This window comes from Schistocerca americana, chromosome 2 (assembly GCF_021461395.2).
Source record: "Schistocerca americana isolate TAMUIC-IGC-003095 chromosome 2, iqSchAmer2.1, whole genome shotgun sequence".
NCBI classification, from domain to species: domain Eukaryota; kingdom Metazoa; phylum Arthropoda; class Insecta; order Orthoptera; family Acrididae; genus Schistocerca; species Schistocerca americana.
Window position 1 is genome coordinate 81850331 of NC_060120.1, and position 288358 is coordinate 82138688.

At 42.1% G+C, this 288358-nt stretch overlaps 1 protein-coding gene across 1 annotated transcript; it reads left to right on the forward strand.

Moving 5' to 3' along the window:
* The first annotated feature begins 23181 nt into the window (after positions 1 to 23181).
* On the forward strand, positions 23182 to 167804 carry LOC124593796 (secretin receptor-like). The gene is made up of 12 exons (XM_047132144.1): positions 23182 to 23192; positions 23382 to 23470; positions 58094 to 58233; positions 87141 to 87272; positions 95422 to 95472; positions 105962 to 106056; positions 117428 to 117596; positions 117858 to 118014; positions 122405 to 122535; positions 149396 to 149487; positions 159644 to 159782; positions 167634 to 167804. Exons 1-12 carry the CDS (start codon positions 23182 to 23184, stop codon positions 167802 to 167804), a joined length of 1377 nt encoding a protein of 458 aa, XP_046988100.1.
* Positions 167805 to 288358: the final 120554 nt, after the last annotated feature.

The window sequence follows — 288358 nt, forward strand, 5'->3', positions numbered from 1 at the left end:
CTCTCTTGATGTGACACTTCTACTGATATTCATGTTGGTTTGAGTGTCTGAATTTCGTTATAATATTCGGCGTTAACATTTATTTTTCCGTTTCTTTTCCTTCTGCCGACCTTCTGTTTCTGTAGATACTTCTAAACTATCATTTCTTATCGACCCCCAAAGTTTTTGTCTCATGTCATTCTCCTATATTTGGGTCTCATCTGTTGTAAATCTACCCAGATGCCGAGCATTTATAGAAAAAAATATTATTACAATCCGTTTGTTTGCTTTTGCCTTCGTGACTTTCTTGAGCTCTAGCTCGCTTTTCATCACTGCGAACAAATGCCTCTTTCGAAACATTGGAGTGGATAGGCTTTAATATCTGTAATCTGATTTTACGAAGTTATTCAATTGTGCACTGTGATGTATGATATCCCCTCCATACTTATCTTCTCGATGCATGATGTTGAAAAAATATTCGCAATCATAAGTTTATTTTTGTGGCGAAAATCTGCAGCCTTCATTACCTTATTCTAATCCACTTTTTCAAACGATCTTCTTTGCCTTTCCCCGTTGTACAACAGCATTCATATCACTATAAGGCTTTCACACCCCTAATTTTTACAGTAACTTCTAGTAAGTAACCATTTCGTTTCCTAAAGGAGCGGTATGTTGGGCTCGTAAGATAATTTCCGGATTTTACGCTAATTATTTGTTTATTTATTTACTTTTTTTTTGGAAGAATTTGGTAGAATTTGCACATGATCTTAGATATGTTTTGTAAGGTGTCATATTGTACAAAATCTTCTTTGCACTTTTCCACCAGTGAATTCAAACTGCCTATCTTTCTGCAAGCTGATCAGACATAATGTTTGATATTTACTCCATTACAGTTACTACATATATCTTTAAAGCAATCGCTTTCGGCGAAAATCTGCGTAATTAGACTGACCGACTGAGCCAATCTGATCGTCCCATCTCATGTATAAAAATATTATCTCGTTCTATTTGTATGACTCGGTTAACTCCAATAGTGAGTCATTAATCGCGTATTTATATGTTACGATATTTTATATCATATGATGTGCACAACTTTATATTTGACTGGGTCTAGTTATCAACCACTGTGTAAGACTCGTATTTAGTTACAATGTAACTGGTAATTGCTATGATTTTTCTCAGATGGCAGCTGTTAAAGGTACATATGACATCTCATACAACCATAAGATCGCTAGATACTACCAGTACGTAACCCGAGATCATTAATCGTATCGTACTTCTGTAGGACTCAGCTGATGACGTATATGTGCCTGTGAACGTCGAGACATCCCCGATATCGTGCTGCATTTTGTTAAGTCGCTAGTCTCATTAGAAATACGCGTCGCCGCCGCCGCACTTCCTGTAGCTGACATCAGGGCGGTATTGATTTGAATGTTTTTGACGAATCAGAAATCATTTAGAGAACTTTGAGGTTTACACTTCCAGTCCTATTAAATTAATAATTTACTAATTCTCTGCTCAAACGAATCCCGATCCATTCTGTTGGGAAATGGGGTCTGTGGAGAAACGTGATAAGTTCCTTGAGATGGCCATGATAAGTTACGGATACGTCAGCGGAAACGAGGCCATTGCAGCAAAGCCTACACGTTAGCACTGATATAATCATGGTACTAGAGGATCGCGATGCAAGCGGCTTAAAGCGTAATACAGACCACAGAAGTAGCCACGAACATATTATCGCGAAGCATCTTTACTGAAACTGGACTGAGTCTAACAACGCTGCTTTAAAGAAGATAAAAGCCAGCTAATAGTGGATAAAAAAGGCGGCAACTTCCGCACCACGACCGATAATATAATGGTATCTTCTAAGATCGAAAGCGAATGGGGATCGTAGAACGTCTCTCGGTGGTTACGTAGACTCGGACGCAGCTCATTACTATGGTCTCCTGCGAATAAATACAATCCTACCGCCAACTTTACCGCGGGGTGGCAGTGAAGATGGTTCGTATGTCTTCCGGCCATGGCGCGGCACGCCATCACAGCGTTCCGAATAGGTAACCTGTCGTGGCATTACGTCAACGAGCAAGGGAGCAACCAGTACCCAACGCAACGGCATGTCTGCAGCCGAAATTCGAACTTAACAGCCCCGAAATTTAATGATTATCGGCATCTTGCGATCTTTTTTATATTTAACTGATCCATGGAAATGAAAAGTAACCCACTCCCAACATTCGATGGTCTTTTACCTTGACATCACGTCGGTAATTTCCGATGACTAGGAAAAACGTATATTAATGAATAAATCGATGAATTAATTTTACCAGCTTGTGAATTAATCAAGCAAGAGGCCTGTGAATATCATCGTTGCAATAGTAATATCGGATACTGTATGAACCTGCGATCGGAAACATTATTATTACCTAAGTAATTTAACTTAATTTTTTTTATGAACTGGAGAGCACATCTTCTCAGGCTTCTCCACATAGACGTCTCAGAAAAGTCACATATAAAATTTTATGTTGTGTAGGGTATAACAGGTGTATATGGTAACCAGGATCAGAGTTTCATGCAGATAGGTTGGCCACTTACTTTAGCTGTCATGTGGCATTTATGAATAATTTAATGTATGACTATTCTAATAACAACCATTCTTAGCTCTACTTCAGTAATGATCTGGGTCATAGGGTGAGAGTTTACAATCCTGGTTGTTCCTGGCTTGTAGTTCCGCAGGGTAACTTTACTTTGCCTCCAGTAGGCTAACATTCAGTAAACATGTATCATGAGGCAAAAGGAACGGTCTTCCTTTTTATTTTTTTTGTTTTTGAGCCTCCTAAAGTACAGAATAGGAAAGAAAAATCTTGAGTAACACAATTATTATTCCGAGCGATGGTTTACATGATGTGACATGATATGATTATAGTTCAAATGGTTCAGATGGCTCTAAGCACTATGGGACTTAACATCTGAGGTCATCAGGCCCCTAGACTTAGAACTACTTAAACCTAACTAACCTAAGGACATCGCACACATCCATACCCGAGGTAGGCTTCGAACCTGCGACCGTAGCAGCAGCGCGGTTCTAGACTGTAGCGCCTAGAACCGCTCGGCTACAGCGGCCGGCTATGATTATAGAATTACTACTCTGCAGGTGATGGCTGAAGTTATCACTGTAGCAAAAATCTACTAATACCGGGATTGCTGGACCCTGTTTCGATCACGATCCTACAAGTCGGTCAGGGGCCTGAAGATGGTCGGTCAGGGGCCTGAAGATGGCGTAATAAAACGCTGAAACTCGTTGTCAAATAACATAAGGTTGGAAATTTGACGGGTGAAAGGTGCTTAATTTGACATCTTCTGTCGAATAGTCGAGTCCCACAACGATCTCCAAAAAAAAATCGAAATACAAAGACTTTGAATAGTTATAGCTGTCAGCGACACAGGAATATGACAGGTTAAGTATTAGAATCATTTTGTTTCTCACCTCTGAGCTGTGGGAATCTGTCTGCCCATTAATGTTGCTCTCTGCACGCGGAATCAGACTATAATAATACTTCTTTGTTTTCTGTCAAAATGTGGAATCGTTAGCGGTTCATTTTCTGTTGATATGTAAACCCGTCAGTTGCCCAACACTATAACACTAATAGTTGCAGAACAATACTGTGGACAATTTCAGTAAGTGTTCAGTACATTGATGCTGTTTTCCACCTGCATCTGTCACCTGTTCCACGATAGTGTGAGCAAGAGAGAGGTGATCGAGAAGGAACAATTTCAAAGTACTTCCATTGCCATCCACCAAAGAAACGGTCATAGTGTGTCAGCTGTGCTCGGTGAGTCAGCACCTTGCGTAAGTATTATTTATAAACGATCAGAATGTTTGTTTTTTATCACCTTGTATTAATACTTTGTTGTTGTTCTTCACCTTATCCAGTATTAGCTGGCTTTTATCTTCTTTAAAGCAGCTTTGTGTAGACTCAGCCCAGTTTCAGTGAAGGTGCTTCGCGATAGCATGTTCGTGGCTACTTTTGTGATCTATATTACGCTATTAAGCCGCTTGCATCGCGAGCCTCCAGTACCATGATAATTATATCAGAGCTAACGTGTAAGCTTTGCTGCAATGGCCTCGTTTCCGCTGTCGTACCCTTTACTTATCATGGCCATCTCAAGGAGCTTATCTCGTTTCTCCACAAACAGCTCTCTAGGGATGGAGATTTATCGTTTGTTTTTCATAGTTTTTCTATGCATTTGTTTTCCTCTGTGTAACAAGACTACCAAGCATTTCTTCTGTTTCACACGAACAATACACTGATTTGATTTTTGCAAAATTACTGTTTGTTACTTGTCTGTAGCTTTCCCCCCTGTACTTCATTCTTTATATAATTAGCTCTGGCAATCGAAACACTTTCAGTAAGAGAACAGCTCTGAAGCCTCTACCGGTGGACGGAAGATTTGCAGATGGCAATTCTTTTATCAAGTTACAGGAGAGACGGTAACAGGCAGGACAGCTAATTAAATCATTCATTTCCTCCTAAAAGCTAGTACAGCATGTACATACTGTAGGAGCACCTACTTAAGACCAAAGATTCTCTACGATTTCATACACAGGTCATTGTGGGTATCATACACAGCAGGTCAGTGTACAAATCATGATACACTCACTGTACTTTCCATGAAGAAACATTCAACATATTATTGTAGGCTGCTGAAGATGGACATCTGGCCACAGGCCGATCTGGCGTACTTGTTAGTGAATAAAATTATGTGCAGCACTTGTCAATTTCCGATCGACAAGCTTGAGAGAAGCATATACGAAAAAAGTGTGAGTTACGCTTCAGCATCATTTTAATGAGAGTTTAGAACGTACTGAAAATTTGGAAGAAATTAAACAAATCGGATTTGATGTCCTATAAACACAGTGCTTATTAGAGGCAGACCACTGGTTCGAATGGATAACGATGGGTGCGGAGGGGAACAAATGGGAAACACCTCAAAAGATACAATGAAATATAAGGGAATCTTAATTTGGATGACTAAACTGTGATTTGATGCTCGCTCTTCCCTAATTCGAGTGTGGTTATTTAACAACCGTGCCATATCGCCTGCTAATGAAAGTGTTCACAAACGCTGATATCTACAAGCATAAGATGAAGGTTTTGCCTTGGCAGAGTGGTATTACGTACATTATTGAGGCCAAAGAATTTGAAACCAATTATATGCTTTGTGGAATAACGAATGAAGGAAAGGGCTTATCTAGGATGCACGTTCTCTGTGAAAATAGTCTGTGTGTGGCTTCATAAGTAGATAATAAAAATGAAACATATGATTAACGTTACTCAAGCATAAGACATCTTGTACATATCCATTCGTGAAAATAAGTATCTTACCTGATTATGCTTTTAATATTTTATACATATGCTTTACAGATCCAATGATGGCAATTCATATTCGCCGAAACCGGTCATCGTAAATAAAATTATCTAGTGATCTCGGCTGTTGAAGTTTTTGCTTCTGTACTTCATGATAACTTGACGTTGAACTCTGAAGTTGTTTTACGGCTGTTAGCGTGGATATCTGGATATTACTGGTGTTACTGTTATTAGTTGAAGTATGTTTACTTTATGACATATTATTCTCGGGATTTTCATCTGTTATATGGTCCAGACATTGGTTTCCCTGATTACAAAAAAATAATATATGGGCTTCGTCTTCTCCATTAAGTTACTTTGTATTACGCCGCTTGCATCGTGAGCAGCCGGTACCATGTTTACATCAATGCTGGCGTGTAAAATTTCCTGCGCTGCCCCCGTTTTCGCTATCGTATCCGTAACTTATCATGGTACTCAAAGAGCTTATCCCCATACGCATAAATATATTATCGTAATTATTGTTACCAAATATTATTATTTGGTTTACTCTACTTTTAATCATTTTATTTAGTTTTCGTTCTACTATTATATGATAATATTAGAGAGTTCGTACTGTGTGATACATAAAAACTTCTTCGGAGATAACCTGTTCATTGCATTGAACGTATTTTTTGATTCGTCCTCATCGGTCATCAGCAAAACAATAAAATTAAGTTATTAAACACTATGAATGGTTTTTGATGATTTGTTCCTCGTTATGACCAACTAATTTAAAATGAACTATTTATATTTTGAAATTACGAATAAAGAAACCAGAAGATGTAGGATTCAAGTTTTCTTTAAAATTAGTATGGCTGTGGACTCATAATTACAAAATAAATCATCTTGACGGTAAAGTTTTTCGTTATCGTACAGTTGTTAGTGTAGGTATCCGGAAATTTTAATAAAACCATAAGAAAATTAATTACGATAACATATCATTCTGCATTTGTGACTCATGCAGGTATTAGTAAAACTTTAAATTGTTGTTGTTGTTGTGGTCTTCAGTCCTGAGACTGGTTTGATGCAGCTCTCCATGCTACTCTATCCTGTGCAAGCTTTTTCATCTCCCAGTACCTACTGCAACCTACATCCTTCTGAATCTGCTTAGTGTATTCATCTCTTGGTCTCCCTCTACGATTTTTTCCCTCCACGCTGCCCTCCAATACTAAATTGGTGATCCCTTGATGCCTCAGAACATGTCCTACCAACCGATCCCTTCTTCTGGTCAAGTTGTGCCACAAACTTCTCTTCTCCCCAATCCTATTCAATACTTCCTCATTAGTTATGTGATCTACCCATCTAATCTTCAGCATTCTTCTGTAGCACCACATTTCGAAAGCTTCTATTCTCTTCTTGTCCAAACTATTTATCGTCCATGTTTCACTTCCATACATGGCTACACTCCATACGAATACTTTCAGAAATGACTTCCTGACACTTAAATCAATACTGGATGTTACGAAATTTCTCTTCTTCAGAAACGCTTTCCTTGCCATTGCCAGCCTACATTTTATATCCTCTCTACTTCGACCATCATCAGTTATTTTGCTCCCCAAATAGCAAAACTCCTTTACTACTTTAAGTGCCTCATTTCCTAATCTAACTCCCTCAGCATCACCAGACTTAATTAGACTACATTCCATTATCCTTGTTTTGCTTTTGTTGATGTTCATCTTATACCCTCCTTTCAAGACACTGTCCATTCCATTCAACTGCTCTTCCAAGTCCTTTGCTGTCTCTGACAGAATTACAATGTCATCGGCGAACCTCAAAGTTTTTATTTCTTCTCCATGAATTTTAATACCTACTCCGAATTTTTCTTTTGTTTCCTTTGCTGCTTGCTCAATATACAGATTGAACAACATCGGGGAGAGGCTACAACCCTGTCTTACTCCCTTCCCAACAACTGCTTCCCTTTCATGTCCCTCGACTCTTATAACTGCCATCTGGTTTCTGTACAAATTGTAAATAGCCTTTCGCTCCCTGTATTTTACCCCTGCCACCTTTAGAATTTGAAAGAGAGTATTCCAGTCCACATTGTCAAAAGCTTTCTCTAAGTCTACAAATGCTAGAAACGTAGGTTTGCCTTTCCTTAATCTTTCTTCTAAGATAAGTCGTAAGGTCAGTATTGCCTCACGTGTTCCAGTGTTTCTACTTTAAATTATCATCTAAAATTAAGGTCTGTTTTTGTTTCTGCGCAGTAGTCCAACTAAAACTCCACTGGAGGTCTAATCTCTCATCTAAAAATATTACACAGTAGAAAAAATCATTTTGGGAAAACTACTGGGAAAGATATTGTTGCTGGCTAAAGCCTCATCCATCGTTTCCTAGCATAGCTAGCTGCTTGGGTAGCGGGATGTTGCTGATCAATTCGGTCACGCGATCGGCGGACATATGATCCCTGCTTGCAGGCAATCACTTACGGGACACTAGCTGCCTAAACATGCCTGGGGAACAACCCTGAGGCGCCGAATGCGGTAGTCGACTTCAGGGCGTCTAAGACACCGGGCCAAGGAATACATGTGAGTAGACGGGGACACCTGGTCCGTCCTGCATTATTATTGTGACTGCGAAAGGCTATTTCTGCGTATTTTAAGTAGAAAAAATAAAAGACAACTCGCATTCACATATGCTCTGTGTTTCTAAGAAGTAAATCTGTTTGAATGTGCGATGTCACTACCAGAATTTACTGTATTGTTATTAGACCGTGCGGCATCGGACTTCCGGAAAGTAGCTCTCGCGTGTAATAGGTTTGAATAGACACCATATGGTGATCCAACTACTACAAGGAATTTTTGGAATAAATAATGATAATGGTGCGTAACAAACTTACCTTTACATCTATTATTAGTAGCACTGATAATCTCTTTGAAGTGACTGAACAGGGAGCACTTAATTCTGTATGTTTGATACTGCCTAGCAGGAGGACATTACTCATTTAAAACAATACCACAGCCTGAAATCGTCTCACAATACATAAACACACATGATAAACACTTGAACTTGTTTTAGGTTAATGTAAACTACACAAATTGTAATTACTGAATTTAATGTTATTGAACTTGCATTGTGCTGAAGGCACAATGTGTACTGTGGTGGCAGCAATTTCCCTGAACGCTTAATTGAAGAACAATATAGATCTGCTTGTCAATATAGTTACTGAAAACACTAATTGAGAATTACGTTGCTCGGACGGAACCGAGTAATTTTTGACTATGGCAATGTACTGGAGAGCCACCATATCGAGCTGGATAGTAATTAAGGTGGCACACACAGTGCCTTGCATCTTCCATCCGTTACATGAAGCTGCGTCTGCTCGCAATTTCGGCGTTAATTACGACTCTTTTCTCTTGCAATATAGCTACGCCGATAATCACGCACCATAACTTTTCACTGATGTTGCAGCACACAGAAATCACTGGATATGGGGTAATAATGAGCTATTTCCTTTAAATAATTGATTACACTCGGGGAATGCAATTTAAAACACAAAATTATTATTGCCTCCAAACTTTGCACACTGTAGAGAACTTGGTTTGACTATTACACAAACTGATTCACAAAATATAAATGTACTGGTAACGGCGTCGGTATAGCAACCAGTGTTCATAATAATACTCTTGTAAGATAACTTCCAGTTCGTTGCTACGGAAGTGAGCTCACCAATGGACCTCATCAGTTATTGAGATCAGAATACGCCGTTGGATGCGGCTACTGTTCCCTTCACACCTCGTAGTTGGCACAAGCAAAATGGTTCAAATGGCTCTGAGCACTATGGGACTCAACTGCTGAGGTCATTAGTCCCCTAGAACTTAGAACTAGTTAAACCTAACTAACCTAAGGACATCACAAACATCCATGCCCGAAGCAGGATTCGAACCTGCGACCGTAGCGGTCTTGCGGTTCCAGACTGCAGCGCCTTTAACCACACGGCCACTTCGGCCGGCAGGCACAAGCATCTCCTCGCAATTAACACAGCATTGCACTATGCAGTGCCATGCACCTCAGAGCGGGAAACCGTACTATTTTGCCGCTCACAGCCCATCTCCGTCGAAATACTGCGTTTTACAAGCATTAGTGTCCATTTATCTTGTAGCCATACGATAAACGAAGCCCATAACTGTTTTCAGCTCACTTCTAAATGGTCTGTTAGCAATGCTACTGTAGCACACACCGGCTGTCACTTTTACGCCACTTAACACTTGTTCTGCCTCAGAGCTACGCCAACTTACTTCTACCGCCAATATTACGCGCCAACCTGTACGCTGTTGTCATTCTCGGGGACTCCCCCCATACCTAAACATTACTTTACATTAAGCCAAGTTATCTATTTACAATTAAACATACCATACCATTACAATATTCAATTACAGTCATTTTCATATATTAAAGCAATATTGCATTTATATTTTTACTACACGTAACAATATTATTTAGTTTAATTCTTTTGTTATTTCGCTGTCAGAGTGCAGCACAAGCCAGACACTGTCTCCCACATATTTAATTTAGCTGCCACCAGGCGGAAGCGATTGCGTTTTACCTTCAATTCTGGCCCACAGAGGGCATAAGCGTCCACTTTCTCTACCATTGCGCCTTGACTATGCCTGGCATTCAGTAGGCGGCACGTTGTCACACTACAAATGCCATAAGGTGGTATGTAAGGAGGGGCGGGGGCCGGTTACTGTATAGGAAAGAATTTAAAAACTAAAGTACATCCATTTTTTCCACACACTGTAAATCAAAATTAATGAAATAGCACAAGCACTAGCCCATCTGCCTTTGTAGGAGAATATCTACGGGCCAAATAATGAAATTGCTGATTTATTTCACATTTTTATTCAGTTTTCAGATGGTCGGTCACAGGTAATACATTCAATAAGATTTACCACCTAATATAGCAGTGAACTAGCTGCATGGGGCAATACAAGGGAAGAATCATCTTTTCGGCACCCACTTTGCGACACACAAGTTTGACACTTTGCTCAAATTTGCTTACAGCCTTCCTCTGTAATGGTGCGAATGCGTGGTGCTCTGCAACTCACGCTTGGGATCGTCGGCACATAGGAAAATAGAGGCCACAGCTCAGAAATTCGAGTGAGCTGTAAGGTGGCTTAATGATGTCACATTGGCACCAGATTTCACAATTCTGCCTAAAATCACCGAGCCCGTGTCAAACGATGGGAAGGTTGTCATACCCTCTCTCACCCACCTTTCACCAACTGTTATGACGCCTCCGCAACATGAAGTAAGAATCGCGACACTCATCGTTGAAGTGATACTATTTCCTTGTTGGTGCCCGAGAACAAAATTTCAGACACATCGCCGCTCACAATCGACACGAAAAGGACTCAAGGTGTGGCGGAACGGGCGTCAATGGAACAACCTCTACCCTTGGGGCGATGATTGCCACACATTTCGCGGTCAAGAACGACATTTCGTAGTGCGGTGACTAACAGGACGACGTTCTTGTCATCGTCCTACACCGCTGCCATCCGCTGAGTATTCAGACGATAAACTAAGGACATCGGGGTGTTGCGGCCCCATTAAACGTAATCAGATACCTTTGGTGTGTAGCGCGACCGAAATTATTGTTCTGGTATGCGGGCTGGAGTCACAAGGCATAGTTCAAAACCATTCGACGAAATATGAACACGACCCAAGGCGGCAAAGGGTGTTTTTCTTTTCAGCACTTCTGTTTCGTGCACTACTATTTCGTGATCATGGGCTGTGCAACATTAGCAAGTGCGGGAATAAAACTATACATAGTCGCTGTGAATACCACACCCCCTTACTTCTGCAATACCCTCCATGCCACTCACCCACCTCTGATGAATATTTTTAAAATGTGCGTGTCGGAAACTTCCGATAGAAATTCAGCCTCGCTGTTGCTCCGACTCCTGAGGGTTGGGAAACCCCTCCAACACCCCGACATGGCATTTGTCTACTTTCAGCAGCCACGACGCTGAATTAGTGTCGAAGTTTCTGTGGCAGTTTCGATCGTTATCGATAACGTCACCCAGTTTCTGGTCGCATTGCGAAGCGTCATTTTCAACCTCGAAATATGTCTGAATCAACGCCCCAAGGGAAAAGATGGTTTCATTTACGCCCTTTCTGCCATCTCCTGAGGCCTTTTTGCGTCGATTTTGTGCGGCGGTGTGTCTGAAACTTTTTCCTCGGCCACCCATAAGAAAACCGTATGATTTCAAGGATGGGTGTCGTGGTTCTGACCACCTCAACACGGGCGTCGAAATAAGCGGCTAAATGTGGGTAAGAGCCGTGACGACCTTCCATCGTGTGATACATCCAGGATCTTGGGCAGAATTGTGGTGAAATTTGGAACCAATATGACATCATTAATCCACCTTACAGCTCACATGAATGTTTTCAGACAGGTTCCAGAAACGTTAAAAGCTGTTACGGATATAATCAGAGTTAGAAGCTACAAGGATTCTTTCGCCAAGGAATAAAAAGTTCAATTGCACATTAATATTTAACGTTTGTCTCTAGGAGCAAGTGAATGTTAAAGGACTCTTTCGTGCCAAAAACTAGTTTACGAGAAACATAGCTTTTGCTACTGTGGAAAGGTATGAATGGAAGGAATTGAAAAAACCAATCCCAGCACTGACCTCAAGATACGTTAATAAACTAGGTCAACCTTAAAACAAGTTTGCAGTGCAGGGCTTTCAGTGCTGATACTCCTGATAGTGAGGTTAATGTCAGCCACTGCTGCACCTCTTTCTGTATGCCCGTATCGTTTTAAAGACACTAACACAAGAAGAAAACTTAAGATTTAAATCCCCATAGACAACAGCGCTTGTTAAAGACGAAGCACAATCTCGTTCTGGACAAAGATAGCTCAGAAAATTGGCTTTTGTTTTGTCCAATGAACGATCCCGATAGTCCTCATACAATGAATATGTAAACATGGGAGACCTAATTAATGTATGTTCAAAAGAAGGTATAAAAAGAGAGCACAGCCGATCCTTGTCAGGCTAAAAAATGACAATAATACATTGAATTCTCAGTGATGACCACTCGATCAAGCAAATGCTAAAGGCGTATACGAACTGTGCGTGGAGAAGAAGAAAATGCTGGGAACAAGTAACATTTGTAAGTCCAGAAGTAAAGGTGAAAAATTAAGGTAATTCCAAAACTAATACGTAATACTGACGAGAGAAACTTGGGCAAGGGATACTTGAGAAAATTAAATAAAAATGACTGTAAGTTGAAATGAAGCTTTCAACTAAATGAGATGGCCGGCGTTAATATTGGAGGTGAAGTCCAAAAATATTGCAGAGTGTGGTGGGAAGAAGGGACAGACGCAAATAAGGCACTGAAAGCAAAGCCAGGTGAGACAGACGAACAGTTCTTGACCAGGTACATAAAAGGAAAAGGAAGAAAGAGAAAATATTCAGCACTTTTGTTCTCGTTAACGTCAACGTCAGTAGAGACAGAGCAGTAGACGGGAGTTTAACTGCAGAGGAACAGGTCATTTCTTGATTGAGGCCTTATAACTGATTCGCAGAAACATGAAAGACCTGAATCTACCTCTACATCTTTATTTTACGCTGCGCGTAACTACAAGTGTAGACAGATCAGACATTTACTATGCGCTGAACTACCGATACATAGATTTGTGAAGTACCGTGGTAATTTACATAATCAATCTGATTGTTAAATTATTCCAAACAGGTTTTTCTGAAATCCAGAGCGTCTTCTTGCACGTGTTGGACAGCCATGAATTTTTTGTGTTTTGTTGTACTCTTCCATTAGTCAGAGAAGTCCGCTGTGTTCCAGCCACCCTTCTTTGTGTATGTTATATTTCCCTTATTAATCGCATCTCGTATGAGTTCTGTCGCGTGAGTAATATGCGATTATGGAACGTAAAAGTGTGCTAAATGCTGTCTATTGTGTAGACAACTCTATCGTTCAGTATAATTTGTGCCACTTAATTTATCAGCAACTGTCCTTTCAGAGTCATGTGTCTACATATAGTTAAAAGTATTTACACGGGGTTTTAGAGGTTTAAATGCCGGTATTTGTAGTGATGAATAGGACATTGTGCTGAAAAACGTTACATCAATATTTACTTCACTTGCAGACTGATAATTATAGCTGTTGCGTGTGGTATCTCGTAATTCTGGTTGGTTAGTAAGCGTGGCAGAAGCAAGATATTAAAGATCATTTTCTCCTTGGCAGGAGGTTAGGTATTCAACTGTGGATGCATGGAGGCAAAAGATAGTCTATCGTGACAGGCGTAGTCCAGTTTGCAGCGCCGTCCAGTTTACGGTACGGAAAACATCAGGCAGTTAATTAAGTGATGTGTTTGCGGGAGGGCTGTCAGACGATCAGAAAAAAACAACTAAAACGCTGAGGTGGGTACACGCTAAGGTACCAATGTCTTCATATCAGTACCTGTACTCCTACCGCCCTGTATTACATATCTGAATCTTTTCATCGTCCTTTAAGGGTTTTCCTCAACTTTACATTTGTCTACGTTAACGGTTATTTGCAAGACTTTGCAAGAGACTGGTATTTATCGAGATGTGATAGAATATTATTACTTTTGTTATTACAATTTGTATAGGATAACTCTTTCTCATAGACAACTTGTTCATCTTTGAAGAAGCTATAACTACAGCCTACATTTTTGTCAAGGTATTAATTGTTTTAGTACAATGTCCTGAGTTACACAGGGTGTCTTCTTTATCCAAAGATGATTGCATTAGTCCGTTATGTTGCGTTATAACAGTCACGAAATTTTTAATAAAGTCGCAAAACTTGCGACCTACCTCTTACGAACGTATTAAGTTTAATAGACGCCTATATGACACTATATAAAAAGTCCTTAGAGAGTTTAGAAACAAGGAATCCAACTTGTTACCACCATCCATGACACTTACATCGCCGCGTATGGTGTAGGGCTTATCATGATGGATGTTTTGGGAAGCTTTGCTGGCTTGCATGGATAAGTCTATACAGCTCTTGGCGGGTCATTATGTTTTAACTCGCCGTACGTTTTACATGCGATACAAATATAAAGTAATTAATAAAGTAATTTTTCAGTTTTATTGGTAGTTACCTCCTGTAGCATGGAACCACTTGTTAATAACGCACTCTCTCTGACGATGGTTGTTGTATAACAGAAACCGGTAACCAACAGTAAAACTGAAATGAATTCGGCTTGGAGTGAATCTTTGTATTAAGTACAATCGCTGACGTTCAAGAAAGATGTCAAAAAATATCTGAAAAAAATATACGTGAGAATTGCAGGGCATCAGATTTGTGGATAACTACCTTTCCCACATTTTTAGATCTTATCTGTGATCTTCTGCCGTCGTTGGGCAGAATACACTGAAAAGAGAGAAACAGTTATTCGATTAGGACGGAAATCGTTAGGCGTACATGCACTGGCAAACAAATGATTTCAATTTCAGAAAAGTCTGATGATTTCTTGAAGAGAAAGAGCTTCACAAACTGAGCTTGTCAATAAAGCGTCTGTCCTTTACTGGTTCTTATGCAAGCAATTATTCGGCTTGGCATTGGTTGGTAGAGTTTTTGGATGTCCTCCTGAGGGATATCGTACCAAACTCTGTCCACCTGGCACGTTAGATCGACAAAATTACAAGCTGAAGGGCTCTGCCCATAACGCTCCAAATGTTCTCAGCTGGAGAGAGATCCGGCGACCATGGTGTCAACAAGACGGGGCCTAGAATATGTTCGACTCGCCTCTGTTCTGTAAGGCTGACACAAATGACAACCAGAAGGGTCGTGCTATGAAAAGACACCACAACAGCGCACGCTAGACCATCATCCCTGACTGCCGGGACGTATGAGGGGCGACAGTCAGGTTGGTTTCCCATTGTTGTCCCTTGGCTGTCGCCCGCGCCCCATTACAGCACAGCGGTACGTCGATAGTCTACACCGAGTTTTGTTGCCCTTCATAGCAAGCCATACTGGGCTTATTTCAGCAAGATAACGCCCGCAAGCACACGGAGAGGGTTTCTACTGCCTGTATTCGTGCTTGCCAAACCCTACCTTGGCCAGCAAAGTTGCCGGATCTCTCCCCATTAGAGAACGTTTGCAGCACTGAAGGCAGGGGCGTCCGATCAGCTCCAGATTTTGACGATCTAAGGCGTCAGTACGACAGAATTCGGCACGATATCACCCAGGAAGACATTCAACATCTCTAGCAATCGACGAGAAGCCGAATAACTGCTTGCATATGGCCTATAAGGGCTTCATTTGTGAAGCTCTTCCTCTGGAATAAATGATTCAGTTTTTCGGAAATTGAACTCATTTGTTGGGCTGTATACCTACATCACATCTACCGATTTACGTTCTATTGGGGCAAGTCCTTCGTGCTGCACGTTTTTTGGTCTTGGACTGTACTCTGTAGAAAGAATATGCGGTAGATTAATGGTCGAATGTGTTCCTAATTCAACCGCAGACTCTGTGTAAACTTGTGAAAGCATTTTAGCGATTAAAGCTACATTTATACACCTTTAGTGCGTATTACTATCACTCATCTTTGAGCGGTAAGGCAAATGAATGATGGCAATATTCCTTGGTATTTGTGATTCCACTTCTGGACATAGTTCACAGTTTCTTTTATTCCTATTGTTATTACCGATGTTAGTTCCTTTTATGCCAACAACCGTTTGGGAACTCCTGTTTGCACCTCGACCACGCTTTACCAATGATGTAAGTTTATTTGAATTTCCACACAAGTCGTACAATAATAGCTACGTAATTGAGCCAAGCGTGTTTCAGTTAACATCAGCATGTATGATGATTTGTCATTTACCCTGTTTAACTATTCGATATGAGGCACTCCTTCTCGAAGCTTAACACCAATATTTTGGAACCTAGTTTTTACAGTTAATTATTCTGTTTCGTACATATTTTTCCAGAGTGAGCTAGTCTTCGGTCAAGTTTGAGGCACAGTTCCTCTAAATGCTCAATCCCACGCCAAAAACTTAAATCATTATAGCTCTTGACTAAGAAAAGAAATAGCTTCTGCATTATCAGTTTGAGCATATAGAGACTCTCCTGCTTATTTTTTGTAATCATTTGCACTGTGGAGATCACTGTTGTCACAACTACACCACAAACTGATACCCCACTCTCCACGTCAGTTAGTTTTTCGTACTAAAGCTGTGACGTTATAGCTATCTGCCGGGAGGTTATTAGAGACTATTCACTGTAACTGTCTATCTAATTTAGATTGAAGTGTTAGAAAGTTTTCTGAAAGGATTTGTATGGAACGTAGCCGTGATGGAAGTGAAACCCAGCTGTTTCCACACTATGCTCTGCAGATTCCGGCATGAAACGCAGTATCCACGTTTCATCGCCAGTAAGAATGCGGTCCAGGAAACCTTCACCCTCCTTGGAGTACCGTTCAAGACGATTCAGTGAAGACATCATTTACTTGCCTTTCATCACGTCATCCAACTGTTTACTTCCGGTACCCAAACGACCCATTGTCTCGTAAGCACTCCCGTACGATATACCAAGCTCCCGGAAATGACCGTGATGTACACACGCCGATCTGCTTTCACCATTTCCTGCACGTTGCTCTAACGCCTTGGACGTATGTAGCACAGCCACCATCTTTAACGGCTGACAGCAGCGCCGTGCGGTGGAACTACCCGCAGATAAGGTCGGCACGCGCCCAATAAGGTCCAACTCCGGGAATGCAGGTGTTGATTTCGCATTTACAGCCGTAATAAGGCTAGAAAAATAGGAGCAAAGCCTTTCTGATTTACCCTCGTGAAACAGTCAATAACGACATATTCGTACAGACGTTCTTAAAAACGAATGTTCACCTATACTGATTAAAGTGTCAGAGTTATTCCTGAGGTGTCAGGTCTCTTCTGCGTTCAGACACTGTAACGCCGGAAATGCATATTCACTTATTTCCGTCTATTGCACTGCAAATTTTTTTCCCTTATTTTGTTACCTGAAGATGTAACATTTCTGTGTCTTTATATATTGTAATTGTTTTACTATTTGTATATATATATATATATATATATATATATATATATATATATATATATATATATTATGCACTTAATTCGATGTATAATTGGTTGTTATTTGTATTTTTACGCTGGGTCTTGCCTAGGGAAAACTATGCTATCGAACGATTACATCGATAGGTCGTGTGGAGAACCAAAGTGTTTACGATCTTTGAGAGTGTGAACTCGCCCGCGTGGAGCGCGGGCAGAGAGGGTCTGGCTGGGGTAGTGCAGTGGAGCAGGTGTGTTGTGTGACGCTCCCGCGAGTTGCCGCGCTTTCGGGGTTTGGCAGCATGTGATTGCATGTAATTGCGATCGACTTGCTATAATAGTTTCGGACATGGTGTCGCGGACGGGAAGCGTTAGCTGGCACACATCAAGAGCCCGATTCGGCTGGAGACCGTGTCGAGAAGAAGACGCGCCAACATCCAGCTTAAGCAACAGCGACGGCCGACAATGAGTGACTGTCGCCACTTCCTCGATCGACGACTTCAAACCTTCAATCAACCAACAAGGAAGACTGGTAGCACGTAAAGTTTTAGAACTGTATGGCAGACCTCAGCTTTTCAAACTGTTAAATTTTTCTCGCTAAATTACAGCAACGTAGCATGAACCTTTGTTGCTCATTGTCCCAATTGCATTACCAAGCAGGGTCCCTTCCTTTTCCCCAATGTACCCGAGTGTCGTTGAAATTCAAACGCCAGCATCATTCGATTTCACTGCTTTAATTTCAAAGTTCAGTTAAGGTATTCATAGCTGGCTACAATATTTACATTACACAAGCGCAAGTTAAGAGTGCGAGTTTTGTTACCGTATTTTAGCTTACCTGTGACTGCAGCTCAGCTTGGTACGTACTAAATTTTACTATTGTTAATTGTTCAGAATCAATTAATTCAAGTGCAAAGTTAAATCTCTTATTTCTAAATTGCGTAGATTCAAGTAGCATTTGAAATGATTGTTCAGGTAGCCCGAAACTAACCGTATTTTACTGAATTTCGATGTGCTTCAGAAACGAAGCTCACTATTAGTTTCAGTCACTAAATTAACTTTCAATTTTCTGGTTTTATTAATTCTTTTGCTAAATTAAGTCAGAGTGTAGCGAAATTTATTACTTCTGACAACCTTTCAGTTTTCACACTACACGTGTCAACCTTCAGTTGCCACGCTTCTAGTGCTAGTTATATGTGTAATAACCTTTCATTTTCAGTTATTATAGTAATTGTCCACAGGACTGGCGACCGTAATTTCCCCCAAATCTCAAATATCTAATTAACGCTAGTTAATTGTTAACGTAACGGCCACACAGTTACTTCCTTTGTTAATTTTACCCTTTTCTCAAAATTAATTTCCACCAATTTCATTTGCATTTTTCCTTTCATTTAGATGTAACCTTTTCCTCCCTCTTTACCGACAGATTAACTTCCGTGACGATTGCTTTTCCCAAATTTCTATTAGGTACACGCTGTTTAATTTTTCACTGTCATTAAGGTCGATAAGTGAGGAGGAGATTACAACACTGTAGTGGATTTTAGCCTGTAACCTGTAAACAGATCGGAGAGATGATACACGAAGTCGCGACTGAGCTCTCCTTCTGTCACAGTCACCACTCTCTCACGTACAATAGCGCTTACAATCATGAAGGTTTTTCGGAGAACGGTAGCCTATTTTTAGCGCTTAATTACAGCCAGGATAGTTTTAGAGTCAGTTGTGATACGGGGCAAAGCATCCGTCCTCAATGGTATGATTTCAAATCTTCCTCAAGACATTTCGTAATAGGTAAATACGTTATCGTAAATGCAGTGCTTTGTAAAACAACATGTATAAAATAGTTCATCTTTATGCTTCAATACGTATGTTCGCTACAGATAATATGGAAGGGTTAACGTGCCATAGATAGACCTAGAATTTTTAGGTGCAAGTAAAGTGAGAAAAATGCGCATAAATTTTGCGACAAGTCAGAGATAAAAGATTCTACAAAGGTGCCTGTTCGAAATTCAAAAATTTATAATGAAATCCACGTGTACATTATTAAATTACAAACGCAATCACCAACTTCAATCACTCATTCAGATAGTTGTTTAAGCAAAAAACATTAAAAATTTCAATATTTCCTAAGTAAAATTTCATCTACAGTTTTTCAATAGATATGGAATGCTTGATACGCACTTATTTTTCATCACATATTTTTCTTTCTACCTTATTTCGTTATTTTCATTTTTATTTTTGGCAAACAATATTGCATTTCACCAAATGTCAAAGCATTTATGGAGCAATAATTACAATACTGTTGTTACATCTATTGGTAAACAGAAGCATAAGAATATTACCGAATACACTCCTTTCTTTGTGCGACTTTAAATGGACTAGGAGGGCTATCTGGAGACAGCAAATGTGCTTTTAGGTCTTTAAACGTCAAACAAGGTATCGTATGAACCAGAAGATCCCCGGTAGGGGTGTATGACCATTTCACGCTAATAAGCAGGCTTAACTCCAAGGGCATTACTGGAGGCATGGAACCAGGAATATTTTAAGAATTTAATCAAGATGAAAGGTACCATACTCAATTTTAAATCAACGCAGGTGATGACTGGGCCTTTTGCAGTGTTATGCTGTACTAAAAAGTGAAAATTAAGTATGAAAATCTGTTAATGAAATATCTCTGACTTTGCAGTTTGTTTGCGATGGCTACAAATATTTATTTTCCATCAGATAAAGCGAATATTCAGAATAACTCTTCCGCATACCTGATCCCTTGAGGTCCAATTGTACATACTTGTCTCTTTTAAAATTTTTATACAGGCAAAACGTTCTAAATACACGTCTTCCATGAGAAAACCTTACAGGGCAAAAACCAAACATTTACTAGAGAATCACAAAGACAGGGTAAAGGAAAAGTGTCTTGAAGGAGTCGCGTTTGTGAAACAAGAAAAATATTCCTGCAAAAGATGATGACACCGAAGAAAGCTACAATAAATTCACAGGTTTGTTTACTGTTTTTGTTGAATGGCAAGTCGTTTACAACCATTCAAATATGAAAATGGTTTGAGGTACCACAGCTGAAATTCCTAGGTGTAGCGAGAAATCTTTACTTCCGTCAGTAACGCCACCTCGCCCCTTTCCCCTTTCCCCCTCCCCCCCCCCCCCCCCCCCCAATACCAGAAAACAGTTCAAATATAAGGACGTTCGACAGATGTCCGCTGTTAAACATCTGATAAACGCAGGACTCAACGCTTTAGGTGTGATAATATCGCCATTTGGATATAACCTGCCCACTTTGGTTAGGACAGGTCAACGGCTTCGTCAGGTCACTGCAGGTCTCAAATGGCCAGACCTTGTGAATCACACGATCCGTATGGTGTTGTGATGATCTGTTTCGAGCAATCCGATGAGATCGCCTTTGAACTTTGGGACTCATTTACACCCAGGCTACCTTACGATGTGTGGCATAGGCTACTTCCTGTAGGACCGTCTGCTCCTCCGTCCCCCTTACCAGTTCATTTAAAGGTTGTTATATCGAAAAAACGAAACTTGAAGACCATCTCTATGAGCTGTAATTTTTCAGATGCCTTGTCGAGTTTCTTTCACGGGATGTAAGTGGGAGAAATGAATATATTGCCCGACTCTAGGGAAAGAGGCGCTCTCGAAATTCCAGCAACAAACCACACAGTAATGTGCAACACCTCTCTTGTAGCGTCTGCCACTGTAGTTTCTTGAGCATCTCTAAAACGCTCCGGCGGCGACTAAAGGATCCCATGTCGAGCGTGTGGCTCTTCGTTGGGTTCTACCTTGTTGTTTTAATACGTCTTGGGTCCCATACTAGAGAAGGGTGCTCAAGAATTGGTCGAAAAAATCTTTTATAAGGCACTTCTTTCGAGAATGATTTACATTTCTTTACAGGTCTCTAGCATGGCTGGGGTGATGTGGCTCCGCTGCTTCATCTTTAGGAAAGAAGTGGTGGAATATCGTCGTATGTTGCTTTATTTATTGATGGTGACTAGTTTCAGACTAGCATAAATTCTCAAACCACCCGTCTTCGTAGGTGACTGAATGCATTCATACATACGTATTACGTTTCGTTATGATTCTCCCAATGAATCTCAGAGTGGCATCTGCTTTTCCTTCTATCTGTTTAGGTTGTCCGAAATTTCTTCACTAAAGAAGACGAACTAAATAGTCCAGAATTCGAATCGAAGACAACTACTTAAAAGTTGGCATCGTCGATGTAGCGAAAGACGTTAAATGACTGTGAAACGTCCCCTTAGCAACTGCGCAACGCTACGCGCTGTTCACATCCAACTGCCCAACACTACAATAGCAAATATTCCGACAATGCCAACCAGCCACAGACTTTACACAGTACAGTGAGTTATTTTAATATAGAGCGTTACCAACATAAAAACCTAAACTGCCTACTTACAACTTAATGGAGACAACGCCTCCCGTCCAATTTATAAACCAGTTAGGTTCCTTTTAGAATATGGTGATACAGTAGATCCATACCTGGCAGACATATACAACCGCTCGCTCGTCGGAAGAACTGTAGCTAAAGACAGGAAAGCTGCACCAACAATGGGGAAAGGAGTATTCCGCTGAATCACAGACCAATATCACTAACTTCCATTTACAGTAGGATTTTCGAACATATACTGCGTCCGAACAGTGTGAATTAACTCGAAGAAAACGATTTATTGTCTGAACACTCAGAAAATGCAACAGACCTACTGAAAAGACAGCTTCACTACGCTTGTCCGCCTTCTTCTGGAGTACAGCTGCGCGGGACATACAAAAAGTTCAAAGATTGGCAGGTCGTTTAGTACACTGCGAAATGGAGGAGAGAGTGCCACGGTTATGATTCGCAAATTCGGGTACCAATCATTCAAACAAAAGGCTTTTTTCGCTGCAGTAGGATCTTATTATGAAATTTAGGTCGCCATCTATGCCCTCAGATTGTAAAAATATTTTGTTGGTGCCCATCTACGTAGGGAGATATGATCATCATAAGCAAATAAGAGACATAAGAGCCCACACAGAAAGATTTAAGTGTACTTTTTTCCCGTACGCTGTTCGAGAGTGGAATGGTAGAGAAAACTTCGAGGTGATTCGATGCACCCTCTGCCAGGGACTTATTTGTGAACTGCAGAGGCGTCATATAGGTGTAATGTAGGTCCCTGCACATGGTTATTTATAGGTACTAATCGAATGGTAGCAGATATCTTCGCCTATTTAGACGTAACATATTTCATCTATTTACATCCAGGCTGAACTGCCAGTTCCAATGTCACTCTTTACTCCTCTGCAGGTCACCGTACATTTCGCTATAGTCTTCTAGCGTTGCAAATTTCCCACTGAAAACAGCATTATCCGAAAATGGCTCCATAGCACCTCCAACTATCCGTTGACCTGCAGTTCGGCTTCTTCATCACTCTAATCATCTTGGGCTGACGAATTAGTTATTCGAATGTTGGCTGTTACACTAATGCTGAGCATAAAGGAAATAAAGTTTAGCGATAGGAACACATGTTTTGACCTAATGCAGACCACTGACTATTTTACTTTTGTCACGGTATCCTCATACACCGCCATAATAATTGTATATAAGCAACTAAATTAAAAACGGATGCAAACTATAATTACAAGAGGGAGAAACATGGTAAATCCAGTATCTTAGCTCTGGAACAAGTAATTATGGAGCACATGTCACCTTAGCGCATGTTCCTTCATATCAGATTCTACCAGATGAACTAATCATCTGTATTCCTCCCAAATGGACCGCAATGTTTACAGGGTAAGTATAATAGGGAAGAGTACAGTGCGCCTACAAGGTCATTAAGCAACTTCACTTGGAACTGCATCTATGTAAAAACCCATTTTCATTCGGTTTAGATGACTCTGGTAGGAGGTTCTCTGGGGCTCCTTGATTTGCTCTGATTGCTACAACCTTCAGTAACGCCAGTGTCCTTTGCCACTGTTGCAGGTCTGCCACGTACCTGAGGGCGCAGCTGGAGGCTTTGGCCCAGCAGGAGAAGGCCTGCCACGCAAGAGCTGCCCAGTATGAGGCGGGAGGTAACCTGTGCTCCTGCTGCTACAACCATTTCTAACCATATCACGAACCTGGGCGTTTGCACCATACACCTCTGATCCATTTCTTCATAGCTGAATATGCTAGTGGAAACTGCAATCATTTCCTCACTTTAAGAAGAGTATTAGTAGCGACAGTTATTATGTGACAAGTGGAAACACAGGGTCTTTGACGAACGCGAGCAGTATTCTACCTATATGCCATAAATGCATTCCTGGACTGACTCACAGGTTCAACTTGTCACTTCCACTTCCTCCTTCCTTCCAAAACTCGCGGAGGCTATTTTACGATATTACAACGCCACCATTCCAAACATAATAAATGTAGCGCGGAGGTTTCCTCATCAATAACCTATTGGCGGTTGCAGAGCATTAATTATTTTGAAATGAAACTATATCGTTCCAGAAACCTTTTCAAGTCTCAAACATCTATGGTATTTATATGCAGACTGAAGTGACGAATGAAAATTTTTAGCAAGGTAGGGATTCGAACCCGGGTCTCCCACTCACGAGGCAGATGAGCTAACCACTATTTTTTTTAATCTCATTGTGTTCGTTATAGTTCGTTGCAATTGTTCGTGGCGGACGTCTCTTGACGCCCATTGAAGTTCGTTATTGATCCATTCACTCAGTTTTTTTTTTTTTTTTTTTTTTTTTTTTAACAGAGGGCAGATAACCCTCTGACCGAACACGCTGAGCTACCGTGCCCGGCACCACTACGTCACAGTGGCTATACACGCATGCACGGACTACCCTAGCATGTCTCCCTCCTCAATCCGAATCAGCCCACTCGGGTTCGAATTCTGGTCTTGATACAATTTTTTTTCAGTCTGCATACATACATAATTAAGTCCTTTTCTGTAAACAGAATATTTTCTGCGAAAATTGCACGTGACAATTTTATTGGATAATTGCTAGCGCATTGCCAATGAAGGCAGAAATCGGGGTTCCAATGACATTCTAGAATACAGATTTCTTTCCACAGATGTAATATTTCAATAAATTTGTTTTAAATCATGATATGATGACCTGTTAAAAGGGATGACCATTACAAAAGAATTGTTTTCACTCGTTAATTTGCCGGCTGCTTAAAAACACTGACGTCGGAAAAGGCAGGAAAGGCCGGCAGAGTTTTAATTATTATCATGAAACATCCTGACTGCAACGAAACAGGATATTAGAAGTTCTTTAAATATTCAGTACTCAATGCGACACATTTTTCCAAGCGTCAGATGACTTAGTGGAAACATTGGTTGTATATGTCTGCATTTTGGCTGTTCAGGACACCTTACATCTCGAACAACCTGTCCCCATTATGGAAATGGCTTCTATGCAATGTTTTGTTCAGGCTACAAAAGTGGAATAAGTCATTAGGTCCTTGTCAGGATATGGAACTGAGGCAACATTTGATACCCTTTGTCATATGGCTCGCCGTACATTTCTTCATAAAAACCGGCAGCCTCTGCAGCGTGTGACCCTGCGGGAGAAGGATATGGGGTGCGCGACACGTGTGGGCGGCACATGTGTGCTTCTCTGTCGGCACGCGCTGCCACCGCTTTTGATGGAATGATCTGGGACTTATTAGTGGACAGCTCCCCACAAAACTTCCACGTGAGAACGTTTCATAACCACGTCAGGAGATTTCAGTACCCTGCTCCTGTGAAGAATTATGCATTACAGACGTAATTACTTAGTACAATTAGCACCAAACCATGGCAGTCCCAAATAACAAAACCGAATATCGCTTTACTCGTTGAAGGTAGGACCTTCGTCTCTTTCGGCGGTGGTGAATCCACACGTATTGATTATTTTATTCCTTGGGCGCCTCGGGTTCATAGCGATACGCCCAGCACTTGTTTATGGCGATTAGGCGACCAAATGGCTTTGAGCACTATGGGACTTTCCATCTAAGGTCATCAGTCCCCTAGAACTTAGAACTACTTAAACCTAACTAATCTAAGGACATCACTCACATCCATGCCCGAGGCAGGATTCGAACCTGCGACCGTAGCGGTCGCGCGGTTCCAGACTGTAGCGCCGGTTTTTCACAGAGATGTAGTCATCCAAACTTGTCTGACTACACGAGAACCAAAATTTATTTCAAACACATGTCAGCAGCATCGAGATCCTTGGAGCATTGTATGATGCACACTGTGTTGTCTTACAATATATTTATTCACTATCAGTTTCGGTCTAGGACCATTTCAACAGTTGAAAAATACCTATTGTGACAACATCACATGGCATACTTGTTGTCATAACAGATATGTTTCCATTGTGAAGATGGTTCATGACCGAAACAGGTAGCTCATAAATGTATTTTAAGACGGCACGGTGTGTGCATTTCACCAAGGACACTGGAAGGGTCTTCATCTGCTACCCACTTTTTAATGTGATGATAGACTGTTGCCGTTTATCAATAGGCTGCGCCATTTTGCTACTGGCGGCAGAGAGGTGACATATACTATCATTGTGTGTCATTTTGATACCTCAAATAGTTACTGAAAATAATGTCATTTCATATTTATGTAGAACATAATAGAACAAACAACTGGGAATGCAGCCTCATCAGAACAGTATTACCGCTACACAGTTTCGTGCAATATGCTGCGTACATCTGTAGAGCACTGGAATGCATGGCCGTAGCACTCACTGGTCAGCGTATACAGATTTCTTCTATTCTATACGCATATAGAACTTGGAAAGAATGATTGCTTAAATGATTCTAACCATGAGGTTGTAAAATAAGGCCAGCCCGAGTGGCCGAGCGGTTCTAGGCGCTTCAGTCTGGAACCACGCGACCGCTACGGTCGCAGGTTCGAATCCTGCCTCGGGCATGGATGTGTGTGATGTCCTTAGGTTAGTCAGGTTTAAGTGGTTGTAAGTTCTAGGGGATAGATGACCTCAGAAGTTAAGTCCCATAGTGCTCAGAGCCATTTGAACCATTTTTATTTTTATTTTTGAATACATTGTGGGAGTGACAGTGATCAATGTGTTACAAATATTTACTGTTAGAAACAGTCTTGATCACAATTTATTTATCATGGTGACCGGTTTCGACCACTACTGTGGTCATCTACAGTCCAATGAGTAAGAACCTCCTTCTGCTGGAGAATCACTAGTGGTGCTCGAAACCGGTCACCATAATAGATAAATTGTGATCAAGAATGTTTTTAATAGTAAACATTTTTTTTTTTTGTAAAATAAATACCAAATCCATAGCTCCACTACTCGGGTTTATTGGTCCCACCTTTACAGTCTATGATCAACTAAATCATTCACAGTTATCAGCTGTTCTACTAGCAGTTCCTTCATATGTACTACCTAAAAAAGGATGATCATAGTTGTAACCACCAGACCACATATTACCAGTATTATCACTTTCAACAATTGGAATCAACCAACAACCATAATTTGGTCAGTTTCTAGGAATAGGCAAAGAAGAGGAATAAGTATCATTATTTGCATCACCCAATGCAATATTTGTTATATCAGTTCTTTTTGCAACATCAGTTATGTGATACAACTTCATGAACTACAGCTAAATTACCACGCAATACCTGCAGATCCAGCCAAAGTAATTGTTGTACTAAATGAAGCTTCAAGTCTGATAGGAATAACATTTAATTCAATGTTTTTCACGTAACAATACGTATGTCAACCTTCCGAGTGACCAGGGGATAAAACTTGTGCTAAATGATTAGAATACCACTGAGCACCACATGCACTTCATCTTGTTGGACCAACAATACTTATATTTGTCATTTTGACATCATCTCAACAATAAAGAGAACCACATATTTGAAATAAATGAATTTTATAAAATGTATACCACAATTTTAATTTGACTGTCAGACTTTCACGTAAAAATTCATCTTGATGACTTAAAGTACCACCAGAACTTCCACTACTAAAACGCTTAGCACCTCTTCGTTCACCAGCTGTTGTTGTATTTTCAGTATCGCTCACTTCCATTTTATTTTCTGTTGTATTAGCCTTTTTATGAGGATAAGGATTATATCCAGAAGTTCCTTCTCTGGGATCTTGATCTTACCTCGAACGTTTATTTAGTTTTGTTTCCAATTCTTGAACCGCTTCAAGTAAACCTTAAACATAATCATCTTCAAAAAAATGTGTTATTACGATAATCATCAAATGTTTTATTTGTGTCTTCTTGCTGTTTACTTTTATTCGCTTCTCTTTTTATTTATTACTTTTACTGCAGGCCAAGAAACAGTTTAATCTTCATTAGCTTGAGCTCTGCAACTGATTACTGTAAATATTAAGGAGAATCATCATACCTGCATTGATACACATTCACATTTCACTATCGGTTTCTTTCAAAAGAACGTCATCAGGCTACACAATCAACAGTCCTGATTATAAATCCTCATCGAGTAATAATATTAGCACAATGAGGATTTATTATGCAGAAATGCTGTTTTGAAAGCGTAAGCTAATCTTCTTTTGGAAGGACCGACAGTGACATAAGGTGAGTCGATAAAGGTGTGGTGGTTAACATTCTGTCTTGTGTTCATGGCGATGCTTAGAGAGTTGTAGTACATTCATAGACTGTTCAGCACTGTTTCTTGAAACATTGTAAGTAGGTTTTCGCGATTTTATTGGCGTCTCCAAGTATCTACCAATTCCGTTTCTTCAGTTTCTCAGAGACACTATATCGGGCATCAAACAAGTCTATGACATTTGTGATGCCCTTCTTTCTCTACGTTCAACACTCACTGTTTGTACAGTTTCGGTGTACTTGAGCACTATTCTAGTATGTGTCACATGAATGTTTCATAAGATATCTCCTTCCTACTCCAGCTATATTTTCTCAGTATTCTGCCAATGAACCGAGATCTACCACCAGTTTTACCTACGACTCATCCTACATGATCATTCTACATCTTATCCCCAGAAACTGATGCACACAGCTGTTAGTATGAGTTGAATTTCAGTTGTGATTTCTTGATATTTTAGTCGCAAGACACAACATTTCTACGTTTGGAGAAATGAAAAACTTTGAATTTCTGAACATTTAAAGCAAATTGTTGATTTTTGGTCCTCTTTGAAATGTTATATACAGCTGAATGAATACCAGCGTATCCATTTTCTAGCAGTACGCCACTATAGTTAACTTGAACAGCTGCTAGAATTCAGACATTACATTAATATTGTCTGCGAGGTCCATTATATACGATATGGACAGCAATGCTCCCAATACACTTCCGCTATGGATGTCTGAAATTACTTCAACATTTTCAAATGCGAAAAATATGTAAAAATCAGCCAACCGGTTGCATAGCTTTTCTATTTATCTTGACCAGGTTTCGTCACCTCTAAGGGTGACTTCATCAGAAGGTAAGGTAATTACATGAAGAACATATCGTCAAAGATGTACAGTGATTTAAGAGCTGAGTTGCTCAAGTCATACATTAAAATACAAAACATAATTTTCTTGAAAAGGTCAAACATTAAAACATAAGTAACACTGGTGGTGTGTGAAGAACATTATGTTTAATATTTTAATGTATGACTTGAGCAACTCAGCTCTTAAATCACTGTACATCTTTGACGATATGTTCTTCATGTAATTACCTTACCTTCTGATGAAGTCACCCTTAGAGGTGACGAAAACTGGTCAAGGTAAATAGAAAACCTGTGCAACCGGTTGGCTGATTTTTACATATTTTTCAAATTTGTGTATACGGTTGCTAGAAAACGTCAGCCATGTTCAAAGTTATTTGCAATTGCACTGACGGAAAAAAATAGCAAAACCAAAAAGGATTTGTGCAACATAATTGAAATTTGGTGGGGATGTTTCTAGGTCTCGAAGATGATGTCTATTGCAATTTCGTGCAGTCGCTTAAAAGTGGCCCTAGTAGCGCCACTATGAGGATGCAAATCAAGTTTGCTTTAAATATATGCTGTAATGCTTTTGAGGGTTAGTTACCTTTGAGACTGGACTTTGTGAGTTGATGTTAGTCCAGAATACCTTTAAGGCGACAAGGACACCATTATCAGTACGTCACTGAGTTTGAACGAGGTAGTGAGTGCAAAGGAACTACGATGCGTTGGACGTACCTTCTGCGATAGTGCACTGTGCCACTGTAGATTATTGCTAGCAGCAGTTGTCACGAGAATGTACGATCGCAAGGACACCGGGCTCCGGACGACCAAGTGCCGCTACCTAGAAGAAAGCTCATCGTTTTCTGAGTATGGTTCTGGAGCATCTAACTGCATCTGGAGCAGCAATTTGAGCAGCAGTTGGCACCACGGTGACACAACGAGTTGTTAGAAATCGATTACATCAAGGACAGCTCCTAGCCAGGCGCCCTGTATCGTGCATTTCACTGATCCTAAACCACCGCCATCTGCGACTTCAATGATGTCAAGTGAGAATTCATTGGAGGGCAGGGTGGAGGTCTTGCGTCTTCTGATGAAAGCTGGCTCCGCCTCTCTGCCGGGGATGCCCCTGTATTGGTTACAAGCAGGCCTGCAGATAACCTGTCTGTGTGCTACACACGTTGGACCTACACGTAGAGTTTGAGATGCGATTTCGTATGACAGCGGGAGCACTCTCTTGATTATGCGAAACACCCTGACTGCTAATCTGTACATCAGTCTGGCGATTCGACCTGTTACGCTGCCGTTCATGAATAACATTCCAGGGGGCATTTTCCAACAGGGTAACGTTCGCCCACATACCTCCTGTTGTAACCCGACATGCTCTACAGAGTGTCGACATATTGCCATAGCCTTCTCCGCCACCAGATCTCTGTTCAATTGAGCGCTTATGGGCATCATTGGACGACATTTCCTGCTTCATGCACAACTAACATTAACTGCCCCTTTAATGATCGACCAAGTGCAACAGGCCTGGAACTCTGCCCAACAGACTGACATCCAGCACCTGTTCAGCACAATGTATTCACATTTGTATTCTTACATTCAACATTTAGGCGGTTACACCGATTATTATTAATGCACCAGCCTTTCACATTTACAATATGTTATTTTGCGCTTACGTTAACCTGTGACCTTGCATTGTTAATACTTATCTATGTGACTTTGAGAGAAGTATACCAGAAATTTCATTACTCTACATTAGTTATTTTTAGGTATTGCGATTTTCTTCCATCGGAGTAACCCTGTGTCCAGGAAGACATACTGAGTCCTCCCTATCAAGAAAAGCTCAAATCTTCGAAATTTCGAAGCTCGTTTCAAAGCAGTAAAGTCAAAATGGTTGTTGCTGTAAATCTGCTACGAACAGAGGTCTTCTCCCTATTGTATCTCTGAGCGTTGTAGCACAGAAGTGTATACTATAGTGTCCTGCTAGAGTGTGTGACATGCTGCACTTTCCCTATTACAGACCTCTGCCTGCGCAGCCTCTGCTCAGTGTGGCTTAGTAACTTAACAGTCAAACTAGCGCAATACTCTTAGCAACCATACCTGGGTTAGATGCTTACACGTTCAAGCCCATTGAAGGAGATGCGCTTGGTAACAGAAGCTGAGAAGCACGCTAGTTACGGACTGAGGGCAGCCGTGAATAAGAAGCTAGCAGCTGTCTGTTTCGTATGCGGCACCGCCAGCCGAGCACCACAGAAAATTTGTCCGGTGAGAGTCATAAAAAGAAAAAAGAAAACACTTTAGCTTTCCAGTCCACCACGACAGAGTGATTTGAATATTCTCATGCATGTTAGTGGCCAAACGAACTTTGGCTAACTTCGCTTAGCTTGCCAAGCCTTATTTACTCCCTGAGAGTCGTGCACGTGCGGTCTGGCTCTGGTTGTGTTCGTGCAAGTGCGGCCTAGCGCTGGATGTGTCTTCAGTTGTAATGATCGTAGCTCCACTGTCAGAGTGTTACTGACATTATCAATCACTCTGAGGGCTTTAAGAAATGTTTTTATACACTGAGAAGCCAAAGAAACTGGTACACCTGCCTAAAATCTTGTAGGATCCCCGCGAGCAATCAGAAGTGATACGAGTGGCATGGATTCGACTAATGTCTGAGATAGTGCTCAAAGGGACTGACACCATGAATCATGAATCCTGCAGGGCTGTCCATAAATCCGTAATAATACGGGTGGGTGTGGGGGGGAGCTCTTCTGAACAGTACGTTGCAAGGCATTCCAGATAAGCTCATGTCTGGGGAGTTTGGTGGCCAGCGGAAGTGTTTAAACTCAGAAAAGTGTTCCTGGAGCCACTCTGCAATAATTCTAGGGGGCCTTTTGTCACCTTGTCCAGCTGGAATTGCCCAAGTCCGTCGGAAGCTGCGCGGGGTAGCCACGTGGTCTTAGGCGCCTTACCACGGTTCGAGCGACTCTCCCCGTAGGAGGTTCGAGCCATCCATTGGGCGTGGGTGAGTGTGTTGTCCTTGGCGTAAGTTAGTTTAAAGTAGATTAAGTACTGTGTAAGCCTAGAAACCGATGACCTCAGCAGTTTGGTCCCGTAGGAACCTAGCACAAACTACCTACCGTCGGAAGGCACAGTGGACATTAATGGATGCAGGTGATCAGACAGGATGCCGACGTACGTATCACCTGTCAGAGTAGTATCTAGATGTATCAGGCGTCCCATATCATTCCAAATGCACACGCCCCACAGCATCACATAGCCTCCAACAGCTTGAACAGTCCTCTGCTGACATGCAGGGTCCATGGATTCATGAGGTTGTCTCCATATCCGTACACGTCCCTCCGCTCGATAAAATTTGAAACGAGACTCGTCCGACCAGGCAACATGTTTCTAGTCATCACCAGTCCAGTGTCGGTGTTGACGGGTCGAGGAGATGAGTTTAGCATTATGTCGTACGGTCATCAAGGGTACACGAGTGGGCCTTCGGCTCAGATAGCCCATATCGATCACGTTTCGTTAAATGATTTGCACATGGACACTTATTGATAGCGCAGCACTGAAATCTGCAGCAATTGGCAGAAGGGTTTTACTTCTGTCACTTTGAACGATTCTCTTCAGTCGTCGTTGGTCCCGTTCTTGCAGTATCTTTTTCCGGTCTCAGCGATGTCGGAGATTTGATGGTTCGCCTGATCCCTGATATTAACGGTGCACTTGTGAAACGATCTTACGGGAAAATCTCCACTTTATCGCTACCTCGGAGAGGCTGTGTCCCATCGCTCGTACGCCGATTATAACACAGCGTTCAAACTCAATTAAACCTTGATAACCTGGCATATTAACCGATCTAACAACTGCTCCATACACTTGTTGTCTTACATAGGCGTTGCCGACCGCAGCGCCGTATTCGACCTGTTTACATATCTCTTTATTTGAATACGCATGCCTGTGCCAGTTTCTTAGGCGCTTCAGTGGATATGTATGTGTATCCGCGTACATACACAGTCGGTTATGTATTATTCCATTTTTATTTAGGTACTGGCATAAACTGCGGCTTGTTCTTTTCACACGTTAATAGTTCTTTTATTTAATATCATCAAATTGTCATAAATATTTACTCAGAATTATGAAAGTTTTTCTTGTTTTTTCTTTTTTTTTACAAGCTTTATGTGTAACATACAATTATCTGTTTTCATACGTTTATTATTATGTTTAAGTCATTTCCATGTTTGATGACAGTTTTTCGAATGGCTTAGGACGTCCACAAACTCTGTTAATTAATGCTTTCATAAGGGCCAGAGGAGTACCAACGCTTCATTCACTTTCATGAACTAGGAACTTCTTTTTCTTGAAGAATCCACACAATTTTTTTGAAATTTTAGTCATTTGTTTGCCTGTACATGTGCGTCATATGTATCGATTTCCGTGTCGTCCTTATAATTCCTTTGTGGTGCGTATTTTTGTCTTGTGGTGTATGTACCAATTGAATGTCTGGTGAAGAAATTTAACTTAGTCTCATGTCAACGTTCGGAAAATTGCTTATTGTTGGCTTTTTATTGACACCATATTATTCAGGTGCTTTCTTGTCTGTTTTTCTGTCCGCTTGAAATTTTGCAGTTGATTTTAAACTGACTCGCTGATGAGATAGAGACTTGAAACATCCGCCGTAGATCAGATGTAGGTGACAATGTAGTGCTGACTCTGTTTCTTGTCTGGTGTGTGGCGGGTGTATTTTGTTTGCCTGTTTCTCCGCTCAGTACAAGTTTTACAATCGATTTTAAACTAACTTCTCGATGAGCTAGAGCGTCTAACCTTTCAGATAACTCGAAACCCGATGACATTGCTATATTAATTCGTTTTATTTTGTCTGGCATTTAGCGGAGGGTCTTTGCATGTTACAGCTATTCCCCTTTTTCCTGTTGCAGTCGCGAATGTTTCGCGATAGGAACAATTGCTGACACGCCACCGATTTAACTCTAACCTCTCTAATTTTACCATCTCGGTCTTTTCGCGAGATACACGTGGGATGAAGCAATGTAGTGGTTGAAGTGGTTGACTCAGATAAAGAGAAACTGAAAGAAAAGTGAAATTTATAATTTGTAATACAACGCTTTGAAACGAACTAAAAAGAAGGAACTAATTTCAACTAACTGCATACAGATAGCAGTGAACATCTGGACTTGTAAATTCTTAACATCAGTGAAACTACTTGTAAGATTTAAAAAGAGTGGTGGTGGGGTGGTGGTGGGGGGGTGGCGGAGGGGGGGGGGGGGCATGGAAAAGATAATAATACTGAATGCAGTGAGTAGCTGTTTTTGAACAAAATCACATAATATTTCTTATCATTTGCAATGCAATAACACTGTTACTGATTAGGTGAACTATTCATTATCAGTTACCTATAGCATGCTCCTCACGTTTTTCGTTTTAAATTTTTCAAGTATTGTCAGAGCTATTGAAGACTCACAAGCACGAATTTTCAGGAGTTCCTGTGTGGCGTTAGGAAGTTGTATGGGGCTGGGAGACACTATTTTATACCTTTTCGTGCCGGCCGGTTTGGCCTAGCGGTTCTAGGCGCTTCAGTTTGGAACCACGCGAACGCTACGGTCGCAGGTTCGAATCCTGCCTCGGGCATGGATGTGGGTGATGTCCTTAGGTTAGTTAGGATAAGTAGTTCTAAGTTCTAGGGGACTGATGATCTCAGATGTTAAGTCCCATAGTGCTCAGAGCCACACCTTTTCGTCCGTTTTAAAAGCTTGTCAAATTAAAAAGCTTTTTTATTTAAATAATTATTACTATTCGTTCTGCTTAACTGACGTAACAGAGTTGCAAATATAGTTCTGTTTTGTTTGCATCTAATACATTGTGCGGCTAAATAAAAGATTAGGACAAATGGTTCAAATGGTTCTGAGCACTATGGGACTTAACAAATGAGGTCATCAGTCCCCTAGAACTTAGAACTACTTAAACCTAACTAATCTAAGGACATCACACACATCCATGCCCGAGGCAGGATTCGAACCTGCGACCGTAGCACTCAGGCGGTTCCGGACTGAAACGCCTAGAACCGCACGGCCTTCACGGCCGGCCAAAAGATAAGGACAGTTCGTCCCAACGACTCCCAGTCCAGATGCCGCTACATCCTTAGAATATGTTCCAAATTCTCACTTTCCCTACAGGTTTTGCTCTATGCAGCTCATATAACGTGTCCTGTTAGCCTGTCCCTTCTTCTACTCTGTGTTTATCCACACATTACATTGCGTCTCTATTATCACTTACCATGGTGACTTAACCATAATGTGAAGTATCTGGTAGAGTGCCTAGATATATTGCTTAGTTATTGTAAGACTTTAATTGGATTATGTCCTTTTCGTATACAATACAAAATTGCCACTGTAATCCGGATAATGTTACTGAGTTGTGGCATTTTTCTTGCCACTGGATACATGTTCGGGACTTGAGAACGCGTAATGCCAACATTTCTGTAAATCACATCGGGAGAATTCAAGCATGGTTAGTTCAGTCAATCCATGGCTGGTATCCTCACACATCCTGGTCTAACCAAGATAGTGCTCCACCGCTGACTGATGTCGATAGGATATAAAACTTTAATACTTCTTTTTCCGAAACGTTAAACCCACGATCATGGTCAGATTGCGTGCTTAACTTCAGTACCGTAATGCACGGGCACTCACGACACCATTTGTTATCAGCAAAACAAACACCAGCCACGCAACTCGAAGTGCCCTACAAGCGCTTTCTCATAATTAAATTTCCCTTGCATTACAGAATCCAGCCGCAATGCTTATCGTTTGTCAGTATAAGCATAAAAGAATTATTCATTTGAACTTGGGACATATTTATTTGTTTATTTCTTCAGCCTGATCTGATTATGTCCATCAAGTCATTTCGTACATCGGACCAGGCTTTCACATATACAGTACCTTTGTTGTATCACTGTTTCCTAACACATAATAATTTTAATATGAGAAACAGTATTAAAATGATTGAGTGTCTGAAGTGGCAATGTGAGTAAATAATACTGAATGCAAACTTCCTGGCAGATTAAAACTGTGTGCCGGACCGAGACTCGAACTCTTGCAGGAGAGCTTCTGTAAAGTTTGGAAGGTAGGAGACGAGGTAGCGGTAGATGTAAAGCTGTGAGTACGGGGCGTGAGTCGTGCTTGGGTAGCTCAGTTGGTAGAGCACATTCCCGCTAAAGGCAAAGGTCCCGAGTTCGAGTCTCGGTCCGGCACACAGTTTTTATCTGTCAGGAAGTTTCATAGGAGCGCACACTCCGCTGCAGAGTGAAAGTCTCATTCTGAATACTTAATGCAGATTAACAAAGTTAATACCGACATATTTGTGCTGCTGCCACTAACATTGATAATAATAATAATAATTACAATAATAATAGCAATAATAACAATAATGATAATGGTAGATTCAGAAGAAATTAGTAGGTGTTTTCTGATACAGCGGGTTCTGGGGAGTTTACACTAGCAAAAAATCCTAGATGAAGAGGATGATTTGTTTGGGAAGGAGGGTGTATAAGGGTAACGGGTACGTGCAGAAACATTGGTAATCCTTATTGTTGCTGTAGTATATATCCCATTAATAATCTTCTGAAGCTGGAGAAGTTATTTAGTTCTATAATATAATGTGAGAGGTTATTAGACCTTGCTATTGAGAAGGACTTCCAGAAAGTAGCTGAACTATGGAATTGGACAGAGGGGATTTTTCTCTGACGGAAACGGGTATATCTGCCATTTTATTAGGATAAAACAGTTAAGGTCGGAGAGAGATATGAGGGACAGTGTTAGTTGACAAGAAAGTAGAGAAAACAACGAGTATGGAAACATCTGCACTTGTCTGAACACGGCCAGGATACCTGTGCAGATGATGGTGAAATATGATCAAAGAATTGTACATCACACATATAACGAACACAATCGTAACTACTTTCAGGTGCGGTAAACTTTTTTTGAGAAAGGCCTTGCAGGATAAAATCGCTGTAATTAATAACTAGCAGTATAAATTTTTGTACAAGTTTCTTTTTCAGGTCAAGCGGAAACAGCTTTTTATATTTCTGTAGGACATGGAGTGATGCTGACGCGTTCCTGCACATCCCATTTAAGTGCTGAGTTAAGTTTATTTTTCATCTGCTATTACACCTAAGCCTGTTGCTGAACCAGAGAAATTAATATTGGCACCATTTAGGGTTAAGTATATTAGGGATTCCCGATATTACGGGCTAATGAGCGTAGAATGACCAACCAGTACCACTTTAGTTTTGGATGGGATGAGCTTTAACCCTGTTTCCTGAGCCCATTTTGATAGTGAACGCAAGTCGGTTCTGAGGGTTTCGACAGTTGTCTCTAGGTTTATTTGTTTTGCAGTTAGGTACAGCTGGAGGGCATCAGCGTACATGTCGTATTTGCAATAGAATAAAACTGCTCACACATTATGAAAAGAGAAAGTACCTAATACCGAATCCTGTGGGACCCTGCTCTCCATTGTGACTTTATGGTGCCTGAAATGACGCATTGCTAGCGAGATGTGAGGTATGAGCAAAATCATTGCACCACACTTGGCGAGATATTTATGCTGCTAAGATTGGCAAATAAAATGTAGAAGTCGGCAGTGTCAAAGGGTTTTCTGAAGTCTAAGAAACTCACCTATCCATGGCAAGTTTCATGTCATCTGCTGCATCTACTAAGGCACAAAAAGTCCTATGATGTTTATGGAAATCTGATTTGTATTCGTATAGCAGATTGTTTGTGGTTAGGCAGTTTGTTAAGTGTTCGTGAACTATATGTATATTCTAAGTCCTTGGACAGTGCAAGAAGAATGCAAATAGGTCGTTGATGAGATAATACTGTGGCAACGTCCATTGTAAGTAGTGGCTTAACAAGTCCCGCCTTCCAGGACCCAGGGAAAACACTTGTGTTTAAGATGTGGTAAAAGATTTATAGTGGGCAGTAGTGGGTCAATGATTAGCTTCATCATTTGGACAGAAACGCAATCATATCTAGTAGATGCTGATCTGATACACATGATGACTTTTGACGGTATTGCAAGTAACGCACTCTAGATAAAATTTTTCGTGGCTAGCGATTTACTCCCATGAAGTAATCAATGAGTCTCTGTTTCGTTTCTACTATGATCAGTTTCACTTTTCGTTGATATTTAAAGTTCTATTTACACCCATTCAACAAAATGATCTCCTTTCAGTTGTCATTAATGGCAGCTACCACTAAGTAAATTAGCAGACTGACACGGGCATAGCAGACCAAGGCTATTAATAAGGAAAATCTAAAGTAATGTCTGTGGTGGTAAGAAAAATCTTAAAAGCTGATTAACAAACCTATTAGTTCCTTATAATTGCGTTAGTCGGAAATGTTCTTGCAACGGTGTTCCTCTAGAGTAGAGAACCTTGATAAAAGAAACAATGTAAAAACTCTTACACAAATACACAAACTGTTGTCTCAATACACGCAATACGTCCACCCAGAATCACGGACGGGAAGATACATATATACTATGTGATCGAAAGTATCCGGACACGCCCCAAAACATACTTTTTTCGTATTAGGTTCATTGTGCTGCCACCTACTGCCAGGTACTCCGCATCAGCGACCTCAGTAGTCCTTAGACTTCGTGAGAGAGCAGAATGTGTTACACTTGTATCATACGTCTATACGGGAGTTTTCCACACTCCTAAACATCCATAGGTCCACCGTTTCCGATGTGATAGTGAAGTAAAGAGGTGAAGGGCCGCGTACAGCACAAAAATATACAGGCCGGCCTCGTCTGTTGTCTGACAGAGACCGCCAACGGTTGAAGAATGTTGTAATGCGTAATATGCAGACATCTACCCAGACCATCACACAGGAATTCCAAGCTGCATCAGCATCCGTTGCAAGTACTGTGTCAGTTATGCGGAAGGTGAGAAAACTTGGATTTCATGGTCGAACGGCCGCTAGTAAGCCACACATCACGCCGGTAAATGCCAAACGACGTCTCGCTTGGTGTAAGGATGGTAAACATTGGACGATTGAACAGTGGGAAAACGTTGTACTTAGTGACGAATCACGGTACACAACGTGGCGAGGCTATGGCAGGGTGTGGGTATGGTGAATACCCGGTCAATAACATCTGCCAGCGTGTGTAGTGGCGACAGTAAAATTCGGAGGCGGTGGTGTTATGGTGGGGGCTTGTTTTGCGTGGCACTATCGCAGCACAGGCCTACATTGATGTTTTAAGCACCTTCTTGCTTCCCACTGTTGAAGAGCAATTCGGAGATGGCGACTGCATCTTTCAACACGATCGTGCACCCATTCAGAACGCACCGCCTCTGGCGGAGTGGTTACACGACAATAACACCCCTGTAATGGACTGGCCTGCACAGAGTCCTGACCTGAATTCTATAGAACGCCTTTGGGATGTTTTGGAACGCCAACTTGGTACCAGGCTCTACCGACCGATATCGATACTTCTCCTCAGTGCAGCACTCCTTGAAGAATGGGCTGCCATTCCACGAGAAACCTTCCAGCAGCTGAACACATATATATATATATATATATATATATATACTGAGATGGTATCTGTTCTTATGGACATGTCCGAAAGAACAGATACTATCGGTAACCACGCAGCTCGTTAGAATGAAATGAACACCCTTAGCTGCTTACAGGCGTTGACATACGTCAACGGGGACAGATGAAAATGTGTGCCCCGACCGGTACTCGAACCCGGGGTCTCCTGCTTACATGGCAGACGCTCTACCCATCTGAGCCAACGAGGACACAGAGGATAGCGTGACTGCAGGGATTTATCTCTGGCACGCCTCCCGCGAAACCCACATTCTCAACGTATTGTCCCGCACTACATTCGTAGTGCCCCCGCCCATTATACTCATTACTCGCTGCGCGTTGCCGATTCCTGTAAGAGTTCGGGCACTGTTTGTGCGTTCGCACAGAAGAAGAAGATAGTCATGTGGCCTGTGAGCCTTAACTATATATATGCTAAGATGGTATCTGTTCTTTCCGACAGCGGGGGGGCAACACCATATTGATTTCCAGCATTACCGGTGAATAGCGCCACGAACTTGTAAGTCATTTTCTGCCAGGTGTCCGAATACTTTCGACCACATAGTGTAGTTGAACCGCGTTTTATTCCCGGCGGGGTCAGGGATTTTCTCTGCCTCGTGATGACTGGGTGTTGTGTGATGTCCTTAGTTCTACGTTCTAGGGGACTGATGACCATAGATGTTAAGTCCCATAGTGCTCAGGGCCAATTTGTGGTTGAACAGTGAAAAATTTAATATCGTCTTAAGAAAACACCAGAATGCAGGTATATGTTCATGTCTCTTTTCGTACATATCTGTTTTTGGCGCGGCCGTTTTTACATTGCATCTTTCGCCCGCACATTCTTCCGATACTTATTAGATGACATGTACTTTATGGATTAAGCAAAATAAGATTTATCAGAACGTCTTCAGCGAATATTCATGCACTCCAATTTCATAAGGGCTTCCAATGCCCTACACTCTCACACTGTGGCGAGATAAATGGCAGGTTGATTCGTAGCTAAAAATAAAATTTTCTGGTTTTTATTGTTATTTATTTATTATTATTATTTTTTTTTTGACTGCGCACAACTTCTGTACGTGTCATTGGTCGACCGGTTTTCAGAGACAAACAGTGTCCTTGAACCTTCGATACCAACGCACAATGCTGCGTTTGCGCGGAGATTCCTTTCCTTTACAGTTCTTAATGCACCATTATAAAGATAAGTATTTCACATATTTAAACACACATGAAAGCTCTCATCTAGCAGTGACGCCATTTTGTTGAGGCACAGCGCTCGTACCGCTAGCTAGTAGGTGCAGTGCAGAGTCGGTGAAGTTACGGTTCTTTTCGTACACTAATCATATTTGTACTAGTAAAGTTTTACAAAATGGAGAACTCCGTTGTACAGCCTTTGTTTCACAACCGTTATTCCTAGCTACTTGTTTTAACACTCTTGTACCAAGTTCATGATTGGATTACTTTGCTAAGGAGTCGAAACTAGCTAAGACATCATTTGAGTGATCCAAAGCTGAAAATTACAATTAAGAAATTTACTTTACTGAACAATGTCTCGAGTGGGTGATTATAAGCCACTCCGTTCTTCAATGACCTACATTTTCTTAGTGGTCTACCAATGAACATCAGTCTAGCGTCTTATCCTACAACTGCTTATTCATGATCTGTCCTGTGTGTTACCCACAGCTGTTTGTCGCAGTTACTGTTCCCAGCGCTTCATCGCCAGTAATGTAACCGAAGAGAAATGGATCTTTTCTTCTGTGTATGTTCAGGTCCTTGCTTTTATATACGTCGGGCATATATTACCTGTCCTTGTACTTGATGTCGATCGTCTGCAGATCTGTCTGCACGTCGGTACAGTTTTATGGCGTTTCGACGAGAGGGAGAGTGTGGTGGCACAGTGTTAACATTCGGGAGGAGCGTAATTCATGACCGACGACGGTACATACTAAAATTCACTTTTTCCATCGTTTTACGGTGTTACTAATCTCCCATATAGTACAGCATTTTCCGTGAACGACATCATGGAATAACTGGTGCTTCAACATCCACAGCCAAAATGAGTTTTATAATCTTTCTCCCGGTGACTTGATGCTGATAACGCACAGAGGCTTCTGTTTTAATTTAAAGGGCAAATTATGATGACACCAAGGCCTTCTTAACAACCATGTCCATTATCTACATGTTTATAGAGTGACGACCCCTTATAGAAAGACCATCATAAGTTTGTAAGGCTTTGAAAATAAATGCTGTGTTAATGTTTTTCATCCAAGAAGTGTATTAAAAAGTGCATTACTTTGGTTTCTCACATCTTAAACTTTGCTTGTAAACTGTTTCTGTCTTGTCAGTTAGAATATAAGAATACCTCTCAGAAACTGGACGAGTTAACTTTTTCAATCCAAGCTAAAACATGTTTTCTGTAATTATTTATTTCAAATTTCTGCTACCAGTCACTTTCTATTTTATGCTTAATCTAACATAATGCAACGCGTTTCGAACATGTTTTGTTCAGCTACAAGCGTTTGTACATACATACATACATCGAGAAATGTTACTTAAAAATAAACAGTCAGAAACTAGTTTAACCTAGAACACTTTGTTTTTTTACTGTAGCTGCTGGTGTGGCATTTGGGGGGAAGAAGGGGGCAGTGTATATCTAGAAATCGAAGTCAGTGATGTCTTCTGCTGGTTTTCTTCTTTGTTGTTGACTATGTATATCACAGCCTGTATCGGATGCAGATAGATTTGTATCAGTTCTGTGTTACGAAAATAGCGTGAAACGCTTTTATATGACAGTTGATCACTTACAGTTACATCATCTTGCTGGTTCACTTGTATCACTGGTGTAATGGCGGAGCTGTTGATTGACATTACACTATTGCACATTATATTTTGTCACTGATTTCCACTGCACAAAACGATTCGATTTTATACACACAACACAAGATGGTGGTCTGTAGCATGTGAGTCTGTATCGATTATCGAGGTTTTGTATCGATATTCTTGGTTCTAGTCAATTATTTACATTGACATTTCTTGAATATATTGAGTTAGAACTGGCTTAAGGCTGTTGAAGAATTTTGAGTTTTTGAATACGGTTATTTCATTAAGAATGTTATCTCCATGCTTTGTGTTATGTATGAAACTTTCCATTTCTGCAATGATATCCATCCTTTTACTTTTTCCTATTTTGTGTAAAATTTCGAGGTTGTCTTCCATTTTCAAAGGTTGGCCTGTGTCTCTAATGTGAGATGCTACTACTGATTTGTTACATTTATCAAGCCTATAGCAGTCTATATGTTCTTTGAATAGGGTTCTGAAATTTCTGCCTGTTTGGCCGATATAATATTTCTTACATTGGCTGCAGGTAATTTTGTAAATGCCAGATGCATCAAGACTTGTATCTGCTGGTTCTATATTGGGATCTCCTGCATGGTAACCCAAGAATCTACCTACTTCACCAACTTCAAAGCTCTACTTCTACCTGCTGACAGAGGTAGTTACTGTGTACGTGATTACAGTGTTGTCAGATTGCCAATCTTTAACGTCCGTTTACTGCCGGATATATACGCAGGACGAAACTTTGTCACACACATTTTTGTATTGGTAGTATGTGAGGAATCGCACTGCGAAGTCCGAGTGCACGAATTTCTCATCATCCTGTATATAGTTATGTTCCTTGTCATCTTTGTTATTTCAATAAATTACTTTTGTAATACTATCTGTGTTCACCTCTCAGGCATCCAATGTTCCGCACAGTTCTGGTGAAGAGTTGTCTCTTCGTCTAATTAATGATGATCAGACCTTGGTTCCAGCAAGCATGAAATCAACTAACTTTTCCCTAGATCCCCTCTAAGAGTAGCCATTCACCACATTCTAGTGTCAAGCGTGGATTCGATTTTATGCGATTTACCACAATATGAATTTCAATAGTGATATCTGAGCATTGACAGTGATATGTTTTTAACTTTTTATCCATTTACCTGCCAATCTCCATTGTTTATGTGCGATATCAGTAACCTGTTTAATCAAGACGATGTGTCCAAATTGTGGCAAAGGATGACATTGATAACTTAAGAGAAGTTAGATAGAAGCATTTAGACATTTTCGTACATTCACACATTCACTATCTCTCTCTCTCTCTCTCACGCACACACACACACACACACACACACACACACACACACATACATACACACACACGCACACACACACACACATATGTACATAAATTCAGTAGTGGAATGTGCATTGAAGTGAAACAATATTAACCTGTTAGCAAGATTGAAGTGAAATATTGTTTCTTTAAAGGCTTATTGGTAAAATTAATGATTACTGGTATATTGATTCAGTAACTTTCAAGAGACATGCAATGAAAAATTTCTTATAACCAATCATATTTTTATACTCTGCTTTCCACTTAGCGTTACGGTGGACTAAATGTGTGTCAATTAATAGGACATGGAAGTCCTGTATGTACGACGTTTCCGTAACCAGAGGTGTTGTTAGACAACAGAAAACAAAGTTTTGTAGTACAATGTTCAAAGCAATGTACATGTTTTTACTTTATAGATTGTGACGCTTTATCACAGTACGTAACAGCTTTACTACAGAAATATTAAATTTTATTTTTTTTTGCAGGAATGTGAGGTTTTTTTCCTGTATGATCAGTTTCTGTATTGGGTAAACGTTATAAAGGAAAATTGGAAAATTAATTTGTATCAACCGGAATGTCAACTAAAACAAAGAAATTGCGGAATTAGTACAGTCCAGTGGAAATGTCAGGGGCTTAGTGTTATCACGTCGATTAATTATCTAGGCGTAACGTTACAGGGTATGTAAGGAAGTAGTAGTTAGGGCGAATGGTCGATTTCAGTTTATTGGGCACTCATCTTCAAGGGAGACAGTGCATAGAACATTAGAGCGACCCAGTCTTGAATACTGCTCAGTGTTTGGCATCCCACGAGTTCAGATTAAAGGAGGACATCGAAGCAGTTCAGAGGCGTTCTTCTGTATTTCTTACCGGTAAGTTCGATCAACTCGTAAGTATTAAGGGGACGCTTCGTGAACTCAAATGAGACTCCTCGGTGGGAAGATAAAGTTCTTTTAGCAAAACAGTACCGAGAAAATTTAGGTAACCGGCTTTTGGAACTGACCGCAGAACGATTCTACTGTTGCCGACGAACGTTTTGTGTAACGACCATTGAGATAACTTAGGAGAAATTAATGCCCCTATGTGGCACACAGACAAACGTTTTTCCGTCGCTCTGTTTTTTGAGTGGTAAAGGAAAGGAAATGACTAGTAGTTGTATAATGTACCCTCCGTGGGACACCTTACGGAGGCTTGCAAAATTTGTGTGTAGATGTAGGTGTACATGTAGAAAGTTACAAGTTGACAGAGTAAAGTGGCCCTTGGAACTTGCGTTGTAACTCGGAACCACATGAAATTACTGCACACGTATCCACTTGCTTTCTATTTCACTAGTAGCTAATCCACTACTCTTTAGGGTCTGCCTGTTCTCTCTCCAAACATTTTCTTTACCAGTTCATATACTTCCAGTGCTTCGATATAACACTGAGTCCCTTATACTTCCACTGGACTGTATTCTAACATTACAGGAACGTTGCTCTTACCCATCTGCATCAACTTACATATTTCTACATTTAGAGCACGCTGTCATTCGTCATATCATCTGAAGATTTTGTCTCAGTCGTGATGTATGCTACAGTCGCTCAACGATGCCCCCTTCCGTACGTCACAGCATCATGAGCAAACAACTGCAGATTACTGCTCACCATGTCTGTGAGATCATTTACATTGATAGAGAATATGAGGCACTTCTCATGATGCCCTATTCTGTGATGAAAGTTCGCCATCGAGGACAACGCACTGAATGCTACTAATTAATAGGTCTTTAAGGTCTCACGTACCTGGGAACGTAATCCGTACGCTCGGTTTTTCGTTAACAATCTGAAGTTAGGCATCATGTCAAACACTTTCCGGAAATCCAAATGTCACATACTAAGGTACATATTTCCTTGGCAGTGTAAAAACTATAAGTTTCTATGTCAATGAAATCAACAGAAAGGCAATATATACATCATAAAAAATGGCTCTGAGCACTATGGGACTCAACTGCTGTGGTCATAAGTCCCCTAGAACTTAGAACTACTTAAACCTAACTAACCTAAGGACAGCACACAACACCCAGCCATCACGAGGCAGAGAAAATCCCTGACCCCGCCGGGAATCGAACCCGGGAACCCGAGCGTGGGAAGCGAGAACGCTACCGCACGACCACGAGATGCGGGCTATATACATCATATTTTGATCGCAAACTCACTCATGGAAAATTGTAGGGTCTATCCTATGTGCTAGAATCATGAAATTTTGCATGAAATAAGGTTTCAATGGACAAGTAAAGGATAAAAATCAAAAATTGTTAATCTGTAATTATATCACACGAAAAAAAATTTTCATTTGTTATCCGAATGTCTGTCTGTCCATCCGGCTGCTGAGACCCCTTTTTCTCAGGGCACACATGTCAAGCTAAAGTTAATGTGGCTTACTGAAGTCTATATTTCTTTGGCAGTGTAATAAATTGAAGCTTCTAAGCCGATGAAATCGAATGATACGGCCCTTTATGTCACGTATTTTGATAACCACAAACTCACCCATCAAAGCATATAGGGTACTTCCCGTTCATGTAGAATCATAAGATTTAGCAAGGAGAAAGATTTCACAGTACTGTACAAGTACAGAAAAAATACAAAAATTGTTAATTTGTGATTATGTAACACGAAAACATATTTCTTTTGTCTTCTGTTATACGACTTCAAATTAAAATTAATACTTAGCTTTAAAATGAAGACCACCGCAGCCGAAATTCTGCGTGTTGAATAAAACGTCTTCCACTCATACTGTTAGAGTCACGACCTGTTTCGCATCAACATATCACATTATTTCTTAACTCATTGATTGTAGTGAGATAAACTGGCAGAACACTTCCCGGCCCAATCACTTTAGCTTGGACTATCGTCCTATAACGGGTTACTTGTCATTACTACTTTGACGACGAGCGATGGGCCTTGCCCGTGACCTTTTAATGAAAGTACTTTAACAGCATGAGCCGGAGGGTTTTTATTCAACACGTAGGGTTAAAACATACTCGAAGATCGTGGAATTTTCGGAACCGATATCTTGCCAGCATCAACGTCAGCAACAGGCAAAATCGGTCGCGATCGTCGATTTCAGGGGTGAATAAACTGTCTATATACATTATTATGTTTGGAACCATCAGAAATCGGTTTCTACTTGCATCTTGCTAATTTCTTTTGTACACAAGAGCCACCTGCACTTTTCTTCAAGTCGCTTGGGACTTCGAGCTCGTCGAGAATTTCGTGGGTAAATGCTAACTAAGTAAGCGGCCAACACCGTAGAGCACTTTCTGTAAGACCGAACTGAGATTTCTTCCGCGCTTTGCGACGAATTTGTTTTGAACGCTTTCAGGGATTGCCTGTTAGAGTATTACGTTATCCGTACGGAAGTCCATGCGATGACCAAACGACGATTTGTTTGTACGGTTCTACTGGTGAACGATTTATTAAGTGAGAAATTTCTTTTGCTGTCTTCTGTTGCCACACCAGATTGATCAGAGAGTGAGTAAGTAGAAGCCTTCGACCCCTTTAGCAATTTTATTTATTTATTTATTTATTTAACCTGATCAGATTAGGGCCATCAGGCCCTCTCTTACATCGGACCAGTGTTCCACACATGCAGTATTTCACACGTCAGAGTTACCTCATGACAATAGTTTAAATGAGAAAATTAGATTACTCTAGTGACAATATGAATAAAGAGTAGTGACTACGACATAATAAAGTAAATGCGGCAGTATTTTTAGAACAGGTGCTATACATACAGATTATGATAAAAGCAATAATAACAACAGTAAAGAAAGTCAAATAATAATGATAAACATGAGAAAAATTGGCAATAGTAATGAAGATTTGTGCAGATGTACATTAATATCTTGGTGTGTAAAGTAGATGTTTACTAGTGTAGCGAGTTTTGGGGAAGGGAGATTTAAGGAGGGGGGAAAGAGGGAAGTAATGAGGTGAAGTGCATTCATGTACAGAGGAAGGCATTACTGTTGCCTAAGTAGATACGTCATTAACTGTTTTTTGAAGCCGGACATGTTTTTAAGTTCTCTAACATAACGAGGGAGGTTATTCCATAGTCGGGTTCCTGCTACTGTAAAGGACTTGGAGAAGGTGACTGAGCGATGCAGTGGAACAGAGAGGATTTTATTATAATGGGAACGTGTGATTCTGTCATCTTGTTCCGACATGAGCGTTAGGGACGAGGAGAGATATGAGGGACAGTGTACATTTATAAGGCAGTAGATGACACAGAGTGTATGGAAATCTCTCCGTTTGTCTGCACGCAGCCAGGACAATTTTGCATATGCTGATGAAATGTGATCAAAAAGTCGAACGTCACAGATACATCGGACGCAGGCATTCATGACCAGTTCTAGACGTCGCGAATTTTCCTGAGAGAGGCCTTGTAGGATGATATCACTGTAGTCAATGATTGGGAGTATAAGCGTTTGTACTAATTTCTTTTTCAGATCGAAAGGGAAGAGTTTTTTATATTTTTGTAGGACATGAAGGGATGCTGATGCTTTTTTGCACACAGCAGTTACGTGCTCTGTCCAATTTGGATTTTCATCTATTATAACTCCCAAACTCTTTGCTGAGGGAAAGAAGTTAATATTTGTTCCATTTAGGATAAGAGATGGTACGGATTCCCGATGTTTTGGGCTAATGAGCTTAGAGTGACGAACAAGTACCGCTTGGGTTTTAGATGGGTTTAGTTTTAGACCTATGTCCTGTGCCCATTTTGACAGTACATCGAGGTCAGTATTGAAATTTTCAATAGCTTTCTTGAGATTGCTTGGTTTCGTACTTAGATACAACTGAAGGTCATCAGCATACATATGATAATTGCAATAGGTCAGAACGGATGACACATCATTGACATACAGAGAGAAGAGTATAGGACCCAATACTGAGCCTTGGGGAACGCCTGACACTACCTGCCGCCATTGTGATTTTATATTCCCAGACAGGACGCGTTGCTGACGAGACGTCATGTATGAGCGAAACCATTGCACTGCACTTGGTGAGAAATTTAGACCGCTAAGTTTGGCTAGTAAGATGTCGAAGTCAACAGTATCAAATACTTTGCTGAAATCTAAGAAACAAATGATAGTCGCTTCTTGTCTGTCCATGGCAAGTTTCAGGTCATCTGTCACCTTTATCAGTGCGGATGTTGTGCTTCGATGTTTACGGAAACCAGATTGGTATTCGTCTAGTAGGTTGTTAGTAGTTAGGTAGTTGGTTGGTTGGTTGTTTGGGGAAGGAGACCAGACAGCGTGGTCATCGGTCGCATCGAATTAGGGAAGGATGGGGAAGGAAGTCGGCCGTGCCCTTTCAGAGGAACCATCCCGGCATTTGCCTGGAGTGATTTAGGGAAATCACGGAAAACCTCAATCAGGATGGCCGGACGCGGGATTGAACCGTCGTCCTCCCGAATGCGAGTCCAGTGTCGAACCACTGCGCCACCTCGCTCGGTCAGTTAGGTAGTTGATGAGCTGGTCATGAACTATATATTCTAAGGCCGTTGATAGTGCAGGAAGAAGGCAGATGGGGCGGTAGTCAGAGGGTGCTGCGCCGATGTCCTTTTTAGGCAGTGGCTTAATTTGTCCCAGTTTCCAGGCCTCAGGGAAAACACTTGTGATTAATGAATCGTTGCAAATGTCTGTTATAGAGGGCAGTAGTTGGTCAATAATAAGTTTTACCATCTGGATAGTGATGCCATCATGTCCAGTAGATGCTGATCTAATCCGCATTATGGCTTTCTTGACAGTGCTGCAAGTGACGTGCTGTAGATAGAATTTTTCTTTGCTACAGTCATTCATCCCCATGAAGTAATCAATGATTCTCTGTTTCTTTTGCGGTTCAATTGTAGTTGTAGGTAATGTGAAGAAACTGTTTAGTTCTTCAGCTGGGACCATGGGATTTTCTGCAACTTTTATTTTGCCTAAACTGAGACTGCGGAGATTTTTCCACAGGATAGCTGGTCTACATCTATTGTCAGCTAATGTACGGGCATGCCTGCGCGTAGCGTTTCTCACCGCTTGACTGACTCTGTTTCGTTTCTGCTTGTAAACAGTATGATTTTCAGGTGTAGGGTGTATCTTGTATGCTCGATGTGCAGCGTCTCTGAGATTCATGAGCTCTTTTAGTTCATCAGTCAGCCAAGGTGCAGGTTGCCTTTTTACTTCTCTGGTCTTTATTGGAGCATATTTCTCATATAGTTGAGTAATTTTGTTAGTGAAATCCTGGCGTTTGTCATTTATGTCCATGAGAGGAGTGGAGGTCATCGTCCAAACTATTTATTGTGCCTCACTTTCGAGTTCAGGCAAATTTATGCGTTTGAGGTCTCGGTATGTAGACAGTTTTTGTTTCTTTCTAGGACATTCTAGTGAATACGTCATGAAAATGATGTCATGGGCAGACATGCCGGGCGCAGATATTTGAGAGGTGCGGATTATTCTGTTTGGAGATTTCGTCACGAATATATCTATGAAAGTGTGGCTGGTAGTCGTGTGATGAGTAGGTGCCAGATGAAGTAGCGTCATATTTGAGGAAGAAAGCATTCTCTTGAATTTCCAAGTGGAAGGACTACTGCGCAGAAAATTAATGTTAGTGTCACCTGCTATAATTACATGTTCATATGACGATTTGAAACCAGAGAGGGCAGTTTCGAAGCAGGCGAACCCGCCTACTTTAGGAGGTTTGTAAAGGACACATATTAAGCACTTTCTGTTAAGGGATTTGATCTCTATGAACATATATATTCCTCTTGTTTATCTACATTGTTGTCGGATGTGTGTAGTACTGTAGGTGACAAATCAGGGCGTATGTACGCCCCTACTCCGCCCCCTCGTCTGTTGCATCTGTCGTGCCTGAGAAAGATATAGCCATCTAGGTTTACGGAAGTTGTAGGAATACTTGGTTTGAGCCAAGTCTCTGACAAAAGTATTACGTGTATATCAGCAGTCTGAAATATATTTTTGAACTCGTCGAAGTGAGCTGGCAGAGACTGGACATTTGCATGTGCAATATGCAGCTTGGTGCGTTCGGGTGTTGATTGTCCGAGGAGGCTGCCGACCGATGTTTGCGGGTCGTGGTTAGCGGTGACAAGAGGGTCTGGCATGAGGAATGCGGAAGGCATGTGAAGGGTGGGGGGGGGGGGGGGGGGGGGAGGGTGAGGGAGTGTCCTCCCAGTTTTGTGCAGTGAAAGCGGCCAGGAGGGGGAGGGGGTGGGTCCCCAGGGAGGCAACGGGATCTGCGGCCAAGGTCAGCGAGGTCTGCAACGGTTCTGGAAGTAGCCGTGGGCTGGCAGGGGAAGGAATTTCGTTAAACACAACGGGAGTAATCTGCACGGAACGGCAGAGCGTGATTTTAATTGCACTTATGAGGATAACAACCAAAGTATGATGGTGGGTTGCCAATTAAGGATGGAAATGAGACCACCTTATGTAGTAATTAACAAAACTACATGAGAAAAATGATTAAAGATGAAAACAGTTATGTGGAGAAACGAAAAGTTGATAATACAAATAATAACAAAACTACACGTGAAAAAATAATTAGAGACAAAAAAATAGTTATGTAGAGAAACGAACAATTTGATAATACAATAGTTAAGCTATAGTTGACAGTGTAAACAATATAAACATACAGGTTAGTGGCAGCAAGATCAGACATGATTTAGCTTCTAAAGCACAGGCTTTCGAGTTCATTTACACTGCAAATTGTTTTCTTTCCGTTTTCGTGGAAGAAAAATTTTCTCGGGTCTCAGCAAGCTCTTTCGCTAAGGTATGAGTGGGAGTGGTATGTCTCGCATATTGATCTTTCAACAGGCACATGAATTTCTGGCGACTTTTTCTTGTCGATTTTTTCGCTACTGTGCGCAGACCCACTCTGAATGACTCTAAAACTGATACGACGGAATCTGGCGGCCGGTAAAAACAGCAGATGATTAACTGCATTTCTCTTAGGCCTTTTACTCGCGTGCAGGTAACTTCACAGGATCATTTTTGGCCTCGATAGACCCAATATTCTTGTTGACTGCAACGAACACGTCTCCTCCGTCGGGGTGTAGCTGTGTTTTCGATGTATGTTCCATGGCTCACTAATTATTTCGGAGCGTCAAGATGAATAAAAGGAAGAATATTGTTTGGTCAGAACAAATATAAAGAATTTTCGCGTCTGGGGACACCACTTTAGACTTCAACTTTGTAAAAGGCTTGCCACAGTTTTAAGTGATACGATCAATATATACTTTATGTGAACTTGACTTTTAATTTCTCAGTCGTCATTATTCTAAATCATTATAACCTTGAAGAGGATATATGCGCTCTACTTCTAAGTTCCGTATCTTCGTTTATGAATGTAAAATTTTATCACTGTAAGGGATGATAACATTGCCAGAAAGTAAAACTAAATTTTCCCTAAACAGAAAGTTCATACTCTTGTTAACGATTGAAGTCATCAAAAACCCTTTGAGCTGCATCAATAACGAAGAAGTTTTCAAATCGGTAATGAACAGATATGTTGAGTCTAGTGAATCTTGCAAATCATAGGAAAATTTGCTTCTTACGTAACTATACTAATTAACTTTCTATGGTTTTCGTAGTTTTATGTATCGATGGGTCGGCTGTTGTATCCCAGACTTTCTATGGTATTTCACTGGCACTTTGAGATCATTAAAGTTTAAATCAATAAATTAAGACTGAAAAATTCATAAAAATAATTATTACACTGAGGTCAGACTACGACATTATTACTGCATCGCGTACTACTACGATCCCTGCAGTTCTCACTATATTTGCCATTATTTTAAAAAAACTGAAAGGTATTGAGTAATTATTTTGAATTAATTAAAACTTTTGCGATGCGCTAAGAATGAAAATTTTCTCCTAGGCCAATAAAGACCAACGTCTTGAATATTGCTATGTGAATTTAGTCGGATTACAACCAATTGGCTTCAGAAATAAACTGTTCGCGTTAGAACTGACGATCGTATTACATTATTCCATGATTGTAATATCAATTAACTGCTAATTCGTCTAACCATTCAAAAGTGATGTTTGTAATTATCCATCTTCGCACTCAGTTTGTATTAAAGCACAGCACTCACTTTCCATATGGGTGATCAGTTGTAGATTATTTCACATCGTTTTGGTAAACTACCTTCGGAAACGATGCTTTTTCAGATGGGTGCATGTAATCTTGGATTATTACACCTTGTACTGAACGTTGTGGGAGGGCTGCAAAATGAACAGTAATAAAAGGGGTGACCAAAAAGTTTAGCAGATTATATGCAGTGTAGCACGACCTCGATGCAGGTATGTAAGAGCCGACTAATAGGCAAGGGATTTGCCTGGCACATTCGTGCTTTTCTAATTTTTTTTTTTTCGGCAAAGGATGCGAGCTACTACGGACGAGAAATACCCATTTGCGATCTTCGCTGGGTGGAGAAAACCATTTGCGACTTGCTACGGTTTCTCTGTTTGCGCGAGATAGGGAGCAACACACTGGTTGCACTGGGTAATCACAATAATTTTAGTGCAAAGTCAGTTATCTAGTAAAACTAGATGGCTCGAGCCCCCACGTGCTCTTGCACGAAAAAACAAGAAAAGACACAAAAAAATTATCACCCAAGAACCTCCTCATCCTCATGGGGTTCCGTAAAATGTGGTTGGACTTATTAACTAAATTGGTTACGTTAGGTCTGAGGGGTGCCAACCACATCCGCTGCACTATCCCCAGAAATTTTAAATTGATTTCAAGTTTATAAAAACAAATGTTAGCATGCAGGAATAATTTTTAGTGAACACAACACAGTTTTAACTAACTGGAGTTTATTTTAACTTGTTCAGGACATATTTGACTGAAATACTGTTAAGTGTTCTTGGTTGGACCTCAGATATTTACCGAGTTATTTCAACAGCGCCACTCAAATATTAATCACAATCATTCAGCAATTATTCACTTAATGCTTCTTTTAAAATAGCTGGAAGCCCAAGATGAAAAAAGTTCCGAGTGGAGAATATTTCTCGAAAAACAATAATAAACCAAACACAATTCGAAGTCCAACCGCAAGCTGAAATCACAGTGTCCCACAGCGGTTGTTCAGAGTTCGACACGACTTCGCGGTACGAAAATATTCTAAGTTCAACTCGTGTGCGAAATTTTCACAAGTCTCACAAAAGCACCACAGAGAATTCTTCAAAGTCTAGCAGCACGCAACTGCTGAAGATCACAAGTTCCACGCGTCTTCGAGGTCCGAAAATATACTAAATCCAATTCGTGCACGGACTTTTGCCGGTCACACGTGCTACCCCTTTCAACTCAACTGAATGACTGTCCCTGCCACAGGAAATGGCCGCCCTTAAAAGCCCTCGGTTTAAACACACTGAAGTCAATTCGTTTGCACATAAAATTCACTTTTACACTTAATATAGGTACTATAAAATGCATGTAACACTTCTGTTCGAACGGAAATTTTCCGCTCAATTCAGTTTCACCATCAGAATTTCTGTACGGGATCTTATTCTCATATTATTAAAATTTATGCGTTCTTCGTATAGAACTTTTCATTATTTAAAATACGTTCATCGCATAGATAACTGATATTATTGTTGTATTACCTATTTCCTTATGTCTACTTTGCCGTACTGCCGCTATCTTTATAGTTCCCATCTTTTATTTATCAAAATCCTGCATTTTTAATCACGAAAACAGCATTCCGCTTCCTCATTAAATTTTTAAAACATGTAAAAAAAGTTACATAGATATCTTAATACTACTCATTCAGATCTTTCATTTGACACCTCGTTCGTAAAATTTTGTCAAAGCGTCTCCATGACTTATTTATTAAAATATTCATTTTATTATAATTCAAAAACTACCAGGGCGACTGGAGATGCGTTTATAAGAGCACAACCGGCTAATTTTCTGCTTTAAAATGAGCCTGCAAGTTCCTTTGTGCTACATTGGGATCAGTTCTTATTTATTTCTACATCGTACATTCACTTTAGCTCTATACTAAAATCGGCCCAGAGAAAGCCCGCCATGAGCCAGCGTGCCGGCTGTTGAGTTTCAGCGTCATGTGTCTGAACGCCAAACTGACCGTACTCATTTTAAAGTACCGCCATCTGTCGACCAGTGCCGAAACTAGGACGATTCGGCTGCTGTCAAGACGGCTGACACACACTCACCTTACAAGGGAACCTCCCCATCGCACCCCCCTCAGATTTAGTTATAAGCTGGCACAGTGGATAGGCCTTGAAAAACTGAACACAGACTAATCGAGAAAATAGGTAGAAGTTTTGTGGAACTATGAAAAAAATAAGCAAAATATACAAACTGAGTAGTCCATGCGCAAGATAGGCAACATCGAGGAGCACTGTGGTCCCGTGGTTAGCGTGAGCTACTGTGGAACTAGAGGTCCTTGGTTCCAATCTTCCCTCGAGTGAAAAGTTTACTTCCTTTATTTTCACAAAGTTATGATCTGTCCGTTCGTTCACTGACGTCTCTGTTCAGCGTAATAACTTTAGTGTCTGTGTTTTGCGACCGCACCGCAAAACCGTGCGATTAGTAGACGAAAGGACGTGCCTCTCCAATGGGAATCGAGAACATTTGATCGCAAGGTCATATGTCAACCGATTCCTCGACAGGGAAACCCGTCTGATATATTCTATACGACACTGGTGACGGCATGTGCGTCACATGACAGGAATATGTTGTCGAACCACCTAACTTGTACACTTGGCGAATGGGTAAAAAGATTATTCTACCTTGCCCGATTTAGGTTTCCTTGTGGATGTGATAATCACTCCCAAAAAAGTGATGAAAACATAAGAGTTTGTCACATAAACTGCAACAAATGAATGCAACAGTTTCACAGTCGCACAGTTTTCACTGTGCTCTGTCAAAACATATGTTCTTAAGGTTTTCAAATTTTTCCGTGTGTAGACCGTCAAATCCTGCATATGTCCAAGCAAATCTGAACATGTCCTGGAATTTTGGAGAGCGAAGTTGATTATGTGTGAGTGCCTGAACTTTGACAATTGACACTCGATCACGTAAACAATGCTGCTCTGTGTACCTGCGCAGCTTCTCAAAATAATTTTCTGAAAATAAAAAATTAAACTTTTCACTCGAGGGAAGACTTGAACCAAAGACCTCTCATTTCGCAGTTGCTCACGCTAACTACGGGACCACGGCGCTCCTGAGATCGTACAATCCTTCATGTTGCCTATCTTGCGCGTGGACTACTCAGTTTGTATATTTTGCTTATTTTTTTCATAGTTCCACATAACTTCTTCCTGTTTTCTCGATTGATCTGTGTTCAGTTTTCAAGGCCTATCCACTGTGCCAACTTATAACTAAATCTGAGCGGAGTGCGATGGGGAGGTTCCCTTGTTAGATGTAAGCACGCCAGATTCTCGACTGCCACTTTGCCGCCATTTCTACTACAGAAACTGCGGTTGTAACACGCCCGGGAGTACAAATGGGTAGGGGACCCTTAAACTGGTTGTGCTTCTGCTTTTCTAGACCGTGCGCCCCGTCCACGCAACGTACCTGATAATCCCGCGGCGGTCGTACTGTTCTGCTCCACACTGCCGCTGGCTTGTCTGAAATTATCCATCGAAATGTGCAAGCGAGTTAGGGGAGCCACTCATCGGCAGAACACAACACTGTTCTACGTCTGGTTTGAACAACTACATTCTGAGGCGATTAAAGGAAATCGCACGTTGCACTGTTTACATTCTAATTCATAAATGTTTATCCCAATTAACAATCTTGATGATTATCTGTCCACAATATCACTCACGTTGATGATGCGGAAGCCGAATGACCGCACGAAAGTTCTTACGCTCGTCGCGGCCGGTCCCTGCGGAGTTTCGAGTCCTCCCTCGGGCATGGGTGTGTGTGTTTGTCCTTAGGATAATTTGGGTTAAGTAGTGTGTAAGCTTGGGGACTGAGGACCTTGACAGTTAAGTCCCATAAGATTTCAGACACATTTGAACATTTTTTTCTTACGCTCGTCACACATACAGATATCTGGTAATAGTCCTTCTTGACACTAGTAATGATATAACACTGTTCGTAAAGTTAATTTTTCAGTTGTCAGTTCTCAATTGTACGAGCGTGCGCGTAACCGTCTTGGCGCGGCTGATTGTTAATAATGTGGAAATACGACGATTGAACGCACGTCCTCAACGCTCGCTACAAGACACTGGCACTTGACTGCACCCTTTTATGGTGACTAATTTCTACTGATGCACATCAGTTCATTCTGGGAGACCGAACACGGCGCGGATGATTGATGCAGTACGGTACGACACGCAGGGAGAGGATACACAAATACGTTATCAGCAGCACTGCTGATTTTTAAATTACTTCTTGACCCACTTTCCTCTGAATTATTTGCTTATTTTATCACTTTACTGTAGTAGCACTTGTAGCAACACTTCAACTTCCATGCTAACAATGCCTCTCACACGCAGAGCTACACACTGCACAACACAACAGTTTCGTGTCCCGCGCTCGACTCTGCAGACGCGGCTGCCCGCAAAGATACTCCACAGCTAAGCCAGCGATATGACAATACGCTTACACGGTCTTCACATCCGCTCCCCAAAACCTGTCACCTCACGAGGATAGAGAACAACCACCGATAGACATCCATCGGAGAAAGAATAAAGAATGTGTATGGGACAGCATGTCTGTCGGAAGGCACCGTTGTGTAGTAGTGCGCCAAGTTCAGTGCTGGTCGTGATTCGACACAAGGCGCTTGTCAATCTGGGAGGCCAGCCCCGCAGAAGTTACGCCAATACAAGTGGGAAGGTCTCGAGCATCTGTAGTCCATTCCTCTCCCCATGATATTTTCATGACTCTGATCCATTAAAAAAGGCCTTTAAGTGTTGACAATTTCTGTCGGACGAGGATGTGCAGCAGGCAGTTCACGCCGCAGGGCCCGGTGTTGTACCAAACCGGTATCCTCAACCTGGTGCGCCGGTGGGATGGTTGCCCCATTGGTCACGGCGATTTTGCTTGATTGGACTCCAAAGCCTTCGAACGGAACTGTTTTCAGAGTCAGTTATGTAAATATAGAGACCTATCAGTGGTCACAGGTTCCTTTTCCAGTCGCATTTACATCGAATACTATATAATGGACTAAGCAAAGATGGCGCATTAGGAGGTAACATGTGTAAAGAAAATACCAAAATTACCTGTTTGTCTACTGCGTTGCGCTGGCCGGGGTGGCCGAGCGGTTCTAGGCACTACAGTCTGCAACCGCGCAACCGCTCTGGTCGCAGGTTCGAATCCTGCCTCGGGCATGGATGTGTGTGATGTCCTTAGGTTGGTTAGGCTTAAGTAGTTCTAAGTTCTAGGGGACTGATGACCTTAGATGTTAAGTGCCATAGTGCTCAGAGCCGTTTGAACCATTTATACTGCGTTGCGTTCACAGCGGATGCAGCCTCTACGGTAATAACCGTGCAGCTTGTGTCGGCAGGAGCAGCAGCAACAGCAGGAGAGGCATCCGCCGGCCGGTGTGGGGTGGAGTGGGACGGCATCGCCTGCTGGGGCCCGGCGACGGCGGGGGCGCTGGCGAGGCAGCCCTGCCCCTCGTACGTGGTCGGCTTCCGCGCCCAGGTGAGGGACTACTTGCTGCACAACACAGGCACGGACAATATTTGTGTAACTGCATGCTTCGAGGTAGCCTTTTACAACAGAAGTTTCTTGTAAAAGAGCGTCTTTCAGGTATCAGCGGCAGTTCCCAGTAACATACCTGTTGTTGTTGTTGTTGTGATTTTCAGTCCAGAGACTGGTTTGATGCAGCTCTTCATGCTACTCTATCATGTGCAAGCTTCTTCATCTCCTAGTACCTACTGCAGCCTACATCCTTCTGAATCTGCTTAGTGTATTCATCTCTTGGTCTCCCTCTACGATTTTTACCCTCCACGCTGCCCTCCAGTACTAAATTGGTGATCCCTCGATGTCTCAGAACATGTCCTACCAACCGATCCCTTCTTCTAGTCAAGTTGTGCCACAAGCTCCTCTTCTCCCCAATTCTATTCAACACCTCCTCATTAGTGATGTGATCTACCCATCTAATCTTCAGCATTCTTCTGTAGCACCACATTTTGAAAGCTTCTATTCTCTTCTTGTCTAAGCTATTTATCGGCCACGTTTCACTTCCATACATGGCTACACTCCATACAAATACTTTCAGAAACGACTTCCTGACATTTAAATCTATACTCGATGTTAACAAATTTTTCTTCTTCAGAAACGCTTTCCTTGCCATTGCCAGTTTACATTTTATATCCTTTCTACTTCGACCATCATCAGTTATTTTGCTCCCCAAATAGAAAAACTCCTTTACTACCTTAAGTGTCTCGTTTCCTAATCTAATTCCCTCAGTATCACCCGACTTAATTCGACTACATTCCATTATCCTCGTTTTGCTTTTGTTGATGTTCATCTTATACCCACCTTTCATGACACTGTCCATTCCGTTCAACTGCTCTTCCAAGTCCTTTACTGTCTCTGACAGAATTACAAAGTCATCGGCGAACCTCAAAGTTTTTATTTCTTCTCCATGGATTTTAATACCTACTTTTCTTTTGTTTCCTTTATTGCTTGCTCAATATACAGATTGAATAACATCGGGGATAGGCTAGAACCTTGACTCACTCCCTTCCCAACCACTGCTTCCCTTTCATACCCCTCGACTCTTATAACTGCCATCTGCTTTCTGTACAAATTGCAAATAGCCATTCGATCCCTGTATTTGACCCCTGCCACCTTCAGAATTTGAAAGAGAGTATTCCAATCAACATTGTCAAAAGCTTTCTCTAAGTCTACAAATGCTAGGAACGGAGGTTTACTTTTCCTTAAATGTTTCTTCTAAGATAAGTCGTAGGGTCAGTATTGCCTCACGTGATCCAACATTTCTACGGAATCCAAACTGATCTTCCCCGATGTCGGCTTCTATCAGTTTTTCCATTCGTCTGTAAAGTAACATACCTAGCATGTAAAATCATCGCATAAACCTTGTACTAAGTTCTATAATTGATAATGCTAACGTTGAAACCTTCTCGTCTCCTCTATATCTCTTTGGTTGTTACGCAACATTCAGTTCTACAATAATCTATGAAACATTTCCTTAGGATTTCTATCTCTTACTTAATAATAACAAATGAAATCTTCCCTTCGAAATTAATTCTCTTTCTCAATCTTCGCATACAAATTGAAATGCTGCTTATTAAAAGTTATTTTCTGATTATTTCGACGAAACATAGAATGTGTCGTCGTCGTGGCTCTCAGTCGTTATCTGCAATAACCCAAAACTGTTCCTTACCTTTTTTACTGTTACTGCATCGCCATATGACTGCTACATCGAAATGCGACATGAATATACCTACTCTGTTTTACTATACTCTATTAGTTGCTGGTGGGCTGTCATAATAAATGGTTGTATTTATTACCAAAGCTGACGTTATTCTTTAATAGCAAATCTGCCGTTATTCTTTAATTAATTTGACTGACGGTATGTAATTCATAGTTAAACTTTTTATTGACAACAATAAAATATTGCAAAATTTCGCGTTGATGGTTTTTGGGATGGATTATAATCAGTAATGCAACATTGCTGGCAAAAATTAATTACATTCTGAAAACGTTTCTTCAAATATTTACTGCTGGTGATGAAATGATTTTACAAACGTTCAAATGGGACTTACTTTTTACAATAATCTTAAAACTAGCATTGCGCAAACATACCTTCGGTAGTCTTGAGTTTCGCAAAGAAAATAATTCAATAATATTAGTTCCTCTTATGATAATAGTTAGCTGATGTCTCTGTACATCCGTTTATAATCTCTTGTAAATCATAGCTGGCTGGCAGGCACACCGCTCCTTTCAACCTCTCGCCTGCTACCGACTCGCTTCACTTCTCGTTTACTACTAACTTCCTACGAACGCTAAAGTGCGGTCTCTGCTGCCAACAATGCTTTCTGGTGCAGACAATCCCTGCTACCATTACAAAATGTATCAATGCGTTGTCTTTCCCGCTCTTTTCTTAAAATGTATCCATACGCGGACTCTCCTGTCCTTTTTAAAATTATATCAATTTGCGTTCTCCCTTGCCAACAATACTTTGGTGCATACATTCCCTGCTACCACAATTATTTCCAACAAGCCAAATATTAATTACTCCTACTTAATCGTATTAATAAAATATAAATATATTTCATAAATTGTGGTTTAACAATAGGCAATAGAAATATACACGTCCTACAATGTCATATCCTCTTTCTCAGCACTCACCATGAACCGATGCTGGTTCAGTTTTTCAAGCAAGCAAATGTAAAGTTGTTGATAAATGAATTCGAAATCAAACATGATTGGTGCGTTCCAGTTGCCAACAGGTAATGCCTTACCATAGCGTGTCCAGAAATTGGTGTTGAGAGATCAACCATGTAGGACTATTTCTTCACTTTCAGAAATACGTTCTTTGTGAGATCCAGTAAATAAGACTGTATTTTTCTATCAAATGTGCTTGCACTCTTTCAGACAAACTAGCCTTGTACTATGGAGGCAGAAGGCTATAAAATCCAGCCGGTTATCCTGATTTATGTTTTGTGCGATGTCACTAATTTAGTTGTGCAAGAAAATGCTGGGATGGTTCCTGTTAAAATGCCATGAGCGACTACCGTGTCAAGAGTGTGCCGAGCTTACCATAGTTCAGGCATTATCTCTCATCACGGACACTTCACTTAATGGCCGAGAGCAGCAGCATAAGCGTACAGTTGTCAGTGATAACAGGCAAGCAACACTGCATGAAATAACAGCTGAAAACAATGTGGGAAGCACAACGAACGTATCCGTAGGACAGTGGGGTGAAATTTGGCGTTAATGGATTACGGCAGCTGGCACCCGACATGCCTTTGCTAACAGCACTGTACCACACAAGCGGCTCGTAGTGAAATTGCGTGCTTATGGAATATCGTCTGTTATGTGACTGGATATGCGATTTCCTGTCAGAGAGGTCACAGTTCGTAGTAACTGACGGGAAGTCATCGAGTAAAACAGAAGTGATTTCTGGCATTCCCCAAGGTAGTGTTATAGGCCCTTGGCTGTTCCTTATCTATATAAACGATTTGGGAGGCAATCTGAGCAGCCGTCTTCGGTTGTTTGCAGATGACGCTGTCGTGTATCGACTAATAAAGTCATCAGAAAATCAAAACAAACTGCAAAGCGATTTAGAAAAAATATCTGAATGGTGCGAAAAGTGACAGTTGACCTTAAATAACGAAAAGTGTGAGGTCATCCACATGAGTGCTAAAAGGAATTCGTTAAATTTCGGTTACGCGATAAATCAGTCTAGTTTAAAAGCCGTAAATTCAGCTAAATACCTAGGTATTACAACAACGAACAACTTAAATTGGAAGGAACACATAGAAAATGCCGTGGGGGAAGGCTAACCAAAGACTGCGTTTTATTGGCAGGACACTTACAAAATGTAACAGACCTACTAAGGAGACTGCCTACACTACGCTTCTCCGTCCTCTTTTAAAATACTGCTGCGGGGTGTGGGATCCTAACCAAGTACGACTGACGGAGTACATAGAAAAAGTTCAAAGAAAGGCAGCACGTTTTTTATTATCGCGACATATGGGAGAGAGTGTTACAGAAACTATGCAGGATTTGGGCTGGAAATCATTAAAAGAAACGCGTTTTTCGTTGCGACGGAATCTTCCCGCGAAATTCCAATCACCAACTTTCTCCTCCGAACGCGAAAATATTTTGTTGACACCGACGTACATAGGGAGGAACGATCACCACGATAAAATAAGGGAAATCAGAGCTCGTACGGAAAGATGTAGGTGTTCATTCTTTCCTCGCGATATGCGAGATTGGAATACTAGAGAATTGTTAAGGTGGTTTGATGAACCCTGTGCCAGGCACATAGATGTAGAGCATTTTATCGCCTGCAACGCCTCTCTTGGGCTTATGACCATACCGGTTGGACCCTAGACGACCGGAAAACGATGGCCTGGTCAGATGGATCTCAATTCAGTTGGTAAGAGGTGATGGCATGGTTCGAGTGTAGCGCAGGTTCCAATCCATAGACCCAAGTTGTCCTCAAGGAACTGTGCGTGCTAGCTGGTGGTGGTTCTGTGAAGCTGCTGGCTGAACCGATCATTGACTGGAAATGGTTATGTTCTGTTGCGTGGAGACCATTTGCGGAGAATCATGGACTTCATGTTCCCAGACAAAGAGGGCATTTTTATAATTACCAATGCGCTACGTCACCAGGGCGCAATCGTTCACGACTGGTTTGAAGAATATACTAGACAATTCTAGCGAATAATTTGGTCACACATCGAACGTTTAAGACACATAATCGAGATTTAAATTCGTGCATAACATCCTGCATCTTTCGCAGTTTCGGACGGCTTTAGATGCCGCGTGATTCAATATTTCTGGAGGGGACTTTCAGCGAATTGTTGAATCCATGCTACATCGAGTTGCTTCACTACACCGCGCAAAAGGAGTTCCGATACAGTATTAGGAGGATCACGTGAGTTTTGTCTCCCCAGTGTAGATCGTGGCATCTCTAACTTTTACAGGAGAAACATTCCGTTATGTGCAGTAACACATGCGATAAAAGTCGATTAACGACTAGTATGGAATATTGTCCAAGAGGAAGAACAGAATATATTCCAACTAAAGTAGGTTTACATATAACATCTTGTGGTATTAAACTTACAAGTTGGTGACTGGGAGGTTATTTCGCCACATTATGGAGAGACCCCAGAGCGAATCTAGAACTGAATCATGCTACCAATGTTGTTATCAGTCACGCTCCCAAATAAATGGTTCAAATGGCTCTGAGCACTATGGGCTAGAACTTAGAACTACTTCAACCTAATTAACCTAAGGACATCACACACATCCATGCCCGAGGCAGGATTCGAACCTGCCACCGTAGCGGTCGCGCGCTTCCAGACTGTAGCGCCTAGAACCGCTCGCGCTCGGCCACTCCGGCCGGCCCCAAATAAATGCATGGGTAGCTAATGTCGGTGCCTGTCTCACTCTGTTGCATGAAGTGCAAACCTGACTGTATTTAGCCGTCCATCGACAGTAAAATTTTGAAAGTTGTGCTTTCTACATAGGGATGCTACTACCCAGTTTGCCAAAAGGGATGACGTGAAGCATCATGAGTTCCGAAACTGTCTGAAGAAGTTCTTTAACTATGAACACTGTAGCAATTTTGAGTTCCCTTTGTCAAAAGCCATTGTGTAAATAGTAAAGTGTAATAAACGTAATTGTGTGAGGTGCACTGATGCTATGGTTGTTATTAGTAATGAAGAGATGAAAGGAGATGAAGGTGGAAGGCTATGACGGTGGCATGGTACCAGGCAAGTGACGTGGTGCGGAGCAAGCTCCCACAACTCATCTTGGCATTCGACAACAGAGTACAGCACGCCGTCTTGGGGGAGTATGCAGAACAACATACCTATTTATGACAAGCATACAATGTATCTATTTTAGTAGGAAATAGCACGTAAAACATATATATGATGCGATGGTCCCCGCTTATCTGTTGCTATGAGACTATCACTCTATCCAGCGATTCTTTAATTTTTTTTTCAATTTCTGTTGCAGCCTTGTTGGTGTACGAACAAGAATTTAATTATTCACACAGTTTGATGCATTCAAGTGACTGTGTTCGTTACATTGCCTAGCTCTTGACCTTCCTTCCACGCTCCTTCTATTGCACTAAATGTTACTGGCTACAAACAGTCATATTTCCTTTTGTGTTGGCTGCATTGATTATCAGGCTATCAAATAACGCATTCATCTCTGTCTCGGGCAATCATAATTTCTTCACTTGCGCGTTCCCTGCCAGTATTGCGAATCCCCGTAGAAGTGCTCTAAAAAGTCGAACGGCTGCCCCTGAAGCTCCGCCTATGGCCGTAAAACGTAAATCCCCCTTAGCGCTACAAGACGGTCAGGCAAGCGAAATCTCACTTTTCCACAATGGCAACACGCCGCGCCTCTCAGCCACGGCTACTACTCGCTATGTACCATTTTACGTGCAGACACTTCTAACTTCCGATCCACACTCTGTGCACGGTAGCGCCGAAAGACAAATCTTAACTCCGACGCTTATATAATAAATAGTAAAATTAATAATAGCTTTTACCGAATTTTCCATTACGGTTAACGCTGATAGGCAGGCCGGTCTCCAGCAACAAGCCACGTCACAAACGTAAATGTCTGAATGTACAACTATGATTACAGTGACAGATATCGATACTATGCACGTATTTATCTTGAGGATGCAGTTCTTCAGGCACTGATCTCAGACCAGGCTCTCCTTGCTCCTGTCTTGTACCCCACTGCCAAGAATGTAGTAAAGCCTACCTTTTGGATGATTTAAAACTCTGATAAAGAAAATCATTTGTTCAATAAACCTATTCTCAACACTAGAGTCCCTTAAGTTAACAAAAACGGTTCTCTACCATGGTGCTACACCGTTAATGGACACTATTAGACGGTGATCCAGCAAGCTTAAGCACTTGCTGTCTGCTTCCCGATACACTGGCATTAAAGTTGCCGACATTTTACAGGTAAGATTCTTCCGTATGCATCCTAGACGTCACGAGCACATTTATCTCGTGATTCTGACTGTAGTCTCATAACCCACCAGTTGAAATCTTGCCCACGATGTCACTGGGAGACAGCATGTTGGCCTACGTGGCCGAAAGCCGGCATGGATAGTGGCAGCCTACTGAAGAATCCGCTCCGCACCAGTCTCTTGCCTCATATCATGCCACCACCACAGTGATCCATTCGCCTCTATCTCCCTTCATCTTTCCATTACTAATGATAACCGTAGCATTGCTTCCTCCACCCCTTCCTCGCCAAGAAATACACCCATTTCATATTTTAACCCTTCCCTGGGTCCCTGGACATTTAGAGCTTAGCATCTGTTGTAAATAGGTACCATGTCCCACGTCTTCAGTCTTAAATCTCACCTCATAAGCAGTCATTACCTGCTACAGAAATGTAAGAATTAAATTTGTCTTGGTACCTCTCCACAAATAAAAGGCTTATTACTTGATGCCACGGACTTTCACCTGTCGCTGCCTTGGTTCACAATGCAAAAGCTTCCACGGCGTCCATCTTCAGTCTCTTGATTCTGTATTGCACTCCTTTAGTAAATTTTAAGAAAATTTTTTCCTAGCCACGCCGTTATATTGCTCCCAGATTCCATCATATTATTATGAAAGAATGGCGAGAAGAAAAGTATTTAAGCTCAGTAGCTAGCTTTGCTCAACATGATTTTCCAGACAATGCACTTTTTGAATGCTATAAATATTTAAACAGTTAGTTCCTTTTACGCAAAAATTATTGAAATCAATGAATTAATTAAATTCAAGAAGGAAACTGTGCATTATTTAAGTTCAGAAAACACATTTGGGTAGTAATTAGACCCACAAAATGAAGGTACACTTGGGCATGGATTAATCACAGAAAACACTTTTCGATATTAACTAGCCCCCAAAAATGAAAGAAAGATGATAATGAATATAATGCAAAAATGACTATTGGCACTAATTGTGCCCAATTAATACTGTCTCCTTGATTCGTGATTACGAACCCCATAGTGGAAAAATGTGGGTGCATTGTAGTCCATCAGTCAGTGATTTGTCTATCATGACAGCGATAAGATTAAGTCTCAACTGCCTATTCTAATTATTCCCTATCTGTTAGGGATAGTTATACAAGACTCTCTTTTCCACATATCGAACCAGAGAGTACTTTCTTAGGACCAATGTCAGATTCCATTATCTATTTTGCCCCAGTTCTCACGTTTGAGTAGACGCTGTCCTTTCTATCTAGTTTCTCTATGTTCATCTTATTTATTGATCTTTACATTACATTATTTGAAATCCACCATATTCCGCCTTTTTTTTATCTCCGACAAACCAAACATTTGAGTGCGGAATTCTTGCAATCTGCTGCAGCTGTCGATAGATGTTAAAGGATTTTGATATCTCCGAATTGATCATTTTAGGTGTTTCATGTGTCTATACCAGAAACAAGTCTTCTGACCCCATTAACTCACTTATCATATCACTGTTTATATATTCTTACCTTTTCCTCACTATTTGTCACCAATTTTCTCTTTGCTTCTATATTCAGCTCACCATTTCTTCTGTTGAATTAGGAATTATAGCTCCAATCATAGTCCCTTGGGGGTGTACTGCTTTGTTCAATACATCTTCTATTTACATCATGAAAGTTGCCCAAGCACTATATTTGAAACAACAGGAAACACCCCATCTCTCTTATGCAGCATACTGCAGGGTTAGAAGCAGGATGGAATTTGGAAATTTGTGGTAAGTTTCTATGGTACCAAACTGCTGAGGACATCGGTCCCTAGTCTTTCAGACTACTTAATCTAACTTAAACTGACTTAAGCTAAGGACAACACACACACTCATGCCCTAGGTAGGACTTGAACCTCCGACGGGGGGAATCCGCGCGAACCCTTGTAAGGCGCACCTGACCGCGCGGCTACCCCACGTGGCTGGAAGCAGGATGCTATGGCAATATATACAGGGTGAGTCATAAATGAGGAAAAATATGATGAGGACCGCATGCTGCTATGCGTAACGCGTGATACACCATTGTTAATTTCGTTCTCCTTGGTGTACTTTGTACGTAAAACAAAAACACCTGTTAACCATTGAACGAGATATCGACGAGGCTCACGATCACGACATATCATTCACCCATATATACAACACATGACACACCAATGAGCAGATGTGTACCTGTCAGCGTTTGAAAGATACAGGAAAGAACAAATCCCATCGTAATGTATAAGAAATTGTATCAGAACTTGTGAATCACACATTGCCAGCGGTTATGGAGTGTAAATTTTAAGAAAATTTTTTCCTAGCCACGCCGTTATATTGCTCCCAGATTCCATCATATTATTATGAAAGAATGGCGAGAAGAAAAGTATTTAAGCTCAGTAGCTGCAGTACTGCAGGGTTAGAAGCAGGATGGAATTTGGAAATTTGTGGTAAGTTTCTATGGTACCAAACTGCTGAGGACATCGGTCCCTAGTCTTTCATGTAAGGGAATATGTGTCCTGTGAGCGGAAAGAGTGGTCAATGGCGGAAATAAAACCGCGGCGTGCATGACGTGATTACAACACCCCTGCGCTGCTCGCTCTGCCCGATACTCGCCGCGTCGACAGCTGCTAACGGCCGCGACGCAGTGTTACTACAGTACCATGGCAAGTTTCACAAACGAGGAATACGCCGACATCCACCTCACCTACGGGCTGGCAGATGGAAGAGCTGACGCTGCAACGCAACTTTATCAGGAGAGGCTTCCTAGCCGGCGCCTTCCATGCGCAAAAACGTTTTACTCTGTGTACAGGCGCTTGAGGTAGTATGGTGCATGTGTAGCACCTTCAGGTTTTAGTGGTCATGGTTGACCGTCGACGTACAGTGCGGATGACGAAGGAAAAGTGTTACAAACTGTTGCGAAGACCGAACAATAAGCACCAGTTCTCTCGCCACTGCGATCGGAATGTCAGAATCTGCTGTTATGCGAGTACTCCATAGAACCCATTACCATCCCTTTCGCATGCAGAGGGTTCAGGCATTAGCGCCGGAAGACTACGAGAGGAGGCTGGACTTCTGCACTTTTATCCTACGGTGTAAGACCCACGACCAGCATTTTTGACGAACAATACTGTCCACCGACGAAGCCTATTTAATGAAGGAGGGTGTAGTGAATTCGCATAATTGGCACCAATGGGCGGAAGAAAACCCTCACAGCACAGTGATACGAAGGTACCAACAACGATGCGGTGTCAATGTCTGGTGTGGTATTATTAATCACCGTCTCGCAGGGCCACATGTGCTACCACAAAGGCTTACGGGAGAGCGGTATCCGCGTTTCCTGGATGCTATATTACCGGAATTGTTGGAAGACGTTAGTTTGGCCTCTCGTTTGAACCTGTGGTACACGCACGATGGTGCCCCCTCTCACTTCAGCGGCACAGTGCGGTGCCACCTGGACAATGCCGTCCCTTCGAAATGGATCGGTCGTGGAGGCCCTGTAGAATGAGCAGCAAGACCGCCAGACCTGAAAGCAATGGATTTCTTTTTGTGGGGCCATCTGAAATCTGTGATTTATGAAGGGGAGTTTGTTGATGTCAACACCCTTCAATGCAGAATACAACATACCTGTGATTTACGCAAAGTGATATAGACATCTTGGATCGTGTTCAGCAATCCTTCCTGCGAAGATTGTGGCCGTCATTTCGAACAGTACTTATAAACCGCCACTGCAGCTTCTGATCATGTGTTTCTATGTTAGTTTCGATTTGTACAGCTGTATTGTGTTCGTTTGTATTAACTGCCACATACCTGTGTAGATGTATTTTGTATTCTGTATCTATGTACTCGTTTCTTAAAACTAAGTCTGGGTCATAAAAACCAAATTATAAAACATGCATGTACAGTAGTGCAGGCCCTCCTCACGTTCCTTTCCCTATGCCAACTGGCCACGATACATAATACCGGCCAGCGTAACCTGTACGAGATAGATGTGGGTGCTGTCATTACTCTCAGTGTCACGCAGACTGTCGCTTGACGCCGCATGCCTCGCCTTCTCGTGAGCGGCTAGACTACCTACAACACTCGCGTGTAGTGCCCCGTTGCCGATATGTCCCCTTGGCCAATGTCGGCACACAGTAACATCCAAAAGTCTACTTCATATTTACAGATTTTTACCATTCAGTTGCATTTTCATTTATTGACAAAGGAACATGAGGAATACGAATTTATGTTTGTAGCTCAGTGTGTGACAATTTGCACGACATATTTTTCCTCATTTATGTCTCACCCTGTACACTGCTTCAACGTTCCATGCTGCCAGAATGAACTGTAGTCCATACACACACTACAGCTTCCCATAATCACTGAAATAGCCCTTCTTGAATTTATTGAATATCACTACGTTTTCGCCCTCTTTAGTCGAAACTGTTTGATGAACTTCCAGTACCAAAAAAGTGTGGCAAGTCCCACCTTAGATTTGAGTAAGTGTGCATGTAGATCTACTGCTAGGACCTCCATTAAGGCCAATGGACTTATTCTTTGGAAAGGCAACAATCTGATCATGTTGCTCAGTTTGACCACTGGCATATTTCACACGTTTTTTGATATTAGGACAAGTTTATTTATGTTCTCAAAGAGCACAACCCCATGTAATTTGTCTACACGCTTTTCTGGCCCAACCTGCCGCTAACTTAAAATCTATTTCATTTATTAAATCTTCGATGTACGTCTTAGGACACGATACTAACCAGTGTTCAGATCCTACTGCCCTCCTCTAAAACAAAACTCACTGTGAATTCTACCTATCACTCGATCTAATGCCGTAATAAACTCAAATAACGATAAATTTAACCGAAATGGTACTACTTTGAACTGATAGCATTTTTCCCCAAAAATTAATGCTGTATATTTTCTGTCTCCCTTGACCAGTGGATTTACCAATGAGTGGTTGTCGCATTTAAGTGGTTCATACATTTTGTACCCTCAAAATCCTGTATACTCATATAGATATTCTCTGGCCTAATATTCTCTTAGTGGACAATGATATTTAGAGTCCTAGCATCAATTATCAGCCAAAGACTTCTGTCACGAATAAATTATTAAACTTGCTTAAACTTCATTTTCTTAAATCTTATTTCTCTATATTTTCTAACTCTTCAGCTATAGCCTCTGTCTTAACAATAGGACTATGGCAGAGCTTACGGTTCATGTGGTTTGACACTGAGTTTGCTATCTTATTTCATTACTTGTCCTTCCTTCTCAGAAATTACTTTTGTATTTTTAATGACAACGTTAAGTAAGTCTCTCTTCAGTTATTCCTGCAAGCTTCCTGCTTATTTGTCAAACTTCTCTTTCCCTGTTACACTCAGACAGATAGTTTACACTTATTCATTTGCAACTCATCAACTTCTTCATTTTCCGAAGTTGTGGACAATAATTTCAGCAATAGCACTCCTTTTTCCTCTCCATTCTTCTTCTTCTTCTTGTTTCGAATGGGCCTAATTTGGACAACGTTTGTTTCCTCTCCATTATTTATTATCATTTCCTCAAAATCTGTCATAGCTTCTCCTTCTCCTATGTATCACAATTAATCTGTACTTTGTACTCCAGTATCCAGTCAATTCCTAAAATTTCATTTATACTCAGATCAGATACAACCAAAATCTTGTACTTCGATCTCAGTTCTCCAACACCAGACTCTAGAAGTGTTTGTATCTAATCGGATTACTTAACTTGTCTGTCACCCATACAATGTTGGTACATATCACTGACCTCGGTCTTGACTTTTGTTGGTGTTTTAAAACTTCATACATAGATTCTGAGAATGCTGATATGCCACTATCGAAGTCGAATAGCGTGTGCTCTGCCTTGCGATACGCCTTTGTGTTAATTGCATTCAACTCTTCCCTCATAATCTACTCCTTCAGCAGTTCTTTTTCTGATACCTTATACTGATTTCTTTCCACTTCCCTGGTCAAGCGACATTTCCTCCTCGCTCCCTATGACTCAGAAGTTTTCTTACCCTCTTGGGGTAACCCTTTATCACGTGACTTTTTCCTTCTTGGCTCCTCGAAATCTGTTTTGGTTCTTCCGTCTGCCTGAATATTTTCACGCAACTCACGTTTCTGCTCCTCAGCTAAGCCATTTATAATATCCACCATTTTCTCCTTTCTTATGTAAAATAGTCTAATTTCAATAATTCGTTATCTGTGGTCCCATCATGTAGTATCTGGTTCATTTATCCCTCTTCATTTTCATGGTTACTTTGTGTCTTATCTCCAATACCCTTGCCCCTTAACTTAGCTCATTCCTTAAATCTACTTTTATGCCTTTCATCATTTTGCTAGTGGTATTGAACAAGTCCTGCCCCCTTTCAGGCAGCTCATTCTCTGATTTTTCCGTGACTTCCTCTTGGGAAAGCTGAGTTTAACTGCATTCTCTTCATGAATCCTTTTCCCAACACATCGTTTGCAGACCACTGACTGACTTCCCACTCCTCGTTTCCCATTGTCAAAGTAATTGCAATAATGCCTCCTAACTTCTTTCATTAAGTGCATCAGACACCTCCTACTACTACTTTTCAAATGAGTCTTCTCATGCTTTCTCAACTTCCTTATTTTGTTCATTACTGCTCAAGCTATCCCATAAAAACCTCTCTTCAGCTGTAAGAATGAAATTTGCACTCTGCAGCGGGGTGTTGTACTGATATGAAATTTTCTAGCAGATTAAAACGGTGTGCCAGACAAAGACTTGAAATCTGGGTCTTTACCTTTTCCTGGCAAGTGTTCTACCGACTGGGATACTGAAGCACAACTAAAGACTCTTACCTAGAGCTTCGCTTCCGCCAATACCTCATCCCCTACCTATCAAATTTCACAGAAGCTCTCCTGCAAAAATTGCAAGAATAACAATCATGGAAAGTAAAGCTGCAGAGGTGGGTCATGAGCCATGCTTCAGTGGCTCAGTCTGTAGACCACTGCGAAAGACGAAGGTCCAGAGCTGGAGTCTTGGTCCAACACACAGTTTTAATCTGCCAGGAAGTTTCTCCTCAGCTGCTTCAATACACGTCAACAATGAGCCGTTTACTTTGTTCTGATTATCTCTTATTCCTTCCTCTCGAAAATTTCCTGAATGAAATGTTTGTAAACATGCCCTTACTTTTGCCTGACCCACAATAATTCAACTTACGCTAATCCTGAGTTTTCCCTTTTCTATTTGATCTCGACTTCCTTATTTCCCTTATCAGTACACACTGTCTGTAAATGTCATAGGGCCACTGCTCTTTTCCTGCCACAATTGAACCCTTTATTAATCTGCAGATCATCTTTCCTGTCACTCGGATCTATCCACCTAGACAATATCCTCTACTCGTTCTTGTAAGACGTCCTCTGTTCATCACAGCTGATCTCATTACAAAATCATTATCCGGTCTCCTAGCTGGGGGCCTGAATCCTTTACTACAATACTAACTTTTCTGTCTATTATGCACAACTGCTTCGTTTACTCGAGCCAAAAGTAGGTAAGTATCAATGCACATTACAGTAATGTTCTCTTGCACTTCGCTTGGTAACCTCCGCTGTATGGAGTAGCTTCAGTCTTCCCCACACATTGCTGGTTCAGTATAATCCACAGTTTTGGGCAAACTTTCACAACTTTTCTACATGGAGTCGTGTGAATATCGTTAATACTCTGCGAATTCTTGGAATTATATTCGTTGCTATCGTTACCAATGTTTCCACCAGGGTTTCTCTCTGAACGGTTTAATGGACTTTCCGAATGTACCGCATTCTTCCAGTGCCTTAACTGCCCATCCAAGAGGATCTCCAGCAAGACACTTCTTCGCGAAGGACCCACTGACAAAAATTTTTTGATAAATGTGGTACATCTCTGTCCCTTATTACTCTTTTCTAGTGAATATACTTTATGCTCGATTCCAGAAATATCTTCATATTATCTACTTCCCCAATCAATTCTGAAATTGTTTCTGAAATGCCTTTTGCAATATTTTCTTTCGTTTCTTCGTTAAGGTTCATGATTTCGATATTTACCTTCAAATCTGTTCGCTTGTCTGTCCCATTATCCTCATTTAAGTCGTCTCTATGTGCTCCTTAACACCTTTTTAACTGATAGGACTTCCTTCCCCACAACCTCGATTTTGCACTTCAGAATCTGTTTCCATAGCTACCAAATCCTTCTTCAATGACTCTTAGTCTGTATTCATAGATTCCACAATCTCTAATCTCAAGGCCTCGTTGTCTGATTGCATTTCAGTTACTAATGCCCGTATTTTTAAAATCAGCAACCTTCTAGATTCATTTGTTTGCTTTTATGAATTTAATATTATCTTGCATGCCTGCTAACACTTTTTGCATATCGAATCTGAACCCCCAGTAACCTCAGTCACACTTTCATGTAAACAATCTCATTCATTGTTGACTCCTCCTGTATGTCTATTGTTCTTCGCGTACACCCTCTTGGTTACCACTTCATGTAACACTGAACGATTTACCGCATGGAGACCTGACTAAAATCTAGACGAGCAATCTGGGTATATAATGGCCAGTACACTCCGATAAACTGTAATCTAAGGGAAAAATGGAGAATCTCGTGGATGACCTTCCATGGTCATGAGAAGATAGGTGAAACGTGCAGAGTGCGTTGGTGTGGGAGGAATGAAAAGCTGGGTGTTTGCGACTGACGATGACGACACAGTAAATGCCATAAAGTGATTATCCAGGAACTTCATTCAGTAGAAGAGGAGCCAAAATAAGCGAACAGTGTTTCGGCTTATCCGTAGATACTCGACCGTTTAACGACTATCAAAGTTTTCGGTGTACTTTAGATGCCTTTTAGCGAGCATTTAGCTCAGCCGTGCTGGTGGCACAACGGTTAGCATCACGATATCCCACTTTTTCGTCCCGTGTTCGATACTCAATTGTCGTTACAATTTTTTTTCATTTACTAGACGAATGTTCTTATCAAGTTAGGGGATACAAGAGCGTGTTTCACAACAAGTGCCACGCAATTTCACACACACACACACACACACACACACACACACACACATATATATATATATATATATATATATATATATATATATATATATATATATATATCCCTTGTGTGATACCGATCGAAGAAATATTCGAAACATAAATTCCGGTCACCATGAGCATCGCGCGAGGGCAGCTTTGTCTTCCCATAAAATCACTTCGAAAAGAAACTTCTTAAATACATTGCTGAAGATTTCACTCGTTGGCACTATAACCACGTATAACGGATCAATTTTTCGAAAAGTGGCGCTTACAATTGATTATCAACCAAAATACCCTACAGGAATTTCAACAAAAAACATTTATGATAGTTTTTTATAAACTTATTTTCTTTAGGGTACCGTACCTCAAACAGTAAAAAAAGGTGCCCTTATAGGATCACTTTATTGGCTGTCTGACCGTCTATCTTTCCGACTTTTCGAAACTCTCTTCTCAACAAGGGGTACACCTATCATGTCTATAGTCCCTTTGCGTATAATATAAGATAGCTTCTAAGGCAATGCAGTCATAATATACACATGAAAAAAAGTTTTGCATTACCTCGGTTCCGTAACCCGTACAGAAAATTGGAATAGAGATCAACATAAACATAATTTCCGCCCCTTTTATTGCTCATGAAAATCACACATTGCATGTTGTACCACCACACAGCGAGACCTTCAGAAGTGGTCGGCCAGATTTCTGTACACACCAGTACCTCTAATTCCCAGTAGCACATCCTCTTGCATTGATGAATGCCTGTATTCGTCGTGGTATACTATCCACAAGTTCACCAAGGCACTGTTGGTCCAGATTGTCCCACTCCCCAACGGCGATTCAGCGTAGATCTCTCAGAGTGGTTCGTGGGGCACGTCGTCCATAAACAGCCCTTTTCAATCTATCCCAGCATGTTCGATATGGTTCATGTGCGGAGAACATGCTGGCCACTCTAATCGAGTGATGTTGTTATCCTGAAGGAAGTAGTTCACAAGATGTGCACGATGGGGACGCGAATTCTTGTCCATGAAGACGAAGGCCTCCCCAATATGCTGCCGATGTGGTTGCACTAGCGGTCGGAGGGTGGTATTCACGTATCGTACAGCCGTTAGGGCGCCTTCCATGACTACCAGCGGCGTATGTCGGCCTCACATAACGCTACCGCAAAACAGCAGTGTCCTCCACCTTGCTGCACTCGCTGTACAGTGTGTATAACGTGTTCAGCCTGTCCTGGTTGCCTCCAAACACGTCTCCGACGACTGTCTGGTTGAAGGCATATGAGACAGTCATCGGTGAAGAGAACATGATGCCAACCCTGAGCGGTCCATCTGGCATGTTGTTGGGCCCATCTCTACCGCGCTGCATGGTGTCGGGGTTGTAAACATGGACCTCGACATGGAGGTCGGGAGTGAAGTTGCGCGTCCGGCAGCCTACTGCGCACGTCCTGTGGCTGCACGAAAAGCTTTATTCAACATGGTGGCGTAGCTGTCAGGGTTCCTCCGAGCCATAATCCGTAGGTAGCGGCCTGAGCGAGGCATGCCATCGACAGTCCCTCTCTCTCCGTATCTCCTCCATGTCCGAACAGCATCGCTTTGGCTCACTCCGAGACGCCTGGACACTTCCCTTGTTGAGAGCCCTTCCTTGTACAAAGTAATAATGCAGACGCCATCGAACCGCGGTATTGGCAGTCTAGGCGTGGATGAACTACAGATAAAACGAGAGGAGTATCTCATTCCTGGTGGCTTGACTGGAACTGATCGGTTATCGGACCCCTCCGTCTAATAGGCGTTGTTCATGCATGGTTGTTTAGATCTTTGGGCGGGTTTAGTGAAAGCTGTGAACAGTCAAAGGGACTGTGTCTGTGATACAGTATCCAGAGTCAACGTCTATCTTCAGGAGTTCTCGGAACCGGGTTGATGCAAAACGTTTATTGGTGTGTGTATATGGGCATTTATGTCACGTATTTTGGTACTCACAAACTCACTCATCAAAACTCACAGGGCACTTCCTGTTGACCTAGAATCATGAAATTTACTAAGATGGATGGTTTCACACTAAAACGAAAGGAAAAATCAGAAAATTATTAATTTTTAAGTATATCAAACGAAAAATTTATTCTTTTGTCATTTGTAATGCGACTTAAAACTTGAAATGTCTTCGAATGTCTTCGAATCCCAGGGACTGAAATCTTGCCATTATCAATGTCGAAAACAGGCAAAATTCGTCGAAATCCTTGATTTCAGGAATGGATGAACTGCCACTCACATATTACGGTTTGTACGAAATCCTCTGTGCCCCAGCCCTCCTCGCACCTGGCCCCTTTTTTTCTTTTTGATTCATTCATCAGACATACAATTAGTTGACTAATAAGGAGACAGTTACATTCAGCGTACAATGGGAAACGTATATATAATAATCTTCTACGCATATTCCAAGATAAATAAAAAAATTTAACAACAATAATCATATTTCGAACATGGGACGCAAAACTGCGAAGCCGCAACGCTAGCCTCTGTAACACTATTCCGCCTGAAGTAGTTACTCGCTAAAAGGCATGTAACTTACCTCGAAAATTATGACCGTCGTTTTCTCAGAAACGTCGAATATCTACGGACAAGCCAAGACAAGTGTTTGCCTACGCAACTGCCGTGTTTTCTTTGTGACGATGTTCCTGGCTGACACAAATTTTTATTTTAAAATATTTGTCCTTTTTTGTTTATTTCTAAAAGCGCATCAGTGGTCTGCTGGATGTGGAGGCGATATCCCTTCAGTAACCCAAGTGCTGGAAGCGAGGACCCGTACCGGCAGTACCGGCTCGGCATGGCTGACATCGATGTCATTCACCAAATCAGCTGTCAAAAGAGAAAGACGCAGATAAGTGGGACACTCTTGCTTTGTCGAAGAGAACTCCATAAGTGACTGTGTCACGCTGCAAGGCACAGCAACACTGTCCTATAACGTTAAAAAAATAAAAAATTTAAAAAAAGCCAAAGAGCAATACATTTCTTAAGCATTGCCATAAGATTTAATCGCAGAACCTTAACAAGGTTTCATATATACTCTACTGGCCATTAAAATTGCTACGCCACGAAGATGACGTGCTACAGACGCGAAATTTAGCCGACAGGAAGAAGATGCTGTGATATGCAAATGATTAGCTTTTCAGAGCATTCACACAAAGGAGGGCGCCGGTGGCGACACCTACAACGTGCTATGAGGAAAGTTTCCAACCGTTTTCTCATACACAAACAGCAGTTGACCGGCGTTGCCTGGTGAAACGTTGTTGTGATGCCTCGTGTAAGGAGGAGAAATGCGTACCATCACTTTTCCGACTTTGATAAAGGTCGGATTGTAGCCTATCGCGATTGTGGTTTATTGTATCGTAACATTACTGCTCGCGTTGGTCGAAATCCAATGACTGTTAGCAGAATATGGAATCGGTGGATTCAGGAGCGTAATATGGAACGGCGTGCTGGATCCCAACGGCCTCGTATCACTAGCAGTCGAGATGACAGGCATCTTATCTTCATGGCTGTAACGGCTCGTGCAGCCACGTCTCGATCCCTGAGTCAACAGATGGGGACGTTTGCAAGACAACAACCATCTGCACGATCAGTTCGACGACGTTTGCAGCAGCATGGACTATCAGCTCGGAGACCACGGCTGCGGTTACCCTTGACGCTGCATCACCGACAGTAACGCCTGCGATGGTGTACTCAACGACGAACCTGGGTGCACGAATGATAAAACGTCATTTTTTCGGATGAATCCAGGTTCTGTTTACAGCATCATGATGGTCGCATCTGTGTTTGGCGACATCGCGGTGAACGCACATTGCAAGCGTGTATTCGTCATCGCCATACTGACGTATCACCCGGCGTGATGGTATGGGTTGCCATTGGTTACACGTCTCGGTCACCTCTTGTTCGCATTGACAGCACTTTGAACAGAGGACGTTACATTTCAGAAGTGTTACGACCCGTGGCTCTGCCCTTCATTCGATCCCTGCGAGACCCTACATTTCAGCAGGATAATGTACGACCGTACGTTGTAGGTCCTCTACGGGCCTTTCAGGATACAGAAAATGTTCGACTACTGCCGTGGACAGCACATTCTCCAGATCTCTCACCAATTGAAAACGTCTGGTCAATGGTAGCCGAGCAACTGGCTCGTCACAATACGCCAGTCACTACTCTTGATGAACTGTGGTATCGTGTTGAAGCTGCATGGTTAGCTGTACCTATACACGCCATCCAAGCTCTGTTTGACTCAACACCCAGGCGTATCAAGTCCGTTATTACGGTCGTTTATCATCTGCATTTCTTCCTGGTGAAGCAATTTTAATGGCCAGTAGTGTGTTATGGAGCAGTCCGTTACGCAGAGCCATAAAAGTAAACAGGAAATACATTAATGAAAATCAGGTCACAGTAAATTTTGAACGTTAAAGAACCAACATCCATAATGGACACAATCGGGCACTCGCTGTTAAATTGTAACATTTCTCTATGTCGCAAGCTAGTAGTCCAAATTAGCACACATCAACAAACAGCAGGGGCTCTAAGTCACACTGAAGGTTATCCAAAGGACTGAAATCACAGTTTCTACCTGAATTAGCTTTGTGCCACTTAGTACTCTGTCAATAATCCCTTATGGAAATGGAAATGAGCGTTTGGCGTCATTGGCCGGGATGCCCTTTGCGGAGCAGTTCCGGCCGCCTTGGTGCAGGTCTTGTTACATTCGACGCCACATTGGTCGACCTGCGCACCGGATGGGGATTAAATGATGATGAATACAGCACATCACCCGGTCCCTGATTGGAGAAAATCCCCGACCCAGCCTGGAATCGAATCCGGGCCCGTAGGACGGCAATCCGTCGCGCTGACTACTCAGCTATCGAGGAGGACAATAATCCCTTATAACAAACTATGACTGCAGTTAGAGGCGTTAGCCGTAGCTTAAATTTGGCTTCAGTTCAAGTTGGGGACCCATTTAAAACTAAACTGGCATTAGCCATAACTTAAAATTAGACGTGCTATAATACTAACCTGCGCCTTTTTATTTATTGTTCAGCTAATTCAGTCTATATAAGATGTAGCCTCTTTACGTAATTAAATACATTTTTAAGAGTGTTTCCATGCATCTCTATCCTCTGCTGTCTTCTGCCAGTTGAAGCCCGCAACCTTCCAGAGTTCCTAATCCCAGCGATCAGGTGATCTCCCCGGTGGTCTTCGTTTTTCTCTAGGACTCCAACCTAAAACTGATTTTGTCCATCTTCCATCCTTCGTTCGTGCAATATGTCCTGCCCACTGCCATTTTAGAGTCTTAACGCGTTCTATAATATCTTTTACTTCTGTTATTACTCGAATGTCTTCACTTTTCTGTCGATCTTTCTTAGTGAGACCTAACACTGACCTTTCCATAGCTCTCTGAGCAGTTCTAAGTTTCCTTTTGAAAAATTCATTTAAAGTCCAAGTTTCACACCTGTACGTTAAAACCGTTAGTACACACTGATCAAAAACTGTCTTCTGTAAGTAGACTGGCATGTTATATCTGAAAACTGTTGCATTTCTTGAGTAAGCCCTACAACCCAGTTTAATTCGACGAAAAATTTCAGGTTTCAGATCCCCTTTTGTGTCAATTAATTGCCCCAGATAGACGTATTCTGTAACATTGTTTAGGATGTTGCTGTTCAGTGTTACTTGTCCTGCAGCTACCCACTTTTCATGCATAAGCTTTGTTTTGGAGTGATTTATTTTAAGTCCAACTTCCTGACGACGATCTGTTAAGTCTTTTATAGAGGACTGCATTTCCATCTTACTGCGCCTTAGGGTACTCGATCACCACTAAGTGAGAACCATTTATGACGTAGGACGTTACAAAGCAAACGTAAGGATCGCCACTGAGATAAGTAGACGACGACAGCAACAAACACTCGTATGTTGTTCCTTCAGTAGTACTCGAGTTCAACTAAGTAACTAAGGAGACACCCATAACAGACCACTTGGATAACAATATAACATGCCCATGTAACGAACCACATGCCCTCACATTTTTAAAGGCACTTAAAATTCACGACAGCAATTCTGGGTCCACACATAAACTATAGACAAATCATCCCCAGATTACAACTGGAACACACGAAAACAATACAATGAAACACGGGAGAGACACCATTAAATTCACCAATGTACGTGCAGTCAGGAAGAACAATACAACAGCGAATTAAATACTAGCAGAAAATATCATACAACAAGATGATAGAAAATTAAAATACAATGATGAGCCGAAAAATTATTACCACCTGCTTAATAGTTTGTTTCTGCATCTTTGGAACGAAATACATCACTGATTCTGCGTATCAGGGATCCCACAGTTTGTTGGTAATTTTGTGGGGGTGCGTGACTTCACATTCTACGCACAAGTCATGTAACTCGTGTAAATATCGGGCCGCCGATTTGCATACACGGTGATGGCTCCCGATAACGACCCGAATGTATTCCACAGGATTTGCGTCAAGCGAATTCTGCCGACACATCAACGTGAGTTCACTGCAATGCTCCTCCAACGTCTGTAGTACAGTTCTACCTCAGAGAAAAGGACAATTATACTGTTGAAGGGTGACATGGCCGTCAGGGAAGACATCAAACATGAAAGGTTACAGGTGGTTCTCAGCTATCAGCGTGACTTCGATTACTACCACAGGTACCGTGTAAGCGCAAGAGAATGTCTCCCATAGCGTAATACTGCTCCCACCAGTCCGTGTCGGCGGCGCGCTGCATATTTCGAACCGAGTTTGCGCAGACGACCACCCGAAGAGCCGTATATCGACGGTCGAGTCCCAGTGGTCCCGTGCTCATTGCAATCGTAATTGACGATGTCGTTGGGTCAACAGTGAACATAAACGGGAGGTCTGCTCCAGAGCTCCATGTTAAACAATGTACGATGAGTGGTGTGATACGAAACGTGCGTGCACGAGGAATTGTGCTCATTCGGCAGAGGTGGCGTTACGGGCACGTGACGCGGTAACAAAAGAGTGTAAGAGGAGCAGTCACGGACTGGGGATAACACTAGCGAATAATTTTTTCATAATGAGGGGCCACAGTCATAATATATTTCTTTAAAGTCAGTACCGCCATTAGACTGTTGATTTACAGTGTTACATATTGTAACCTCCCCCTCACTTATCGACCTTAATGACAGTGAAAAATTAAACCGCGTGTAGCTAATGGAAATTTGGGAAAAGCAATCGTCACCGAAGTTAATCTGTCGGTAAAGAGCGAGGAAAGGGTTACATCTAAATGAAAGGAAAAATGCAAATGAAACTGGTGGAAATTAATTTTGAAAAGGGGTAAAGTTAATAAAGAAAGTAAATGTGCGGTCGTCACGTTAACAATTAATTGGCGCTAATTAGATATTTGAGATTTGGGGGAAATTACGGTCGCCAGTCCTAAGGACAATTACTATAGTAACTGAAAACGAAAGGTTATTACACATATAATTAGCACTAGAAGCGCGGCAACTGATGGTTGACACGTGTAGTGTGAAAACTGAAAGTTTGTCAGAAGTAATAAATTTCGCTACACTCTGACTTAATTTAGCAAAAGAATTAATAAAACCGGAAAACCGAAAGTTAATTTAGTGACTAAAGTTAATAGTGAGCTTTCTTTCTGAAGCACATCGAAATTCAGTAAGATACGGTTAGCCTTGGACTTCCTCAACAATCATTTCAAAAGCTACTTGAATCTACGCAATTTAGAAATAAGAGATTTAACTTTGAACTTGAATTAAATGATTCTGAACAATTAACAATAGTAAAATTTAGTACGTACCAAGCTGAGCTGCAGTCACAAGTAAGCTAAAATACGGTAACAAAACTCGCACTCTTAATTTGTGCTTGTGTAATCTAAATATTGTAGCCAGCTATGAATACCTTAACTGAACTTTGAAATTAAAGCAGTGAAATCGAATGATGCTGGCGTTTGAATTTCAACGACACTCGGGTTCATTCCGGAAAAGGAAGGGACCCTGCTTGGTAATACAATTGGGACAATGAGCAACAAAGATTCATGCTACGTTGCTGTAATTTTGTGACTTGAACAGTTTGAAAATCTGAGGTCTGCCATACAGTTCTAAAACTTTACGTGCTTCCAGTCTTCCTTGTTGGTTGATTGAAGGTTTGAAGCCGTCGATCGAGGAGGTGGCGACAGTCACTCATTGTCGGCCGTCGCTGTTGCAGAAGCTGGATGTTGGCGCGCCTTCTTCTCGACACGCTCACCAGGCGAAACGGGCTCTTGATGTGCGCCAGCTAATGCTTCCCGTCCGCGACACCGTGTCAGAAACTATCATAGCAAGTCGAGCGCAATTACATGCTGCCCAAGCCCGAAAGCGCGGCACCTCGCGGGATCGTCCGTCACACAACACACCTGCTCCACTGCACCACCCCAGCCAGACTCCCTCTGCTCTGCTCGCGCTTCACGCGACAGAGTTAACACTACCAAAGATCCTAAACACTTTGGTTCTCTACATGACCTATCGATGTATTCGTTCGATAGCATAGTTTTCCCTAGGCCAGACCCAGCGTATAAATACAAATAATATTCACAAAACAAACCAACATAAATGCATAAATATATATATACAAACAGTAAAACAATTACAATATACAAAGACACAGAAATGTTATATCTTCAGGTAACAAAATAAGGAAAAAAATTTGCAGTGCAAGAGATGGAAATAGGAGGATATGCATTTCCGGCGTTACAATATACACTTACGCAATCATGATTTTGGCTTCAAAGTGCCATTATCAAGTGTTTTAAGTGTTATACATTGCCTAAGATGGCATACTGTCGTATTAAATTACACTATTAGACACATTGTCTAAGAGTCGATATTTCTGGCAAAGGCTACTGCTTTGTTTCATCACTGAGTATACCATCTTGAGTATACCATGTTGAGTCGAGATGGTATACTCAGTGATGAAACAAAGCAGTAGGCTCTTCCAGAAATTTAGACTCTTAGACAATGTGTCTAATAGTGTATTTTAATACGACAGTATGTCACATTAGACAATGTATAACACTTAAAACACTTGATAATAGAACATTGCCTGTATTCGTCGTGGCATGCTATCCACAGATTCATCAAGCCACTGTTGGTCCAAATTGTCCCACTTCTCAACAGCGATTCGTTGTAGATCCCTCAGATACATCGTCTATAAACAGCCTTTTTCAATCAATCCCAGGCATGTTCGATACGGTTCATGTGTGGAGAACATGCTGACCACTCTAGTCGAGGAAGTCATTCACAAGATGTACACGATGGGGGAGCAAATTGTTCTCCATGAACACGAATTCCTCGCAGTATGCTGTCGATCTGGTAGCACTGTCGGTCGGAGGATGGCATTCATGTATCGCACGGCCGTAACGGCGCCTTCTACGACCACCAGCGGCGTACGTCGGCCTCACATAATGCCACCCCATAACAGCAGGGAACCTCCACCTAGCTGCACTCGCTGCACAGTGTGTCTAAGGCGTTCAGCCTGTCCGGGTTGCCTCCAAATACGACGATTGTCTGGTTGAAGACAAATGCGACAGTCATCGGTGAACAGGACGTGATAACAATCCAGAGCGGTCCATCCGGCATGTTCTTGGGCTCATCTGTACCGCGCTGTATGGTGTAGTGGTTGCAAAGATGGACCTCGCCATGGACGTCGGGAGTGAAGTTGCGCATAATGCAGCCTATTGCGCACAGTTTGAGTGGTAACACGATGTCCTTTGGCTGCACGAAAAGCGTTATTCAACATGGTGGCGTTGCTGTTACGGTTCCTCCGAACCGTAATCCATAGGTAGCGGTCATCCACTGCAGTAATAGCCGTTGGGCAGCATGAGCGAGGCATGTAATCGACAGTTCATCTGTATTTTCTCCATGTCCGAACAACATCGATTTGATTCACTCCGACACGCCTGGACACTGCCAGCTCTTCCTGGCACAAAGTAACAATACGGACGCGATAGAAACGCATGCTTTAACTACAGACAACACGAGCCATGTACCTCCTTCCTGCTGGAATGACTGGAACTGATCGGTGTCGGACCCCCTCCGTCTAATAGACGATGCTCATGCGTGGTTGTTTACAACTTTGGGCTGGTTTAGTGACATCTCTGAACAGTGTAAGGAACTGCGTCTGAGATACAATATACACAGTCAACATCTGTCTTCAGTAGTTCTGGGAACCCGGCTGATGCAAAACTTTATTTGATTTGTGTATAAGGCACTAATTACTTATCACTGAATTCTGAAAGCCAAACATTCCTTTTTCTGAGGGATCATTATGCTTCTGTATAGTGAATCTCCGCCTTAGCGTGGCGTGAACAGTCGGTGTTGAGCTATCGTACAGAACGGTCGCGCCCCGCCGCGCCGTGGATACATAATGTGCAGACATTGGTAGGAAATGGAATTAATAGTTCAAAGTCTTACGTCGCTTTGTAGAAGAAAAGTATTACAGTTATACACGGGAAGGCACGAATGATTAATTAAAAGATTTATATTTGATACAGTGTTGTGTTTGCGAATCGGTAATTGTCCTGGAGATTAGAGGGCGTAAGTGGAAATGAAATGGAAATGAGCGTTTGGCGTCATAGGCCGGGAGGCCCCTCGCGGGGCAGGTCCGGCCGCCATATCGCAGGTCTTATTACATTCGGCGCTACATTGGGCGACCTGCACGCCGGATGGGGATGAAATGATGATGAACACAACACAACACCCAGTCCCTGAGCGGAGAAAATCTCCGACCCAGCCGGGAATCGAACCCGGGCCCAGAGGACGGCAATCCGTCACGCTGACCACTCAGCTACTGGGGCGGACAGGGCGTAAGTGAGAATAGAGCGTAAATTAAAAGGCTTCCATGATCAGTGACTAACTCCTTAATTAATCAGGAGACGCAACGTAGTACTGGTTGCTTCAGTGTGAGTGTGAAACAAATGTAACTCTTAGAGAGGACGATGAGCGTAGCCTTTGTCAGCGAAGTCTGTTACGTGCAAAAGGAAAAATAAAACAAAGTAATATGTCTGCCGGATGTCTGATGCTTGCTCCCACGATATTTCAGCGCAGATTCGTCTGTCCATCTTCAGGTGAATATTGACTCGAAAGGCTTTGCGCTCATGTATTTAAGACCACACCTGCACATGCCTGATGTGTCCAATTGGCGTTGCGCACGCTCTGTTTGTCCGCAAGTATGTGCGCTGCGTAGCGCGTCCTCCGTGGTGAAAACTGTCTTCATCAATATGAAATGGATTGTCTTTGCATCGCAAACGACGCCGACTACGCAGAGCGCGAAGTTTTTCTATGACGGGGTTCCATGCAGAATTTAACCGGAAACAGCCTTCTCGATTAGTACGTGACTCAGGCAGTCCTATTTCCACTGATTCGTTGATGATAGATCTCCAAAAGTTTGACGTATGGGCTACAATTTTCGTTGGGTCGTATTTCATCAAGTGACCAGTGGAAGTACAATGTTCGGCTTTAGCGGACGTTTTGGCTCGAAGGAGGCGAGTATGCCGCCGATGTTCTACTTTGCACAGTGCGCGTCATTTGTCCTATGTAATTGACTCATTCACACGGAATTCTGTAAACAGATGCCTTGCGCGACACTAAGTCATCTTTAACAGATCCCAATAGCGCCGAGATTTTAGGAGGAGGACGCAAAACTGCTTTAACTTTATGTATTCTTAATATTCTACATATTTTGGCTGAAATATTTCCAGTGTATAGTAGATAAGTAGTCCCTTACTGGTCGAGACGCGGTTTCCAGTTAAATTCTTAATGGAATCCCGTGATATAAGAACTTCGTCCTCTGAGTAGCCGGAGTCTTTTGCCATGCAAAGACAACCGATCTGGTATCGATGAAGTCAGTTTTCACCACCGAGGGCGCGCGACGCAGCGCCCATACTTGCAGACAAACAGCAGGTGCGCAACGCCTATTGGACACACCGCGCATGTGCAGGTGGGATCTTAAATGCGGAACTCACTCCCTTTCCTGTCAGTATTCACCTGAAGGTGGGCAGAAGATTCTGCTCCAAAACATCGTGGCAGCAAGCTGCAAACATCCGGCAGTTCGCTCGAAATTTTATGGAACAATCTGTACGCCGGGAAAGTTTTAATTCTCACACAAGGTAATATGACCTGTACTGTCGTAATTTTAAAGCGACATTTTTCATTCTTTGATTAAATAACTTAAATGCTCACAAAATATAACAGAAACGTTTTCGGCACATGGTCAGGTTATTGTCGTGAGGCAGTGTGATCTCTACGTGAAGCTCAAATACGTTAGTCCGATAGTCCGCTAGCTACAAAAAGAAACTAGAAAAGACATTTCATGAAGAGGGTACGATTGGGTTGTACGTAATATAAGCCCCTATGCTTTGCGGGTTCCTGTGTGTTGCATGTATTTTTCATATGCGTTGTCACGCAGGATGGATCTCGGGCAGTCTATATAATCCGATATGTTACGGTAGACTTGGAATTCGACCGCTAAAACTGAGCGAGGTGGCGCAGTGGTTGACACAATGGACTCGTATTCGGGAGGACGACGGTTCAATCCCGCGTCAGGCCATCCTGATTCAGGTTTTCCGTGATTTCCCTAAATCGCTTCAGGCAAATGCCAGGATGATTCCTTTGAAAGGACACTGCCGACTTCCTTCCCCATCTTTCCCTAACCCGATGAGACCGATGACCTCGCAGGTTGGTCTCCTCCCCCAAATCAACCCCCAGCCTCATCCGATGGGACTGATGACCTCGCTGTTTGAGCCCCTCCCCCGAATGAACTATCCTTCACTGCTAAATCACATCAACACTTTGTTCGCAGGAGTACGCCAGTAAGCTGTGTACCTGGTCAGGTTCGTGGTACCGCAACGAGCAGAACGCCACGTGGGCCAACTACACGCTGTGTGGTGCAGTCACCAGCGACCAGCCGCCAGAGGATGCGTCCCTGTACGAGGTACCTAGTTCCCGCTCTCTCTCTTCCCTAGATGTTTAGCACAAAACCCACAATGGTGTATCAGCTGTGCACGTGGTCCTTTGTACTAAACAGCATGCGGCAGAGTAAACGTACACTGTGTGATCAAGAGTATTCGGACACCCCGAAAAAACGTACGATTTTCGTATTAGGTGCATTTTGCTGCCACCTACTGCCAGGTACTCCACATCAGTGACCTCAGTAGTTATTAGACATCGTGAGAGAGCAGAATGGGGCGCTCCGCAGAACACACGGACTTCAAATGTGCTCAGGTGATTGGGTGTCACTTGTGTCATACGTCTGTACACGAGATTTCCACACACCTAAACATCCCTAGGTCCACTGCTTCCGATGTAATAGAGAAGTGGAAACGTCTGTTGACTGACAGAGGCCGCCGAGGGTCTAATGTGTAACAGGCAGGCCGGCCGGGATGGCCGAGCGGTTCTAGGCGCTACAGTCTGGAACCGCGCGACCGCTACGGTCGCAGGTTCGAGTCCTGCCTCGGGCATGGATGTGTGTGATGTCCTTGGGTTGGTTAGGTTTAAGTAGTTCTAAGTTCTCGGGGACTGATGACCTTAGAAGTTAAGTCCCATAGTGCTCAGAGCCATATATAACAGGCAGACATCAATCCAGACCTTCACACAGGAATTCCAAACTGCATCAAAAACGTTGTGTGGAGTGACAATCACGGTATACAATGTGGCGATCCGACAGCAGGTCGTGGGTATGGCGAATGCCCGGGGAATGTCATCTGCCAACAGTAAAATTCGGAGGCGGTCGTGTTAAGGTGTGGTCGTGTTTTTCATGGAGGGGGCTTGCTACACTTATTGTTTTGCGCGGCACTATGACAGCGTAAGCCTACATTGATGTTTTAAGCACCCTCTTGCTTCCCACTGTTGAAGAGCAATTCGTGGATGCCGATTGCATCTTTCAAGATGATCGAGCACCTGTTCATAATGCACGGCCTGTGGCGGCTCGACAATAGCATCCCTGTAATGGACTGGCCTGCACAGTCTTGACGTAAATCCTATAGAACACCTTTGGGATGTTTTGGAACGCCGACTTCGTGCCAGGCCTCAGCCACCGACATCGATACCTCTCCTCAGTGCAGCACTCCATGAATAATGGTCAGCCATTCCGGAAGAAACCTTCCAGCACCTGATTGAACGTATGGCTGCCAGAGTGGAAGCTGTCATCAAGTTTAAGGGTGGGCCAACACCATATTGAATTACCGATGAAGGGCGCCACAAACTTGTAAGTCATTTTCAGCGAGGTGTCCAGATACTTTTAATCCCATAGTGTATGGTGGTTCTATGTAGAAAACTGTCACTATACAGATAGGATTGATGCCAACTTAGTGAATGTAATTACAACTGGCCGTTGAATGTTCTGCAACGTCCACTTATAGGCTGATCAGTGTAAATAGGTGTGGATGCATACCGCAGGATATTTGAATGCATTGACAAATAGCGAGAAATGTGATATAGGAATAAATAATTTGAACTCCTTCGTCTGTTTGCATTCCACATGCATCTACAATACGGAGAGTCGAAGTTCTAAGAAAATGAGATGAGTCACATGTTGATGGATTAGAAATGTTTGATACTTACATTCTATATTTTATTAAAATAATTAGGTTTACACCCACATCAGAATCTTCCTGAAGGAGATTTCAAACAGCCTACAAAGGTAGTCGAAACGGTGCTCTAAATTTGTTATGAAAATAGAGTTCTCATTAGAGTAGTTGTCGTTTTCAGTACGAACTTTGATATAATTCTCCAACATAGTCCGTCCTGTGCAAGCTTCATCCATCATCTATGCAGAAGTATTGCAACCTATGGTCTGGGTTGCGATTTCCAGGGGGTGTTTTCCAATCGATCAACGCTCGTCCACATGCCGCTGTTTTAACCCACCATGCTACACATATTATCGATCAGCAGGTCTATCTCCAATCGAACACATAGAAGACATCATCTGACTACAATTCCAGTGTATTTCACGACCAGCCTTAACCGTCCCTGTTTTCACCGACCAAGTGCAACAGGCATGCAAAGCTATCCGACAAACTGAAACCGGCACCTGTACAACACAACGCATGCACGTTGGCACGATTGCATGCAACATTCTGACGGTGCCAGCATTTCACAATTGCAATGGCTTATCCTACAATGTTAATCACTTACAGGGTGACAATTATTGAACTATATGCAATAAAATGGTCAGAACTTTTGACAATCATCATTTTATTACGGCAGCTTACCAGTCGCGTCTGACTCTTAACGTGGGTAACTTGCCATATTCTGGGACTCCGTAACTGTCCATCTACATTATGAAAATATAACCATTGTGAAGCTGAAGTTCGATATACGAGGCGTATTTTTCTTAAGTAAGTATCGTTTTTAAATTTTAAAAAAAAGATGTGCTAAGATATCTCAATAATTTTATTTTTATATGAAAGCCTGTACCGTAATCTACGCACTGACGCAATTACAGTCTGATTCTTGCTTGTTTGCGTTGTGTACTGAGTGTTTAAGATGCTTCGATAATCGTGAGTCCCACCGACTGTGAAGTACGGGCTGTTATAAGATTTCTTAGTGCTAAAGGCCTAAAAGCGATCGATATTCATCGTGAGATCTGTGCAGTTTACGGAGAAAACATGAGTGATGGAATGGTAAGAAAGTGGGTGAGAGCATTTAAAGATGGCCGCACAAATGTGCATGATGAACAGCGGAGTGGGCGTCCTTCGGTCGTTAATGAAAGTTTGTGCAGGAAGTGGACAATAAGGTGAGAGAAAACAGACGCTTTACGATTTCCTCCTTACGGGATGACTTTCCTAATGTTTCTCGTAGTGTTTTGTATGGCATTTTGACCGAGCACTTGAATTACCGAAAATTGTGCGCACGTTGGGTAATGAAAATGTTGACGAATGTGCACAAAACCAAACGTTTAGACAGTGCATTGACTTTCCTTGAGCGGTACCACAAGGAAGGTGATGACTACTTAAGCCAAATTGTTACAGGCGATGAAACATGGGTGTCGTACGTCACACCAGAATCAAAGCAACAGTCCATGGAAGTTGAGCAAGGGCATCGTTTTGCTGCAAGACAATGCCCGTCGGCATGTGGCGAATTAGACCAAAGATCTCATCACATCTTTTCGATGGGAAACTCTAGATCATCCAACGCACAGCCCTGATCTTGCGCCCAGTGACTATCATCTGTTCCTGCACATGCAGAAACACCTGAGCGGTCAGCGTCTTCAAGACGATGACGAAGTCAATACAGTGGTGATACAATGGTTAACAAGTCAGGTGGCAGACTTCTATGAGGAGGCTATTCCAAAACTGGTACAACACTATGACAAGTGCCTCAATATCGACGGAAATTATGTAGAAAAGCAGTTTAAGCTACAGGCTTTCATGTAAAAATAAAATTGTTGAGATATCTTAGCACGTCTTTTTCTTTAATTTCAAAACTGTACTTACTTAAAAAACACGCCTCATATACTGACGTGAAACCGGTATCTGCGAATAAAATGATCTTTGTATAGCTACGCAGCATTGGATGCATCTCATCATTCTTGACGTTTTTAGTGTTATAGTTTTTATGATAATTTAAATGGTTATTGAGCTGTGCCAGCTCGTTCGTGTTTGAATTGTCCGTTTTATCATTCCGAACCGGCGGCTTCGAGTTGAGTTTCGTAGAGGGCGCTGGCGGGTCAGGAGGCGCTGCGACGGCCTGGTGGTCTGAGGAGGGGCGGAAGCGGTAGTAGAGTGCCGGGAACGCCGGCGTTTCGACGGAAGCCGTCTGAGGTCCGGGCGGGAAGTGGAGACGTGATCCCGATGCGTCTTGCAGTGAATTTTCCACCATTACCGGGCGCGCGGGTTGGTGCGTATGCCCTTGAGCTTACGATTTTCTCATGGCGACTGAGTTAGTGGGTTTGCCTGGCGGTTATTTCCCTGCCGGCGTCAAACATTTAAGCATGCGAATGTGAGACCTTAGTAGCGTCAGACCGACTCAGATTATTATTTGGAACCAATGGTTTCGTGGAAGTGTCTTCTGATATCATCTAGTTGTGGAAACGGCCTCATTCGCTGTGTAGGCTTATCGTATTCCCTCCCCTCTTGCCATACAAACTTTGTGCTTTGGCGATCATGGATGAAGTTGTTGGTTAATTTCTCCCCATATTTCGGCCTTTTCTCAGGAGCTTTCATGGAATTTTCATGAACCTGTGTTTTCCCCGGTGTTTTCTTTGATCACTGTTACAGACTGTAATGCTCTTTGCAGCTGTTGTGAGTGCGTGAGTGTGGTACCGGCAAATAGAAGCATTAAACGTAGACTCATTTTTAGTGTGTTTCACTGTCACGAGTGAGGCAGCTAAATTGCTTGTTTTGGTGTTATTGGAGACAACATGGGACACTGATGCGGCGCCCCTACGCAGAGCTGCTGTTCGGCTCTGAGAGTTATGTATTTTTATATTATAATCTGTATCTACTCTTTTCTTGAAGGTTGTTATTCGGCCGCAGAGTCGGGCTAACTGCAAAAACTCGAGCTCACCTTGAGTAAATTCTAACGGTTACTTGCTTAAAACTGTACACAGTGTAACTTGTAAATTATAACTGTTCCTTTATTTGTAATGTAAGACCGGCATGTGCCGTGGCGTTAGAACTGTTCAATTGTTTCCTTAAGTGGCTCTTAGTAGAGCCTGGCTGCCTCCAGTAAACGACCACCACGCGGGTTTAATCCAAAAATTAGAAGTGTTGCTCTGCTTATAATATAAGTGTGGCAAGGCCAAAGGCTTTAGAAGTGTTGACTTATTAGTAGAGCCTGGCTTCTTAACTAAACGACTGTACGGCCACTGCGCTGATTTAACCCAAATATTAGAACTGTTGCTCTAATTGTAATTTAAGTGAGGTATTCCCTGAGTCTTTACGAGACTCTACTTGTTTCTGGCTTGATTCTGTTAGTCGACCCCGACTAAAAGTAATAATTGTTTCCATTTGGTCTTGCTGTAATTTTCTATTCAACCCAACGGGCCCAGTACCGACAGCAGCTATAAAGCTTGGTCTCTCTTTTGAAATTTAATCGGCCACTGTGCTGTACCCTCTGTAATATTGTCATTTAAGGTCTATAGCCAACCTTTCGTCAGGGTTTGTGATTTCTCTAACTGTCTCGTTCCATGAAAAAAAAAAGAAAAAGAAAGACCACTTGGATAAACATTTATGACCTTGAAATCACGTAGAATCCGCCATTATTGCTAGATTAGTTTTAAACCTAAATCAGTTTGTGGGTAAATGTTTAGCGGCCCATGGTGTCGTATCTTTTTTAAAAGTTTGTACATTGCTGTTACCTTTTAAACGATTTTTCCATTTTCCTATTTAATCGGCCACCGAGTCGAATTTAAGCTTAAATCTCAGTCTATCATTTTATTGTAATTTTCTGGGGGAACTGTGACTTACTATTGCTTGTAACTGGTCTTAGTAAAAGATTTTATATTTTTTGAGCTGTTATTTTATTTAATTTTTGTAAGGGCCCATGTGGTCGGAAAATTCAATACTTTAAACGGTGCTACTACCAATCGCTTTGAGTACGGAATTACAGTATGTAGATAATTGAATGGACCTAAGCCGATACTTACAAGCTGCAGAGGCTATGTCTACCAAAGAATTTGAATAAATTGCACAGAGTCGGCACCGTTTGAGTTTTGAGTGTTTCTTACTGGTATCAACGACGTCTCTTGGGTATTGGTGTCTTCCCCAGACAGTTGTTTTGTCTTATTCCCAGTCGGCAGTTGTGCTCATGGGTCAGCACATTTAGGTCCAAATCCTAAAAATTGAAAAATGAGATAAGAAGTTGCAGCATTGCTTAGATCCGTTACCTATATTATAAGATCTATTATGTACTCCGAAACGTACCAATCCGTTATATATTTCCCCTTAAGACTTGTGGTTCATGGCGAAGAGTACGAAATCGAGTCTTATTTTGTTTCCAAGAAGTACCAAATCTTGGAAGCCAATCGCTGCCCTTCTTGATAATGACATCACAAACATGGCCGACATTTATTTAAATGACGTTCTACGCTGTAAGGACGTGTGTAACTTTTTCTTTCACTGTAACTTTTAATTAAATTATGGAGCCTGATGGATGAATACTGTGAATCGCCAATAAAAACTGAAAATACATGGACAAGGGTTTGTAGACTGGCAAAACTGAAAGAAAAGTGTCGCGAAACAAACTAAGCAAGCAAAAATGCTAGTGTTAGGCCTCAAATTAACTGTGAATGACAGCGGCTTCTGCAGTACTGCACGTTTATTAGCAACTGAATTTCAGGAGTTCCATAACAGTTTCTATGAGAATGAAGATTCTATTTCACAGAAGGAGTTCATTTCGGCATACACTGATGTAGTTTCACCGGAGACGTGCGGACTCAATCAGGGAAGTGGTAAAGGTGCCAAGAAGACAATGCCTGTAAAATATAAAGCAAATTCTCAGACTGGGGTGATAAATCTATGTTGAGATACATTTCTAAGTGTATTCAACATAGGTAGAGAATGGTTGAAAATGTTGCAAACGCAAAACATGAGACATGTGTTAATGGTCCAGAGAAGAGAGGTGGGTTAAGATTGACAGTTGAATTGATTAGACTTCAAGAAGTGAGTTCTTCCCACATTCAGTTATTCAAATACAGAGAAAAGCATTAGGCGGAGGTGCAGCAGCAGGGAGATAATATCTTCCTGTACACCTGAATATTCGGAAACTGTGAACAACGTGTAACTTCTGAGGTATCTTGTATTACAGGGCAATTTGCTATCTTCTCTCATTTAATATTACTTAAACTTTACTACATTGTTGATTATTGTTCATGTCATATATTTCGGTTGAGAACTGAAAAACAATCTTGTAATGAACTTTACAAGAAAGCATACTCTCATATTCATAATCATGCACTCGTATTTCTGTACTGGCAGTTCTTATGATTCATTGCAACATTTAAATAATTTAGTTCATATGTAAATATTTAATCGTCATAACAGTTTATTTTCTTTTACGGATATTTGTTATCAAATTCAACTTAGGGTTTGAAAGTACGAAACAGGACAGTTGCAGCTAATGCCTGATATACAGTACGCAATTTGAATCAGCTGCATCTACAGAAGGGAAGAGGGAGATAGTTGTTCAATGCATGATTCGTACATTCAGGGCGAAGGCATTTTTCCAGAACCTCAATCAGCTGCCTGAAAATTCATTGACTGTGAATTTTGATCTGATGCAAAATCAACCTCTGCCTATAACTACAATTGGGCAGGCCCATTAATAAGGGCATCTGTGGTACTACATTCCCGGTATTGCGATTGTGGGAAAAGATAAATCTGTTGATGAGAATACACCACACTTCTAGCTGGAGAAAGAGGGAGATAGGGGACTTAATGAAATATGTTCTTGTTTGCGTGACTTTTACTTGTTAATATTCTTTCCTATTTACAATAAGGAGCAAAATGATGCAGTCAGAGTGTTTTGTGACAGTTTTTCATCGCAGAACAAAATATAACTTAAACTTTTCGTGTTCTCAGTAACTGCACATCAAGGCAATTTGCAAGTAGAGTGGTTCTTTCCCGTTAGAGAAAATTCCTAGATGCCTCCAGACAGGGCTTTTGGGCTGGATGTAAAACGTAAAAAAGTTGTATCCTTTTGCAGAAGTATACAACATCCTTTTCAAAGGTACTCAAAAATTGCATGTGTTAGGTGCTGATTTTAACTGGGTCAACTGGCAAGATCTGTCTAAAGTCCGTACGCCGTCTTCAAAACACATAAAGAAAATGGAAGTGAAGAGCATTAGTTTCCAGGCTCGAACACATCTCGTTGGTTTACAACCGTTAACCGTTTTATGAGAAATCACCTCATTGCGATAAAACTCAAAGAAAAACAGTAAAATATGAGAATATTATGGCAAGGATTCGAAACTTAATTCTAAAAAGCCATGTACAGCCTGCAATAAAGATATGTGGACACGGGATATTCAGCAGAAGATGTGTCCTTTTATAAAAAAAGCACTGGTGAATATAACAGTACAGAATCTTCCAGTGAGGTTAGTGACAAATCTGTAGCGAAAGGATGCTCTTTAATTTGCGTAGGAACGAAGTCATGCACCACACATCCAGGAAGAGGATACTGTGATCGTGTCAGTCTCTTTACGAATGATAGCTGTTCGTAGTTTGCCTCCTTGTGACATGTAGGCTTTGTTGTACAGTAGGTCTTCAATATTGTTGTGGATGGCGATAGCAGTACTGCAGAAAGTTTCAGGGAATGCCATTTAGTTCATTGTTCAGGTTGTGTGAAAATGATAATAATGAGTAACATATTTAATGAAATAAAATTGTTCTCATTAATTTTCTCTGTAATATTTCTAAATCTTTCAGTTATTAATAGTTCAAAATAAGTCAGGAAGAGTGTAAACTGCCGTACAAAACACTGCAGATGAAACAAGTAACTACATTTTGTGCTTATAGTGGTATAATTTAACTCCAAAATAACAGTTATCAAATTTAACCCAGTTTTCTGCCAAAAGGTACCAGATACATTTGTTTTTACGCAATAACAACTAAACAAATAAAAAACTAACAGCGATACTTGGCGTAATGCGTCTCAATAACAGAGCTATGAAACGTATTCTGATGCTACACTGGTTGTAAAATGTTTTTTTGTCTCTCCTGTTAAATTAGATTTTATAGCTTTGGTACCTTTTGGAAATGAGCTTCTCAAATCCAGTAGTGTGAACCAAGTACTGTTAGGCGGTCTTGTCTCTCAGCGACTATATCCCTTTTATGAACTTCAATTTTAAATGTTGTTGTGCTATACAAATTATCTTTGATTTCTGATTTTTTGAGATGGTATTCATCGTGCACTGTTTGCTGTTCACCACTAGGAGAAGCGCCATGTATCCTCGCTGCGTGTGGGAGCGAAACTGCACCGCTGTTTGGCATACTGATTACTCAGTTTTCAATACTCGCATGAGAGAATGGTTTCGTTACAAAACCTAAATTAACTAAATTAGACCCTATACTATTCACTTACCTCCTCCGTCTCAAACACGTTGTTCTCCTACCTCATCAGCTAGCCAAGTGATCGCTACTGCCGCTTGAATCTGTCCTCAGTTTCCTGAGAAAGGCTGTAGGAACTGGTCAATCAGGGGATTCTGTTTTCCCCAAGAAGCTATCTTACTTCTTTAATTATTATGGTTTTCGAATGGTTCAAATGGTTCTGAGCACTACGGGACTTAGAACTACTTAAACCTAACTAACCTAAGGACATCACACAACACCCAGTCATCACGAGGCTATGGTTTTCACGATTGAGTGTAGATATTTGCTGTAACTTCAACATCCAGCTGCATTACATCTTCCATCTATGTCTTTTATCCGTTTAGTTATTCACAGCTTTAGTTTTGGTCACAAAGAAATAAATTGGTATATGCTGTTTCCCATTTTTTAATAACATTTTTAGTGCCAGGAAATCTAATCCCCATTTCGGTACAGTTATGAATATGGATGCGATGCCGGTCGCACCCCTCATCTTTTGCTTTTTGGTGTGAAACGCACCGAAAGCCTTCTCCAACCTGACAGGTTAAGGCCCCCAATGCATTGAATACACCTTATTTTATCCCGTTATTCCGTGGTAGCCAGAGTACACAATTCAATGTATGAGTGGTGTGCACCTCGTAGCTCGCAAACAGATGTCCTTCGTGATTTCTGTGGATGAATGACTTTTGAGGGTATAAGTGCAACGTAGTGGAATACTGCAACCAGACTGGTTTGTATTTATTTGAAACCGTAATCAACATGTGCCTAAAACCCTATTAAGGGATGCGTCAAAAGCTTATGACCACTAACGCTACCTCTATTTACGAAAAAATTCGGATTTGCTAATCAGGTAATGGTGGAAATAAGCGTTAGGGAGTGAATATCTCTTTTTGCTAAATTTATCTTCCTTTACAACATGCACGCATCAAATTGATAATGGTGAGCAGAACTTCAATATGTCTACTGAAATATGTCATTCCATCAAATAAAACATTCAGTATTTGTTTGCTTTATTATTTATGTCTTTTCGGTTCGATAAATAACATATACAAATGTTTACCCAATTTTTTACTGACCTGCATATAATGTGGCTAATATCCAAAAAAGTGGTACATGAATTATATGTTGGAGATTAATCTAAATTGTTGCGAAAGAAATTTTGAATCTCGTGAGTGCTCGGAAACTTAGAACAGAAGCGCTGTGCAACATCCATTGCTTTAAAAGTGCACTACTGGCCATTAAAATTGCTACACCAACAATAAATGCAGATGATAAACGGGTATTCATTGGACAAATAAATTATACTAGAACTGATGTGTGATTACATTTTCACGCAATTTGAATGCATAGATCCTGAGAAATCAATACCCAGAACAACCACCTCTGGCCGCAATAACGGCCTTGATACGCCTGGGCATTGAGTAAAACTGAGCTTGGATGGCGTGTACAGGTACAGCTGCCCATGCAGCTTCAACAAGATTCCACAGTTCATCAAGAATAGTGACTGGCGTATTGTGACGAGCCAGTTGCTCGGCCACCATTGACCATACGTTTCCAATTGGTGAGAGATCTGGAGAATGTGCTGACCAGGGCAGCAGTCGAACATTTTCTGTATCCAGAAAGGCCCGTACAGGACCTGCAACATGCGGTCGTGCATTATCCTGCCGAAATGTAGGGTTTCGCAGGGATCGAATTAAGGGTGGAGCCACGGGTCGTAACACATCTGAAATGTAACGTCCACTGTTCAAAGTGCCGTCAGTGTGAACAAGAGGTGACCGAGAGCTGTAACCAATGGCACCCCATACCATCACGCCGGGTGATACGCCAGTATGGCGATGACGAATACACGCTTCCAATGTGCGCTCACCGCGATGTCGCCAAACACGGATGCGACCATCATGATGCTGTAAACAGAACCTGGATTCATCCGAAAAAATGACGTTTTGTCATTCGTGCACCCAGGTTCGTCGTTCAGTACACCACCGCAGGCGCTCCTGTCTATGATGCAGCATCAAGGGTAACCGCAGCCATGGTCTCCGAGCTGATAGTCCATGCTGCTGCAAACGTCGTCGAACTGTTCGTGCAGATGGTTGTTGTGTTGCAAACGTCCCCATCTGTTGACTCAGGGATCTAGATGTGGCTGCACGATCCGTTACAGCCATGTGGATAAGGTGCCTGTCATCTCGACTGCTAGTGATACGAGGCCATATGGATCCAGCACGGCGTTCCGTATTACCCTCCTGAACCCAGCGATTCCATATTCTGCTAGCAGTCATTGGATCTCGACCAACGCGAGCACTAATGTCACCATACGATAAACTGCAATCGCGATAGGCTACAATCCGACCTTTATCAAAGCGGAAACGTGATGGCACGAATTTCTCCTCCTCACACGAGGCATCACAACAACGTTGCACCAGGCAACGCCTGTCAACAACTGTTTGTGTATGAGGAATCGGTTGGAAACTTTCCTCATGCCAGGACGTTGTAGGTGTCGCCACCGGCGCCAACCTTGTGCGAATGCTCTGAAAAGCTAATCATTTGCATATCATAGCATCTTCTTCCTGTCGGTTAAATTTCGCGTCTGTAGCACGTCATCTTCGTGGTGTAGCAATTTTAATGACCAGTAGTTTATTTGTTGGGAAAATCAGAATTATGATAGGGATTTTTCTTTGCTATTCAGTTTTCGAATTCGTTCACCCCCTGGTATGTGTGGCCGTCGCTCAGGTTGATCTGCTGTTAGTGCACGACTTCCCACAGTTTTGATGCTGCTGCCTTGTCTCCGACGCTCGGTCAGAAAGCCGCACAGTCGCGCGCTTCAGTGGATTGTGCTAAGTCTGTTGCGAGCGCTGGCCGCAGCCGTTGCCTGTGGCTAATTGTCTCAAACGCAGCGCATTATACCGAAATCAGCGCCGCAAATTGCGTTATCTCGTCGCTAAAACAACTCTGCTGCCGCCTGTGCTGGATAGCGTGATGTTTACCAGCACCTGCTGAAATTCACTGCTGCGTGAGGGCACCCGCAGACAGCCTTCACACATTTTCCTGACTGGGGGAAAAGGCTTTGGTTTTTGTGATTTTGCAATAAATATTGTCTGTTCACAATGGTCTTGACGATAACTGTACACTACCATGATGTGTTAAAACTGCAGAAATGCGTTGCATCTTTCATTTCTATGTTACTAGAGGATATAGATTCCAATTATGTACCCGTGGTCTATGTGCTGTGTACTTGGTGCAGTGGATATAGTTTGCCGGCACAGTAGCTCAGCGTGTTCGGTTAGAGAGTTGACTTGTCTCTGTAATAAAAAACTGAGTGAAAAGATCAACAACGAACTTCAATGGATTATGTGTACATAGTTCCGCATTGTCAGCGTGTACACAACTTTCCCACTAGAGCGCGCCCCGCTAAGCACAACAGCGTAGGCGTAGCGCTCGTCCATCTCCGCACTACGAGATGGCGCTGCCTTAGAGACGGACCAAATTCTGCTTCTGCCGATCTGCGTATTAATATGTAACGCAGCCTATGAGATTGCTGCTAACATAGAACCTTTTCTCCTTGCAGATCACACTCGTGCAGTGATACATGTACGTGTGAGGTATTATAATGAGTGTACAGACCTTCGATTAGTCAGTCTTCATTTGTCTGCATTTATCTGCACCTGTCTGTAACAGTCTGCATTTGTCTGTACCAGTCTATAGTCAAGTTTCAGTCTGCACCTAATAAGATTTCCATATTCCTGTACATAGCCATGAAGATAAATATATAGACAATTGTCAAGTATCAGAGATATGTGAGAATAAGATTAACGTACCAAGACCAAAGGAACTTCAGATTGTCAATTGTAAATAGTATCCAGAATCAAGTTAAGTAATGTTTATACTTGTTATTATTTTAATAAATGTGTGTGAAAATTAATCAAGTTCTGTTTAAAGTTGGTCACTGTCAATCTGCTACTCTAAGCATGCAAGTGACATTTCTATCGTCTGACCTAACAGCAGAAGATAAACACGAGACGATAAGACCATGAGACATATTTCTGACACTCGCCTACTTCGTTAGAGCGACAAGTCAAATAATCTGATGGTGTGTGTACCGAAAGTCCTACAGTACGCACACCCCAGATGTCATGTGACGTCCACTACGACGAAATACAGCTAACCATAACGAACAACCAGAAACCTGCCACCGCTTAAATTTTAAATTCACTATTACGCATCAGGAAGCTTCAAACTAAAAGAAATAAAAGAAACAGAGAAGTGTTATCTGAATTTCAGTACCTTGTGAGTCACAACAGATCAGTGCTGCGAACAGGTATGACTGATGGTAGCACTGCTGAAAATAAACACTTGCGTTCTGTATGAGGAGAATTTCGCGATCTGGAGGAAAGGCTATGCTGTATTCGTGACACATCAACGTATCCAAAACAAAGCAAGCCAAAAAAGTTAAGTGACTATGATGAGGACGAGACGAGATGACACTTCATTTGAGAACAATAGTAGGTGCTTTTTCCTGACCCCACAAATAATCCTTACTCACAAATGGGGCTTGAACCATTTGAGGGATCTTTATCCGAGTCGTGGAATCTGATACAAAAACCGAAATCTTTCTACGGACTCTTGAGGGAAGAAGTTTTTGCAAGAAAGTGGTTGATGCGTGGTAGTAAAAGGTACCAGTAGTTAAAACAGGCATTTTTGGACGAATTATGTTCGAAGAGCACCTAGGACCAAACGAAACTGAGAATATGAATGACGGAAAAATACAATTACTCAGATTATGGAAATCCGAAATAATTTTTCATAGAAATGATGAGGAGGAATCAGTATCTCAGGCAGGCAAAATTGGTGAGGATATGGCTAACCAAGTTGCCATATAGATTATAATGTAAAATAGTCACAGCCAGACGACCTAGGAAAGACATATGAGAATTCCAGTTTATTCTCCAAGTGCTAACTTACGACAGGGAAAGTGAGATGAGAGTACAGATGCAACAACCAAGAAACATACCTCCCTTCAAATCGCACGTCAGAGGATTCGAGAGGATGGCAGTCACATTAGTAACCAATTCGAAGCAATGGCAGGTGGAACTGAAGTCCCAAGTAGAGAGCTTCAAGAAATAATTACAATAATAGGCAAAACTTATGACAGTTCTTAGAATCATGTCGGTCCTGTAGAAATCATAGAAATGTGGATACCCAGCCCACAGACTAACGTGCAGAACACGACCAATGCAGTAACCTCTGGCAAGTGAATAGAGATATGTGGACCCAGTAAATAATGAATGGCTGCTCGAATCACTATAAAAAAGATTTGAAAAAATACAAGATTTTTATTAGCAGAAGAGAAAGAAGAAGAGGTCGCTGGCTGTTCTGACTCAGATTGGTAATTGGTAGTTTTTAGTTGCCCTATGGTTCAGAAGGGAGGGTAGACACCAGGCGTGATGCAGGTAAAATTCTGAAGCTTTAGTGTATAAGCAAGGAGGAGCAGCGAAATGCAAAAGCAAGACTAGTGTTTCACTAAGCTCTGGCAGTATTGTAACATTGTGATAGAAAAGAGTTGTAATAAGTGTGTCGGATTCGTAGAGAATAGGTTTGTAAGTAAACTGAGAACATGTTTGTGGGCTGATTCTCGTTGAATTCGGGCTACTTTAAGTTTAGTATCTTCTCAGTGATATTCCCCAAGAATGGAAATTGATGCATGGAGAGATAATCCTCATGGTCGGTGACATAAACTGGGCGGTAACCTGACAGAATTTAAAGCGTGATAAGTGTGTGGAAAGAGATGTTTTAGAGAATTAATACAGAAGTTTCAGGCAGAAGGCTGAAGATGGATAACTGAAGGGGGAGCACTTACAGTTGAGTAAGGCTTTATGGAGAATTTGCAGAGAGGTGATAAGAGGAGAACTTTGAACAGAAATAATTTTATGGAACTAATCTCGCAGAAGACATGTTGGATATTTGATATAAGGGGAAAAGAGCACAGTTGGGTTATTGATGGAAGCATCCTACATTGTGAGGCATATCTTCTGCGTCAGCTGAATTTTGTGAGGCCGACTGTTAAGTGGCTACATTACGTCCCCACCATCTCTTTTGAATAAGTACATGATAGCTGCCACCGGGATGTTTAAAATTGCTGAATGGGAGGCAGTTAACTGAGAAAGAGTTGTGTAATGCGTCCTTTTGATGTTTTAGAAAGTAAAATGAGAGAGAGCCATCGGATCCCTCTAACATACGTAAATTTGCTAGCATTTCTTGTCTCTAATGCTTTTCCGTGCCACTAGCCGCTCAGTAGGTTGGGTAATATGTTACATACAGTAAAACCTGTTAATCGTTGATCAAAAGTGCTGCAGTTTGGTGTTACCCATTTTTATCCTTCTTTCATTTAATATATTGCCAATATTACAGAAAAAAGCCTATTCTGTTACAGATTACTGGTAAACTGACTTACCCTTTTGCTGCTGATCAACTACACGTTTCTCTGTTTGCCTTCTGTTCCTAATTTCTCAACTTGTCTTCACACGGAAATACATAATAAGAAACTTCACATAACATGGGGCAGTGCTCAGAGCCATTTGAACCAACCGAATCAAACTGTAACAAACTGCAACATAATTGCCATTTCCATATTCTGTTACAGATAAGTATTAATTTTCAATAGCTGGGGTATTTTAAACATTTTATCATCCACCTGAAGTTAAGACTTCCATATGATACAACACTTCCACTTAAATACAGAAGGCTACTTTGCTGCTAAAAATCACTTGGAGAAGGGAAAATTACAAACAAGTGGAGAAACGTCCTTCTAATACTCCAGCGATCAGCAGGAGAAATGTACTATCAGATGCTACCATCGACTGGAAGGAATTTGCATTGCTACCACTGTTTAATTAGTATCCGCATATAAAAAGCTGCCCCGTATAATAACTTGCCCTGGTCTCGCCTGGAATGTATAATGTCCTAACACAGCTTAGAGATATTCCCGAAGTTAGTGCCACATTTAATGATTCATTCTGTTAAGAACAAATTTATGTGTTTTATCTATCCGAAAATAACGAATCTAGTGACAACGTAATCCGATATTTCGTGAGTTTATATTTTTCTCTCTCCACTATGGAACGGAAATATATATATGCATTTTCTGGAACTCAAGTAACGTATAAGATAATAACGACGAAAGTGATGGTGTCATCTACTGCCGCCTGGTGGGTCACGCGATGCTACCTGATACGATAACATGTTCCTTGTGTCTAGGTGATGGATGGAAATAACTTGAGGTGGTAGCGACACATACACACTACATCTACATATAAGCAAGTGTCGGTTGTTCCTGGTTCTGAGTAAGAAAGAAAACAGGTCCTGCTGAGCTGAAGGAACTAAAAGCACACATAAAGATGGGAGGCCACAGACAGCAGACATGCCAGACACGATCTTGCGCCTAGAACAATATACCAAGTGATCAAAAGTATCCGGACACCTGGCTGAAAATGACATACAAGTTCGTGGCGCCCTACGTCGGTAATGCTGGAATTCAATATGGTGTTAGCCCACCCATAGCCTTGATGGCAGCTTCCACTCCAGGCATATGTTCAGTCTCGTACTGGAAGGTTTCTTGGAGAATGGCAGCTCATTCTACACGGATTGCTGCACTGAGGAGAGGTATCGATGTCGGTCGATGAGGCCTGGCACGAAATCGGTGTTCCAAAACATCCCAACGGTGTTCTATAGGTTTCAGGTCAGGACTCTGTGCAGGCCATTTCATTACAGGGATGTTATTGTTGTGTAACCACGCTGCCACAGGCCTTGCTTTATGAACAGGTGCATCGTGGTGCCGAAAGATGTAATCGCCTTTCCAGAATTGCTCTTCAACAGTGGCAAGCAAGAAGGTGCTTCAAACATCGATGTAGGCCTGTTCTGCGATAGTGTCACACAAAACTAGAGGGGGTGCGTGCCCCCTCCATGAAACACACGACCACACCATACACCACCGCGTCCGAATTTTACTGCTGTCACTACGCACGCTGGCAGATGACATTCACCAGGCATTCGCCATACCCACACCCTGCCATTGGGTAGCGGCATTGTGTACCGTGATTCGTCACTCCACACAACGTTTTTCCACTGTTCAATCGTCCAATGTTTACGCTCCTTTCACCAAGCGAGGCGTCGTTTGGGATTTACCGGCGTGATGTGTGGCTTATGCGCAGCCGCTCGACCATGAAATCAAAGTTTTCTCACCTCCCACCTAACTGTCATAGTACTTGCAATGGATGCTGATGCAGTTTGTAATTCCTGTGTGATGGTCTGGATAGATGTCTGCCCATTACAGATTACAACCCTCTTCAATTGTCGGCGGTCTCTGTCAGTCAACGGACGAGGGCGGCTTGTACGCTTTTGTGCTGTACGTGTCCCTTCACGATTCCACTTCACTATCAGATTTGAAACAGTGGACCTAGGGATGTTTAGGAGTGTGTAAATCTCGCCTACAGACGTATGACTCAAGTGACTCCCAATCACCTGACCACATTAGAAGTCCGTAAGATCCACTGAATGCCCCATTGCGCTCTATCACGATGTCTAATGACTACTGAGATTGCTGATATGGAGTACCTGGCAGTCGGTGGCAGCACAATGCACCCAATATGCAAAACGTCTGTTTCTGGGGTGTTCGGATGCTTTTGACCACATTATATGTTACTGTACATAGAGGTATTCATATTTGTGTAAGAAAACTGAATAATTTTCGGTGAATTCATAGGGTAATGATGTGACAGAAGACTTCAGGATGTCAGTGAATGGTTTTGTTAATTTTACCAGGTGCGCATCATACTCTTGTACCAAATAAAACATCTCTTGGCATCCGAAGTCTGGTAGCCAAAAATTTTTGACAATGGCTTTATGACCCAATTCTTAGTAGCAATGACGTAGTGTTAACACTGAGCTATCAATGAAACCGGTATCAAGCCGCGACTAATGAGATAACAGAGAGTGTATGGGAGAGGGCGCACACGTGTCTCTGTGTGTGTGTGTGAGTGTGTGTGTGTGTGTGTGTGTGTGTGTGTGGCTGGTTCAAATGGCTCTGAGCACTATGGGACTTAACTTCTAAGGTCATTAGTCCCCTAGAACTTACAACTACTTAAACCTAACTAAGCTAAGGACATCACACACATCCATACATCCATGCCCAAGGGAGGATTCGAACCTGCGACCATAGCGGTCGCGCGGTTCCAGAGTGTAGCGCCTAGAACCGCTCAGCCACCCCGGCCAACTTCTGTGTGTGTGTGTGTGTCTGTGTGCGCAGTGCATCGAGGTATACTGTGTGTTTATGTGTAGTTTTGTTAAAATTATCGTACTGCATGTTAAACCAGTACATTAAAAAAATATTAAAAAAAAGAAAACTTTTTCATTTACTGTGATTTGTCTGACAAGTAATAAATTATCTATTGAAGGCTAAACAAGTAACTAACAAAATAAAAGGCTTAGCAAAATAAATAGCACTTTCTACTTTTGCAGAAGTGTCCTACGTGGTGTGATAATGGAGCTGATGACCTGTCTCAGATAGCCTGATGAACCGTTCTGTGTGGTGTGTTGTGTGTTGCAGCGCTGGCTGCCCCTGGTGAAGGCGGCCTCTCAGGTGGGGTATGCTGTCTCGCTGGTTGCGCTGCTCTTTGCGGTGGGGGCGCTGTCCGCCACCAGGTGAGCCAGGGGGAGTGAGGGCAGGGGTCCGGCGTGGCGCGCGTACTCCAACTGGCGCACAGATTCTGTTGTTCACCCGTGAACACTTCAAAATGCTCTAAACGCCGTAACCGGTCATGGACAAAGTGCAACTGGGCTGAAATCCAGTAACAACATTCTATCATTAAAAACAAAAATATGTGTATTATTTCGAGGAGAGAAAGTTTTACAGCTTCTTGGAGTTTTTGAAAAATCATACTTTGCAGCATTCGTATTGTTACCTTAGTAAATAACCAGTTTCAGTCACAGACGGAATATACTCAGGTGTCTATATACCATTGGGTCTGTTAAACTGACGTACGGCGGAGAGAGCGGTGTGGTGACCACATGCCTCTCCAGTGATGGCTGTGGTCTGAAGATTACACGGCGGCCGATCGGTACAGTTGGGCCTTCAACGACGGTTATGGCGGAGTTTTAGGTTCCTACACTACTGGCCATTAAAATTGCTACACAACGAAGATGACGTGCTACAGACGCGAAATTTAAGCGACGGGAAGAAGATGCTGTGATGTGCAAATGATTAGCTTTTCAGAGCATTCACACAAGGTTGGCGCCGGTGGCGACACCTACAACGTGCTGACATGAGGAAAGTTTCCAACCGAATTCTCATACACAAACGGCAGTTGACCGGCGCTGCCTGGTGAACCGTTGTTGTGATGCCTCGTGTAAGGAGGAGAAATGCGTACCATCACGTTTCCGACTTTGATAAAGGTCGGATTGTAGCCTATCGCGATTGCGGTTTATCGTATCGTGACACTGCTGCTCGCGTTGGTCGAGATCCAATGACTGTTAGCATAATTTGGAACCGGTGGTTTCAGGAGGGTAATACGCGACGTCGTGCTGGATCCCAACGACCTCGTATCACTAGCAGTCGAGATGACAGGTACCTTATCTGCATGGCTGTAACGGGTCGTGCAGCCGCGTCTAGATCCCTGAGTCAACAGTTGGGGACGTTTGCAAGACAACAACCATCTGCATGAACAGTTCGACGACGTTTGCAGCAGCATGGACTATCAGCTTGGAGGCGATGGCTGCGGTTACCCTTGACGATGCATCACAGACAGGATCGCCTGCGATGGTGTACTCAGCGACGAACCAGGGTACACGAATGGCAAAACGTCGTTTTTTCGGGTGAATCCAAGTTCTGTTTACAGCATCATGATGGTCGCATCCGTGTTTGGCGACATCGCGGTGAACGCACATTGCAAGCGTGTATTCGTCATCGCCATACTGGCGTATTACCCGCCGTGCCATTGGTTACACGTCTCGGTCACCTCTTGTTCGCATTCAGGGAACTTTGAACGGTGGACGTTACGTTTCAGATGTTTCACGACCCGTGGCTCTACCCTTCATTCGATCCCTGCGAAACCATACATTTCAGCAGGTTAATGCACGACCGCATGTTGCAGGTCCCGTGCGGGCCTTTTTGGATACAGAAAATGTTTGACTGCTGCCCTGGCCAGCATATTCTCCAGATCTCTCACCAATTGAAAACGTCTGGTCAATGGTGGCCGAACAACTGGCTCACCACAATGCGCCAGTCACTACTCTTGAACTGTGGTATCGTGTTGAAGCTGCATGGGCAGCTGTACCTGTACACGCCATCCAAGCTCTGTTTGACTCAATGCCCAGGCGTGTCAATGCCGTTATTACGGCCAGAGGTGATTGTTCTGGATACTCATTTCTCAGGACCTATGCATCCAAAGTGCGTGAAAATATATTTGCCCAATGAATACCCGTTTATCATCTGTATTTCTTCTTGGTGAAGCAATTTTAATGGCCAGTAATGTATCTGTATACCATGAGAAAGACGAAAACGAGGCAGAGTTAGTAATTACAAAATCCTAGAATACCTACAGCACACAGAGACATTGCGGTGAAGAACGTGGCAAGACCGATGTACCATGTGATATTCAGTCTAAAATAAAACGTTCAGGAAGACTCAACATACCATATTCTCAAATCATTACATGACAAAAATTACTTCTTGAATAGCTACTATAAATGTGTAGCATATCTAGTTTTTTTTTAAAGCAAAGTAAATGTTATCACAGAGTCTTCGTAGCAATAACAATGACTGTACATTTAAATGAAACAGTTACCCAAACATTCATAGTGTATATCCAAGAGGTTGTGATTTTTGTAATGTTATACGCCGATGAACAAGTATTGTCTTCAGTTTTCCAACCACTGTGCACCTCTTATTTAATTCAAATGGCATCCTCATGACTGAACATCACATGCCATTTCAGTCTTGCAATGTGCTTCACTGCATTACGTAGTCTGTGCTGAGTGGACTCCAGGTCAAGAATGATAATCAGTACATTACGATCGCTTTTGTAATCTCTAACTTTTCGTGATATTTAGATACATGAGGATGCTGTGTATATTCCTTTTCTAGGTGGTTCTGACGAGAACCTCCTCATTCCTTACTGATCAGTCCATCTATTTTCAACATTCTCTTGTAGCGCCACATCGCAAATGCTTCGATTCCGTTCTGTTCGGCCTTCCACACAGTCCATGTTTCACTACCGTACAATGCCGTGGCCCAAACATACATTCTCAGAAATTTCTTCCTCGAATTAAGGCCTGTATTTCATACCAGTGGATTTCTCTTAACCTGTGCTTCGTTGCTATTTACATCGTACTTGCTCCGTCCGTCTTAGGTTATTTTGCTGCCAAGGTAGCAGAAATCCTTAACTTCAATTAATTCGTGATCACCTGTTACCATGTTAAGTTTCTTGCTGTTCTCATTCCTGCTACTTCTCACTACTTTCGCCTTTCTTCTATTTACTTTCCATCCGTATTCTCTACTCATTAAATTTTGCATTCCAGTCAAAAGTTCGCGTAAATCTTCATCACTTTCAATGGTGATAGCAATGTTATCAGCGAAGCTTATCATTGGTATACTTTCACCTTCAATATTAATCCCAATTTTGAACCTTTCTTTAACTTCCGCCATCGTTTCTTTATGTACAGATGGAACACTAAGAGTGAAAGATTACATCTATGTCTTACAATTTTTTCAATCAGAACACTTCGTTCCTGCTTTCTCACTCTTATTGTTCTCTCTTGCTTCTTGTACATATTCTATGTTACCCACTTTTTCCTATTTTTATCCGTGTTTTTTCGTCAATATTTCGAACATATTGCGAAAATTTTACACTGTCGAAAACTTTTTCCATGTAGACAAATCCTATGAATGTGACTGGATTTGTCTTCACTCCTGCTTTCATCATCAAACGCAACGTCAGAATTGCCTTTCTGGTGCCTTATTTTTCCTAAAACCAAACTAGTCGTCATCTAACAACTCCTAAATTCTCTTTTCCGTTCTTCTGTGCAATATTCTTGTCAGCAACGTGGATGCTTGAGCCCTTAAACTGATTGTGCGATAATTCTCGCACTTGGTCGCTCTTACAGTTTTTGGAATTGTCTGGATGGTATTTCTCCGAAAGTCTGACAGTATATAACCAGTGAAATACGTTCTACATACCAATGTGGATAGTCGTTTTGTTGCCACTTCCCCCTGTGATTCTAGAAATGCTGATGGTATGTTATCTATCCCTTCTGCATTATTTGGTCTTACGTCCTCCAAACTTCTCTTAAATTCTGATTCTAATACTGGATTCTGTATCTCTTCAAAATCGACTCCTTTTTCTTTTCGTACAACGACATGAGACAATTCCTCTTCCTCGTAGAGGCCTTAGATGTACTCTTTCCACCTATCGGTCCGGTCTTCTGCAGTTAACTGTGGAATTCCCGTTGCACTCTTACTGTTATCGCCTTTCTTTTAATTTGAACGAAGGCGATTTTGATTTTTGCAAATGCTGAGTCAGTCTTTCCAACAATTATTTATTGTTCTATTTCTTCACATTTTGCCCGCTGCCATTTCGCCTTATGTCGCTGCATATCCTATTTATTTCATTTCTGTGACTAGTATTGCGGGATATCGATGACATTTTCTGAACATTTTTGTATTTCCTTCTTTCGTCAACTGAAGCTTTTTTTTTTTTTTTTTTTTTTTTTTTTTTGTTACACATGGTTTCACTTCAGTCACCTTCGATGTACCTGTGTTTTTCTTTCCAACTTCTGTGATTATCCTTTTTAGAGATTCCATGTCCTTAACTTAAAATTACACAGTCGCTTCCGGTTTAATTTGCTCAACCCCTGTCTTCAGTGTTAGTAAGCATGATGGAAATAGTTTGCACGAATAATTTAATTCCGATTTAAGACCATTTTAATAAAATGGGATCTTACAAAATAAAATGTATTTACACGTAGTAGAATGAAGACACAATGTCAACAATATTGCGAATCGATCTATGTTAATGTACTGCTTAGAGTAGTTTCGATTGTATCAGTGTTATTAGAAAAGTATTGACTACTATGATAATGTCTCTGAATGTTTCCTGTTGTCTGTCACACATGAATCACTTTTTCTTGTTTTTTCCGATCATCAGTCTTCTGAGTGGTTTATTGCGCTCCGAATTCCTCTCCTGTGCCAACCTCTTAATCTCAGAGCACCATTTGCAACCTACGTCCTCAATTACTTTCTGTATGCATTCCAATCTCTGTCTTTCTCTACAGTTTTTGCCCGCTACAGCTCCCTCTAGTAGCATGTGAGTTATTCCCTGATGTCTTAACAGATGTCCTGCCATCCTGTCCCTTCTCCTTATCACTGTTTTCCACATTCTCCTTTTCTCTCCGTTTCTGCGCAGAACCTCCTCATTCCTTACCTTTATCAGTCCACCTAATTTTTAACATTCACCTGTAGCACCGCATCTCAATTGCTTCGATTCCCTTCTGTTCCTGTTTTCCCACAGTCCATGTTTCACTGCCGGCCAGAGTGACCGAGCGGTTCTAGGCGCTACAGTCTGGAAACGCGCGACCGCTACGGTCGCAGGTTCGAATCCTGCCTCGGGCATGAATGTGTGTGATGTCCTTAGGCTAGTTAGGTTTAAGTAGTTCTAAGTTCTAGGGGACTTATGACCTCAGCAGTTGAGTCCCATAGTGCTCAGAGCCATTTTTAACCATTTTGAACCATGTTTCACTTCCATACAATGTTGTGCTTCAATTTCTTCCTCACATTAAGCGGACTTCGCATTGCCAGGAATTCCCTTCTTACCAGTGCTAGTCTGCTTTTGATGCCCACCCCCCCCCCCCCCCCCCCTCCGCTGCTCCGTCCGTCATTGGTTGTTTTGCTGCCTAGATAGCAGAATTCATTAACTTCATCTACTTCGTGACCATCAGTGCTGATATTAAATCTCTAGCTGTTCTTATTTCTGCTACTTCTCATTACATTCCTCTTTCCGCGATTTACTCTTATTCCATATTCTGTACTCAATAGAGTGTTCATTCCATTTGGCCGATCACGTAATTCTTCTTCAGTTTCAGATGATGATGTTCAGGTGTGTGTGAAATCTTATGGGACTTAACTGCTAAGGTCATCAGTCCCTAAGCTTACATACTACGTAATCTAAATTATCCTAAGGACAAACACACACACCACTGCCAGAGGGAGGACTCGAACATCCGCCGGGACCAGCCACACATCCATGACTGCAGCGCCTGAGACCGCTCGGCTAATCCCGCGTGGCTCTTCACTTTCACTCAGGATCGCTATGTCATCATCGAATCGTATCATTGATATAGTTTCACCTTGAATTTCAATCCCGCTCGGAATCTTTCATATATATCCATTATTGCTTCTTCTATGTACAGACTGAACAGATGGGCGAAAGACTATATCCCTGTCTCTACCCTTTTTATCCGAGCACTTCGTCCTTGGTCGACATTCAATCTTATTAATCCCTCTTGGCTTTTGTACATATAGTATATTACCCGTTCCTTCCTACAGCTTACCCCTACTTTTCTCTTAATGTCGAACGTCTTGTACCATTTTACACTGTCAACGGTTTTTCCAGGTGGACAAATCTTGTGAACATGTCTTGATTTTTCTTTAGTCTTGTTTCCATTATCAACAGCAACGTCAGAATTTCGTCTCTGGTGCCTTAACTTTCTTAAAGCCAAACTGATCGGCATCTAACACATCCACAATTTTGTTTTCCATTCTTGTCAGTAGCTTCGATGCATGAGCTGCTAAGCCGATTGTGCGATAATTCCCGCACTTGTCAGCTCTTGCCCTCTTCGGAATTCTGTTGTTGATGTTTTTCGGAAAGTCAGATGGTATGTCACCAGACTCATACATTCTAAACACCAACGTGAAAAGTCGTTTTGTTGCCACGTCCCTCAATGATTTTAGAAAGTCTAATGGAATGTTATCTACTCCTTCCGTTTTGTCTTATTTGATTTTTAAGTCCTCCAAATCTCTTTTTAAATTCTGATTCTAATACTGGATCCCCTATCTCTTCTAAATAGTCTGCTGTTTCTTCCTCTATCACACCAGACAAATCTTTACCCACACAGAGGCCTTCAATGTAGTCTTTCCCCCTACCAGCTGTTTCTTATATGCTAAGACAGTCTTTCCGGCAATCATTTCTTATTCGATTTCTTCAGATTTTTCATGCAGCCATTTTGTCTTAGCTTCTCGCACTTGCTATTTATTTCCTTCCTCTGCGGCTTGTATTTTTGTATTCCCAAGTTTCCCGGAACATTTTTGTACTTCCTCCTGCAGTAGTTTTTCAATTACCCATTGTTTCTTCGTAGTTACCTTCTTCGTACCTATGTTTTAATTTCCAGTTTCTGTGATTGCTCTTTTTAGAGATGTCCATTCCTCTTCAACTGTACTGCCTATTCAGCTATCCCTCATTGCTGTATCTACAGCCTTAGAGAACTTCAAGTGTATCTCGTCATTCCTTAGTACTTCCGTATCCCACTTCTGTAGGTACTGATTCTTTCTGACTAATGTCTTAAACTTCAGCCTACTCTTTATCGCTACTACATTATGATCTGAGTCTATATCTGCTCCTGGGTATGTCTTACAATCCATTATCTGATTTCGGAATCTCTGTCTGACTATGATGCAACCTAGCCGAAATTTTATCGTGTCACCTGGCCTTCTCCAAGTATACCTCCTCCTCTTGTGATTCTTGATCAGAGTTTTCGCTATTACTTGCTGAAATTTATTACAGAAATCAATTAGTCTAGCTCCTCACTCATTCTTTGTCTCAAGCCCATATTCTCCTGTGAACTTTCCTTCTACTCCTTCTCCTACTACTGCATTCCAGTTCCTCATGACTATTAGGTTTTCAGTTCCCTTTATATACTGTATTACCCTCTCAACATCCTCATAAACTTTCTCTATCTACTCATCTTCAGCTTGCGACGTAGGCATGTATACCTGAACTACAGTTGCCGCCGTTGGTTTGCTGTCGATTCTGATAAGAACAACCCTATCACTGAACTTTTCACGGTAACAAACTATCTGCCCTACTTTCCTATTCATAACGAATCCTACTCCCGTTATAAACTTTTCTGTTGCTCTTGATATCACCCTATACTCATCTGACCGGAAAGCCTTGTCTTTTTTCCATGTCACTTCACTGACCCTTACTATACCTAAATTGAGCCTTTGGATTTCAACTTTCAGATTTTCTAGCTTCCCTGCCACATTGAATTCTCTGACATTATACGCTACGGCTTTCGTTAGTTATTCAATCCTTTTCTCATGGTCACATCCACATTGGCAGTCCCCTTCCGGAGATTCGAATGGCAACCTATGCTGGAATCTTTTGACAATGTAGGAATATCATGTATCGCATATACCCCCTTATTAGTCAGAAGTAGACTACTCGCATAGCACAACACGCAGTGTGTAGCTTGTGAGAGCGGGAGGTGAGGCAGACCCTGAGTGAATTAGGCTGGCCTATTATCGACCGTGAGCTGGTACACGGGGCTGCCAAAGTGTAATTTTTAGACGTGTTTCCGCGTTCGTTTATGCAAATGCTCTGCTGATCCCCAAATTCCTCGTCAGAGCATACGATACACGAACTGTTGAACTACAATAACATACAAAAACGTACAACAGTCTACAGAGAAATGGCGCACACGATTTCCCTCCCTTAGGTTACCTTGACGACTGTGGTATTCGGCTTCCTGCCACATGGGTAAAATATGAAATAAAATTTGTAAAACCCTGAAGAAACGGATCAGTACTAGGCGGGATGAAGTCTAGGGAAAAGAAGAATTAGACTGAAGTAACTTATCACGTTAGTAGATTCGTTACCACTGCTGTAGAATATTATCTGTGGCATATCGCTTGTTTTTATTACGAAATCAAACGTTAATATTTCTTGTACTTATTCATTTTCGAGTAAGTCAGTTTCATGTCCAAGTGTCGCTAGTATTTCCCCACCTCATAAATGATTTTCAATCACATCCAGGTAGAGCTTGGTTCGTTCGTTTTATCCAGTTTTATTACGACAGCTATATTTAATTCAGACACATACGTCGTAGTATGTTGAGCTGCTGTACTATAATAATTCCAATTCGGAAACACATACGGAAAATAATCGTGCAAAAATATTACGAGAATTCCGTAAATAAAATTATAATGATAGTAATACAGATGAGGTTAATAGCAGTATAAAGGGAAATTTCGGAATTTACGACTGGAATAAGGTGTTGCTAGTAAAACACCTCTGCATTTAGATATAATCAAGAATATCACATGCAGTAACTTTCTAGTACCAAATGATTCGAAACGTTGCTGGTTTAGTACAATGCTAATCGAAAAGTTAGTGAATAATACGTATGCAGAAATGAAAAGTAATCATTCACCAATTCCTTCGTGTGAGAACATACACTGAACAGCCAAAGGAACTGGTACACCTGCCTAATACAGTGCAGAGCCCCCCCCCCCTCCCCCAGCTACACGACGTGGCATGAAGCGACTTATGTCTGAAATAGTGCTGGAAGAAACTGACACGATGAATCCTGCAGGGCTGTCCATAAATCCGTAAGAGCACGAAGGGGTGGAGATCTCTTCTGAACACCGAGATGGCATCTCAGATATACTGAATAATGTTCAGGTCTGGGGAGTTTGGTGGATAGCGGAATGCAAAAACTCAAAAGAGTGTTCCTGGAACCACCCTGTAACAATTCTGGACGAGTGGGGCGTCACATTGTCCTGCTAGAACTGCCAAAGTCTGTCGGAATGCACAATGTACACGAATGGATGCAGATGATCAGACAGGATGCTTACGTACGTGTCACCTGTCAGACCCGTATCTAGACGTATCAGGGGTCCCATATACTCCAAATGCACAGGCCCCACACCATTACAGAGCCTCCACCAGCATTAACAGTCGCCTGCTGACATGCAGGGTCCATGGATTCATGATGTTGTCTCCATACCCTTACACGACCATCCGCTCGTCACAAATTCAAACGAGACTCTTCCGGCCAGGCAATGTTTCCAGTCTTCAACAGTCCATTGTCAGTGCTGACGGCCCAGGCTAGGCGAAGACCTTTGTGTCATGCAGTCATCAAGGGTACACGAGTGGGCCTTCGGCTCCGAAAGCCCGTATCCATGCTGTTTCGTTGAATGGTTCGCGCGCAGACACTTGTTGATGGCCAAGCAATGAAATCTGCAGCAATCTGCGGAAGGATTGCACTTCTGTCACGTTGAATGATTCTCTTCTGTCGTCGTTGATTCCATTCTTGTAGGACCTTTTTCCGGATTCCTGATATTCAGGATACACTCGTGAAATGGTCGTACGGGGAAATCCACACTTCATTGCTACCTCGGCGATGCTGTGTCCCATTGCACGTGCACCAAGTATAGCAACTCGTTGAAACTGACTTAAATCATGATACCCAGCCATTGTAGCAGTCTAACAACTGCGCCAGACAGTTGTCTTATATAGGCGTTGGAGAGGCAGCGTCGTATTCTGGCTTTTTACGTATCTCTTTATTTAAATGCGAATGCCTGTACCAGTTTCTTCGGTGCTTCATTGTATATTCCACATACTATTGAAGGATATACTGAGGGTAATGGGTATAAGTGCCTATATTTTTATGCTGAAGATTAGATGGGTAGATCACATAACTAATGAGGAAGTATTGAATAGGATTGGGGAGAAGAGAAGTTTGTGGCACAACTTGACCAGAAGAAGGGATCGGTTGGTAGGACATGTTCTGAGGCATCAAGGGATCACCAATTTAGTATTGGAGGGCAGCGTGGAGGGTAAAAATCGTAGAGGGAGACCAAGAGATGAATACACTAAGCAGATTCAGAAGGATGTAGGTTGCAGTAGGTACCGGGAGATGAAAAAGCTTGCACAGGATAGAGTAGCATGGAGAGCTGCATCAAACCAGTCTCAGGGCTGAAGACCACAACAACAACAACATTTTTATATGTGGTGCCTTTATATATCAGTGAGTTGGTTTTTTTTTCTCTCCGTCAAAGAATCATCCGACAAACACATCACAACTGAGCGAACTGATGTTTTCTGCTCTGTCGTAACTGCTCCACTAAAAGTGAGTGAGTCGTGCATAGATTGCTCATTGTCCACGAATGGCAAAGTTCTGGGTCGACGGCTAGTATAGACTAACAATTATGCGTCGATGTCTTCAAACTTTAACATCTGACCTACTGTCCAGAGGAAGAGGAGCAATATGTGCTCTTACCACATACTGTTGGAGATACTACCCAGCCCAAAAATATAATTTAATGTTGCTCTGTACCCTGTCGTCAGTCACCAATAGAAATATCTTCACTAATACACATTACATAGTGTGTTTGTAACACTAATTCAACAGAATTTATCAAAAGAATTTTGAATAAACAATAATGAATAGGCCACTACTGTCAGTAAGGACGTACGTAATAAAATGAAAATGCAGAAGCAAGATTTGAAACAAATTTATTTTCTTTTGAATGTATTGGTAGTATAGAGACTGCAGGTAAGCCATTTTTTTCGAAATAGTCCTGCTTTCGGTGGTATTAGTCCCTCGTAGTGAGCAGGGGCGTTTCCTCGAAGTTCGGAAAACAGGACAGAGATCTGACAGGCGTCAGCAGCGTGAGTCACGCTTGGATTGCTCACTGTCCACGAATGGCAAGGTTCTGGGTTCTACTGCCAGTGTGACACACAGTATTATTCTACCAGGAAGTTCAAAACAACACGCATTCCGCTACGGTGTGAAAGATTCACTGTGGAAGAAAAGACAGTTTCACCTACATACGTATGAGTAGTTTCGTTACGTCAGATTGTTCTTACTCAGTCCACAGTGAACAATATTTCGGAACATGCCTGCCGAGGGACACGCATTTATAAATTCAGGGGGTAATACGAGTTTATCTAGAAGCTAAATGCAAATACTCATTGCAAAGTGTCTTCGTCTCGCCTATGAGCCGTACCGGTGGTTTCAGGCGGCTGCGCTGCCCGCGGTACCGGCTGTACATGCACCTCTTCGCCTCGTTCATCTTCCGCTCCCTGATGGGACTACTCAAGGACGCGCTCTTCGTCGACGGCGTCGGCCTCGCATCAGACGTCGCCTACAACGAAGACGGACACATCGTCTTCCTCACTAATAGCACCGTAAGTACTTGTTGACTGTTACTTCCACTATGCACACAGCTCATGCTACCGTTACAGAGCAGTTGCGACTGTTTCCTGTCTCCTGACAATAATACATTCTCACTTTGCCCTTTACATTTCACTTAACAATAATAAAAGGAAGGGGAAGTGGCAAGGAAAAGGGACTAGCACAACGCTACGTGCCGTCCAGTGATGTGTACGGCTCCTCAGTGAAGCGCTACCTGTGGCTGAGCATTGCCGTGTGTCGTTGTGCTGCCGCAGCACTGGCGCTGCAAGCTGGTGACGAGCCTGTGGCAGCTGTCGATCGCGGCCAACTTCTCGTGGATCCTGGCGCAGGGCCTCTACCTGCACAACCTGGTGGTGTTCGCGCTGCCCGCCCACGCTGGGCGCGTCGCCAGCTACGTCGCTCTGGGCTGGGGTAAGTGCTGCAGAGCGTATCACTGCACAAGCCTGTCGTGCCACCAACTTCAGCCGGACGCTCTCCGCGCTTACGAATTTGATAAGATCCTACGTCAATTAGAGATTCAGTTACATGACAACACTATTGGCCATTAAAATTTCTACACCACGAAGATGACATGCTACAGACGCGAAATTTAACCGGCAGGAAGAAGATGCTGTGATATGCAAGTGATTAGCTTTTCAGAGCATTCACACAAGGTTGGCGCCGGTGGCGACACCTACAACGTGCTGACATGAGGACAGTTTCCAACCGATTTCTCACACACAAACAGCAGTTGACCGGCGTTGCTTAGTGAAACATTGTTGTGATGCCTCGTGTCATCACGTTTCCGACTTTGATAAGGGTCGGATTGTGGTCTATCGCGATTGCGGTTTATCGTATCGCGACACTGCTGCTCGCGTTGGTCGAGATCCAATGACTGTTAGCATAATTTGGAACCAGTTGGTTCAGGAGGGTAATACGGGACGCCGTGCTGGATCCCAACGGCCTCGTATCACTAGCAGTCGAGATGCAGGCATCTTATCCGCATGGCTGTAACGGATCGTGCAGCCACGTCTAGATCCCTGAGTCAACAGTTGGGGACGTTTGCAGGACAACAATCATCTGCACGAACAGTTCGACGACGTTTGCAGCAGCATGGACTATCAGCTCGGAGGCGATGGCTGCGGTTACCCATGACGATGCATCACAGACAGGATCGCCTGCAATGGTGTACTCAGCGACGAACCAGGGTGCACAAATGGCAAAACGTCGTTTTTTCGGATGAATCCAGGTTCTGTTTACAGCATCATGATGGTCGCATCCGTGTTTGGCGACATCGCGGTGAACGCACATTGCAAGCATGTATTCGTCATCGCCATACTGGCCTATTACCCGCCGTGCCATTGGTTACACGTCTCGGTCACCTCTTGTTCGCATTTAGGGCTCTTTGAACGGTGGACGTTACGTTTCAGATGTTTCACGACCCGTGGCTCTACCCTTCATTCGATCCCTGCGAAACCCTACATTTCAGCAGGATAATGCACGAACGCATATTGCAGGTGCTGTACGGGGCTTTCTGGATACAGAAAATGTTCTACTGCTGCCCTGGCCAGCACATTCTCCAGATCTCTCACCAACTGAAAACGTCTTGTCAATGGTGGCCGCGCAACTGGCTCCAATATGATACGTGCGATAGGCAATAATGTCTCTATCGACGAAACTCTCGAGGCCACCAACTGCAGGAACACCACTACCTCCACGTACAATAGCTACAGTTAACCATCCGTTGCCATGGGTACAGGAATCATTGATGTCAATGCTGAAGTTCAGTCTGCATCCAAGAAAGACACATGGTCCCTCGATGAGTTCAGTGGCGGAACTGTTCTTCACAGTGTTCTTCTTCTTGTCAGCGGCAGATGTTGTCATTTCAATGTTTTCAATTGTTTTGTAGACTGTTTGACGAGAACGCCAGTCACTACTCTTGATGAACTGTGGTATCGTGTTGAAGCTGCATGGGCAGCTGTACCTGTACACGCCATCCAAGCTCTGTTTGACTCAATGCCCAGGCGTATCAAGGCCGTTATTACGGCCAGAGGTGGTTGTTCTAGGTACTGATTTCTCAGGATCTATGCACCCAACTTGCCTGAAAATATAAGTTGGTTCTAGTATAATATATTTGACCAATGAATACCCGTTTATCATCTGCATTTCTTCTTGGTTGTAGCAATTTTAATGACCAGTAGTGTATTTGTTACGGTGTTAACTCCAAAAGCAAGCCTCCCTTATCGAGACAGGAGGAAACGTCCCGTGTAATCAAATTTATGCTTATGAACCACGAAGCCGGCCGGAGTGGCCGTGCGGTTTTAGGCGCTACAGTCTGCAGCCGAGCGACCGCTACTGTCGCAGGTTCGAATCCTGCCTCGGGAATGGGTGTGTGTGATGTCCTTAGGTTAGTTAGGTTTAATTGGTTCTACGTTCTAGGGGACTGATGACCTCAGAAGTCAAGTCGCATAGTGCTCAGAGCCATTTGAACCATTTTTTTTAACCACGATAATGACATTTTCTTGTTTTAAGGCAAGACAGCTCACTGTGTTATAGCACAATATGGTGACAAACGTCGTATTAAATGACAATTTGACTGTCTAAATAATAAATGCGTCCTAATTTCACTTTTCATTTATTTAGTTTTGGGAACTACAGCAATCACGACTCTACAGACGTTTTACAGTGAATCGTTATTATCCTATAGTAATTAGTCAGACTGCGTGTTATTACTACAGGATAATTCTGAATGACTTACAGCCGAAATTGCAACAGTTTCCAAAAGAAAATAAAAGGACAGTGAAATGCCTGAAGTGGTATCATTTAGCCCTCCTAGTACCACTGGGGTCTATATTACTCCATAAGCATATTGTACGGGGTATTCAAAAACTCTCTCCTCAGTGCCGTATGATTTCTAGCCGCGCGTGCCGTACGATTGTTCGTCTGCCTGGGTTACTTCCCTCCAAGTGGTATCTCCCAACATTCCAGTGTTTCGTTTATCTCAGTCAGAGTCAGTAGTATCGTTGGTGTGTGTCACTATGTGTTGACGTGAACGTTTAAGTTTAGTTCTTTTGTCCGTTTGTTTCGTTTTTGTGACTAACCATTGAGGAACGTGTTTTTAGTCGAACAACGGAGACAACACTCCCACATCGCGATACTGTGGGAGATTTGATTAACAGATTTCGAAGTACGGGTTCAGTGCCAGATGCATCGAGAAGTGGTCGTCCTAGAGTTTTGTCTGAGGTTAAACTCCTTGATATTTCCGATAAAAGGTCCACGAGTCCGAACAAGTATGTAAGAAAACTCGCGCAGGAAATCGATGTTAGTGTCGGAACGACCAACACAGCTGTAAGGAAAAAATTAGAACTTTTCCCATACAAAGTCGTGCAAGAGCTGAAAAGTACAGATCATGGCAAGAGACTGCATTATTGTCAATGGTTCAAAAATTTCGTTCAAGAAAATGGAAGGGATATTCTTAATGAAACGTTTTTCACTATTGAGGCGTGATTTCATTTATCCCGATACATGAACTCGCAAAATTCTCGTATGTCGTGTACTGCAAATCCATTGTGTACTCATGAGGAAAAATTCATTCTGTGAAAATAGGAGTTTTATTGCAAGTTCTAGACTTCGGATTGTGGGTCTCATGTTTTTCAACGAAACAATAAACACACAACGGTACTGTAGTGATATTCTGTACCCATTCATAGGAGAACTTGTGTTAAGTGAAATACTGAACGGTCATTTTCAACAAGATGGTGCAACCGCGCATACAGCTCGCGTTTCTATGCCACTACTTGCTGATGTTTTTGGTGATCGCATAATTTCACAGGGACTTTGGCCTCCACGATCGCCTGACCTAACACCAACTGAATTTTTCTTCTGGGGTGCAGCGAAAGCAACTGTCTATAAAAACCATCCAAATTCCATCGATGAATTGAAAATTGCAATATCCGCTTTCACTGCTTCTGTTAGAGAAGAAATGTTACAGCTTGTGTTTGGAAACATGATTAGACGAATTGAATAGTGTATTCAGCAACAGGGGGGACACTTTCAACATTTAATGTGAAAATTTGTAAGTAAAAATGAATATTCAATAAATTAATAACTTGTATTTCACAGAGTTTCATTTCGGTATGTTCACTGCAGCATATGGCACGCTCGACTAACAATCATACGGCACTGCGGAGAGACTTTTTGAACACCCCGTATTTCTCCCTTATTTACAAAGCTGTTAATTTTAAAATATGTCACTTTCTGCCTCTGAGTCATATTTACCCAATCATGTTTTGCTCAGTTACATATTTGTAAAAAATTACAATTTAATTATGCTTTTTTCCACTAATATCACTGGGTCAGTAGATCCCAGTCTATTTTTTTTTATTTCTTGGATGTAACATCTATAAGAACTGAATGATAACTGTTACAATGAACAGCTGTAATGCATGTTTTTATTTTAGTTCATTAAAATAACGGAAATATATCCTATGGAAATTGATTGGGGTCATCATGACCCATGTGGTACTCAGTGAAACGAAAAAATCTTGGTAGCCGGATAGTTAAACAATTATAAAACACCGTGACTCCCAAGAAAAATGAAATTATGAAGCCAATTTAATTATTTAGGACTGATATGCAAAATGATCAGTCCTTATCAGGGAAACGAAGATGTAGCGATGTCAATGGCTGTTAAAGCAAATCGAAGGATAGGTGTAATTTTTGCAAATATCTCTGCACTGCCCTCCCTCTGCTTCGGTCGGAGTTCTGATACTGAATGAAGTACTGAAGATATATTGCAAACTATTGCTGATATTTTTCCCAGGAGCGCCTGTGGTGGTGGTGGCGACGTGGGCCGTAGCCCGCCTGGAGCTGGAGGACACCCTGTGCTGGACCACCAACCAGCAGTCGCGCGTCTTCCTGCTCCTGCAGCTGCCCATGGCCTGCTCCGTGCTGGTAACCAAATCTCATTCACTGGTATTGCTACATTGTATGTTAAGAATAGTATCCAGAAGCACGTGTGCCTGCAAAGTGAATATTAACTCCACTGTGTAGTTTGAATACTGAATTGTAATAACATCATTTCTGAATCACGTAAGTGTAGTTCCAAATCTTGACTGCATTCAGGTACTTTAAATTATCAGTGATAAGTTTTGGGAAACCTGTACACGGATGGTCAAGAGGGAAATGAACCCCAGATCTCTAGAACGCACTTCCATTGTCTTGCTCATTGCATTAACAAGCTTGATCATTTTAGATAAAGTGCTTTAAATAACATGGACAGTCGTCTAAGCATTAAATTCGAGTGAAGAACGATGAACGAGAAGAGACGTTAAGCGTTCAGAAAACAAAAACAACATGCAGATAACTGTATTTCCCGGTGGAAAAAGTGTATTTTAAAGACATATAACCGGCCGCTGTGACCGAGCGGTTCTAGGCACTTCAGTCTCGAAACGCGCGACCGCTACGGTCGCAGGTTCGAATCCTGCCTCGGACATGGATGTGTTTCATGTCCTTAAGTTAATTAGGTTTAAGTAGTTCTAAGTTCTCTGGGACTGATGACCTCAAACGTTGTTCTCATCTTCCAACAATTCAAGAAATCAGAGATAATTCAGTCACTAAAAAATAACAAAGCACCTGTAAACGACGGCGTTATTGCAGACATGTTAAAAATAGATGTGCTCATAAGAAGAATTCATGCATTCTCTGCATATACATGGAAAACTGAAACCATGATATAGGACTGGAAGAAAACCATTTTATATCTGTTGCATATTCAAGGTTCTATGCAAAGGTCTCTTAAACACAACTGAACAACAAATAGATCACTTGACTAGTGAATATCAAGCAGGATCCATGAAAGGTATATCGAATGCTATGCAAATTTGGTGTCTGGAGGGATAAGTCGAAGTGTGTCTTCAGGAGGTGTGTGACTCTGTTGACGTACGAACCGTTTTGGACATTTTAGAACATCTAAGAGTAGAGAGACAGACTTGAGAACTAATATGCCAGACCTTCAAAGACACGGTTACGTGGCAGCCATGGCGCCCCAAAACTTCCAGTAAGGGTTTTGAAGAAAGGACTGGACCCCTAGATTTGAATCGTCATTCACCACTTATTGCACAGAATGTGATTTATTCATAAAAGATTTCAGAATTAAAACAAGCAATAAACTTTACATCGAAATGTAAAAGTTCTTTAAACTCAATAAAAGTTTACGGTTTTAAACCAACAATTCTACAATACAAGGCTTTCAGATAGAAAAAAACAATAATTGAATTTAATGGAGCTTCAAAATTTGTTTGGATGACCTTAACAACAACACCTTAGAGGGGAAGAGATCAGTAAGTAAACACTTCATTTCACATGAACCAATTAATGACAGTTTTAGCAATTAATAAACGGTTGAACGAATAAGGAAAATTCCCAAAATTTATTTACAAAAAATAACAAGACCCAAGGGGCGCAACCATGCTGATAATAATTTGCCCATAGAAGTTAAAAGGTAATGGCAATAAAAGGCAAGAACTCGAGCCAAAAAATCAAGGGGATCACAACACCTGCTATTGACAGTAATTTTAAACAATACGGGATAACTGCTATTAGCAGCATTCTTAGTGAATACCATAGGCGAAATTCTCCACGCCCATCAACATTTTTAGGAAATCGTTAACATATGAACCTTCCTTTCTTTCAGAAATTTAAAAATACAACAACAGTAAAATATATACTGATCGCAATACACAACCAGAAGGTATGGTAAAATAGAAAATCAAAACCCTTTTCTTTAACAAAAACTTTGGCGACCGCTTGGAGAGCACAAGCTATAAAAGCAAACACTCCAAAACTGTGTCAAAGACTTTGAGGGTTAATACAAAACAGATAGAGCTTATCTTATATATGAAGTGACACAAAATCGACAGAGTGTACAATATACGGGGCTACAGCCAAATGAAGTGAACAACCCTACGAAATTTAAAATGCTTGGGTCGAAACTGCATTAAAATTTACGAAATATCCAGTTTTAAATCTGCCTTACAGTCATTGCTTATACAGCGTAGAGGCAGCATCCAGTACTCCCTAGAAAATATCTGGTGTAATAACAAGGCTGTCGAATACGACCTCTGCTCGACAATACACAGTGCAGCCTGCAACAGACTAAAATCCAGTACTGAGAGAGGGTAAAATAACAAATACCCTCTATGAGCACAGATTGTCAAGATAACAGTATCAGTGAAATAACTCAAACCCTGGCGCGGACAACCTGAATTACTATTCAGCATCATCCTGAACTTAACGGATCGTGAAATTAAACTGCGCAATAGATGATGAATATGAATTCAGATTTTAGCAGAAAACAGGAAACTGCACTTAAACCAACTTTGGGGTAACCACATCTGCAGATATAGAGGCCAGGAAACACGTTCAAATAAAGTGACGTAAGCGCAGGAAAATCACTTTAACGCAATTCCAAGAGTCCACGTCTGGTAGCATAAATATTCCAGTTGGCAGATGAGTGAACCAGGTCCACACAGGAACAGCCGTCAAGGCCTCCAAGTGCGTAGACTTCCCGGCTAGTCCGCAACACACCACAAGTGATGCCGACGCCGAATCGACGCCCACTGCTCGAGTCACTTGCTACGCTTGTACTGCTCTCACTTTTCTCCAGCGACCCCCTTTTTCTGTCCGCCTTAGAGAGCCACTTGGCGATCGAGTCACAACCGACTTCCGAAGATCAAAGCAGAGGGCAAAGTTCGATATGCAGTGAGCCGCCAAGGCTCAGAACACAACATCTCAAGTTTCTTGGCGAAAAATCTGATCCTTTTAAAGTCCGTACAGAATTTCTACAAGGACATGGCCTCTCACCTCTTCTGTGTCAGACAAGTCATCAGAGAATGGGGAAATGACATTCGGGGTACGAACATCGGAACAGAGAATCAAAGTTATCTACGCAAATTTTACTGACTGTCTAGCTGTCTTCACTAACTCTAGTGAGGAAACCAAATATACCATACGTAAGGTACACGAGATAAAGACAGGCTTCCAAAAATCATACGAAAAGATGGAAAATTTAGGTAAAAACATTAGAAGATTCCTACCAAAAAGCGAAATTTGGGAAAATTTCATACATGTCTTTTTAAGAGAACTCGTTTTACCATCAGGACACAACACTAGAGTCAATTTAGAAAGAGGCACCAAGCTCCATTAAGTATGCAGCATATCACAGAATCACTAAAATAAACGAGAGGTATCCTGTAATGCGAAAATTCGGCATTACTAGACAACTATCTTGTCTGAAGCACTATATGCCTGAGAACTAACCTCTAGCAGACAGTTTAAAAATTAATTCAATTAGAGGAAGAGTGAAAAATCTAAGAAAAATTTATTGTTCCAGTAAGAGAAATATATGGATGAAAAGAAAAATTGTAGACCTGTACAAAGCAATAAACAAGTTCACTGATGCAGAACATAGAAAACGCTAGATGTTGTATGGTCACATCAGGAGAATGGAGACCACTAGATTAAAAAATGCTGCTTAAGACAGTGAATTATAAAAAAGAGGTAGAAACCATTCTGTTAGAAGTAAAGAAGAAGGGCTTTCAAGAAATCAGTGCCTCAGAATACACAAACAGAGAAAGCAAACCCTTTGGAATGCTAGTAGCGAACCACACATTCGCAGCCACTGGAAAACTGTGGACAGTGGAACACAATAAAAACACAGCAAATTCATGATTTTGGGAAACGTAGAAGAAAAGGAAGCTGTCAGGCAAAGTTAACAAAGTCAGGAACGCCCTCTGACTGGGCATAACGAATAAAGAATGAGATAACGATGAAAACTCTGTAGTGAAAGCAGAAAAACGGAAAAGAAGAAACCAGAGGTTTTTGGACATGTACATTCCAAGGAGATAAGCGAATAAGGAATTGTACATGAAGATACTAAAAAGGGAGTAAAATGTCATTATTCAGAAGAAGTCACACATTAGTATGACTGCAGAAATAAATCTGATAAGATGGTAGGTGCAAAAGTGCACAACGGCATACCTATTCAGAAAAAAATATGAAGCCTGACAACTATTAAGTAAAAATTCTGTACTGTTTAGCTACTTTTATTAAGATGGTTGTGTGTCCTTAAAACACAATATGATCGTAGAGAGTGTAAGACGATTATTTACACACATATTAAGAGAAAGGACACAGGAGAAAGCTAAAAATCATAGATAAATGTAAAAGGAGGAAAAAAGGAGATCATTGTTAACCAAAGCTGCGTTGTGAGAATAAGCGTGGAAGAATGGTTTTTCCCCAGTGTTTTCTGATATATCTGTTAACAATGAACCTATGAGGTACAGTTAAGAACGATCGGCAACTGCTTCGGGCGCTTTCCACGAGACCGAAAAGAAGGCCTATCAGAATCTGATTCATTTTATACCTCAATTCATAATGCTAGCCGCAAGTGCTTCAAGATTGAGCCACTCACAGAACATGTTGTTGCTGGAGTCTTCAGTCCGAAGATTGGTTTGATGCAGGTCTCTATGCTACTGTATCCTGGTCAAGGCTCATCATTTCCGAATGACTATTGCAACTTACATCTTCCTCAGTCTGCTTGCTACATTCATTTCTTGGTCTCTGTCTACGATTACCCCTCCTTCCCCCCTTCCCATTTCCCTCCAATAGTAAATTGGTGATTCCTTGATGGCTCAGAATGTATTCAATACACAAAAAAAAAAGAAGTTGAAATGTGTGTGAATTCCTAAGGGATCCAACTGCTGAGGTCATCTGTCCGCTGACTTACACACTACGGTACTTAACCTAACTTACGCTAAGAACAACACAAATACCCATGTCCAAGGGAGGACACGAACTGCGGTAGGAGGGGCCGCGCAATGCGTGACACCGAGGCCACTCCGCGTGGTTGTTTTCTATCAACCGAGTACCTCTTGAAACTTCCTGGCAGATTAAAACTGTGTGCCCGACCGAGACTCGAACTCGGGACCTTTGCCTTTCGCGGGCAAGTGCTCTACCAACTGAGCTACCGAAGCACGACTCACGCCCGGTACTCACAGCTTTACTTCTGCCAGTACCTCGTCTCCTACCTTCCAAACTTTACAGAAGCTCTCCTGCGAACCTTGCAGAACTAGCACTCCCGAAAGAAAGGATATAGCGGAGACATGGCTTAGCCACAGCCTGGGGGATGTTTCCAGAATGAGATTTTCACTCTGCAGCGGAGTGATCGCTGATATGAAACTTCCTGGCAGATTAAAACTGTGTGCCCGACCGAGACTCGAACTCGGGACCTTTGCCTTTCGCGGGCAAGTGCTCTACCAACTGAGCTACCGAAGCACGACTCACGCCCGGTACTCACAGCTTCACTTCTGCCAGTACCTCGTCTCCTACCTTCCAAACTTTACAGAAGCTCTCCTGCGAACCTTGCAGAACTAGCACTCCCGAAAGAAAGGATATAGCGGAGACATGGCTTAGCCACAGCCTGGGGGATGTTTCCAGAATGAGATTTTCACTCTGCAGCGGAGTGATCGCTGATATGAAACTTCCTGGCAGATTAAAACTGTGTGCCCGACCGAGACTCGAACTCGGGACCTTTGCCTTTCGCGGGCAAGTGCTCTACCAACTGAGCTACCGAAGCACGACTCACGCCCGGTACTCACAGCTTTACTTCTGCCAGTACCTCGTCTCCTACCTTCCAAACTTTACAGAAGCTCTCCTGCGAACCTTGCAGAACTAGCACTCCCGAAAGAAAGGATATAGCGGAGACATGGCTTAGCCACAGCCTGGGGGATGTTTCCAGAATGAGATTTTCACTCTGCAGCGGAGTGATCGCTGATATGAAACTTCCTGGCAGATTAAAACTGTGTGCCCGACCGAGACTCGAACTCGGGACCTTTGCCTTTCGCGGGCAAGTGCTCTACCAACTGAGCTACCGAAGCACGACTCACGCCCGGTACTCACAGCTTTACTTCTGCCAGTACCTCGTCTCCTACCTTCCAAACTTTACAGAAGCTCTCCTGCGAACCTTGCAGAACTAGCACTCCCGAAAGAAAGGATATAGCGGAGACATGGCTTAGCCACAGCCTGGGGGATGTTTCCAGAATGAGATTTTCACTCTGCAGCGGAGTGATCGCTGATATGAAACTTCCTGGCAGATTAAAACTGTGTGCCCGACCGAGACTCGAACTCGGGACCTTTGCCTTTCGCGGGCAAGTGCTCTACCAACTGAGCTACCGAAGCACGACTCACGCCCGCTGCAGAGTGAAAATCTCATTCTGGAAACATCCCCCAGGCTGTGGCTAAGCCATGTCTCCGCTATATCCTTTCTTTCGGGAGTGCTAGTTCTGCAAGGTTCGCAGGAGAGCTTCTGTAAAGTTTGGAAGGTAGGAGACGAGGTACTGGCAGAAGTAAAGCTGTGAGTACCGGGCGTGAGTCGTGCTTCGGTAGCTCAGTTGGTAGAGCACTTGCCCGCGAAAGGCAAAGGTCCCGAGTTCGAGTCTCGGTCGGGCACACAGTTTTAATCTGCCAGGAAGTTTCATATCAGCGATCACTCCGCTGCAGAGTGAAAATCTCATTCTGGAAACATCCCCCAGGCTGTGGCTAAGCCATGTCTCCGCTATATCCTTTCTTTCGGGAGTGCTAGTTCTGCAAGGTTCGCAGGAGAGCTTCTGTAAAGTTTGGAAGGTAGGAGACGAGGTACTGGCAGAAGTAAAGCTGTGAGTACCGGGCGTGAGTCGTGCTTCGGTAGCTCAGTTGGTAGAGCACTTGCCCGCGAAAGGCAAAGGTCCCGAGTTCGAGTCTCGGTCGGGCACACAGTTTTAATCTGCCAGGAAGTTTCATATCAGCGATCACTCCGCTGCAGAGTGAAAATCTCATTCTGGAAACATCCCCCAGGCTGTGGCTAAGCCATGTCTCCGCTATATCCTTTCTTTCGGGAGTGCTAGTTCTGCAAGGTTCGCAGGAGAGCTTCTGTAAAGTTTGGAAGGTAGGAGACGAGGTACTGGCAGAAGTAAAGCTGTGAGTACCGGGCGTGAGTCGTGCTTCGGTAGCTCAGTTGGTAGAGCACTTGCCCGCGAAAGGCAAAGGTCCGGAGTTCGAGTCTCGGTCGGGCACACAGTTTTAATCTGCCAGGAAGTTTCATATCAGCGATCACTCCGCTGCAGAGTGAAAATCTCATTCTGGAAACATCCCCCAGGCTGTGGCTAAGCCATGTCTCCGCTATATCCTTTCTTTCGGGAGTGCTAGTTCTGCAAGGTTCGCAGGAGAGCTTCTGTAAAGTTTGGAAGGTAGGAGACGAGGTACTGGCAGAAGTAAAGCTGTGAGTACCGGGCGTGAGTCGTGCTTCGGTAGCTCAGTTGGTAGAGCACTTGCCCGCGAAAGGCAAAGGTCCCGAGTTCGAGTCTCGGTCGGGCACACAGTTTTAATCTGCCAGGAAGTTTCATATCAGCGATCACTCCGCTGCAGAGTGAAAATCTCATTCTCGAGTATCTCTTGTTGTCAGATTGAGCAACAAATTTCTTTTTCCCAAAATTATATTCAGTACCTCCTCATTGATTAAGTGATAATCTTTCTAACCACTAGCATTCTTCTGTAGCACCACATTTCAAAAGGTTTAATTCTCTTCTTGTCTGATCGGCTCATCGATCGTCCGTGTTTCACTTCCACACCCGGTTACACTCCATTCAAATGCTTTCAAAAAAGTCTTGCTAACACTTAAATCAATATTCGATGTTAAAAAATTTCTTTTTTTCAGAAACGCTTTTTTTGCTAATACCAGCCTGCATTTTATATTCTACTTCACCATCATCGGCTATTTTGCTGTCCAAACAGCAAAATCATTAACTACTTTAAACCATCAATTTACCTTCCATTAGAAATGTGGAATGCACTCAACGACTGTCCCTCAAAGTGATGGAGCATAGCAGTCAGTCGCCCTTTCCTTTCAAGCTTTATTAAAGGAAACTAGCCATTATCACTGCCAAAATATTAAACAAGTATTTAGTCAGGCAATAGTATAAAAAGTTATAACTTGTGTCATAATCTATATCGTTTATACATTAGATTTCTACTTTACATGTCTCATTTCCTAATCTAATTCACACAGAATCACCTGATTTAATTTGACTACATTCCAAAATCCTTGTTTTGTGGTGATGAACATCCTGTATCTTCAAGTCTTCAAGTCTTTCAAGTCCATTGCTGTCTCTGACCGAGCCAGGTGGCGCGGTGGTTAGCAAACTGGACTCGCATTCGGGAGGACGACGGTTCAAACCCGTCTCCGGCCATCCTGATTTAAGTTTTCCGTGATTTTCCTAAATCGTTTCAGGCAAATGCCGGGATTTTTCCTGTGAAAGGGCACGGCCTATTTCCTTCCCAATCCTTCCCTAATCCGAGCTTGTGCTCCGTCTCTAATGACCTCATTGTCGACGGGACGTTGAACTCTAATCTCCTCCTCCTCCATTGCTGGCTCTGACGGAATTACAATGCGACCACAGATAATATGTACAATGTCGTAAGAGTCAGTTTTCTAGTTATGTGTGTATTAATTATTTTTATGTAACGATATCTGCCGGCCATTTACGGGTTACAAAGTTGCACAGTGGCTGAGATTTAATAATAAAATCAAAATATTAGGATTTGTCACTACCGAAGTACCAAGTGAGATAAACATTTAACCAAAACAGTAAAAACATCGGCCTATTACACAACAAATGCTTGCAGTGTTAATTAGATAACCCTTTATAGATAAGAGGAAACTGAGCAGGCCAAATAATTTCATATTTTATTTAAAATTTGGTTAGGAACCTGTCACATACCGTATTTTACATCCCTGAATAATGAAAGACAGAAAATAGATTTCATTTTTAATGGTATGTAAATATTGTGTGCCCTGCGAACTGCAGCAATTGCTGTAACAACTGATATGTGACTGATCAACGGCTGCACATGTTTCGTATTTTAACCGTACATTGTACCCTATCAAAGAGTATCTTTCTGAAAACATTAAAATCTGCTGGTGCAGACTGGAAGTACGAAAGCCTGACAGTGGGAATTACGCTCAAGACAAACAGCGGTAGTAAAGACTGATAATGAGGAAACAGACTAGATGGGTCCTGGAAGGGATTCTGGGCAAAGTTGTTGTTTGCCACTACGTTTTCTCGATGCTTATGTAGGAAAATCAAGAGATGAAACACCAACTCTTTAAGTGAAAAATGTTTCTTTAAGGCATTACAATGAAATGACGTCAGTATTTTAATTTTATCCGTTTCTGTCGTTGTTTCTTCCGTGAATGTATTACTTTCTTAAGATAAAGAACAACCGCCTTCAGTCATAATCGTGATTTTATTCCAATACACAATGCATTTCGAGCCCTGGGTGCTTAACTTCAGCCGCTTTGACAGACGAAACAGATTATTTTTCAGATTAAGCTTAATTATGGTCCTGGTAACAGTATAATGGTATATTAAAAATGGGGAAATTGTGAACATTAGTTTACAAAACTAACACAAATGGAAGAGTAACTCCGTGTTTTCAGTGGTGGATAAATGGTTTTTGAAGCACATGTGAGTAAACATGTTTATGTACATGCACTTTTTCGTTCTACAGCACATTTTGTAAGCACAAGTCACAATAACTCAAATGATTTCAAATACAAAGATGCCACATTTCTAAAAATACAAAAGTGTTATTGCTTCAAAGGAGGTACGAAGCCATTACATTATTAGTTATGCAGGATATCATTTACAAAATTAATACTTGTGAGCATTTCAAATGTGGGTTACATTATCAGACGGCAGCACTATTAAATATTTGCTTCCTTAGGAAAAAATAAACTTTTAAAATTTCCGAAATAACTGTGATTCCTATACTCTGTTAATTCAACATATTTTCGGAAGATTTTACTTAACGTAACATTATATATTCACAATGTCTTTGAAGGTTATAAAAGTAAAATACACAACTGTAAGAGGATAATTTGCAAAAACAATTATGTCTGTATATAATCCAGCAATGATGACAGAATTAAAAGGAATAACTACGGTTAATGACAAAGAGAGTCGTGAAAGAGGATAGGATAAATAAAAGAACAAAGTGATTATAATCAGTTAACATCATGGTTAAACCATAGTGTCATTAAAGGGAAAGACCTTGTTACAACTAAGCGTACGCAGAAACGTTGATGAGAGGGAATGGAAACTGTGTCGATGAAATAGGCTTTGTATATCAGAAGAGCAATTTGAGAGATGAAAGGTCTGTTGACGGCAATACGATTCAGAATAATTAAAAAAAAAGATTTTTCAAACTACCCGTTCAGTATTACAGGGCAGCAAATCAAAGACAGTAAAAAAATTACAGAAATACTTGAATAATTTTGAAATGTTGTAGAGAAAAATACTTAGCATGAAATGAGCTGACAGGACGAGAAACGAAGGATTACTTCCAACAATAAGAGAGAAAAGAAAATTAGCGGAAACGATAAGAATCAGGGAATGATCTTGAATTTGACGTATGTTGCGAACAAAATGCCTGAAGCGAAGAATCGTCGAAAGGTAGATTGCATAAAGGGAGAGAGATAACGAATAAACCCAATCACTTTCAGAATTTATGAGATTCACATGTAAGGGGAATTTACAGAGTGTCCCTTAGACACCTGTAATAAGACAGATTACCAACGAAAAACAGAAGAGGATTGTACGATGAGGATTGGATAATGAATCACTAGTATTCGTACACCTAGTATTCTACACTATTCCTGTGTATTTTGCCTCTTATACTCCTACTGGCGTGAGACGTTTCGCCTTTTAGCAATGAATTTAGTTTCAGGAAAATATGGGTGCTGCATTTAGATTTAAAAGGAGAGACTTTCGTATCATTCAGGGTGAAAAAATACCTAACTGTGCGATATTGTTTATACCGCAAGAATAATGAAGACATAAGAACATATCACGTGAACACAAAATCGTTAGAGATCTGGAGAAGTCACTGGAGATGGATCACGATCTGTAATTTCTCTTTCAAGTACATCGAAGTTATTTAGTGCTAGGAGAAAACAGGAGTATTAATGAATGTCACTGAAGTGGACGTCTTCGCAACGACAATTTCGTCTGAAACACCAGAAACTCTTGTTAGTTGGTTGTAATCTAACGGTTTGGGTTCTTAACATATTTTTATTTGCTTGTCGACAAACTAGAGCGCCTACGATCAACAGTTACTTTATTGTATGGCACGAGATCACGGCGTACTCCATTTTAACTGACGATAACTAATATCAAATGGAAATCTGTTCCAAGTAAAGTACATATTTGGAACAACTTGATAACGCTATTTATACAAATGTTTGTTACAATTTAGAACTCTGGCCGAAATATTTTTGTAAGGGCTACACGTAAAACGCCACAAAAGAAGAAAACATTAACGAAAATTACATGCAACTTTTCAATACCAGCAGTTAAATAAAGGTTCCGTCGCGCTAGACAATGGTCCTCAGTGTTCTTATGGTATCTCTTGACAACTGAACAAGACTTGGGCAAACTGACCTAGAAATCTGTACACAACAACACACATCAGCTCTTCTGTATTTCAATCAAAAACAGAGAAAATTTCTTTGATTAGAATTCAGTATTCATTACGAATCACCTATGCAGTAGGTTACGACAGCTACTCCGAGCAAAAACAAGCCTCTTTTCTGGTTAACTGCGCTTTGGTCAAATAAGTTGAAAGTTTGCAACCATTTAATTAAAAAACTCAATTAACGAAGCTGCTGGCGGTTGAATTTGGTGAAAATACTTCAGTAACGCCCTGTTAATAATTCATGCAACATTGAGAAATGAGAATGGCATAGTAATTCAGGGCAATTTCGTACCATACAATAAGTAATTTGGAACTCAATCAAGTAGTGATTGATATAATATAACGAATTCATTGCGAACTACGTGTGAGCTGGAATCTGGTATGATGGTTTTAGTTTCACTTTCGCTTTCCAGCACGTACGTCACCCTACTCGTACTGTAGTAAAAGAACGCCATTGGCCTTATACAGTGGGTGATTATAAATATAAGGTTACCACCATTTTAGGTGGACAATGGCACCAATAGAATACTGGAAAGGAATTCGGAGAATTTGTTAGTTGTTAACTGATTGTTTAAAGCTCCAATTTTCTGCATAACTTAGAAAATTTTGTACTATCTCATGAGAAATCTTTCAGTACTTGATTGCTTTCGGAGTAGTATTTACACATTATTTGCTTCCAAAGAACCACAGTTTCTTTAATGTTCATCATCATCATCATCATCATCATCATCATTTAAGACTGATTATGCTTTTCAGCGTTCAGTCTGGAGCATAGCCCCCCTTATAAAATTCCTCCATGATCCCCTATTCAGTGCTAACATTGGTGCCTCTTCTGATGTTAAACCTATTACTTCAAAATCATTCTTAACCGAATGCAGGTACCTTCTCCTTGGTCTGCCCCGACTCCTCCTACCCTCTACTGCTGAACCCATGAGTCTCTTGGGTAACCTTGCTTCTCCCATGCGTGTAACATGACTCCACCATCTAAGCCTGTTCGCCCTGACTGCTACATCTATAGAGTTCATTCCCAGTTTTTCTTTGATTTCCTCATTGTGGACACCCTCCTGCCATTGTTCCCATCTACTAGTACCTGCAATCATCCTAGCTACTTTCATATCCGTAACCTCAACCTTATTGATAAGGTAACCTGAATCCACCCATTTTCGCTCCCATACAACAAGGTTGGTCGAAAGATTGAACGATGCACAGATAACTTAGTCTTGGTACTGACTTCCTTCTTGCAGAAGGGAGTAGATCGTAGCTGAGCGCTCACTGCATTAGCCTTGCTACGCCTCGCTTCCAGTTCTTTCACTATGTTGCCATCCTGTGAGAATATGCATCCTAAGTACTTGAAACCGTCCACCTGTTCTAACTTTGTTCCTCCTATTTGGCACCCAATCCGTTTATATTTCTTTCCCACTGACATTACTTTCGTTTTGGAGATGCTAATCTTCATACCATAGTCCTTACATTTGTGATCTAGCTCTGAAATATTACTCTGCAAACTTTCAATCGAATCTGCCATCACAACTAAGTCATCCGCATATGCAAGACTGCTTATTTTGTGTTCACATATCTTAATCTCACCCAGCCAGTCTATTGTTTTTAACATATGATCCATAAATAATATGAACAACAGTGGAGACAGGTTGCAGCCTTGTCTTACCCCTGAAACTACACTGAACCATGAACTCAGTTTACCATCAACTCTAACTGCTGCCTGACTATCCATGTAAAGACCTTTAATTGCTTGCAAAAGTTTGCCTCCTATTCCATAATCTCGTAGAGCAGACAATAACTTCCTCCTAGGAACCCGGTCATATGCCTTTTCTAGATCTATAAAGCATAGATACAATTCCCTGTTCCACTCATAACACTTCTCCATTATTTGTCGTAAGCTAAAGATCTGGTCCTGACAACCTCTAAGAGGCCTAAACCCACACTGATTTTCATCCAATTGCTCCTCAACTAATACTCGCACTTTCCTTTCAACAATACCTGAGAAGATTTTACCCACAACGCTGATTAAAGAGATACCCCTGTAGTTGTTACAATCATTTCTGTTTCCATGTTTAAAGATTGCTGTGATTACTGCTTTTGTCCAGTCTGATGGAACCCAGGCCATTTCGATTATCCTATGTAGCCATTTAAGACCTGACATTCCACTGTACTTGATGAGTTCCGACTTAATTTCATCCACCCCAGCTGCTTTATTGCACTGCAATCTATTGACCATTTTCTCCACTTCCTCAAACGTGATCCTATTTCCATCATCATTCCTATCCCATTCTACCTCGAAATCTGAAACATTACTGATCGTATTTTCACCTACATTGAGCAACTCTTCAAAATACTCCCTCCATCTGCCCAAGGCATCCACAGGATTCACCAGCAGTTTTCCTGACCTGTCCAAAATACTTGTCATTTCCTTCTTACCTCCCTTTCGAAGACTGCTAATTACACTCCAGAATGGTTTTCCAGCAGCTTGACCCAATGTCTCCAACCTGTTTCCAAAGTCTTCCCAAGATTTCTTCTTGGATGCTGCAATTATCTGTTTGGGTTTGTTTCTTTCTTCAACATAACTTTCTCTGTCTACCTGAGTTCTAGTATGCAGCCATTTTTTATACGCCTTCTTTTTCCTTTTACAGGCTGCCTTGACTATATTAATGACTCTTCCACGGTTTTCAAGTCAAAACATTTTTAGTTTAATAACATGGAATACAATTAAGAATTTTGTAAAAATTGATACTAAGATAGTGATATTTTGTTTTCCATCAATACCCGTTTAAACTGTAGTTAATTTGTTTATTCACCAAAGCCAGAAGTTAACGAAACAATTTCATGGTATTATGTGATAGGATGCTTGGAGAAACAAAGGATGTTGAAACAAAGTTCATTAAATAATGCTTCTGAAAAACAAAGCATTTTTGTCAAACTGTTGAAATTTAGTACACATGATGCTACAAAACAGTACTGGCAATTTTTAGTGCGATTTAGAGTGTGCCTTAAGGAACAAAGTGAGAGTAGAAACGCATGTGCTGAAATGTCTTCCAACGGCACTACAGAACATGGAAAATATAGGTTCTAACAAGTGTCGCTAGGCCACCTTTTTTTCCACAAACGAGAGATTGTATAATGATACGCAAATGGAGCGGTTTCAGGTTGAGAACACAACAATAATCATAGAATCACAATTATCTTAGCTGTTAACATTCAAAATTATGTCCACAATAAAGTAATGAGTATTCTGTTTCTGACCTCAGAGTTGGTTTATCTGGGTGTTCAAGCTTTATAGCTTTGAGAAAAATATGGAAGATAAACAAGAAGGATGTGTATGATAGTGCATTTTTTACCAGAATGTTTACAGCCGTTTCAGCAACATGGATAAGTGACAGCCGCCATCAGTTTCCGCACAACAGCTAGAAACTCCATCACTCAAAGAAAGATGATCAACAACCTACCTAGAACAGAAATATCACCCTATAGGTCCAAAGATATTTGGTTGGTTGGTTGATTTTGGGAGGAGGGACCAAACAGCGAAATCATCAGTCCCATCGGATTAGGGAATAATGGGGAAGGAAGTCGACGTGTCCTTTTAAGGGAAGCATCGCGGCATTTGGCTGGAACGATTTAGGGAAATAACGGAAACCTAAATCAGGGCGGCCGGACGCAGGTTTGAACCGTCGTCCTCCCAAATGCGAGTCCAGTGCTCATACCACTGCACCACCTCGCTCGATCATGGATATTTAACCAGGATTCCACTGCAGAATTTTCTGATTTCTCCTATGGCTCTAAGAAACTGTGTACTGAGTGTACGTTGTATCTCATTGGAAAGCTTTTGTTTCCAAACAAATCACCCAAATTATTTTTAGAAAGATAGGTGCCATATTTAGTGACAGTACAGTCAATCGAAAACAGATTTTCTACTAAGAGTAGCCTATATGACATTCACTTTCTATAACATATTTTCTTTCGATCAGGATGATTCAACATGTCTTGTGGACTGTAAGGTCTGAGGTTTGCGGCCTCGTCCTATTGTCCATGGTCGTTGCTTCATGGCGCAACAGTGTTCACTTGCCAATCCTTTTCCTCAGATAAACTAGGGTTGTTGAGAAATACAGACCAGTTTACCTAGCCAAATGCGTTCTCCCTCTATCAAAAATGGCTCTGAGCACTATGGGACTTAACTTCTGAGGTCATCAGTCCCCTACAACTTTGATCTACTTAAACGTAACTAACCTAAGGACATCACACACATCCATGCCCGAGGCAGGATTCGAACCTGCGACCGTAGCGGCTCCAGACGCATTACGCTGATTCTGCTTAGATTTTTTTATGACAGACCACAGGACTACTGACTGAAGTCGTTAAAGAAACCTGCTATGCAAATATTCACATGACAGTGCTTGTTATATCTCCTTCTACTAATGCTAATCTGTGCCATAGCTGCAAATATGCAGCACTACAGAGTCTGCAATATGTGGGACTGGTGATTATTTTCCTTCGTACAGAGAAATTTGCACAACACACTTGCACTCATTAAGAACAAACACGCAAGGCCAACCGTCTTGCCGCAGTGTTAACATCGGTTCCCGTCGAATCACCGAAGTTAAGCAATGTCAGGCTTGGCGAGCACTTGTTTGGATGACCGTTTAGGTCTGCAAAGCGCTGTTGGAAATGGGGTGTACTCACCTCTAAATGGTTCAAATGGCTCTGAGCACTATGGGACTCAACTGCTGAGGTCGTTAGTCCCCTAGAACTTAGAACTAGTTAAACCTAACTAACCTAAGGACATCACACGCATCCATGCCCGAGGCAGGATTCGAACCTGCAACCGTAGCGGTCTCGCGGTTTCAGACTACAGCGCCAGAACCGCGCGGCCACTTCGGCCGGCCGTACTCACCTCTCATGAGCCATTTGAGGAGCTACTTGACTGGGAAGTAATGGCTCCGGTCATGAAAACTGACAACAACCGCGAGAGTGATGTGCTGACCACGTGCATGCTAAGGAAGGGATGGCGGTAGGTCGGTACGGTTGCCTTTCTAGTTTATTCGGACGGAGTTCAACTATGGCAGCAAGAAATAGCAAGATACCTTCATTAGAGCATTCCAGCCGTGTGTTGAATCAACGTGAGTACCCTTCCTTTTTTGTTATTCGCTATATACGCACACGCGGAATCACGCGGTTGGTAGTTCAGTCACTCGGTATCACATAGTGGTCACTCGCCAAGTGATAGGCAATAGACGCGTGGCCTTTCCACGTGTGTAAGGAAACAGAGACACTACCTACGCAGATTCTTTACAACTTAGTGTCACTAATAGGACCGGCAACCAAACGAATGCATTTGAATTAGAATTTCTTTTTAACTGCCGATTTTTCACGTTCTCTATCGACAAAGTGTGTGGTGCATGTGTGGCCACAGTATACCGAAAATTAAACTGGTAAACCTACGGTCGCAGGTTCGAATCCTGCCTCGGGCATGGATGTGTGTGATGTCCTTAGGTTAGTTACGTTTAAGTAGTTCTAAGTCTAGGGGACTGATGACCTGAGATGTTAAGTCCCAAAGTGCGTGGAGCCATTTGAATTTTTGAACGTACTTAATGTTTCTGAAGGTCGTTATTTTAGCTGTGGAAATACATATTTGTGTGAAAGAATAGCTGATTAAATAATGGTCGCTTTCAGTCAGCTTCTAAAACTGCACCGACACGGAGACGCATTTTGAAGAGAACAAAGTAAAAATGTATGTTGAGGAGTGTGACAACAGATTATAACTGTCAGGTTAAACCTTTAATCCAGTTACGCTGTCGGCTTTCGTGAGTAAATCGAGAAAATGAACTAACAGGACTCATTATAGTTGGTAACGTAAACCGAAACAGAAAGGAAGCGTATGGTATCGTGGTCGGCAGAGATAGGTATCATTCGAATAAATTACTATCTGGATAATTATTCGAATAAATAGTTCACTCAAACGAATTTATTCGTCAACAAATTATTTTCTACTTAAATAACGAATAACATAATGCAACCGCATTTTCTTTATTTACTTACTGTACAGAATTAGTATTTGTTCCCTTGGATCAGAGCAATTTCTGTATGACAAGTAACTTATTAATGGTCTGTCTAGAAATGTCCGTTTCTGGCTCAGTGGCTTAAATTCCAGACTACAAAACTAAAACTTCAGGGTTTGGTTCGATCCACCATTGGTTCTACGATTTCCCTTGTTACTTACTGGTTCTTTCGGCTACAACGATCACTTTAACACTAAGTCAAGTTTACCTTATTTCGGAGTACGTGTTGAAATATGGATCCCCCTCAGATTGGCTGTATAAGTCTCTTCGGATGTGAGAGGGGCACCGCAGTGCTCAAACAAACAATGCTTAGCGTTAAAGGGCTACATCGTACTTGATGACTGACGTCAGTCACTTGCAGCTACCGTATTGCCACATCGGCGCCGGTTGCCACTCGGTTACAGGTAATATGCAAACACGGCAGTTCACTTCACGAATGCTGTCAATGTGTAACGCGCAACATAGAAGTGCCCGCCACGAGGTATGTCGGAAATGCGAGATGATTTGTCGACAGCTGATTTTAATGAGCAGATACTGAACTGCAGCAGGAGATGCGTTTTGTAGCCCTAAATTTAAACTCGTGTCTAAGCTAACCACAACCTCGTGATGTGGAATGTATCCGAGAAAGTGGTGCTCAACAATCTACAGCTAAAATCGCAATAGCTTTGTTCACATTTGTTACAGATAATACATTGGAGCAAATTCAGGACAGAAAAAAGTTCAGTTTTCAGCGCTTAAAGCAAACTGTAACTTCTCGCTGTCATTGGTTACCTAGAAGTATCCTCTGACTCGCTACACGAGCTGCCGCGTTACCAGCAGTTCTCGTTTGCACTCGATTGCAGCTTATAGACGACAAAGGCAGATTCCAGACGAAAAAAGGAATGATAGGTAGAAAAATAAGAGCAAATAAAAAAAACAGAAATAATAAAAATTCACTTTTAAACCAATTAATTGAATAAAATGATAATCAGACTCTTTTCATTAGATTTCGAAACAAAAAAATATTTACTGTATTTGACGAGATTCGCAACGATGAATTGTAGTGTCCAAAACATCGGTTTCACACCATCTCGAGTGATGCCTATCGAATATAAACCGATGTCTGTGCTTACGATAACGCATATGTGAAGCTGAATCGCGTCTTGTGTGGAACTACCAAGTAGTGTTTGGGTAGTGCTGTGTGTGAAACGGGTGTATTTCACTAGCATCGTTATCTGTGTGTGTTGTTTATTATAGTGTTATTATGTTTTGTGAAATATGAAATAAAAGTGCCATACCCACGATTTGGGATCCAACACCAAGAAAGGCTGCCGGATAAGAAAAAGGAAGCGAGCTGACCAGTTGTGGCAGTTTGGCAATGGAGAACGGTTCTGGTGCGACGTTGAGAGCTCAGACTGGAGAAAATCAGCTACAGCACGAGAATTATCAGCTATCAAGTAAGTTTAATCAGACTATAGGCAGCCTGAGTAAAGCAGCCGCAATGCTGAGCAGCCAGCTGACCTGAAGTTGTGGCTGATCACCCGAGTCAGATGGACAACAACTATGTTCTGCCTGTTTGCTCATAACAAAGGCAAAGCCACGTTACTCAGGTCCACTATACTGTAATTATAAAAATTATTTTTCCGTCTTTCATTTACCTTGTTCCATGCTGACTGTAAGTTCACTTACCGACAGTAGATGTTAGAGCATAAGGAAATTATAGTGATTCATCTAGTTTTAAGCATTTAATTTTGCCTTAAAAATAGCTTGCGAATATCGGAGAAAATCCTCTCGTCAAACAATGGAGTACCGATGCTGGGCGTCATTGTAGGGAACTAGGCATTTGGTTTATCTGAAAATTTAGTGCTTGCTTATGAGGAAGAGATGCATACTCGAGAAGAATTTTTAATTGCCGTTGCGACGGGTCGCGGTTTATTTTCTCGTGTCTCTATTCGTAGTTGTCACTGTGCAGGCTGCAAATAAAAATTCACCTACCCGAAAACGGCGTCTGCTCAGTGTCCCTTCACTCGGCAATGTAGATACTTACAAGGTGATGTAAAAGCAGCGTTGATAAAAAACACCACCTAAATTCTGTAATTACTGAAGCCGCGCAACTCTAGTTATGAAAGAAAGTTCTGTAGAAGTACTCTCATCCAATTTTATCGGGCAGTAAGAAAATGGATTGGCTTCTGAAAAATAATCTCCGAAATTTCCACACAATAATGTTTATTTTGTCCTTGATAACCAAAGAAAAGGTACCTGTTCAACAGATACAGTCAAAACCTTTGAAATTTCGCCAAGCAGTCCTCAACAACAACTGCCATCGACTTAGCTCACCAATAACTCAAACATTAAGTAATTCTTCATCTTACACTTTATTTTCACTGGCACTAGTATAATTTTAATTAATATTGTGTTTATACTGGTTGCTGGTGAGAGGAAAGTTAGTTACTAGTATTTTACTAATGATCTCATTCATAAGCAGCCATATCACAGTCATCACAGTCTCTCAAGAAAGTTATAATTAATCTTTAGTTGTTTAATCAGAATCGGACGATGACTCTCCTTGTACGCAGTCTCGGTGATTCGAAGCGATCTGCAATCACGTGTAAATAAAATGTCTTGGTTTTCTTGCGTTGCGTAGCCTGTCGGGAAACCTCACATCAAGCGGAAAGTTTACTTTGATAGAGTTTAATTATCTGATGAAATAATGGAGCTCTTGGTTCTAATAACTGCAGGTTCGTTTCCAATTCATCGGAAGTTCCCATCTGATTACCAACGAAACGACACCTCCGTGCAAATTTCCAATTAGGGAATACATATATAATGAAATTCCTTACACATCTTTGATGTAAATGCTCAGTATATATTTTCTTGATTAGCATACAATATATTTTCAATCTCTTTCTTCCAGTAATCTCGATAGCAAAATTGCAGTTATTCAGTGCGGCTATTTGGCACGGAAAAGATCCTAGAAGTCCTCTCAACACACCAGAGAGAATATTACAAAGAGTAATTATGCCCTCATGGAATAGTAATAGTACTGTACTACTTTGCGCATCGATTTTGCGAGTATTTAGCTGGTCAAGTAGGAAACGTAATTCACTCGTAGAATTGTGCAGGGATAATTACTAGAATATAAAGAGATATTACACTAGTAACATGACCGTCCGCACTCAAAGCTAGCGAGCGACTTCCTTCTTCCAGCCTCACTCCCAGTATATCAGGTAACGAGCGGGAACCGTCTCAATTCTGATTGGCTGACCATACTGACTGCCAATCAGAATACTCGCTCGTGATCATACTCGCGCCAAAACTTCTCTGCACCAATTGTTATACACAGACGCTTTTGCGTCCATCTGACATACATATATTATAGTACTGTTTAATAAACGAAAACGAAAAAACAATAATACTGGAAATATTCTTTAGATACAGATTTTACTCCAGCTGACTTTCTGGCTGCTCTGTTACAATAGCAATCACACCTACACATACGTCATAATCAAAGTGGGTAAATCCCCTAGGATCATTTTCCCACGACAGGCTTGTGTAACTCTTGCACATTACATAAGACGGTATATAATGCAATATTGATATTTGACGAATGTCCCACACACACACACACACTCTCTCATTTACTCACAGGCTCACATAACACATAATAAAATAAATACTGATTTTAATAGTTGTTTCTGAAGTTGTTCTAGAATTCATACTACGAAAATTGTAAGGCATTTGAAATTTTTAAATTAAATTTCAATTAAATAATTCTATACCCTGATACTTCAGGTGAGTATTTCAATTGACAACCAAAAACAAGTCATAAATGTTTCCAGGTGAATTTCCTTTCTTAAGTTTTTTTTTTCTTTATTGTTATTTTAATCACCTTATACAAAGGCGGGCTGTCAGCAGCATATTACGCTGCTCTTCAGCCGCGAGTGGTACAATAAATACGACATATAGGTGGTGTAGATAAGGCAATGAAAATGGCGGGCAAAAACTGTAGACACGAAAAGCAATGAACTTGAAGCCGTTCACGCTGGACGAGAAAAAACACCAACACCTGTTGACACGGCGCACAAAAACACGGACGACTGCGACGGCACAGGTGAACAGTGGTGGTGTGACGGCGAAAGAACACTAAACACAAAACGAAGGCACACACACGAGTCACTGATGGCGATGATCTCCGGCGCGCGAACGTTCACTGAGCGTGTACGAGTCCGTGGACCTGCCAAGAGAGGAGGAGGGGGGGGGGGAGAGGGAGAGGGGTGAGCAGAGGGGAAAGGAGGAAGGGGGAGGGGAAGCCCGGGGATAGAGGGGTGGAGGAAGGGGGATGGGGGGAAAAGGAGAGAAAAGGGAGGGAGGGTGCCTAAAGGAAAAGACACAGGAAGTGGGAGGGGAGGATCAAAGTTCATCGGAGGGGTAGATGGAGGGGCTTCCTTAAGTGTAGTTTTTCTAACTTTAAAGTAAATTTTTCTATCTCCGAAAATATGCCCGCTAGAATGCTGAGATTTTCACACCGCCTTTCTATTAATAACAAAGTGCAGTATACAAATTTGGAAAGGGATTACGCAAAAACTACTATCCTGTATTTAGATTCTTATAGGAGGTGAATGTACGCGTTAAGTAAGAGACATTGAATAGCTTTCCCATGGCATCCAGTGACAGATGCACTTGTGTTTCCCGGGTAGGCCGCTAGATGTCAGCCCCCAAAGTTACCTACAGCAAGCTATCGTGAAACAAGCGTTCTCTCAGAAGAGCTTGCGACGCTACAGCACGACAAAAGCATGCTGTCTTTTACAACATCCTGTAAGTGTCCCTCCACTACTGTAAATTCCTCTAGGTCCTACAAGCTGTCAACTTCTGTCTGCTTCGACAAGTGCGCAGGCACTGACGGCAGCCACTTGCGTTCTCCACGAGAGACAATGTTCACAGCTTGCTGCGCAGAGCTAGTTGGCTGCCGTGCAGCCCGACACGTTCGAATGGCCGCTGCATCCAGGAAACCGTAGCTGCCCATTGCGCGGGTTGCAGTGCACCGCCATTGTTTTATTGGCTACTGCAGCCTGACTGTCGCAGACGGACTGCAGAGTACGTCGCATCCGTACAGAATCGGCTCTGTTCAACTGCCTCTGCTCCTGGCAGTACGTCTCCCCCTCCTACCGCTGACAGGCGCAGGAGCTCTACGTAAGCAGCAAAGATGAGAAAGAATACAGTCACAAAGACTCTTACTCTTCAATACCTTTCTTAGATCGCTAACACTATCGGAATGCGTACCTCCTTGATATAATTAACATTTCGTTTACGGTTGTAGTGCTACAAAATTAGTTGAAACGCCCGGTGAATTACGCAGGGCTAACAGGTAATTAGGATTATGGAAAGGGCCAAGGGAGTTGCGGTTGGATTCATTTCACAATTGTAATTTATTATTATTTAGTTCACAAATGCACTTTTGAAAGAATTAAATTTGCAGATGCTTCAGAATAAGTTCAGTTTTGAAAAGACATGACACAGTTAAATTTACGAATAAGATAAATCGTATACATATATGAGATCAGCATCATGAGCGCCGGAAGGCCGCCAGATTAAATCTTCAAAATTCCAAATATACTAGGATGGTTACTGAAGGCAGAAGGCCACAATGTTTTAAGATGCTAACAGGGCTGATGCCCCACAAGGTGCACAGAAACAGATAAACAAACGTAATAAGATGGCTGAAAGCCGCAAGGCTAAATTCTGCGAATTAAGGAAATATATATTGCAACAATCGGTAAAACAATACATTAAGTTTAAATATTTCCTTTCGCAACAGCAATGATGGAAGGTTCACAATAAGTTGTAAAATCTTTCAGAGGAAATTACAATAACCTTTCAAGAGCAGAAGGTGATAATGTTTGGACTTGAAGGAAACTCTGAGAACATGTTTCCAGGGCTGAAGGCCCCCAACTAAACTTGCCAAATTAAAAATATAAAATACAGTTAAATTACAACAACATTAACACTGCCAAAATGATAATTAAGAGAATGGCACTCAGTAACCTCCCATGGATCAGTCTGCCTTCGTTCACTTAGTCGAGACAGGTGCTGAGTCCAACTACACTTCAAAAATGTTCAAGTGTGTGTGAAATCTTATGCGACTTAACTGCTAAGATCATCAGTCCCTAAGCTTACACACTGATTAACCTAAATTATCCTAAGGACATACACTCACACCCATGCCCGAGGGAGGACTCGAAACTCCGCCGGGACCAGCCGCATAGTCCATGACTGCAGCGCCTAAGACCGCTCGGCTAATCCCACGCGACCCAACTACACTTCATTCGTGCGATCCCAACCAGGGGACAGCCACGGGCGGACCGACACAACGACTAGCTTGCCATCAATCAGTACAGGAGAACTCAAACAGAAAACGTTACAAACGTGGTAATCCACAATGATGTATGTATTAGCTGTCAAATTTACACACCATGTTGGACAGCGACAACAGGTGAGGAAAGGACGCTGCCTGAACTTACGTTAGTGGCCAGGGCAGGTAACCGGAACACTAACGGCCACAAGGCAGAAGCTTCCGCTGGTACACTTGAATTTGAAATACGGGAGTATAGTCAAGCAATATAGTTAATTACACCGCATGGCGGCTAAATTTCAGCAATAGAAACTCTCCGTGTTGCTCACAGGAAAATTTCGAGTCTCGGTCGGGCACACAGTTTTAATCTGCCAGGAAGTTTCATATCAGCGCACGCTCCGCTGCAGAGTGAAAATCTCATTCTGGAAACATCCCCCAGGCTGTGGCTAAGCCATATCTCGCAATATCCTTTCTTTCAGGAGTGGTAGTTCTGCAAGGTTCGCAGGAGAGCTTCTGTAAAGTTTGGAAGGTAGGAGACGAGATACTGGCAGAAGTAAAGCTGTGAGTACCGGACATGAGTCGTGATTCGGTAGCTCAGGTGGTAGAGCACTTGCCCGCGAGAGGCAAAGGTCCCGAGTTCGAGTCTCGGTCGGGCACACAGTTTTAACCTGCCAGGAAGTTTCATATCAGCGCACACTCCGCTGCAGAGTGAAAATCTCATTCTTGAAACATTTTGTGAATGACGTCCTTTAGGATAACGAGATCGCTCGACTAGAGTGGCCAGCATGTTCTCCAAACATGAACCCTATCATAAATGCCTGGGATTTATTGAAAAGGGTTGTTTATGGACGATGTGACCCACCAACTAGTCTGAAGGATCTACGCCGAATGGCTGTTGAAGAGTGGAACAATCTAAATCGACAGTGCCTTGCTGAACTTGTGGATGGTTGACATGACGAATACAGGCACGCATCAATGCAAGAGGACGTGCTACTGGGCACTAGAGGTACCGGTGTGTACAGCAATCTGGACCACCATCTCTGAAGGTCTCGCTGTGTGGTGGTACAACATGCAATGTGTGGATTTGAGAGAAATAAAAATGCCCGAAATGATGTTTATGTTGATATCTATTACAATTTTCTGTACAGGTTCCGAAACTCTCGGAGCATAGGTGACGCGAAACATTTTTTGATGTGTGTATACAAGTGACCACTGCAAGTACACACTGAAACTGTGACTTTCTTAGTGTTTACGAGTATTCGAGACGTTGAAGTGCTGCTCTGGTTTCTTGGAAAGCACAAAAAAGGTCGAACTGTGTATTCTTCTGAACTACCACTAGCTTAAAATAGCTTTGTTGATGTTTGAGTTCAGTGACAGTTTTCAGAAACGTATGAAGGAATGTGCAGAAGAGACTACCATCAGCAGTTTCTGGAATTCTCTACTGTTTTTGTTCTTATGAGGCATGATGTTGCGTTGCACAGCGTTTGTAAATATTATGAGCTCTACATATTAAACTGTTGCATAATAAAGCTATATGGAGATACTGTTAACACGGGGATACTGTTAATACTTCACTTAACAGAGTTTTATGGCGGGTAAAGTTTAGGGATTTCAAAAATAGTTGCATAACGTATGGACATTTAAGCCACTCTTCGTCACTCGTGCTCCACCTTCTACTTTGAAACGGAAGATCTTCTGCATGGAACACGTGATATATGCAAATTAAATGAATCTTCTAATAATTTTTCCCTCTATTGAAAATAGAAAAATGTGTTAACTGCCCATAATTTCCGTTTCAAAACGTTTTAATTTGTAACTGGTTTTTCACAATCTGTCTCCTAAATTTGATTACATTTACTGATTTTTGGTGTATAATATATTAATATTGAAACGCGTAGAGTACTAAGTACAATATTGACAAAATTTTCTTTACTGCAATAATTTTATATTCGTATAGTGCACTTGCTGCTAAATATCTGACCTTGGAGTACATTGAAACAGTTTTCACATTTGGAAAAAAAACTTAACTTTTCTGAAGTAATTCTTGTAATTTCAGAAATAAGTGTGCAATACACAAAAGTGAATGTATCACTTCAAAATGGGATGACAAAGAAAATAAACTTCGATTGCAGGGCTGGCTACATACACAAGTGTGAGAAGTGTCCCAAGGATCCACACTCACCTCTACTCTCTACCCGAAGCAAACTATTACTAGTCGCTGCCCCTTCGACGATAGATTAACACTAAATAGTTATCTAGAGAGATGTGTAAATCATAAAAATGTATGTGAGAAATCTTATGGGACTTAACTGCTAAGGTCATCAGTCCCTAAGCTTACACACTACTTAACCTAAATTATCCTAAGGACAAACACACACACACCCATGCCCGAGGGAGGACGCGAACCTCCGCCGGGACCAGCCGCACAGTCCATGACTGCAGCGCCCCTAGACCGCTCGGCTAACGCTTCGCGGCTACATCATACAAAACAGTGAAAAATGACTACTCAAATTGTTAGAAATGACTGAACTTTGCTTAGGTTCATGATTCTCTTTGATTATGCTTGTAGCACCTTTCAAATTACTGCAGGGGTTGTCTACAAAGTTTCGTGCCTCATTTCCGTAACTTGGCTGACCATTCATAATTTAAAAGTGGGTCAAAATTGTTTGGGTATGTTTCTAGAACACTACCTCTAGTACTGAGATGCACTGAAGAACAGTTTAGCTGTATTACTATGTCAAACGATTAGTTGCCATTTACACTGGGTAAAAATACAATGTTTTCGTGGTTACTGTGGTAGCTGTCTGTGAGAGTCTACGGGTGGGTTACTCAGTGCTAACGGTTGCAGGTGAGCTTCGCGCTGTTCCTCAACCTGGTGCGCATGCTGCTGGTCAAAGTGCGCGCTTCGGCCACGCTGCAGCGCCGGAGGGCGCGTTACATGTGAGTAGACTGCAGTCTTGTTCCGATTCTACTATCTTTTACTATCTGCATCTAAAGAGGTTACTGTCGTAAATGTTCCGCTGGGAGAATGATTATTGCTAAGTCTCCATATGAGCTCGAATGTGTCTAATTTCACGTTAATTGCTTGTCCGTGGGATATACTTGTACATAGGATTAAGCAATACATCTGTTGTATCGTACATTTGATACAACCACAAAAAAGATTTTACCCGTCCCTGCCTTCGACTGTTCATAGGGTACTGAGGAAAACACTGTGAGCTTACAAGGAGTAGAACACTGAAACACTGATGATGATAAGTAACAAGAACGGACACATTCATTGACGAATACTCAACTTCATACAAATCGGCTCTGGCAGCAGATCCTGAAGATCAATTTTCATTCCAGAAGGTAAGGCGGTGTACAGGATGGGCGTATGGGCAGGCGGTGGGCGTCATGGAATGAAAAGGGTAATTTTTAGATAAAGGCCGTCTATTGTCGAAAGCATGTTGAAAGGGGTTACATAGGCCTAGGGAGGTGATGGTGAGCCAGACCGTAGAGTTTGGCGAGATATAGTTGGCGAAGCTACCGAAAGTTGTTGTCTGCCAAAACGAAGTCCACAGTGCCGCAGCACCGGGAGAAGCGGGACTTGTTCAATGCTACAGGGCGCGCATCCGACTCGCAGGTGAGCAGGAATACAAGAGAGCGGGCTTGGCGACGGGCGGCCGCGTATATTCGACGCACCACGCGGCTTCCTCCGCCCTGATTGGTCAGGACTGAATAAACCGTGCGGGCGGAATGGAATTTTCCAGAGCGCCGCCTGCTAAGCGACGCCTGGGGCGGCGTTACCTCGTAAGCACATGAGGGAGGCGCGTGGTCAAGGTGCCCTTCCTCGGTGCTGACTTCCTGTTACTAGACCGTGGGAGGAAAGAATTTACAGGCAGCTAACACTGCCGGCCGTGGCTTGGCCGTAATGGAAAAACGAAGCTACCGTTTGGAGGCTCATATAATAAAGTAAAATCCCTTATTGTCTGGCTCATTATTTACAGCAGGATAGTAAACAGTTCTTGTCCCACTAGGATGTTGACTGAAGACGGGCTGGTGTGGACTCGCTAGAAGCAGGCAATGGGTTGCGAAGTACTCAAGTACACTCCTGGAAATTGAAATAAGAACACCGTGAATTCATTGTCCCAAGAAGGGGAAACTTTATTGACACATTCCTGGGGTCAGATACATCACATGATCACACTGACAGAACCACAGGCACATAGACACAGGCAACAGAGCATGCACAATGTCGGCACTAGTACAGTGTATATCCACCTTTCGCAGCAATGCAGGCTGCTATTCTCCCATGGAAACGATCGTAGAGATGCTGGATGTAGTCCTGTGGAACGGCTTGCCATGCCATTTCCACCTGGCGCCTCAGTTGGACCAGCGTTCGTGCTGGACGTGCAGACCGCGTGAGACGACGCTTCATCCAGTCCCAAACATGCTCAATGGGGGACAGATCCGGAGATCTTGCTGGCCAGGTTAGTTGACTTACACCTTCTAGAGCACGTTGGGTGGCACGGGATACATGCGGACGTGCATTGTCCTGTTGGAACAGCAAGTTCCCTTGCCGGGTTAGGAATGTTAGAACGATGGGTTCGATGACGGTTTGGATGTACCGTGCACTATTCAGTGTCCCCTCGACGATCACCAGTGGTGTACGGCCAGTGTAGGAGATCGCTCCCCACACCATGATGCCGGATGTTGGCCCTGTGTGCCTCGGTCGTATGCAGTCCTGATTGTGGCGCTCACCTGCACGGCGCCAAACACGCATACGACCATCATTGGCACCAAGGCAGAAGCGACTCTCATCGCTGAAGACGACACGTCTCCATTCGTCCCTCCATTCACGCCTGTCGCGACACCACTGGAGGCGGGCTGCACGATGTTGGGGCGTGAGCGGAAGACGGCGTAACGGTGTGCGGGACCGTAGCCCAGCTTCATGGAGACGGTTGCGAATGGTCCTCGCCGATACCCCAGGAGCAACAGTGTCCCTAATTTGCTGGGAAGTGGCGGTGCGGTCCCCTACGGCACTGCGTAGGATCCTACGGTCTTGGCGTGCATCCGTGCGTCGCTGCGGTCCGGTCCCAGGTCGACGGGCACGTGCACCTTCCGCCGACCACTGGCGACAACATCGATGTACTGTGGAGACCTCACGCCCCACGTGTTGAGCAATTCGGCGGTACGTCCACCCGGCCTCCCGCATGCCCACTATACGCCCTCGCTCAAAGTCCGTCAGCTGCACATACGGTTCACGTCCACGCTGTCGCGGCATGCTACCAGTGTTAAAGACTGCGATGGAGCTCCGTATGCCACGGCAAACTGGCTGACACTGACGGCGGCGGTGCACAAATGCTGCGCAGCTAGCGCCATTCGACGGGCAACACCGCGGTTCCTGGTGTGTCCGCTGTGCCGTGCGTGTGATCATTGTTTGTACAGCCCTCTCGCAGTGTCCGGAGCAAGTATGGTGGGTCTGACACACCGGTATCAATGTGTTCTTTTTTCAATTTCCAGGAGTGTAGAAGGCTGTCTTCTCGGTAGTCGAGCTGACCTGGAACTCCCCGCTCTGCTGTGGCGCCGGCGCATATCCACTGGCGGCGCCACCGCTGGAACTTCTTGATGCGGCAATAGCTGAGCCATACGCTGTCTCTGGAGTGGGTTGTCGACCTATCGGCTCCTGTGGTGACATCTGGTTGTGCCTGCTGTGCTTACGACACTACAATATCGGTTGAATCTTCTAGGAGCGTACACCCTCGAAAATTTATTACTGAACCGCACCGTGACTCACAACGCTTCTCTCGTGTATTTCGCCACTGTCTCTGTGACTCTTATATGATCGTTAAATCAGCTTGTGACGAAACGCCCTGTTCTTCTTTGGACCTTCTGCATTACCTCTATCAATCCTATCTGGTAATTGCCTCAGACGAGTAATACTGAAGTGTCGGCCGAATGATAATTATGTAAACTATGTAAATACATGGACAACACTTCCATAGCATCTAAATGTTCATCAGAAGAAGCACGGCAGTTAATGGAAGAGGCCTTACCCACACCATTTGATACAATTGAAATTCCACCCACCTTTCTATCTGAAATTAGGAAGATAATAAACTCTCTCAAGAATAAACTCTCACATGGAATTTATGGCATTTCCAGCAGGATAATAAAAGCTTGTTCTCAAGAAATAAGTGGGATTCTTAGCCACGTACGTGATAGCTCTCTGAAGCAGAGTATTTTCCCACATAGACTGAAGTATGCCATTGTTGAACCACTCCTTAAAGCAGGGGATACATCTGATGTCAACAACTACCGCCCTATCTCTCTTCTGACTGCCTTATACAAAACCCTTGAAAAAGTAATGTATTGTAGAGTAGCTTCACACCTTTGTAAAATAAAGTTTTAACAAAATGTCACTTTGGTTTAGAGAAGGGTTTTTCAACGGAAAATGCTATATATACTTTCACTAATGAAATATTAAATGCTCTGATAAACCGGAAGTCACCCGTTAGGACTTTTTGTGATCCATCAAAGGCTTTTCATTGTGTAAATCATGGAATACTTCTAGATAAGCTCAAGTACTGTGGTATGAATGGGACAGTGCTCAAATGGTTTAAATCATATCTAACTGGAAGAGTGCAGAAAGTTGAAATAAACAGTTCACATTATATGCGAAAAACTGGTGGTTTCTCAAACTGGGGAACAATCAAGAATGGGGTCCTGCAACGTTCGGTCTTGAGTCCTCTGCTGTTCTTAATATATATTAATGACTTGCCATTCTATATTCACGAAGGTGCAAAGCTGGTAATTTTTGCCGATGATACAAGTATAGCTATCACACCCAACAGACAAGAATTAACTGGTGAAATCGTAAATGATGTTTCTCAGAAAATCATAAATGGTTCTCTGCAAATTGGCTCTCATTCAACTTTGACAAAACACAGTATATACAGTTCCACACAGTAAATGGAATGACACCATTAATAAATATAGACTTCGATCAGAAATCGGTAGCTAAGGTAGAATATTCAAATTTCTGGGTGTATGCATTGATGAGGGGTTGAACTGGAAAAAACACACTGAGGATCTGCTGAAACGTTTGAGTTCAGCTACTTATGCTATTAGAGTCATTGCAAATTTTGGCGATATACATCTCAGTATAATTATATAATATAGTATATAATATATAGATTAAAACTGAAGAAACTGCAAAAAGGTGGGAATTTGAGGAGATGGGACCTGGATAAACTGAAAGAACCAGAGGTTGTAGAGAGTTTCAGAAAGGGCATAAAGGGACAATTGACAGGAATGGGGGAAAGAAATACAGTAGAAGAAGAATGGGTAGCTTTGAGGGATGAAGTGGTGAAGGCAGCAGAGGATCAAGTAGGTAAAAAGACGAGGGCTAGTAGAAATCCTTGGGTGACAGAAGAAATACTGAATTTAATTGATGAAAGGAGAAAATATAAAAATGCAGTAAATGAAGCAGGCAAAAAAGAATACAAACGTCTCAAAAATGAGATCGACAGGAATTGCAAAATGGCTAAGCAGGGATGGCTAGAGGACAAATGTAAGGATGTAGAGTCTTATCTCACTACGAGTAAGATAGATACTGCCTACAGGAAAATTAAAGAAACCTTTGGAGGAAAGAGAACTACTTGTACGAATATAAGGGCTCAGATGGAAACCCAGTTCTAAGCAATGAAGGGAAAGCACAAAGGTGGAAGGAGTATATACAGGAACTGTACAAGGGCGATGTTCTTGAGGACAATATTATGTAAATGGAAGAGGATGTAGATGAAGATGAAATGGGAGATATGATAATGCGTGAAGAATTTGATAGAGCACCGAAAGACCTAAGTCGAAACAAGGCCCCGTGAGTAGACAACATTCCATTAGAACTACTGACAGCCTTGGGAGAGCCAGTCCTGACAAAACTCTACCATCTGGTGAGCAAAATGTATGAGACAGGCGAAATACCCTCAGACTTCAAGAAGAATATAATAATTCCAATCCCAAAGAAAGCAGGCGTTGACAGATGTGAAAATTACCGAACTATCAGTTTAATAAGTCATGGCTGCAAAATACTAACGCGAATTCTGTACAGACGAATGGAAAAACTGGTAGAAGCCGACCTCGGGGAAGATCAGTTTGGATTCCGTAGAAATATGGGAACACGTGAGGCAATACTGACCCTACGACTTATCTTAGAAGAAAGATTAAGGAAAGGCAAACCTACGTTTCTAGCATTTGTAGACTTGGAGAAAGCTTTTGACAATGTTGACTGGAATACTCTCTTTCAAATTCTAAAGGTGGCAGGGGTAAAATACAGGGAGCGAAAGGCTATTTACAACTTGTACAAAAACCAGATGGCAGTTATAAGAGTCGAAGGACATGAAAGAGAAGCAGCGGTTGGGAAGGAAGTGAGATAGGGTTGTAGCCTCTCCCCGATGTTATTCAATCTGTATATTGAGCAAGCAGTAAAGGAAACAAAAGAAAAATTCGGAGTAGGTATTAAAATCCATGGAGAAGAAATAAAAACTTTGAAGTTCGCCGATGACATTGTAATTCTGTCAGAGACAGCAAAGGGCTTGGAAGAGCAGTTGAACGGAATGGACAGTGTCTTGAAAGGAGGGTATAAGATGAACATCAACAGAAGCAAATCTATGATAATGGAATGTAGTCGAATTAAGTCGGGTGATGCTGAGGGAATTAGATTAGGAAATGAGACACTTAAAGTAGTAAAGGAGTTTTGCTATTTGGGGAGCAAAATAACTGATGATGGTCAAAGTAGAGGGGATATAAAATGTAGACTGGCAATGGCAAGGAAAGCATTTCTGAAGAAGAAAAATTTGTTAACATCGAATATAGATTTCAGGGTCAGGAAGTCGTTTCTGAAAGTATTTGTATGGATTGTAGCCATGTATGGAAGTGAAACATGGACGATAAATAGTTTGGACAAGAAGAGAATAGAAGCTTTAGAAATGTGGTGCTACAGAGGAATGCTGAAGATTAGATGGGTAGATCACGTAACTAATGAGGAAGTATTGGATTTTGGAGAAGAGGAGTTTGTGGCGCAACTTGACAAGAAGAAGGGATCGGTTGGTAGGACATGTTCTGAGGCACCAAGGGATCATCAGTTTAGTATTGGAGGGCAGCGTGGAGGGTAAAAATAGTAGAGGGAGACCAAGAGATGAATACACTAAACAGATTCAGAAGGATGTAGGCTGCAGTACGTGTTGGGAGATGAAGAAGCTTGCACAGGATAGAGTAGCATGGAGAGCTGCATCAAACCAGTCTCAAGACTGAAGACCACAATAACAACAAATCTCACTAAATTAGCTTACCACGCCTATTGTTATTCTCTGCTTTCGTATGGCATCATATTCTGGGGTAACGCATCATTGAGTAAAAGACTGCTCATTGCACAAAAGCGTGTAATCAGAATAATTGCTAGAGCTCATCCAAGATCATCCTGCAGACACATAAAGAACTAGAGATCTTCACTGTAGCCTCACAATATATATTAACTTATGAAATTTGTTATTAACAATCCGAACGAATTCAAAAGTAATAGCAGTGTACATGGCTAGAACACTAGGAGAAAGGATGATCTTCACTGCTCAACGTTAAATCTAACTTGGGCTCCGAAGGGGGAAAATTATGCTGCCACAAAAGTGTTTGGTCACTTGCCTAATAGCATCAAAAGTCTGACAGACAGCCATATAGCATTTAAAAGGAAATTAAAAGAATTTATTAATGGCAACTCCTTCTACTCATTAGATGAATTTTTGAATACAGTAAGTGGGTAATTTCCCCAACCTCCACAAAATTAAAAATATTAAGTCTCGTATAATAATTTGTGTAATGTAATACCTTGGATAGACACCTTTTATTAACCTGACACTTTCCACATCATTACGAAGTGTCGTATTCATGATCTATGGAACAAGTACTAATCTAATCTAATCTCAAGACCTTTCTAAAGAATTTCAGTGTGACACCTGCCTTTCCTGTTGTTTTAAATGGACTTTCCACTATAAACTGACCCATACGCATACTGCCAGACATACAATGGAATTGTTTAGTCCAGTGCGTGTTCATATACCGTATAATCACACTTTATAAATCTGTCCTCCCATTAATGCGCAGTGCATTACGTTTGTTTGTACTGAGGTTCAAAAGATAAACCTGTACTACGTCTTGACCCTGTGCAGGTCCCATTTCGCCACTATTTTCTAGCTTTGTGACTTGTCTAAATACAAAAGTATCATTCGCGAACAGCGTCATCAAACTTCCGGCGTTAAATGCCGGGTGATTTTAATTAAAATGCATCCACCCAGAGACGTCCGGTGTAGGCTGTAATTGTCGTATGACAGCGAGACTTGTTAGATGTGCTAATGCGTTAATGTGAAACAGCCGGCCGAAGTGGCCGTGCGGTTAAAGGCGCTGCAGTCTGGAACCGCAAGACCCGTACGGTCGCAGGTTCGAATCCTGCCTCGGGCATGGATGTTTGTGATGTCCTTAGGTTAGTTAGGTTTAAGTAGTTCTAAGTTCTAGGGGACTAATGACCTCAGCAGTTGAGTCCCATAGTGCTCAGAGCCATTTGAACCAATGTGAAACAGATTTATGCTGGAAAACAATTTTTTTCTAGTTTGGGCAGCAGGTAAAAGCCTGGAGCTGTACACTGTTTCTATAACTGTCTGACATTCACTCTGTCATATGATGTGGGTGAACAGTATGGCTGTTCAGAAACGAGATCGTGGGCTGTTAGAGAAAATGTTCTATGTGAGCGGCAGTAATTACATCGCTGCATAGGGACAGTATCGCAGACTGAAAGGTCTGAGGCTAGGTCGGAAGTCATCAAATGGTTTAAAGAGGTTGATAAAGAAATTCGGACACACGGTTGTGCGTGGTGTGGCATTTGGAAGGGCAAGGCGTCCGATCCCGGGTGAAGCTACTGATGAGATTGCTGCTGCTGTAACTGAGCCTGCAGCACGTAACCCGGGCAGTGCTCGGGGTCGTGCAGTATCACGAGACTTGCCCGTCCCGTGGACAACAGTACGGAAAACTTCCAATTTATTTTACACTAGTACCCGTACAAGATCCAGACGGTGCAGCAGCTGAAATCTCATGATTCGCAGCAACGTTCGCAATTTGCTCTTCGGTTTCTGGCACGCATCATAGTTGATGACATGTGGACCAATAATATTCTGTGTAGTGACGAGGTGCACTTTACGCAACACTGTGCGGTGTATACATAGAAGTGCCGAATCTTGGATATGGTTAAACATAGTGTTTTGCAAGCCGAGTCTTTGCACTCACCGTATATGTCTGTGTGGTGTAGATTCACAAGCTCCTTCATTCTCTGTTCGTTCTTCTTCGAAGAGAATACAGACTACATGTTGGATTGGCAAATTGCTATTGTCTTTCAGCAATACGATTGATTACATGAACTTCAAGATGGGCCGTCGAGCAGATTCGCAGAACTATAGGCCTATATCTCTGACGTCGATCTGTTGTAGAACTTTAGAACATGGTTTTTGCTCTCGTATCATGTCATTTCTGGAAACCCAGAATCTACTCTGTAGCAATCAACATGGATTTGGAAACAGCGATCGTGTGAGACCCAACTAGCTTTATTTGTTCATCAGACACAGTAAATATTAGATACAGGCTCCCAGGTAGATGCCACTTTCCTTGAATCCCGGAAAGCGTTCGATACAGTTCCGCACTGTCGCCTGATAAACAAAGTAAGAGCCTACGGAATATCAGACCAGCTGTGTGGCTGGATTGAAGAGTTTTTAGCAAACAGAACTCAGCACGTTGTTCTCAATGGAGAGACGTGTACAGATGATAAAGTACATCTGGCGTGTCGCAGGGGAGTGTTATGGGACCATTGCTTTTCACAATATATATAAATGACCTAGTAGATAGTGTCGGAAGTTGCATGCGGCTTTTCGCGGATGATGCTGTAGTATACAGAGAAGTTGCAGCATTAGAAAATTGCAGTGAAATGCAGGAATATCTGCAGCGTTTAGGCAGTTGGTGCAGGGAGTCGCAACTGACCCTTAACATAGACAAATGTAATGTATTGCAAATACATAGAAAGAAGGATCCTTTGTTGTATAATTATATGTGATAGCGGAACAAACACTGGTAGCAGTTAAAATATCTGGGAGTATGAGTACAGAGCGATTTGAAGTGGAATGATCGTATAAAAGTAATTGTTGGTAAGGGGGGTGCCAGGTTGAGGTTTATTAAGAGAGTCCTTAGAAAATGTAGTCCATCAACAAAGGAGGTGACTTACAAAACACTCGTTCGACCTATACTTGAGTATTGCTCATCAGTGTCGGATCCGTACCAGGTCGGGTTGACAGAGGAGATAGAGAAGATCCAAAGAAGAGCGGCGCGTTTCGTCACAGGATTATTTGGTAAGCGTGATAGCGTTACGGAGATGTTTAGCAATCTCAAGTGGCAGACTCTGCAAGAGAGGCGCTCTGCATCGCGGTGTAGACTGCTGTCCAGGTTTCGAGAGGGTGCACTTCTAGATGAGGTATCGAATATATTGCTTCCCCCTACTTATACCTCCCAAGAGATCACGAATGTAAAATTACAGAGATTCGAGCGCGCATGGAGGCTTTCCGGCAGTCGTTCTTCCCGCGAAGCATACGCGACTGGAACAGGAAAGGGAGGTAATGACAGTGGCACGTAAAGTGCCCTCCGCCACACACCGTTGGGTGGCTTACAGAGTATAAATGTCGATGTAGATGTAGGAACTGTTTGGTTCTGAAACAATTTCTGTGACGTTCTCTTGCAAAGGTGCATCACCGTTTCGAGATTTAATGAATTTATTCCCTTCCTGGTGATCTTCGACAAACTGTTTGGTTCAGAAACAATCCCTACGACATTGTCTTGTAAAGGTGCATCATCGTTCCGAGAGTTAATGAATTTACTTCTTTCCTCGTGACTACGAGGTTTGAAAACTTCTACTGTGGCCCCCTAGACACACATGAACATTACAGCTACATTCACTGAGATATTGAGACCCAGTCAGACGAAGTAGGATCGCACGTGTCATGTGCAGAAAGCTGTTTTCGCTGTTTCTCAGGCGTCTGGCGCGCTCGACGCTGGTGCTGGTGCCCCTGTTCGGGGCGCACTACGCCTTGCTGCTGGGCCTTTCGTACAGCGAAGACCGACGCGTGGAAATAACGTGGCTCTTCGCCGACCAGCTCTTCGCCTCCTTCCAGGTAATGTCCAGAGGGCCATGACTGATAGCGTGCGACCATGTTACCACCACGCGGTTGCCGTGGACTCCATACATGTGATTTCTCCGACAGTCCTTCGCTCAAATGAAAGGCATTTCTTTCCTTCTCACCTAACGCCATGTCTCTGCACTTCTGTCCATTTCCTCCATGCTCGCTCCTCTGAGGTTCCTACAGAGGTCGGTCGTACCACTGCATCCGCAGTGAAGAAGGTGGATGCATCGCCCATCTGTTGTTGTTGTTGTGGTCTTCAGCCCTGAGACTGGTTTGATGCAGCTCTCCATGCTACTCTATCCTGTGCAGCTCTCCATGCTACTCTATCCTGTGCAAGCTTTTTCATCTCCCAGTACCTACTGCAACCTACATCCTTCTGAATCTGCTTAGTGTATTCATCTCTTGGTCTCCCTCTACGACTTTTACCCTCCACGCTGCCCTCCAATACTAAATTGGAAATCCCTTGATGCCTCAGAACATGTCCTACCAACCGATCCCTTCTTCTGGTCAGGTTGTGCCACAAACTTCTCCCCAATCCTATTCAATACTTCCTCATTAGTTATGTGATCTACCCATCTAATCTTCAGCATTCTTCTGTAGCACCACATTTCGAAAGCTTCTATTCTCTTCTTGTCCAAACTATTTATCGTCCATGTTTCACTTCCATACATGGCTACACTCCATACGAATACTTTCAGAAATGACTTCCTGACACTTAAATCAATACTGGATGTTAACAAATTTCTCTTCTTCAGAAACGCTTTCCTTGCCATTGCCAGCCTACATTTTATATCCTCTCTACTTCGGCCATCATCAGTTATTTTGCTCCCCAAATAGCAAAACTCCTTTACTACTTTAAGTGCCTCATTTCCTAATCTAATTCCCTCAGCATCACCCGACTTAATTAGACTACATTCCATTATCCTTGTTTTGTTTTTGTTGATGGTCATCTTATATCCTCCTTTCCAGACACTGTCCATTCCATTCAACTGCTCTTCCAAGTCCTCTGCTGTCTCTGACAGAATTACAGTGTCATCGGCGAACCTCAAAGTTTTTATTTCTTCTCCATGAATTTTAATACCTACTCCGAATTTTTCTTTTGTTTCCTTTACTGCTTGCTCAATATACAGATTGAACAACATCGGGGAGAGGCTACAACCCTGTCTTACTCCCTTCCCAACCACTGCTTCCCTTTCATGTCCCTCGACTCTTATAACTGCCATCTGGTTTCTGTACAAATTGTAAATAGCCTTTCGCTCCCTGTATTTTACCCCTGCCACCTTTAGAATCTGAAAGAGAGCACTCCAGTCAACATTGTCAAAAGCTTTCTCTAAGTCCACAAATGCCAGAAATGTAGGTTTGCCTTTCCTTAATCTTTCTTCTAAGATAAGTCGTAAGGTCAATCTAGGCCAATCAATTATATGAATGCACGATATCTGAATGCGAAAGAACAGGCAACACGCGGAATCCGCAGCTGTGATACATTATAAGTGAACTGAAGGTGAATGAGGGAGAAAGGAAAGGGAAAGGATTACTGAAGTCAGCTGCATCGGGATATTACTCGGCGACGGGCGAAAATGTGTACCACACCAGAATTCGAACCTGAGTCTTCTGGTTACTACACATCTCTGAAACAACAGACATCACGAATTCGTACACTTGATTGACATAGAAGTACATCCGACCTTCTGCGGGAATCTCAGATGAGCGAACACGGAGGGAATGGACAGGGACTGCGGCCAGGTGACCCTCAGTAGGGATGTGGGTCGGCCCTGAGGCTTGCCGAGACCCCGCGGGTGCAGTAATACTGTGTTCCAGATGGCGCAAAGGTTAACACACCTGCCTGATAAGCAACAGATCCCAGGTCCGAATCCTGGTCTGGTACACATTTTCGGTCGTCGACGCTGATTCCACTTAATGTCCTGATGCAGCTGACATCAGTTATCCCTTCTCTTTCATTCCATTCTGCCTTCCGCCTTCAATTTACAAATAATGTATCACAGCTACGGATTTCATGTGTTGTCTGTTCTCTTGGATTTCTACAAAGAACAAAAACCACCCATTCATATGATTACATTTAGTAAATAATTTGAAAATATAAGACTAGCTGTTAGAATTTACGTAGGTTTTTCTTAAAACATATAGCATACTTCTGATTTGTGATGCAATTACCATTGCAGCAATGTCACTTCTATATATAGTTTACGCTGTTATATGAACATACATTTTATCATAGATTATGAATTACTACGACCATTAAAGAACTTCGAAAATTGCATTGATATTCCAGTAGTACAAAGGTAATACATAACATATATCTTACACTAAACAACTTAATCGGTAAGGAACCTTCTACCAAAATATTCTACGTAAAGTTATTTATATCGTTAATTCTAGCCGAAGGTCGAAGTTAAACGTGGAAACTCGTATTAGAAAGTGTGAAACATGTATGATTTATTTAACAAAGATGTGATTTTGAACGGAGGAAATATTAACACACTGAGCAGAAATATTAGACGTAACGCCGTTTATACCATATGTAATAACCATTTATTGACATAAAGTCATTTGTACTTCGTATACCTACAAAATGTGGCCTTATTTAATTCTGTATCAAATCATACGATTGTTGTTTCTTTATTTTATATTTTTAGGCTCGTAATACAAATTTCAGGTTTAGTTTCTCCAAGTGAGAAGCATGTCCATAGAATATTTAGGTCAATAATTAGTTTAAAGAGTAGGTCTTTTTGTTTAAAATGCCAGCCATTTAGTTTCTTTTTACCACTAAAATATCCATGGAATTTGCCTTCTGTGAAATTAGGAATGTCATTGCTGAAAACTGTGTATGTTCAGATAATAGTACAAAGAACATGTGGAAATTATTTCACTGCGAGGTATACTACAGATTTTAGCAAAATATGCACCTACTGTTTGATATTTCTGTGTACTTTACACTTAACTTCCCAAATTTCTATCGACGATTAACTGCGACCTCCCACAGTTAGACGTTCCTGACTTGTTAACATCACAATGAAGGTCCTTCGACAACCAGTTCTACCCCTGTTCATTGTTAAGTTCTCCATTCATGTAACAGTCTAGCTTTTTCATACGCTACCCACTGCGGACAAAATGAAATTCCTCTCTTTCTCTGATGTGACGGGCTGTGCTCTATTACATACATGTAAGTGAACATTACCCATTTAATGTCACTACTAGATGAAACCCTCTTCCGGACTTCTCCATGCATTGCAGCCTTTAGCTATATGCCTCCAGGTCACACTTGTGTGTAATTACTATGTCACCTAATTAACTTACATTGATCGTCGACTCCTTTTCCTACTGTATCGCTTCCAAGTACTTAATCGATTCATCAACACCCATTCGCGAACTAAGAGCCCCCATATTAATTAAGTCTTGCATGGCAGTCTGTACACTGAACCACTTCATTACTACACGCTCTCTGCCAGTAATTTGTAACACGCATCTTTCCAGTGCCACTGACTCTCAGTTTCAGAACGGTTTTTACATCACGAAGTCCATTTCTCACAGTAATAACACAAAAAACCTGTAGCATGCATCGATAAATGATATTCAGATTCAGACTCAATGGAATCAGATTTTCTGTTTATTTTACGGAAAAAAGATCATTTAATGTTACTGTGTCGTTTTTTCCCTCCTATCCAGCCAGTCGTCCTTTCAGCTACCCCAAATAAATAAAAACTCATTTGGTGGTATTATGAATTCGTTTTAATTGTTTTACCTTCTTTTCTATATTATTCTATAAGCACTGTAAGTTAAGCTTATTATATTTTAGTCTTTTCAAAATTATATTTTAGTCGACTTTAGAGGAGTAGTAGCATTATCTATTTTAGTGTAAAAACTTGTCTGTACTAACTGATGAATGATTAAGGTGAAGCATAAATGGTCACGTTGAAAGTTCATATTACATTACTCTTTGGGAAACTCTCACGAATATGCAAGTTCATAAACACAATTAAATGAATTAAACAAGGAATCCGAATTCAACATCTTAATTGGCTTTATCATCAGATAGATACATGACAGTTACACCACACTAAAACTTGCCAAATCAGCTATGAAACAGAGAATAATTATTTATTTATTCTAAATGAATCGTGTCAATGAAATAATGACACTTATAAATAAGTAATTTATTGGTGTAATGCAACTTTAATATATATCAATGTCAATCATAAAACGTACAGCTACCTGTATACTCATTTACCTCCAAAGACGAAACGGTCTTCCCCCACTAATAGTTTTATTTTTATATGTTTCATAACGAAGCGAGAGAAAAAAAACAAGCTGACATGGAGCGATAGGAAAAAAGAAGGCTGACTAAGATTCAAAACTTGTACGCAGAGCATCTTTCGATTATTACTATAGCTATGGGACAGTTTACAACTGAAGCAAGCAAGTGTAACAGCTGTGCCCTTCCTGAACGATTCGACGTTCGCAGAGAGTTGACCAGCTGGTATCTTTCTTGACTGATGCAGTGCATCAAGCGGAATAACTGCGAAAGGCGTGAAGGCACATATTACGCGACGTGCTGGGATCACAGCTCTACTGTTCGCTGAAAGAACAACGTCCGCACAGAGTTGTGCCATGGCTGTCTATCCTGACAGTGGGAATGCGTCACATAAGGATAACTAGTAAACGAGGCGACGTTCGCACAGAGCTGCAGCACAATAGATCTTTCTGAGTGCCGCAGCGCATATGAGGGTAACTGTGCTGCACGGCGTGTATCTTCCACGACCTGCTGGTGTCCCTGCTGTATTACCTCTTGGCTGAGGTGAGTTAAGCTTACGGCTAAGTTCACTAACCTTGAATATAAGTTAACCGCGGTAAACCCGGCATTTAACGCTGTTCATCGCAAAATTTCGGTGCATCAACCTCAATCAAAGTTAACAAAGGCGTTGGCCATAATTAAATCTGATTGCGACTGACGGCTGGTTTTCTTGAGCTGACCAGTGTTTCATAAGCGTACGTTATGAACATGGCGGCGCAGTGAAATAGGCAGAAGGTATCGTATACGGAACCCTATACGGAAGATGAACCCAGAGAGTTTCTTAATTTATGAATCAAACTTATCAGATGTGGAATTAAATTGCACCTTTGAATGTGACCACATTATCTGTTTTTCTGTGACAACGAGACCTTACCACAATCGGATTTTTGTAATTTTTTATGTTTATTGGTAAACTGAAACTCTCAAAAATTGCCAAGAAAATCGTGTCCTACTTATTCTGAGCGTATTTAGTATTCTAGAATAAGGTAAACATTTTCTCGACAGCAGTATGACGCTGTGGTAGCCCGGCTTGCGTACTAAGTGGTCAGCTTGGGTTTGATTCGATGGGGATTAAAATTTTAAAACAAAGTTGCAAGTTTTAGGGGCATTTACGTGAACAGTAAAACACGAGAGTATGGAAAAACATCATTTGTAATTTTTTAATCGCACAGTCTAGATCAACAATCTTTTATAAAAGATTGGCAGTTACGAATGCTTGTTTGCAGTCAAAACTGCATTTTTGTAAGCACTACATAATCATAAATAAAGCCATATGCCTTTTTCCTCAAAGTAACAATTAGATATGTTAATTAGCATATATGCAATGAATTATGTATTTAAATGATGTAGGTATTCGAAATAAACGATAGAAAGGAACAAATAATGACCGAAACGAGACACTCTAAGTATCCCATTTCTGCTTTTATACCACAGCCGTTCTTTGTTTTCAAGAACCGATGATTTCGCACCTATCAGTTTGAGAGGTGTATCCAACTCGCACTAGGAAAAAAACTGACTTCTTTTGTCTTTGAGTCGTGTCTTCTAACTGGTTTGATGCGGTCTGTCTTCTCCTGTGCCAACCTCTTCATCTCAGAATAGCACTTACAACCTACGTCCTCAATTATCTGCTGGAGGTATCTAATCTCTGTCATTCTCTACAGTGTTAACCCTTTTCAGCCCCATCCGGTAGAATGAAAGTTATTCCCTGACGTTCTAACAGATGTCCTATCGTCCTATTTCTTCTTCTCGTCAGTGTTTTTCAGATATTCCTATTCTTACTGTTTCTGCAGAAAATCTCCTCATACCTTGCCGTATAAGTCAACAAAATTTTCAGCATTCATCTGTTGCCCCACATCTCAAGTTCTTCGGTTCTCTTTTTTTTCACGTTTTTGCACAGTTCATGACTCACAGCAATACAATTCTGTGCTCCAAACATAGTCTCAGAAGTTTCTTCCTCAAATTAAGTTGTTAGGACTAGTAGATTTCTCTTGGGCAGGAATGCCACTTTTGTCAGTGCGTCTCTGCTTCTTATATCCTACTTGCTCTGTCCGTCACTGGTAATATTGCAGACTACGTAGCAAAATTCTTTAACATCATCTACTTCGAGATCACCAATTATGATGTTAATTTTATCGCTGTTCTTATTTCTGCTGCTTCTCATTCTTTCGTCCTTATTCAATTTGTTCTCAATCCATAATCTTTGCTCATTAGACAGTTCGCTCCATTCAGTAGATGCTGAAATTCTTCTTTACTTTCACTGAGGGTAGCAATCTCATCAGCGAATCTTACTGATATACTTTCACTTTGAATTTTAATTCCATTCTTGAGCCTTTCTTTTATTTTCGTCATTGCTTCTTTGATTTATTTCCAGACTGTAGCGCCTAGAACCGCTCGGCCACCCCGGCCAGCTCCAACTTCTGTGATTGCCCTTTTTAGTGATGTTCTTTCATTGGCACCTAAACTGCCTACTCAGCAATTCCTTGTCGCATTATCGATACCCTCTGAGAACTTCAGTCGTATCTCTTTAATGTTTAGTACTTCCATGTTCCACTTCTTTCGGCACTGATTCTTCCAAACATGTCTCTTCGGCCCACTGTTCATCACAACTAAATACTGATGTGAGTCTATATCTGCACCATGGTACGCCTTAAAATCCAGTATCTGATTTCGGAATCTCTGCATGACCGTGATGTAATCTAACTGAAACCTTCCGTGTCTCCCGGCCTTGTCCATGTATACCTTCCCCTCTTGTCAGTCTTGAACAGAGTATTCGCTATTACTAGCTGAAACATTTTTCAGAACTCAGTGGGTCTTCTCTCACTCCTAGTACCAAGTCCATATTCTCCCGTAACCCTTTCCTCTACTCCTTCCCCTACAACTGTATACCAGTCCCCCATGACCGTTAGGTTTTCATATCCCTTTTCGCACTGAATTATCTGTTCAATATGTTTTCTCTATCTTTTCATCTTCAGCTTGCGACGTTGGCGTGTGTACCTGAACTCTTGTTGTCGGTGTTCGATTGCAGTCTATTCTGATGAGAACAACCCTCTCTCTGTCATACCTTCTTACTTATATCGAATCCTAATCCCATTATACGATTTTCTGCTGCTGTTGATATTATCCTGTTCTCATATTAGGAGAAATCCTTGTCTTCTTTCCATTTCACTTCACTGACACCCACTATATCTAGCTTGAGCCTCACTATTTCCCTTTCCATATTTTGTAACGTCCGTACCACGTTCAAATTCTGGCATTCCAAGCCATGACTCGTATAACTTAATCCTTGCGTAGTACATTCTGGAAGATACGGCGTCCGCTGAGAGTTGTCCCACAGTGGTTTTTGCTGTCTGCAGCAGAGCGTTACATAACGATGACTATACAGACGCGTATGTCCCGCAACCTTCCTGCGTGTCTACTCTATTACTTCCTCACTAAATCGATATCAACATAGAGTTGTTCCGGAAATGGCTACGCTGTCAGTAGGAGTGCCTAAGTGAGTGTAACTGCGACAGATACGCCTGTGTGTGTTGCAGGGCCTGCTGGTAGCTGTCCTGTACTGCCTGCTGAACGGCGAGGTTCGCGCTGAGGTTTCCCGCAGCTGGATGTCGTGGCGACAGCAGCGCTTCACGCGGGCCCAGCTGGCTGCAGCAGCCGCCCACGAGCCCTTCAAGGTAACGCAATTCCAAAGCCGCTCTCTGGCTTGATTGACAGATCTGTTTGTACTGATTCCCCGTAGAGGAGTTTCCTGTATAGTGGTGCTGCTCTGGAAGATAGCCGGTCCGAATCTTGGCAGTCGAAGGAATTTTCATCGACGACAAGGGGAGGGAAAATGGTGGAATACATTTTAAAATTTTCCTGGAGAACTGACTTTCTCATAGCAACCGGATGTTGCTGTGAATGGAGTCGAGGTGATGTAGAAACTCCATTAATTTGTCTTCTCCATGAGGCCACACTACGAAAGTATCATCCACATACCTCCAAAAATCTGTTGGTTTCAAAGCAGCTGATTGAAATGTTCTTTCCTCAAACTCCTCCATAAAAAGGTTGGCCACCAAGGGAGACAGGGGCTACCCGTGGTGACACCGTCAGCCTTTTCAAAATATTCATGATTAAACATAAAATAAGTTGAGGAGAGAGCGTGCCTAAGCTAAGCAGCGTTTATCTTTCTTGGATGTCCTGGTTCGAAGGAAGAACGATGGTTCTCTAGGGCATTCAGTCATACTGATTTGTACCTGCAAGCATCTAGTTGCCATCATCCGTCGCAAACGATGAGTGTGCTTAAGACACTTGTTCATAGAGCTCATACTGTCTCAGATCTAGATAGCTTACCTCAAGAACTCGCCCATCCAAAGACAGTATTCAGCGAAAATGGGTATTCTAGCCAGCAGATTAACAGTGCACTGACAGTTAAAACTAAGAAGCAGGAAGTGGATAAAGAGGAGAACATGCCGGAACAATCTTTAGCTTTTTTCCTTTCGTTGGCAACACTTCGCTTAAAATAGCAAGAATCCTCCGCAAATTTCAGGTGAAAGTGGTTTTCCGCCCACCATCGAAGATTGAGGACCTTCTGGGGTCAGTAAAGGATGATCTGTTACTACGAAAGCCCGGAGTTTACAAGATACCGTGCCAATGTGGTATGGCTTATATAGATCAAACCACACGCACCGTGAAAGAATGCTGCACTGAACATCAAAGTTACACCCGCCTTTTGAAGCCAAGCAAGTCCGCTATTGCTGAACATTGCATTTCTACTGGACATTCAATGGAGTATGAGAAAACAATAATTTTGTCCACAGCAACATCTTTCTGCGACTCCATTATTAAAGAATCCGTAGAAATACGACTGTTGAACCGTGACAGCGGCTACCGGCTGGACAGTGCATGAAATCCTATCATCTCCACAATTTGCTCAAATCGAAGACGACAGAGTGCGCCGACGGCCGCGGCAAACAGCCTCGCAGAGGGCGACTGAGTTGCGCTATTCAACAAGGGAGGGCGCTGCCGGTGGTCAGTGTGGTTCATCTATCAAGTTTTCGACGCATGCACGGAACTTTTTTCTTTATTGTTATTTTAATACCTTTACAACAAAGGTAGGCCGCCAGAGACCTATGTATGCCGCTTTTCGGCCACAGTGAACATATAGAGGAAACAGAAAGACAGAAAAACAAACAAATATGGTGGACAAAAACGGGAGACAGAGAAAGTAAAATAAATGAAACGGTTCACAGGCGCACTGTTTGAATAAAAAACGTTCATCACTAAACACAGTGGGGAAGAACGAGTTTACACACGTGAACAGAGGAGCACAAATGGAGAGACACTGAAGCACTGACACGAAGACACACACGAGTACTGGCGACGACCTCCAGTACACCAAGATGCACTGTTCACACACAAAGCTGGGGACCTGCCAAAGGGAAGAGGTGCAGGTAGGAGGGAGAGGAGAGGAGAGGACAGTGGGAGAGGAGAAGGGAGGGGGAGGGGAGTGGGGTTGTGGAAGCCCAGGGGGAGGGGAGGGTGAGAGGAAGAGTGGAGGGAGAGAAGGTAAAGAGGGTGCCCTGGAGGGAAAATCACAGGGGGAGGAGGAAGGGGAGGATCAAATTTGGTAGGAGGGGTAGATGGAGGGGATGAGGGCATCATCAGGGAGGTGCAGTTGGCGGAAGCCACCTTGGGCAAGGGTATTGAGTGTGGAGAGATGGACAGCAGGTGGGGAGTACAGGTATGGCAGCAGATGGGGAGGGAAATGATGGGAGAGACAAATGGGTGAGGAGGATCAAGTTTGCAGAAGGTGTAAAGGATTGGTATCCGTTTGAGGAAAAGTAGGAGGTGTGGGAACGGAATTAAATCATAGAGGATCCACGTAGGGGAGGGAAGGCGGTTGCGATAGGCGAGGCGGAGCACATGGCGTTCCAGGATTTGAAGGGATTTGTAGAACGTAGGAAGGGTGGCAATCCAGGCAGGATGGGCATAGCAGAGGATAGGGCAGATGAGGATTTTAGGTGTGGAGGACGGTGGGGAGGTCCAGACCCCATGTGCAGCCAGAAAGGAGCTTGAGGAGGCAGAGTCAGGAGCGTGCCTTGGCTTGAATCGTCTGGAGATGGGGCGTCCAGGAGAGACGATGGTGAAGGGTGACACCAAGGTACTTGAGGGTCGGGGTGAGGTTGATTGGGCTGCCGTAGATAGATAGAAATGGAGGAGACGTAAGGAAGGGGTGGTTTTGCCTACAATAATCGCCTGGGTCTTGGAAGGATTGACCTTGAGTAGTCACTGGCTGAACCAAGTGCTGAACCGATCAACATGGGACTGGAGAAGGTGTTGGGAGCGTTTCAGGGTGGTGGCGAGGGCAAGGAAGGCGGTGTCATTGGCGTACTGGAGAAGGTGTAAGGGATGTGAAGAAGGTAGAGAAGGGGGGAAAGGACGGAACCTTGGGGCACACCAGCGAAGGGGTAGAAGGTGTCGGAATCCGTGTTGTGGATGGTGACATAGGAAGGATGGTGGGGATGAAAGGAGGTGATCAGACGGACGTAGCTAATAGGAAGGGCGAAGGTTTGGAGCTTGAAGAGGAGATCGGAGTGCCAAACACGATCATAGGCTCGTTCAAGGTCAAGGGAAAGGAAGATGGCGGAGCGACGGGAGTTGAGCTGTTCGGAGAGGAGGTGAGTGAGTTGAAGGAGAAGGTCATCGGCAGAGAAGGACAGGGAGCGGGAAGGAGGCGGTGCTGGTGGAGATGCTGGTGGATGCGTTGGGTGAGGATGGAGTGCGCATAGTAGTTACAGCGCGCTACATGTTGCGGAACGGAGGACGTTGTAGCCAGTCTGCGACGTCTCACACGAAGATGCCTGGCAGGTGCCTAGTAGAAATAACGTGAGAAGTATTGAACGACGCCCGGCTGCAAACCCGAAATTTGTTTGAACTGTTGGAATACAGTTCTTAATCACAAGACTTTAAGCCACTGTTCTCGTTTAAATTCAAAATACTTCCTTAGTGTCTCATGGCATGAGTGTATGTGACACTGTTGATATCGATCCGTGCCTCAGATGTTAACGTTAACCTTGGAATTCCCTTTGGGAGAAGAACACAGCAAGAGCCATAACCTGATTATCCACAAATTACGAACAGTGGAAGAGGGGTCGAAATACGTGAACACGTGTCTCCGCTTATTCGAAGATACTCGAGCGTTTCTAAGTTCAGCGGTGCCCGATTACTCATTTTAGTTACTTTATTTTACTTATTTTTTCCATTTATCTATCAATTTCCGTAGAATGTTTCTAAACTATGTTTCTTATCAGGTTAGGTAACACAACAATGGCGTTATAATAACTAATATGTTACAGCTCGGTTTCACAATAAGTGTCGTACTTTACGGTGTTTTTAGGTGCCATAATCTTTCTAAATTCTCATATTCCTCTTTTTCATACTCGTATCAGTTCTTAATTCTTATATTTTATTCTCATGTCCATTCTTGATGGAGATTTGGTACATTTCCGTGGATGTTATCGATCGCAGAAACATAGAAATCCCGAACAATAAGAGCATCGCTCGAAGACAGGTTTGTCACTCCCACGTTTCTTCGTATGGAGCCCACTCGGTAGAGAAACGTTGTTTATATTGCTGTAGGTTTCACGCGTTGGCAATAATTTCGGAACAAACTACGCATAACGGATTTTCCGAAAACTGGAACTTGCAATTGATTATCTATCAATAGTTTCACCGAAGATAATTTTAATTAATTTTTTCATTCATTTACTGTATTTTCTTCTTCTTAATTCATTCTCTATAAAATTAGCACACGAATAAGGACGACATTATTTCAGTACACATTCGGAAACATTCGTGCAGTAATCTCCTATGGGCGTGGGTAGATAATAAAAAGAAGAGAAATTTAAAAAAAAGCGGGTTTCGAAGATGGGGCAAAAAATCGTGAAGCCCTGACGCTAACCTCTGCGCCATCGCTTCTCTTAAATTACTTCTTCGGTGAAAGGATCATAAACTACCTAGAGAAGTTTGACCGCAATTTTCTCACAAACGGTCGAGTATCTACGGATACGCCGGGACACGTATTCGCTTATTTTGGGCCCTCTTCCACTGAGAGAAGTTTCTGCGAAATCGGATTAATGCCTTTACCGTGTTCTCCTCGTTAGTGCTGTTCGAGAATAGGCTATATTCGGGAGCCAAGTTCCACATTGTATCTTCCCATCATCCGTAACAACGCAAACACAACATTACACTGTACAAGCACTCATCACAGCCACGTGACACAGACGCACACTTGAGACTTCATACATATACAGGGTGTTACAAAAAGGTACGGCCAAACATTCAGGAAGCATTCCTCACACACAAAGAAATAAAAGATGTTATGTGGACATGTGTCCGGAAACGCTTAATTTCCATGTTACAACTCATTTTAGTTTCGTCCACCTACCCTCAATGGAGCAGGTTGTCATGATTTCATACGGGATACTATACCTCTGCTGCTAGAATATGTGTGTTTACAAGTACGACACAATATGTGGTTCATGCACGATGGAGCTCCTGCACATTTCAGTCGAAGTGTTCGTACGCTTCTCAACAACAGATTCGGTGACCGATGGATTGGTAGAGGCGGACCAATTCCATGGCCTCCACGCTCTCCTGACCTCAACCCTCTTGACTTTCATTTATGGGGGCATTTTAAAGCTCTTGTCTACGCAACCCCGGTACCAAATGTAGAGACTCTTCGTGCTCGTATTGTGGACGGCTGTGATACAATACGCCATTCTCCAGGGCTGCATCAGCGCATCAGGGATTCCATGCGACGGAGGGTCGATGCATGTATCCTCGCTAACGGAGGACATTTTGAAGATTTCCTTTAATAAAGTGTTTGAAGTCACGCTGGTACGTTCTGTTGCTGTGTGTTTCCATTCCATGATTAATGTGATTCGAAGAGAAGTAATAAATTGAGCTCTAACATGGAAAGTAAGCGTTTCCGGACACATGTCCACATGACATATTTTCTTTGTTTGTGTGTGAGGAATGTTTCCTGAAAGTTTGGCCGTACCTTTTTGTAACACCCTGTACAAGAACAACTACCGTCAGAATCTGACACTGTAAATACAACAAAGCGTTGTACGTAATGAGGTAATAATTGTTTAGAACTTTACATAGTAGGTGTGTAGGAGTTCCGGACTGGAAAAGCTTATACATGCAAAGTACAGAAGGAACAAAGGTATAGCTTGCTATGTGAAGCAGATTCAGATTATTACAAATGTAGAAGCTGGGGCGTTTTATTTTCACAAGTCCGTCTTGATCACAAGACTTTATTACACTTTATTACCGGTTTCGGCATATTACCATCCTCAGATATTCGTAGCAGATCAGAGGATGGCAGTACGCCGAAACCGGTAATAAAGTGTAAGAAATCCGTGTGATCAAGACGGACTTGTGAAAATAAAGTGCCAAAAATGATTGCGGACTCATTTACAGACTTTATGTCTTCAATAAAGAAACTGGGCCAAATAATACAGCAGGAAAAATGGGCGTGTCGGTGTTATGAACATTATATTTCGATACAGTTAAGGCATTGACATGCTTTAACATTAAAATAAATCCTATTTTGTCATGTCAGAAATCTTAAATTGTATGCTTTACCAATAAAAGGCTTAAGGTAGTTTTGGTAGGTTTGGAAAACAATAGCTAAACTGTTATAGGATTAAAGGTTTACACTTCAGGCGATATGCACATACATAGATGGCGATAGTATCGCGTGCACAAGGTATAAACGGGCAGTGCATTGGCGCAGCTGTTACTTGCACCTAGGTGCTTCATATAAAAAGGTTTACGTCATGATTATGGCCAAACGGCAGGAATTAACGGACTTTGAGCGCTGATTGGTAGATGGAGACAGGGGACATTCCAATTCGGAAAACGTTTGGGAATTCATTATTCGAGACCCACGTTGTCAAGAGTGTGCCGAGAAAGCCTAGCTTCAACCATTACGTCTCACTAGGGTGACCGATGGCATTTATTTAACGACCAAGAGCAGTGGCGTTTGCGCAGAGTTGCTGGTGATGACAGACAAGCAACACTGAGTGAAATAACCTCAAAACTCAATGTGGGATGTTAGGCGAACGTATCAGTTAAGACAGTGTGGCGAATTTTGATGTTAATGGGCTATGGTATCAGACGTCCGATGCGAGTGCCTTTGCTAACATGGCCTGCTGAAGTTCTACTGGGCTCGTGACCACGTCCGTTTGACACTAGACGACTGTAAAAGGTAAGATTCGTGAGTGGCGCAGATCCCACGAAACCATGGACCCAGATTGTCAACAAGGGAAACTGGTGTGGCTCCATAATAGTATGGGCTGTGTTTACATGGAACGGAATTCATCCTTTTTTTACTGTCGGCTACTTGGAGACCATTTGGAGCCATTCATGGACTTCATGCAAAACGATCGAATTTTTATGGTTGACAAGATGCTATGTCACCAGCCAACAACTGGTCGCGATTGGTTTGGAGAAGATGGTGGACATTCGGAGCGAATGATTTGGCGACCCAGATCGCCCGTAATGAATCTCATCCAACATTTATGGGACGTAATCGGGGGATCAGTTTGTGCACAAAATCCTTTCGAAACTATGGACGGTTATAGAGGCAGCATGGCTCAATGTTTTTGCAGGGGACTTCCAACACCTTGCTGAGTCCATGTATATTATCTCCCTTCCTTTCTGTGGTTATTAATTATTATTATTATTATTATTATTATTAAGTAAATCACAAGAAAGCGCTAATGTAATATATATATATATATATATATATATATATATATATATATATATATATATATAGAGGGCCAATGGCCAAACATAAATATTGAATTATGTTTCAAATGAGCGCCAGGCTCCCTACAAATTATTTCAAATGCTTTCGCCGAAAAGTAATGCAGGCTAAGTTCACTGACCTAGAAGAAATCGTATGTTTGAAAGTATGCATTTTTTGACGAAATAAAATTAGTGAAGCTTTGCACTTTAGTTAATTGAATAAATGGAAATGATTTCTGCTCCGGCTGTGGTGATATGCTACACATAAAAATGAATTTAAATACGCCGCGTAATGGAGGCCAATTGTTGCCAGCCAAAGATCACCGCCGCTCGCTTCGCAGAGACTGAAAAAATGCTACATAACTTCTTGCAATTTTTAATTCAGGAAGAACTGTTTGCATGGGTTCTTTAAGTAACACAATGCACTCACTTTTTGTAAATATATTTCCACAAAGCACAGAATACACACTTGAATTATTCGTTTCGTACAAGAACAAAAAGAACAAAAGCTACCGCAAGCGTACCTTACATACAGCAGAAGAAAATGATCTGACTCGAAGTGATTTTAAATATCTTTTTTCTCTTATATATAATGACAAAGATAATAATGTTAGTTTCGAGAACGTTATGCACTACGATCTCATCTAATATAAATAATGTCTTTTTATAACATTGAACTCGATCTAGTCTTTCTTTGAAGCTAATTTAATACATTTTCATAATTAATTTGTCATTTATATCCACATAATATTATTCAGAGTCCTTTTAATATTTATCTCAAATATATCGTCATGAATATTTCAAAACGGACACTATGCATGCCACCTCAAAATACTACAATACGCCTGACTAAAGGAGGTCAGACAAAATATTAAGAGGCATCCCATGACTCAGTGTATTAGCCCTTTACCATGGTATCGAGAAATTTCTACTTCAGAAGTATACTGAAGATATTCTAAAATTATTATAAAATAGTGACAAATGTCAAATAGAGAAAGAACCAATCCGAACCACAACAAATTAAAATGTTGAGAAGAGCTTACTCATTCATAGAATTAGATATTGACGAAAATGGATGTTGGAGCCAAAAGGCTTTTGTCTATCACACTGTGCATGTTAACCACAAATATCAACAGTTAAAATGCATAATTGAAGATAGTAGCAAAATACTGTTCTTAGTAAACACTTTTAAATTAAAAAACACTTGACACTGGATCCAGCAGACATTTAGTATGGCACACACAAGGCCAGTAACGTAAGCCGACTGACTGCGGCACGCAACCACTGGTGTTAGGTATACGGTGGTAAGTGGCGCTTACTGTGAACGCGTGCGCGCAAAGCCGCACTGAGCAGCCAAGACCTAATTCAGCAAATAAAATGGTTAACAGATTGAATTAAAACAGAATAAAACTAATGAAAATAGAAAAAGGAGAGAGGGGCTAGGAAGAGAGGCCTTAAAATCATATGGTATGGAAAGAGCAAGCAGGCTCAGTAAAATGTGCTAATTGTTTGCATACATGTGCGTAAATCAGCATGAGATAACTTGTAAATAAACACAGATATGTGCCAAGTAACGGTATACAAATCAAATGTACTTCGTAAAATGCTAACATAATGTACAACAAGGTATAAATACTTAGAGCCGTCTTAATTAGCAAGTAACTAATATGAAATAAAATATACGTACAAGAAGGAATGTAACATATTAAAATACAAGGTAAGAAAACAGAGTGGATGGGGATAGTTATTACCTATGAAGTAACATACCAGGGTAAGTAGCCGCGAGTCATAAAACATATTACGTACACTAATTACAAGTGGACTGAAGTAGCATACTGAGGAAAGCAAAGCCAAATTCAGCGTTAACTGTTCAAACAGTGAATAAAATGCCTAAAACCGCCCTGAGCAGTAGCTACATAACGTGGATGAACAAGATACTTAAAAAAAGATATAACCAGATTAAAATACGATAAAACAGGGGGTGTGGTAAATGGGCCGGAAACGAGAGGGTACATTGTACACTGAAGGAAAAAAATGCAGTTCTGGACAATATACGCTGGTGGAAAGAAAAATCCTCAAAACGAAGAAGGAGTTGTGCGAGATAAACGAAAGTTGTTAGGCATGTTTATGCACCTGAACGATGATATCTATTCAGATTAGCCACCAGTCCTGTACGAGTGGCACTAGGAGCGCCACTGTGAGGATGCAACTCAGATTTGCTTTGCATACACGCTGTAATGGTCGTGAGTGTTAGTTGACTTTGACACTGGGTGTGGTGAGTAGATGTTAGACAAGAATGCCTTTAAGGGGACAAAGACGCCATTATCAATACCTCGCTAAGTTGGAACGAGGTCGAGTAATAGGGCTACGAGAAGCTACATGTTCCTTCCGTGGTACTGCAGAAAGACTTGGCAGGAAGTCGCACAGCCGAGACTGAAGACCATCGGCGTGTGGCTCTGTCGCATCGTACTGCATCCACAGCAGCAATTTCAGCAGCAGTTGGAACCACAGTGACAGGGAACAGTTACAAATCGGTTACCTCAAGGACAGCTCCGAGGCAGACGCCTATAGATCCCTGTACCTAAGGAGGAGGAGGATATTAGTGTTTAACATCCCGTCGACAACGAGGTCATTAGAGACGGAGCGCAAGCTCGGGTGAGGGAAGGATGGGGAAGGAAATCGACCGTGCCCTTTCAAAGGAACCATCCCAGCATTTGCCTGAAGCGATTTAGGGAAATCACGGAAAACCTAAATCAGGATGGCCGGAGACGGGATTGAACCGCCGTCCTCCCGAATGCGAGTCCAGTGTGCTAACCACTGCGCCACCTCGCTCGGTCCCTGTACCTAAGCCACTGCCCTTTTGCGACTCCAGTGGTGACAAGCGAGAAATCTTTGGAGGACAGGTCGAAGGTTTGTTGTGTTTTATGATGTCGATCAGTTGTAGAATTTTGGAACACGTGTTATGTTCGATTATAATGACTTTTCTGGAGACTAGAAATCTACTCTGTAGGAGTCAGCACGCGTTTCGAAAAAGACCGTGTGAAACCCAGCTCGCGCTATTCGTCCACGAGACTCAGAGGGCCATAGACAGGGGTTCCCAGGTAGATGCCGTGTTTCCTATTTTCCGCAAGGCGTTTGATACAGTTCCCTACAGTCGTTTAATGAACAAAGTAAGAGCATGTGGAATAGCAGACCAATTGTGTGATTGGACTGAAGAGCTCCTAGATAACAGAAGACAGCATATCATTCTCGATGGAGAGAAGTCTTCCGAAGTAAGAGTGATTTCAGGTGTGCCACAGGGGAGTGTCGTAGGACCGTTGCTATTCACAATATATATAAATGACCTTGTGGATAACATCGGAAGTTCACTGAAGCTTTTTGCGGATGATGCTGTAGTATGTCGAGAGGTTATAACAATGGAAAATTGTACTGAAATGCAGGAGAATCTGCAACGAATTGACGCATGGTGCAGGGAATGGCAATTCAATCTCAATGTAGACAAGTGTAATGTGCTCCGAATACATAGAAAGAAAGAACCTTTATCATTTAGCTACAGTATAACGGGCAACAAATGGAAGCAATTAATTCCATAAGTTATCTGGGAGTAGGCATTAGGAGTGATCTAAAATGGAATGACCATATAAAATTAATCGTCGGTAAATCAGATGCCAGACTGAGATTCATCGGAAGAATCCTAAGGAAATGCAGTCCGAAAACAAAGGCAGTAGGTTACAATACACTTGTTCGCCCACTGCTTGAATACTGCTCACCTGTGTGGGATCTGTACCAGATAGGGTTGATAGAAAAGGTAGAGAAGATCCAACGGAGAGCAGTGCGCTTCGTTACATGATCATTTAGTAATCGCGAAGGCTTTACGGAGATGACAGATAAACTCCAGTGGAAGACTGTGCAAGAGAGACGCTCAGTAGCTCGGTACGGGCTTTTGTTGAAGTTTCGAGAACATATCTTCACCGAGGGGTCAAGCAGTATATTGCTCCTTCCTACGTATATTTCGCGAAGAGACCATGAGTATAAAATCAGTGAGATTAGAACCCACACAGAGGTATAACGTCAATCTTTCTTTCCACGAACGATACGAGACTCGAGTATAAGGGAAAACCGATAGACGTACTTAAAGTACCCTCCACCACACACCGTCAGGTGGCTTGCGGAGTATGGATGCAGATGTAGAAGCTGGTTCTGCTTCGGTGTCACTGATAGCCCTGTGTTGGTTAGATCGTGGCCAACTGAGGGCCTCCAGCGAACCTGTACGTGTGCTGAACACACTGATCCTAAACGTGGAGTTAAGGTCTTGACTGCAATTTTGTATGACAGCAGGAGTACTCTCGTGGCTATACCACGCACCATTACTGCAAAATCGTACATCAGTTTGATTATTCGACCTGTTTTGTTGCCATTCATGAACAGCATTCGTGGGAGTGATATCTAACAGGGTAACGCTCGCCTACATACTGCTCCTGTAGCCCGACATGCTCTAGAGTGTCGATATGATGCCATAGCATGCTCCATCACAAGCTCTGTTTGCTGAGCTAAGCTCTTCATCTCAGAGTAGCACTTGCAACCTTCGTCCTCTATTATTTGCTGGATGTATTCCAATCTCTGTCGTCCTCTACATTTTTTGCCCTCTACAGCTCCCTCTCGTGATGTATATCAAATCCTATCATCCTGTCCGTTCTTCTTGTCAGTGTTTTGCAAATAGTCCTTTCATCTCCGATTCTGCGGTGAACTTCCTCATCCTTACCTTATCAGTCCATCTAATTTTCAACATCTGTCTGTAGCACCACGTCTGAAATGCTTCGATTCTCTTCTGTTCCACTTCTCCCACAGTCCATGTTTCACTACCTTACAACGCTGTGTTCCAAACGTACATTCTTAGAAATTTCTCCTATGGCCTATGTCTGACACTAGTAGACTTCTCTCTTGGCCAGGAATGCCTTTTTGCGACTGCTAGCCTGTTTCTCATGTCCTCCTTGCATCTAGGTAGCAGAATTCTTAACTTCATCTACTTCGTGACCATCAATCCTGATGTTAAGTTTCTCGCCCTTCTCATTTCCGATACTTCTCATTACCTTCGTCTTTCTTCGGTTTACTCTTAATCTATACTACGTACTCATTGGACTGTTCATTCCATTAGCAGATCATGTAATTCTTCTTCTCTTTCTCTCAGGATGGCACTGTCTTCAGCGAATCTTATCAATGGTATCCTTTCACCTTGAATTTTAATTTCACTCCTGAACCTTCCTTTTATTTCCATCATTGCTTCTTCAATGTACAGATCGAACAGTAGACGCGAAAGACTACAGGCCTATTTTACACGCTTATTAGTCCAAGCACTTCTTTCTTGGTCGTCCATTCTTATTACTTCATGTTGGCTCTTGTACATGTTACCCGTCTCTCCCTAAAGATTTCCCCTATTTTTCTCATAATTTCGAACACTTTGAACATTTTAGATTGTCAAACGATTTTTCCAGTTCGACAAATCCCACGGACATGTTCTTTCTTTTAGTCTTGCTTCCAATATCAAACGAAGCGACAGAATTGCTTCTCTGGTGACTTTACCTTTCCTAAAGCCAAACTGATCGTCATGTAACACATCCTCAATTACTTTTCCATTCTTTTATATATTATTCTTGTCAGCAACTTGGATGGGCCTAAAGTCAGATGATAGGTCGCCAGCCTCGTACATTCTACACACCATCGTAAATAGTTGTTTATCGCCACTTCTCCCAATTATTTCAGAAATTCTGGTTTAATGTTATCTACCCATTCTGCCATATTTGATCTTAAGTCCCCCAAAGATAGTTTAAATTCTGATTCGATTACTGGATTCCCTATCTCTTTCCTATTGACACCTGCTTTTTCTACTGTCACATGAGAGAAATCTTCCCCGTCTAGAGGCCTTCAATGTGCTCTTTCCAACCATCCGCTCTCTCCTCTGCATTTAACAGTGGATTCCCGTTGTACTCTTAATTTTAGCACCATTAATTTTAATTTCATTTCGGTCAGTCCCTCTGATGACCATTTCCCTTTCGATTTCCTTAAATTTTTCATGTAGCCACTACGTCTTAGCTTCCTTGCACTTTTTACTTATTTCATTCCTAAGTGACACATATTTCTACACACATCAAAAAAAGTTTTGCATCACACCAGTTCCCAGAGGTCCTGAAGATGGACGTTAACTGTGGATATTGCATCACAGACACAGTCCCTTTGACAGTTCAGAGATGTCACTAAACCCGCCTAAAGATGTAAACAGTCATGCATGAGCAACGCCTATTAGACGGAGGGGGTCCGATGACATGCCTCTCTCAGGCCGCCCAAGAGCTACTAATGCAGTGGACGACCGCTCCCTACAGATTATGCCTCGGAGGAACCCTGAAGACAACGCCACCATGTTGAATAATGCTTTTCTTGCAGCCACAGGGCGTCGTGTTACGATGCAAACTGAGCGCAGTAAGCTGCATGATGCACAACTTCTTCCTAACGTCCATTGAAATGTCCATCTGTGCAACCACGACACCAAGCAGCGCGGTACAGATGGGCCCAACAACATGCCGAATGGACCGCACAGGATTGGCATCACGATCTCTTGACCGATGAGTATCGCGTATGCCTTCAACCACATAATCGTCGGAGACGTATTTGGTAGTAACACGGTCAGTCTAAAAGCCTTAGACACATTGTCCAGTGAGTGCAGCAAGGAGAAGGTTCCCTGCTATTTTGGGGTGGCATTATGTGGGGCCGACGTACGCCGCTGGTGGTCATAGAAGGCGCCGTAACGGCTGTACGATATGTTAATGCCATCCTCCGACCGACAGTACAACAATATCGGCAGCATATTGGTTAGGCACTCGTCTTCTGTATTTACCGACAATGTGCAACAGAAGTCCATTCCACAAACTGGTGTCCGTCACCTAAGACAAAGCATGATTGTTAGCAACAGTCTGGCCAGTACACCGGTTATTAATCTACATCATTTCACATTTGCAATGGCTTTTTCTCGCTCTTACATTAATCTGTGATCTTGAAGTGTAAATCACTTAAGTAAGTTACTTAGATAAATGTATTCCCGAAATTTCATTACTCTACATTAACTAGCTTTTGGTATTGCGATTTTTTGTCTTCAGTGTATGTGAAATAATAAAACAAAGAAAGTAATTGTGATTGATAAAGTGTTCTACAGAAACTGCAAAACTGAAAGTAGGATTCATAAATGTAAATAGGTTACTAAGGAAAACAAATATCACTCAGCTGCCGACGGCGACCAGTGAACTTGGCTACGCGGTCAGAAGTAGCGTCTTAAAGCCTTCAAGAAAATGTCTACTTGCAAGCCTGAACTGGTTGTTTAAAGCTTTGCTCTCCTTGTTCGATAAGTGTTTGAAAATTTCAAGTTCTTCCCATAAATCTAATCTACAGCCTTTTTTCTCATTGGATGGAATTACGGTATCCTCTAACTTTCGAGGGGAATAATCAGAAATGTTCTGAGAATGCGTAAGTCTATAGATTAGCACCTTGGTTTCGCAACAGATGTTATTTGTACCTTACGGTGACTTCTCTATCTGTTTGTCTGTATATAAAAATTCTAAGGGTCGTTGTTTACATTTCATGAAATTTTAAAGTAACCGCAGGGGAAGCGTGCGTTTACGTCACACGTAAAGTTACGTTCTGTTGCATGAGCGGTCAAAAGTTAGAGGGAACTGCAGAGGAGTTTGGTGTTTCATAGATACAACATGGACTGCTTACGAAATGTGAATATGTTTACTATCATTTGATCGCAGTTATGAAATTGCGGACTTCCTTGGCAGAAATCTATGAGTAACGGAGCAGCATATAACCACGAACTGCTTCTTTCGACGTGCACTGTTTATCGAGCGTCTTTTCCCGTGGTCAGGTTGGCATAAATTTTTATTTCTTCTTATACGTCCATAAATTACCAGGTTATTTTCTATATCGTGTGGCTATTTTGTATCAGGTGAACTGGGAAGTTGTAACTACTTCCTATCTTTTTCTTATAAAATTTTATGTGTTCCTAATGTCGTATTCCAAAATTCATTCCAAGTAGTTAAGTTTTCGTCCAGAACAGTACACTTTGTATATGCAACAGTTTTTGTGTAAGTCTTGTGTTGTATTATTACTGCGCGTTAAAAATATCTGAGTTTATATGAAACCCGGCGTTAGAAATGAATCGATGCAAACTGTTTATTCAGTTCGTCGTTTTGTGGAGACTGCCATGCTGTGACAGCCGCTGTTCTCTGCTATATTTCGGTACCAAGCAAATTCCTTTCTGCTTTATCTGCATGTAGTGGTAGTTTAAGAAGTCTGTTTACTGTAGATCGAAAGAAGGTATTTTTATATTGAGAAGTATGTCATGATTTGACGGGAGTAGTTACTCTGAAAGACGTACGTTCATGGCAAATTCCAAAACAAGTCTATATTGATTCTTGGCAAGAGTAAGCTTTAAAAAAATTAGTGCGGATATACCGCTGGTGTTCAACTGAAAACCTAGTATTACTGTGCGTTTTACTAACAGCGTACTGTACACGCGTAAACGTAACGTTTCCGATGTCGAAATTCCTACATACTTGTTAAGGAAAATTTCAGATGTTCATTGTATCATTATGTGCATTTTTGTTTGTATTTATAATGTCAGTGAAAGTGACGTCAGTGCTAGAGAGGAATCAGTACGTGGAGTAAAACACAAAACGTTTCAGCAACTGGAGAGGATAATCATCAGTTCACTGTAGCGGAAATGCAGCGATCACTCAGGTTCGGAGAAAATAAAGTCATAACAGGTCGCAACAAGGCAACGGTAAACCACCTCTTCTAAGACCTTGCCCATGGTGGCAGTGAGGAGTCCTCGCGTCTGGTCCCCATCACTCAGTGAGTGAGGACTGATTTCAACTTTTGAAAAAAAAAAATTGTGAAAAATGGCCACATTCTAATGACGACGAAAAATTAATTCATTTATAGAGTAAATTTTCATAACATGAAATAACTATCTAATGAAATGAAATATGTATGAAATTTGAAACAAGAGAGAAAGCTTTATTCATTTGAGCAATAAACGACATAGTATGCGTGACCTGAATATCGCCCTCGTGCGATCAAATATTACGTTTTTGTAAATAGCTGCACAGTGCTAGGAAAATTTCCTGTCGCTATAGTTATAAAGCTTACAACGGTCTGCGTGATGTGTCGCTGCCAAGTGACAAAGCTCGATAAAACTTTGACCTTACACTGAAAGCAATGGTGTAGTATAGTATAGCACAGCACAGAAGGTAACTGAAAGAAATACTCAGTGAGACAGTTAGAAATGAAACTTTTATTCAGAAACAGTAACTGCAATCCCCGCGATTTGCGGTGGTTCGTTAAACATAACAAAAGATGGGGCATGATTTTCAATCCTTGCATCATCACTACGGACGAAAATGAATGTACTGCAGTGTGCTCCCACGCTGGCCCAAGGTTGGTAAGGAGTTCTTGTGGTAGAGCGTACCTTCCCTCCACCAGCGAGGTTGATAAGTGGTGGGTGGACAATGGCGCATATGGACGTTGCAACCGCCCTCCGTCGATCTGCTGTCGTCGGCTTCTGTGACGTAAGATACTGATGTTATCTACCGTATATGTCGGACCTTTCGTTATATCTCACATCAGATGAAGCACTCACAAACATCTTCACTGTAACGGCGACTATATTTCGGGTTTTCATAATAATGGATGTTAACTTTTTGCTCAGTCGATCACTCTTTATTTGTTGCTGCGTTACCGAAGACAAGATACTTAATAACGTCTTTGAATGTTAGTTATTACTCGTATTTACTAATAGACACGCTATTGAGGGAATCACTTTAGGTTTTTTATCAACAACATTTCATAATTAAATCATGAATAACTGAATTTCGGATATAGAGAAAAGGAAGGTTGTTCCTACAATTACTCTCAGCAATTACGGAAAATAGAATGTCCGTGATTTTTATAGTTCATCACCCAAATGTATTACAGCAAGAACTGTGTTCCATTACTGTCTTTCGATACAGTCATTCAAACTTCGTATGCTTTTATGTTCACTAAGCTAAGTGTCCAATTCAGTTCTTATATTCAATTTAACGTGAAGATTACAAAGAATCCGCCTCGATTGCAAATAGAAACCGGATGTTGACCTAGGTTTCGGCGCGGATAACCACGTCATCTTCGGAACACACTAAAACTACAAACTGCCTAAAGAGGCATGGTCCAACAGAACGCCCTGAGGGGCAAAAGACTCGCATAAAATATAAAATAAACTGTACGTGTGTACCATGTCAGTAGCTGTACGTACCGTTCATTTTATATTTTATGCGAGTCTTTTGCCCTTCAGGGCGTTCTGTATTAATGTTGGACCATGCCTCCATAGAGAGTTTGTAGTTTTAGTGTGTTCCGAAGATGACGTGGTTATCCGCGCCGAAACCTAGTTCAACATCCGGTTTCTATTTGCATTCGAGGCGGATTCTTTATAATCATTAAATTATTCATGATTGCTGACGCGCTGCAACGTTAAAAGTTCTGAATTTAACGTCCCATCGTTTAGTCCACAGATCCTATTGTCGGCTATTCGGCATGTAATACGGAACGGTACTTCTTCTCGCGGACGCAATTCCTCAGATATTCTTTGTGCGTGACCTTACGGCAAAAGTCTGTCTCTTATAAATTAGCTATACTCAATTTTCTTGCCGTTTAACATAAGTGCCCTGATCCGTTCCGTGGCATATCACACGGAAATGACAGCTGTATCGCACACCGCAGCAACGTAGACTTATTCAGAGAGCAGAAAACAGGACAAGACTGCTAACAATATCCGCGCATGGTTTATATAGTAGAGTTTAGAAACAAAAATAGCCGGTTTAAGCATTCTTTGATTTCCCTGAGGCCCCACTTTGCTGCGGGCGTTATTCTGATGAGACATTATATATCGATAATTTTAATCAAAACTTTTTCAATCCTATTAATTATTTCCGATATTATCGATCACCTCTCCGCTATACGAGAATAAGCCTGATAATATTGTTCTCAATTAAAAGTGCGGTTGTAAGGTGCTGCAGCGCGTATCCCCAACGAATACCGCAAGTGCTCGATGGAATGTCAGTCGGAGGAACGGCAGGTTAGTCCATTCGCCGAATATCCTCTCGTTCCAAGAGCTTCCCCGGCTGTGCAGTTCTATACTGTCGGGCATCGTCTTTCGTAAACAACGACGTCAGAACAGAAAGCATCTGGCAAAGGTGTACAGTGTCAAAAAACGTAAGCACATGTCTAAGGTGTACAGTGTCACAAAAACGTAAGCACATGGCAAAGGTGTACAGTGTCACAAAAACGTAAGCACATGGCAAAGGTGTACAGTGTCACAGAGACGAAGACCGGTGAGTGTACCACGTTCAAAGATTTCGAGGTCAACATTATACCTCCCCGCAGCATGACTCCTGGGCCATGTAAACGATGTTATTCGGCAATGATCCTGGGTTGCCTTAGGTACCGTCGTATATCGAGAGGTGGTAACAAGTAATGCAGACGGAACAACGTCGAACGTGATGAGTTGGTGGTCCAGGTGTTAGGGTGTGCGTTGGCGTAATGTTACATGGCATTCTGACCTCTAAATCTTTGACGACGCTGCACTCACCGGTCAATGTTATTGGGACATACGAGTCTCATCAGAAATATATTCGGCCCTAACTCCATATTTGTGGATGACAATGCACGCCGTACCGGACTGCACAGATCGAGAAGCGCTTGGAACGTGAGGATATTCGGCGAATGGAACGGCCTGCCCCTTAGCTCGACTTAAATTCCGTAGAAGACTTGCGGGATCTTTGGGGAAACGTACTGCTGCATGTTCACATACACGGACGACCATCCAGTAATGGTCAACCGCGCTGGTGGAGGAATGGAGTGCCCTACCACAAGAAATAATTACTGAGCTTGTGGCCAGTATGGGAACACTTTGCTCAGAGTGCATTGCTATCCGCGATGATCACACGTCCTCCTGAGAAGCACGTCCCGCCGTTTTCAACGTCCAGTGGACCATCATAAACCGCGGGAACATCGGTGTAGTTGTTGTCTTTGAATTAAAGTGTCATATCTGATCGTTTCACATGTAATTCTTTCAGTTATTATGTTCGAGTATAGTGACTTTTATGGAGACTAGAAATCTACTCTGTACAGATAGTGTTGAGGATCAGTGGACAAAGTTCAAAACCATCGTACAATATGCATTAGATGAGTATGTGCGAAACAAGATCGTAAAAGATGGAAAAGAGCCACCGTGGTACAACAAAATTGCTACGGAAGCAAATGGAACTTCACAGAAAACAAACATAGCCAAAGCCTTGCAGACATGCAAAAATTACACGAAGCGAAATGTAGTGTGAGGAGGGCTATGCGACTGGCGTTCAATGAATTCGAAAGTAAAGTTCTATGTACTGACTTGGCAGAAAATCCTAAGAAATTTTGGTCTTATGTCAAAGCGGTAGGGGGATCAAAACAAAATGTCCAGACACTCTGTGACCAAAATGGTACTGAAACAGAGGATGACAGACTAAAGGCCGAAATATTAAATGTCTTTTTCGAAAGCTGTTTCACAGAAGAAGACTGTACTGTAGTTCCTTCTCTAGATTGTCGCACAGATGACAAAATGGTAGATATCGAAATAAACGACAGAGGAATAGAGAAACAATTAAAATCGCTCAAAAGAGGAACGGCCGCTGGACCTGATGGTATCGCAGTTCGATTTAACACAGAGTACGCGAAGGAACTTGCCCCCCTTGTTGCAGCGGTGTACCGTAGGCCTCTAGAACAGCTTAGCGTTCCAAAACATTGAAAAAGGGCACAGGTCATCTCCGTTTTCAAGAAGGGACGTCGAACAGATGTGCAGAACCATAGGCCTATACCTCTAACGTCGACCAGTTGTAGAATCTTGGAACACGTATTATGTTCGAGTATAATGATTTTTTGTGGAGACTAGAAATATACTCTGTAGCAATCAGCATGGGCTTCGAAAAAGACGATCATGTAAAACCCAGCTCGCGCTATTCGTCCACAAGACACAAGGACCATAAACACGGGTTCCCAGGTAGATGCCGTGTTTCTTGACTTCCGCAAGGCGGTCGATACAGTTCCCCACAGTCGTTTAATGAACAAAGTAAGAGCATATGGACTATCAGACCAATTGTGTGATTGGATTGAAGTGCTCATAGATAACAGAACGCAGCATGTCATTCTCAATGGAGAGAAGTCTTCCGAAGTAAGAGTGATTTCAGGTGTGCCGCAGGGGAGTGTCGTAGGACCGTTGCTATTCACTATATACACTCCTGGAAATGGAAAAAAGAACACATTGACACCGGTGTGTCAGACCCACCATACTTGCTCCGGACACTGCGAGAGGGCTGTACAAGCAATGATGACACGCACGGCACAGCGGACACACCAGGAACCGCGGTGTTGGCCGTCGAATGGCGCTAGCTGCGCAGCATTTGTGCACCGCCGCCGTCAGTGTCAGCCAGTCTGCCGTGGCATACGGAGCTCCATCGCAGTCTTTGACACTGGTAGCATGCCGCGACAGCGTGGACGTGAACCGTATGTGCAGTTGACGGACTTTGAGCGAGGGCGTATAGTGGGCATGCGGGAGGCCGGGTGGACGTACCGCCGAATTGCTCAACACGTGGGGCGTGAGGTCTCCACAGTACATCGATGTTGTCGCCAGTGGTCGGCGGAAGGTGCACGTGCCTGTCGACCTGGGACCGGACCGCAGCGACGCACCGATGCACGTCAAGACCGTAGGATCCTGCTCAGTTCCGTAGGGGACCGCACCGCCACTTCCCAGCAAATTAGGGACACTGTTGCTCCTGGGGTATCGGCGAGGACCATTCGCAACCGTCTCCATGAAGCTGGGCTACGGTCCCGCACACCGTTAGGCCGTCTTCCGCTCACGCCCCAACATCGTGCAGCCCGCCTCCAGTGGTGTCGCGACAGGCGTGAATGGAGGGACGAATGGAGACGTGTCGTCTTCAGCGATGAGAGTCGCTTCTGCCTTGGTGCCAATGATGGTCGTATGCGTGTTTGGCGCCGTGCAGGTGAGCGCCACAATCAGGACTGCATACGACCGAGGCACACAGGGCCAACACCCGGCATCATGGTGTGGGGAGCGATCTCCTACACTGGCCGTACACCACTGGTGATCGTCGAGGGGACACTGAATAGTGCACGGTACATCCAAACCGTCATCGAACCCATCGTTCTACCATTCCTAGACCGGCAAGGGAACTTGCTGTTCCAACAGGACAATGCACATCCGCATGTATCCCGTGCCACCCAACGTGCTCTAGAAGGTGTAAGTCAACTACCCTGGCCAGCAAGATCTCCGGATCTGTCCCCCATTGAGCATGTTTGGGACTGGATGAAGCGTCGTCTCACGCGGTCTGCACGTCCAGCAAGAACGCTGGTCCAACTGAGGTGCCAGGTGGAAATGGCATGGCAAGCCGTTCCACAGGACTACATCCAGCATCTCTACGATCGTCTCCATGGGAGAATAGCAGCCTGCATTGCTGCGAAAGGTGGATATACACTGTACTAGTGCCGACATTGTGCATGCTCTGTTGCCTGTGTCTATGTGCCTGTGGTTCTGTCAGTGTGATCATGTGATGTATCTGACCCCAGGAATGTGTCAATAAAGTTTCCCCTTCCTGGGACAATGAATTCACGGTGTTCTTATTTCAATTTCCAGGAGTGTATATAAATGACCTTGTGGATAACATAGGAAGTTCATGGAGGCTTTTTGCGGATGATGCTGTGGGATATCGAGAGGTTGTAATAATGGAAAATTGGATTGAAATGCAGGAGGATCTGTTACGATTTGACGCATGGTGCAGGGAATGGCAATTGAATCTCAATGTAGACAAGTGTAATGTGCTGCGAATATATAGAAAGAAAGATCCTTTATCATTTAACTACAAAATAGCAGGTCAGCAACAGGAATCAGTTACTTCCATAAATTATCTGGGAGTAGGCACTAGGAGTGATTTAAAATAGAATGACCATATAAAATTAATCGCCGGTAAAGCAGATGTCAGACTGAAGAATCCTAAGGAAATGCAATCCGGAAACAAAGGAAGTAGGTTACAGTACACTTATTCACCCACTGCTTGAATACTGCTCATCAGTGTGGCATCCTTACCAGATAGGGTTGATAGAAGAGATAGAGAAGATCCAACGGAGAGCAGCGCGCTTCGTTACAGGATCATTTAGTAATCGCGAAAGCGTAACGGAGATGATAGATAAACTCCAGCGGAAGACTGCAAGAGAGACGCTCAGTAGCTCGGTACGGGCTTTTGTTGAAGTTTCAAGAACATACCTTCACCGAGGGATCAAGCAGTATATTGCTCCCTCCTACGTGTATCTCACGAAGAGACGATGAGGATAAAATCAGAGAGATCAGATCCCACACAGAGGGATAATGACAATCTTTCTTTCCACGAACAATACGAGACTGGAATAGAAGGTTGGACCGTTAGAGGTACTCAGGGTGCCGTCCGCCACACACCGTCAGGTGGCTTGCGGAGCTGTACTGCAACAATTATTTCTGTGTACGCCCCAAGTTTCATGGTACTATGTTACTAGTAAGCGACGCGTCTACTAAAACTACCTTCGTCCTTAAGTTTTGCGCATCTCTCCATGTTTCGTTCATGAATGATGTTTTCTGATATGTATAATGTGGTCGGTTGTTGTGAACTGGTTAAAAATTTTGTTAAAATGATTCCATTTGGTTATAAACTAAAATAATGCAACGGTACTGCTTGTGTACATGCGCGCGAGCGTTTGTGTGTGTGTGTGTGTGTGTGTGTGTGTGTGTGTGTGTGTGTGTGTTCGCGAACATTTATTAAAGAGAAAGAACTGTACTGGGCGACAAAAGATGTCACCACAGACTGACTGGTATCAGATCCACATCTCTTGTAGGAGATATAATGTACAGCTTCGACACAATTGATTGTAACTGGTTGCAGCGAGACTGCCAACTTCTACTTATTTGAGTAGGATAGTCCAAATACCGAACTATATATCTCTGTTTACAACAGCCTCTTCAAAACAAACGGTAGCGTTTCTGTCACGGCATTAATGTTTTTACCGCTCGTGGACTGGGTGTTGTGTTGTCCTTATCATCATTTCATCATCTTCGACACACAAGCTGCCGAAGTAGCGTCAAATAAAAAGACTTCCACCAGGAAATCGAATAACCCCAGACTGGATCTCCCGGCGAACAATGGCACACGATCATTTTATTTCAGTTTGTCACAAAGAGAGGTAAGCTTTTTGAATATAGAATGTTCTATTCTGCACAAACACAATAATGATGAATAGTCTGCTGACTATCTCGCCAGTAGGTCATTTTTCGGGGTCTCCCTCAGCCCTCCCCCACCCCAAATACTTAATTACAGTACAACACCATCCACATTATTTTAGAATTAGTCTATTTATTTCGTTCTCTATGTGATTTCAGAAAAAATCTGATTCTGTTATCCTGCCTGGCGACATTCATACTGTCTATACTGGAATGACTGAAGGAGCTAAGAAAACTCGAAGACTTATTTCAGTTGGATCAAATCTGCACTGTCATTACAGTGTGCTTCTGAACAGGCAATTAATGTACCCACTACACGACGTGTCTGACACCTCTTTCGACTTTCTGGTGTTCAGTCTCCTGATGTTTCTTGAAGAGGAAGATCAAATAGGTGAGACCGTTGATTCCCAATACCTTTTACTAAAGTTAAAAGTGATACATTTAAAATGCCTGTTGTGATTACTCTGCTGACTATCTTGTCAGTAAGTCATTTTTTGGGCTCTCCCTCAGCCCTCCCCAACTCCAAATACTTCATTGCAGTATAACGTCATTCCACACTTTTTTTGTTGTGTTCAGATTATAACGAGGCGTCGTGCCTCATAATTACCCATCTAGATTTCTAAATTGCGTCTGCAGGGCGAAGGAGCTGCCTCTAGGAAACTTATTGAGATTGTTAAGTGTTTTGCCACGATAACCAATTTTTATTTTCCCTCTAAATTTGAGCATCACGACCGAAGTAGAACAGTTTTCGAATCAAAAGATGCAGTCCGTTCATACACAGGGTGTCCCAAAATAATGTATATACTGTTTGAAACGGCGTACCTCTTTTATTAAAGGAGTCAGAAATACGGTACACTGTTTGTGGAGTACTTTTATGTTCAGTTAAAGCTGGTAAATGTTCAAAATGGCCTCCTTCCGCCGCAGTGCACCGGCGACAACGATATACAACAGATGGACATGCCATCTTTATTGGTCCTAGTGAAACAGCGTCACATGCTTGCTCAATTCTCTCTTTAAGATCCTGCGGTGTCTCTGGTCTTGTAGTATAAACTGTGTTCTCGACAGTACCCCACAAATAGAAATTCAGAGAAGTTATATCAGGAGACCGAGCAAGAAACTCCACAATGCCTCTTCATCTTATCCACCTGGCAGTAAATGTACGATTCAGAAATGCCCTCACATCAACGTGTAAGTGAGGCGGCGTCTCATTCTGTTGAAAGTAATAATCTTCATTTTCAAAAAATGTCGTTAAGACCAGGAGTTATCACATGCAGCATTTTCAAATAAGAGTCTCCTGTGACAGTTTTTTCAAACAAATACGGCCCTATTAACCCTCTGGAGGACAGGCCACACCAGACTGATGCTCCTGGTAGATTAACATGCCTTTCCTCTGTTATGCCATCGAAACTTTCATTGTCTATTGAAGATCTCTTTCTTCCTCAACGTCCCTTCTTTTCTTCATGTCATGCATCGCTCCTTTGACTCCAGACTTACCTTCGATTTTTGTAATTGTTACCCTTGTTGGTGGTGGTGTTCCATATTCAACCCTCCAATGTCGTCCCACTCACATTCATCGTTTTCCAGTAACACTTTGAGTATTCATTTCTGTTGATCCAACCAAACGCCATTTTTGTTTATCACCCTGAAACAAAAGAAAGCGTTGTTATATTTTCGATCACCTTCTGCATTATTAACCAGAAAACTTATATTTCTATCTCCTTTAATTAAAGAGATATTCAGTTTCAAAGAGTACATAAATTATTTTGGGACACACTGTATTTTTCGTCATTTTCTTTTATATGGTTTACTCTGACAGTGTCATACAGAATTCATCACTTGTTTGATACCAGTTTCGAAATATTCAATGTATCGATCGACGTGGCACTACTGACCTCATCTTTAAATGTTGCGCCAGTTACATTACACTTTATACTTTCGAACCTACCAAGCATTATCGTCTCCAGAATGTTTTGTTCTCGACCTGTTACCTCCGTTCACAAACCTGCTACTACTTCATGTCTTAATCCATGCCCATCTGACAGGAAGCTACTTCTTGACGTGTCTTAATATATCGTTATAGAGGCTGAACCGAAACACCACGGACAAACTTTCAGATGTTATTCAGGGATACTGTCTGAGAATTTTCTTATCAGAGACCCATGAATTCCGGCGGTTCGTTAAATAATTATCTATTTAGATTGGTTTCTTGTCCCAGTTAGGTCTGTATCTGTATTGCACTGATAACAGTGCACTTGACTGCAAATGTGGATGGTATGCGCGGTGTGTCTTGTTTCAATTCGATGTAGGTACTTGGTGTCGACAACCGCAATGCTCTCCTTACTCATTTTCCTCTTGTTTGCGTCTAGTATTGTTCGGCTCTGTCTGTGCTTTAGTTTTACCACAGTGTTGTGCGTTAACAGAGATACACATCAATACTGTGGACAGGTTTAGTGTTGAAGAGCTGGCCGATGTGCACCTCGCTTATGGGTTCACTGACTGCAATGGAAGAGCGCCCAACACTTGTAAGCTGAGATGTTGAGCTGTTCACATATCACGGTGCTTTTGCGTCTGTACGTTAGCGCCTTCGAGAGAATCGATCCTTCCGTATTAGAATGGAAGATACTGGCTATGCGAGGTATGTCACCGGATACTGAAGACAATTTGTAACACACGCTTTTGCGACAATCCTGCCTATGGGAGTCGGCGCGTTGCTGGACCACTGAACACAAGCCAGTCTGTTTCAAGAGTCTTCAGTTAACAAGAATTGCATCCGTACTATCCACAGAAAGTGCAGTCGTTGCAGCTATCGGACTTTTCATTTCCCTCCTTTCGTTCTACTACAAACGTTTACATGAGAGGGCATGTTGAACAGAAGGAATAGGCATGTATGGCAAGGAAAAATTCCACACACACTGGTGTGTCGAGCCAATCAACAGACGTTTGCCTCCCACAGTTCCTAGAAGGTGTGGCTCTGAGAATTCGCCAGCTAAAGTACTTTCAATATGACGGAGCGCTGGCACGCAGCACTCGATGTTTGGAAGCCTTTGGAGCGTAGTTTTGCCGGCCGCGGTGGCCGAGCGGTTCTAGGCGCTTCAGTGCGGAACCGCGCGACTGCTACGGTCGCAGGTTCTAATCTTGCCTCGGATATGGATGTATGTGATGTCCTTAGGTTAGTTAGGTTTAAGTAGTTCTAAGTTCTAGTGGACTGGTGACCTCAACTGTTAAGTCCCATAGTGTTCAGAGCCATTTGAACGATTTTTTTTTTTTTTTTTTTTTTTTTTTAGCATAGTTAGGACGACAATGAATTCGTCGCGGTTATATGGTCAGTTCGGTCAACAGAAATGACGCTGGTGGATTTACTCTTCTGAGGGTATGTGAAGGGCCTAGTCAACTGTTTAGAGATTCTTCAATCAATGACAACTGCAATCGTGCCAAACACAGAATGTGCCTACTTATCATCTCGAGTGGTGAATGCACATTGATTCTTACAGCAATGAACAGAAAATTTTTGTGCTTTCGTTTTGTTTACAGGCGAGGCCACTTTTACAAGCGAGGGCATGTTCAACACTAGGAGTAGTCATGTATGAGATGACGAAAATCCACACCCATTGGTGTGCCAATGCTACCAACAAAATGGTTCAAATGGCTCTGAGCACTATGGGACTTAACATTTGAGGCCATCAGTCCCCTAGAACTTAGAACTACTTAAACCTAACCAATCTAAGGACATCACACACAACCATGCTAGAGGAAGGATTCGAACCTGCGACCGTAGCAGCAGCGCGGTTCCGGACTGAAGCGCCTAGAACCGCTCGGCCGTTCCGGCCGGCAATGCTACCAACAGATGTTTGCCTCCAACATTTCCTAGAAGATGCCCTGAGACCAGATGTAGCACCGATGGGCTCCTTCTTCTTCTGAGGGCATGTAAAAAGCCTAGTTTGCGAGACTCCGGTCAATACTCGCTCGGACCCGGTCGCTAGGATTCGAGTAGTAGCGGAAATAATGGGGCAAACTCCTGGAATTCTTGAGCTGTACCCTCCGCCGTGATCAAGGCGTTCGAAAGTTTGAATGACACGTGTAAGAGAACAGTTCTGCATTTGTTACGCGGTGTACACTGACGGAACAGAATGGACACTCTGTGATAACTTTACGAGTTTCGCCTGTTGCATGACTCTATGTTGTGTGTTCAAAGTTTGGTTATTGCATATTACAGGCTTCTTCGCTGTTGTGAATGTAGTTTCATAGGAACAAGGATGATCGTGCTAACATATTGAATAAATCTAAGTACATTAATACTCTAACGAACCGACGGGACCGTGCGTCCCTTATACCAAATTAGGTATATGGTATCTGAGCAATCTCTGAAAGTTTGTCAACAGAGTTATCTTGTTCATCCTGTAAATAGATCAGGTATATTTTGAACTTCCGTTTGTCTTCACATTTAAAATGCTTCAAATGGCTCTGTGCAATATGGGACCTAACATCAGTGGTCATCAGTCCCCCAGAACTTAGAACTACTTAAACCTAACTAACCTAAGGACATCACACACATCCATGCCCGAGGCAGGATTCGAACCTGCGACCGTAGCGGTCACGCGGTTCCAGACTGAAGCGCCTAGAACCGCACGGCCACAACGGCCGGCTCTTCACATTTAAAATCTTGTGTTCGATACGTTGTTCTAGAGAGGCTTTCCATAAGATAATTAAAATGTTATCTTCTTCATTTCTGTGTGTCTGAAAATGTTAATGCGCAGAATTAAAACTTTGAAAATTTGTTCTCGTGTTCTACGAACACGTTTGCATTGTTATGAGCGCGAGCTTTTCCGTAATCTGGATTCACAATTATTTCGTGCACGATAACGCACAGTAGGGTAATTGTGGAAGCAATCTGTCGTAGTGAAAAGCCTGCCTACTTTCAAGAAGCAATTAACTTTTTACGTGCTGCCTTCGGGGGTAGCGGTTTGCAGGGCACCGTGGTGAGGCCTATCTTCAACGTTCGTGTTGACTCAGTTCATTACAGTACCAGCCCCCACGCTCGTAATTTGTTATCCACCATGAAGATCGCAGCGAATATTTGAACCGAGTATTCTGCACGAACAGGGAATGCTGTGACAGCGCTGTGCAAATGATATACTATTCTCATCGACGTTTCTTGCTATCGAAATAGAAATATGTATTGAAATGTAACACGAACACGGACATCCGTTGACAACACTGTATCATTCGAGCTCTTAAAACGTATTACAGCTGCCTATTCACTATGAACTTCCGATTAATCTTTTTAGAATTGTGCAAACTGGAGTGTGCTGTTCCAGAAAACTCCTCCCCCACGAATCGTGGACCTAGCCACGGAGGGATGCGTTGATTTTCTCATCGATACAGAGTGACCCACTGTAGACGCAATTACATCGAGTCTTATACGTGGCGAAGCCAGATAAGTGTACGATTTCTCAGAAGGAGAAGTAACCTTGACAGTTGCTGCAGTAGCAGCAGTGTGGGCGACAGGTCTGGCCTCATATACCGAAGCTGTGAACGGCTGAAGGCAGCAGGAAGGACGGTAAAATTTTCCGGAGATACAACATACCCCATTTATATCTCAGGGCGGGGTCTACTCAAGAGAAGGAAGAGATCGGAAAAAATTAAATCTCACGTTCTAGGAGCCGGAATGTGATACGTCAGAACACTTAATGGAATCGGTAGTTTGGATAACCTTAAAAGAAAAATTAGTAGGTCACGGTTAGATATAGTGGAAATTACTGAATAGAGGTGAAAAACAAGAAGAAAAGTAGACTGATCAGTGAGTACAGCTTTATCAGCATAACAACAAATAGGAATTGTAATACTCCCTGTAACATACTTTATCAGTTTTCGTCACGGTAAAGGTATGCATAACGCAGTGGATTAAGTTACTGTAAGCTAACTGTTATCCCTTTTACAAGATTACCGCGTGGGGTAGCCACGCGATCTTTGCGCCTTGCCACGGTTCGCGCGGTGTCCCCCCCCCCCCCCCACCCACTTAACCCCCCCACCCCCATCCCACGCGTCCCGTCGGAGGTTCTATTCCTCTCTCGGGCATGTGTTGTTAGCGTAATTTAGTTTAAGTTAGACTACGTAGTGTGTAAACCTAGGGACCAAAGACCTTAGCAGTCTGCTCCTATAGAACTTACCACAGATTTAGAATTTTTACAGGATTATTTAATGCCCGTTAAGCAATCGGACTTCAAATCGTTTCCTAACATTTCTTTGTATTAAAAAGGGAGTGCGAAGCAATAACAGGATCTGAACCGACGTCCCTAAGGCAATAATAATATTATGCGGCAGGATAAATGAAGACGGTCGCCAATATAGATCGAAAACTTTTTGAGACAACTGTTAACAACATCAATACACTTGGAGAAATTCATGATACACACTGTACTGTCTCTCAAGAGATTTATTCACTATCGGTTTCGATCATGGACCATATTCAAAGTGAAAAAATATCTGTTGTAATACATTCACATGGCATACTAGCTACTTAACCGGGAAAGTACACGCCCTTGTTGTCTTAAAAACTTTAGGAAATTGATAGATAACTACGTCATCATGCCGGCTTAATAAAGCAGACAAAACAACCGTTGAAAACATGAAAACGAGCTGTGCCAACATGTTTCCATGTTTTCGGCATTGTTTTCTTCTTGGTTAAGCCTGTATGAAGGCGTTAAGTATCAACTATTTTAGTCTTCAAGTCAGCAATGCGTATAGGTCGGCAACTGGAAGCAGTTAATTCAATAAATTTTCTGGAAATACGCATTAGGAGTGATTTAAAATGGAATGACCATATAAAGTTGATCGTCGATAAAGCAGATGTCAGACAGATTCATTGGAGGAATCCTAAGGAAATGCAACAGAATACAAAGGAAGCAGGCTACAGTACACTTGTTCCCCCACTGTTTGAATATTGCTCAACATTGTGGATTCCGTATCAGATAGGGTTGATCGAAGAGATAGAGAAGATCCAACGGAGAGCAGCGCGCTTCGTTACAGGATCATTTAGTAATCGCGAAAGCGTTACGGAGATGATAGATAAACTCCAGTGGAAGACTCTGCAGGAGAGACGCTCAGTAGCTCGGTACGGGCTTTTGTTGAAGTTTCGAGAACATACCTTCACCGAAGAGTCAAGCAGTATATTGCTTCCCCCTACGTATATCTCGCGAAGAGACCATGAGGATAAAATCAGAGAGATTAGAGCCCACACAGAGGAATACCGACAATCTTTCTTTCCACGAACAATACGAGACTGGAATAGAAGGAAGAACCGACAGAGGTACTCGAGGTACCCTCCGCCACACACAGTCAGGTGGCTTGCGGAGTATGGATGTAGATGTAGTTTCAGCCGGTCGCTGTGGCTTAGCGGTTCGAGGCGTTTCAGTCTCGAACCGTGCTGCTGCAACGGTCGCAGTTTGGAATCCTGCCTCGGGCATGGATGTGTGTGATGTCCTTGGGTTAGTTAGGTTTAAGTAGTTCTAAGACTAAGGGACTGATGACCTCAGATATTAAGTCCCATAGAGCTTGGAGCCGTAGACTTCCCTGGTTAAGTAGCACGTATGCCATGTGAAGTTGTTACGATACATATTTCTCCACTGTGAAGTGGTCCATGAGCGAATCCGGTAGTGAATAAAAGTATTGTAACACATTCATTTCTCCTCGGAAATCCAAATCGGATGTTTTTAACTGTGGGAAAGCGATAAATTGCGTATAGAAAAGGGTTAGTTGGTTGATTCGGGGGAGGCAATTAAACAGCAAAGCCATCGAACCCATCGGATTCGAGAAAGATGGAAAGGAAGTCGGCAGTGACCTTTCAAGGAAAGTATCCCGGAAATTTCCTGAAGTGATTTAGGGAAATCACGGAAAACCTAATTAGAATGGCCGGACGCGCGTTTGAACCTTCGTCCTCCTGTTGAGTGTGCTAACCACTGCGCCACCTCGCTCGGTAACACAAAAAGTAAACAAACTGTGGGGAAGAGAAAATTAAGAGCTCGGTTACAAACCATTAATAAGCAAAGAAAGAGAGACTGAAATATGGAAGATACGTCTGGAGGGGTGCGAAACCCGCGATTTTTTTTTAGGAGCAAGTATTCAATAATTAAGTTTCACAACGGAATTTGATAAAACCTGATCAGTTATGGCACCTTGAGCGATGTATCCTGAGGGGGTCCCAATTAACTTTCTATGACTCCTCCTTATGGACAGGGATTTCATTAACTACGAAAATCAAAAACAGTTCGTACATACAGTTACAATTTATTCGACATTTTTCGTATCGTGGGAACAAATATCCATTATAAATAGCTGCGCATCATGTAGTACATAGATATTCAGAATGTAAGAGCACAGAGAGTTAGTACTGTCACTGCAATCACTCATCGCCGTATCCCTTCTTAAAATTCCAAGTGCAACTGGCGCGTTTGTGATCAATGTATTAATCCGTTCCATCACTGCCTACATGGATGAGATGTGGCTAGCTGGAATGCTTAGCTACATTTCGAGGGCTGGCTATATGAAAGGAAACAAGACAATAATGCGGAAAAGAAAGGAAAACTAGATTACAGTATGATGGTCAGAATGAAACTGGGAGAAGAATTTTGACAGAGTACTGGAAGGACTGAGTCAAAGCAAGGTATCTGTAGTAGACAACATTACCTCAGGTTAATTGAGATAGTATAGTCAACTATGACGAAATTATTCCATGTTATGAAAGCCGAAATACCCTCAGACGTCCAGGAAAATGTAATAATCAAACTTCAAAGAAGGAACATGGTGACAGTTTGGAATATTACCTATCTACAACTCGAACATAAACTATACTGCAGTTATAAGAGTCGAAGGACATGTATGAGAAGCAACAGTTGAGAAGGAAGTGAGAAGGAGTTGTAACCTATCCACCACTCTGTGCCTTGCGGAAGGAAAAAATAAAATTTAGGAGAAATCTGGAAAGCAATAACATTTCAGCAAGAAGAAATAGAAAACTCTGAGAATTACCAGCAACAACGTAATTCTGTCAGAGACCCTCAAAGCATTTGGAAAATCGGTTGAACGCAGTGGATATTGTCTTAAAAAAGACTTGTCAGGTGGATGCCAACAGCAATAAAAAGTAATGATGTGAATTCGAATAAAATCAGGTGGTGCTGAGACTATTAGATTAGGAAATGAGACACTTAATATAATAGATGAGATTTACTACTTGTACAGTAAAATAACTGACAATTATCGAAGTGGGGAGAATTTAAAATGCATTGCGGTAAAATTCAGAAACATGTTCCTGTAATATAAATTGGTAACATGTACTGTAAATTTAAGTTTTACGGACTCCTTTTCCAAAAAACACTGTGCAAAAGAATTAAAAGGTCATTTTCCAAAACTCAATTTTGACGTAGACGAATGAAATTTAGAACAACGAAATTTGACTCAAAACTGCCTACAACCTTCATCTGTAATGGTGAGAAAATGCGGTGCCCTGCGACGTCACCTCGGGTTCGGCGACGTTTCAAACAGCAAGGTGTTGTAATGGTACTTGAATTACATAACCATTACCTCACCTCAACTCAACCTCTCGATACCAGCAATATTCTACTGTGTTTCTGTAAAGTAGTTGACATATTTCTGAGACAACATTCAGATTTGATTTCATTAATGTAGAGGTAGTTTGATACATCGATATGTTTGTATTGCAATGATATTATTCTTATGTATATTCTTTCTTTTGTCACTATGATCTTTGACGTACTTGTAACTCTTGATTTTTGGGCGCGTAAGCAGTTAGTTAGAGAGTTAGAGACTGTAAGGTCAAGTCTTGGACGTCATGTTGGAAAGACGCACATTGTAGTCAGCTTATAAAATGTGAACTTTAAGAGTGAGGAAGATGTTTTCAAGTATGTTTTGTACTGTGAAGTGATGTTTAGTGTGTTACGTGATACTGCAACAGAAGTAATAAAAAGAAGTGTAACTTAAATTTGGAGTGCTGATTATTTTTTTACATCACCATTGTGCTAACTTTCAAAGGTTTAATCTTCAAAAATGGTTTGTGAAACACATCTATAAAACTTTTGAATATCGCAGAATAAAACCTAGGCCTCTTTGCATCCGAGCTTGGAATCATCACCATCTAGATTTTCGAAGATTGAGCCATGATTTTAGGAGACCAGCATGGGAAACAAGAAAAGATGAGTGCCTAGTTTATTCATTATTACATGAAATGACTTTATTAACTGTGCTCCAATGACACCTGCCACATAATAACTTTGTTGTTGCCCGAAAATGCTGTATTTAGCAGTGTGAGCAACACCACAATCATTATTAAATTTTGACCTTTGTTGTGGTAGGGTGGTTAGAGTGTGGACACATTCAGAAAACAGGACGAAGTTCATAAGTTCATGTAAGGCGTAATATGGGTTAATCATGTTACATTGGCACGAAATTTTATCACAACTTTGTCCATCGCCACCATGGACCTCCCACACGATGGACTGTGGCACCCTCTCTTAACCACATCTCATCCCTTCTCTTGGTGTGTCTGTGATGGAGATCCCTTTAATCCTTTTTCTCACTGTATTTGAAGTGGAGCCTTGTGCAGAAGTGTAACGTGGACGAGAAACCATAAAAAAGGAAAGAGCAGAATCTTTTGTAGTTGGGTGCTACAAAAAAGCACTCCGTCTTCAGGCCACAAGTGGCCCACCGGGACCATCCGACCGCCGTATCATCCTCAGATGAGGATGCAAATAGGAGGGGCGTGTGGTCAGCACACCGCTCTCCCGGTCGTTATGATGGTATTCTTTGACCGGAGCCGCTACTGTTCGGTCGAGTAGCTCCTCAATTGGCATCACGAGGCTGAGTGCACCCCGAAAAATGGTAACAGCGCATTGCGGCTGGATGGTCACCCATCCAAGTGCCGACCACGCCCGACAGCGCTTAACTTCGGTGATCTCACGGGAACCGATGTATCCACTGCGGCACGGCCGTTGCCGGGTGCTCAAAATTAGATTGTTAGATAGAATAACTAATAAAGAGGCTATATCGAATAGGTTGGAAAAGATATTTATGGCACAACGTTATGTGGATGGGACAAGTCCTGAGGTGTCAAGGAATAGTGAATTTGGTGAACGTGTGGAAGACACATACTGAAGAAGGCGAAGAAGGTTTTGACTACAATCAGAAGGAGAAGCTAAATGTAACTTATAGCAGTATTGCAGAGAAAGAGCTTCTTAACGTTATGAGCTGTGCCAAACCAGTCTGAAGGCCACAGCAACAACTACAACATTAATAATTTACTAATAATTAAATGGTTTTTAGAATGTGATGTGAGAATCATTGGCAAAAATGAAAAGTTACATGTTCACAGTGTTTCAAACAGTGTACTGGTTAGCATAAATTCAATGCCAACTGCGAGTGTATTTTCTCGCAACTGTACAAAATAGTGTACATGGCTTATGGGCTTATGAGCATAGTATGACAGATGCCTCTCTTTAAAGTGGCTTTATCGTAAGGTGATCAAATAATCAGTTACGCCGAATACTAAATTTTTAACACTGATGCTGTGTGAAAGATTTTCCTGGAAGTATCACATTCAGGATCTGGTGCTGTAGTCAAAGATTGCCGAGATCAGTACAAACTCCATGATTTGTGATAGTAATGGCCTCATACATATTGTTGATATAATCACTTTGCAATGCTGTGCGGTGACATATTTCCCACAAACCGCCAAACGCAAAAGGTTTTTCTAACCAACAAAAAGGCAGTCAGAACGACCTGCTGTGAAAATTCCCACTCATTTTTCCATCGACCGAGTGTCTTGGAATTGAAAATCTCTCCCCCCTGTAAAGTGAGACATAATAACAAGTTGCTCATGATAACACTTTCTTAATCATTCAGAAGAAAAATGTGTACTACTGTGACATTCAGAAGGACTAAAATGTGTGAGAAATGTGTCCTACATTTTCAAATCCACGTTGAGAGGCTTCCTTGTAACCGACTATTTTTATTCTGTACTTCAAGTTCTGTCAGCGTTCCACCGATTTTTTTTGCATCCATTCAGTTGGTATGTATAGGATGTTGAAAAATTCACTGTCCAGAATGACATATTATAACGGAGTCAACAAGAAATTAATTATTGCAAGCAGCGAGCTCTCGGAAATGCCTATTGAGAGCGCTAAGCATGCTCCGAACCGTGTGCGATTGTCATAGCTTGCAAGTGTGGGTGGATGAAAACTAGTGGAACAGATATGTCAGATCATCAGACACACTTTGCGGTAAACTAGTGTGCCGGTATTGTGGGCAACTACTTACTTGGACCATTTATGTTGCCTCCATGACTTAATCAATGTATAAACTGTTCTTACCTACTGACTCTATGTTAGAGGGATGCTGTTGTTCAAGGATCATGTGTTCCAAGCGCATTTCGTACAACTAATATGGGTAGCCCTTACTTTCGGTAACCGATGAATATTGGTCTACAAAGCCCCAGGATCTCACCCCACTAGACTTCTTTCTACAGGTTACATGAAAGCTGAAGTATGTTGAACCTCTGTGGACTCAGAGGAGAAATTAGTTGCAACAAACCTTGCAGTGTCCTAACACGTACAGAGTAAGGACACCGAAGCTCAATAGAAGTTAGCGGTGCTGTTTTTGAACATTTTTTGTGATACTAGTTGTAGCCTCGCCTGTGTATGCTTTCAGTACATATATCGAACCCACCTGCCCCCCTCTGTGTCCACATCTTTCTCCCTCTGTCTGTCTACCTCGTTCTCCCATCTCTATCTAGTTCCTCCTCCCACTCTCTCTCTCTTCATGTCCTCCTCCTCCTCCTCCTCTCTGCCTATTTCCTTCACACCCTCTTTCAGACCATATCTTCCTCCCCTCCCTCTGACCACATCCCTCCTTCTTCCCTCCCTCTTCCTTTTTCACCTGCCCAGTACCCCTCTACACGTTCACCTCCCTCATTCATCTGCCCCTCCACTCTCACTCCACTTTCTCCTCCGTCTAGCTCTGTACATCCTCTATCCATCTCAGTCTGTCCTCAGCCATCCTCAGTGGCATGTGTAGCTTCCATGCAAGACGCCTGTCGTACAGAGCAGCCTAAATGCCAGGAGTTGGGAAAAAACACGTTTCTTCCCATATCTATAACCGCTATTACAGCTCGGAGATTATAAATCGCACAGTGCCATTATTCGTCAGGCCTTCTGTTTCTGTGCCACATTTGGTCAAATCGATCCAGGGGTTTGGGAGGAGAAACCAGCCACACACACATACACATACTTTATGCATAAAGGATAAAGAAATAATGCTGCACTTGACAGTTGGCATGCGATTCCTCACCTCAGCTCAAACAAAAGAATCTCTGGCGAAACGTGGTTCCGCCAGTTGGTTTATTAGAATCACAGTTTAACAAAACATGTCTATACCAACACTGTAACAGTGTGCAGTACGGCCAAGAGCAGGTAGCATGAACTCTGTACTGTGCGTGAGCTGTGCCATTAGCTCAGCGAGACGAGGCAATGCTGTCGGAAATAGATGTCCAGACTCGTACAGGTACGAAAACATCTTCGGTGTGCCAAAGATGTTTTTTTCTTTCAGTTAAAGCATAAAATTATATCCATTTTATACCTCCACAATGCAATATTTTACATATTTCTTTCTGTTACTTTTAGTTAAACATTAAAACACAATGAGAACCTCTTACAGGCATAAACGACCTCTTTGTTTCGTGCATGCCACAAACAAAGCCTAGAGAAAATAATAGTATATGTAGTATCATCGTATCCCATGAGGTACATAAAATAAAATGGGTAGGCTCCTCTAGATTACATATTGTGCTGTGCATAATAATTCCGTTCTGTACGTTTGATGTCCAGGTTATATTCACAGCGCCAGTACGTACACGACGAGCAACGTTCACCTTAGAGATGATCAGAGCGAACATCTTCCATTTGCAAACACTCCGCCACTCATTGGATCATACTTCGCTGGACCCTACGCAACACACCTGTGTCTACCATTGCCGAACAGCATGCACACCAGCTGCTAGGTCGTGTACATCCATCTGTGAAGTACTATAAGCTTGTTTCTTTAAGCTTCCCAACAAATAAAATGTGGAGGCCAGAACATAGGACCTTCATGACCATACCACATCTCTGTAAGCGTTTCTTCCCAAAGTCTGAAGGTCATGATGATGATGTTTGCTTTTTTGGGCGCACAACTGCGCGGTCATCAGCGTCCGTACAAATTCCAAATTTTTACACAGTCCAATTTTTTACGAAGCCCAATCTAGTCACTGTCACGAATGATGATGAAATGATGAGGGCAATACAAACACCCAGTAACCTGGCAGAGAAAATCCCAAAGCCGGCCGGGAATCGAACCCGGGACCCCGTGATCCTGAGGCAGCAATGCTAGCCACTAGACTGAGCTGAGGACAAAGTGTGAAGGTGAAACGATAGCTGCCACCGAACACCAAGTGTAACGTCTTCTGATGCGCCAGGCAAAGTGTCTCAAAGAAACCTACGATACAGGAGTGCATTCAGCTTGTCCATCAATATGTAAGGGCCCAAAAGCACTCCACCCACAGGTTTAAGCCAGAGCGTGCTTGAAAGGCATTTTATTCAAAATAACACTGGCCGTAAAAGTAAACCAACTTGTATCAAAGTAAGCAAACTGTTTACTATTTCAAATGTAATCGTCATAACTGTTAATACATTTACTCTAACGTGAAACAAGACTGGAAGTATGTTTGCGGCTACCTACGGGACCATGTTGTACTACATGTTACCAAGATTATTTCGACTACGCTGCAAAAGTTTCGCTGGAAAGCCATTACACATCCTTTATAGAGTCCCGATCTCTCTTTATGCGATTATTTCGACTACTCTGCAAAAGTTTCGCTGGAAAGCCCTTACACATCCTTTATACAGTCCCGATCTCTCTTTATGCGATTTCCGCGTTTGGAGCCCTAAAGATAGACATTCGTAGTCGTCGACTTACGTCGGACGAAGAGGTGTTCGTCTGGGTACAATCATGTTACCGTAGGCAACCGGAAACATTTTTCGTTGAAGGCGTTCACTGTCTTCTCTCACAATGGATTACTTTTGAGGTAATAAGCAGTTCACTTTTTTCTATTCGCATCGTTTTCATATGACTGCTCCTTACAGTAGTGACTAGGTTAGCTCCTAAGCTTTCTACCGAGTAGATTATTTCAGTTTGAAGCTTAAAGGTATCTGCTGCATCGATATTTAACTTCATCCAAGACATTTCACGGGGTATGGTAAAATACCTGAAATACTACAACGAGCTAGGTTTAAAATAACATAATCTTTCTCTCTGTGGAAAACGAAATACTTATTTCATGCCGGCCGGAGTGGCCGTGCGGTTCTAGGCGCTACAGTCTGGAGCCGAGCGACCGCTACGGTCGCAGGTTCGAATCCTGCCTCGGGCATGGATGTGTGTGATGTCCTTAAGTTAGTTAGATTTAATTAGTTCTAAGTTCTAGGCGACTGATGACCTCAGAAGTTAAGTCGCATAGTGCTCAGAGCCATTTGAACTTATTTCATGATGGCCATTTACACGAATGCGAATATGTGTTTAATTCTGAACATGCAGTATTGTTCTGTTACAGTCGACAAAACAAAACTGTTCACGTGTATTCATAAGCCCGGATACCTCCGGTTGTGTATAACACACACGTGGGAATGCAACATACTACAACAACGGCGTTAGTGACATATGTAACACACTTTTAGCAATGTCTATGTTCCCTCCTTATTTACCTGCAGAGCTTATAGACATTTTTAATTTTATATGAGAGGTTATAATTACTCCATATTGTTTTGTGTATACAGGATTTATCTTTTCGATACTTCGAGATACTTCTGTGTTGAGTATTCTCGTACAAATAAGAGCAGATCTGTAATAGTTACGTGGTAGCCTACCCACGGAAGGAAGGTTGTTATCCTCTCGATACTACAATTTTTTTACGTTGTGTTGTTTGTGTGATGCAAGCGTAACACTAACATAGCCGAGGGATGCCGTACATGATAACGCACTAGGGTACAGGCGAGCGTATCAGAAACAGTCATTTACTGTTAGGATACCTCGCGGGCCAGGGGATATAGTGTGCTGACACTCGCCCAGTATGACGGTTTCAGTGACATATCCCACTGAAGTGATCTACACTCATGCTCATAAATTAACGATAATTGCAGAACGTGGTGCCACACAATGTGGCCCTACACAAAACTGGCGCTAATAGCATGAGCGCATAGGGAACACACAGGACACAGATCTGTCCACGGTATTGGCGAGAAGTTGTGAAAACCGTCCCGAAACACATGTGCTACAAAACTCCAGTGTTTCCTGCGCATGTAACCCGACATCAATATGGGATATGATCACCATGCACACGTACACAGGCCGCACAACGGTGGATCAGGTGTTCGAGCTGCTGGGGTATAGCCTCCCATTCTTGCACCAGTGCCTGTCGGAGCTCCCGAAGTGTCCTAGGGGTTTGAAGACTTGCAGCGATACGTCGACCGAGAGCATCCCAGACGTGCTCGATGGTGTTTAGGTTTAGATAACAGGCAGGCCACTCCATTCGCCTAATATCTTCTGCTTCAAGGTGCCCCTCCACGATGGCAGCTTGGTGGGGCCGTGCGTTATCATCCATCAGGTGGGAGGTGGGACCCACTGCACCCCTGAAAAGGAGGACATACTGGTGCAAAATGATGTTCCGATACACCTGACCTGTTACAGTTACTCTGTCAAAGACATGCAGGGGTGTACGTGGACCAATCGTAATCCCAGCCCACACCATCAAACCACGACCTCCATATAGGACGTCAAGGGGTTGGTATCTGGTTCCTCGTTCACGCCAAATGAAAACCCAGCGGGAATCACTGTTCAGACTATACCTGGACTCGTCCTTGAACATAACCTGGGACCACTGTTCGACTGACCATGCACTGTCTTCTTGACACCAGGCTTTACCGGCTCTCCTGTGACCAGGGGTCAGTGGAATGCACCTTGCACATCTCCGGGCGAATAAACCATGTCTGTTCAGTCATCTGTAGACTGTGTGTCTGGAGACAACTGTTCCAGTGGCTGCGGTAAGGTCCCGAGCAGGGCTACCTGCAGTGCTCCGTGGCCGTCTGCGGGCAGTGATGGCGAGATATCGATCTTGTTGTGGTGTTGTACACTGTGTACGTCCCGTACTGTAGCGCCTGGACACTTATCCTGTCTGCTTGAATCGTTGCCATAATCTTGGGATCACAATTTGTGGCACACGGAGGGCCCGTGCGATGACATGCTGTGTTCGACCAGCCTACAGTCGCCCTAGTATTCTACCCCCCATAACGTCATCAATATGTGATCTTTGAGCCTTTTTCAACACACAGTCACCATTAGCACGTCTGAAAACGTCTGCACACTTACTCACTGCACCGTACTCTGACATGCACCAACACACCTCTGCTTATGTGGACTGCTGCTAGCACCACCGTGCGACGAAAGCAGGTCAAATGCACCACATGGTCATACACCGAGGTGATTTAAAACCGCAATCCGCCCACCAGACAGTTGTTTCACGATGTATCAGTATTATCCTTAATTTATGAGCATGAGTGTAGTTCCAGCAAGACCACTTACTGGTTCACACTGGTCGAATGATTCGGCAAAGGTTTATGGAGGTTGCTGACACGGACGTGATCGACTGCTCTGGACGAGCGCAGGGCCTGACTCCCGTTGAATATTTGGGGGCCACATTGAAGCTTCACATGAACTTACACTGGCCGACACGGGCCCCCGGTCCTAGTGTTGAATACAAAGGAGAGTTTCGAGGACGATGAGGCGTGTTTCCAGACATTAACCGCCTCCATGCCTTATCGAATGTGGCAGGTAATAAGTGCCAATGATTGGCGCACCGCTTACGAGCCTTCCACCTCATACATTACTTCCATTTTATATTGTAACCTCTCATGCTGTTACATGTTTGTTAACTGGAAATATGGGTGAAATCATTGTACCTTAATATTCATTTAAAAAGGCAGATCCTGTTGCAGGTATTTATTTTGAAACTGGCGCGTTTCCCGCTAATGGCGCATCTTCAGAACTTCTGTAAATTAACAATAACGTATGTATTACATAAATTCGTGACTAAGGACCAATCCAACCCCTGCTAAGTAACTGTTGACCGGATTAACTTACAAAAGAACTTAACTTAGCGTAAACCGCACTAGCCAAAAAGTAATCACCGTTTGAACCGTAATCGCACCTGTCAAGTGTGGTATCGTAATCCTAAATAGGTAAAAAGTATAAAAATTCCTTCTAAAACAGATAATTATTAGAACGGACTTTCCGCATTATGGGCACGACGAATCTAACCGAGGGTTATTAGACGGTCACACTTACCAAATCATGGAGAAAACCGGTGTGTGTATAGGCTTGAGGTGAACAGACATATCGCACCCATAGTAAACAATAACTGCGGTATGCATTGTATTGGCTGCTAGAGCGAGCCGCTTACTGGTCTAATGCGAATGAACAGCTGCTTGCAAGCGCCTGGTAATGCCGCAAGTTGTGCCTGGTATGTGGCCACATTTACGTAATGAAACCTAATTACAAACAATGGTAGGAGAAAGTGCCAGAATACACAGTTGAAAATCAAAAGAGTAAACACGTGCCCATGCGGTGGACGACAAATGGCAATCCTGCTGGTGATTACTTAGCCATAGACGATTCGGCTAGTGAAATTTTTGTACAGTTATCATTACAATGTCAAAAAAGAATGTTCTTAGCAAAAAGTTGGTCATTGAGACTCAGATCTTCCGACCACTTAAAAACTATTGTTAATTCTAATTGTTCTAGTACAGTTCACTTCCTTAGTTCCCACGGGAAGGATTTGTAAAGAAGCTATCGGTGGTTCGGCGTGCCCGCTGATCTTTAGATGCTCCGCAAACGAAGAATTCCTTTCAACAGTCCACTTCCAACAAGCAAGTGCTCACGAAAACGTGTTCTAACTTCACGTCCCCTCTGTCCGCTCGACGGAATAAGTCACTGGACGCCTGTTTCTTTGTAGACCTCAGAAATGGCAAGATGATCTCTATTACGTAGTTCGTTGTGGATAAGCTGATACTGCATCCGATTCCGGGACGAATAAGAGACCCTAACACCATCCTTCTTAAGCAGACCTACAAGCTGTATGGTAATGTTACTCAGAAATGGTAAAATGACCTAAATACACTCAGACGTGTCATGACAACTGTGGACGATATTATTCATATTGGTGAATTTCGAGCGGTGCATCCGATCTCTGAGACGGAGTTTACGGCCATTAGAGTACAGGATATATTTCAAATTACCCATGTCAAGTGTTAAAGGTTCGTAATTTAGTGGAGTACTTAGTCGCTCGACCATTCATAGACAATGAGAAACTGTGTTTATGAGCTACAGGGTGACACGACGATGCAGGGTTGACAGCATCACTTGTGGGTTTGCGATAAAAATCACTCTTATGGGCCCTTGTACGAACTGAAGGCTTAAATCCAAATAATTAAATGGTTGACTTGGCATTATTAGTTAGTGCGCAAAAGAGTATAGGATGCACGCCATAAAATGTAATTACATCTTCATTCGGACCGTTAAAATGATAAAAATATCATCGACATATCTACAATAGTACAATATTTTTGTGCAAGAGGGGAATTCCTCTTAAAATAATTGCATTGGAGACTGCTGACGAATAGTTCCTCTAGGTACATCGCTAAATAATTCCCCATGGCTAACCCGTCTTTTTGAAATAGATGTATACGCATTTGTTAAAGGAAAATTTGTAACAGGACGTTAGGATCCTAAGGAGAGCTATTAGCTCACGAATTTCATCTTGTATAACATAACTTTTCTTAGCTAAGTTATCGACAATCATTTTAGTAGCTTACTCCACTGATTTATTCGTATAGAGTTTTTTCATCTAGAGAACCTACGGTGGTTGATAGTGGGAATGTTCTAACTTGAAGATCGGTCATAAGGGTTTCCCTGTTTTTAATGGAAAAGTCCTTGTAGTTGTCTGCTTTAGAAGGAATTTTTATAAAATGTATTTCCCTTTCCAGGTTTCTGGTTTTATATTTGACAATCGCGACTCCATTCTATTCAGTGTTTTCTTTTTGTCTAGTGCGGTTCACGCTGTTTAAGGCAAGTTCTTTTATAACTTACTTAAGTCAATAGCGACTAAGCATGGATTGGATAGGCTCGTGGTCAGAATACTATGTAATATACACGTTACTGTTAATTTAAGGAAATTCTGAAGCTGCGCCTTCGCGATTTACGCCAATTTCAAAATAAATGCCTGTAACATAGATTGTATGTTTATTTGAAAATTGGATTGTTGTTGCTGAGCCAGGCCGAGAACGGAGTGGAGAAACGTATTCATTGTACTTTAAATTTCCTTTACTGCATTGTGTTAACACTTCATAGATGTAAATTTGCATAATGCACAACCAATGCAATTTGAATAGAAATGTAAGTGATATCCTAATATGAGACAGTCCTGCTAGCATGGCTAGGATGTGTGCATGCTGTGTGTGGCCGCAGGAGGAGCTGGTCGCAGTTCGCTAAGAGGTGAATGCGCTTTTGGCAACGGTAAGCCGCCTTCATGCTAATACCTCCGATTGTAGTGATGGCGGCGAATCTGGCGTGTTGCATGGAACACCTAAGGTGCCACTTGTTTGACCCAAGGGCTCTGCTGTCCAGGTATCTCGTAGTATACCGAAAGCGGTGGATCTACCCGCACAAGGGGAGTGGAGGTGGTAAAGCGTTCACATCGCTAGAGACGAAGGGCCGATGTGAAGGCTGTCTGTCTGGCGTCGCCTATTCGCTCGAAGAGCCAACAGGTGGCCGCCCCTCCAGCGGGGTCCGAGCAAGCACACATGGTAGAGGTTTGCTGGCTATTGAGAGCTCCAATGTTAGGCGCGCTATAGAGATCCTTACGAAAACAGCATTGAAGTTGCATGTGAAGTCGTATGCACCTTGCGGCGCACGTAATACCAACGACACCTATCGCATGGGTTCTGAGGCCATCCTCAGTTCATACAGGCTGCTGGCGGAGATGGTGAAGGCTGCTGTCTTCGTGTGCGGGGTGGATCAGAGCTCGCAATTTGCAGCATTGCTCCCAAAGTTCCTTTGCTTTGGAGCCGATTGGAAAATCTAAAAAAAAAAATGCTTCGTCGACTCTGTGACAGTCTTGGCTGCCGATTTCTAGACCTGCGGCATCGAATGGCGATTTGTAGGACACCCACTGATAGGTCAGTGGTACACTACACAAGGGAAGTACCTACTCGGGTATTCATGAGGATTTTTAGGCTACAGTCGTTTGATATCCTCTGTCGAACACTCGCCAGTCGATAAAAAGAAAGGGATGTCAGACTGCGTTCAGAGTACAGACACTTCGACTGTCAAAATTTTATCAGTACGTATTCGTAACAAAATTCCTGAATTTACTGTCCTCCAATAAAGTACTCGCAATAAAATTATTATTGAGACATAGAGATGACTAAAACTTGAAGCGGAAAGTCACATTTAGCGAATCGTGGAACGAATGTAGGAAAGATAGCTTAGACGCTATAGCAGGGGGAGTTTTCATTTCCGTTGACAAAAATATTGTCTCTATTGAGGTCGTAGTAAAGTGTGACTGTGAAGTTATGTCATCGCGTATAACAGGTCTAGCTGAAACCAAATTTATTGTTGGATGTTGTTACCGGCCATCCGATTCCTTGGTGAAAGTTCCAGAGTTACTCAAAAACAGTGTACGGTCAGTACCATTAAATACCCAGATCGTGCAATACTAGTTACGGACGGCTTTAACTTTCCGACTATAGACTGCCATTTTGTCATTGTCAATGAAATTCACCAATAGCCGTGGAACTTAAGATGTTATTTTATTTTGAAGGCTACCGGTTTCAGTATTTCATTATGCCATCTTCAGGTTCCGGCATAATAAAAGAGTATACGTGTAGTGTATATCAGGGTGTAAGAAGCAAGCTTACAGAAAGTGACGCGTAATCAAAATAGCGCTTAAAGCTTAAAAATGAAAGCAGTGGCCTAAGAACAAATCTCTGTGTACATCCAGCACAATGAACTGAAGCATGTGCAGTTATTAGTTAGTGGCGTTAAACCAAATTTCTATGTACATCCAACACAATAGACTTAAGCATATGTACATATTTGTTAGCCACAAACCTATTTAACATCATAAATTTACAAGGGATCATGCAAAATCATTAAAAAGATCAGAACTGGACAGCATACAGAACTGGACAGCAAACAATCAGTAGCTCCGTTGAAACATAGCTTGTCTTTTTTAATATAAAATCCTATAAAATTCCCCCAGTATATATGAGGACCTATCTTCATTTAAAGTAAAACGTCCCACAGTAATCTATGAAGTTGAATAGTATGCATATTTACGGCCTAGGTACTATCATAACTGGTGATATAATTAGTTGTCACAGCATCAAAAAACAACTTGACACAAAATCCAACGGCAGTGAACATGTTAATAGGAAAACGGCATGCAAATAGCACGCTAAGAATATTCATAAATGCCTTGTGGGCCTAGGTTATACAGCATATCAAAATAAAAAGATATGATTCGGTTTCCTTTATATCACTTAATACGTCGGCATTACCACAGTGAAAAACCAACAAGGATCTCAAATCCAACTTAAGTAAAAGGAGTCTTCCAAGTTCTAAGCCGACAATGTAACATTTTTTCCCTGGGAGTATAAAGCAATACCCTAAAGACCTATCTATAGATGACGAACCGATCTGAAGAATAAGATATAGCAAATTGTGTCGCGGTAGGTAGCGTTGGTATGGAAACAATTTAAAGGGTAAATAAGTGTGCGAAGACCACTGTATCTTCAGTTGAAGCCCACAAAGTGAGTAACATCATCAAACTCCATGAACACCAAAACGAATCTCCATTAAGAACATCATAACATCCCCCTAAACTGTATGGAAAAGTGAGGACAACGCTGAGATGCTGATAACCTATCCGGGTCCTAATCATACTAATAAGAGCCGGTCAAGACGAACCGAATTGACACAACTAGTGAAAGTGTTATTTGGGTGCAGAAATGCAACTGGCTAAAAGGTGGTAGCTGACAATAGGAAAAAAGAATTCTCACCATACGGAAGCAGTAAAGCACTTAATTGTCCTAAGTATAAAAGTAGCGTATAAGATAACAAGGAACCGGAAACATGGTCACTAATGAAAACGTGCTACCTACCAAGAGAGTAGACTGCTGTAAAGCGGGGTACAAAGAGTTGCAGAAAAAAAAAGATATACGAACTCACATGAAGATGACATATTGTATGCCTCAGTGAAACAAATCATTGTATTCCAGTAAGGTAAAATTCAAATCTCCGACATCGTTGCTGCCTGAAAAAGATCCTGCAAGAACGGGAACAACGACGACTGAAGAGAATCGTTTGATATAAGTGCAAGCCTTCCGGAAATTGCTGCAGGTTTCAATGCTGGGTCGCCAACAAGAATCAACAGCGAAGGCCCACTAGTGTACCCTTGATGACTGCACGAGACGAAGCTTTACGCCTCGCCTGGGCCGTCAACACCGGCATTGGTCTGTTGATGACTGGAAGCATGATGCCTGGTCGGACGAGTCTCTTTTCAAGTTCTATCGAGCGGATGGACGTGTACGGACATGGAGACAACCTCATGAACCCATGGACCCTGCATGTCTGTAGGGGACTGTTCAAGCTTTTGGAGGCTCTGTAATAGTGTGGGGCGTATGCAGCTGGAGTGATATGAGATCCCTGATACGTCTAGATACGACTGTGACAGGTGACACGTATGTAAGCATCCTCACTGATCATCTGCATCCATTCATGTCCTTTATGCTTTTCGGCGGACTTGGGCAATTCCAGCAGGACACACGACCAGAATTTCTACAGAGTGGCCGCAGGAACACTCTCCTGAGTTTAAAAACTTCCGATGGCCACGAAACTCCCCAGACATGAACATTATTGAGCCTGCAACGTGCTGTTCAGAAGAGATCTCCAGCCCCTGGTACTCTTACGGATTCATGTACAGCCCTGCGGGAGTCATGGTGTCAATTCCCTCCAACACTATTTCAGACATTAGTCGAGTTCACGTCACGTCGTGTTGCGGCACTTACGCGTGCTCGCGGGGGCCCTACACGATATTTGGCAGGCGTACCAGTTTCTTTGGCTCTTCAGCGTACATCGGGAACTTAAATGGGAGCCCTTGGAGGAAAGGCGAAGTTCTTTTCGAGGAACAGTACTGACGAAAGTTAGAGAACTGCCATTTGAAGCTAATTGGTGAACAATTCTATTGCATAGAATTGCGTAAGGACCAGGAAGATAAGATACGAAAAACTAGGGCTCTTGCGGAGGCTTATAGACAATCGTTTTTCTATCACTGAGTTTGCGTGTGGAACAGGGAAGGAAATGACTAGTACTGGTGGTGGGTACCCTCCTCCACGCACCGTACTTTGGCTTGCGGAGTATGTATGTAGATGCACATGTAGATTACCGTTACATGAGAAGAGTCGCGTTTTCCAGAGGCCGTTTATAGCTTCTTCACTGTTACTGGTTTCAAGCAGGACTTCCTCTTTGGCGGCTTAACTGCGACCTGATTGTTTTTGGAACTGAGAGTGATACTGAATTTTAACGTTACAAGGATTGTTGTTTAGCATGGTGCTTAAATTTGGGTATGTAATCTGATAAAACGAATAACATGGCCAGTTTCTTTCGTGCCGAAGTATTGAATAATTATTGATTAGTTACTCTGTCGTGCATTTGTAAGACGAGCTTCATAAAACATAAAATGTTGCTGGAAGTCAGATTGAACTAAATCAACATAGCAATCCTTGACGTGATAATATTCTCTCACTCCTATGAAACGAATGCCCTTAAAAGAATTTGGAAAAATTTTTCTCAGAATTTTAAAGGTTTTGGGGTACAATTTTGTTAGATCGTACTTCAACAGGACTCTTAAAGACTAAAAGTGATATTCACCTTTGAAATACTCATGAAACAAGAGAAGCTACCACAGAAAGGCCGTTGGCACCTACCACGACGGAGTCATAAAAAAATATTGCCCAGATGTCGGATACGGATACTGGTTTAACGAATGACGACCAGGCCGTTTGAATCTGAGCCACCAGCACAGTGACGCTACTACGTCCTCCGGACCGCCTCTAGCACTGCCGATCAAATCACTATACAGTAGTGGAAATCATTATAAAGGCATGCGTATTTTTAGGAAAGTTTACATTGTCGGCTGGAATAGTTGTGCACGGTGTATATGCAGTAGTTTGTGTTCCCGTATACCGACAAATGCACTCGAATGGTACTGTATTTGATTTTAGTAGCACTGTGTATGTCAAGATATCAACGATTCAGGTGTTAGAGGGTGGAACTCTGTATAAAGGCAGTCAGTCGTCTCTGTGCGGCATTGGTGTTGTAGTGTTGCGTGCGTGTGTGTGTGTGTGTGTGTGTGTGTGTGTACACACACTTCCCTTCACTGCAGATTGGAAACAGACACCATTAGTTACAGTGAGTGCTGTGTACATGAACCAAAATGATGACAATGCCACGCCGAAAACTTATCATTTGATGAACAAATAATATTCGGTGATTACAAGAAAATGGGATTCTCTAATTATCAAATCGCCAAGACGTTGAACCGCTCAGGTACAGTGACTGGTAATTTCTTTAGGTTCGGTGCACGATACGGACCGAATGGAAAATACGGGAAAAGTAGAAAATTTTGTGAGGCATCGAAACGATTACTTTTACGCAGAGCAAGGGCCACCAATCGTTATGCTTCAAATTTGTTGTCGATTTATAGCTGCCAGTAAATCCCAACGTGTACGACAAATCACATGACAAACACCTTGCATTCAAGAAACGACTGCAGAAAACTGCTCCAACATCCAACATAAACAGCCTAGATTGGAGTTTGCTGAAAAATATGTCATGGACTTCAAAGTGGGATAAAGTGAACTTCAGTGATGAGAAGAAGTTTAATTTAGATGGGCTTGATGGATTTCAGTATTGTTGGCATGATCTGAGAACCGAGCAGCAAGTAAGAATGAGCAGAAATTTGATGGTGGAGGTGTTGTGATTTGTGCAGCCTTCTGCGCTAAAAGTGAATCACACATTGCTTGGTTGAACGCTAGATTGAACTCTAACATTTACCCCGTGATGGTAGAGACAGAATCGATAAGAATGTACGACGACAGAGGGGACGAGAGTCTAGTGTTTCAACTAGATAATAAGTTCGCGCATGTTTCTGCCGCAACCAAAAAGTAGTTTACGGGTAAAGATATCGTCGTCTTGCCCTGGCCTACAGGTAGCCCGGATATGAACCACGTGGAAAACATTCGAGGAATCCTTGCAAGTTGAGTTTAGCGCAATGAAAGGAAATTTGAGGCCATATGTGAGCTCAAGACAAGAGTGCCGCCATTTTCACTGCAATATGTACAAATCCTAACAAAATCAGCACCGAATAATTTTTTTAAGTGCTTAAAGGGAAGGGAGGTTAGACAAGTAATAACCGTGCAACAACACAACAGGATAGTGACTCCCTTTATACCAATTTCCATCCAGGATATGCAAACGCCTTATTCTGTTACTCGTGTTCAGAAATAAACAATGTAATTACGTTATGATTGTTTATGTCTTATGTATAGCTACTGCTTTCGTAATAAATTAGGTACATGCATGTTTCAGCCTTTGTACGGCTACCTTTATAAGAATGCTGCCTTTACTCTGATTTCCACTACTGTATATTTCGCGATCGCTGTCGATATCCCATGCTACCGTGTATAATGATAAACTGATATTAATTTCCAGTGTTGTCATTAGTACGCCTTGCTTGCATAATAATATGCGTTAACGGGGTGAAAGTGTTGCCACAAATTGTGACGAGGCTGTTGACCCTGAGAATTCCCGATCTGTGACTTACGCATTTTCCACGTAAAAGTTCTGTTTGTCGACTGTACGTGAAAATGAAGCGATTTTTTTGTTTACGTGCATCCCCCAAACTCTAGAGAAGAGCGGTTGGATGTCGCGCGATATGTTGTGAGATGGAACTTGCCGTATTTTTTGGGAGCCTTGGACGGCAAAAATATGCACTACCCCTGCCACAGTGGAAGCAGCTATTTCAATTATCAACATCTGCATCTATAGGGTACATGATTACTTTGCAGTTCACAGCTAACTGCCTAGCAGAGGTTTCTTCGAACCACTTCCATGCTATTTTTCTATAGTTCCACTCTCGTACAGTGCGCGGGAAATACGAACACTTAAATCGTTCACTTACTTTTTTATGATTATCATTTCTCCCTACGTAGGTGGCCGCCAACAAAATATTTTCATATTCTGAGAATAAAGTAGAGGACTGAAATTTAGTGGGGAGATCCTACCGCAATGAAAAACGCCGGTTTTAAGGACTGCCACCTTAATCCGTGTATCACATTGGTGGCACTCTCTCCCCTATTTCGCGATAATAGTATGCAAGCTGCCCTTCTTTTCCATGTCCCCTTCCGCCCCCCCTCCCCCCCCCCCCCCGTATGATGTGGGTCCCACAGCACACAGCAATACTCCGGAGAAGATGGGCAAGCGTAGTAGACGTCTCTTCTTTAGATCTGCTGTATCCAAAGCTCTCTTTACTAGACCTGCAGCGTTTTCTAAGTGTTCTGCCAATAGACCGCAGTCTTTTGTTTGTTTTCCCCAGAACATTATCTACGTGATTGCTCCAATTTAAATTATTCGTAATTGTTGTGACTGAGGAAGTCGGGATGAGGGGTACACTTAGCATGGAAGGTCAAGGCCCCTATAATGTAACTCCTTGAACACAACAACTACCAAATCAATAAATTAACAGTTTATTCAAAGACAATATTTATAAAACAGCTAAGAGACAATCAACACGTGGCCGTCTTCAAGTCAATACCAAAACATCACAGATAGCTTGCTTCTCAAGCAAGGCAGCAAATTACAATTACGAAAACTGACAAAGAGATGAGCCATAGAGATATCAGTACTTAAAGGATCAATAAATTACAATCAGAAAGTGATTTAAAGAAATGTGGCACAGATAATTTATTTAAAGAGCAATAATTTGCAATATGAAGGTGATTTATGAAACGCACACCAGTTCGTTAAGAACCCAAGTAAAACTAGTAGCACAACAAGTTACAATTTAATACAATTCATACCAAAGCAAATAAAAAAAACCTATATTTTTTTAAAATATACATGAAACACGTTAAATGCTTACCAAACGGGCAGTGACGCCAGGCTGCCATGGGCAAAAGGTGGCTTAACTTAAAATGCCGGAAGCAGCAGACCAGCCGTCCAAAACTACACCTAAACACCGGGGCCCAAACGGGAGTTACTTCCCATTAGACGGCAAGTCAAAGCTACTGTGCACCGAAGCGGAACGTGGTGCCGCTCGCACACACAACAACTCGCAGAAAACTGGAACACAAACAGACCGCAGAAGACACGGCAAACACCAAGCAAACATCAATTAATATAAATTAAGAGATCAATAAACAACAAAATAAATGAAGAAGCAATTGATCTTTTATTAATACTGAGTGAGTGCATTCAAATAAATGCACGCGTATAAAATTTTATGTACAAATGATTGCCTTCTTCAGAATAAAAAAATGGTTCAAATGGCTCTGAGCACTATGGGACTTAGCATATGAGGTCATCAGTGCCCTGGAACTTAGAACTACTTAAACCTAACTAACCTTAGGACATCACACACATCCATGCCCGAGGCAGGATTCGAAACTGTGACCGCAATGGTTGCCCGGTTCCAGACTGAAGGGCCTAGAACCGCTCGTCCACAGCGGCCGGCTAATCAACACCCTAATGGTAATCAAACCAGCGGATTTTTAAAAAGAAATAGTAACTGCTGGTCTCCATGCAGTTGCTTACTCTGCCGGCTGCACTTAGTTCAACAACACGTACATTACGGCAACTAAGCAACAAGTACACTCGCTGCCACGCAAATCGTTCAACGAAATGAAGGCACCAAAATCGCTTACACCTTCGATGGAGAGCGTCATTCCAGATGGTCTCCAGGGATGAGTCCCTCCGAGAAAACAGGCACCAAAGCAATGCGACGAACAGCGCCCGGATTTGAAATCAGGCAGGCCCACCACAAAACCGCGACTGCCTTACGATGTAGACCCGCCGTGCCGCTGCTGGCCGAGCACGGGTGTTTTCGTCCACGCAAGCACGTCCTTGCGCCTCGTAGCGAGTCCAACACCAACTGCCCCGAACGCCAAACACCTGCGAGATCACAACAGGGGCAAAGATCCTAGTACAGCTAGGTAATCGACAGTGTCGCACCAAAGAGCTGGGGTGCCAGAAAAGGCGCACCACGCCTCAACCTCCCCCACTCAAACCTGACCAGCGCCCTCTTTCGTCTTACCACCAGTGAAAGAAGGGAGAGAGACTTAACTAATAGGCTTCATTTGACTAAGGTGGACTCTGAACACCATGCCCATTGCAAGCTCCTTAACTAACATATTAACAGGACCTAAGACACTGGTGACAACACGTGGTTCCAAGTAACGCTGTACAAACTTACGAGTTCCCATACCACGAGCATTCCGACCAGCGATGTTCTTAATAAACACCTTATCTCCAGCCTTAGCCTGAAAAACGCTTCTGCCTCGGTTATAACGTTCGGCTTGCCGACGATGGGCTAACTCCATGTTGTTGCGAGCACGCTGTCAATTTTCCGTAAGGGTATCCGGAGTAATGTGAAACGGCAACAAGTCACTGATCTGCCAAAGATTGGAGAGAGGCGAATTGACCGGATATGCCAGCATTAACTCAGCCCGAATTGCCCTAGGAGTTTCATGCTGGGCGGCGTTGAATGCGAAATTTAACCACAGGAGTGTAGTAGCCCACCTACTGGGGGACTTGGCGTGGTAAATTATAAGCGCTGTGTGCCGGGGGCCCAAACTTTGAAAAAACACGGGTGAGATGACATGTGGTTATACTCGCAATGACCACGGTACTGGGCAGGAACCACACAAAACACGAAAAGTCATCCACAGTGACGAAGTTATAACGGTAGCCCCCTTAGTCGTAGGCATAGTTCCTACAAAGTCGATAAACATATCCATCGGTCGCTGCTCTCTTTGTTATTGAAGTAGACCCAAAGGGGCGTGAGAACTGGCCTTGCTCCTTCTACAGTCGTCGCACTGACTGACGGGCCGCCGCACATCGTGGTACAGAGAAGGCCACGTCACTTGTGCCCGCACCTTGGCCAACGTTTTATAGAGACCGAGGTGCCTTCCTAGTACAGAATTATAGAAATACTGAAAGAGAGGTGAAACTAAATCAAGTGGTAACCAAACCCTAACATCTCTGAGCTTACCAACCTCTTTTCAGAGTACCCCATCCCTTATGGAGTATCCGGGCACGCCTTCGCCAGGAGTGACCTTCCGCTTGATCTGACCCAAATACTGAACCTCATTCTGCTTGGTTTTAAAGTCAATGAATAATTGGGGAATATCTGTGAGGAATACGGACCGCCCACCTAGCAATCCTTCCGGTCTTTCGAGGTCGAGCTAGGACCAAAGACATGCTTGATTGTCAGTTTCAAGGTCGAACTCCCTATGTTCTAGCCGGCCAGTGTGGCCGTGCGGTTCTAGGCGCTTCAGTCTGGAACCGCGTGACCGCAATGGTCGCAGGTTCGAATCCTGCCTCGGGCATGGATGTATGTTATGTGTGTTGGGTTTAAGTAGTTCTAAGTTCTAGGAGACTGATGACCAAAGATGTTAAGTCCCATAGTGCTCAGAGCCATTTTGAACCCTATGTTCTAAATAAAATCGAAATTTCTGCAAGGCTAAGAGCACCGCAAGAGCGTCGCACTCATAGAGAGAATAAGTGGCGGTCAGATTCCTTGAAGCAAAGACAAGGCTTCTTGACGAAGCACGGCTGCTATCGCGGCATTGGAAGCATCGGTTTGGAATACAAAACGTTTCTGGAAATCGGGAACTGCCAAAATGGGAGGGTTCGTAATGGCGGTCTTAAACGCCTCGAAAGCACTTTGTTGGCTGTCTCCCCAGGTAAACTCTTGGCCTTTATTTCTCAAGTCATTGAGAGGGGCAGCGAACTGTGTGAAATTAGGGACGAAACTACGAAAATAATTCGCCATGCCAATAAAAAGAGCCGCCTGCTTCTTTGTCCTTGGGGGCGGAAATTTCTTAATCCCGCTTGTCCGCTCTTGATCAATTCTAACTCCCTTCCCTGAGACAAGATGGCCTAAAAGGGAAACTTGGTGTCTAGCAAGAGTACTCTTGGCCGACTCAACGGTCAATCCAGCAGAACGAAATCTACGCAACACCTGCTCAATATGGGAAAGGTGTTCAACGAAGTTTCGGCTATACACCACAACATCATCCAGATAGTTGTACACACACTTAAGTTGCAAACCTCCCAAAACACTGTCCAACAAGCGCAATAATACTGAGACCCAGGTAGCCAAACCCAACGGAACTCTGTTGCATTTGAAGAGTTTCTAGTCTGTGCAGAATGCGGTAACAGGTTTTGTTTCCTCACTAAGGGGAATCTGATGATAAGCTTCATTAAGACCAAGAACAGTGAACCATCTTACCCCCGAAAACCACTTAAAACGATTATGAATATCGGATAAGGGAACGGACTCCAACATAATCTTCTTATTCAATAACCAGTAATCAACTACAGGTCTATGATCCTTACCGCCGGCTATATGAACAAGAAGTATTGGTGAAGCGTAAAACGAGGTTGACGGTCTGATATCGCCATTCTGCAACTTAGTGTCCAGTTTTTGCTTTATGATTCTCATTATGGGAGGGGAAAGTTTATAAGGCGACTGCCGAACCGGTAGGTCATCATACAAATGAATGTGATATTCAATAAAGCTAGTTACACCAAGTTTCTCAGGAAGCACGTCAGGAAACTCATCTAACAATTCTATTAACCGAGCTGCGCGATCGTCACGAATGTGACTAACCTAAAACCTGTTGGCTTTATTGGCTACCATTCTGACCAAGTTAGAACGATCACAGGCACACAGCTCTATCTTTTCCTGCGGTCTGAACTTAAAGCTTAAAGTGCGACTAGCGTACTCTAATACCAATCCGGTGTGCTGAATAAAACCGCAGCCCAGGAGCCAGGTTACGGCTAAACCCTTATCTAGCAACAAGGTAATTGGACATGTAAAATCACAATTGATAGGCTACCCTGCACTTCCCCCACCACGGGCAATACTTCCCCATTCGCAGCGCGACAATTCTGCCAGGTAGGTCTCACAGCAGATGACCTATTCAATCGACGATACTCCAAATACCATTATGGTCAATCAAGGACACCGAACTTCCGGAATCAAGCAGTCCACAAAGGGGCTCTGTTCCCTCGCGAGTAGAAACGTAGGGTTTACCAGTTTGTGACTGAGGACTTCGGGATGAAGGGTACACGTAACATGGAAGGTCAAAGCCCCTATAATGTCACTCCTTAAACACAACTACCAAATCAATAAATTAACAATTTATTCAAAGACAATATTTATAAAACAGCTAAGAGACAATCAACACTTGCCCATCTTTAAGTCAATACCAAAATAGCACAGATAGCTTGCTTCTAAAGCAAGGCAGAAAATTACTATTATGAAAACTGACTTAAAGAGATGAGCCACAGAGATTTACGAAAACAGACGTAAAGAGATGAGCCACAGAGATTTCAATGCTTAAAGGAACAATAAATGACAATCACAAAGTGATTTAAAGAAATGTCGCACATATAATTTATTTAAAGAGCAATAATTTACAATATGAAAGTGATTTATGAAACGCACACCAGTGCGTTAAGAACCCAAATAACCCTAGCAGCACAACAATTTACATATTTAATACAATTAATTCCCAAGTATAAAAAACCTATATATTTTTTAAATATGCATGAAACACGATAAATGTCTACCAAACGGGCAGTGACGCCAGGCTGCCATGGGCAAAAGTTGGCTTAACTTAAAATGCCGGAAGCAGCAGACCAGCTGTCCTAAACAACACCTAAACCCCTGGTTCGAATACTGAAATTTTACTTAGTCTTGTTTGGTGAAAAATTTTGAAAGCCATATTTAACAACTTTGCTTTAGTGAAACTGTCATCAATAATATCAGCATTGTGAAGGTATTGATTGCGCCTTGCCTCTGGTGTACTTTATATACAACCAATACGTAGTTCGGTTTTCTTCCGTATTTAAAGGCAGAATTTCTTTGTGGAAAGTATTAAAAGCAGCTGGCATTGAAGTTACCGATAAATTTCGGTCATCTGTAAAACATCGCAAATCTTGTCCGTTTTGCATTCTTTTACATTTGACAAGCTTTTTTTACGTTGCTGCAGCAACATTATTCTGACCTGTTTTGGGTACCCTGGGGATAGGATCAGTACCATCTGTTAATAATGTCTTTTTTATACAACTCTCAACCGCTGTCGATGCTATTTCTTGGAATTCAAACCGCATCTGGTCTCCACTTGTATTCAGATTGGAAGGAGCGGAGACTCTCTTACAAAGGCCTCAAACGGATTTTTATCCGCATTTTGAAATAGATGTAACTGGCGTTTATACTTGGTGGGTTTGAATGTTATGGTTTTCAGTCTATCTATGGAAAAACTGTGGACACGAATCCCTGTATCTGTTATTGTGCTCCCGATTTGCTCAGGATTACTTGTTGCTAAGAGGTCAAGCATGTTTTCTAAACCGTTTACACTTCGAGTGAGCTCCTGAACTAACTGTTCAAAATAATTTTCCGAGAAAGCATCCGGTACCTATTTCGGACGACGTTTTATGCATACCACCGAATTCAAAGATGTATTTTCGCCACCAACAAGGGTAGATTGAAGTCACCACCAACTGTAACAGTATGAGAGCAGTTTCTATTTAAAATGAGACTAACATTTTATTTGAACTGTGCAATAGGTGTAACATCTGAGTCGGGGTTCGGTGAAAGGAACCAGTTACTAACTTTTTCCTGTTGTCAAGCATAGCCCCTACCAATAGTAGCTCCCAGGAACTATCTACTTCAATTTCACTACAAGGTAAACTACTTTTTGTAGCAATAAATACTCCACTAACAACAATATTTATCCATCCTTTTTGACCACTGTTAAGTCCTTTATAAAAACTTATATCCTCACAATAAGCACTGTTTCAGTGCTCTGAAACTGGTTCTTGATGAAGCAAAATATACACGAATCAAAGCCCCTCTTGCTGGGACCAGGTCAGCTGCAGCTCATCTAAGGCCCCAGAATCGCTCCTGTTTTTCTACGCGTAGACGCCGAGAGTATGAACGAGGACTATATTGTTCAGATTTGCCTTTATTTTTTGCATGTTGTTATTCTTTGCTAGGAAATGTAGACAGTCATTCCATTTCACTCCGTCTCTACAATTCGCGGAACTGACCAGCCTCAAAGAAGGAAATACGTGGTAAAATTACTCAAATTACATTTATTTCCAGCCGAGTGGTCTAAGGTGCTGCAGTCATGGACTGTGAGGCTGGTCCTGACGGAGGTTCGAGTCCTCCCTCGGGCATGGGTGTGTGTGTTTGTCTTTAGGATAATTTAGGTTAAGTAGTGTGTAAGCTTAGGGACTGATGACCTTAGCAGTTAAGTCCCTTAAGATTTCACACAGATTTGAAAATTTTGAATATTTATTTCTCGGTGCACCACTCGGACAGAGTGCTAATTCAAAGGCAACTTTGAATGAGTGCTGAAAACTGAATCTTTTAACCGTGAGAAGCGGTAATTAAAATCTTCAAAGGAACAGAACTGAGGCCAGGCAGACTGTTGTTGCACCTGTCAGCGTTGGCGAGATCCTTTCTCAAGCGCGCGGTGATCCCTCAGCACAACCAAAGGCATGCATGTCTTTGCAAGGTGCATGCTCCCCCTACCCTGCAAGGAGTGGTTGTACGTAGGGATCTCGGGAAACCGCAGAGTCATAAGCGGACTTTAAACATATCCCGGTTACGCAGTGCAAGTTTGGAATATGCCACTTGTACATGACCTCTGTCCATTTTACACTTAAGGGCCTGCAAGAGGCTTCGTCGAACCACTTTCATATTATTTCTCTTCCGTTCCACTCTCGAACTCAATGCGGGAAACACGAACACTTAAATATTTCCGTGGAACTCCGATTTCTCTTGTTTTATTACGATGTTCATTTCTGTCTATATAGGTTTGCGCCAGCAAAATATTTTTGCATTGGAGACTATGGGTCAAGCTGCTGGAAAACCATTCTGGAGTGTAATTAGCAGTCTTCGAAAGGGAGGTAAGAAGGAAATAACAACTATTTTGGACAGGTCAGGAAAACTGCTGGTGAATCCTGTGGATGCCTTGGGCTGATGGAGGGAATATTTTGAAGAGTTGCTCAATGTAGGTGAAAATACCATCAGTAATGTTTCAGATTTCGAGGTAGAATGGGATAGGAATATTGATGGAAATAGGATCACATTTGAGGAAGTGGAGAAAATGCTCAATAGATTGCAGTGCAATAAAGCAGCTAGGGTGGATGAAATTAAGTCGGAACTCATCAAATACAGTGGAATTTCAGGTCTTAAATGGCTACACAGGATAATTGAAATGGCGTGGGAGTCGGGACAGGTTCCACCAGACTGGACTAAAGCAGTAATCACACCAATCTTTAAACATGGAAACAGAAAAGATTGTAACAACTACACAGGTATCTCTTTAATCAGTGTTGTGGGTGAAATCTTCTCAGGTATTGTTGAAAGGAAAGTGCGAGTATTAGTTGAGGACAAATTGGATGAAAATCAGTGTGGGTTTAGGCCTCTTAGAGGTTGTCAGGACCAGATCTTTAGCTTACGGCAAATAATGGAGAAGTGTTATGAGTGGAACAGGGAATTGTATCTATGCTTTATAGATCTAGAAAAGGGTTCCTAGGAGGAAATTATTGTCTGTTCTACAAGATTATGGAATAGGAGGCAAACTTTTGCAAGCAATTAAAGGTCTTTACATGGATAGTCAGGCATCAGTTAGAGTTGACGGTAAATTGAATTCATGGTTCAGAGTAATTTCAGGGGTAAGACAAGGCTGCATCCTGTCTGCACTGTTGTTCATATTATTTATGGATCATATGTTGAAAACAATAGACTGGCTGGGTGAGATTAAGATATGTGAACACAAAATAAGCAGTCTTGCATATGTGGATGACTTAGTTGTGATGGTATATTCTATTGAAAGTTTGCAAAGTAATATTTCAGAGCTAGATCAGAAATATAAGGACTATGGTATGACGATTAGCATCTCCAAAACGAAAGTAATGCCAGTGGGAAGGAAATATAAACGCATTGAGTGCCAAATAGAAGGAACAAAGTTAGAACAGGTGGACGGTTTCAAGTACTTAGGATGCATATTCTCACAGGACGGCAACATAGTGAAAGAACTGGAAGCGAGGTGTAGAAAAGCTAATGCAGTGAGCGCTCAGCTACGATCTACTCTCTTCTGCAAGAAGGAAGTCAGTACCAAGACTAAGTTATCTGTGCACCGTTCAATCTTTCGATCAACTTTGTTGTATGGGAGCGAAAGCTGGGTGGATTCAGGTTACCTTATCAACAAGGTTGAGGTTACGTATATGAAAGTAGCTAGGATGATTGCAGGTACTAGTAGATGGGAACAATGGCAGGAGGGTGTCCACAATGAAGAAATCAAAGAAAAACTGGGAATGAACTCTATAGATGTAGCAGTCAGGGCGAACAGGCTTAGATGGTGGTGTCATGTTACACGCATGGGAGAAGCAAGGTTACCCAAGAGACTCATGGGTTCAGCAGTAGAGTGTAGGAGAAGTCGGGGCAGACCAAAGAGATGGTACTTGGATTCGGTTAAGAATGATTTTGAAGTAATAGGTTTAACATCAGAAGAGGCACCAATGTTAGCACTGAATAGGGGATCATGGAGGAATTTTATAAGGGGGCTATGCTCCAGACTGAACGAGGAAACGCATAATCAGTCTTAAATGATGATGATGATGATGATGACGATGATTCGGAAGATATAGTTGGTGATTGAAATTTTGTAGAAAGACCTCACCACAACGAAAAACGTCCATGTTGTTATGACTGTCAGCCCATCTCAGGTATCGTACCTGCGACGCTGTCCCCTGTTTCACGATAATAAAAAACGGGCTTCCCTCTGTGAACTTTTTCTATGTTCTCCTCCAGTCCTGTCTGATAAGGATCCCATACGGTGCAGCAGTAATCTACTAGAAGAAGGTCAAGCATAGTAAAGGCAGTCTCTTTAGTGGATTTGTTGCATGTTCTAAGTGTACTGCAAATAAAGCACAGTCTTTGGTTCGCTTTCTCCGCAACACAATCCACATTCTCGTTCGAATTTAAAATGTTCGTATTTGTTATCCTCAGATATTTAGTTGAACTGACAGCCGTTGATTAGTATGGTTTATCGTGTAATCAAGATTTAACAGATTCCCTTAAGTACTCATGGGGATGACCTCACGCTTTTCATTATTTAGTGTCAATTGCCACTTTTCGCACCATACGGGTATTCTATCTAAATCACATTGCAATTGATTTTGATTTTATGATGACTTTACTAGACGATAAAGGACAGCATCATCTGCAAAAATCGACGATGGCTACTCAAATTGTCTCTTAATTCATTTACATAGATTACTAACAGATGAGAACTTATAGAACTTCCTTGGTTAAAACCAGCAGCTTCTGGTTTTTTCGAAAACTCTCCGTCGGTTCCTACGACCTGTGACCTTTCTGACAGGAAATCACGAATGCAGCCATTCAACTGAGACACGCAGTTTCGTTAGAAGAGACTTGTGAGGAAAAGTAGCAAAGTCCTTCTCGAAATTAGAAATATGGAATCAGTTTGTCGATAGCGCTCATTAGTTCATAATAATAAAGAACTGGTTATGACAATTGACATACCTCGACTGTTTTGAACGGTCTCATTTGTTAAACTGTTGCTGATTTTTTTCTGTGCTTGTTTCCTACTTTCATTTGTACATTCATAAAGAAAACAGCCTGTGATGGAGGGCTCTCTGTCTGCAGATCTTCGGCTCGCGGCGCGGCTCGGCTCTCACCGTCATATCCCGGCTGCGGACGCTGTCCGGCTCTGAGGACGAACGCTGAGTGCCGGCCGAAACGAGCACCTGCTGTCCAGGCACCGCTCGCCAAATATCTGAATACTAATTATTGTTTTTATCATATGAAGCACAATTAGCTTCTTACATTGTACACTTTTCTTTGTTTCAGTAATACCCAATGTCATTTCAAGCATCTGTGTCAATGTTTAACTCACAAACTACTTTATTCAGGAAAGTACTTAATTTTTAAATGTTAACCTTGTTTTGGGTTACCCTGCATAAGAACAGTGTCGCTTTGTTATTATAATGAACAACATTATATTTAAAATATAAATAATAAAGAAAAATTGAACTATAAAACTAGATATGTGATAAAAGAAGATTATATAGAACAGTGTGTACAGAATACAGTATTCAGCAAAGAGTTTCACAGAAACAAGCTCGCAGGAACTGTCGCCTGGCGGCGAAGCTGAATTTAAAAACATGACGTGGTTTTCGCAACATTAGTAGTACATGGTAAAATACAAATTTATCGTAATGCACTGTTATTACAAACACTTAATTATAAGGTAAACTAGTGTGACTGACATTATGTAACCACAAAGCATGGCAGTAAATAGACAGATTTAGAATGAGAGAGGTGTCTTTACGAGCAATTTTGTTGTAATCATTGTGCGAGTAGTGTATGTGCACATTTATAACTTTTCCAATCAGTTGTTACAATACCAACCACAATACAGGCACAATGAATAGATCACGGCCGAAAAAGTTGACACACGGCTAATATCACCAAAAAATTCTTAATGGAAAGCTAATATTAGAAGTTACTGATACAAAAGTAAGTAGCCATCAGATACATGGTAAAAGTAACCACAAGAATAAGAGAGAGCATACAAAATTATGGTGTTTTGTCCACATGGGACTATTAGTATCTGCAGGCACAGTTGATGTTGTTGTTGTTTTTGTGGTCTTCAGTCTGAAGAGTGGTTTGATGCAGCTGTCCATATTACTCTATCCTGTGCAATCCTCTTCATATCCGAATGACTACTGAAACACTTGTTTTGTAGATAAAAACCACCTTTCTCTTGCTGCAATGTATTTAATTTTTTCCACGTGCATTTCACCTTTTACCTTAAAGCATCTCCAGTGGAGTCTACAATGATATAATTTTTTTGTATATACAATATTTGTAGATTATAAAACAATTAAGGTCATAATTAGTCTCTTCACGTGCTGGAGGTCGCAGTATAACTTCATTTATGAAACATAAACATATTTTCATATAACGAACTTTTTTCTTCACAATCTTCGTGTTCTTTGCCCTAATTTCTGTGGAGCATTATTTGTCTTCTATCTTCAGCTGTAGATAATATACAAAAAATTGTGACTTCCGTGCGTTCATTTTATGTCTTCCTTGTTTGGATTTTTTATATACATGTTTCCAACCAAACGAATCACACGCTCAAAACTAATGTCTGTTATTTCTGTTCTCTTTATACCTGTGTGTGTGTGTGTGTGTGTGTGTGTGTGTGTGTGTGTGTAAGAGAATGAGGGAAAGAAAGAGTGAACATGCATATTTTTTTGTGTGTTTCGATGGTTATTGCGGCGGGTTGTAGAAAGGTGAATATGAATGTAATAGCTCTCAGAGAGTGGTTGAAAATTTTGGCGTCCAGCTGTTTTCAGTTTTGGTTTCAGGGATTTGTGTAGGGTTACATGGGCGAGTGATTGGAAACGGGTTAGTTGGTATTACTATGATAATAATCCTCTGCTGAAGTTTATTCTATTATTTTATCTGTCAATGTAAACAGTGAATTGTTGTCATGTGTGCTTGTTCATCGAACATGTTTTTCTTCTACTTTGATTTTTTGTTTGCGGTAATTTTCTTGCAGGGTTTGGAGGTAATTTTTTGTTGATTATAATTATTTTCACGTCTTTTTCTCTAGAGGTTGGTTTTTGATTATGTTCTTTTAGGTGTTCTGCAAATGTGGAGGGGTTTTTCCTATATTTCCAAGCTCTCATGTCTTCTTTGTATCTCACATTAAATAGCCTTCTTGTTTGTCCTGCGTATCAGCCATCACAAGTGTTACACTGTAATGGATTTATACTTTCTGTCTGGTACCTGTCTACGTCTTTTTTTAGTTTTACGGTGTATGTTTGGATGGAGCTGACTGAGGTATATGCTACTTTTACGCCCTGTCTTTTGAAGATATTGTTACTTTTATGTGTGAGTTTGTCCTGATATGTCATTATGTACCTTCTTGTGTTTTCTCTTCTATGTGGTTGTTAGGGTACTGAGTACTTATGATTGTGTTTGGTTCTGTTGTGTTCGTGTCTGTGGTTCTGTGTTTTCTGTTTCTCTTTTTCTTTTAATTTTGGTGCTTAGCTTCGCTATTATGGTACTAATATAATCATTGTTTTGCAACGTGCTGTTCAGAAGAGATGTCCACCCCCTCCTACTCTTACCGATTTATGGACAGCCCTGCAGGGTTCATGGTGTCAGTTCCCTCCAGCACTACTTCAGACATTGATCGAGTCCGTGCCCCGTCGTGTTGCGGCACTTCTGCGTGCTCGCGGGGGCCCTACGAGAAAACTTAAAAATTTTACATATAGCAGAAAAAGGAGCCACTATGAATACATTAGAAGAAATAGAAAAACACACACACAGAAACAGCACCCCAGACTATATCCTTAATGAACAAACAGAGTTAGCTAACACCCCTTTCCTGAAAAATTTCCAAAAATTATTTTCCAACCTCCAAACCAAATAATATTAGTACGCCTATCTGCAGATCAGGTAGCAAATTTATATGTTACTAGAATTTTCATGATGCTAAATGTAATTAAATCATGTACTATTTTACCTATACAGTACTAAAAAAAATTATAATTAATGTAATAGTATCAACTCAAGAAATCAGTATCTCTGTACTAGTGTAAAAGGCATTTCAGTAGAGTAAGTGAATATATGATCCTTTCCAAACATAAGACATCTTCAAATGTTATGATATATCATAGCATCTTTGATACTCATGTGTTTGTAAGCTCTTTGTATGTATCAAAACATGTGGTGCGTGGTAGAAATCTTCTCGGTGTTAAATCTAAAGTGTTCAGTGAGAAAAATTTACGTGTGCAACGAAAGGAGCGCATTGGGAATGTATTCACGTATGTTGGACGAATGTTATGAAAACAAACACTTCAAACCGACATTTCACGTAAGTCACATGCAACGAAAATCTGTAACACAACCATCTGTGTATGGCGTTCTTATAATTATATATTTTTTATATTTTAGGACACTTAATCTGTAAAAAACACACCACATGTCATAAGGAAAGCGTGTAAACCGACTGAGGACGAATCACAACGATTCGAAACCGGTAACGCTACCCTTTGAATAAAGAAACTGAAAGTAAATTTGTGGCTGGTTGCTGTCCTAACACCATCAACATTTGTCTTCAAATAACAGCCACGGTCTCCATCATGTCATCGTATGACAAAATTGCAATAGGCAGGTAAATTTGTGGCTGGTTTCTGTCCCAACACCATCAATATTTGTCTTCAAATGACAGCCACGGTCTCCATCATGTCATCGTATGACAAAATTGCAATAGGCAGGTGTACAAGGTTCTTTGGCTATTCAGTATATTAAACTACCGTAACCTACATCCTTCTGAATCTGCTGACTGTACTCTTCTCTTGGCCTCCCTCTACGATTTTTACCCTCATCACTTCCCTCCAATACTAATCTGGTGATACCTTAATGTCTCAGGATGTGTCCTGTCAATTGATTCCTTCTTTCAGTCAAGTCACAAGTTTCTGATCTCTGCAGTTCTACTCAGTATCTCTTAATTATTCATGTGATTTACCCATACAATCTTCAGAATTCTTCTATAATGCTACATTTCAAAAGCTTCTTTCCCTTCTCGTTTAAACTGTTTAACGTTCATGTTTTACTTCCATACATGGCTACACTCCAAACATCTACTTTCAGGAAAGACCTCCTGACACTTTAATCTGCACTCGATGTTAACAGATTTTTGTTATTCTGAAACACGTTTCTTGCCCTTACAGGTCTACGTTTCATACAGTTTCTACTGGTCGTCATCAATCAATTTGCTGCCCAAATAGCACAACTCATTTACTCAGGCATAGTTAATAACCGCGTAATAGCTCAGTGGCAAGAGTAAGTCAAACCTTTTTGTAGAAATGATAAACAGCCAATCAATTGCAGATTTGTAGTTTTATTAAAACCCCTTTACCCGGTTTCAACGAACATAAAATCTTCTTCTTCTGAATGAAATGTAGACGACTGAATTACATGTTATCGCAGAGGTATGTTAAAATATAGCCCTAAGATGTCAGTCAAAAATAAAATTTTACCTCCATAATAAATGTAAACATGCACAAATGGTATTTCCTCAACAGTTTGCACTTAATGAAGTTTTGTGTTTCACTGATACATTTCGGCTATACTCTAACATGATTAGATTAGATTAGTTTTTCGTTCCATAGATCCGTGCTGATGAAATCCTCGTGGATGTGGAACATGTCAATTTTTTTAGCCGAAATAACAATACTAATAGTATAAATATATACAATACATCATTTGTTACTATTAAAAAATTCGTCAATGGAGTAGAAGTAGTTGGCCACTAGTCTTCCAGGCTCCTTTTAAACTGATCTTTATTTGTAACTAAATTTTTTTATGTTTTCTGGAAAATTATTGAAGATGAGTCTTCCTTAGTAGTGGACCCCTTTTTGAACTAAAGTAAGTGCTTTTAAGTCCTTGTGCAGATCATTTTTGTTCCCAGTATTGTATGTATGAACTGAGCTGTTTGTTGGAAAAAGAGATACATTATTTAGGACAAATTTTATTAAGGAGTAAATATACTGAGAGGCAGTAGTTAGTATACCCAGTTCTTTGAAGAGGTTTCTACAGGACGTCCGTGAATTTACTCCACAAATAAAACGTATTACACGCTTTTGGACTCTGAAAACTTTTGTTTGACTTGAAAAGTTACCCCAAAATATTATACCATATCGTTACGGAATGAAAGTAGGCAAAGTATGCAAGCTTTTTCATTTTTATGTCGCCTATGTCTGCTAAAACTCGAATGGCAAATACAGATTTGTTAAGGCGTTTCTGCAGTTCTGTGGTGTGCTCCTCCCAACTGAATTTATTATCGAGTTGTAATCCCAGGAATTTGAGACTGTCAACCTCTTCTATCTGCTCTTCTTCATACCTTATGCATATGCTGGGTAGAAACCTCTTACAGGTTCTGAATTGCATATAGTGAGTCTTTTCAAAGTTTGATGTCAGTGAGTTGGCTTTACACCATTTATTAATATCCATGAAAATATCATTAGCAGATCTTTCTAGAACTTCCCTCGACATACTATTTATTGCAATACTTGTGCCATCTGCAAACAAAACGAACTCTGGTTCTGGTAGTGCAACTGATGAGAGATCATTAATGTACACAAGAAAATGCAATGGCCCTAAGATGGATCCTTGTGGGACACCACATATAATTTCTTCCCATTCTGATGATGACTGATGACTTAATTCACTAGTCCCTTGCATTGACACCCTTTGTTTCCTGTTAGCGAGGTGTGACTTGAACCATTTTGCAGCACTGCCTGTGACACCATAGAATTCTAATTTATTTAAAAGTATGTCGTGGTTCACACAATCGAATGCCTTTGACAAATCACCTGCTGCTTGTAACTTGTTATTTAATGAATTAAGTACATTTTCACTGTAGGTGATGGCGGGACTCGATACGGTGGCAGTGAATGTGAATTCATATAACATCAAAGATTTATTTTATGTATGGCAAATAACTTAAAGAGTCTCTAACATTAAAGGTGATCCCATTTCAAAGCATCTACTCAATGAAAACAAACAAGATGAGCAATGTACAATTTTTCTCGAAATATAACAAAATGCTGAAAGAGTAATCATTTTAAGCTGCTCGGATATCTCCGCTAAAATGCTAGCACGTTTGCAGCAGTCGTTCCGAAAAAGATTCGGAGAGTGTATTGCCGCTTCCGGTGGTCATTTAGAACACAACATATGATGGCAAATTGTCTCGTTACTAACAGAATCCACGTAACGACTGAATGGACTTGTGAAGTTCTTTAGTGTGTTCTACCGCAAGTATTGTACAAGTAGCGGTGTAGGAAGTTGTCAAAATACGATACCTCGTAAACGACTTGCATTAGTGGACATCAGTGTGGGATGTGTCTACTCTTCGCCTTCAAGAAGGCTGCAACGCTTCTGGTAAAACTGTCAGTGAGGTGCCTGAATGACTGTGGATGAAAGGCAACCTGCTGTTCCTCAAGAGCCAAAACCTGAGAATATAGGGATGTTAGACGTTGAGGTCTGCAGCGAAATAGACTTTCTGACTTAACCCAAAGGTGTTTCATGAGGTTCACGTCGGGGCTCGGGGCAGGCCTGTCCATTTCAGGATCGTTGCTGTCAAGAAACAATTGCCAACATTTATTATAGGGTGCAGCCATCGCCAGCCTTCTGCTTCTGTACGCAGTCCACAGTCGTCCGCATTTAGCGTTTTCTTTAGTACAATAAGGCATCCATACTATATCCATGAAAAACACAGCCATACCGTAACAAAACCTCCTACATCTGATAGCAGGTACCGTTCTCCAGAGCGTTCGTTAAATAAATAGCATTCCATCGCACTACCCCAGCGCACAGCGTGATAATCCATAGTCATTCTGACAAAGTTTAGTGCATTTATTTGCAAAAGTATAGACAGTGTTAATTAAAATGTCCTGTGGTGCCTGTCCTGTTTCAAGTCGGCCCATTTGACGTCCTACACCCTTAATTTAAAATTTTATTTTGTGTCTCCGATATTTTATACCACTCGATAAGTCAACAAAAGCTTGGCTGCTGCACCTGGCACACCATCTTGTACTAAATACAATCTTAATAAGGAGTAAGGAACTTCATTTTTTCTTCTGATATTGTAATTAAACATAACGAACTTCAGATGTACTGTGAAGCAGTAGTCAAAATGCCTATCTCGTTAAATAGGCGTCTACAAAATGGTCGTGGACGATTATCACATATTATTCTTACAGGACGTTTCTGAGCAATGAACACTTCTTTTCTGAAGTTTAGTTACCCCAGAACAACGTTCCATATCACGTTATTGAATGAAAAAATGCAAAATACGTCAACTTATTGATTTACCTCTCTCCGAGATTTGAAATGATTCAAATGTGGCTGAACTAAGTTGTTTTAGGAGTTACAAAACGTGCTTTTTTCAGTTTAAGCTCTCATCAGTATGGTCACCTAAGAATTTTGAAATTTCCACATTCTTTATTATTTACTCAGCATGTGTAACATTTATCATTGTTGAAGTACCCATATATGTGCGGAAATGAACATGCCGTCTCTTAAAAAAGTAAGGGTGACTCTCGGTGCAGAAACACTATTCGCAGAAAATCAGTCAACGATACTTTTAAGAACATTGTTTATCGTTTATCTGTTGCTGTGTGTATTCTTGGATTGATTACAATACTAGTGTCACTCACAGAAACAACTAATTCTGATTAATCTGTATTAGACAGAACATCGTTTACAAGCAGTATATGAGGAACAATAGCAGACCTATGATTGAACTTTGGAGAACCCCCTATGTGATTTCTCCCTAGTCAGAATAATGTCGCCAAGCTAGAGGGGTTGAGTTACTAAGTACAGTTTTCTGTATTGTTTTGGTTCGTGGTGACATTATTCATTGTTTGGCTGTACCATCAATTCTGTAAACCCTCAGGTGACCTATGAGAATTCACAGTCGGCCGCCTTTGATAGGTCGCAGAAAATACCAACCGCTGCTATCTGGTTATTTAACGTTCGTAGAATTACGTGAGTAAACATGTAAACGGCATTCTCAATAGAGTACCTCTTCTGAAATCCAAACTGTGATTTACTGACGATATTATTGTTGCTCAGGGGAGATACTATCCTAGAATACATTACCTTCTCAAAAATTTTGTATAATGATCTCAGGAGTGAAACAGATTGGTAGTTATTTACATCTTCCCTATCACCTTTCTTAAAGAGAGGTTTAACAAAAACAGATGTGAGTCTCTCTGGAAAAACACCTTGCGTTGGTAATGTATTGCTTATTTCAAACAAGAAAGGACGTATTATATGGGAATAAATCCTCAGTTCTCTTTCGGCAACATCATCAAATCCAGGTAATCTTTTATTTTTGAGAGAATCTCTGTTTTTCTTAATTTCAGAAGGAAAAGTTGGTGAAATATTCATATGACTGAATTTTATAAGGGCTGGTTTTTCCACATGATACTCCGATTTTCTTCTTGAACTTTTTGTCCCTGTACTTCCTACTGCATTCAGTAAATGATTATTAAATATTTTATTACCTGTGACTCATCATTTATAGCCCCTCCTTTCAGTTCAATAGTGGTGTTTCCCTGTTCTATGGATAGTTGTTCTGTCTCCCATGTCATTGCATTCCCGATAAAGTCAAGCTTGTTGTCTGAATCATAGATTTTTGACATAACGTCCATTTTCCTTAATTATTCTTTTTTTTGTAAATTTTCTTACTAATATCAAGTAGTTTTTGTAATGTGAATCTACTGTAGGATCTCCATTTGTTGTTGCCTGACAGATACATTTCCCTTTCCCTTCAAGAAGATACTTTAATCCCTCTAGTGAGCTTTCGTTTTTACGTGCCTGTTTAATGTCCTTTTTGATTAGACTATGCAGAAAGCTGTTTTGAGTTAATTGTATGAATTTATCATGGATCAAATTAAATTTTATTTCAGCAGGTGGTTTATTATAAATTTCAGCCCAGGTCATGTCTTGTAAACTATTCTTAAAAACGTTTGTTATAGAGTATCTAGATAATTATTGATTTCAGCTGAGGAGTAACGATATCATAAGGCATTATCGTATTTATCCTAAGTAATTATGGATCATGATGAAAGAGGGTATTTGTTATTGGATGTACAGAAATTTTTTTGCTTTGAGCTCCACCAAAGGAAACATTATCACTTATGGTCCTACTGTCTTTATCCACCCCTATTGGAAAGTTAATTACGGAGATCAAATTTTAGGATAGAAATAAGTTATCCAGAACATATTTCCTATGAGATTCCTGTAGAAAATCAACACTGAAGTCTCCACGGTTATGGACTGCTTCTCAGACAATGTGCAGAACTATAGAAAAAAAGAGGAAGGCAATTAACGTTAGAGCTAACGAACTGATGTTCTCGCTGTTGTTGCTTCGAAGACTGCCAGGCACTACCGTGCCCAGCCTGAAGGATTTGAGAGCGCCAATGTTTACTGAGCCCCCATTGCGTTACATGCCACTGAGCTAACGGGATGGCAGATGTCCACTACTCTGGGAATATCTGTAAGCCCCACGGCTGTCATGTGTCGTCTGGACTTCTGATACCACGGCCGAGCATTCAGTGTCGTACAGGCAGCTACGAGGGAGGTGTGATAGGGGCCTCATGGGGATCTTGAGAAGGAAATCGAAGCGACATGTAGCCCACCATACTGTTATATCAGCAGATTCTGTTCACTGAGATGTACACACACTAGAATCTTACGAAGTAAAAGCAGTACGTCGACTGATCAAAAGAGATAACGTTTGTCGGCGCAGGACAGCAATCTGTACATGATAGTGAGGTCGATCTGTAACTGTTCTTTTTTCTGGTGAGACATGGCTACGTTTATCGGACACGTGACATGGCATAATAGTCCATGCTGGAGTTCTGAACGTCCCCAACAGTAACATCACCTGTCTCTACATGATGCTAAAGGTTGACTGTATTGTAAAATTACAACAACACGCGTTACTGGACCAATTTTTTTCCCACCAACAGGTGTGTAATAATATGCTGCAACGTTTCTCGTAGCTTCAACAGCTAATGAAAAGACATTGTTATTTCGTGTAGGACAGTTCAAAAGAACAGATAAATAATTTTCAAAAGGGAAAAATTATGAACTTTGGAGAACACAAGTTGATATGAGAGGAAAATGTTGAAATTACAGAGGCTAAAATTATTAATCGCCTCAGATCATTTTACGACTCCGTTTCCCTACAAGAACAGAGTACAAGTAATGACCAAAATTATCTTTTGACAGAATGGCGCATAATTTCGCCTTTCGAAGATATCAAAAGTTATTTTGTTTCTTCGTAACTTGCATTAAAAGAGAAAGAAAGCTAAACTTCTCTGTAAATTTGGTTTATCTCACCTCAAACACAATAGCGTTGGTTTTTGTTTGTTAATTTTCTACCTTTAGCAATGTAGGATGCAATTATTTTGTAGCGTGTATATATATATATCCATGCTACTCAAGCTTCAAGGCAACTTCTAAAATTGAGATTGAGATATATCTAAAATGTGCTGAGGCCAACCCGTGGGCTTGCAAACTTTGCCACGTGACATCTTCGGTAATTAGTATTTGTAAAATCTATACAAAAGTTCTCGAACGTATTGAATGTTATAAGAGAGTGATGCCAAGAGATGGGCAGGCTTTGCATGAATATTCTATGTTAGCGCGCAGCAAACTAAGAGGTTTCTGATCCTGGTGTCCTGTGTGCTCTCCTCTTGAATCAAACTTTTGTAATTACTGCATCCCAGACACCGGGATGCCCCAAAGGGGAAGAAGAAGAATAAGGATATAAAAAAAAGAATAACTGTTGCTTCCCCTCGACATTCTCTCTGTACGAGGAGAGTAATTGGAGAAATTCTTTCCCTGAGGACCCTAGCTCATTCAACGGACGATAATTTTGTTTCAAAGTTTTCTCGTCTGTGTTATAATACAAGACAAGTTTCTTGTTAGTGATCTGGCTCACAGTAGCCGATTCTCTGTACCTGTTAACGTCTGACTACTTTTATGGTAGCCAGTTGTGGCACGCCTCGATGATTTGGTAGAGAGCAAGTTTGCTGCTACATTGAGCAAGCGAGAGAAAAACAGCAGTGTCTTCTAACCTAATTAAATTATACAGAAATCAAGTTATTCTTCGGAATCTCATACTATTATTGTGACGGGATTTGCCAGGAACTATTACATATCGAGCTGTGTTTACATAGGGAACAAAGGCACCTTAAAAAGACGTTTTACTATTTTACGACACAAGCACAGTTATCATCACAGATAACCGGTTTCAACAGCCTAAAATGACATTCTCAAATGACAAATTATAACACTTCTATATTAGTATGAAGTGTCACATGTAAAACGCATTTAATGTAATAAAATAATGAATCAAAAGCCAGGTCGCTGTGCAGGAAGTCCGTTTATTGTCACTGACGTAAAAGTATTCTGCTGCATTTTATGTAGTACAATAGAAAAATAAAAACTATCCACTCTCGACGTCTAGTGGTGGTTACAAGGCGATAAGAATTCATTGTGTGTGTTAAACTGTATTCTTAAGATGTGAAGCCAAATTTTCTTTTTAAGATTTAATTACTTTATTGTTACAGAGATGGCTCGTAATTATTTATACAATACAAAAATCGTGAAAAAATGGTTCAAATGACTCTGAGCACTATGGGACTTAACTGCTGAGGTCATCAGTCCCCTAGAAATCCGAACTACTTAAACCTAACTAACCTAAGGACACCACACATATCCATGCCTGAGGCAGGATTCGAACCTGCGACCGTAGCGGTCGCGCGGTTCCAGACTGTAGCGCCTAGAACCGCTGGGCCAGTGCATCCGGCAAAATCGTGAAAATTAGTGGTATGTTGAGGCAGAGTTGTATACACGTGCCAAGGCGATTTCTGATCTGGAGGGACAAGTATATATGTGAAATTGCAGTGCCTTGCTATTCAGAAATACGATACAACGTTCCGTCGGATATGCATGCTCGTCCGAAGGAACGGGTACTACAGCGACTTACAGCCGTCCTGAAATAGATGAAACGTATTCGCAGTTTGCGAATATGGACAATCGTTAGATGTATAGTGGAATAACGACAGTGAGAATTTGTACCCGACTGGGACTCGAACCCGGATGTCCCGCTTATCGCGAGCTGTCGCTTTGCCTTTCGGCTACCCGAGTACGGCTCACCGCAAGACCCAAACTTCTGTATGTTGTCGAGCATGCACCTACATCCTGCACCCGTACTTTCACTGTACATATTCCTGTACTGGAGACTGCATTGGGACGCCTCTGTCAGCTGCTATCCGCGATAAATAAGAGCATTGTTCGCTATCATTATGACCATATGTTCGCCATCAAAACCAAACGATCTGTGGGAAAAATACAGAGAGGATTTGAACGAAGATATTTTGCACTGTATTCGTTCCGTTAGGAACGATAACACCATTATATATTACCTCTCATAGAAACTGAAGACATATGCTTAACCACCAGCAAGCACTTTTTCAACTTGGTGTGATTGCGTCATAATGTTCTGCGCACGCGCACAATGCTCTTGTTTCATTGACAGCACAACAGTTTAGTGGAGATGACGTAGCGTGCATTTGTCGTAACAAACGAACAATTCTTAAAACTGTAGATACGACACAAATGGCATGTGACTTTATTTTACATGTTTCACTCAACCAACGCGAATTTCTTCAAAAATGTGGAAATTTCAACATGACAACTTACATTACGTGGCCGGGAGCCACTCGTTACAAATATCGGGCTGTGTATAGTGCCGCAGTTATACATAAAACAGAGAAAATTGGTCGCATACGGTTAAAGTAAATTCTCAGTTCAGGTGCTTTCAGAGCAAGACATAAAACTTATTGTTGGGCAGGTCAAAACCCTATCGATATGCTATTTTGTTGAAACCACCTCATGAAGCCTTATGTAAAGGTAAGTAACACAAAAAATAACTAATATCACTGAACTACGGCAAATATGAGACATTTTTTCGGGCGTTCGCACATAAACATCTAAAAAACGTATCCCTTTTTTCAGTGTGCCCAGCGGCACGGGAAAAAAGTTCCTGATCAGCTGACTCTCAAAATCGAATTTCTTTGTCTCTTCTGTTAGCCGACCGGGTTGGCCGAGTGGTTCTAGGCACTACAGTCTGGAACCGCGCGACCGCTACGGTCGCAGGTTCGAATCCTGCCTCGGGCATGGATGTGTGTGATGTCCATAGGTTAGTTAGGTTTAAGTAGTTCTAAGTTCTAGGAGACTGATGACCTCAGAAGTTAAGTCCCATAGTGCTCAGAGCCATTTGAACCATTTGCACTTAAGAAATCGCTGAGGCGCTTGATCGAACTCTTCGCGATTTACGAGATAACTGCACAACCATTTAGCGAATCTCATTTCATTAGCTAACTGTACTAGTTATACCAAAACCAACACCGGCTGTCGAACTCCACGCTTGCCTCCAAGCGTCACACATTTGGCGACACGTGCATGAATTCACACTAGAGACCATTACTCGTATACAGATAGCCATAATTTCAAAACAGTTATTGGACACTGGTAACAGTTGATGCCATCACAAAATATATTTCATTTACGTTGTTTCGCCGATCGAAGAGTTTATTTCGAAAGTTTCCTAGAAATTGCCACAAATTACCGAAATCATCGATGCCTCTGTGAATGTGGTTATTTTAGCAGTAAAAATTACCAACGGAAATGCTATCATCTACGACATCTATGACTAAATTTCCCGAGAGCCTGTCTCCTATTAATCGATTGAGGGCTTTGTGAATGCGAACGTTATTTTAAACTATCGAATTGAGTTTTTTAATTCGTTCGATCTTCCATACACTGTCACTCAAAATCGGGGCACCATTTATTTTTTATTTTTTGCGCAACATTAATCCACATCGACTGTGTTGTGGACCCAGGATCAACTTCAAAAAAGGCATGCCGAACATCATTGAGACGAAATTTCGGAATGCAAGTCAAACGGTAAAGATGTGCTCACTCCACTTATACCTCACTCCCACCAACATGCCACTTCATTTCGACCAACTACAGTTCCCCTTCGCCTAGAATTCCCAATGACATCAATGAAGCACAACGTACGACGCATCCAATTGTAAGGTGTCAGGCAAATCTAACACCTTCCATCAAAACCCTGACATGATAAGCAAATCCAGTAGTATGTCACATAGCTCCGAATAAATCGTGACATTAAATTAACCTAAGTAATACGAGTAACGAGTGAGCAAATGGAATACCACAGACTAACACAAGAATGCCTAAATGCATGTCATACCTTTCCACCGTGAAACAGACGCAGTTCCGAGGGAAGAAACGAGAACAGAAGCCGAGAGCAGAACCTGTTAATCTAGAAGGCCCTACGATAAGGGACGGACACCCACGTCGCCAGCTAACAGGTAGGACCACCCCCCAGCCCATGTTAAAAGCTAGAGCCCTCCAGAAGAACAGTATAGATCTTACGATAACACTAAAAGGACCACACCAGCTGCAAATTTTAGCGTGATACTTTTTCACGTCTCTGTTACGTTGCAAACTTTAAAAACATTGCCCCACCACGAAAAGTATAACGTTTCTCATTCGATAGACAGAATTTTTGTAGGCGGAGCTTAAGGTTAACATTGAGACCCTGCTTGGTCAGATGAAAACACAGCCAGATAGTTTTTTTAAACCAACTTCGGTAAATTGTAGTAAGGAGAAGTTAGGAGAGAGTTGCTTCCGAGATGGTGAGGTGAGCGGAGCTGTGCTGCCCGCCGCCCCCTGACGAACACCGACAAGGAAGAGACACATGCGATGCCACAAACAGCGCATAAAGTTTCACTCAGAACTGCAGAAGTCTCATCTGTTACACCCCCTTTTTGCGTAATACTAGTGTCGATCGTCAATTAAAGCTCATGGTGTTCACATTTGCCACTTGAAGTAAAAATCTGAAACGCGATGATTTTTCCGTTAGATAGTTATTGAGAAGCCACATCAGCCACTGTAATGTACGACAAGTTAGGTAAGTAATTAAAGATAATTGAGGGTCACTGTAGACCATTTTGATAGTTTTCTCTTTTTGTGAAACTTAATTTAAACCTAGATTATAGATGTGATATGACATAGGTCATCCTTCGATCCATTGTAGAACTTGGAAACCCATTCAGAGAATATTCGTTCACATTTTTGTTGAACGCAGTTGGTTTTTACCATCCTGTATTAAAACATTTCCTTTTATCAATAGTGCGATTTATAAACAATGTTTTTTGAGTAAAATAAAATTTCCGATGGTAAACTTAACTGCTTTTTCGACGTTATTTTACCTGCTAACTAAAAATAGGAAGGCCTTGAACCCCTTCCACTAAATTTAGTTAATATTAAGATTCTTTTACAGGGAATGCAGTGGAGCTGACGCTGAAATCATTAAGTATTTGGTTATATCATCGCTAGTCTCACTGAACTCTTCTGAACTCTACATGTCATGTGTGGTCCGGCGTCTCCTTACTAGCAACAGGTCCCAGGTTCAAACTAGTCAGTTCCCTAAAAAACACGCTCAGAGTGTCGTTGCGCGAAAGTGGTAGGGAGACACGATATAGAACAAACAGACACCACGCAGAATGTTAGAAAATGTGTAGATTAAATATGGGAAATTCGTGCTTTTCACATTGTCAGCTATATGTTGCATTCTCACGATAGGAAAAGCCGAATAGTTTATTTGTGTTTGCACAAGACGGAAGGACCAAAAATATTGTAAATCTCAAAGCACTTAAGTATACTTATTCACATACGACGAAATGATGTTTCAGCTTCATTTATATGTACCTACTTCCAATAAATTACAAAACAACTGAAAGAGCTCTTGCAACACATGCTTGGCATTAGGTAGTCATCAGCAGACTGGCGATGGTTTCCACATACGCCCAAGATGCACTAAACGAAGCTTCCCCTTCCACTTTTTTGGTTTGTTTACGTGTGATGTGTGATAACTGAAAAGCATTATGTTCTTCAAACAGGAAGAAATTCTGTTACCCATTTTTTCTTTTGAGTCATCATCTTCTCACTGGATTAACGCAACTCACCATGAATTCCTCTCTCGTCCTAATCTCTTCATCTCTGAGTAGCTCTAGCGCCTCCAATCTATGTCCTTATTTGTTGGATGTATTCCAATCTCTGTCTTCCCCTACAGTTTTTACCCTCCAAAGCTCCCTCTACTACCATGTTAGTTATTCCCAGATGTCCCTTCTTCTTGTCAGTGTTTTCCATATATTTCTTCCCTTGCCAATTTTGTGGAGAACGTCCACATAACTTATCAGTCCATCTAATTTCCAAAAGCCTTCTCTAACATCAAATCTCAAATGCTTTGCTTCTCTTCTTTTCTGGTTTTGCCACAGTCCATGTTTCACTACCATACAATACTGTATTCCAAACGCACATTCTCAGAAACTTCTTCCTCAAATTAAAGCATGTGTTTGATACTAGTAGACTTATTTTGGCAGGGAATGTCCTTTTCGCCAGGGCTGGTCTACTTTTGATGTCCTCCTTGCTCCGTCTGTCAAGGGTTATTTTGCTTCCTAGATAGCAGAATTTCGACTACTTTCTGATCTCCAGTTCTGATAATATGTTTCTCTGTGACACATTTCTACTACTTCTCATTCTTCTTTTCTTTCTTAGATTTACTCTCAATCCATGTTATGTACTCATTAGACCATTGTGTTCCACAGATCCCGCAATTCTTCTTCATTTTCACTGAGGACAGCAATGTCATCAGCGAATCTTATCATTGATATCATTTCTCCCTGTATCTTAATCATTCTATTGAGCCTTTATTTTATTTCCATCATTGTAGGGGTGAAAGACTACGTCAATAGCTTACATCATTTTAATCACGGCATTTCCTTCATGATCTTCCACTCTTATTGTTTCTTCTTTGTCCTCATACATATTACATATTACTTGTATTGCCCTGCTGTTTACTTCTTCTTCTCTCACAATTTTAGACGCAATGCACCATTTTAAGCTGTCTAACGCGTTTTCTGTGTCCACATATTCTATTAATGTGGCGTGATTTTTGTTTAATTTAGCTTCCATTATTAACCTCAACGTCAGAATGCCTCTCTTGTGTGTCTGGTGTTTTTCCGAAAGCCTAATGATATGTAGCCAGTCTTCTACATGCTACGCACCAAAGTCAATAGTCCTTTTATTGTCAGTTCCTCAATACTTGTAGAAATTCCGATTAAATGTTATCCATCCCTCCTGCCCTATTTGATCTTGAGTCGTCCAAAACGCTGTTAAATTCTTACTCCAATACTGGATCATCTATCGCTTACCTGTAGACCCCTATTTCTTCTTCTATCGTGTCGTCAGACGAGTCCTCCCTGTCATAGAGGCTTTCAGTGTACTCTTTTCCACCTTTCCGCCCCTTCTTCTACATTTAATAATGGAATTAGCACTCCACTCTTAATATTATTGCCGTTGTTTTAAATTCCCGAAGGTTGTTTCGAATTTTTTATATGCTGAGCCAGTCCTTACGACAATCAATTCTGTTTAGATTTTTCAAATTTTTCATTCACTCACTTCGCCTTAGATTCCCTGCACTTCATATTTATTTCGTTCCTAAATAACTTGCATTTCTATATTCCTGCCTCTCTGGTATCTTTATCTTTCCTAAAGCAAAACCGACCATCATTTAACAGATCCACAGTGTTTTTTCCATTCCTCTGTATATTATTCTTGCAGCAATTGGATTCAGGAGCTGTTAAGTTGATTGTGCGATAATTCCCGCACTTGTCGGCTCTTGCGATCTTCGGGATTGTGTGGATGATGCTTCCCCGAAAGTCTGATGGTATATCGCCAGTCTCATACGTTCTACACTCCAACGTATCCCCTAGTGATTTTAGAAATTCTGGTAGAATGTTGTCTATCCTTTCTGCCTTATCGGATCGTAAGTTGCACAGAGCTCTTTTAAATTATAAATACTAGACCCACTCGTCTCTTCCTCTCGATTCCTGTTTCTTCTTCTGTCACATCGTCAGACAAGTCTTTCCGCTCGTAGAGGCCTTCAGTGTACTCTTTCTACCTATTCGCTCTGTCCTCTGCATTTAACAGTGGAATTCCCATTGTTTTTAATTTCACAGAAGGTTGTTTTGACCCTTTCTGTATGCTGAGGCCGGCCGGAGTAGTCGAGCATTTCTAGGCGCTACAGTCTGGAGCCGCGAAACCGCTACGGTCGCAGGTTCGAATCCTGCCTCGGGCATGGATGTGTGTGATGTGCTTAGGTTAGCTAGGTTTAAGTAGTTCTAAGTTCTAGGGGACTGATGACCTCAGATGTTAAGTCCCATAGTGCTCAGAGCCATTTGCAACCATTTTTCACAAGTTTCCCTGCATTTCCTGTTTATTCGTTGCTAAATGACTTGTGCTTCTATATTCCTGTACTTCCTTGAATGTTTTTTGTACATCCCTCTTCCGTCGATCAACTTAAGTTTCTTTAGAGTTACCTTCCTTGAACCTACGGTTTTCTTTCCAGCTTCTGTGATTTCCCTTTTAGAGATGTTCATTTATCTTCAACTGTACTGCCAACTGAGTTATTCGATCTCACATGATCTATAGCCTCAGAGATCTTCAAATGTACCTCTTCATTCCTTAGTACTTCAGTATCGCCGGCCACTGTGGCCGAGCGGTTCTAGGCTCTTCAGCCCCGAACCGCGCTGCTTCTACGGTCTCAGGTTCGAATCCTGCCTCGGGCATGGATGTGTGTAATGCCCTTAGGTTAGTTAGGTTTAAGTCTAGGGAACTAATGACCTCAGATGTTAAGTCCCATAGTGCTTAGAACCATTTGAACCACTTGAACTTCAGTATCCCACGGGTAGACGGTACAATCCAGCATCTAATTCCAGAGTCCCTGCTTGACCATGACGTAATCTAACTGAAATCTTTTCGTATCTCCAAGTCTTTTCCAAGTATACCTTCTCCTCCTGTGACTCTCGTCTATTATTGAGTGATACTCTTTCTCCTCTCTCATTCCTACCACCAAGCTCATATTATCCCACATTGCTTTCTTCTGTGGAGGAAGAGATTAGTGTTGAAAGTCCCGTCGACAATGAGGAGTCGCGCTCGGCAGCCGCTCGGTGTGAGGCGTCCTGCCACGGTTTGCGTGGCTCCCCACTTCCCCACCCCCCGTCGGAGTTTCGAGTCCTCCCACGGGTGTGTGTGTTGTCCTTAGCATAAGTTAGTTCAGGTTCGATCAAGTAGTGTGTAAGCCTAGGGACCGATGAACACTACAATTTGGTCCCGTAGAAACTTACCATAAATTTCCAAGTTTCCTACAACGAGGTCATTAGAGACCGAGCACAAACTCCGTTTAGGGAAGGAAGGGGAAGGAAATCGGCCATACCCTTTCTGAGGAACCATCCCGGAATGTGTCTCAAGTGATTTAGGGAAATCACGGAAAGCTAAATCAGAAAAGCTGAATCATTATGGCCAGACGCGAGACTGAACCTTCGTCTTCCTGAATACGAGTCCAGTGTGCTAACCACAGGGTCATCTCGCTCGGTCTTTCTTCTGAGCCCTGCCCTACAACCGCATTTAAATCCCCACGAGTATTAGATACTAATCTCCCTTCACTACTGAATTGACAGTTTAACGTATATTTTCTCTCTCTCTTCATCTCCTGCCTGCGAAGTCGGCATGTATACCTGAACTATTGATATCGTTGTTGGTTTTCTGTCGATCTGACGGGAACAACCCTGTTACTGAACTGTTCAGTAGCTCACTCTCTGCCCTACCTTCCTATTCCAGTTATACGATTTTCTTTTATATTACCATATACTCGTCTGACCAGAAATCGTTGTCTTCTTTCCATTTCACTTCACTGATCCCTAACACATCTAGATCGATCCTCCCCTTTTCAGATTTTCTAGCTTGCCTGCCACGGTCAGACTTCTGACATTCCATGCCCCGACTCCTAGAACGTTACCCTTTCATTGTCTGTCCCATCTTTTTCTCATGGTTATCTCCCCTTGGTAGTCCCCTCTCAGAATTCCGAATGGGGGAGTAGTCGTTTGCCAATGGGGAGATTATCATGACAGTTTTTTTTTCAGTCACAAGCCGCTTGCTCTGTGGATATTATATTGAATAACAAAAGAACTAAATCAGCGACAGACAAACCAAGCCACAAAAATACAAAACTCGCAAGTCCAATAATTGACAGAGGTGAAACAAATTTCCAAACGATCTTCAGACAGCAATATACAATATAAAATTGCTGAGCCTCCCATCTCAATAACCAACAGTGTCTCCAAGATCAAAAGCTTAAGAGGATGAAACACGTCACGAAACTACTCAAATTTCTCTGCGCATCCAAAGAGAAAATTAAATAATCATTGCAAAAAGTTAAGCATTTCTTAAAAATAATGACTGAACAATCCCAGAAGAATGAAATGTGTCGCTCATAGCACATAATGTTCAGTATTACTTCAGCACAGCTACAGGCACAAAACATTTTTACAGTAAGGAATTGTGAATAAACCAGTTGTAAAAAATATGAAAACAACGTATTACAATGAATTTAGCACTCTCCAAACATCCGAAAACACTCCATAGTTAACTGCATTCAAAGTCACTACATGTTGAGCCACATGGAACTGGGAGGGAGGAGGGGGGGTAGGGCTACTCATTCTCTCTGCTCTTTCAGTGTCACTAACTACAGGACAATATCAGTTCACAGTCACAGCTACAATCAAGTTATTTGCTGTAACAGCCTGTATGAGTTCAACACATGATTTCCATTTAGACTATTTGTATAACTAACTGGGATAAGATGCACTACAAAGCCATACTTTACTCAACAAATAACACAGAACTACAGTAAACTAATAATGATGACTTGTAGAGAATGTCTCAGACAAGTAAATACCATTGAAGAAAGATACAGCCAATAGAATAGACTTAGACACAAAACACTGTTATGGAAACTTCAGAATACTTCAACAAAAATACACACTACATTAAAAATCAATTTTTTTTTTTTGGTCACCGGTCTACTGACTGGTTTGATGCGGCCCGCCACAAATTCCTTTCCTGTGCTGACCTCTTCATCTCAGAGTAGCACTTGCAACCTACGTCCTCAATTATTTGCTTGACGTATTCCAATCTCTGTCTTCCTCTACAGTTTTTGCCCTCTATAGCTCCCTCTAGTACCATGGAAGTCATTCCCTCATGTCTTAGCAGATGTCCTATCATTCTGTCCCTTCTCCTTTTCCACATATTCCTTTCCTCTCCGATTCTGCATAGAACCTCCTCATTCCTTACCTTATCAGTCCACCTAATTTTCAACATTCTTCTATAGCACCACATCTCAAATGCTTGGATTCTCTTCTGTTCCGGTTTTCCCACAGTCCATGTTTCATTACCATGCAATGCTGTACTCCAGACGTACATCCTCAGAAATTTCTTCCTCAAATTAAGCCCGGTATTTGATATTAGTAGACTTCTCTTGGCCAGAAATGCCTTTTTTGCCATAGCGAGTCTGCTTTTGATGTCCTCCTTGCTCCGTCCGTCATTGGTTATTTTACTGCCTAGGTATCAGAATTCCTTAACTTCATTGACTTCGTGACCATCAATCCTGATGTTAAGTTTCTCGATGTTCTCATTTCTACTACTTCTCATTACCTTCGTCTTTCTCCGATTTACTCTCAAACCATACTGTGTACTCATTAGACTGTTCATTCCGTTCAGCAGATCATTTAATTCTTCTTCACTTTCACTCAGGATAGCAATGTCATCAGCGAATCGTATCATTGATATCCTTTCACCTTGTATTTTAATTCCAATCCTGAACCTTTATTTTATTTCGATCATTGCTTCCTCGATGTACAGATTGAAGAGTAGGGGCGAAAGGCTACAGCCTTGTCTTACACCCTTCTTATTACGAGCACTTCGTTCTTGAGCGTTCACTCTTATTATTCCCTCTTGGTTGTTGTACATATTGTATATGACCCGACTCTGCCTATAGCTTACCCCTACTTTTTTCAGAATCTCGAACAGCTTGCACCATTTCATATTGTCGAACGCTTTTTCCAGGTCGACAAATCCTATGAAAGTGTCTTGATTTTTCTTTAGCCTTGCTTCCATTATCAGCCGTAACGTCAGAATTGCCTCTCTCGTCCCTTTACTTTTCCTAAAGCCAAACTGATCGTCACCTAGCGCATTCTCAATTTTCTCTTCCATTCTTCTATATATTATTCTTGTAAGCTGTTTCTATGCGTGAGCTGTTAAGCTGATTGTGCGATAATTCTCGCACTTGTCAGCTCTTGCCGTCTTCGGAATTGTGTGGATGATGCTTTTCCGAAAGTCAGATGGTATGTTGCCAGACTCATATATTCTACACACCAACGTGAATAGTCGTTTCGTTGCCACTTCCCCCAATAAATTTAGAAATTCTAATGGAATGTTATCTATCCCTTCTGCCTTATTTGACCGTAAGTCCTCCAAAGCTCTTTTAAATTCCGATTCTAATACTGGATCCCCTATCTCTTCTAAATCGACTCCTGTTTCTTCTTCTATCACATCAGACAAATCTTCACCCTCATAGAGGCTTTCAATGTATTCTTTCCACCTATTTGCTCTCTCCTCTGCATTTAACAGTGGAATTCCCGTTGCACTCTTAATGTTACCACCGTTGCTTTTAATGTCACCAAAGGTTGTTTTGACTTTCCTCTATGCTGAGTCTGTCCTTCCGACAATCATATCTTTTTCGACGTGACCACATTTTTCCTGCAGCCATTTCGTCTTAGCTTCCCTGCACTTCCTATTTATTTCATTCCTCAGCGACTTGTATTTCTGTATTCCTGATTTTCCCGGAACATGTTTGTACTTCCTCCTTTCATCAATCAACTGAAGTATTTCTTCTCTTACCCATGGTTTCTTCGCAGCTACCTTCTTTGTACCTATGTTTTCCTTCCCAACTTCTGTGATGGCCCTTTTTAGAGATGTCCATTCCTCTTCAACTGTACTGCTTACTGCGCTATTCCTTATTGCTGTATCTATAGCGTTAGAGAACTTCAAATGTATCTCGTCATTCCTTAGTACTTCCGTATCCCACTTCTTTGCGTATTGATTCTTCCTGACTAATGTCTTGAACTTCAGTCTACTCTTCATCACTGCTATATTGTGATCTGAGTCTATATCTGCTCCTGGGTACGCCTTACAATCCAGTATCTGATTTCGGAATCTCTGTCTGACCATGATGGAATCTAATTGAAATCTTCCCGTATCTCCCGGCCTTTTTCAAGTACACCTCTTCCTCTTGTGATTCGTGAACAGGGTATTCGCTATTACTAGCTGAAACTTGTTACAGAAATCAGTTAGTCTTTCTCCTCTTCCATTCCTTGTCCCAAGCCCATATTCTCCTGTAACCTTTTCTTCTACTCCTACCCCTACAACTGCATTCCAGTCGCCCATGACTATTAGATTTTCGTCCCCCTTTACATACTGCATTACCCTTTCAATATCCTCATACACTTTCTCTATCTGTTCATCTTCAGCTTGCGACGTCGGCATGTATACCTGAACTATCGTTGTCGGTGTTGGTCTGCTGTCGATTCTAATTATAACAACCTGGTCACTGAACTGTTCACAGTAACACACCCTCTGCCCTACCTTCCTATTCATAACGAATCATACACCTGTTATACCATTTTCTGCTGCTGTTGATATTACCCGATACTCATCTGATCAGAAATCCTTGTCTTCCTTCCACTTCACTTCACTGACCTCTACTATATCCAGATTGAGCCTTTTCATTTCCCTTTTCAGATTTTCTAGTTTCCCTACCACGTTCAAGCTTCTGACATTCCACGCCCCGACTCGTAGAACGTTATCCTTTCGTAGATTATTCAATCTTTTTCTCATGGTAACCTCCCCCTTGGCAGTCCCCTCCCAGAGATCCGAATAGGGGACTATTCCGGAATCTTTTGCCAATGGAGAGATCATCATGACACATCTTCAATTACAGGCCACATGTCCTGTGGATACACGTTACGTGTCTTTAATGCAGTGGTTTCCATTGCCTTCTGCATCCTCATGTCGTTGATCATTGCTGATTCTTCCGCCTTCAGGGGCAATTTCCCACCCTTAGGACAAGAGATGCCCTGAACCTCTACCCGCTCCTCCGCCCTCTTTGACAAGGCCGTTGGCAGAATGAGGCTGACTTCTTATGTCGGAAGTCTTTGGCCGCCAATGCTGATTATTTATCAAAATTTAGGCAGTGGCGGGGACCGAACCCGGGACCGAAGAAGTTTTGATTATGAATTAAATACGCTACCCCTAGCCCACGGGTACACCTTACAAATAAAATAATGTTATTTTCACCATGTATTAAGTAGAAGACAATCAGAAAATAAGACACATGCATGTATAATTTCCCAAAAATGTATTTCAGTTCTTCAACAAATTTCGACAAAACCTTAATCGATTCTCAGTTTAAGACATTTCATTCTCTCACCAACACTATATGGCTTCTACAGAAAAAAACTATCACAGAGTGTAACCCAACGCATTTCACTATTCTTACAAATATCGTAAGAAACATTAACATTTCCCACAGTAAAACACAAAAAGAATTTCCCTCGATCTCAATTCAAGCTCAAGGAAGCAACAGAAAGTTTCATCTCAAACAATATGCTGTTTAACAAAACGCTACTCCCGCTACCCAGTTTTTTAAACATCTGAAAGCAAGAAATTATTTCAGTATATCACAGTCACTGAAATAAATCGCTTACTGTGTCAGCTTCAACAGGTTTAATTCAAACACATTAGCAGTAGATTTTCAGTATATCACAATCACTGAAATAAATCACTTACTGTGTCAGCTTCAACAAGCTTGATTCAGATACATTGGCAGTAGACTGTCTTTAGTATTAGAATAAGGTTTCACCATAGGTTAAGTGCATGTATGTATGTATGTATGTATGTGTGTGTGTGTGTGTGTGTGTGTGTGTGTGTGTGTGTGTGTGTATTATGTAACAGGTTTAAGCCATTGCATGTGTGAATGAGTTCAAGATATAACTCAGACAGCACAGTTTGGTTACGGTGTATTGTCCAAAAGTAAAACAACCTTCACATAGTATATGACCAACAAAGCAGTAGCTTCAACATTAGGATAGCACCATGCAATATTACTGTATGGTATCTAGCATTATCTGTTAACTGCTCACAAATCTGATAAAAGTCCTATACTCATTACTTCACTTGTCACAAAAACATCTTTAGTTATTCATTTTAAAGAATTCATATAGTTGTAAAATAATACCTAGCCTTGATTTTCCTTAGTCTGAACAGACTGCAAACTGAGAGACGTGGTGTAAAAGAAAACTTGAAGTGGATCGTCTACGTTATTAGACGTGTAATCTGCAAATGTCAAGATCTTCAAGACGCTTAACATCTCTTGCTCAGCCTGAAGTTGCGTGAATCATGTATGCTGGATGACCTGGTTTCAGCATATCTTCCAGCAATCAGGACTGCCGAATTCTGGACCTCAATATCAATTTGACATTTGCAAAGTCTTGTATACATATCTGTATGAATAACTAAACTGTATCATCATGAATACGAAAATAATCATATTAATAAATTTCCAATCACTCATGAGAAAAACTCATAGAATCATAACCTTTGTCAGACAATAGTACACACCTTTAATTTCTTGAAATCATACAATACTATCAGTAAAATGAAACGCTCTTTAACTTCCACGAGGCTGATATAAGGCAAAATATGTAAGTAATATAATGTCTCTCTATTCGTATACCTAGAATTATTCACACACACACACACACACACACACACACACACACACACACGTATAAGTGGGCTTATGTGTGTGTATGTGTGTGTGTGTGTGTGTGTGTGTGTGTGTGTATATACAAGAATCTTGCAACATAGACCTACTAGAAAGAAGTGTCTCTCACAGAGAAATTCGTTAATGGAGAATCTGTAAGCAAACTCTTTGTAAAATAAAACTTAAATTTAAGTGGCAACTTTTAACCGAGAAAACATGAAAGTACTAAGTAAAGCTGCTGAACACAGACTTCCTTGAAAAGAAATTGCAGTTGTAGCTAGTAAAGTAATCAGAGGAGCTACCGTTTCAGATCAAGGAAGGGTACGCCAATCTGAACCAGGTATCTATCTTTAATACACCTCCATTTTTATAGGTAATGTGTAAACCCAAAGCTAATGATTTTTCGCTGTAATTAAGCCCTAAAATAATAGTAATGATCGGATAATGCTAACCTGAAATAACAGTTAACTGATAGGACAACTAGTTACTCATAAATGGCAACAGGAATGGAGAGAAGTTCTATTCGGTCTTCATTTTCACATAATAAAAGACCTGTACATTTCATTTAATAATTTAAATTTTCACACATATACCAAAATCAATTAGAAAACAAATTTAATGTGTTACATGTTTTGGAGGTGGTAGTGACCAACAACGTAAAGTATTCACGTCAGTTACAAGTCACATCAGTCACGTTTTCCACACAAGGACCAAAATCAGTTGCATATCACATATACTGTTTCTTTTACGTTTTCACATGTACATAACAACCAAAATTAATGTGTTTTTTTTACTTTTTTCAGGTGGTTTAACACCAAGCTAAATTATTTACATCAGTTACAAACCACAATTTATATTTTCCACATACGCACAATAAAATTAGTCAATATCATAATTATCTTCATTTTTCAGCCCATAGTGACCAAAAGATGAGGTATTCATCGTATCTGCAAGCATAATGCAGTGCTGATAAAACTAGCTTGTGCCGCTTCACAGTAAAGACTCCATGCTGAACTGACTCAATTATGTACTGTACAGTTGTTTTAACTTCAAAATCGATCACGTTGGCAGTAATCATCAATGGGTAACTTCTTAACAGCAAACTGCTTCACACTCTTTTCTCTATGTATTATGTGCCACAACTCAGTCTTAAGTGCATTGACTCAACTTTTAGAACAACAGTCCGTTATAGGTTCACTATTCAACTTATCTTTCATTACTCCAACCTCATCTTTATTCACAAATGGCAAATTGTATCTGTTATTTACAGGGAAACTTAAAGATCTAATCATATTCCGTATCTTATGCGGTAAAACATATGCGCGTTAAGTCACTTCACCCAGATTGGTATTGACGCTCTACTTATATTTTCTAGAGACGAATAGCAGCTTATTAAGCTCTTAATACCTGATTAAATTTATAGATGAAAGACTAAAATAAATAAAAATATGGTGCTTTAGAGGTACCCGAGACACTCATTAGAATGCAGCGCTTGTCAGAAGCGTTGGTAGCTTCGTGAAGGATCAGCACCTACCGGCACAAGCACTGAAAAACAATTAACCTTCCAGTTATTAGCACACCGTTGGTGTGATGCGAACTATCTACGCTCGTCCTTAAGGAGTTAATAACATTGAAACACTTTAGTTTATTTAAAAAGGTATTAGAGGTGGTATTGTTGATTGGTCATGCAGGCATACTAATACAAATACAGTTTCAGAGCCAGTTATGGTGACAAAACTGTGTGCTAGACCGAGACCCCAACTCAGGAACTTTGCACACAGCATCAACCTGCCGGGAAGTTTCGTATCAGTGCAAACTCCGCTGCAGACTGAAAATTTCATTCTGCAGACGAATGTATTCTCAGGTCTGTATTCAGCGATCATGTTAACCGTGATAATGCATTCTTCGAAATGTGGGAAGAACCATGCAATTACAAGCATGATGATTTAAATAATGTGAGTTATAAAATTAATAGAGTAATAGAAGAGAAAAGACTGCAAACAATCTTGGAGCGTTATTAAAACATCCAAAACCAATATCCGACGTCTATCAGTATCACTCAAATTCTCTATTCAATGTAATTCACGTTGAAAATTAGGTAGCAGAAAAACTCGAAAACTACACAATATGACACCAATCATAATTAAATCCTCATACCATATTACGTAATCATGACTGTAATCATATATTTGGTCTCAGATTCATTTTCACCATAGAGGAATCGCTAATATCTCCAGAAATATTGATAGCAAGAGCGAAAGATCTAGGCTTTGTGGGGCGTGGTGGAGAGGTATGTTTTCATCGCGAACATGAATCTGTAGTGAAAATGACGAGTCACCAAAGCACAATTTTTCCCAGCAGAGACACCAGCAGTGGGTAGCGAGAGGCGGTGTGTTTTATAATCTATTGCCCTGCAGCTGGGTCGCGAAATCGAACACTCTACCGCAGACTTGATAAGGTCCCTTTCGTGGAGATGCCAGTTAGTAGTAACGGCGGAGAGGCCAAAGACTATCGTTCATCCATATCCAGCTAATAGCTGCATTTATGCCTGGATGTGTGCATAATATATTTCTCAGACGACGTTTTAGTACAACATGACAGGGTGATCGAGACGTCCAATAATCTCTACGTTTCGCTATAAATGATTTAAATGTGGACCTGATGCTCCAACTTTAGGGTTGCGAAACCGGTTGCATTAATAAAGGAGTATTCAACCAGCTGCTGCGATTTGGTTTAATAACAATGCATTCTTACAGCTTTGGTTGCCCACAATATAAATTGTGTTTCTTAGGTTAATGTGTGTCGGGGTGGGTATGAATGTGTATTTGTGTCTGAGAGAGAAAGAGAGAGAGAGAGAGAGAGAGAATGGTGCCTAGATCGTACTAGTGCTCTTCATCCTATCCTAGGTCGTCATGTTGCTGTTTTGCTTTTGCTGGCTGTGGTACCTGTTATCTTGTCTTTGCAAACCTCATACTGGTTCACATTACGACACCTTTTTGGAGTTTCTGTTTAGCGCCTTATGTAATCCATTATTCCTAAGTAACCGGCCAGTGTGGCTGATCGGTTCTAGGCGCTTCAATCTGGAACCGCGCTACGGCTACGGTCGCAGGTTCGAATCCTGCCTCATGCATGGATGTATATGATGTCCTTAGGTTATTTAGGTTTAAGTACTTCTAAGTTCTAGGGGACTGATGACCTCAGATGTTAAGTCCCATAGTGCTCAGAGCCATTTGTACCATTTATTCCTAAGTATGTTATAAACACAGCTGCTCCTCAATAGTTATCTCTCTCTCTCTCTTTCTTTCGCCTTGTGTGACATTTGGGTGTAGGCTCCACTCATTGACAACGTGCTCAGCACACCTTGTCACTCCACAAACTTTCCTCCTATTCTTCTTTTCATGTAGATAGAATATGGACTACGTCCACTTACAATGAACCAGAGTTCTTGACATATCGGCCATTCAGCAAACTTTCCTCAACATTGGGAAATATTTCCTACACTCGTCGCCCATTGTTACTATCTTCTCAGTCTCCTACCATTTTATAAATAACTTATTCATTATTTACAACTTGATTTCTGCATACTCTCCTGCACTGGCTTTAACTTTCTCTTTCTTCCTTTTCCTTAGTCTGTAAACAGCACCTCTTCAGCGTATGGTGTAATCAACCAAATCCTAAGAACAATTACAAGAACATGTCTTGGTATTGTTCAATATGCTCTACTTACCTGTTTACTTCCCTTTGCCTTTCGTTTTCTTGCAGCCTACGTCCTCAGTTATTTGCTGGATGTGTTCCAATCTCTGTCTTCCTCTACACGTTTTACCATTTGCAGCTCCCTCTAGTACAGTGTAAGTCATTCTGTTATGTCTTAACAGACATCCTATCGTTAGGTCACTTCTTCCTGTCAGTGTATTTCACATATTCCTTTCGTCTCCGACAGGACACAGGGCCTCCTCACTCTTTACGTTGTCAGAGCACCTAATTTTCGACATCCATAAGTAGCACGATATCTCAGATGCTTTGAATCTCTTCTGTTCGGGTTTTCTCACAGTCCATGTTTCGCTACCATACAATGCTGTACTCCAAACGTACATTCGCAGAAATTTCTTCCCCAAATGAAGGCCTGTGTTTGATACTAGTAGACTTCTCTTGGCCAGGAATGCCCTTCTTGCCAGTGATAGTCTGGTTTTTGATGTCCTCCTTGCTCCAACCGTCACAGGTTATTTTGCTGCTTAGGTACAGAATTTCTTAACTTAAAGTATTTTGTGATCGTCACTTATGACGTTAAGTTTCTCGCTGTTCTCTTTTCTGCTACTTCTCATCAGGTTCGTTTTTCTTATATTTACTCTCAATCCATATACTGTACTCACTAGACTCTTCATTCCATTTAGCAGATCCTGCAATTATTCGTCACTTTCACTGAAGAAAGGAATGCCATCAGCGAATCTTATCATTGATATCCTTTTACCTTGAATTACAATTCCACTCTCGGACTCTTATTTCCGACATTCCTTCTTCGAAGTGCAGATTGAACAGTAGGGCCGAAAGACTACATCCTTGTCTTACACACATTTTAATCTTATCACTTCGCTCTTGGTCTTCCGCTCTTATTATTCGCTCTTGGTTCTTGTAGATGTTATATATTGCCCGTCTTTCTCTGTAGCTTACCCCTGTTTTTCGCAGAATTTCGGACATCTTGGGTCACTTGACACTGCTGAACGCTTTTTCCAGGTCGGTAAATCCTATGGACATATCTAGATGTTTCCTCAGTTAGGCTTCTATTTTTATCGCAACATCACGACTGTCTCTCTGGTGCCCTTACCTTTTCTAAAGCCAAACTGATCGTTCTAATACATCCTCAATTTTCTTTTCCAATCTTACGTACATTATTCTTGTGAACAGTTTGGAGGCTTAAGCTATTAAGCTGATTTTGCGGTAATTCTTGCACTTTCCAGATCTTGTAGTCTTCGGAGTTGGGTGGGTGATATGTTTCCGAAGTCAGACGGTATATCTACAGACTCATACACTCTACACACTAACGTGAATAGCCGTGCTGTTTCCACTTCCACCTGTGAGTTTAGAAATTCTGATGAAATGTTATCTATTCTTTCTGCTTTTATAGCTCTTTTAAATTGTAATTCTAATAATGGATCCCCTATCACTTCTATGTCGACACTTATTTCTTCTTCCATCACATCAGACAAATTTTGTTCCTCATAGATGCCTTCAGTGTACTCTTTCGACCTATTCACTCTCTCCTCTGCAATTAACAGTGCAATCCCCATTTCCCTGTTAATGTTACCACCCTTGATTTCAATTTCACGGAAGGTTGTTTTGACTCTTCTATGTGCTGAGTCTGTCCTTCTGACAGTCATTTCATTTTCGATGTCTTCAAATTTCTCATGCAGCCATTTCGTCTTAGCTTCCCTGCACTTCCAATTTACTTCATTCCTAAGCGGCACTTCCAATTTACTTCATTCCTAAGCGGCTTATAATTCTCTGTTCGTGGATTTCTCTGAACATTTTTGTACTTTGCTTTTTCATCGATCAAGTGAAGTACGTCTTCTGCTTCCCATGGTATCTTCGGAGTTGCCTTTTTTTGTACATATTTTTTTCTTTCCGACTTCGGTGGTTGCCCTTTTCAGGGATTCCCATACCTTTTCAACTGTACTGCCTACTGAGCTATTTCTTATTGCTGTATCTATAGCCTCAGAGAACTTCAACCACACCTCTTCATTCCTTAATGCCTCTGGATCCCACGTTTTTACGCATTGATTCTTCCTGACTACTGTTTTAAACTTCATCCTACGCTAATAAATTGTGATATGAATCTATATCTCCTGGGCACGCCTTACATGCCAGTATTTGATTTCGGAATTTCTGGCTGACCATTACGCAATGCAACTGGATCTTCCCATCTCTCCCAGCCTTTTCCAAGTATACCTCATCCTTTTGTCGTTGTGGAACACAGTATTCGCTGTTATTAGCTGACATTTATCACAAAACTCAACTGGTCTCTGCCCTCTCTCATTCCTAGTACCAAGTCCATATTCTCCGGTCACTCTTTCTTCTATTCTTTCCCCTACAACCGCGCATTCCAGTTCCCCGTGAGTTTTAGACTTTCAATTGTCTATTTCTTCATCTTCAGTTTGCGTCGTTGGCATGTATACCCGAACTGCCGCTGTCGGTGTTGGCCCGCTGTTGATTCTGATGACGACAACCGCATCACCGAATTGTTCACAGTAACTCACTCTCTGCCCTGCCGTGATCTCATCTAAGATATTTCAGTTTTCATTGAGTTATCAGCGTTCTGACTGATGTGATGCGCTCCCCCCCCCCTCCCACACACACACACACACACACACACACACACACACACACATTTTTCTCCTGTGCCAACGTTTACACTCAGAGTAGCGCTTGCAAACTACGTCGTCGATTATTTGCTGGATGTATTTCAATCTTTGTCTTCCTCTACAGTTTCTACCCTCCACAGCTCCTGCAAGTTCCTTGGGCGTTATTCCCTGGTGTCTTAAGGGGTTTCCCTTCTTCTTGTCGGTGTTTTGTACACATTACTTTCCTCTTCGATTCTAGGGAGAACCCCCTCATTGCTTACCTTATTAGATCCTCTAATTTTCAACATTCTTAGGTACCACCTCACCTCAAATGCTTCGATTCTCTTCTGCTCTGACTCCCCCACAGTCCATGCCTGACTAACATATATTTTTATCAGCTCAAAAGACAATAACATTCCTGCTATGATAGAAATCATCTTTTGCATAGCTCTCACTGCTTTACTGCTGGTTTGTTTTGCATCGGCTGGTAAATTTGCCTTTCACCAAGAACAGTCTCTTGATTTTTGTTGTAGGATTTCCTGTCAATACTAAGTGTCCTTTTAACAATATATGAACTGCAATTTGTGCAGCTAGTTTTAGCTTACTTAACTGACCCAATCATATAAAATTTGGATTTGTCTTCTTTTTATCTCTTGAATTTGTGCTTCAGTTGCCTTGGTAGGACGTCGTCTGCGTACGTTACGTGATCCGCGTGTTTTGCTGTGAGGGACACTTTTTCCAGCATGGATGCTAAAAATATAAGGGGACTGATGAAACAAGAAATGAGAAAGTTCTCCGCAAAATACGTGAGGAAAGGAACATGAGGGAAGTTCTAGATATAAGACATGTGTTAAGACATCAAGGAATAGCTTGCCAGCCACTAGAAGTGGCCAAAGAGGGCAAAACCTTTTAGCGAAGACAGAGACTCAAAAATATCTAACAAATAATCGAGAACGTTGGACGCAGGGGAGGATGCTGTGCTGGGCCACATCAGACCAAGCAGAAGTCTGACGACTCTCAGAAGACAATAAAGCCATCATATTGTACCGCAGATGTAGCAATATGCCAGTGTTGACACAATTCATGGATCTACAGTGATACGCGAATGGAACAGACTTGAAAGTAGTCATAGTAAAAATTACAATATTCTTCAAAACCGATAACTTAGGTTAACTCTTGTTATCCATTAACAACAACAATGGCAGTCGTACCTTAACCTCACACCTGCGGAAAATCTGAACCTACGCGCGATTGTGAGTGTAGCTGACGTTGGCAGAGAACAGTCCTGCGCCAGAGGCCCGAAGACCAGCCCCAGTGGGCGTGGCCGAGTCCGCAGGCGCAGCACGTACTGCGCCCAGGTGGCCTCCACGCCATACCACACAACGCCACACCCACCTCCGCTCTGTTGTTTTCGCGCCTCTTTTTGTAGCCCCTGCGGGAGCGAGCCGCACGCGGCAGTTTTAGCGCTGACCATCCAACAACGAAACAATGTAGTCCCAAGCGAAACTGCAGTAGGCCCGTCCCCGTTTCTGGCTTACTGCAGGTTATAGGTGTTATACGTAACAGTCGACAGGTACCACACCCAACTGCCCAGATCTTAAAAGTCGTGTCCAATTTGGATACTGAAGTTTTGCCGTAGGGACCATAAATAAACGTCTGCGTTGCACAATTACGTGCTTCCATCATCTTCAGATTCAAGTAGTTGCGTCAGCAACTCGTCTTGTCTACTCAGAACCTCTGCGGTTTTAAATAGATGTATGTTGGGGGGAGGGGGGGGGCAGGAGTAGGGAGAAATGGCGTGAGGCAGCTTAGGGGAAGGAAAGGATGCAACGAGGGGCTGGTGGGAATGTCGTGAGTTTAAGAGAGGTCTTGGCCGGCCGGTATGGCCGTGCGGTTCTAGGCGCTTCAGTCTGGAACAGCGTGACCGCTGCGGTCGCAGGTTAAAAGCCTGCCTCGAGCATGGATGTGTATGATGTCCTAAGGTTAGTTAGGTTTAAGTAGGTCTAACTTCTAGGGGACTGAAGACCACAGATGTTAAGTCCCATAGTGCTCAGAGCCTTTTGAACCATTTGAACCAAGAGAGGTCTTGCTGAAATTATAGATCTTACAATTAAGTAAAAATTCTAGCGTAGAACAATGAGCAAGTAAAAAGTAAAAGTAAACGGTATAAAATAATGAAATTATAAAATAGAGCAAAGGGGGATGCAGTCCTTCGTAATGTGTCATTATAGAAGCCGTGCTTGCAACTCTTGCAGTTTGATAGCAGCGTAAGCGCAGTATTGTGCTTATTGCGATGTTCCCATAACCACTGCACAGGCTTGAGACTAAAACTTAATCTCTCTCCCTTTCATCCCTTTCGTTCGCCCAAAAGATGTGGCCTACAAAAGCCCCTTTCAACAATTCTTGTCTTTGTCCATAGGCCTAGACTCTCTTCCAATTTAATTTAGCGGAAGAGGTGAACAAAAGGAAGAGCGTGATATATCGAATAACAGTTGCTTATATTTGAAAAGGGTTTTCAAATATGTAGCATTAGCTATATAATCAAGGATAACCTCCCGGAATCCGTGGTCAGAACCAGGGGGAATATAACTGTTTTCCATTTCTGTTTGGAATAGTACGTCCCAGACATAAAACTGAAGGCCTAGTGCGTGTTTACTGATCAGTTCAGGTGTCTAAGACAAAGTAAAGTCAATTTACTAAAGCAAAGTGTTTTAAAGTAAAAGACTTTTAATGCCTACACCGCAATTATCCTGTTACGATTAATGTGCGATAGCTAGTTTCGGTTGTTATCTACAGCCATCTTCAGATAAGTAAAAAATTGAGGAAAAGTAGCCTAAGAAAATTTTGCACAGTCGAGTGGGATATGAAAACACTCTACGAAACCTGACCAAAAACATAATGGGAAGCTAATACCAATAGTAAAACTGAACATTTGATCAAGCGATTTAACATTGTAGTACAAATATCTTAATCCTTATAACATACCGTTTGAAAAGTAAAAATGCGGTGAATATGTATTGGTAAGGCCGAGCGGCTCTAGGCGCTACAGTCTGGGGCCGCGCAACCGCTACGGTCGCAGGTTCGAATCCTGCCTCGGGCATGGATGTCTGTGATGTCCTTAGGTTAGTTAGGTTTAAGTAGTTCTAAGTTCCAGGGGACTGATGACATAAGCAGTTAAGTCCCATAGTGCTCAGAGCCATTTTTTTGTATTGGAAAGCACCGTAAACAGCCATCCCCTCGCTGCCAATGTCAGGCTTAACTAAAGTGGATTTGCGCAGGGCCCCCCCTCTCTCTCTGTCACTCTCTTTTCAAATCTTTCTTCCCCTCCTTGCACGAATAGTGCGGGAATTTCACAAACTTCGTCTTTTTCAGCCAAAAATCGTAACTGGTCGCGTAGGAGACAAACGGAATATCAATTTAGACGGATTTCCAGTTATGCCACTTGCCTAGTAACCTCCTGCGACGCTTCATCGGCACTAGGAGAGTAGCCTATCAAAAGAATCCGGACAACCGAAGACAATGCAGAATCGACGACTAGATGTCAAAATTCAAAATGGTTAAAATCGCTCTAAGCACTATGTGACTTAACATCTGAGGTCATCAGTTCCCTAGACTTAGAACTACTTAAACCTAACTAACCTAAGGACATCACACACATCCATGCCCGAGGTAGGATTCGAACCTGCGACCGTTGCAGCAGCGGGCTTCCGGACTCAAGCGCCTAGAACAGCTCGGCCACAGCGGCCGGCGACTAGATGTCACGTGATGCATGCCCACTAGTATAAAAGGAGGCAGATGGTTGAAAAGACTGGGTACATAAACCACGTATTTCTGTAGTCAGCGCTAACGGCCGGTTGAGGTGGAACAAAGAGAGACGCCACTGGAAAGTGAATGTCTGGAAGCGAATGATCCGAAGTGATGAATCGCGGCATGTCTTGTGGAAAGCCGACAGAAGCCTTTCAGTTTGGCGATTAGATGGAGGATGTCACCTGTCGTCACGTGTAGTGTCAACAGTGAAACACGGGTGAGGTTATGCTATGGTGGAGGAGGGGGATGTGTTCAATGGTCCCATTATGGTGCTTTAGAACATACTGAATGCCGAATGATACGAGCGTATTTTACGGCACTGTAAACTGAATACAGTAGAGGAGCACTTTGAAGACAATGCCTGTATCAGCACGACAATTGGGCCATGTCATAAAGCAGCAAATGTGAGACAATGGTTTGTGCAACCAGTTCTGAAATGGGTTGGTTTGCAGAGTAGCGACCTGAAGCCAAAGGAGCACCTTCGAGATGAGACAAAAAGTCTACCTCATTCCAGACATTCAATATCACTACCTTCTCCTGTTTCGGCTCTTTGAGGAGGAATGGGCTGGGATTCCTCCTCAGACATTCAGTAACCTAATTTAAAAAATCCCAAACTGACTTCAAGCCGTCATAAAGGTGATGGGCGGACGCACCTCATATTAATGTCCACTACTAGATAATTTGATACTTTTGATCAGATAGTGCCATTTAGTTCATTTCTGAGACGACGCTGCTCACTGGCATTAATACAAATGAAAATGAGATAACTGATATTCCAACATCACAGACGAAGTATATTCTCTTCTCCAACATACGACAAACATAGGAAATTTGGACACACTGTGTCAGTATTTCTCCGCTCTCTTCGCTGACGAAATTGGAAGGATGCAAATATTTTGTGTACACTGTTCAAACGCCGTCGCACTAACTATGGTAGGTAAAGAAATACAAATGTACAAAGGTGGTTGATTTTGATCTCAGAATCTAACAACAAACTACAGGGTGACAATCGTTGAACTATACGAAAAAAACCTAAATTAGTTACAAACTATGGAGTGCACACACTTTATTCAACAAGTAAACGTCACTACAGATATTCAGAGTTAGGTTATAACATTTTCGACATGCCTGCCATCATTGGCGATGATGTGGCACAGACGATAGCGAAATTCTGCATCCATGGGAGTAGTATCTGTTCCCGAAAGAACAGATACCATTGATGACCGTGCAGCTTCTCTAGAATGAAATGATAATTAAATCGACACCCTAGCTGCAAACAGATGTTGATAAACATCATTGGGGACTTGTTTAAAACGCCTTTTTGCAGCTAGGGTGTCTATTTAATTATCATTTCATTCTAGAGAAATTACACGATCATCAATGGTATCTGTTCTTTTGGGAACACATACTACCTTCATATTAGTATATGGCTACCCGGCCATTCACCTTCTTGCGCGAACGCACACGCTACTCCCCAACTCGATTGGACTTGGTAGATTAATCTGTCATGAGCAATGAGTGTGATGGGCAAACGACTATTAGACGTACTACGAATGTAGTGGAGTGGACATGTTGGGAATGTGGGTCTCACGGGGAGCGTGCAAGGGATATGTCCCTGCAGGCGCCCTATCCTGTGAGCCCTCGGTGGCTCATACGAACGCCGACACGGTAGCTCAGCGTGTTCGGTCAGAGGGTTTAGCTACCTTCTGTAATAAAAAACTGAGTAAACGCATCAACGAACAGCTGAACGAGTGTCATCGGACGTCCGCCACGAACAAATTCAACGAACAATATAGAACAAAATGAGATTAATATGTGGATAGAGCATCTGCCATGTAAGCAGGAGATCTCGGGTTCGAGTCCCGATCGGGGCACAATTTTTCAACATGTCCCCAGTAATGTATATCAACGCCTGTTTGCAGCTAGGGTGTCGCTCTAATTATCATTAAATTCTGCATCACCCTCTGAAGTGTCGGAACATCATTGCTGTCGATGACCTCCTGAATGGCTTTTTTCGGCTCATAAATGGTTTTGGATTTTGTCTTTAATGTAGCCCCACAAAAAGGAATTCATGTGTTTAGACCCGGAGAATATGGCAACCAATCGAGGCCCATGCCAGTGGCCTCTAGATACCCCAGAGCCACAATGCTGCTCCATCAAACACTGTCCTGCTTCGATGGGGTTGAGCTCCATCTTGAATCAACCACATCTCTTCAAAATCAGGGTCACTTTGGATAACAGGGATGAAATTAGCTTCCAGAACCTTCATGTACCATTCGGTATTCACCGCGCCATCAAGGAATATCGCACCGATTATTCCGTGACCGGACACTGCACATCACATAGTAACCCGAGTTGAGGGTGAAGAGACTTCTCGATCGTGAAATACGGATTCTCAGTCCCAAAAATGCGCCAACTTTGCTTTTTGACGAACCCATCCAAATGAAATTGGGCTCCGTCGCTAAACCAAACCACTCAGCGCATACTAATTCCCATCATGACCCGCACCAACCATGCAGTTTGAACGTCCAGACGCAAACGGTTCAGAAGTTATGACGATTTTATTACACATAGTTCAATAATTGTCACCCTGTAATTTCCAGCAGTCATTCGACAATTTATGCATCCTATGAACGAGAAGGCCGTCTAGAAGCTACGATATGACTCGACTGTATCAACGACTGGCCAGTTTATTTTGATCATAACGGCTAGCTGTGACGAACCATTGTCATGCTGTCTATGAATCATTAAACATTATTAGTGATAGTCTATATACCTGTACAATAGTCTTAGTTATGAAATTTGTAGACCATACTTGCTGAGAGGAGATCTGTTACATTATTGAAAAATGGTTTGGAGAATCTTCTGCTACTTACCCCTTTGTTATGTGCCCTGATTAGTGAATCCAGGCTACACTTTGGTACTGCTACTCATCTGTATCTCAGGGAGACCCCTCAGATATGTAAGTTAGCTTTTGTAGTGAATGTATCCTACTTAATAATATTAAATTCTTAGAAGTGCGTGGACGCAACATCCTCTGTTCATGTGTGGCATTTAATTTCAAAACTATCACAAGTCCAAATATGGGCCCCGCTATGCGTTAATTCAGAAGTTAATTTTCTATCAAAACTTTGATTTTGTTTCATAATGTCTGTCGCGCAACGGATAAACGCTGTTTTTTACGCTTCACAAACTAAGATGGGAAACTTCCTTAAACCGATCTGTGTTTACTTTCACCATGCCAGAGTCACTGCCAGTGATGTTCAATGGCGGACTCCTAGTCCGTTAACTCAAACGTTTGCTCGTGGCAAACAAACAAGGCGGGAAAATGGGAATGCTACTGAATTATTGATACTGACAAATTCTCGCTTTCGTCTAACTAGTAACATTTTGTTACTGGTTCTATAATTCAATACTCTCTGCCTTCATCTCACAAGACGTGAGGTGCTCCTGCTCAAATACGATTCGCTAAGATATTGCACGACGTTAAGTGCGCCCTCGCAGCCCAACATTTTAACTGCTTACGAGAATCTCACAAACCGCATCATTTACACTCATACACCAATCGCACACATTTCTGGACAATAAGGTTATGACCACGCAATTAGCAACTGCTCAAGTGAGTAATGAAATTGCCTCCTCTAGCTGGACATGTGGGAAATGGTAATGACCAAACTGCTTGAAACATTTCTATTAATTTAGAAAATTTACACACGCCACTTCCTGGCATTTAAATTAAATTTGTGGATAGGACCTGGATCAATGGTGTACGTATGAACTCACCGTGGATTGATCCCAAGTACATATTCAAATCTGCACAAGCAATTTTCTTCCATTTTGCGGCGTTCATTGGTTAATTCTAACACATGTCACTGCCTACAATTAACACCAACACGTTTCACGGTTATCGTCGTGCAATTACAGCCATGAATGGCATTGAGACGATTTGTGGTTATGTACTCACCATCTAGCATTTCCCACTTACTTTTTACTCTCGTATTTTCTCAACTTATGATGTGGCTCAAGCACGTGATATTTTCCTTGCTGCCATGTCAGTGCGGATGCCGCACATACCCCGCTTAGGAAAACGGAATATGCTTGCGATGTCGGGCCAGCACACAGTTCCAGAGGCTACCGGTCAATTAATCCGTACATCCTTCCCCGCTGTGCCACAACTTCCTCATGTTGTTGTTGTGGTCTTCAGTCCTGAGACTGGTTTGATGCAGCTCTCCATGCTACTCTATCCTGTGCAAGCGTCTTCATCTCCCAGAACCTACTGCAACCTACATCCTTCTGAATCTGCTTAGTGTATTGATCTCTTGGTCTCCCTCTACGATTTTCACCCTCCACGCTGCCCTCCAATGCTAAATTTGTGATCCCTTGATGCCTCAAAACATGTCCTACCAACCGATCCCTTCTTCTAGTCAAGTTGTGCCACAAACTTCTCTTCTCCCCAATCCTATTCAATACCTCCTCATTAGTTACGTTATCTACCCACCTTATCTTCAGCATTCTTCTGTAGCACCACATTTCGAAAGCTCCTATTCTCTTCTTGTCCAAACTGGTTATCGTCCATGTTTCACTTCCATACATGGCTACACTCCATACAAATCCTTTCAGAAACGACTTCCTGACACTTAAATCTATACTCGATGTTAACAAATTTCTCTTCTTCAGAAACGATTTCCTTGCCATTGCCAGTCTACATTTTATATCCTCTCTACTTCGACCATCATCAGTTATTTTACTCCCTAAATAACAAAACTCCTTTACTACTTTAAGTGTCTCATTTCCTAATCTAATCCCCTCAGCATCACCCGATTTAATTTGACTACATTCCATTATCCTCGTTTTGCTTTTGTTGATGTTCATCTTATATCCTCCTTTCAAGACACTGTCCATTCCGTTCAACTGCTCTTCCAAGTCCTTTGCTGTCTCTGACAGAATTACAATGTCATCGGCGAACCTCAAAGTTTTTACTTCTTCTCCATCAATTTTAATACCTACTCCGAATTTTTCTTTTGTTTCCTTTACTGCTTGCTCAATATACAGATTGAAAAACATCGGGGAGAGGCTACAATCCTGTCTCACTCCTTTCCCAACCACCGCTTCTCTTTCATGCCCTGGACTCGCATTCGGGAGGACGACGGTTCAATCCCGTCTCCGGCCATCCTGATTTAGGTTTTCCGTGATTTCCCTAAATCGCTTCAGGCAAATGCCGGGATGGTTCCTTTGAAAGGGCACGGCCGATTTCCTTCCCCATCCTTCCCTCACCCGAGCTTGCGGTCCGTCTCTAATGACCTCGTTGTCGACGGGACGTTAAACACTAATATCCTCCTCCTCCTCTTTCATGCCCCTCGACTCTTATAAGTGCCACCTGGTTTCTGTACAAATTGTAAATAGCCTTTCGCTCCCTGTATTTTACCCCTGCCACCTTCAGAATTTGAAAGAGAGTATTCCAGTTAACGTTGTCAAAAGCTTTCTCTAAGTCTACAAATGCTAGAAACGTAGGTTTGCCTTTTCTTAATCTTTCTTCTAAGATAAGTCGTAAGGTTAGTATTGCCTCACGTGTTCCAACATTTCTACGGAATCCAAACTGATCTTCCCCGAGGTCCTCTTCTACCAGTTTTTCCATTCGTCTGTAAAGAATTCGCGTTAGTATTTTGCTTCCTCATAAAAAGTTCAAATGTTTGTGGATTCCTAAGGGACCAAATTGCTGGGGTCATCAGTCCCTAGACTTACACACTACTTAAACTAACTTACGCTAAGAACACACACACACGCCCATGCCCGAGGGGGAGGACTCGAACCTCCGGCGGGAGGGGTCGCGCAAACCTTTACATGGTGCCTCAAACCAAGCGGCCACTCCGCGCGGCACAACTTTCCCGTGACGTGGTATTTCAACAAGATGGCACACCATGCCATTTTTGCGAACATTATGAGGGATTTCTTGAATCAAGAGTTCCCAGATCGCTGCTTGGGAGAGGTAGTCCAGCGATTGCTTGGCTCACCAGAAGCCCAGACGTTACACCACTTAATTTTTTTCTGTGGAAGTTTATCTATAATCTAGTGTAACAGACACCAGTTCGTGATCTACCAGACCTGCGCCATCGCATTGGTGCAGCTGTCGCTAATGCTACGCCTCTACTGCTCCGAAGCACTTGGAGAGAACTGGAATACAAATTTCAGTCCGGAACCGCACGACCGCTACGGTCGCAGGTTCGAATCCTGCCTCGGGCATGGATGTGTGTGATGTCCTTAGGTTAGTTGAAGTAGTTCTAAGTTCTAAGGGACTGGTGACCTCAGATGTTAAGTCCCATAGTGCTCAGAGCCATTTGAACCATTTTTTTGCAACACAAATTAATGTCTGTCGTGCCACTAATGGTGCGCAAATCGAGATGTATTACATGTCTACAAACACATTTTGGGCTATAATACCCGTAGAAACGTGCCGTCAGTGAATATATCAATTATTTCTCCAAATTTTTACATTTTATATTATTATGCAGAATGTTCAAACGTTCAGTGACCAAACTAACAGGTGTGATGACGGAATCATAAACAAGTGTATTTCGTAAAACAAATTCGTGTCAGAAACGCATATTGTTGGAATACTGAGTATGCCGAAGGTTATTGTGTGAGACTGAGAATAAAACTGCATTAAACGTTTTCATCGCTTTATTGTCCTGGTCACTATTACATTATAATAATTGTTCAAAGCACCATTAACCTTAGTGCAGAGCCGGTAATGACGTAGCAGGGAGTCTCGTGTTAGTTGTAAATTGCGTGGTACGTTCTATATTTGCTTGGCTGCTACAAGAATTCTTGCAACCAATTCCGCCTCTGAGTGACAAGCTCAAAATGGTTCAAATGGCTCTAAGCACTATGGAATTTAACATCTGAGGTCATCAGTCCCCTAGACTTAGAACTACGTAAGCCTAACTAACCTAAGGACACCACACACATCCATGCCCGAGGCAGGATTCGAACCTGCGACCGTAGCAGCAACGCGGTTCCGGGCTGAAGCGCCTAGAACCGCTCGTCCACAGCGGCCGGGGGGAATAGGTGTTTGTGTTGTCCTCATCATTTCACCATCATCATTTGTGACAGCGGTTAGATTGGATTATGAAAAAAAAATGGACTGTGCAAAAATTTGAACTTTGTACGGGCAATAATGACCGCGCAGTTGAGCACTCCACAAACCAAACATAATCATCATCCATTTGCTTACTGCGAAATGTCACTGATGACCTTGCACAACTGTAATACGTGGATTTTCATCCGAATATGGATGCGAATTGTGACTGTTGTAAATAACAACTTTAGGAAAATGAGAGAGTTCATTAGACTTTTACAGGAATCAGCTTACGTACTCATGAGGATGTCATCTTGTCCCATGGGCTTATTCTCACAGGACGATAAGGTTGAAGCAGTTATTCACGCAAGACATCCAACGCTAAGCTATGGGCATGGCAGCAATTGATCGTGGCGTGTCTCGGGATTGTTTTCAAAGATAACAGCACTTCCTCTTCAACGTTAGGTGTACGTACAGCCCGTGGTCAGCCCACATTGTCCCTGCTTACCAACATTGCGGTGGTAGTTCACAGCTGAGCGTGGATTGCAGTAAATGTACGATAATGTGGGTATCTGCGTGCAAGGAAACGTTCGCGGGAGGTTCAGTGGGCTCGTCAAATATTGCTTTCTGCTGCACCCTAAACAAGGGGCATGTCTCGCCATTCTCCCGACGTGTAGCGCTCCATGTTGGCACTGCGACTGTCATGCAGGTTCTAGTGCTACCCAGCGTCTGTTGACTCATTGTCAAAGAACTTAACATCACAAAATACTACGTATCTCAAACTAACGTTTGGTGGAGCAACATTAGACACAACGTCTCACGCGGTCAGTGCTCACGAAATACAGGTTTCCGACATATGGTTGCTTTACGAAATATATTTGTTTCTGTGTCCGCCGTCATCGCTGATAGTTTGGGTACTGAATTCTTGAACACTCTGTATGCCTCACCAAGATACCCGGTATGACATTGACCAGATGAGGATAATTCTGTCGAAAGCAGTCATTGAATAACTCCGTATTGAAGCTCGAAGACCATTTCTTGCCTCCGTAGGAGGTATCGTGGCTTTTATCACTTCTTTCATTGCTAGCAAGATTTGCGTATGGGAAAAGTCAAATCAAATACTGGAGCAAGGAAAGGGAACATCGTCTCCAATAGTAACATGCAAAGTAAAAAAATGAAGTTCTGAAACCAATCTTCGTGTTGAGAAGAGCTTTATGTTTTTTGTTCTAATTGAAGTTAATAGACTGAATAAAATTAACAGCAGTAGCAGCCCTCGGTCGCAATAAAGGAGTCTTTTGACCTAGGTTTCGGCACTGCTGTGAGTGCCTTCATCAGAAATAAAACTCTCAAATTGGCATGTGACGTATTCAACTAAAAATCAAGCGATTAAGCTTTAGTCACAAAATTTGTATTACAGAATACATAAAAGGTAAGCCACCATGGGCTGCTTACATGCGTCGGTTACATCATAACATTGGTCTGTCTACATTTTGAATGTTAAGTAGCCTGTTTGTATTTGCGGCTTTTACGTGGCACTCTTGGTGTAATGTTCACCTGCCGCAATAGCTAACGCGAGTGCCTCTGTCTGATGATAACGTAGCTCGACGCATGTGAGGAGCCCATAGTGACTTGTCTTTTATGTATTCTGTTTTACAAATTTTGTGACTGAAGCTTTATCGCTTGATTTTTAGTTTAATGCGTGCCATGTAAGTTCTGTTTCTCTTTTGTATTGCAAGTAGGCTGTTTAGGTTTTTATGTTGGTAACGCCACATAGCGCTCTGTATGAAAATCACTGACTGTGCTGTGTGCAGTCTGTGACTAGTTTGCATTGTTGGAATATTTGCTATTGTAGTGTTGGGCAGTTGGATGCGAACAGCGCGTAGCGTTGGGCAGTGAGCCGCCAGCAGTGGTGGATGTGGGAAGAGAGATGGCAGAGTTTTGAGAGCGGACGATCTGGACGTGTGTCCGTCAGAAAAACGAAATTTGTGAGACTGGATGTCATGAACTGATACTTTTGAGCACTATTAAGGTAAATACATTGTTTGTTCTCTACAAAAATCTTCCTATCAGATGTTAGTGACTTCAGTAGTTAGAATCTTTTATTTATCTGGCAGTATTGGCGCTCGCTGTATTGCAGTAGTTCGAGTAACGAAGATTTTTGTGAGGTAAGTGATCCATGAAAGGTATAGGCTATTGTTAGTCAGGGCCATTCTTTTGTAGGGATTATTGAAAGTCAGATTGCGTTGCGCTAAAAATATTGTTTGTCACTCTAGTGTTGATCACAATAAGTAAAGAGAGAAATGTCTGAGTACGTTCAGTTCTGCTCAGCTGTTTGAAAATCAAATAACGTAAGGGATTTACCAGTACAGTCATTCATAATTTTTTTAAGGGGACGTTACATATGTCTACCCTTAGCCGAGGATACCTCACTAAAAAATCTTCTGATTTTTTCTTGTAGTTTGTGTAATTAGTGTAGCTATTGTTTATTGCTCTCGCGTAATTATAGAGAGAGTTTCTTTCGTAGTTGTAGTTTTTCATTGTTGTACAGTAAAACAGTTGTGACATGCATGCAGATGTGCACCATGTATTTCGCAGCTGGGCTTGCAATTAACGAGATATTATTTTCAGTGCTATGCTAATGTGTTTTCTTGTTTTTGCTCTTCAAATTGTGCTTTTCTTGTTATCGTGTGAAATACGTGATCATTATGGCGTGTGAAAAACGTAACACTAGGCTCCAAAGTAAACTGAGAAATGATAGTGACGACGATTGTAGCTTATCAGCACCACCGTGTAATGAATTAACAGACATTCAACGTAGTAATTTGGTAATTGTGCATAGGGGAATGGAGCGGGCGGCAAAATATTGGTGTAGACAGAATGAGATTTTCACTCTGCACTGGAGTGTGCGCTGATATGAAACTTCCTGGCAGATTAAAACTGTGTGCCCAACCGACACTCCAACTCGGGACCTTTGCCTTTCGCGGGCAAGTGCTCCACCATCTGAGTTACCGAAGCACTACTCACGCCCGGTCCTCACAGCTTTACTTCTGCCAGTATCTCGTCTCCTACCTTCCAAACTTTACAGAAGCTCTCCTGCGAACCTTGCAGAACTAGCACTCCTGAAAGAAAGGAAACTGCGGAGACATGGCTTAGCCACAGCCTGGGGGAAGTTTCCAGTTTTAATCTTCCAGAAAGTTTCATGTCAGCGCACACTCCGCTGCAGAGTGAAAATGTCATTCTGGAAACATCCCCCAGACTGTGGCTAAGCCATGTCTCCGCACTATCCTTTCTTTCAGGAGTGCTAGTTCTGCAAGGTTCGCAGGAGAGCTTCTGTGAAGTTTGGAAGGTAGGAGACGAGATACTGGCAGAAGTAAAGCTGTGAGGACCGGGCGTGAGTCGTACTTTGGTAGCTCAGATGGTGGAACACTTGCCCGCGAAAGGCAAAGGTCCCGAGTTCGAGTCTCGGTCGGGCACACTGTTTTAATCTGCCAGGAAGTTTCAATGGTGTAGACAGTGAAACAATTAGTGAATTAGGGTTCCGAAATGACAGGACACAGTCTTGCAAATACTGTAGATTCAGGTTTTGCGTTCTCACCATTTTCTCAAATAAGTCAAGACACATTTTCTGCTTTTCAAAATGCGAATATTGCCAGTGCAAATGCACTGCCGAAAAGCGTAGAGGAACAGATTCCAGACACTAATACATTATTATTGCAATTAATGCAACAAATGAAACAAAATCAGAGACAAACACAGCAAAAGTTAGACACAATAGAAGAAAATCTTCAAAATGGCTCTGAGAACTATGGGACTTAACATCTATAGTCATCAGTCCCCTAGAACTTAGAACTACTTAAACCTAACTAACCTAAGGACATCACACAACACCCAGTCATCACGAGGCAGAGAAAATCCCTGACCCTGTCGGGAATCGAACCCGGGAATCCGGGCGCGGGAAGCGAGAACGCTACCGCACGACCACGACCTGTGGACTTCAAAAGTTAGACACAATGGAACAACACCAGAGACAAACAAAGCAACAGCTTCAACAGTTAGACTCATTGGAACAGACGCATGAACAAACACGTGAAGATTTAACTGGAGAGTTACTTAAAATCGAACATAAATGTCAAAAAGCCTGTAATGACGTAAAAACACAAATCTTTGAGCACTTTCCACCTATTTTTTTCGCGTCATGAAAATGCATTACACAATCACGAAGCAGCCATAAAAGAACTGCAAACTATTGTTCGTTAAAATCATGACACCTTGCAAGCTAAAATTGATTCAGCTGTGTGTCAGTTTAGTGTTGATCAGAATAAGTAAAGAGAGAAATGTCTGAGTACCTTTAGTTCTTCTCAGCTGTTTGAAAATCAAATAACGTAAGGGGTTTACCAGTACAATCATTCATAATTTTTCTAAGGGGACGATACAGTACTACTAGCCCGTACTTAACCTTGAAATATATTTGTGTCCTGTAATTTTGTAAGGAGATTTCCGGAAAGCTTTTGACACCGTTCCTCACAAGCGACTTCTAATCAAGCTGCGCGCCTATGGGGTATCGTCTCAGTTGTGCGACTGGATTCGTGATTTCCTGTCAGTAAGGTCGCAGTTCGTAGTAATAGACGGCAAATCATCGAGTAAAACTGAAGTGATAGCAGGTGTTCCCCAGGGAAGCGTCCTGGGACCTCTGCTGTTCCTGATCTATATAAATGACCTGGGTGACAATCTGAGCAGTTCTCTTAGGTTGTTCGCAGATGATTCTGTAATTTACCGTCTAGTAAGGTCATCCGAAGACCAGTATCAGTTGCAAAACGATTTAGAAAAGATTGCTGTATGGTGTGGCAGGTGGCAGTTGGCGCTAAATAACGAAAAGTGTGAGGGGATCCACATGAGCTCCAAAAGAAATCCGTTGGAATTCGATTACTCGATAAATAGTACAATTCTCAAGGCTGTCAATTCAACTAAGTACCTGGGTGTTAAAATTACGAACAACTTCAGTTGGAAAGACCACATAGATAATATTGTGGGGAAGGCGAGACAAAGGTTGCGTTTAATTGGGAGGACACTTAGAAGATGCAACAAGTCCACTAAAGAGACAGCTTACACTACACTCGCTCGTTCTCTGTTAGAATATTTCTGCGCGGTGTGGGATCCTTACCAGGTGGGATTGACGGAGGACATCGAAAGGGTGCAAAGAAGGGCAGCTCGTTTTGTATTATCACGTAATAGGGGAGAGAGTGTGGCAGATATGATACGCGAATTGAGATGGAAGTCATTACAGCAAAGACGTTTTTCGTCGCGGCGAGATCTATTTACGAAATTTCAGTCACCAACTTTCTCTTCCGAATGAGAAAATATTTTGTTGAGCCCAACCTACATAGGTAGGAATGATCATCAAAATAAAATAAGAGAAATCATAGCTCGATCAGAAAGGTTTAGGTGCTCGTTTTTCCCGCGCGCTGTTCGGGAGTGGAATGGTAGAGAGATAGTATGACTATGGTTCGATGAACCCTCTGCCAAACACATAAATGTGAATTGCAGAGTAATCATGTAGATGTAGATGTAGATGTAGCTTTAAACTGTAGGCCAATTTGAGAATTCTATTTCTGATGGAGGCGTTCATAGCAGTGCCGAAACCTAGGTCAAAAGACTCCCTTTTTGCGGCCGAGGGCTGCTATTGCTGTTAATTTTATTTTGTAAACGGTCGCTGACCACGCAGCTATGTTCAAAACTTTGTAATGTTCCAGCCGTTCCTGTCCTGTACTGTAGGCCGGATACCGTGCTGGCAGCGCTGCCGCAGAAGTGGTCCCTGTCTAAAAGTTCACTCTTCCTGTGAATGTGTATGTGGACGCGATCACGTATGTGCGTCTGTTTTATGCTCGGATGAAGGGATGGGAACCAAAGGCCCAGCATTTTTTTCCGCTCACACAAAGAACGGCGCATTTTGCATGCACGTGTCGATAGTGGGGGAGTATTAGTTTAACCCTGTCCGCCTACCCCCTACCCCCCACCACTCAGTGAGCTTCCGTTTCATCGTGCCTAGTGCCTAGCGGCGGGTCGCCGATCCCAGCTGCAGCAATCAATAGCCACCGTCTGTAACACTTCTGGTAAATTGGCCCATATTTCAGATGACCGGCCAGCCCTCCGGCCTTCAGTAGAGGGAGAAAACAGGGCTAGAGAATGGGTTAACGGGCGCGCGAGAGAAAAGAGAGGCAGCAGAAGGGAGAGGGGAGAGTGGTGGGGGAACAAAAAACACCCGCGAGTAGGGAGGGGTGGCGGGCGATGATGCAGGACGCAGCGGCTGATGGAATGCCCTGTGGCGGCGCACCGCACCACACCACCCCACAGCACGGTAATAATTTGTTATCGGCCCGCTAGAGCTGCCAGAGAACGCGAGGACGGGGCTGGCGGAAGTTCCTCTCCCCAAAGTTATTTGCGGTGCGCTAATGAAATATGAACCACGGTGCCGCGGGCGCGCACCTCACTGGCGTTTTTTTAATGTTTTCCTCTTTTTCCGTTTTTTCTCCCTGACCGCACTTCTGCGGTCGCGTTCCCGACAGTAACGAGCTGGCAGTTCCTGAATCAGGAACTTGTTCCTTCAATTGCTCTGTATTTTAACTAAGAACAAAACCAGTACCCTAAGGAATAAGCAGCAAAACGTTATGGCTAATTGTCTTTCTTCCGTTATGCAAAGCGAATATAGATGTTGTGGTGAGCGTACTGTAAGACCTTCAGTACACACACCATCAGATCATTTCACTTGTCGCTCTCACGAAGTAGGCGAGTGTCAGCAATATGTCTCGTGGTCTTATCGTGGCGTGTTTATCTTCTGCCGTTAGGTCAGACGATAGAAATGCCACTTGCACGCTTAGAGTAGCAGATTGACAGTAACCAACTTTAAACAGAACTTGATTAATTTTCACACACATTTATTAAAATAATAACAAGCATAAAAATTACTTAACTTGGTTCTGGAAGCTATTTACAATTGACAATCTGAAGTTCCTTTCGTATTGGTACGTTAATCTTATTCTCACATATCTCTGATACTTGCCAAAAGTGTCTATACATTTATCTTCATGGCTATGTACAGTAATATGATAATCTTATTAGGTGCAGACTGAAACTTGACTGTAGACTGGTACAGACAAATGTAGAACTCGTACAGACTAATGCAGACTGGTACAGACTGGTGCAGACAAATGCAGACTCACTAATCGGAGGTCTGCACACTCCTTATAATACCTCGCACGTTCATGTATCACTGCGCGAGTGTGATCCGCGAGGAGAAAAGGTTCTACGTTAGCAGCAATCTCATTGGCTGTGTTACATATTAATACGTGGATCGGCGGAAGCAGAATTTGGTCCGTCTCTATGGCAGCGCCATCTCGTAGTGTGGAGACAGACGAGCGCTGCGCCTGCGCTGTTGTGCTTAGCGGGGCGCGCTCTAGTGGGAAAATTGTGTACGCGCTGACTACGCAGAACTATGTACACATCAGACGGTCATAAAGTAGAAGATTGAGTCCAAACCGTACTTCAACTCGTCATTTTTGTCACATACTCATTTTTTTTCAGATGTGAAACACAATGGAAATATCCGGTAAAATCCTACGTGCAACCCAAAGTCGCGGGAAGCTTTGGATTTAGACTCTTGACATTTGCGCAGTCATAAGTCTAACAAGGGAGGACCATGATGTTCGGATCACGGATTTAATTCAGACGTTGTGCACTTTCAATGGCACACTAGGGCAGCAGAATGTGCTCATAGTAAGGCTTACAGTTTAGGCAATTTCGAGAAAATCGCTATAGAAGTTTTTCGCGTCAGTGACGTACTAGTGCTTTCTGACCCTGAGAACGACATGACGGCAGTCATGTGATCAGCATTCAAGCTTCTTCTCAGTGCATCGCTGGATCAAGCCCCAATCATTTTCTTTTTAAATTATACTTCTTTCAACACATAATACACGTGAAAAAAATTATGATAATACACGTGTATTTGCATGAAATTTTAATGAATATCCAGTGTAATTTGCTTGTTTGCTAATTTTTGTTATCACTAAAAATATTATTTTTATAACTATCGACAAGTAAATGACAAAAAGCATAAAGTTTATGTCTAAATGTGTACGTGTCGTTGTTTTCGAAACCCCTTACGTCTGCAACCGTGTAAGGTACCAAGCAATCCTTTTAACATGGACGCTTCGATATGAACACACAGGTTGCAAGGACGAGAGTCAGGCTGGAAAGCCCAGATCAAATATCGATAAACAGGGGTGTAAATAAGTTCATTAAATAATTTAATGTGTTACAATATGCCAGAACATGAGGATTATGTACAATCGTGCTTTCGACATTTTAAGTTTCAGGATGGTATTTTTCATGTAGACACGGAAAACTTAAATAAAACTGCACGTGCTGCATCGAATGAATACGATTTCCCCGCATCCACGAGGAATCTTCAGAGCTTCTAAGGAAAAACAAAGGTCATTGATATTTTGGAAAAGTTTTCTCTCTCTAGGCAATTCGGATGAAAACCTTGCGTAACGCAACGTTTTCGTAAATATCGGTGCCGAATATTGGCGACGTACGTTTGACTGTATTTTACTTGTATCTTCACGAGAAGCACTTTCTCGTTCGTTGTCAATCAAAAATCAACAAGTTGGAAGGCACTTCATAAAGTTTTTTAACTTAACTACAGAAATAAAAGTTGCGTGTTATTTGTTGTGATAGTAACAAGTAGTAAACAGCTCAATAACTTTGTAAATTCAGTAAATGTTCATGCAAATACACGTGTCTCTTCATCATACTACCTTTAAAATGTGATACGTACGAAACAATATGACTAGTGTTTAAAAACACCAATTTAGAAAAAAAGAAGAGCGGGATTTGATCCAGTGAACCACCGATTACGAAGTTTGAACGCTGAAAGCATGACTGCCGACAGCTCGTGCTTGGCAACACACTGGTACATCACTGACGCGTAAAATTTCTCGTGCAGTTTTCTCGAAATAGTCTAAGTAGTACGCCATACCTCTTGCACTTAGTGTTGTCAAAAATGGTTCAAATGGCTCTGAGCACTATGGCACTTAACATCTGTGGTCATCAGTCCCCTAGAACTTAGAACTACTTAAACCTAACTAACCTAAGGACATCACACACATCCATGCCCGAGGCAGGATTCGAACCTGCGACCGTAGCAGTCGCACGGTTCCGGACTGAGCGCCTGAACCGCTAGACCACCGCGGCCGGCACTTAGTGTTGTCCCAATGCACTATAAAAGTATACAAAGTTTGAAGTAAATTGGTGCTTCGAACGCCCTTGTAGGTAATGATGATAAAGGAGATTGAGAAGGTACATACGAGAGCAAAGTGGAAAGTTTTTAAACTCACCAATGCAAAAAAAGGCAGCTTTCCTCTGATGAAATCCCCTTCTTAGTTTTTTGATCAGTGCACTATTTTAAATTTCAGTACAAGTCTCAGGGGTGCATAAAATTAGTCAGAAGGGTAGTGGTGGCAACAATGTGAAACTCTGTTGCTGGAATGCCGTACGGAAAGAACAGTAATTTATGACAACAATAACAATGTACGGTGTATAGTGGCTAGCATTGATCCCTACCGATGTAACTATCATGATTTCGACTACCAGTGAGCTCCTCAGATATTCGTGAGATGTAACAGTCTATATCGATGCCTATCGAGACTCATGATGCCATACCAGAAGCTGTTTAATGAAATAAGTATCGGAACTGAAATGCAAAGAGCTGAAGTGACCACAAAGCCAATAGTTTTCGGAGGCCTAGGAAACACACAACATTCTTTTATGTTCCTGATCTCTGCGTTTAAAAGGTTTCTCAACTATAAGTTTCCTTAGTTGCGTGAATAAATGAAAACCGAAGCTTGTCGAATTTGCTCGATGGGTCGCGTGTTCCATCAGTTAGTACACTGGGGAGGCAAAGAAACTGGTACACTTGCCTAATATCGTGTAGGGCCCCCGTGAGAACGCAGTCGTGTTGCAACACGTCGTGGCATAACTAATGCTGGTGGGAACTGACACCATGAATCCTGCAGTGCTGTCCATAAATCCATAAGAATACGAGGGGTGGAGGTCTCTTTTGTATAGCACGTTGCAAGGATGCCAGATTCGATCAATAATGTTAATGTTTGGGGAGTGGCCATCGGGATTGTTTACACTCAGAAGAGTGTTCCTGGAGCAACTCTGTACAAATTCAGGACGTGTGGAATGACGCATTGTCCTGGTGGAATTGCCTAAGTCCTCCGCACAATTGACGTGAATGGATGAAGGTGGTCAGACGGATCCTTACGTACGTGTCACCTGTCAGAGTCGTATCTACACGTACCAGGTGACCCATATCACGCCAACTGCACGCGCCCGATACCATTACAGAGCCTCCAGGAGCTTGAACAATCCTCTGCTGACTTGCAGGGCCCGCTTAATACAATTTGAAACGAGACTCTTCTGACCAGGAAACATGTTTCCAGTCATCAATAGTCTAACGTCGGTGTTGAGGGCCCAGGCCAGGCGTTAAGTTTTGCGTCGCAAAGTCATCAAGGGTATACATGCGGGCGTACGGCTCCGAAAGCCCATATCGATGATGTTTCGTTGAATGGTTCGCACGCTCAGACTTGTTGATGGCCTACTATGGAAATCTGCAGCAATTTGTGGAAGTGTTGCACTTCTGTCAAGTTGAACTATTCTCTTCAGTCGTCGTTGGTTCCATTCTTGCAGGATCTCTTTCCGGCCACAGCGAGGTCGGAGATTTGATGTTTTACCAGATTCTTGATATTCACGGTACACTTGTGAAATGGTCGTACGGGAAAATCCTCACTTCATTGCTATCTCGGAGATACTATGTTCCATCGCTCGTGCGCCGATTACAACACCACGTTCAAACTCATTTAAATCTTCATAACCCGCTATTATAGCAGCAGTAATCGATCTGCGACAGACACTCTGTGTCTTATATAGGCGTTGCCGACCGCAGCGTCGTATTCTCACTGTTTACATATCTCTGTATTAGAATACGCATGTCTGTGCCAGTTTCTTTGGCACTTCAGTGTATTTCAGATGGTCTTGTTTCTCCACTGGCCGATCGGCTTTGTTGGGTAGGGGACCGTTACGAAAAAAACTAGTGGTGCTATGTCTGGTTCTTCAGGCATATTTTTCACGCATTTCGTGATGGTGAGTTATTCGCCTGTTATCTTCTCCCCTGTATGAAGTAATAAGGGATAATAATTCCGTATAATAACATGAGAATTTTGTCGGCGTATGAAATAATTTCTAGTGTGGTGTAATGAATCAATGCGTCTTTCACAGTAAGAAACCGGCGCACATGAAGGTATCTGCAAAAATGGTCCCAAGTTGCTGGAATATTAGTTTTCGCATTTGCGTTTGATCAAAGCACAACACTTGAGTATCTGGCTAGGCCGGAAGGCACAGAGGCATTCGGCCATCGCTACGTGCTGGCGTTCAGTTTACTATTCACACCTTGAATAGTAATCCAGGCGCAGGACGAGGACCAACCAGCTCACCCTACCTACGCAGATGGTTCAGCTATTACAGCGCAAAGTAACTCGTTTGAAAACCTAGAATCAACACTAAATGAAGATCTAGCTACACTGAAAAGAATGTCACATGACACATGGGATCTAAAAATCAATGTGTCAAAAACAGTAATCACAGTCATGCATCTAAACAACAAGGAAGCGAGAAGGGAACTGCGCCTGGTTATAAATGGTAAAGCTGTCAGCCACGAGAATTTCCCAAAATATCTCGGTATTAAGCTAGATCGCAGCATGACTTTCAGACAACACCTAACTGATACTGCCCGAAAGCTAAAGACGAGAAATAACCTGCTCAACAGATTGGCAGGCACCACTTGGGGTTGTGATGCTGCCACTCTAAGAACTGCTGCACTGGCACTGGTGTATAGCGGTGCAGAATACTGTGCCCCACTCTGGAGCAGAAGCCCGCACGCCAAAAAAGTGGATGTACTCTGAGAACCGTCACCGGCACTCTCAGGCCAACCCCCGTTGCGTGGCTTCCGGTGCTGGCAAACATCGCTCCTGCTTCCAAACGTAGAGAGAAAGCAACCCAGGGCATAGTAGAAAAAACTGAAGCAAACCCAAGGCTACCTATACATGCCGACATGGGAGGACCCAAGAGACTAAAGTCCAGGAAACAGGAAACCTATCGTCTAGAGCAGAACATTGGGCACAGAGGGTCTCAATGCTGAGAGGAAGAATGCTTGGCAGCGTCTGAGAAGAGGCGTCGTGGAAAACCATCACCTAATCCACGACCCAACCAAAAGGGTTGAAGGCTTCAATCTCAACAGAAAACACTGGTCGGCTCTAAACAGGTTTCGCACGGGAGTTGGACGATGCAGACAGCAAACAACCAAATGGGGCTATACAGACGATTCGTGTTGTCACTGTGGCGAGGTACAAACACTGGACCATCTTCTGGTTTGTAACATTCATGGTCGCTCCACAAGTTAACTGACAATGCCAGGAAATGGCTCCACAATCTTAGTGTTAATGTGCAAATAATTGTCTTCAGTTTAAGTGATTTTTGTTCCATTTAATGTAATAATATATTTTCCCTGACATAACTGTAATGTAATAACTGATATAAATTGTTTCCACATAGTAAGTTCCAAACGTTTATTGTTCAAATGGTTCAAATGGCTCTGAGCACTATGGGACTTAACATCTGTGGTCATCAGTCCCCTAGAACTTAGAACTACTTAAACCTAACTAACCTAAGGACATCACACACATCCATGCCCGAAGCAGGATTCGAACCTGCGACCGTAGCAGTCGCGCGGTTCCGGACTGAGCGCCTAGAACCACGAGACCACCGCGGCCGGCAAACGTTTATTGTGATTTATGTTAATCTTATCTGTTCTTTGTAAAATGTGTCTGTCAGATCAAACGAGAAATAAATAATCGCACAACAGATGTGAGAAGAATTTTCATTGAAGTTTGCTCATAGTAAAATCTGCACCTAAAAATTTATCTTACTTGTAACGTCTACATCTACATGACTACTCTGGAATTCACATTTAAGTGCTTGGCAGAGGGTTCGTCGAACCACAATCATACTATCTCTCTACCATTCCACTCCCGAACAGCGCACGGGAAAAACGAACACCTAAACCCTTCTGTCCGATCTCTGATTTCTCTTATTTTATTTTGATGATCATTCCTACCTATGTAGGTTGGGCTTAACAAAATATTTTCGCATTCGGAAGAGAGAGTTGGTGACTGAAATTTCGTAAATAGATCTCGCCACGACGAAGAACGTCTTTGCTGTAATGACTTCCATCCCAATACGAAACGAGCTGCCCTTCTTTGCACCTCTTCGATGTCCTCCGTCAATCCCACCTGGTAAGGATCCCACACCGCGCAGTAACATTCTAACAGAGGACGAACGAGTGTAGTGTAAGCTGTCTCTTTAGTGGACTTGTTGCATCTTCTAAGTGTCCTGTCAATGAAACGCAACCTTTGGCTCGTCTTCCCCACAATATTATCTATGTGGTCTTTCAAACTGAGGTTGTTCGTAATTTTAACACCCAGGTACTTAGTTGAATTGACAGCCTTGAGAATTGTACTATTTATCGAGTAATCGAATTCCAACGGATTTCTTTTGGAACTCATGTGAATCACACTTTTCGTTATTTAGCGTCAACTGCCACCTGCCACACCATACAGTAATCTTTTCTAAATCGTTTTGCAACTGATACTGGTCTTCGGATGACCTTACTAGACGGTAAATTACAGCATCATCTGCGAACAACCTAAGAGAACTGCTCAGATTGTCACCCAGGTCATTTATATAGATCAGGAACAGCACAGGTCCCAGGGCGCTTCCCTGGGGAACACCTGATATCACTTTAGTTTTACTTGATGATTTGCCGTCTATTACTACGAATTGCAACCTTCCTGACAGCAGATCACGAATCCAGTCGCACAACTGAGGCGATACCCCACAGGCCCGCAGCTTGATTAGAAGTCGCTTGTGAGGAACGGTGTCAAAAGCTTTTCGGAAATCTAGAAATTTGGAATCAACTTGAGATCCCCTGTCGATAGCGGCCATTACTTCGTGCGAATAAAGAGCTAGCTGCGTTGCGCAAGAACGATCTTTTCTGAAACCATGCTCATTACGTATCAATAGATCGTTCCCTTCGAGGTGATTCATAATGTTTGAATACTGTATATGCTCCAAAACCCTACTGCAAACCGACGTCAATGATATAGGTCTGTATTTAGATGGATTGCTCCTACTACCCTTCTTAAACACTGTTGCGATCTGCGCAATTTTCCAATCTGTAGGTACAGATGTATTGGTGAGCGAGCGGTTGTATATGAGCGCTAAGTAGGGAGCTATTGTATCAGCGTAATCTGAAAGGAACCTAATCGGTATACAATCTGGACCTGAAGACTTGCCCGTATCAAGCGATTTGAGTTGCTTCGCAACCCCTAAGGTATCTACTTCTAACGAACTCATGCTAGCAGCTGTTCGTGATTCAAATTCTGGAATATTCCATTCATCTTCCCTGGTGAAAGGATTTCAGAAAACTGCGTTCAATAACTCCGCTTTAGCGGCACAGTCGTCGGTGACAGTACCATCGGCACTGCGCAGCGAAGATATTGACTGCGTCTTGCCGCTTGTGTACTTTACATACGACCAGAATTTCTTCGGATTTTCTACCAAATTTCGAGACAATGTTTCGTTGTGGAACCTATTAAAGGCATCTCGCATTGAAGTCCGTACCAAATTTCTCGCGTCTGTAAATTTTAGCCAATCTTCGGGATATCGCGTTCTTCTGAACCATGCTTCAGTCGGTACAAAAAGAACCCTTGCACAAGGACGGCCATGGAATGCCAAACTTCACGTGGGCCATGTGTGCGGACCGCGTGTGCGTCAGGCCGTGGCTTCTCTCGGGCTTCCTCGTTCCTTTCCGAAAGCACCCGATAGGGCGCGACATTTAGTACCGCAGTGTGACATTTTTCCGTTGTCGCAACTCTCTTCGTTTCTTTATTTCGGCAGAATCGTGGTGTCAGCGCTCTTTACCCTTCACTACCTGTTCATAGTATGAAGGACGTTCACGAGTCCAATGGCTACTTGCACAGAAAGAGGCATTGTAGCGAATTATCGTCAAGAGCCTCTAAAAATAAGTGGGAATAACAGAAGAGAGGGATGAGAGTTCCCAGTATACAGGGTGTAAATTTTCGTTTGACAAACCAGAATAACTCGAAAAATAAGCTTCACAACGAAAAAATGCGTAGAATCAGAAGTTGATTATTTTCGAGGGGGACATCTGCTGGTGCTAAAGTTAACCCGCCTCCTCAGCCCCCTGGGCGTGGGGGTGGGAGAAGACTTAAAAATTTCAAATGGGAACCCCCATTTTTTTTACTGCAGAATCAGATTCTACATAAAAAACTATGTACACTTTGTCTTAAATATTTGCTTTGATTCGATGGTAGTCGGCGCTGTAATCGAAGAAAATCCATGTTCTCATTTTTGTGTGGAAAATGGTTACGGATAAATAAAAAATATTTGGGTCAACATTTGTAAAACTAATTCCTCTCTCTCAAAACCCACCCTATGGGGAGAGAGGGAGAGTGTTAGCATTAGCGAATCAAAATTTACGAAGTAAATAAGTATTTGTTGTTTATTGGTAATCAATTTCCAAGCAAAAATGACAACATGGATTTTCTTGAATTACAGCGCCAACTACCAAGAATCAAAACAAATGTTTAAGACAAAATGTACGTAGTTTTTTATGTAGAGTCTGATGCTGCAATAAAAACTGGAGGTCCCTATTTGAAATTTTAAAGTTGCCTCCTGCCCCACCGCCAGGGGGCTGGGGTGGCGGGCTAATTTGAGCACTAGC

Coding starts and splice junctions, on each gene's coding strand:
- LOC124593796 (XM_047132144.1), top strand. Junction 117,597..117,857: donor TCTTCCTCACTAATAGCACC/GTAAGTACTTGT, acceptor GTGCTGCCGCAG/CACTGGCGCTGCAAGCTGGT. Junction 122,536..149,395: donor CCATGGCCTGCTCCGTGCTG/GTAACCAAATCT, acceptor TAACGGTTGCAG/GTGAGCTTCGCGCTGTTCCT.